The 256,419-nt window shown below is 32.0% G+C and overlaps 6 protein-coding genes and 1 long non-coding RNA gene across 8 annotated transcripts; 2 read left to right on the top strand and 5 right to left on the bottom strand.

Annotated features, from left to right (window-relative positions):
- Positions 1 to 17,348: 17,348 nt before the first annotated feature.
- Positions 17,349 to 27,006, bottom strand: LOC133201593 (polyunsaturated fatty acid lipoxygenase ALOX15B-like). Its single transcript, XM_061337389.1, has 16 exons — positions 26,842 to 27,006; positions 26,321 to 26,365; positions 25,765 to 25,896; positions 25,292 to 25,342; positions 25,051 to 25,145; positions 24,752 to 24,881; positions 23,733 to 23,825; positions 20,758 to 20,875; positions 20,206 to 20,323; positions 19,970 to 20,062; positions 19,553 to 19,619; positions 19,311 to 19,401; positions 19,052 to 19,152; positions 18,016 to 18,180; positions 17,710 to 17,870; positions 17,349 to 17,494 (listed from the first exon to the last, which is right to left on the bottom strand). Exons 1-16 carry the CDS (start codon positions 27,004 to 27,006, stop codon positions 17,356 to 17,358), a joined length of 1,764 nt encoding a protein of 587 aa, XP_061193373.1. The 3' UTR covers positions 17,349 to 17,355.
- An 8,356-nt stretch (positions 27,007 to 35,362) lies between these two features.
- On the bottom strand, positions 35,363 to 148,357 carry LOC133201721 (polycomb protein SCMH1-like). 2 transcript variants are annotated; one of them, XM_061337512.1, is made up of 11 exons: positions 148,349 to 148,357; positions 42,928 to 42,993; positions 41,637 to 41,707; positions 41,152 to 41,386; positions 40,405 to 40,737; positions 39,850 to 40,071; positions 39,310 to 39,510; positions 38,853 to 39,038; positions 38,163 to 38,306; positions 36,521 to 36,657; positions 35,363 to 35,868 (listed from the first exon to the last, which is right to left on the bottom strand). In XM_061337512.1, the coding sequence occupies exons 2-11, from the start codon at positions 42,977 to 42,979 to the stop codon at positions 35,737 to 35,739; spliced, it is 1,713 nt and encodes a 570-aa protein (XP_061193496.1). In that variant the 5' UTR covers positions 42,980 to 42,993; positions 148,349 to 148,357; the 3' UTR covers positions 35,363 to 35,736. The 2 variants fall into 2 exon arrangements, with proteins under 2 accessions (XP_061193496.1, XP_061193495.1); XM_061337511.1 differs by lacking the exon at positions 148,349 to 148,357 and adding an exon at positions 45,966 to 46,151 and having other exon boundaries at positions 42,928 to 42,999.
- On the bottom strand, positions 122,465 to 146,083 carry LOC133201692 (uncharacterized). Its single transcript, XR_009723122.1, has 3 exons — positions 145,871 to 146,083; positions 126,605 to 126,751; positions 122,465 to 123,302 (listed from the first exon to the last, which is right to left on the bottom strand). It is a non-coding gene; the product is annotated as an uncharacterized LOC133201692 (long non-coding RNA).
- On the bottom strand, positions 130,095 to 132,744 carry LOC133201710 (silk gland factor 3-like). Its single transcript, XM_061337502.1, has one exon. It carries the CDS (start codon positions 132,597 to 132,599, stop codon positions 131,349 to 131,351), a length of 1,251 nt encoding a protein of 416 aa, XP_061193486.1. The 5' UTR covers positions 132,600 to 132,744; the 3' UTR covers positions 130,095 to 131,348.
- A 59,387-nt stretch (positions 148,358 to 207,744) lies between the features above and the next one.
- LOC133201594 (proprotein convertase subtilisin/kexin type 5-like) lies at positions 207,745 to 213,945 on the bottom strand. The gene is made up of 3 exons (XM_061337390.1): positions 213,901 to 213,945; positions 208,115 to 211,327; positions 207,745 to 207,942 (listed from the first exon to the last, which is right to left on the bottom strand). Exons 1-3 carry the CDS (start codon positions 213,943 to 213,945, stop codon positions 207,751 to 207,753), a joined length of 3,450 nt encoding a protein of 1,149 aa, XP_061193374.1. The 3' UTR covers positions 207,745 to 207,750.
- Positions 213,946 to 214,163: 218 nt separating this feature from the next.
- Positions 214,164 to 218,507, top strand: LOC133201595 (uncharacterized). The gene is made up of 8 exons (XM_061337391.1): positions 214,164 to 214,885; positions 215,001 to 215,036; positions 215,957 to 216,075; positions 216,560 to 216,832; positions 216,924 to 217,031; positions 217,780 to 217,815; positions 217,923 to 217,988; positions 218,328 to 218,507. The coding sequence occupies exons 1-8, from the start codon at positions 214,222 to 214,224 to the stop codon at positions 218,505 to 218,507; spliced, it is 1,482 nt and encodes a 493-aa protein (XP_061193375.1). The 5' UTR covers positions 214,164 to 214,221.
- A 6,029-nt stretch (positions 218,508 to 224,536) lies between these two features.
- On the top strand, positions 224,537 to 232,443 carry LOC133201861 (uncharacterized). Its single transcript, XM_061337661.1, has 5 exons — positions 224,537 to 224,610; positions 226,992 to 227,121; positions 229,701 to 229,815; positions 230,549 to 230,692; positions 231,282 to 232,443. The coding sequence occupies exons 2-5, from the start codon at positions 226,996 to 226,998 to the stop codon at positions 231,578 to 231,580; spliced, it is 684 nt and encodes a 227-aa protein (XP_061193645.1). The 5' UTR covers positions 224,537 to 224,610; positions 226,992 to 226,995; the 3' UTR covers positions 231,581 to 232,443.
- The last annotated feature ends 23,976 nt before the right edge of the window (positions 232,444 to 256,419 follow it).

Here is a 256,419-nt window from a genome sequence, read left to right on the forward strand (position 1 = left end):
AGGTCCGCCCTCCCACTTTCTACAGCTTTTATGCTACTGTCGTAAATAAACCATGTCTGAAATTTTTGCTTTGTAACATGTAGATAGTTGAAAAACAGAGGACGAAACTTTTATATGGGATGGTTTAAGGTCCGCTTGTCACTTTCTATTATTTGTATGCTACGAAAATAAACCCTGTTCAACATTTGTAAGATATCTGAAATACAGAGGGCAGACCTTTTATTATTGCTGTGTTTTAAGGTCCGCCCTGCCATTTTGACTAGTTATGTTAAGGAATCAAACCCTGTCCAAAATTATCGCTTTGTTATAGTAAGATATCTTAAAAAAAAAAAAAGGATGGACCTTTTATTCTACTGCGTCAAAGGTCCGCATTGCCCCTTTCTCTAGTTTATATGCTACAGAAAAGAACCCTGTCCAAAATTTTCGATTTCACATTATTTATATTGCCAGATAAATATTTGGCGGTCGCCATATAATTTTCAGGTGGCCGCCAGATAAGTTATCTGGCGGCCGCCAGAAAAATATTCTTCTACCTGGCACCTACTGGCTTCCGTATGTTTCGAATATTACCTGATAAAATTTTGAATAATGATTATATGAATATTTCCGGTATTGGCTGGAGAAATTTCCAGTAGTACAATGCATTTCGGGCGAGGAAGAGGGGAAGGGGGCTAAATCAGTTTATAAGTGGAAAAACCTATGAATTAAAAATTTTTTCCTCCGCATAACCGTGACTTGCCAATGTCCATAAATGACTAGAATAAATTATCAGCGCTTTTTGAGAGATAAATATTTTTCAATTGATCTGAAATTAGACTGAAACGTTATAAGAAAGAATTAAATCCAAACCATTATGGTCTCCGACGATGTATTACATGAAAAACTCTATACATAACGCAAAATCGAATTTTGTTTAAGAATTAAGAATACAGTTGTGTTGTTGTGAGGAGTAATTTCTTTTAAATATAAAAATGTACGTCACACCTGAAAGAGGGGTGCACAAAATGTATGCTTAATTAAAAGAGAAAGTAGCAGAAATCCCCCCCACCCCATGATTGGTCTCTAACTTTTATGTTTGATCATGAACACCTTTATCCTCTGCGGAAATCTTCATCCTGATAAATTGTATGTATTCATTCATTAAAAAAATATGGACCCTAACCACACTGCAAATTCCGAATTCACTTCTTGTGGTATTCCACTAATATCTGCGTAGCGGAAATAAATAAGTGCAATCAAATTTTAATTTTATCTTAACTTTAGCAAAATTTCATCTGTAATCAAGCAGGAATAAACACACTGGTATTTTTTTTTTCACAAATTAATCCTTCTTTTCCTAAGAATAGGTACTTATATATCATGGAGAATATAATGACTGGCTAACGGTCAAAAACTTTCCTTCATTTGCAAGTCATGTACCATGATAAAAGTTTATGGATTCTGGGATTGCTTTAATAAGGAAACAGTAAAGACGGAGTAAAGATGTTTGCTCTCTGAGCTTGCTCTCCACTGCTAGGAAGAGCGCTTTGTCTAAGAAAGTTGCATTTTCAGCAGATACGTGAAGGAAGGGGGGGGGGTCCTTTCGTTAATGAGAAAACGGAGTTCAGTGCCGAAATGATCACTGGATAAAAATTATATTACAGCAATAGGTATTATTTGCGTTAATAATGCAGTGTTTCTTCAGCAAATCTTGTGTATCTGCTTCCTGTGATAAGTGTAGTGGCGGCTGGAGAGGATGATTTCTTTATTAAGTTCTTCGGGTCATTTGTGCGAAGAAAAGGTGCAATCGAAACTGCTCCTCCAAACTGTTCCAAAAAGGAATATTTTCCGGAACATTATTATCATTTGGGAAAAATCACCAGGACTAAAAGTATTTTAGACGAACGGCTTGATTTAATTTATATGTGGTTTATTATATTGATTAATCTCTCTCTCTCTCTCTCTCTCTCTCTCTCTCTCTCTCTCTCTCTCTGGAAAAGGATGGTGATCATTTATTGTAAATATTTAAGTTTTCTCTGAAATTGTTCAATTACCGATCATAAAATCGTAGAATAAAACTTTTGAAACAGAGAAAAAAAAAATACAAACAAACAAGTAAATCTGAACTGTGTAACTTTTTTTTAAAGGGGATTGGGGGGGGAGGGGGTCATAAAAGCCTCTAGTATTAGATGAATCTGAGTTTTCCGCCGGGGGGGGGGGGGGTTAATATATAAACCTGGATTTTCTTCTGAAATGCTAAAATCATCGATCATAAAAATATCAAGGTAATTAAAAAAACTACATTTGTAATGCCATCTGTAGTCCAAGGAGATTTTTGTATGCAGTTTTTACACCACAAGCATGGAAATGTGAAAACAAAATAAACGGCACTGCTAAGAGCAACTAAATAAGGAGTAGAATTCCTGCTCTAGAGATATATTGTACAAACAATGAACACAACAGGGTAAACCCTTCTTTCTTCATATAATATAAACAAACTATCTTTAATTTTATGGGTTTAAATCAAGATTAAAACCTTTTGCACTACCCGGACCTTTAAACGTAGGCAGACCTTTTTTTTATACGGGCCGGACCTTTTCTTATAAAAGGCGGACCTTATATGTTATCGTATTAGCCCCCCCCCCCCCCGACCTTTAAACGAGGCGGACCAAATATCATGCGACATCGATCGGCAGGGGGTGCTTACTCCTCCATGGCACTGTGAACTCGACTGTTTTTAACGTCCGTGTTTGCCCTGCTCACGATTTGTACGGTTTCAACATAGGCACTCCCCAGCTTAATTGTTAAAAAAATATATCTACTTTACTGTAAACATAACATATTTATAATATAGTAGATATATATTTTTTAACAATTAAGCTGGGGAGTGCCTTTGGGTTTCAATGGACTTTTGGGGCTTATTACTGTTCGTTATCTCCATATTTGATTTAAAATATAAAACATTCAAGTACCTATGAAGACAAGAATCCTGAATAAAAGGCACAAAAGAGAGTATTTTGCATTCTTTTTTGAAAATGTCCCCGATTAGATACAATGAATCAAGTACTGGTGTGTGAATATTTAATGAGTGTGAAATAGGTCCCCGTTTGTGCTGTAAAAAGTGCTTGGCTCAAAATTAAAGATATTGACATATTCTTATTATATTCGCCATCAGAGTTATAGGAGAACTAATATTTTTGGTCAAAAGTCAATGAAATAATAAAAATAAAGAAGTCCCCACTTTGACAGTCTTTAACCCCTGTCCCCGTTTGACACCTTTCACATGTATGTGTGTGTGTGTGTGTGTGTGTGTGAGAGAGAGGGTGCGTGCGTGAAAGGTGTCAAACGGGGACAATTGTTTGTTTACACACCTTCCAACCGGGGACAACCTCCCAACCGGGGACGTCCCCGGTTGTCTTTGATTAAAAATAGCGCCAAATTCGAAATCAGAGATGTCTAATTACCCCAAAAAGCCGAAAAGATCCGTTTTTCAACATGTTGAAAAAATGTCCCCGGTTAGTTAGGATTAAAACATGAGTGTGAGTGTGAACTTTTCACAATTACCGAAGATTGTATTTGGGGGTTACACACGGGTCCCCGTTTGTATAGTGAAAAACAAGTCACGTGACTTTTCTGAAACAAACATTACATTGAGATATCATTCTTGCTTTTTATCTGGCATTTTATTTTAAGAGAGAGAATTTAGATATATTATTTATCCTTACTCATGTATGAAGATCAGTCCATCCAACAAACGTTCAATCAATGGAACACCTGGGTTACAGATGTATGATCGACTTAGCATTTATGCTTGTGACGTACACTAGTACTTTTGTTACTGAATGTTTTTAGATTATCATCGCAATATACTCATTTTGCGGTTTACAATTTGGCAATTCTGTATTCGATTGTCTTCCCTTTTTATCTGGATTTTTTTTTTAAATTTTTCAGAGAAAAATTTAAAGATTTTGGTTGCAATTAACACATATAAGAGCGCAAAATTTGCTTTGAATTTATACATAATATAATTTTGTATTAAATTATATCAATAAGAGTAGTTTTAATTTTTACGAATAAGTCAAACACATGAACCTTTAATTTAAATACTTTAAACACTAAAGATGAATTATAGCAAATTGCTCTTTATGAAGGTTTTGTATATAAAGGAGATGGGCGAACAAGGCGTGCAGTATGCTATGGCATTAGATACTTAAAAATCATATCAAATTTGTGAATTAAATATTAAGAGTTAAGTTCTCATAATTGAAATTTATGAAATTATGACAAACGAAACGTTTTGGTTTAAAAAAAAAAGAAGCTATTCTATAACCAACATTTAAAAAAATAAAGTCGTATTCCTGGGGTTCAAACCCTGGCAATAAAAATCCTGAGTATTAATATCTTTTTAGACTAACGTTAACACGCTTTACAACTCTGGATGAATAATGACATTTAAATCATGTTTGTAATATGAACATTGACTGAATGGACTTGAAGTATCTCTCAGAGAGATACCAACGTTTTTTCATAAAAGTGTTTTTCAGGTTTATCGGATGCTTGCTCCATGTTTTCTTTAACCATAAAATGTATACATTTACGCAAGGCCATTGAGCAGTTTAAAAGGGGACACCTCCCAAAAAATTTGACAAAGAAAAAAAAACTGAACCGTCCAATCTCGAAAAGGGGAAGAGGGAGGGATGATTATGGACATTTCCCTTACATTTTGTTACAAATTTAAAAAAAAGTCTTGGAATTTACTCGATTTTACAGCAACAAAATAGAGGGGGGCAACCGGCATCTAAATGGAGATTATTCTAAAAAAAATACTCAGAAAAAGTGAGGGGACCCTGCCCCCCCCCCCCCCCCCGTTCTATGGGGTTGTTTCCAATTTTTGTTTTATTCTTGAAATATAAAATGAGGTATCAGTTCGAAATTATATTGTTTATATTGCGTTTGAATTCTGCAATCAGTTTGATTTTCGTAGATTTGTCCTTGATTTCGTGGCAAAATAATACTCAATTGAATTAATATGAGTTTTATTGTATAATTTGCAGAGTTAATTTAATACTACATATAAGTATACACTTTACCAGATCTGAACTTTATCATGCATTTTTTTTTTGAAAGGAAGGGGTTGGTGCGGAGGTGGGATGGGGGAGCTACAGTGTTTTTACCAATTTATTTGTGATCTATTATTTGCCTGGCTAAGGATGGTAAACATACCCATATATATGCATGAGACTAGATTGAAATTCCTAAACTTGCCTCATTAGCGACAAATGCATGTTATATGATTTATCATTTAATTAAAGTTTCATAACATTTCGACAGCCTGAGATTTCTGAAGGGGAGAGATACGTAAAGAAATCTCAAAATATCAATGAATACTTTTCTTCACGAAAAAAAAAGATCTACAGGTATGTGGTGTTGAATGAGCAGAGGGAGGGGGCAGTCTTATGCTGTCTATATGTAACGGCGAATTGATCAGTGTGCGCAGAATACGTTTTTTTTTTGCGTTTGGGGTATGATTTAAAAAAAAAAATTCTTCCATCAAATAACAGTAAAATATCACTACCATCTGTTTTAATTTACTGTACATACTTATGCACATCAATAACATTGCACTTGCAGATAAAGTTCAAATACTACAAAAACTATAAATTAAACCTGCGCGATTCATAAGTTAACTTATATAGATTAGTTACAATAAATCGGATTAATTAAAAGTATCTTTTATCTATTATTAAGCATTGTATGTACTCCTACAACCATTTTATCTGCTAATTTCAAATTAAAATGTCAAACTTTTATAATACACAGAATGAATTGCAGTCCCGGTATGTGGAATTCGTTATCGTTGTCGTACAATGTTTACGAAAATGGACTTGATCAGAGTCGAAAGAGGGAAAGGAGGAAGGCGTGAAGAACAGTGAAGAATAATATTCAGATTTATTTATTATTTGATTGCCTTCATGAGAATAAGGCCCTGGAGGTCAATATTTCACAAAATAACTTTTTGTAAATTTTGATAGACCAACTCTCTCTGAATTTAAATATACACCACTTTCATAAATATCTCATTCTTTCACTATTTTATGATCATTTTAGTAGGCGCTTCAAAACGACGTTAGGACGTAATGACGTCGGATGCGTCAAATTCAGTTTCCAATTATTCAAATTATAACTTTCATAACACATATAAACTCTGGATGATATTTTATGTATATGTCTTCTCCCAAGCTCCTAAATTGTCAATATATTCTGAAGTTGCCTTAGTTTTTACATGTGTACAATTCCAGAGGCAGATCCAGTAATTTTGAGGGGGGGGGGGTCTAGACAGGTTCTAGAAACGGATTGTATTAATTCAAAAATATGATACATGTACTGTACAATTATACATTAGGCATTTTTTTTTATATTTGAAAGTATAGCCCAGTTTAAAATTTATATATATAAAGCACATGTTAATTAAAACATAAAAAAAACTACACAGATGTCCCAGACAAAGGGGAAATCCATCCCCAATAAAACCATGTATTTTCTGTATCAACGATAAATACTAATAGGAACAAATATTCACACACGTCATGGTGTAAAAAAAATGTTTCTAGAAAATAGTTTATTACGTAGTTCGTAAAAATTCATATACATGTATTTAAAAAATTTTTTTTTTAATTTCCAAGTGAATCTTTTTGTATACGCTGAGTGTTAAAAAAATCTGCTTCTGCGCCTATCTTAGTTGGATTAGAAACAGGAAAAAGAGGCACATAATCATGTCTTAGGATTATCTTATAAAAGTTAATCTAGTATATGAAAATTGATACTTTTCTTTTCACAAGTAAATTACTTTTTATCGAAAGCGGTTATAAATGATTCTGTCCTTTAAAAAAAAATATCTTTCTTTCTTTTTTTCACCTTTGCTATCTTTAATTGATACAATTTAATTTCAAACGTTTCCTCCTTTTGAGGCTTATAAGACATGTACACAACAAATGACATCTCATTTCTTAAAAGGGCCACTAATGTAATTTCAAAAAGAAAACATTCGGGATATTGGTTTCTGTAATAAATGATTCCTTATAGTATCGAATATTGACTTGGCAATGTGCGATCATATTTCCAGATATGAATTCTCAAATGTCGGACATAGAAATATAGTTGACAGTCACGTACATGTATCTTGTTTTAGCTAATAAAAGCTGAAATTGTTTTTATTATTTTTTTCTTACATGTACAGTCATACATTAACAAAAATTCGTCCTTACATACCTCAGGGTTTTCAATGTTGTTAGAAGTAGTAAAAGAATTTAAAAGAATTTATTATACCTCATTATAACTGTTCTATACAACGCGTTTCCTGATTGGTCCAATACAATCACTTGACAGGGTCATAAAACTTCACATTTCCCTGTCGCCGTTGTGCTAAACTACATCGAAAACATCGTACATTTTTCCCCTTTGCAATACGTATCGTTCGTTAAACTAAAAATTCCGAGAGTTGCAAAATTAATAATATTAGAAAGGGTTCATCTGCCAAACAGTGACGAAATTAGCAATTATCTTCTTTCCAATAAGGGTGTTTTGAAAAAGGGGAAAAAAGATACGGAAGACAAAAGTGAATTAGAATGTGGAGCCTAAATTGAATGTTATTTACAAAGGCTTGGCGTTTTCGAATAATAATAATAAATAAAATAATACCGCAAACGATTCATTTCATTATCATGAGGGAAATACGAACATTTATCCAGCCAGTAATTAAAATCCATTTCCATTTCCATTTCCCCCGGGGAAACCATCGGGGAATGATTTAATCCTCATATTTCGCAGACGATCATGCACTAAAAATATAATGCATGTTAAGACTTCATGGTTTGTAATATTATGAGCTGGCAGCTTAGATATACAGAGAAATAAATCAAGAAACAGTGCACTCTTTTGTGCGCAATTAATATGTACTTTTTTTGTCAATTTGGGGGGGGGGGGGCTATACTTCTCTTATCGCCCATTCCAATTTCCTCTGGCAGATCAACGAGCTACAGATCAGCAACTGCAAAGTTGTATGTAAATTCTCGACTCTTTTTTTTCGCTTAACAGGTGCGCTTATTTTTCAGCTTTTCAGTAATGTAGATTTATTTATTGTCTTTGTTGATCTTGCGATTGATGTTCATTTGGTTGATGATTTTGAAAATTTTTATAACATTTTAAGTGAAACCCCACCCGTGACCACTTGTTATTTGTTACTAATACTTTTTCTATCAAAAGATGTCGTCATTTAACGAAAGTAAACAATTTCTTTCCAGGCTAATCTACATATTGTTTCTTTTGTTTCATACATATATTTTAAGAATAAGTATACTATTGACGATGTATTTATTGTTTTTCTTTAATATTGAGATATGCTCTTGGAGGTAAAGTCGGTTGGGTGGGGGTTCCACAGTAACTGTATTTTATTCCAAAACAAAATTCAAGCTCAATTTTAAGCTTTCATTGGAACAAATTAAACAAAATAGAAACAAAAGTAATTGGTATCAGAGAAAAAACTTTCATTATTATTTCATTTTTTAAAAAAATACCTCGTATTTTGAAATTCACCAGCACTTTCGAGCAGTTGCTTTATGCTTTCCAAGATCAAGAAATTGCACTTTTATTATTCATACTCACGATGTCCTCTATTGTACTGTGATTATTTATACACAAATGTCTCCTATTGTTTTGTGATAATTTTTACTCAAATTTCCTCCACTGGTTTTAGAATAAGTTATAAACACGTCCCTTCTTGAATTATGATCAGGTACACATACATGTTCGTTATGATTCGCAATGATTTATTAAAAAAATTCTATTGTATTGTAATCATTTATACAGGAATGTCCCCTTTTGTATTGTGATTTTTATACCCACAATGTCCCCTATTGTATTGTGATTTTTTTATACACAAACGTCCCCTATTGTATTGTGATTTTTTATACACAAATGTCCCCTATTGTATTGTGATTTTTTATACACAAATGTCCCCTATTGTATTGTGATTTTTTATACACAATATATGTCCCCTATTGTATTGTGATTTTTTATACACAAATGTCCCCTATTGTATTGTGAATTTTTATATACATATATATGTCCCCTATTGTATTGTGATTTTTTACACACAAATGTCCCCTATTGTATTATGATTTTTTATACACGTATATATGTCCCCTATTGTATTGTGGTTTTATACACAAATGCACTCCCCCATTGTATTTTGATAATTCAAACACACAGTTCACCTATTGTATTGTTTTGATTAAGGCATTTTTTTTATTGTTTCCTAAGATTTATACACAAATGTTTTCTGTTGTTTTGTTATAAATTACAAAGATCTCCCTACTGAATTGAGATAATTCATCCACAAATGTCCCTATAGCTTACTTATCTGCGTTATCCATTTGTTCTCTAGTTTACTGCTACACTTACATGTTATACATGTACATAATATTCCCTACTTTTTTGGGATAATTCTTAACAATAATTCCTCTACAGTAACTGTATTGTACAAAAGTAATACAAATGTATACATGTGTATAATCCCTTAATGTATTGTAATAATTAATACACAAAATGTCCCCTGAAATGTATCCTGATAATTCAAATATACATTTCCCCGATTGTATTATGATAAACGTTCCACTCTTGGTTATATTTAGGGAACGAGTTTCCTACTGTGTCGGAGATACAGGGCGGGCCTTAAGACGAGGGCGAGAGCTCGAGCCGCACCCCGCCCTTTGTCTCCGATACAGTAGGAAACGTATTCCAAATGATTTGTGTCATGACCTTTCTTTTGAACTCACTTATTTACATGCGTATTTTGGTCTCAACCAATCAAATGATTTTGCAGAAAATTGGTTTAGTACCCCATTTTCAGCAGTCGCAACTGCAATGCCGATTGAACGGGAAGTGCAGGAATCTTCAATTTAAATAATTATAATTATTAGATGTGTACGTAATGTGTTTTCCGCAAAATCTAATTTAGATTTGATTACGTAGGCTTTCCACTCTCTATTTAGCTCTTACCAACACTTTTTTATCATTTAAACTACAAGTGTGCAAAACATTTATATCCATCTTAAGAATTATTTGGGAATGTTATAGGGGGCATATTTTCATGTCAAAAAAACATGTTCTACATCGAACAATTTCGAAAAAGAGGCAACTTATTGACTAACATGTTGATGAAACAAGAATATCAACAGTCTCGTTTGAAGTCATCATTTCACAAGTTCTATGGTCGATAAAATGACTTTGTCAGTAAACACAATCTATCATTAAGTCGAATACTGACTGACGTTTTGCAAACTTATTGTTATGCCATTATTTACACATTTAATTGTCAACGGATTTTTCCGTTTTCCCGATCATGACAAGGAGCACACGGCGGGTGTCATAAAAACGTAGGTAGATATTAGGCTTTAAACAAAGGGAATAACTCTGATTTCATTGTACATATGAATACCAATGGCGGCTCGATATTGTTGGATAGTATTACCTATCATGAGTTAAAAAGAAATATGTGACTTTCATAAAAATAAGCAAGTGAGCTGCGGGAAAAAGTTGTGAAAACAAGCACATAGTTTGGTTGAAGTAGATAACAAGACTGTGAACATCTGATAAAAAGAAAAAAAAACAAAAAAACAAAAAAAAAACAAGAAGTCTGTGAGCCAATGCTCACTAATAATACCCCCGCTCTGATGTGAATACACAAGTTCGGTTATGGACAAACACAGTGATAATCAGGAAATTGACATCGGATTTGTAAAAAATGAATCCCAACATATGGCATGCGTAAACAAAGATTGTGCTAAAATTTCAAGCATCTGCGATGAGTAGTTGCTGAAAAAACTACGACCAAAATTTGTTATGTATGGTACGGACAGACACACGGATAAACAGGAAGTTGACATCGGATTTGTTCCAAAAATGAATCCCATTATATGGCATGCCTAAACAAAGATTGTGCTAAAATTTCAAGCATCTGCAATGAGTAGTTGCTGAGAAAACTACGACCAAAATTTGTTATGTATGGTACGGACAGACGCACGGATAAACAAGAAGTTGGCATCAGATTCGTACAAAAATGAATCCCACCATATGGCATTCCTAAACAAAGACTGTGTTAAAATTTCAAGCATCTGCAATGAGTAGTTGCTGAGAAAAATGCGACCAAAATTTGTTACGGACAGACAGACACACAGACAGACAGACAAGCAGACAGACAGACACACAAGGGTAAAACAGCATATCCCCCTCTCCTTCGGAGCGGGGGTATAAAAAAACAAAAACAAAAAAAAAAACAAACAAACAAACAGCAAAACTGAAAAAAGAAAACAAACTGACAAAAAATAGAACAGATACCATAAAGTAGCCTAAGTGATTCAGTCAAAATTGATATATACTGAAACGCAAAAGAAACGCAACATCATATTTTAGGGGGAAATATTACATATAGGATATAATTTTGTATCTAGAAAGTAAGGACTTCTTCAATTTTGTAAATATCAGTAATTTAACAATTGAATGATTTTCATACCATTATCAGAAGTTAAGTTTGAGTCTGCTTAACAAATATCAGAAATTGCATGTTTAACAAAATATTTGGCAATAATATGGCGTTTTAAGGTATTGTATCTGTTTATCATAAGTAAATCAGCAATGTTCCGAAAAATAATTTCCCCTATCTTTTCTGTAAGCGATACCAAGGCTTCCTGAAAATGACTTAAGTAGACATTTCCATTGCTCTAGCTGGAAAATCTCAAAATAAAGGTGATGGAGAGTTGCAGATGCAAATATGACCTACATCACGCCTCAACAGTCTCTTACTTATCATTAGCATGAATGACAGTCCTTGGACCGGAAGTCCAAGGGTTACTACTCTGCGCTTGGCTAGAGAAATTTCGACCTCATCATCTGAAAAACAGGCATTTAAAAATGGTAAAGAATATTTCTTTCGCTCAGGTCTCGAGATTGATGAACTTATTGCATCGTAGAAATCAAGCTGCAATTGTTGTGCATGGCAGACTTGCACGCTGTAATTGAATGGCCGGGTGGGGGGTGTTTTAACAGTCATGTGTTACTTTCTGAAGTTGAAAGATAATCATTTAACATTTTCATCAAATCTTTGATGTTTTCAAATAAAGTTTTTCCTAAGTGTATTCATTTTTGAAAATCATTGGATAAAAAATTCAAATATTTGTAGATTACTGCTTTTGCGTTTCTTTTGCGTTTCAGTATATATACAAAAAGACGATTGATCACTATGAGAACAACTAGTTTTAATGCTACAGTAAAGAACCCTGTCCATAATTTTTGCTTTCTAACAGTAAAATATCTGAAATACCTGAATACAGGGGGCGAACCTTTTATTTTACTGCGTTTTAAGGTCCGCCTTGCCTCTTTCTCTTATTTTCATGCTACGAAAATAAACCCTGTACAAAATTTTCGCTTTGTAATAGTAAGATATCCGAAATACAGAGGGCGGACCTTTTATTATACTGCGTTTTCAGGTCCACCTTACCTCTTTCTCTTATTTTTATGCTACGAAAATAAACCCTGTTCACAATTTTTGCTTTGTAATAGTAAGATATCTGAAATACAGAGGGCGAACCTTTTATTGTACTGCGTTTTAAGGTCCGCCCTGCCTCTTTCTCTTATTTTTATGCTACGAAAATAAACCCTGTTCACAATTTTTGCTTTGTAATAGTAAGATATCTGAAATACAGAGGGCGGACCTTTTATTATACTGCGTTTTAAGGTCCGCCTTGCCTCTTTCTCTTATTTTTATGCTACGAAAATAAACCCTGTCGACAATTTTCCTTCTGTAACAGTAAGATACCTTAAATACAGTACAGGGGGAGGACCTTTCTTTACGCTGCGTTTTAAGGTCCGCCCTGCCATTTTCTACAGCTTTTATGCTACTGTCGTAAATAAACCATGTCTGAAATTTTTTGCTTTGTAAAATGTAGATAGCTGAAATACAGAGGACGAAACTTTTATATGGGATGGTTTAAGGTCCGCTTGTCACTTTCTATTATTTGTATGCTACGAAAAAAAAACCCTGTTCAACATTTGTAAGATATCTGAAATACAGAGGGCGGACCTTTTATTATTGCTGTGTTTAAAGGTCCGCCCTGCCATTTTGACTAGTTATGTTAAGGAATCAAACCCTGTTCAAAATTATCGCTTTGTAATAGTAAGATATCTGAAATAAAAAGGGTGGACCTTTTGTTATACTGCGTTAAAGGTCCGCACTGCCCCTTTCTCTAGTTTTTATGCTGCAGAAAAGAACCCTCTCCAAAATTTTCGCTTTCTTATTATTTATATTGCCAGATAAATATTTGGCGGCCGCCAGATAAATAATTGGCGGTGGCCATATAATTTTCAGGTGGCCGCCAGATAAGTTATCTGGCGGCCGCCAGAAAAATATTTTTCTACCTGGCACCTACCGGCTTCCGTATGTTTCGAATATTACCTAATAAAATTTTGAATAATGATTATATGAATATTTTCGGTATTGGCTGGAGAAATTTCCGGTAGGACAATGCATCTCAGGCGAGGAAGAGGGGGAGGGGGCTAAATCAGTTTTATAAGTGGAAAAACCTATGAATTAAACTTTTTTCCTCCGGATAACCGTGTCTCGCCAATGTCCATAAATGACTAAAACAAATTATCAGCGCTTATTGAGAGATGAATATTTTTCACCTGATCTGAAATTAAACTGAAACCTTATAAGAAAGAATTAAATCCAAACCATTATGGTCTCCGACGATGTATTACATGGAAAACTCCTTACATAACGCGAAATCGAATTTCATTTAAAAAAACAGTTGTGCTGTTGCGACAATGCGTGAGGAGTAATTTCTTTTAAATATAAAAATGTACGTCACACCTGAAGGAGGGGTGCACAAAACCTATGCTTAAAAGAGAAAGTAGCAGAAATCCCCCCCCCCCATGATTGGTCTCTAAATTTTATGTTTGATCATGAACACCTTTATCCTCTGCGGAAATCTTCATCCTGATAAATAGTATGTATTTATTCATTAAAAAATATGGACCCTAACCACACTGCAAATTCCGAATTCACTTCTTGTGGTAATGCACTATTATCTGCGCAGCGGAAATAAATACGTGTTATCAAATTTTAATTTTGTCTTAACTTAAAGCAAAATTGTCATCTATAATCAAGCAGGAATAAACACACTGGTATTATTTTTTTTTAAATTAATCCTTCTCTTCCTAAGAATAGGTACTTATTTATCATGGAGAATACAATGACTGGCTAACGGTCAAAAAGTTTCCTTCATTTGCAAGTCATGTACCATGATAAAAGTTTGTGGATTCTGGGATTGCTTTAATAAGGAAACAGTAAAGACGGAGTAAAGATGATTGCTCTGTGAGCTTGCTTTCCAATGTAAGGAAGAACGCTTTGTCTAAGAAAATTGTATTTTCAGCAGAAACGTGAAGGAAGGGAGTTGGGGGGGGGGGGGTGTCCTTTCGTTAATGAGAAAACGGAGTTCAGTGTCGAAATGATCACTGGATAAAAATTACTTTACAGCGATAGGTATTATTTGCGTTAATAATGCAGTATTTCTTTAGCAAATCTTGTGTATCTGCTTCCTGTAATAAGTGTAGTGGCGGCTGGAGAGGATGATTTCTTTATTAAGTTCTTCGGGTCATTTGTGCGAGGAAAGGTGCAATCGAAACTGCTCCAAAAAGGAATAAATTCCGGAACATAATCATCATTTGGGAAAAATCACCAGGACTGAAAGTATTTTAGACGAACGGCTTGATTTAATTTATATGTGGTTTATTATATTGATTAACCTCTCTCTCTCTCTCTCTCTCTCTCTCTCTCTGGACAAGGGTGGGGATCATTTATTGTAAATATTTAGTTTTCTCTGAAATTGTTCAGTTACCGATCATAAAATCGTAGAATAAAACTTTTGAAACAGTGAAAAAAACATACAAACAAACAATTAAATCTGAACTGTGTAACTTTTTTCAAAGGGGATTGGGGAGGGGGCATAAAAGCCTCTAGTATTAGATGAATCTGAGTTTTCCGCCGAGATTTCATAACTATACATCATAAAAAAGCACAATAAAATGTAACGAACAAGAAAAATAAATTTAGAAATAAGCTTTAAAAAAGATTAAAAAAAAAAAATTGAAATACACAAAACAAAATAATATCTCTCGTCATTTTTTTTCGGGGGGGGGGGGGGGTTGGAGGGGGGGGGGTAGTGTTAATATATAAACCTGGATTTTCTTCTGAAATGCTAAAATCATCGATCATAAAAATATCATAGGTAATTAAAAAAAAAATACATTTGTAATGACATCTGTAGTCCAAGGAGATTTTTGTATGCAGTTTTTACACCACAAGCATGGAAATGTTAAAATAAACGGCACTGCTAAATAAGGAGTAGAATTCCTGCTCTAGAGATATATTGTACAAACTACTCAGTATATTTAATTTTATGTGTTTAAATCAAGATTAAAACCTTTTGCACTACCCGGACCTTTAAACGTAGACAGACCTTCTCTTATACGGGCCGGACCTTTTCTTATAAAAGGGGGACCTTATATGTTATCGTATTAGCCCCCCCCCCCCGACCTTTAAACGAGGCGGACCAAATACCATGCGAAACCGGTCGGCAGGGGGTGCTTACTCCTCCATGGCACTGTGAACTCGAGTGTTTTTAACGTCCGTGTTTGCCCTGCTCACGATTTGTACGGTTTCAACATAGGCACTCCCCAGCTTAATTGTTAAAAAAATATATCTACTATACTATAAACATATTTATAGTATATAGATATATATTTTTTAACAATTAAGCTGGGGAGTGCCTATGGGTTTCAATGGACTTTTGAGGCTTATTACTGTTCGTTATCTCCATATTTGATTTAAAATATAAAACATTCAAGTACCTATGAAGACAAGAATCCTAATCAGTGATGAGAACGATGGTAATTAATGAATAAAAGGCACAAAAGGGAGTATTTTGCATTCTTTTTTGAAAATGTCCCCGATTAGATACAATGAATCAAGTACTGGTGTGTGAATATTAATAAGTGTGAAATAGGTCCCCGTTTGTGCTGTAAAAAGTGCGTGGCTTAAAATTAAAGATATTGACATATTCTCATTATATTCGCCATCAGAGTTATAGGAGGACTAATATTTTTGGTCAAAAGCCAATGAAATAATAAAAATAAAGAAGTCCCCACTTTGACAGTCTTTAACCCCTGTCCCCGTTTGACACCTTTCACATGTATGTGTGTGTGTGTGTGTGTGCAAATTATCATGGTTGATACCAAGGAAATTACTGCATATACAAAACAGACCTGTATAAAGGTATAATAATTAATAATTTGTAAATATGTAAACAGCATTTCTAGCAAATCGAAATATTGACATAGAAATCATCAATATAATTCTTTCCAAATTTACATTTGTCATTGCACGAATCTATTACAAGACAGCTTGTTCTGAAACGAAAGATGAATAGAAATATGTATGGGTTTTTTTCTTTTTCTTTTGCTTACGCCATTTTCTAAGTACAAATATTCGTACTAAAATAGCTCATAGTTACGATAGAATAGCAACTAACATAATAAGATAAAGACAAAATAATAGTGATCTGAACTTATGTAACCTATAGACTTCCGAACTTATCTCGTTTGTTCATTTGATTTCTCTTTATTACTACCCACAGAAATATTTATATACATTCCTATTTGAAAAACTATAGGATTGAATGAGGGCTACTTGGACCAAAAAATCTGATTTTTTTTTATTCCGAACTTTATTAAGGATATATGATGCTTATAACTTTGTCACTTAAAATTTTAAAAAGTACGTAGTTAGCTTAAATACAAATTCACTGGGGGTAAGCAGATTATTAGACTGTTATGTTTTACAGGATTGCATTTCTATTACAAAGAGAGCTCAATAATGACGTCCAGACAATTTTCAAATAATTGTCAGTTTGTGTGTGTAAAATAAAAATCTTCATTTAGCAAAACAACATTTTACATATGTCAATGAAATCATTCATAGACATGCATTCCTGCTTTCATTACATTTTTGAGATTTCTATAATGACAATTTTAAAACTATTACAAAATCAATACTTGTATCATTAAAGAAATATAAAGCCTGTGGTCAACTCTGTTCAGACCTTCAATACCATATAAATCCTAGATAACATAACCTGTTTATAGAATATAGTGTCCGATTCCATACCACAAAAGTTAAGTGTGATTATTCCAATTAACATGAATCATAAACGTTTACTTTCATTTCAAGTAGTGAGAAAAAACGTGCATAGAAAAAGGACCTCTTCAAATACTTATTGAGTTCCGTACATTGGCTGGAAGCAGCCAATCGTATGGATACTCATTAATTTGGTGTACAGAATTCTCGATGGAGCTGTTTCTTTGGTTAATATTATCTCTGACTTCAATCAAATTTTGTTGAAATCTGCAAAGTAAGTCACAAAATTTAAGTCAATGAATGACATTCTTGACATTATGCTGAGTTCCCATTTTTTTACATTTCATACGCATTTATCATTAAAGCATCAACGTTTGTTATTAAATATGTGTTTTGTAACTGGGTTGCAAAAGAATTTGATTTGTTCTATAAACTATTGATAGAATGAATTTTAAACTTTTATACTTTAAACTCCTTCATACTTTTGCACAATACGTCTTCCAGCACTGTCCATTGCATTTAGGTACACACTCTCATAGTTTCCAAGGCTGTTAGTCGTAATTGTTGTCAAAACCATCATAATTTTGATTGTCGAGAAAAATTGCTGCCCTGTAGGCATTGCTACGTCAAGTTCATGTACACCCTTTTTAAAAAAAAGTATTTTCTCTCAGAACATTATTCAATCTAAAATTTTATTTATGCAATACTAATAGTCAAGCTAAGTCTTGGATGTTCATGTTTTGTATAAGTCATAATACTATAAATGTAAGGTAAACATGTATATTTACGGTTTCTAACTCGGGTTGGCCATTCAAAATAGCAGGCATGTTTGGAGGGAAAGCGTATTGTTCATACTGTGGAAAGTTTGTTGCAGAATGCTCCACACTGCAGATGTAGATGAAATTCGCCAGGACGGTCACAACATTAGCTATACTGTCAAACTCCGGTACACTCTAAAAATAGGTAGGTCTTAGAGAAAGAATCAAAATTGTTTGTTTAGGATCAATATTCGAGGATACTCTGCATTACCTTTACACACGAATTTATGCCCCAGGAACACGAACCTTTTCAACGTATTCTGTGATATGACTCGCTCTAAGTTATGTCCTATAAATCAGGAAAATTTCGGTTGCCCAGAACATTTATTCCCAAGAATTAAGATGAATCTACATTAAATACATCCATCCATTTGTGAGAAATTAAAATCATCACAGTTTCCCCAAAAATTTCAACATGCAATTGTTCAACAAAATGGCAAATTCAGCACTCTAATACAATTAGTTCATGATCAAAATTGATAATTCTAGTATCATACGCAGTCGGTATTTCCTGTTGAGAGGCGCATACGCTCTAATCTATTTAAAATCACATAAATGTATTTTCGTGGAGTCAAATTTTCGAGGTTCGAGGAAAAAGTATTGGATCGTGTTGATTTGATTTCGGGGTTGAGAATTGCTTATTATAGTTGCTGTTGTTATTTTGTTGTTATATATTTGAAATTTTACATTTTACATTTCGTGGAGGACATGAATTCGTGGGTTTAATCATACCACGAAAACAACGAAAATTAATCCCTACGATAATCAGTGATTTCGCAGTATATGATTTTTGAATATATATTGAAGAAATTATCTCCATTATTGTCAATATATATATATTTTTTTTGTATATTTACGATTTTCTTAAGAACATATCTTTTTTTTCTAAGTAGACTTTCTCTTTTGTCAATTACATATACAGAAATTTAATAATGCACCCGGGAAATATTCTTGTCAATTAAAATATGTACATAAAGCTCAAAATGTCGATGGTTAAAGGACCTACCAGCATTCCACACCCTCCAACACCAGTCAAAGACCTTGGTGCAATAACTTCTGCTCTAAAGGCCTGAATCTCTTGGTCTTGTAAAACTTCCTGATCGTCTTCTGCCAAACATTTGAAATAAGACCAAACGCAGGGTTAAAACTCTTATAAAAAGTCTCTGTTTGAATTTGTTTATTTATTTCATTTTGGTGGATTCGTATACATTGCACGTATTAAGAATAAAAATCAATTTCAAAAATAAAATCGACATGATACGAACTGTAGTAATTTGTAACATATTCATGAACAAATTTCTGTATGACATCAAGTAGCTGCAGGGCGTCATCTCTGAAAAAGTATCCTGGTATATCCTGAAAGACAGACAAATGATTCCAGCTTGTATATGTTACATGTATATGCAAATTATCATTGGATTATTGCTCTCTCTCTCTCTCTCTCTCTCTCTCTCTCTCTCTCTCTCTCTCTCTGATTTTAAATACTTCCATATGTAATGAGGTTTACCATAACACCTCGCATGCGGAAGTTTCTTTCAATAGACCCATCCTCTTCAAATGACCATCTTTCATTACTGAAATTTTACAAAATAAAATGAATAACGTAGATAATTTTTCAAATTCACTTTTTTCTATTCTATCTGTATGCTTATCAGTTTATTCTCGCAGGCTAAAGATGGTGATATGCAAAAAATATTCAAAGGTAATAAACATGTAACATCATTGTCATTTATTTTCTGAATTATTTTGTTTTGCTCAGACAAATCCCTTTGCTCGATCATTTACACTGTTGCATCTCATTAAAAGATACGTGATTTTGAATGTTTCTAATATGAAGTTTACCACAGATATTCATGATACATGAAAATGTGAATAATTTTCTTGACATCATTAGTGGATCACATCTAGTCAAAGTCATTCTTACTGTTTTGCTATCAATTTCATCATGTTCCTTTGTCCGAAGTACATGTCTCTGTCCACATATCCTCCAGGTTCGATCAGTTCTTTCGTAGCGAGTCTACAATATAACAATTTTAGAATATAATCACCGAGATTGAGAGTTATTTAAATAATTTGAATTGAAACTGAGCATATATACTTTTTAGAGAAGAGTAGTTTTTTTTATTCTGTATATTGACCAGACATCATTTTTCATCTTACTCGTTTATGAAGTGCATGTAGCGGAAATGGGGAAGCATTAATTCGTATATGGGATGTCTCTCAGATATATTTCTGTGCATACATGCGCTTATCCCTTCCATCAATAAATGTGTGAAGCCTACAAACACGAAAACAATCAAATGACTTATATTTTTTATATATTCTACTATATATTTCTTAACTCTATATATTCTGTATAACACTATATATATTCTATATGAAGATCCGTACACCTTCAAGTGTGTTTATTTTTACATCTAAACGATAGGCAAATCTTTCTTCATTTTTTATTTGAAATTATAATTTTTTTCTGTTGAATGATTTTATTGTATGGTTTAATTTAATTGGTATCAGATTTTTTTCACAATCATATGCTTCGAAAACAGATACCCTTAAATCAAGCTGTAAGGATGATTCATGTGAAAAGATTTCTTTAGAGATTTCTAGTCTTGAAATTGTAAAACATCAAAGATTTCTAATAATTATTTTTTTTATAATCCTTATTTATGAACCAATTGATTACTTACAGATCGTAAAGCCGAAATACGTTACCTAAATGAGTGACTGACTCATGATATTGAGCATCCAACATATTGAACCACATTCTACCTTTGACCCACTCTCGTAGTTTGTCTGTGGAATCAGAACCTAACTGGGGAGGCATAAATACCTGAAATTGGAAATATTGTCAAAGCACGATTGTTCTTGTTAATCTACAGTACTTTGAATCTTGTTGTATTTGTATGTCTTATTTTATAAAAATGTTCAACCGTCTATATTATGTTTTAAGTAGACAATTTTTAATTTAAAATCCACTTTTTTCTTTTCAATGGAATTTGTTTGTCTAATTTTCCCTCGGATTTAAAAATTAAGTAAAAAAAATGTACATCATGTCTGACAAATGCAGCTCCTACTCTTGTGAATTTGATTCAGATCCTTTTCCTTTATGTCATGTATGATAAGTTTTAAATATTATATTTTACGGAAAAATACATAGACCCATAATTTGTGTTTTTAAAGGTAAGACACTTAAGAAAATTGTAAAGTCTTAATATTTATTGAAATACCGGCAAAAACACAACCACCATGTAATAAGGGCCGTAGTCGTAACTTTAAAAAAATGATTACTACAGTATCACAGTATCTTTTTCTTTTAGTTGACTAAACCTATTTTTCTCAATAAATTACATTAATATTTAGTTTTGTTACCCTTATAAATGAATCATTTAACGTCCCTGTTTCATTAATTAGAGGTACATGTACATGTATTATCATCATTTTTAACCTTACAAAGTAATTACATTATCTAGATTTCCCATTTATTTTTCTTTTGAGTATTTCTATGCAAATTTTTAGACTGTATCAATCTGTGAAAGGAGGTATGAAAAAAGTGAAGATAACGAACAGTGATCGATCTCAAAAAACCTACAAGCAATATAAATCTGTGAAACTGGTCACGGTAGTCTTAGCTTATGGTAGGGTGTTCGCTTCGTGATCGGGATGTCCGTGTTTGATTCCAAACCATTAAACCTAAGACGTAAACATAAATAGTGACTGGCCCTTCGCCAAGCATCCATCAGCACCGGGTCTTTCGGAGGAGACTATGAAAATCGAGGACCCGTGTCAGGGTAGGTAGTGGCACGATAAAGACCCCTCACTGCTCAAAGGCCCTGAGTGCCGAGTAAAGGTCTAAATTTGAAGTTCATCACCGGCATACAGCGACATCTCTATATGAGTGAAAAATTCTCGAACTGGAGGTAAAACAACAAACAATCAATCAAACAAATCTGTGAATAGGGCATAAAACACGGACTCCTGGAAATTCCAGAGGTGGGATCAGTTGTATAGGAGGGAGGAGCAAGCATCCCCTGTCGACCGGCCACACCCTCCGTCGGCCCAATACATTGATCAGGTAGACATATTAAGGAAGCTCTAAACACTAATGAAAAATGCTTTTTAGACTTTGAGAAAAATATATCATATAAAGGTGCACATATTCAGTGTATCTAGTTCATTTTCAACATAGGGTGCCCGCCTTATTTCTGCAGAAAAAATGTTCAAAGACAATAAACTATTTGTGAACAAAAATCACTGTTGTTTACTTGCATCGGGAAAATTAATAGAAATAATGTATTCAATTACTTAATCTTGGTCTAACATAACATTAAGAATACTTTAATTCATAAGAAAGTGTGTCATTAACTGTAGATTCAAATTTATTCTATTTTTCTTCCAAGGGTAGATCACTCTAACTCAATAAAACTACCCTGCAAATGGAACTCTTTAGTGTGCAGTGTTTAGAGCTTCCTTAATCTGTTGTTGAATTTTAAATGTTAGTATAAAAAAACAAAGGCCTAACAATTATTATGAAATATGTCGTTCACAATACGACTCAATGATAGGTTGTATTTGCTATCAAAGTCATCATAGAATATACGAATTGCCAACTCTAAGCGATGTTGTTGAAATCCCTGTAACATCAAGTTATCTTTCACTAGTCTGCCTCGGTTTTTAAATTGATCGTATTCAGAATATGCATTTGTGCACAAAATAAGTTGGAGACATAAGCACCACATGCAGGTGATAGTGGAACATAAATAAGAAAAATTGATCTGACGATGGAAAAGCTGAAGTCCCATTTGTCAGACAGTTTAGTTGTTAGTCAGACAATTATTTGTTGGCCCTTATCGTCTTTAGTCAGTAAAAAATCCAAATATGAAACAAATGAGGAGGACTTTGTGGTGTTATTTCGAGTTCACTGGGATATACCGAGTGGACATATGAATGAAATAACTATAGTTAATTGATACAACTTCGTCAATATATCTGAGTGTCGAGTTGAAGACCACCGCTAGTATATATTTTCTTCTTCTCGTGTACAAGTTTATAAATACATTTTGCTTCAAAGGAATATAACAAATCGGTTAATAAAGGAGGACAATTAGTCTCCAAAGACTACTTAGATATTGTCCATAAGAAACTACAACATCCTTTTGTTATCAACCTCAGTGTACTTATGTGTAAAATTAGATTTTTAACTAAGTTTGTAGATGACTGATTACAACACGCAAAGAAATGGCTTTCACATGTAAAACCATATCAGAAAACGACTGACCTAAGTCGATGAAAAATAGGTAGCAACTGTTCATTCGCCGAGCGCTCGGCACTTTGAAATGAAAGTTGCGGGTCCTTCGGATGAGGCCTTAAAGACCGAGACCCTGTGTCATGGCAGGCGTTGGCACGATAAAGATCCTTCACTGCTCAATGACCCTGAGTGCCGAGAAAAGGTCTAAATTTGAAGCCCTTCACCGGTATTTGGTGACGTCTCTATATGAGTCAAAAAATCCTCGAATGGGACGTTAAACAACATGCAATCAATCAATCATCAGAAAATATCTCCCATTTTAAGAAAAAATATTTCCCTTTGAAAAGAGCAATATATTCATTGAAATAATTATTAAATCGTCAAACTTGTGAAAACACTAAGTAATCCATTCTTACATCTATAGATCATTTGATATTTTTACCTCATTATTATTCGGATTTCCTGGGTCAATACGAATTGCTACAGGCATCAGCAGGTTGTTGTATGTCACGAACAAGGCAATAGGAGACAAAAGCTTAAATTAACAGAAATAACTAAATACAATTTAAAGAAAAAATGATTTTCAACAAAGTTGTTAATCAGCATTTTACAAAGAGAGAAAAAAACTTTTGATCTAAATCTAATCTTAGAATTCAAATGTAAACTTGAAAAAAAGTATGCAATTTCTTAATTGTGAAAAATACAAAACTTGAACAAGATCACAAAACTCAGAAATTAGAAAAAAAATCTTTATAATCGAATTAATTTGTAAATCCTTTGCTTTTATACTAAATTTGACTACCGATTATTCCGTCTACCTGATCAATACATAGTGCTCATGGCGGGTGTGATTGGTCGACAAGGGATGCTTACTCCTCCGAAGCACCTGATCCCACCTCATACACAGAACAAAAACACAGATACCTAGAAACACCAGAGGTGGTATCAGGTTCCTAGGAGGAGTAAGCATCCCCTGCCGAGCGGTCATACCCGCTGTGAGTCATATATGTTGATCAGTTAGGCGTAATACTCTGTAGACTAATTTATCATAAAAACAATTATCTAACAAATTGTATGAAACATGTCAGAGAAAATACGATCCATCGAGAAGTTGTATTTACAAACGAGGTCATTATAACGACCGTAGAATTTGCAAATTATGGATAGAAATAATTTTAAATGCAGTTGCAAATACTAGTATTTTTAGCTAAGGTCAGAGCATACATCCGCAAGCCCTCTTTATAAATTCATGGCTAAATTCACTTAAATTAAATTCTTTCTCTGTGCATTTATAGCTCCTTTTTTTTCTTCTATATGAATACGATACAAAAATGGATAAAATGCCATTTATATATTACCGACAAATGTTTTGACAACGTGACATTTTAATTATACTTACATTAACAATCAAACTACATGCGTTTTTATGATTTTTTTTTAATTTTCATATTACACCCTTACCGATGGCTCGTTGAATGATACATCCGCTAGGTCCACAACAAACAACGTCTTATCCTGTATATGGGACTTGAGTGACTTCCCACCAAGATATTGGTGGTCATTCTCTATTGCTTCTACAAACGGTCCAAATCTTAAAAAGCACAAGATTTTTATATCAAAAAGGGTTTTTTAATCACGAATGGGTAGTTTTTTATATATTTGAATGTGGAAAACAACTCAAGAATTTTAATCACCTGAAAAAATTGGATAAATGAAAGTTAAGCTTTAAAGATCATTCCTTAAAAAATAAAAGCAAATACTGTTGAGGAATTTCTGTTGCAAGTTTGATGAGATTTCGTGTAACACCATTCAATCTCTGCCATGCAAACCAGTGGTCAGTTTGAGCTTTCTGTATCTTAAAGAGAGTTTAAAAAACACACACCATAAAATCCTAAAATTTGGATATTCTTGGAATATTGAGTTGGGTAGAAATCTCGAAGTCTACCGAAAAAGTATTTTTAACTATGAAATGTCTATATTCAGGGTGTGAAATATACGCACAGGAGTTTGATTTGGATTATTTACAAATTCTGTTCTCCACACTTCACAGCCCTGGGAAAAAAAACAGAGAGGTGTTTATTATACACTACAGAAATGTTCTGCAAATAATACAAAGTTTTTATGGGAAAATGTTGATTTATATTCGTAAATGAATATTTGTTCATATATCTGTGAATATTAAGGCCTGAAAATCATTCGCAATTTATCTAAATGATATTTATTTGCTAAAGAAATATACAATATTGATCAAAAATAAAATTATCTTCTGTTATATATAAGTACATGTACATATTAACCTAGAACCTGTTTTAAAAGAGAGAGTATTTAAGTGAAAACAACTAATTCATTCTTTTGTCTAAAATAATGGGGTTTTTTTTTCTTTTTTTTTCGTGCAAGAAACATAGCGTTATCAGTGAAGAGGTAGATAAAAAAAAAAACAATGTATTCAAGAGAAAAATCACATTCCTTCTTACCTTTGGTTCTTTAAGAATGCAGGAAGATCTAAAATGGTTGATCATTTGGCGAATTGTCCATCCACCACAATGACAACATTGAAAAACCCGTTGATAGAGAAAGTAAAACAAATATCGGAGGGCAAATTTCATCTGTTACAGAAATGAGAAATTTTAATTATGTTTGAAATGCCAACAAATTCTATCAGTTCGATCCTGTTTCATGAGTATGAATAGAATACAATTAAGAAAATATCGGAAAATCCGTGTGTAAATAATGGCCTAACAATTAGTATGAAAAACGTCAGTCAGCATTTGACTTAATGATAAATTGTATTTACTGACATGGTCATTGTATCGACCATAGAACTTGCGAAATGACGACTTTAAACGAGACAGCTGATATTCTTGTTTCATCAGCTTGTTTGTCAATAACTTAACTCGTTTTGAAATTGTTCATACGTAGAGCATATGCAGCATAAATTCCCTCGACGGATAATTTATGATTGAATTACATGTAACTACAACAGTAAAGCTAATTTGGAAAAACACAACATGCACTAAATGTATTGCTTACCAATGATGAAAAAGACCACTGTTCTTCTTTTGGAAGTTTACGTAGCTACAAATAAAAAAACAACTTTGAATGAATCTATATGAATCTAGGTTGTGTAAAAAATGGCTGATTAGAGTGAAAAATATGAGAAATATTTTTATTATTATTTTGAATTGATTTTTAAACATAAATCACATGAATTGCTACATGGAGAAGAATAAGAAAAAAAATAAGGATACTAACAAAAAAAATGAAGATTTTAAATTAAAAAAATAATTCCAATTTAAAAGGTGAAAAATACCTGGCTAAGAAAAATACTTTGAAAGAAAATCATTGTGATTAAATAAATAAGGATATTTAAAAAAAAAAAAAGGGGGGGGGGAGAAATAAAAAGTATAAAATAGTTTATGCACATTTCTCTATGAGATATCTTTCATGCAGTATACTATAATATTACTTACACGGAAAATTCAATAATATATATGGTTACGTAAGGTACTTTTGAAGAAAATAAAATGATCACCATAAATTCCAATACTGACCATAGGTGGGATATTGACAACATTAACTTCCCGCTGTTCAATATTAGTTAATCCGAATGTTTTTTGTTCCAGTTGATAATTCTCCCTAGCTATTTCTAGTTTTTGGTGTCTAGATTGGATTTGCTTATCATGTTGTGGCAGCGATGGAGGCTGCACGTTGCCCATTTTCCGAAATAATTTCTTGGTGTGACGAAATTGAATTATGCGGAGCAATATATACCTTAATTGATATCTAAATATAGAAATATTATTTATACCGGAAGGGTGTTAATTAATTCAGTCTGGGAAAAATCCAGGTCAGTCTATATTATATGTATTTCTCGATTTCCATAGAATACCTTAATTGAAAATGAGGCCTCAAGGCTTTAACGCTCATCTTAATATTCTCTCTGGGTAAGAACGTTTAAATTTAAAATTAGCGACCTACATTAAAAGCAGATTTTCAACCTTGGTCAACTATTATGTACTGTTCATAACCTTGTAAATCTTACCATATTTGTAAGGAATTAAAACATCTAATTAAAATTTTTACATATCCTTGTAAAACTTTCAAAGCTAACAAAACTTGAATTTCGATACCATTAATTACAAAATTAACGACGTTGGTACAGTCTTACTGATTTGAGAAAATATGATCGTGTGTGCTTGATCTTCCTTCACATTTAGAAGCCAAACTTTTATTCCTTTGTATAACTTCTACCTATCTTTACCGAATCTAAAATTTAAATTTAAAAAAAAAAGAATCTTATTATAAAAGAAATCGCTCTCTCTCTCTCTCTCTCTCTCTCTCTCTCTCTCTCTCTCTCTCTCTCGTAAGAACTTACTCACTATTTCTCCCATTATGACATGTAATAAGCACAACCAATTTATTTAAACAACGTTGAATTCCCTACACATTTTGCCTAGTGTGCTTTAAAATTACACAAGAGTGCTGTAAAAAGTTTAAAATATGAAACGTTACAGAGAAGTACTTGTAATAGGTAATCGACAGATAATTTCAACTAGGAAAGCTCATTGCGCCTTTGGGACAGGTGAGCTAAGTTTATGCTTCATAGTAATTCTTATCCCGGATGCTTATAGGCATTTGTTCACATAGTATAAATATCTTTTTGGAAGATCCCAAAAATCGTACGATAGTTGTGAAGCAACAATTAAATAGATATATATGTATAGATGAAATACTTAGCGACATGAAACAAGCATTATACTATTTACAATGAATTTAAAAAAAAAAAAAAAAAAGGAAGAAAAAACAGAGTTTATTTCAACGTCTCCTTGACCGTGTCATGATAATATCCTTCAACAAACAATCTCTAAGGGGTATATTTTTAAAAAATCCTAGACTACTAGATAATGCAGATTAACGCGTGTCTTTTAAATGACGATATATACATTAATTCTTTTATTATATATGTATTTCTTTTTAATTAGACATTTTTAAAATGTGATAAATGTAAATATGAAAGTACTCTTTTGAAAAGAACTTATTAGTTTTATATAATCGGTTTATTCTTTGTTTTAAAGCTAAACAATCCTCTTTTCATTTTTCATATATATATATATATATATATATATATATATATATATATATATATATATATATATATATATATATATATATATATATATATATATATAGTTTGTATTAGACCTTATTATTCAGCCTTGTCCTGTATTGTCCTGATGTTGGCGATTACTACAAAACTATTGAAATTTGTCAAATACTTGAGTGCATATTTTAGAAAAACAGGGTCAGTAGATAATAGACGGGAGATTTAATCTCGATTTTGTGTATAGTTTATAAAGATCTATTTAAACTTCCTCGTTACAGACATTCTTTTTTCCATTGAATTAAACTCGAGATTTTATATTTGTAAGCCGTAATATCACTGAATATAAAAGAAATTTTAGTTTTATTTAGAAGCAAATTAAAAACAAACAAATAAACAAAAAATATTTTTAAAAATAGCAAAAATACATAATTACGGACTCAGGAGTTAAAAAAATGAATTATACAATTTATCCAAATTTATACATAGAGATTAAGTAAATGTATATTTACAAAGTTAACTTTGGAGTACATGGTGTAATATTGATTTGATTTCATTTTGACTATTTTTCAGGTATTTTCTGGTAAAGGGTTTATAAAACATCAAAGTTGTTCAGATATTGCAGATTTTTTTTTTTTAGGTTAATGTTTTTTAGTTGAATAATGAATATTTCGAAATTTATGGCAAAAAACAGCTATGGAAAAGAAAATCGGGAATATCATTAAAAAAATACTTCTTATGATAGAGAGAAGGGAAGTCACATTTAAATGGAAAAGCCATCTTAGAAAGTGTGTCTAGCAACTATAATATTGGTTACTGAGAGTCTAGTAACTTTAATATTGGTCATAGAAAGTCTAGTAACTGTAATATTGATCATAAAATAATGGCCTAATCACTTGGATTTTTGAACTTCCAACACAAGTAGAAGACGAATTATTTTATGATAAACAAGAAAAGCATTCAGCATTCCCATTTTTTGGAATTTTTTTTTTAATTTTAGTATTTAAGTGCAAATTTTTCTTTTTATACATCTTGCAGAGAAATTGGCTTGATTTTATATATCTTGCAGAGAAATCTACTTGATTTTAGATACAAAATACGCATATACAGTAAAAGACCAGGTAACTGTTGTATACAATATTACCATTATAGTTATGGTTTACCTCAATTGGTAAAGAGAAGTTTTGGTGGGATTTATAAACCTAGAACTGTTAGTTATTGGTATAAATTAAGACAAAATTAATAAACACATGCATCGATAAACGTATGCAATGCTAAGTACTGGTGTATTTAACAGATTTATACCCCCAAAGACTAATTATGAGGTCTGCCGATTTACCTTGGCCATTGAAATTGCGCAGAGTGTTGTCACGCCATTCATCGTTATGAAAAACCAGTGACAATTTTCTGCGACCTCTGTTTCTCTTCCTTGTTGTAATTTCCTTTATGTATTACATTGCTTTTCTATGACCTTTTTTTTTTGGGGGGGGGGGGGTCCGTTTACTATTCATCCATTTATTCTGTTCCCTGACATTACATCGCTGATATATATGATTTTTAAAATAGATTCCTTTTGTTATTTCAATCCTTACTGTTTTCTTTGGCTTAAGCATTTAGAACATTTTAATTAATGAATATTAAATCCACACTCATCCGTAATTACCCCCAACACATTACAATGCTACAGAAATATTGGTTTATTGATATTATACGAGGGTTGTCCAAAAAGTTCGTGGACAATGACGTTTTTGTCAAACTGAATGGTCCTAGATATATTTGTATACCAAAATATTTGTTATGATTATTAAAGTCAGAATGATCTGGTTTCGTTTTTTTTTAAACTTAATATTTCTATAAAATCCGGTCTTTTAAGGTTGCAGAGAGTGCTCACGGTTCAGGGTTAAAATGTTATAAACTTTGAAATAAAGTTCTCGTATTAAAATGATTATTTTCTTTTTAAAAAAACGAGTCAAAATTTAAAACAATGAATTCAAAATCATGATGTGAAATATTCCATTCAGGATAAACTATATATTTTGATCAGCTAGACCAAAAGCAAGTTTATCACTCAGTAAGTTATTTAAATAAAAAGAAAATCAGCGAAACATATTATCAATTCCAGTGAAGTGTGCCGTTTCGCATTACGTCACGATCTTTTTCGACAGATGCGCCCAGCGTAAGCAATTCACGACGCCGCGGTCTGATTGGTCAAGTCATTTTATCAACATTGACACGGAAATAGTCTGTTGCACGAGCAACCAATCGAGGATAAGAAGAAACTACCGTCATAAAGTTTGCGGTTAGGAGGCGTATACTATATACCTTGAGCGCAGCTGTCATCATAGGTTGTGACGTAATGCAAAACGGCACACTTAACTGGAATTAAAAATAAGTCCCAAAATCGTTTGTTACAAAATTGCGAATGTAGAATGCATTTATTTTCTCACATTATAAACTATCTTGTAGTTTTAATGGAAGTAAATAGAATAATTAGGCCATAAATATAATATACTGGTTGACAGATTAATATTTGCAATTTCTAAGAGGTTTTTCCTTTCAATTGTAACTTTTCTATCACCAAGAATAAAAACATTTTTATTGATAAGAATACTTCTTTTTATAAATGCAATTTACATGCTTAATTTGAATTATCTCAAAATTGTATTATGTTTCCAAATGTATATATTTCACCTTCAGGCTCAATAAATTTTTTGGGGATAAATTTCAGTAATCTCTGAATTTTTTTTAGGTATACACTGTACATCCCTAACAACAAAAACACTATAGTAAACTATAGTGTAAACTATATATTTTAGTTGTAAGTTTGCCATTAAAATCTGAGTATTTCAGTACTATACAGTGTAAATGTGGTATTGAAGAGCACAGCAAGAGTTTTCTTCTCATATAGAAGTTTTTAAAATAAATTCTACTTCATGAAAATACGAAAAACAGACTTGCTTGTGTTCCGAATTGTTGCAAGACTTGGTATCCAAAGATTGTACATAGATATTGTTGATGGGAACTTCAGTGTCTTTGTACTGTGAACATTGGAGAACTTTGTGTAAAATCAGAATGATATTTTACGAAGTTATTCTGTAGATGATTTAACAAGATATGAAAATTGCCATCTCCATATTTATTGAAGAAGCTGTTGTCTGTTATGTCAAAAAGCCTAGTCTATAATTTATCATGAGGAATGATTGTATAAATATCAGATATACCATTCCTTTAACAATATTATTTGAAAAAACCCAAGAACTAAGCGTAAAATTCTTGGCCGGTGAATAACGTTGTAACAAAAAAAACATAAAAAACACTTAAATATCTAGGACTAAGGTTAAAGTGCATCTTAACCTTAAAAAGGACTTTTGGACAATTCGAATTTAAAGCAAAATGCATGGTTTTCATTTTGCGACGTAAACATAAGTAGTCACTGTTCCTTCGCCAAGCGCCCGACATTAGAAGTGAAAGTCACGGGTTTTTCGACTGAGACCTTAAAAACCCAGGTCCCGTGTCACGGTAGACGTTGACACGATAAAGAACCCTCACTGCTCAATGGTCTGAGTGCCGAGTAAATTTGAAGCCCTTCACTGGTACATGGTGACGTCTCTATATGAATGAAAAATTCTCGAATGGGACGTAAAACGATACTAGTATACAATCAATCATTTTCGGATGAGAAACATCGGAAGTACGTACTTCGAACAATAGAAGTTACCACCAGAATGTTTATTCATCCCGAACCTAGTTGTTTTAAAAATTTAAATTGTCACTACGCATAGATTTCTTCGGCAATATATATACCTATGTTGGAACTGTTTGGAGTAAGAATCGATGTCATTTTGGTTTTAGGTTAAACTACATATTAATACATTGGTCAAAATTACATGTATCAATACTATACCAATATTTTCCTTTGGTCTTGTTCTCTTACGTTAACTAGGAAAAGGGCATTTCTGAATAACAATATACTGTACTCTTACTTTTTCAACTAAATGTACCCTTCAACAGTTCCAAGCAGCCTTCTGTGGGCTTGAAATGTCAGTAATCTATAAAAAGGGGCAGACATCTAACCGGTGCTTTACTTGTCTAACTTATACAAAAACAATCGCCGTTTAGAACCGTTGAAAGGTTAATGAAGAAACAGGAGTAAAAGATATACAATGCTTTAGGCGGGGGAATGCATACAATGCTAGAAATAACGACCTAAGCTTGTGACAAAATTTGTCGCTGTAAATTTAAAGATTTTGCAATGGGTGGATCCGTAGCTCACCGGGTATGTCTGTCCAAATTTTCTTTCACAGAGTGCTACAATTCTACAGCTAATTGGGACACTGATTGGTCAAGATATCTTAATCATGGAATCAGAGTCTTCATTTAATATACGGAAATATACATGGTAAAATATGCTTATATATTGTAATATTCAATATTACTTGAACTAGAAATCACTTGCAAGTTTTCACAGATCTGGCTCCTGGACCATAGAACTTAGACGAGCTCAATTTTGTTCTCAGTCTCACTTTCACTAAAGGAATGAATAAGGGAAAAGTGAGAATGAGATCAAAAGGGAGATTATCTCAGTCTTATGGCCCTCCAGAGCCTGTATGTACAGCGTGTCTTAAAACATCAATAAAACTACAGTATATCAGCACCACATTGACTTTATTTGGATTTTCTAAGTCCCTAATACATGTAACAGATCTTCAAGATGTAGAAATACAATTGCAAGTTCATGATAAAATCACATTTTTTTTAATTTTTATTTAAATTGTCTTTCCAAAAATTAAGTACATCTAATTCCCTGTGTGAAATTATGTGAAATATCTAATTATCTATTCAAACATTAAAAATTTTAAAATGTAGTTTTGTTTACCTGTTGTTAATTCTGTATATGTCTATATATAAACATGTAAAATGTCAATAAACTAAAAATTGTTAAATATATCCTGAATTCCTTTAGGAAATTATTCACGTATTCAATTCTTAACCAGATAATAGTATTTTACAATAAAATTAATGCTTATTCATTTCAAAATGTTATAAGTGCAAGTTCTTAATTGAGAAAAGTAAATATTCTTATGCTTGAAAATTAAATGGAGTAGTTAGTACAGTGGTAATGATTTCTCCCAGTTTGAGATATAAAACCCTCATTAGTGCAAAAAAAAGCTTTAAAAATCAAATAATATACTTATGACATGTACTGTATGTTTGACCTCAAAATTGAATTACATGTTAATGAAATTCTAAAACAATGGAAATTTAATCAAGAAGGAGTAATACATCGCAAGATTTTAAAAAAGGAAGAATTACACATTTGCAAAATTCAATGCAATTTCGTATTTTTTTATCCTGTTAAAATAAAGCATGTATACATTTATGAGTGAGTCAAATTATTTATTCCATAAGCTGTAGGCCAGAGCTACAACCAAGCTAAGATTTCAATTTACTTTTTGTTTCAATCTCACATTAATTGCTTTTCAAATACTTTATAAGCAAATACAGTTTTTCATGCATATACATTACTTAAATTAAAAAAAAAAATAATTATTAGAGTGTATTAACATTAATCATAAAAATTTCCATTTACTGTTCAACTAGGTGTGTTATAACTTCTTAATTGCAAAACAAAAAAAACTTCATTATCAAAGATATCCCAAGTTACCCGTACATAATAAATTATATTATCATAAACACAGGACTTGCGAATATCCTTATGCTAAACACATGTATGTGCATACAATGACATCAGCATAATTTCTTAGTTTTCTTAATTAAACATAAGTCATTAACCCTGAATGAAAAAGAAAAAAAGAAAAAAAATTCTAGTACATTTTATGTACAAAGTTGGTATACAGTTTATATACATGCAGGTATCCAATCAGCCAACATCAAAGGAACCTCAGATGAAAATTAATGAATACCAGAGGATGCCTGCAGTAGATAACTTCATGTTATTTACAAAGCAATAAATAGGAGGGGCAAGAACTTATGTAAAACACATACATTTTATTCAGTTGTCCACTGAATGCCTAAAAGTCAGCTGCATTTGAAACCAAAACACTAAAGCCTCCATTCCACTTGGTAGAACTAGAACATTAAGCCATTGAATATCAATAATTTAAGTAAAAGACAGTAAGATTCGTTTAAAAATCACTAACATAAATAACCAATATTTACAAAAAGCAAATACTTTACATCATCCTTTCAAAAATTCATCTTAACATAGTGTCCACAATTTGAACAAAAATCAGATTGCACTACAACTGTATGTTCCAAGAAAAACTTTGTGTCACTACACATTTTTAACACTGACTCTATTAAATAAAATCACTGCATGATAGTACACTATTTTTTTTTTTAAGAAAGGACAAAAATTGATCATAAATTGTGTGTTTCAAAGAACATCAAGTGCTAGGCACCATCAGGAATTAACAACATGGTTTTAACAAGCGTCAAAAAGTAGGTATCAAACAAACCTTAACAAATTCAATTAACAAGTTTTGTTCGCCATCACAATCAAGTAGTATTTTAACAATAACAATATACGGATCCTCAGTGAGGATTCTGAATGAATTTGATGATGATAATGAAGCGCACGATTGGGGGGGGGGGGGGGGGGGGGGAACATTGCACCAAAATTTAGTAAAATAAATTTTCAATGCAATAATGTATTAAAAAATGATTGTACTATAAGTCATATGCATAGAAATTTGAGAACAGTATTTTATTCATGCTTGTAAAAGCATTACACAGCAGACAACAAAATTACCAAAAAAAAAAAAATCATCATATTAGCAAATAATAAAACAAATATTCATATAATAGAAAAATATGTGTTTTGCACTGCAGCTTCTTGTAGATTCATTTTTTTTTTTCCATAAGTGAATGAGATTTTAATATGCTTAGAATATATCTGTTTGGTCAAATTTTCTTGTTAACAGTGATAATGTTACACAACTTAACACAAATCAAATAATGGATACATGAATGATGTGCATAAATACATAAAATGAAAAGCTTATATATACAGATACTATTATAATAACTAATTGATAGTTTGAACAACAAATTGTTCTTTGTCAGTTTTTATCACAAAATTACATACACTATTTACATGCCTCATTTCATAATACACCAAAAAATGACGACCACAAGAAAAAGTACATGTATTACACAAATTACACATTATGACATCACACATTTATTAAAACACGTTTTACACAAATTACATATCATGATGTCACACATTTTTCAGAACATCTTCTGGTGGCCTGGAATCCTGGACTAGTGGGAATATTTCTTTCCGTTGATCTTTTCCCTGGTGCACACGTGGAATTCTTGACTAGTGAGAACTCTTTTTTCCCTTCAGCTTTTCAATGATGTTGCTGAGTTTCAATACTGGTCCCAGTTTCAATCCCAGATATTTCATCATCATGTCACTGTTTAACAGCATGAAAGCGCCTCCATCAATTTCCTGAAAATTCCAGGAAAGCTACATGTACTTGTTATTATCAGTACGGAGAGACATGTGTCAAGATGTAGATTGCATACAGATACATGGAACAGAGAGCATTTCAATTTCAAAGTTTCCAGATACAATGTAGTATATATACAAATTGCTGAAATATTATTAGCATAGCTATTTTTATTATTAATAGACAGATAGCAATTGGTCACCTGAGTCACTCAGGTGACCTAAAAGGCTCAGTGCTTATTACAATCAGGGCAACACTTTAATGGCTTGATGTTCAGGAGTAAAGAAGAAGACTTTCAAAGATTGCATTAATTTTGTTCGTTTTAGCCCATCCCTCAAGTCCGAGGGGGCAAGGATCATGAAATTCACAATTTGTTTCCCTTCACCCATTGATGCTATGCCAAAATTGGCTGAAATTAATTCAGTGGTTTCAAAGAAGAGGCTGAAAATGTTCAATGTTAATGCACAATGATGGGAAAAGCAGATGGCAATAGGTCACCTGAGTAACTAAGGTGATCTAAAAATTGAGCTTAAAGCTATATTTGAAGCAACATACTAAATTACCAAATTTGCAATGTTCTATCATAACTATTTCACAACAAAAAGTGATGAAAAAGAATGTCTCATTAACAATTCTTTACAGAATACTAACATGTTTCCTGAACACTTCTGAGTGTGAGGCCAGAGTTGAGTCCACTTCTGAGATATACTGGACAACATCATCTATTGTCCAGTCATTGGGGTCAGCGGACAGCTTACGAGGGGGCCGGCTGTCCGTAGTAGAACTTGCTGGAATAGAAAATAATGTTAATTGATTATGTCTGTCATTTACTGAAGGAATTTCAAGCCCATTCAGAAGACTTGAACTTAAATTAAATCCGAAAACTTTCTCAAGTTTTTTGTCCCTTGTAACCCCTGTGTCCCTTGCATAAAAAGATAAGAAATGATACAAAGATCTTCAGTGATATTTACTTTCATTTGTGTAAGTGTTTCAATGAATGTGCATCTCCATAACAAATGGCCACATAAACTTCCAATGGATTTTGAATACATACGAGGGGTTATCAAAAAGTTTGTGGACTAGCGTCATAAAATTAAAACCGCTTTAGGTACATCAATGAATTTTTAAACATTTAGTTAGCATCATCTTTTTCTATCTATAGAATAAACCATAAATCATAATTTTTATTTTTTAATAAATTGTTAGTGTTTTTGTAAGCAAAGGTATGTCCAGGCGGCGCAACCTCTAATATGACGTTTTTTTCTACTTGAGTGTAACTGAGAAAAACTCTTTAGATATGAGTATTTGTCATCAAAAAATCTTGTTAATTCAGGCATGTAGTACGAAACATTTGTTCAGTAAAATTTGCAATTTTAACCCCATTCTGTAATTTCTATGAAATTTTATCGTAAATTTTATATGGAGTGTCCAAACAATTATGGGCTTGAAAATAACGTCAAAAAGGGGGAGGGGTTTCTTTTTCAAACACTCTATAGAGTTTTGCTCCTGGAAAAACTGGTATTGACATAAGGAATGTTTAAACTGGCTACAGAAAAATAAAATGCACCCAGAGTACTTGTTTTTTAATGCCCAAAAAGATTCAGAGAGATGAAATATGCACAGTTAGTGTCGATTTGTAGTCAGGGTGTCAAAAGTCAGTCACGTCGAAAAGTGACGTTGATCTTGTGTGGTAGAAATTGAACTCCAACAAGCTAAGTATTCTGGCATAATCAAGTGAGGATCTTTCCTCATATAAAGATCCATTTACAATATTATATGCATTGAAAACAGCTGCTCATGACATTGTAAATTCATATAAATAATACGGGTTTAAGTCCTTACTTAACTCCAGGTAATCTCATCAAGATAAGTGTATGAGGTAGAGAGAGCGGACATTAAGAAACAATGACGTTAAGCGGACGTCATGACACTAAACGGCGACAGCGCCGGGTGATCACATAAAGTCTTTTTAATTTTAGAATAATTTGGCAAATTATCAACGTATCAAGCTAAAATTTTCAACATTTCTTAAACTTTTGTTGTTTTATGTTCCGCATAAATTTTGTAAGCAAAGACTACATATTATTAATTTTATCGCGTCAGTCCACGAACTTTTTGATAACCCCTCGTATAGTTCTGACACATCCAAACAAACAAAACTTTTGATTAATCAGATCTGATGATCATACACACACTTGTATAAATACATAAGAACCCTCAGCACATACTTCAGCCAAGAATTGATTTATCTTCTCCTAACTTCTCAGAAACACTAACAGTCACACATACAAACCTTCAGCAGAGTCATAAGCTGAGAACCTCCTGATTTTCTGCTGAGCCTTCAGGGACTGATTTTCTACTGAGTCTGTAGACCATCTCCTCTTTAGAGCTCTGTTGATGGACGTTCTGTTTTCGTATTCTTCAGACTCCAGAGGTTCTGCAATGATTGATCAAATAAAGAAAATTTATAAGGAAAGCTTTGCTCTTCTACTGTTTTACTTCTCTTAGTTGTTCCAGGAAAACAAATTCTTATTTAAGTCATGTACATGTTCATCTGTACTTTATTTCAATACTTCACATCAATAATTAAAATTATTCAATTCAAAACTTTAAATCTTGGAAGAATTTGATGCCACTTATGAATGTCCGACAATATTTTATGCATATTGTGCAAAAGGATTCGATTTCAAATATGTCCACAGCTTGAAGTCTATAGAGATGTTCACAGCCAGTATTTGAAGGTATATGACAGTTTAGCAATGTTAAGCAGCATTGCAGGTCACAAGTCTGACCTCACAATTGCTGCTGTAAGCTTATCAAAATGTTCTATATATGCAGAGGTGCTAAAAATTGGTCATGAATTTTGGTAAATATATAATACTATTTATACTATTTATGACATATTTTTAAATTTCTGAATTTAACACTGAATCAACAAACGAACTGTAATGTTGCTCCTATCTAAATCAATGAATCCACTTACTCTTAAAATCACTACCTGTCTTCTTCTCCTTGTTACACTGAGCACAGAATCCATGTAATGGCTGACTGGCGAAGAGATTCTCACAACATCCGAGCTCCTCCAGGGACTTTTCCAGAAATCGCCAGACATCCGACACCTTGTCTATAGGAGGAAGTCTCTTTGTGTGTGTCTTATTGCCTTGGTTTGCTATAATACAAAGAAAATAGAACATTGGTTATACATGTACATGTGCATATGACAATTCCTGGCTATCATTAAGAACACTGAACAATTGTAAAATATATGAAATCAAAGCAATGATCAAGAAAAAAAATTTCATGAACATGATAAACTTAAAAATTTCCAATTGTGTTAATTTAACTAAAACTTTGTCTAAGCTGTGCACAGGATAACAGATATATTTCAAATTCTCAAAATTTGTTTTCACATACATTCAACTTTCCTAGTTTTAACTCACCTGTAATGACTATTTTGCCATTGCCGTCCTGGATAAAGTTGTACACCTGTTTTTCATGATTTGCACAATCCACACATGCCTGAATTACCTCCCTTAGAACCTTCTGATAGGGACCTGGTCCATACTGATTCGGAAGCTGCTCTATCTTCCTTGGATTTAGTAAGATACCACAGCTACAGTTGTGATTCACATAAATTGTTACTGAAATAAAATGCCAGATAAATTTGAAAATATCATCACTTTACAGTTTTGATCAAAATTACACACCATGTGAGAAGACTGACACAGAAAGATCATCAAATTATTTCTGAGGAAATGCATATATATTCTGTTAATCACTTTTATTTGTGATAACTTTATTTTTGCATAAATACCTAAAGCCATCAGCTCATTCTTATGTATATTTCTAACTCTAAGCTTTAAATACAGCAGTAACAAAAATTCAGCATATTTTTTCTCATTATCAATACCAAAAATAAGGTGTCACAAAAATTTCATGATCAACAGAGGGTAATTCACTGCCTATAGACAATATTACACCTTTATCTGTTGCTGTGGTGGAGGAGCTCGTATCTGGCTCAGTGACAGTGACCACAGGGAACTCTGCCTGGAGGGGGGACACAGATCTGTCGTGGGGGAGGTTCGGACTGGTGGGACCAGAAGAGGAGGTGGAGGATTTGGACGTGCTGCTCTGATTCCCTGGGGAGTGGGCGGACTGTGACACAGAGGGTTCACGGGATTTACTCTTCACCTGGGGTGTACCTGTTCAATATTTACATGTAAAATTCAGTGTTGTGTATTATTGCACAATGGACTTTACATGTCCTAACACATAATACAGTGTAAGTGATTTCTGAATTAAGTATCTGCAATACCATCCTTCAAAAGTAGCATTCAGAATTCTGCATTTCTAATTTTTTGCATTTACTTTGCAATACTATAGATACAGATTTTATTAAGATTTACATCTTAATAATTTTGAAGAGTACAAATTTTAAATGTACTGTGTGAGTTTTGTTTTCATTTTGTTTTTTAATATTATTCCTGAACAACATCTAAATCTATGGTTTTATTTCATGTTTATTATTGACCTACCTTTCTGCCCTGGAGGTTGAAGGGGATGACCACTTGTAGAACACCATCCCACAGGAAACAGATCCCGGGAATCACGCTTGGTCCAGTAATCAAAAGCACCCCTCCAGCCATCAAACGTGACATGGACCTCCTCTCCTTTGACAGCCCCGATTGTGGCGGGGCAGATTAACTGTGGATTCTTCCTGTCTACTGCCTCTAGCTTCATACCTACCTTGAAATCATTTGTTTTGGGTGTGGAGGGCTCTTTTTTGAAACAGTTTTCTGGAGCTCTTTCTGCCCCTAGTAATGTCTTCTGAAGAAATGAGGGCCACAGTGTTGGGTTCTTACAGAAACCTTAATAATATAAAAATGAAACATTTTACGATGAGTTTCATTGTAATCCTTTGAGGGAAAGATTGGTGACATCTAAAATGCAAAAAGACTATATTTTTTCTTTTTTGTTCTTATTTTTTTTTCATTCACAACTCCCTCAGATTTATATGCACATGTATCTTATATAAATCTAAAGTTGCTAGCAACTGAAAAATTAAACAAATGAATAACGTATTCTGCACAAGTTTCATTGCAATTGTATCTATACATTACATTTAATAACATACATGTTGTATATCATGCTTCTGGTTCAAAACAAGTTCTCAAACATATTTTTTTTGTTGAGTATAATAAAATTACTCATACACCCAATGGAAACTAAGACTTCAATACAGGTGCATTTATTCTTCAAATTCCCTTCTATAAAGAACAAACCTAGGGGTGGCTGTAAAAGTTTCCCTGTCTTTTCACAATATCCCACGGGATGAAGGTCTGAGGAATCTACGAGCCTCCAAAAATCATTAGTATTGTCACTTCCGTCCAGCCTCAGTCGTATCCGAGGGCCAATCATACCCACCACGGTAGCCACACATATCGAGGTCAGATTACGCGGGTCCACTGCCTCAATCTTCTGGTTCAGTTTGAACTCATTGACTGGTGGATCTACAGACTATAAAACATATAATGAAGTGAGTTTTAAGTTAATGTTTTTCATTTACACGCCAAATAGTTTTTTTTTTTAATAGACCTTATTTGAACAATGGGCAGTCTATTTTAACATATGCATTGAAAGTTGCAAAGAAACCTGTACCTAATCAGTGTTCTTATGAAAGCACTGAAGGTAAAGCAAACTGTATAGTTATTAAAACTTCTTACAAATTCAACTCTAACCCAGAGGATTTATTGTCTCTCAAACTTACCTGTTTGAAACAAGACTGTGGAGCAGGTACACAATCATTTTCTTTCAGATATTCATTCCAGTCAAAACTACCTGTAAGATTATCAAGAAGGATTAAAATTACCCAAAATGGGGGTCAAATTCTACTCCTACTGGATCCTCCAACCCTGTAACATCCCCACCCCCACCCCTAAACCCTCCTCTAAACCCCTTTTAATTTCCAAATTCTCTTTCAAATATTAATTCCAGCCAAAACTACTTACAAAATCATCAACAAGCATTAAAATTACTTTAAGTGGTATTAAATTTCACTCTTAATACAGAAAGAAGTCATTTACAAATGTACCTTGTTAATGAGTAACATTACCTTTTTAAATTAATAATAAAACATTAAATAGCTCATACATATATTTTTTTCTGATTTTCCAACTCTAATCAATACTTCAACAACACAAGCAAAAATACTGCAATAATTCGACAAAGATGCAAGCTTTCTTCATTTTATCATGTTTATTGAGTACCGGTACTATATATTGATATTTATAAATTATGTATGGTATTCAGTTCTGCCCAATTCACTGAAGTTAGGGAAAACCCAGTGAAAATCAATTTCATCAAATTTATTTCTATACCTTAATTGCCATGACAATGCTTTTTTTTTTTACATTCAGTTTATTTACACTGTGTTGTAGAGCATACATAGCTTTTCACAGAAGCATTAATTGAAAGACATAGATGTGGGACTTTCTTGTTTAATTTTGTGAATTATGCATAAAGATGAACCCATACAACTCTAAAACCATGATTTATTTTTCTAAAATTGCAGACTGACGTATCATCTATGTAATTTTCTTCTAGTTTTTCATGTTCTGCTCATTCATAGTAAGGTAAAAAGAACCGAAAGTTTTATCTAAAACATTAATCACACTCTCATCTCCATATTTCATCTCATCACAACTCAGAATTTACTAGAAAAATGCCCTTAAAATCATATATTTTGTTTATCCTTCAAAGGCATAATGACCATTGAAATCATAAAAAAAAAATCTCTCTTCATTGTATTTCCTTTTAACAGAAAAATGAAATGAGATTTTTTTTCAAAGTATCTAAAAAAAACCTTCTATTCTTCCTTTTTCAAAAGAATGAACAAAAGAAATATCAAATTTAACAGGATTTGAAAGAAAAGACAAATTTAACAGGATTTGAAAGAAAAGACAAAGTTTCCTTAACACAATTTTGCTGTTAAAAGACCTAATCCACAGTGCATTTCCTATATATAAGGAAGAATATGGTAACAATTATGGAGATTATACCTTGAGAATCATATTGGTAGGACGTGCCTTTTCCTGTTGGTGTGACGGCCATCGTAAGAAAATCTGCTGGGTCTGTCAGGAAGTAAAATAAGAGAGATCTTAAAATATTTAATTACACCCAAAAAGTAACCTTAAAAACTTTCATCTAATAAAAATCATTCAAAACTAAGAACCAACTCATTCATGCCATCTTTAATCTTAGGATAATTAAATTATGATCTTTAATTTGAAAAAGATGAAAATAAAATATAAATGTTCATTTCATATACATGTAGATATTTATTATAAATTTTTCCTTCATTATATTATTCAGGATTAAAGACATAAGTTTATATATAATACATGATTATTTTGTACTTGTAGTTCTTCAACAGTTCTATATAATGATCAGCAGTCTCTTTAAATATTATAAAATGCACGTCATTTTCTGTGATAAAATCCTTACATTTAATGGGAAATACTTGTTTCGACTAAAATTTCACATCCTGCATGATACTAATTCTCGAGAGCAAAGAAAAAAAAAACATTTTTTTTTCCAACATAATATTTGTTCATTCTTATCAAATTGGGATAGCATTTTATTTAATCCATTGCCTAATTTTACCTTTAAAAGCTTAATATCCTTGTCAGGAATACACCATTATCTTTTTACGTGTCATTATAATGTCAATATTTGCTCATGCAAAAATGCCCATCCTGATCCAGTAATCAATACTTATATAGACAGCAAAGAGAAAAACAAAAAAAAAAAAAACAAATCTTTAATAGCAGTTTCATTTTCAGGGTCCATATGTTAATCATACAATCTAAACTCCCAAAAATAAACCTGTCCATACTTTACCTGAATTTTATTTCTCCTGTCAGATGTTTAAATGTATCTATGGGAAGCTATACTGACTGTAAATCAATACTTATCTATTTATAGTTCTTTGTTCATATCTATAGTTAAATGCACTTCTGTGATAGTTAAAAATGTACCTTATGTATATTTAAAAATGAATATGAAAAAATGCATAGAACAAGAGCATTTCAACTGTTGCTAAAAAATAAATTATACTATATTGCATACTTGTTAAATCAATGTATATAAATTCATTCTAGAAACATTTGCATTTTTTCAGTAAGTATCAATTTTTTTTATTGCCAAATCAAAGAATAGACACTTGCAAGATAGGGATATGTGAAAATATCAGAATATCATGATTTTTTATTGTGCGCTTTGTATCATACGTGATATCATATGGAGACTTAAATTCCAATATTTAATATGTTGCTTTAAATTCCAGAAATAAAACTTCAAAATTATTTAAGACAAATCATAGGCTTCATAAAATTAACTGCAAGATTCTCATCTCTGCATGGTTAAGTCATTTCTGAACATTCCAGAATATTTTTCTTTTCTACCATAAAAATTCCAGAGTTGTTTTCATATCAAATTGAGTTTTTATCTTTTTTGCTAGATACACCAAATCCTTAAAGAAATTCCAAACTGAAGTTAAAGGTTTAGTCTAGGTTTGATTATATTTGATACTGAAAGCTTTTTAATGTAGTGATGGGGTATTTCAAGTAAATATTAAAAATTATTGGTATACAGTGTTATATAACTGTGTGCAGTCATATCTGTAACTTCATCTTTCTTTGTCAGCTATTAATTAAAGCAGATTTCTATTTCATAGCAGTGAAAAAACAACAATAAATATTCAGCCTTCTTTCCCTACATTTTTTTTTTCATTAGAGAGCATGATCAAGAATCTATTAATTCTTAACATATACTTTAGTTTATGAAACTTGTTTGTTTACCAAGAGAATCAAGCCAAAGAATTGGATGCGACTGCATAGTAATACTGATAATTCAATACTTCTGTATTTTTTTTCATAATACAAAGAAAACCTATTCTTAATCTCATACATAATATATCTTAAACAATTTTATACAGTGTAATATTGACATCTCAGTAAGCAGGGCTCTCCAATGTCTATCATTTGGGGCCACTGAAAGGCCCTGTTCCCACTTCTCAAAAGTGACTGTTTTTTTCCCAAAATGAATGTGTTAATTTTCCTGATAGTCATTATCCCCCAAAATTAAAGAACAAACATTTGGATATATATATAGATAGTAACTAAACTTGAGCTACTCAAGTTCCTGTATTGTAAAACAGAATTTAGCTGATAATAAACACATGGAACCAAAAATATGATGAGTTTTTATGCGTATAAATAATTTTCACAAAATTTCCCCAAAAGTTGATAATTTTCCAATTTTCATGACCTTGGCCCCAGTCCCAAAAAGGTGTGTGAGAGCCCTTGTAATTTTGTCTTCAACTTTAAAATGTTAAAATCATATCTATTCAAAATTGTTTCAAAAACCTTTAAAATGTATAACTGTTCAGAATATCCTTATTATCTGAAGAAAATATGTATTCCAATAAAGGTAACATATTGTATTCAGTAGTGTACACATGATGGGCATATGGTGTAGTAAGAGACATATTTATTTATTTATTTTTCATAAATGTTCATGTTTTCAGTTATTCTTACCCAATAAAAGCCTCAAACATCTAAAAATATAATGGTTTGACTTTCCTGCTTTCCATCCTATTTAGATTTTCCAAATGCTTTATCTATTATGATATGTGATGTAATATTTAAAAAAAATATTTTAGTTATGGCTGAGCAGGTCACTGAAAAGTATATAGTTTCAAATATATCTAAAATGTGACTCATACAGGATAGGGTCAAACATCCTCATAAATATGAATAATAAATCTGTAAGATTAAATAAAACTAACAAACATATTTTATAAAATTCTGAAGATATTATGCACATAGAGATTATGAAAGAAGAAAAAATATATAACTCATTCATGATTCTACATTTAACTTACTGTTAAATCACGCTATATAAGAGTCGGTTGAATAACTATCTGTTTACATAGTATCCACTACTCTTCACTACGCTCTCTAGTAAACAACATCGGTACAATGCCAAGGCCACTCGCCCAACATCATGACCAAAACTTTAAAGTTTTCATACTTACTTTTCAAACAATTCCGTCCACTCCAAATGTAGAAAAATGTAAATACTTGAAGCAAAAATAAACTTGTGTCGAAATTTCTGTGATTCAGTACATGACAAACATTAAGTTAGTCATATGCATTGTAATTTTCTGTTTTTCTTTTTATCGACCGGACGTTATTCGTCAGCGCCATTTTTCGTAAGTAAGGAGTAAATGTAGAAACCAAGCGCAATAAAAATAAACGTTCCGGAAAACTATAGCGAATGCTTTTTGACATAAAAAAATAACATTGAAAGATTGATGGAAGAATTATAATGGATATATGATTACAAAACATTGCTTCTATTAGAAATTAGAATGGATATTAAGAAGGCAGACATGCGTAATGTGCGGCAATTTATCATTTTAAGAAATGGTGGAAAGGGACTTCGATTGGGTAGGTTTTGTCTAATATACTGTATTCACATGAACTTTTCATTTATTACTCAGTAAATGCTTTGCTGCACATTAACTAATTAATACTTTACACATTAGTATTTATACGTAAAATCTTCGCTGTCTCAGTTATCGGGTTATACATGCGCGGATCCATGAAAATTTCCCGGGGGATGGGGGGGGGGGGGGTTCCACACTCAAGTAAAAATCTGACTCAGATTTTCATTTTTTTTATTTACCAGCAAAAAATAAAAAATAAAAATAAATAAATAAATACCTAAACAACTTGCCCAACCCCCATCCTCCCCGCAAATAACCTGTATTTCGTAGTGCGGTTTGGGGTTGAGAAGCCGCTTTCATGTATACACATGTCTCTCCTTACCAACAAATAAGGAATCTAAGTTTCCTGGAGAAGAATATTTGCATGAAAACGAACGAAGGAAAGACAACTTGATGTGCTTTCATTTAAGGGGTAAAAAATAATTTATTGCTCAACAAAAATTGGGAATGAAAAGTAAAACCTTATAAAAATAAATAAGCTATAGTTAGTCCCATATGAGCGCTTCTACCACATTTGTTAAAACGATATTATTGAATAAATTTTGACTTATTTCTAAACATGGCCTAATGGCCTCAGGCAAACAGGTTCAATTGTTTCCTATATAAATATACATTTGTCCGAAATATCTTACGCGTTTTCCAGGCGTTTTTCACGATTTTGATATTTGACGTGCCAGGAAACGTAAAATATCAAAATCGTGAAAACGCCTGGAAAACTTCAGATATTTCGGACTAAATATACATATTTACATTTGCAAATGTTTTCTTTTATATAACACTATTAAAAGCAACGCGTATCTATATCAGTATAAACACAGGTTCCTCGCGTCATAAACGTTCGACGGATCAAATTTACCATAACCATAAAGCCCTTCGGGCTTTATGGCATTTGATCTCGTGACCAACCCGTATTTATATCCCGATAGATGTTTAAAAATGATACCTTATTTCTTAAATGTATACTTTTAAAAAGTCTTACATTTCCAATATTGTACGCACTGAGCGGTAAAAAAAAAACTGATCTTGGTAACTATAGGTGATTTTAGAGGTGACGGCGAAATGTTACTTGGACAGCTATAACGTTATTTAAAAAAAAAACACAAAAAAACACAACTTTATTTTATCATTTATTTATTTATTTATTTATTTTGTGCGCCACATTGTAGGCGGGATCAGCTACATGTATATTTTGATTGCAATCGTTTGTGTTCAGCACTTTAAGGATTTAATTACTGAGTTAAACATGTTAAATATGCATTGTGGATAAACGAAATTAACATCCATCACAAACATGGAAACCAGCACAAGCTATATCATTTCAAAAAGTAAAAGGTAAATTAAACAAATATTTATTGACTGTGTTCTCGGATAGAATGCATTTGCCGACCCCTTGAAGCAAATTGTTTGCCTGAGGCCTTGGGGGCCCAGGGACCACACCAAAAACATTGATTTAATTAATCTTATGTATATTTTTGGACACAAAGGGGGGGGGGGTTGCCCCCACCCCCTCTAAATCCGCCAGTGCTAATAATGATGGATCCCTTCCCGAAGCGGCGGCCTTTTTTCGCAATGTCAAATCCCCGTAGACTTGCTTTCCGCTGCAATATCAAAATACTCATCCATTCTTAGAAACGATTGATCTTCCATAGGAACCAAGTTTGAAAGCTCAATTATTTATGTATTTTTAGATAATACTATAATTCACAGGTACCATGGGACATGCTAGTAGTGGACTGTCCCCATCCCTTCCATGATATCTGCTCTCTAAACCCTCCATGTACCTTCTTGTTCCTCCAAATCTACTTCATCCATGTTCTCCTAAAATATTTAATTACTCCCATTCATTGATGCTTCAGGGAATGATTGTTTGCATACAGTGGGAGCACTCGGCACACTTTGGCCGCTCTGTATTGAACGTTAACTATTGATCACTGTTCGTTATTTTCACCTTCTCATAGATATGCATGGATATAATAGTGAACTCTATGATCTGGACAATTTTAAAAAAAATTTACAAATTTACAATGTGGTATTTGAATCTTTACTTCTTGTATGTGCTTGCAAAATTTTAACCCCCTATAGTCTCCTAACTCTTCCCTACATGGGAACCATAATATGTATATTATTTAGTCGGCAGTACTTACTTCGGCGTGGGAACCACAGTTGAAAAAAAATTAAAATCTTCAATACATTGGAAACCAATCTTGCTGATTAAAATGTCTGTTTGTGATCCTGTTATTCATGAGAAAAAAAAATTGAAAGACTTTTTTTTCTTAAGTTTTCGGTATGAATCTTTGACCCTATATCAATATGGCCACACCTTAATCTCTTGTATTACATGTACATGTAATTTGAACAAAATTGATACATTGAATCTTGGGGCTTGACTTAATTTCTTACAATTATATACATGCACATGTACTAATATAATTAATTGAGTTCCTGCGCATGCTGTTCCTGAGACCTAGGAAAATTTTAAAGATCTTTTCCCCATATGTTCATTTATAAAAAATTTGAAAATGTATTGAGAACCCCAACACTGCACAAGGGATCATGATTTGAAGGATGTTGAATCCACAATATGAGGATGCGTAATACATGTATCAATAAGATTGGTTGTGGATTTTCTGTTGAGAATTCCCATGTAAAACTGCGCCTCCTTATTGCGGCACACCCTTGATTGGTATGTACACCTAAACTATTTGTTTATACCGTACCTATTATTTAAAAGATTTATAATTCAACTAAACAGGAGTTTATTTAAGAAAAAAAACTCAAAGGAAATTCATTTAACATTCTTAAAATGTAAAAATGACTGTAACATTAATACTGTTAAAAATGTAATTATTTCTATTCATATCAATTACACATAACCATCCCCTGTTCCTTAGGTTGCTTAATGACAGATTTGATTGAAGAAGTTAACAGGCGACAAGCAGACGAACGGACGACGGAAAAAGTTACTTCGAACTTTAGCGCAACTTATCTACAAATAAATAGCTACGGGTATCACTCAAAAAGACTATACAGTGTATGTATTCTAATTCAAAATGAATATATGAATACATTCTTAAAAAAATCATAACGTCAAAAAATAATTTATGTATAGAAAATATATAAATATTGAAAATTGAATTCATTTTGATCAAATACTACTATTAAGATCCTTTTTAAAAAAGTATTTAGTTGGAGTTATTGCTCTTTCGTTGTTGATATCATCTGAGAATTTTCTGTCTGTATCGCTCAATTATGCTGGAGATAAATTAAATGGGAAATACATTATATATATTCAAGCATGACATATTCCATTTAATGTACAATTAAAGGAAGAATGTCACAGGATGTCAAAGATTTTGAAACTTCCAAGTGACTATAATATTGAGTGCAAACAAGGTTGCTTTAATTCCATGTACATCAATGATAGATCAAGAAGTCGAATTTAATTAAGGATGTAATATTCCTTACCCGAATAAAAACACTATGCTAGTGTCCATCTAAGCCTAAGAAATTCAACCTCTTGAATATGGTCCAAAATAGAGCATTGAAAATATCATTGGAAAAGCAATCCCCCTCCCCTCCAGAAAAAAAATTCGGCAACTATAATTATCACTGATAGAAATCTTAAATATGTTCAATATAAGAAATGAAATACAAGTGCATTTTAATTGAACCGTATGAAGCATGGAAAATAAAATTGATACATCACTAGCTTCAATCAGCGTTTATTCTTTCTTTTCAAAATAATTTTTAACCTTGTGTTCTCACCCACACACAAAGATCCGCCGATTTCGAGTACATTCAGAATATTTTGTTTTGTTTGTTTGTTTGTTGGTTGGTTGGTTTGTAGGTCGGTTTGTTTGGGTTTTTTTCAGTAAAATTTAAAATTGTTTAAGGGTAGTTGGATCAATTTCAGAACTAAAGCGTTACTGTTTTTGCTTTATTTATGAAAGTTTTAAGTTTGAGAAAAAAGCAAATATATTTTCCCTTTTCAATTCATGCCGGTTTATTCATTTCATTACACCCCCCCCCCCCCAAAAAAAAAGAAGGAGGAGATAAGATCGACGCAATATATCCAAGTGAACTCGACATAAAAGACACCACAAATCTACCACATCTGTTTCATAATTGGATGTTTTACTGACTGTAGACGATGATGGCCAACTAACAATTAAATAGTATGATAAATGAGACGACTTCAGCTATTCCATCGTCAACTTTCCCTATTTATGCAGTTATATTCCGCTATCACCTGCATAGGGTGTTTATGTTTACAAGCTATTGATACTCAAGAGCGTGCTCTAAGTACAATCGATTTTTAAACTGAGGTAGGCTACTGACTGATAAGTTAATGTTACGGGGATTTCAACGACCTCATTTAAAGGCAGCATTTCGTAAATTGTATGGTAGTTATAATGACCTAGTTAGCATGCAAATATAACCTATCATTGGGTTGTATCTTGACTGACATATTTCATATCAATTGATAGGCTTTTGTTCTTTTACTAAATTTGACTCGGAATATTTCGTCTACCTGATCAATACAAAGGGCTCACGGCGGGTGTGACCGGTCGACAAGGGATGCTTATTCCTCCTAAGCTTCTGATCCCACCTCTGGAATTTCCGGGGACCCTTTTTTTCACAGATTTGTATTGTTTGTAGGTCGACCACTGTTCGTTATCGTCGCCTTTATCATCCAAACCTTTTGATGGAAATGATCGTGAGGAAATATTGTGTATATGAAGATTCAATCTTGCAATTTAAGTTTCCATTACTCTTAACTTGTTTTATGCGCTTTTAACAAAATTAATGATATATTTTTCCATATATGTATTATGCTAATAATTTTAAAGATAATATATGCCCACAGAGATACCTGTCTTTGTAGATGCAAGCAGCTGATATATATAATTGAAAATTGAATGCAGATGATCGACACGCTTGTCCAAATTGATGTAGATAAATGTTTCTCTTGGATCATTTTGGTTATACTTTCACGTACATCGTCTCGAATTGACGACAAAGGAATGCCAGACAGCTAAGAAAAGGTTGCAGGGCCATTTTAAGACTATATCATTTTTGGACTGATATTAAACATTTATTCTATTGCCAGAAGATCTGAAGCAAAGATAGAATGCCAATTACAAAGATTGTTAATAAATTCTTTTGTTCTGCGAGAGAGAGTGAGAGAGAGACCCCAGTGTCGACCTTGTCCAATGTTCAAAAAGTAGGATCATGGTCATCTGTAACTTTCATAATTATAGAGTCATGAAAATGTAAGACAGCACGTCATCTATATTCATTTCACTTTGACGTTATAAGCCTCCTATCCTACCGCCATTTATCAAGCGGCTTCTCCGGTTCGATAAATGCTACAACCAAAGCACTAAAGTGCAGGATCCAATAAACCCCAGGCCTAGTCCGAGCAATTTATTTAAGTCCCCTGTTACTCGTAAAGGGCCGAATGATAATCCCCCTGTGCTTGTCTGTCCACTTCCGTTTCCTATAATCCCAGCCTCTTTTCCGCGAAAACTTGCGTCGCGGTATCAAAGTAACCATAAATCAAAATGGTTTCCGAACAAAGCAATAAATTTTGATCAATGGCTGAAATTTCCTCCCATTTGATTTACTTGATTGTTTGAGTGAAAGTACTTTGTCCGCATCATTTAGTGCATCGATTTATTATTCTTAAGATTAATTTCAATACTGCCTTTCTCATTATACTATTGTCCTTTTAGTGTCGTGTTGTAGATTTTCATTTGTGTTATTTCAGAATAATAAAATTTCCCTTTTCTTTCCTCCCAAATTCAGAGACAAAGCTTACCCTCGAAATACTGCAGGAGTTATAATTTTGTGTCCAAAAGTATTGCAAAGTAGACAGAGAAACCTACAGTCTCTCTCTCTCTCTGTTGAAGAATCACCGTCTGAATTGTGAATGCACAAGCCAAGGACTTAGAAAACACTGTTGTTAGTTAATTTTTATGTCTTGTTGTTTTCCTCTTGGGTTTATTTTAAAATTTACAGTCTAAAGATGAAAGTGATTACTTAGAAATTAATCGTTTTCAGCTTCAAATTGAAAAATAAAGGAAACTAGTACAATTGTCGGAAAGGGTCATATGAAATCATGCCTTTCGATGTTGACCTATGATCATGATAGAGAATAAATGCCTCGAGATTGGCTCTGCTTTATATTTTCTTGGTGCACAAGAAATACTTGCAACCAACTTTCAGAAATGTTCTTTTACTCGCGTTAATTTCTCGCCGCAAATCATTTGTTTTATTGTGTATTAACATGATATATGTAGAATGTTTCTTTAATCGCAAAAACTACATGTTATAGTCAGGGATTGATTTCAAACTGACTACTAAAAGTCGCGAATAATACATGTAGTTGATTTGCAGTACATTTTGAAATTGTACAATCATTATGTATGCCTGTATAGGTTCTGGACTTTATCAAGCAAACTTTCTTTGCAAGAAATTTAGTTGTCTTTTTTTTCTAAACGTGAACCCAAAGGAATAGTAATTGCTACAACAAACAGTGCAGTACAATGTTGATTGCCTTTATGGGACCTACATACTTGAGTGTTCAATAATAATAATGTTCTTGAAATATTTAGAGAGAAAAATATATGGTGGTAGCCTCACTTTACACACTTATACCTTTATTCACGAAGGGTCAGAAAAATTTAGAACAGATTCTGAGATTCAAAGGATTGAGGAATTCACCTATTTTTTAACTTATCTCTAATTAACAAGCTGGTGGTGTGTATGCACAGTATCAATAGGTAAAAAGAATGACTTAAAATTCAAATCGTTAGAAATTTTTTTCATGTGCTAACTGAATTCTTTTTGTTGCAATTTTCCCTAAATTCTCTGTGTCTTGTGAGGCTACCAGAACTTTATCAATATTAGGAACAAGAAAACATTGATGTAACCATCAATTGTCGCCCGGGAAATAAATAAAGTAAACAATGGACATGAGTCTTGATCATCGAACCGCTTCGATATGTGTGAAAAAGGCATGCGTCTAAATGATGGAGACGATAGTCGAGAATATTTTGAAAACTTATAGTCGGATGAAAATCGAACAAAAACGATACCCTTTTAAACTTTATCAATTCCTCAAGTAAATGTTGGCTGCATAAAATATAATTTGAAACCAGACACATGCATCACATATTTTCAAAAATGTCTTTCACTTTAAGAATATAAAACACGAACTGTGTAAAGTATATTTTTACGTTTTTATGCGATAAGTAAAATTCGATGTTTTAAAAAAAGGGACATGTCGTTTTTTTCGATAGTAAATGATAAGCAACTTTATATATTAAATATGAAAAACGTATATATTTTTACAGATTCACTTTATGGAAGTAAATATATTGTGTATCTCGTAATTTATAAAGGGAAAGAACATTCTGATTAACAATCTTTTTAATGTTTAGAAAACCTTTAATTCTGAATAACTTCTCCCACCTCAATCCCCATATACTAACACTTAAACTTATATGTATAGAGCAGCCCGGTCCTCCGGGCTGCAATAAGGTACATGTACATGCATGCCGTAACTAAATGTTGAACTGCATATGGTAGTGCCTCTATAAATTGTAGGTGACTTGGAATTTTTTCAATTTTTTTTTTTTTTTTCAATTTTTTTTTTTTTTTTTTTTTTTTTTTTTTTGGTCATTTCTTAAACATCTCTACGATAACAAAGTCATGTAATACATGTACATTTCAAATGGTGCAATACGTGAAAGATTCGTTATTACAAAAAAGAACCATCATATTTTATTCAACTAACTTACACTTGTAATAGATAAATAGTTATTACACCGAATGTGTCATTGTATTTCTCCAAAATCGTGACACGTTTACTGTTAATAATAAATCATATTTCTTTGTGTCACTGTGATATTCACACAAAGCATTTTAACGGCCTTTTTATTTATAATTACAGGTTACAGGAATGCAGAGAATTATGATCCGCCCTCAAGAACTCTTAAAGGTCAAAAATTTGTACCCTTACTCTCAAGTTGCAGTAACAGAAATTTTGGGCACCGCCTGCAATATTTCAATAACGTGATATGTATCTGAAAATTCTTTTGTTTTCTTTTAGGCATGAAAGAGTGAATACAAAATTTGATCCCAAAAAGGCAGCTTCCGGAAGATGACTTTCTGCCTCCAAGGTAGGATATATCTGACTCAAATGAAATAATGGAGAGCCTTATAATAAAATTCTACGCCAAATTTAAAATAAAAGTCGCACTTTTATTGCTAAATTTATGTTGTTCAAGAGTTACAGAGTGATGAAAATGGCGCGTCATAAACGCACTTTAAGGTGTCTAAGTGCGTTTTTCTCCCGTCTGTGAGTATTGTACAATTACTTGTCAGATAGAGTGCAATTTAATGATGACAAAGTTTGTTTTAAGGAAATTTCATTTATCGCTACATTGTCTAATTAGTCATCAACATAACAAATTACATTTGATATTGTGTTTGTTGTTAAGAAAATAACTTGACACTTTCTTAGATTGTAATTTCGATGAATTAGAGTTGAAGTTTGATATCTCGATCACAAATATGTCGAATACCAAAAACACAATAAATTGATTCGTCTGTTAAGAAAGCATTATGACTTTGATTCTGACTTTTTTATACCTTTTTTTGAAAGGAGAAGGAAAGGTACTCACGCCAAACTTCGAAGTTCTAACGTTTGTCTGTCTGTAGAAACATAATTGCAAAACATTTTAATCTAGAGGAATTGGCTCTCTGTTTATGTTCTAACAATACATATTTTGTTTGTGTAAACAATCATTTTGACTTTTAGAAGACTTCCATATCATATCCAGCCATGTAACAGTATATAAACTTAATCATTTGCATATTTCCTGAAGTTGGATTTTGTATCTATAACAGGACTTTAGTCTTAATTGAAGCGATAGGCTCTTGTCTAAATAACCATAAATTACGGATGTATAACTATAACTCTTAAATTTATATTAGTTAAAAAAGTCTCAAAATGAAGCTTGAAATTGAAATCTTTTCGTGCAACAATTTTCATTTCATGCATCTCAATTTGATTCAAGGTTCTATCAAGTCTTAGAAACGGTCTGTAAAAATTTGACATTTGTACTCCATAAAAGTATTAGAATTAAAAGGTTTTAGAGAAATCGAATTCCCTTTTATCTAGCCTTATATACCAATGTTTATTAGCATGATATGAAATTAGAAGAGATCTGTGATGTCCTGCAATGATAGAACAAGCTTTTTACACTAAATATTATATAATATAGTTATTTAATACAGAAATGTGAAAATGTAATAAGTATTTATGTGCAGCATGTGGATTGAAAGTACATAATTATACAGATATGATTCCGAGTCTTTTTTTTCCTTTGTCCTCTTCCACCACCCCACTCCCTTTTTTCTTAACATTTTTTAATTTTATTGTTCATTTTCCCTCTTTTTCAATTTTGTACTCTGTAATCTCCTTAAAAATTAGTTTAAAATACATGACTTTGTAAAACTACAAATATATTCCATTTTTACATTTGTACCTTGATCTCTAATGGAGAGAACTAATATAGGTCACTTTTGTCTGCTGTTCAATCTATGTTCATTGTATATACTTCTATGTATATCATGAATAAAATAATTCTTAAAATATAGGGTTTTTTTTTCATTCTAAAGTTTATTTGTTGACCTATTTTCAATTAGAAAATGCATAGCTGTTTTCCTGAAAATTATTTGAGATTTGGTAACTTTCCCTTCATACAATATGATTACCTATAATGATGAACTTTGAAGAAATACTATGAGTAAATACACATTACTTTGTGAACTCGGAGACATTTTTGTGGTCATTCTCAATTTAACTGATGATTTTCAGAACCTGAGGATTGGACTACATGTAGGAGAAATAGTTCTAAGAGGAAAGTTAAAGTTTTTTCCCCCAAATGATTAAGATCGTTTAATTCATTGCCCAGTTGAACATTTATCAATTTATTTTGGTGAAACCCTTGTCAAAATCATTTTATAAATAGAAAACACAGGTCAAATAAATTGAATGCCAAAGTAATTTTAATGAGAAATAAATGTGACGTCAAATGCCTGTGGCGGGTACGTGAAGCAATGCTGTTTGATATAAGTTATACTTTTTGTTCCTTCGCCCGGCATTAAAGTTATGGGTCTTTTGGATGAAACCTTAAAAACCAAGTTCCCGTGTTACGGTAGGCTTTAGCACGATAAAGAACCCTCACTTCTCAATGGCCCTGAGTGTCGAACATAGGTCTAAATATGAAGCCTTTAACTGGCATACGGTTACGTCTCTCTATGAGTGAAAAATTCTGGAATGGGACGCTAAACAATATACAATAAACCAATCACTGGGACTAAAGATACAAAATTATCAAATTAGATCTTTCAACAGCCAACCCTTTCAGTAAAATAAAGTAGTGTTAATAAAATCACACAGATAAGTACGCCATCAATTGAATAATGATTAATAATTCATTTTATTTTTAGCTGATTTTACAGATCCATACACGGGTGAGCAATGATAACTCTTGTATAAAATTTGAGTACAAGTGAAGACTAAAGCATACATTTTTTTGTGTTAATTGCCGGCTTATCTCCGACCATCGCCTTAATGCGTCTGTTAGACATCCAATCTGACGAGAAAGGTAATACATTATAACTAAACTTGAGAGTAAAATAGGAAAACATTTCTAAAGATTTTACTGATATATCCTTTTCATGCGATTAATAATTGATTGATTTTTCTATGAAAACTGCATAGTCGACCTTGAGAAATTCTTTGATGTTTGATTATTTGTGGAAATGAACAATCGAGGGATTATATGCTGTGAAAAATAGTTATTGTTTAACCTTTTGAATTTTATCTTCTATAGTCCTTACCCATTTGAGTCAACTGTGAATTTATTAGAAAGGCTGCATTTCATTTAAGGTAAATGAGTCCGATGATTGGGACATTTGCAGGAGAAATTTCTTGGTATCAAGAACCCCGCCAAGTAACGAAGTTCCCACTTTGGTCATTTTGCCATAATCGATATAATTGAAGAAATGAATAGCATAGCATGTCTGGAAATGATTTTACCGAGAAATTGGCCGTTCAAAACATTAGCACGTTTTTCCCGCGTGGATTAGCCATATTAGGCGCTAAGCATTTTGCCCCCGTGGGCTTCTTAATGATCAAATACGCCAAATCTATCTTAACGAAATACTCTCGCGCCAGGAACTTGAAAATGGCTTTTGACATTCTATAAACCAATTGAGAAATATCTCGCAAGTCAGATATAATTGAAAAGTATTGCCATAAATCGACTCATTTTCAAACGGACGCAAAGATTCCGGATAGTCATTTTATTTTGATGTAAGGAGAAAGCAATGTGTCTTGACACAACAATTTTTGAAGATAAATGGCGATTGCCCGGTTATGTTAGACTAGATTACATTCAATCCATAAGGATCAACAAAAAGTTTTGAAGTGAAATGTCTACTCGTAAATTGAAAAAAAATAACGGGTTACTCGTTAAGTATTTTACAAGAGACATAATTAACATGTTAAATGTGTCTCTGATTTTACTAATAAAGTTTTAGTTTGTTTATACATGTACCATTAGTTTGTTTATACCAAGACAATTTAACAAGATGTACATGCATTTGTGAAAATATTTTTAAAAAGTGGAACCATTTTCTGGTTTCAGATTCACTTGCATTCCAGTGCACAACGAGGAAGAATATTACATTAATTTTCAATTTGATGTTACTTTTTCTTAATAGATGTATATTCTTATTTCATCCAAGTGAACCATATAAAAGACCAAATTTGTATCCCTTGGTAAAATTAATTTTTTTAAAGATCAACACAAAACACTTTCTGATCATTACATGGGGAGGATGAAATCATCTATGCAGATGTGCATATCACTTATGTCAACAATCTCTCGATTTGTCTTGACAGAGGAGAAATAGGAAAAGACATTTCTGACAAACAGCTGGTGCTAGGGGACTCTTCACAGTCCCATCTGTCTTGTAACATCTTCAAACCTCAAGGAAAATATCGACGGAAAAACAGAAAAAAAAACTCTGTGAAACAAAAAGATGCTCCATCAAAGTATCTTATGGCAAATCAAAATTTCCTGCCCCTATCTTTTATTACTATCCCCATGCATCTTGGTTTATCTTGGAAAAGTTGGTAAAGACGATGGAAACGAGCAATAAGGAACACGATATCAGTGTTCGTTTTAGAACTGACAGTGCAGTAATTTTCGTTGCCCCTATTATATTTTCCAATTAAAATCGGATTATGTCAGAGCTTAGGAATATTTTTCAATGCATTTTTATTGACAGTCAGTCCTGATCTAATTTAAGATATTTCTGGTGTCTGTACGACGGAGGACAAACTAGTTGACGTTTGTAGATGACCCTATTGACGAAATAGACGAGGAAAAAGAAGAAAATATACGTTAGAAATAAGATATTTAAACTGGCGATAGTAAATATTTTAGATGTCTAGTATTACTGAGTATTTTTTGTTCGATCATTTTCCATTAAGTAGTTTAGCGTATTTTTTTAAAGCATCAAACTGACAGTAATGGTTGTAAAAGCCAGTATGTAAAAAACGATAAGTTCTTTATTGTTGTTACATTCAACACATTATTGTAAGAACACATACATTAAAAATGTAGTAATAGCGGTTTTCAATTTTAGATTTTCTTGGTATTGGGTTACATATTTGTAGGGCTAACGACACTTTTTTAAATTTTTAATTCATTGTCTGGATTTATTACATTTTATGTTCATGTGCACTCTGAATGTGAACAGACAGAATGTAATATGTTAGTTTATCCAAAATTGCAAGCAAAGGCAACTTATCTTAATGTACAAAGTATACTTTAGTGCTTTCTAGAAGTTAATAAAAATCGTATAGTATCCGGTTACATGAATAAACTTTAAAAAAAAATACCCAGAGAAATAGTCTAAGAGTATGTTTCTCGTTGTAAATGGATGTTTTATTTTGAATAATTTATTTTCAGAGATAAATTTACCAAATATTCGAAATCGAACTTTATAAATGACCCTAAGTAAAGTTTCGGTGTTTCGTGTGAGCAACACTCTTACTGAAACAAGCAAAAAGGCAAGTAATTTCCCCAACATTTCAATGATTCTTTTCCTTTTTATTACAAGACATTACATATTTCGTGTTTAAATTCAATCGAACACGTTTGGACAGACACATTGAAACGACTGGAAAATATCCATGTATACAGACATCCCTGCACAGTGAATTTTTTTTCATGCATAATTCAGCTCATTTGCATTCTTTTCCATGATTTCCCAACTAATACAAAACCTTTACAACAAAGTATAACAGTGTTTTATTGAAAGTAAGGATTATACTTCCTTGTTTCTAGAAAATCTCTTTTAATTTTCAAAAATCAATGTTTTGTCTTAGAAAACTACATTATTTTTAACAATATAATATCTTTCATGATCGGAAGACGTTGTTTCAGCTTTTGGTGACGGGGTGTATTTTCACTCCTAAACAAGATAGCGACTGCCGTAATAAGGTTTTGTTGGTCTTGCGATTCTTCGCTGGTGGAATGATGCCGTTGGGAAATCGCCAGTTATTGACAATCTGAACACAATGCTTTTTTTTCCTGCTCCCGAGTGATACTAAGCATACTAATTTCGTATTCCCTGATCGCTTTCTCAACAGGAATCCCCCGCACTTAATACAGTGTCCAGCGCCATCACACAACAATGCCACAAAGATTTTCCTCAAAAAGCATGATATCTCCCTTCTATTTTCTCAGGAAATTTTTTTCTTCGTTACTTTTATTGCAACCAATGCCATGCCAATCTCAACTTGGAATCGAACTGTTGTTTCATTCACATTTTGCAGCCAAATTTTAAAACTTTCTGTACACTGTATATCCAATATCCAACAGTACAAGGGTGGCAGTTATGGGTGCATTTGGGTTTAATCTTATCCAGCATCCTGTCAAGTACAAAAAAGAACAATAAAATATAAATACAATATAGACACAGTAAATGTTGAAACATGACAATCACATTTCTTAGAGAATTTTGGCCCAAATCATTTCTTTAGACAAACTGTCTTATAAACTGCTGTGCAGCAAAAGAAATAGTACGTGAATGTTAATTAGACAATATGTGTTGAGCAAACCAACATCTCTATTTTTATTTCTCCAAACCCACCCTATTAAGCAAAATGAAAATAAAGGTAAATTCTTTTTCATCCACGTTTTAATCACACACGTAATCAGAAGAGTTTTATTCAGATTTTACATAGATTACTCAGTAACTTTATGATTAGAACGTTGAGTTTCTCCTTACATGTTCACAATTTCTACATGACATAAGCGAAAAGTATGGCTACAATGCATATTGGTGTCCATAAAAATATACTTGACAATATGTAATAATTACGAATTTTATGCAAAGGAATTTCATGAATTATGAGTCAGAAACCACTGCAAGAGCTTTGTACTTTTGTATTACGAACATCTCGAACTAAACCGTCGCAGATGATTGTGTTATAAAGTTGGAAGTCTGCGATTCCTGGTATCCCCAGGACAATCTTGGTGCCTTATTTCTCACGAGGATGAATATTTGTGGAGCATTGCATCATTTATATATATTTATTAAGGTCAAAATTATAATACTGAAGGTGCAAGGAACGTAGAATTAATGCCTGGTTCTAGAATAAATTAGGAACACGTGGCTTGAATAGAAAGTGAGATACTTTCATCTTTAAAAAAAAAGTTTATCTAGTGCAACTACTATTTCTGATAAGAAAGAACATTGTTTCGCTATAACCGTTTCCTATTTAAGAGGATTAAAATATGATAATTAAACAAAAATCAGAAATAGATGATTCTGTTCTTTTTTGAGGCCATAAGTTTAAATTCTTACTATGAAGTTATTTAAAATACATGTATATAATAAATCGTCTAGGATAAGAATAAACATTAAACAGTATGTTTTTATCAATTTTAAATTGCTCATTGCGTGGAGAAGCATACACGATACATGCATCATCCTTGTATAAATTATCTAATGAGTGTTGCCAAGGCATGATGTACACAATTTTCTAGCGACTTTCAAATCGATTGCAACAATTATATATTGTATAAAAAAGGTTGAAACAAAAATATGGCCAAAAATCAATTAAGAAAGTGTCTTAATCGACAAGGATCTGACGAAAAGTGATTTTACATGCGTATTTGATAGCCTCAGATCTGCGAAGTTCCATATAAAGAACGATTCTCTAGCTGCTCACCCTGCCATTTCACTTGATGAATGGAATAATAAAATAGGGATATTGTGTTTCCTCGTGCTGTAATGAAACAGACAAACAGCTCCATGCTAATTCCGTGCTTAAACTGACAATCATAATTAAATTTCCCAGCAATTCGCCCTGTTTTATGAGATATATTGAACTATATTAAGTAGCGCGTTCCAGAGCGAGACACCTTCATTGTAGACGCTAACGAAATTTTCTGTCTAATAATCCGGCTTTCATTTTTGTTCTCCAGAAGTCAAAGGGTCACTTTCAGAGAAAGTTGTGATTAGGCAACCTAAATAACTTAAAATATCTTTATAAAATATGATTGAAATACAATTATTTTTAAAAAGTAAATACAGATTTTTATAATTATTTTTTATCTATTTATATCAATTACAATTCAAATTTATGAACTCATACCTGGACGTTATTTTGAAATCATATTCTCTGTATATTTAGGTTATTTTGAAATGCTCATAACTTATTAGCGCGTCAACGAGTTATTTCTCATAAACTGTAAAATATTAAACTTTTACTTAAGGATAAGGCAGCAAAATGACATATTTTTGCATAATATGTACCTGATTTGAATCTGATGATCCTTTGACAATGAAAACTGTCGTTCTGTTCAAAGTTAGTCGGTTTTAACTTTCCTGCAAAAATAAACAATCACTGTATCATAAAATACATATTATATTGGAAACGTATTTAAAAAAAAACTTTTACGTTGGATTAAAACTATTATAGTGCCAATTCTTGGAATGTAAATAAACTATTTGAAGTTTGAAGAGCTTTAGCAAAATCCTAACCTTCCAGGTGTTCAGAGTCAGAAAATGAAGTAAGACAGGCGTGCCTTTACCAGAAATTAAAAAAAAAGTAAGAAAATTTATTTTTCCCTTGGTTATGAATATTGGTATTTTCAAATTCACTACATATAAACTGACTCCTTGGATACAAGCATATTTTTAAAAAAAAAAATCACGCGTATAATAAAAGTACTAGCATTTGCTTTCTTCAAAACTTATTCTTTTTTAATTTTCACTGGGGGAGACATTAAATTAAACAATGCAAAACAAAATTAATTTTCAAAAAATCATGCAGAATGATGTTTTTATCTAAGCAAAATAAACGTCAAAATGTATCTCTAAAAGTAATGTTTTAAGCCTTTGTAGTTTCATCAGAGTGCGATTGTACCGTTAAATATTGAAGTTTTATTGAAAAGGAAGCTCTTTAATCTGTTTTCTCTTTATCGAAGGTGTGGGAACAATGAATGTTAATTGATATCTAAATGAAAATACAATATTGACGAATAATACGTAAAGCCGTTTAACTATAAATATTCATTAAGTTGAATGTTCTATAGATCAAATGTCAAAGAATATAACCTAAATAATGATATTAGTCGTAAAGAAATGTCCATTAACAAAAGTGATTAATTCATATATGAAGCCATAATAATTAATTACTATCAGAACAAAATATGCTTGTTTTGTTGATAACAATAAACATAAGAGAATGGAAATTTTTTTATAAAAGAACACATCAGAAGAAAGTTTAAAGCAAACAGATAATTTTGGTTACAGGATTTTTGGTGCTTTTTTAACTGACAAATTGATTATGGAACAATCAACAACTTCGTGTCACCAAAGACTTGGAAGTATTTTATGTCTTTGATGAATTTTGAACAAGATTCTTTTATTATCCTGGCCATTGATATTTAAACCTTCATCTTTTATTTTTTGCAATTTTGGGGAAGTTTTCCCACCATAATTTTTGACAAGAAGGCGAATGTTTTAGTTTTGATGGTTTAATGTGTTAAGATATCAATATGATATCAGATAATAATACAAAACATAAAAGTTTAATAATATGACCAAAAAGTTACACCATATGATACAGCAAAACGCATTGATGATTTGCCCCTGGAAATACATATGTCGCAAGGTAGAGGAATTAAAGCGGAAAAGCGTTGAAGAAAGTTCACATTAAATTCAGATAAAATCATGATATCCAATACGTTACCAAAACAAGATTAAATTTCTCACGTGAAATACGATATCTTCAAATACAGTTAAAACACATTCAAAAGAATATAAACATTAGTAATTTGATATTTAATTAAGAGCGCTAAATATATTATAAGGTGCATAAATGTCATTTTCAAACATTATGGTGTGGCTTGTTTTCGTGTGTACATGTATTTTTCTTTTAATTCTAAATAGTACTTTTCGTGTTTAATTTTTCTGTAAATGCACATTATTTTTATGGCAAAAACAATCAAGTAAATATCTTAATTTTTTTTAATGGCAGAAAGAACTAACATTTTTTAATAAATTCTGATATGATGCACATGCATGTATATTTATGTAAGTATGAAGATATATATGTTTATAGATCTCAAGTATTGTAACCTATAAATATTTTGATGAATCGTAAGAAGTTTCTGCATGTTTTAAAAACAATATACTAGTAAATTGAAAAGTTAAAGTGCATGAGACGTCAATTACAATTTACTTTCTATCAGTTACATTTTCAAGTGCATTTTGTAAAATCAATCTATTTCGAGGGTTCAAGTTTTCATTTATTTTTTTTTTTTTTTGTCTCTTGACCATCAAATTCACAGTCTCAACAATTACATATATATAAATTTGGGCGTTGTCTAACAAGACATTCGAAAACGAAATAATGTCCCAAATTAAGCTGTACATTTTTAACAATCCAAGAATATATATTGGTCCTAAATTCCATAGTAGATTTAACAAAGGATATATATACAATATTTAAAAAAAAAATACTTTATTGGCACAAAAAGTTTTTTTCCCTTATTTCTAGCTCAGCTAATTAATCTAATTTAATCTACTGAGTTTTCAAAATTAACTGTGCAAAAAGAAAGAAATAAGGGGAAAAAAAATAACATATACCATTTTCTAAACCTTTAATTTCATTTTGATATTAGAAGCAGAAAAAAAACGACTTGCAGCCAATAAATGTGCACATTCGAATACGTGTACATAGAATATTTCACTAAAATGCTTTTTTGAAAGCAAGCAAAATAAGATTTTATTTCATTTAGTTAAATAAGTATTCTGTGCTTTTATGCATTTTACAGCAGTTTTTCTGCGAACAGGTTATCAATCTGTATTGTACATGTATTTTTTCCCGGAATTCTTGCCAAACCCAGAATCAGTTATCATAAGGAAGGTATTGATTTCACAAAGCCAATAGTAAAGAACCTCCCATACCGCTACTGCAAGTCCGTCAGCGAAAAAAATGATAGGTTTAGGTTAGAAAATCTTTATGCTCAATAGAAAGAGCTACATTTTTGGTTAGTTGTGGTTTTCCTAAATCCCCAACATCACGCCTTATTTTGAGGTATCGTTTCTTGTGTAAATTTCAGAGCCAAAACAAAGGCTCCCAACAGCTAAAACTAATTTGATTGGTTAACTTTATAAAAAAAATACAATATTTTTTATATGGTATGAAATGCACGAGCCTTTAAAATAATTCTTTTAAATATGAATCGAGAATTAAGATTATTACAAAAAAATAATAATAATATGCCTTATTTGTGAACTTAATTTATAACCTTAAATTTGTCAATATATTAACAAGTTTTTTGTTCAATTTTGTTTGCACCAAAGGTGAATTATTAAAATCATTTGTTTATGAAATATTTATCAATATAAAGTTATTCCATCTTTCCAGGGATATAAAAGTTCACAAAATGTTTAATAAAAAGATATCATGATCGTGAACAAAAATATGACGAGATTATATATAATTCATAAGCAAGTCGACAATAGATAGTGCCGATAAAGAAAAATCTTTTAAACACAACAATTTTTATTACTTTATTTCAAAGTGTCACTTTATAAGATATGAAATATGCATGGGCTTTCCGTTGGTTAAGATTTTGACATTTGTGTGATTATGGTTTTGATTTTTCCAGGTGAATATACCGATATTCGTCATTCCCTTGTGAGAAAAAAATGCTCTAAGCAGGGAATTCTGCATCCAATGCTTTTAGGTACATTAGTCAGAGATACTGAATGGAGACTGCATTTACTATGATTTTTCCCCTCAATGTGATTGAAATTATGTAAATCTGCCCATCGAAAAATAAAACTAAGCCTCAAGATGATTTTATTAAACTATTGTTTCGGTTGGTGAGTGTTTCACTATAATTCAATCATGCTTAGGAAGTGGAGATTTCTTTTAGATAGTCATTATTGTACACATCTAATTTCTACCAGATGTAAATCATTGTATCTATATATAGAAAAAGGAGAACTTAATTACAATTTGGTTCAACCCCTTTTAAGTCCAAGGGAATCACGTATAACTTGTGTCCCATCCTATTGATTATGTTTCAATAGAATAAGTTTAAATACAGAATAGTATATTGAATCAAACTTTCGATAAAAACACGTTTCCCCCCTTTTTTTAAAAAAAACCTTTGAAATTAGTTTTCATGGAAACCATTTATATATTAAATAAATAACAAAATACAAAAATAAATGAATAATGAATTTTTTAACATTTGAATGCAATTTAACATTTTAATATGAAAATATGGGTTACCTTTCTTGAACCATTAAGGTGAGCATGCGTTAGATATCTACAAAAAAATTATATACGTGTTTCAGATTGATAATGATTAATTAAGTACACAAGAATATTGAAGTTAATCAAAAAGATTATTTTGCAAATAATGACAGATTTTTATCAGCGTTGTAGTTTGCATGTTAGCCTTTTTTCTTTAAAAAAAAAAAGTTACAATTAATCATTTTTAAAAATAATAACTAAAACAATATACATATTTTAAAGATAAACTGTGTACAAGTAGATATTTTAATTATACTCTAAAAAATACATAAGACATACATGTAGCATTTTTGCCATAAGAGGATGTTATATCTAAAATACTTCAAGAAGGGAATTCATGGTATTTTTTCTTGGAAAAAAGACAGACAAATATCTTTACAGATCTTTTTGTCTAAACAATCCTTATTTCCTGAAGGGTAATTGTACGGAGAGAACTTTGGTTAATTATTCTTCAAGAACAGCTTTATGTGTACCGATAGCAAAAACGTCATAGAAGCCAACTCATTTGCATATTGGTAGCAAGCTTGATGGATAGAACGTGATACGGAATTTGCCATCTGACCCCTATTACTAAAACGTGTGAAAACTGTTTCCTTAATAAGCTAATGTTTACTGAACAACTCTTGAAGTTTAATACAACAATTCAAGTACATTCTACAAAAATCCCTATTCTCGTTAAATTGCTTTTTTTTAATATATAAAATTTGATATTTTTTACTATTTGAATGTTATTAATTTCTTGTCAGGCGTTGCAGAAGAATGAATTTCCCTGAATACTTTGTATTGTTATTGTGCAATATTATTATCATTTTATGTATTTAATGTTCTAGCGTTATAAACTACTTCATGTAAGTCGCTAAAACTACAAAATATTACTTCTTAGCACTTGTAACAAAACTATAAACGTCAAAACGGTTTCAGCATATGTTTCAAATCTACATTAAAGGTAAAAATTAAAATTAAACATGTGAACATTCTGGGATTTTATATTCTATTTTTCTGGTAAAAATTAAAGAGAAGTATAATCAATCACAATACAATCGATATTATCGAAGAATAAAATCCATCATAATGAAACAAAGTAAATAAGGGTCCACCCAAACTGGGAATCTTATTGTCATTAATGCAATACAATCAATCTATAATATTTATATGAACTCGTTTGTTTTGAGAAAAAAAAAATCAAGAACTTAATATGTGTTTTAGTTTGCGTAATTTCATTCTTTAACTGATAATAATTCTGAATTGAAAATAATATATTTTGTTGTATTAAGTTTTAAATATTATATGTCTGAGAAAAAAATAGCTAATAGATAAACTTCAAACTTTGTGTTCTTGATAAAGATATAAGATATACAAATTCAATGTTTTGAAAAACCGAATTTAATTACACACAATATTAAAGTAATTTAGTTTTAGTAATGCTTATTTTGTATTGAATTATCCAAAATATGCTTTATAGTTTTACTGCAGATGACAATTTAGCAGAACCTTAATTAATTTGTTCCAAAAATTAACAAATATTAAATGTTAAAATTCTTCAAGTAAAGATTCCGTAATATTGAATTCCTATTCTTCCACATGCAATGGGTACAACACAGACAAATAGGACAATAGTAGACTAGATTTAAGCATACGAAGGTTGTAAATAATATTTTTATATCTCGCTTTATCTGTACAAGGACAATTTTTTATTCATATGATAATGAGAAAGCAGTCAAAGCTCAATACATAAGTGTAAGACCCTGAGTTAGGTGATACACACGAAAATCCTTCATTATTTATCCTTACGAGGGTCAACAGGTTTTCAAAATGAATTTAACTTTTAAAATTTCATGTACGGATTTTTTTATACGGGTAAGTCTATTTAGATATTATGGTGGCATGTTTTATGAGTTTTTGAATCTTGGTCGACCACTTGTTCAAAAGCTAGGGTTTTCTGGGACTTGAATGACATGAGTCTCGCTTCAACCTGTCCATTTGAATTTATTGAATTCTTTGCAAATCTGTAGCGTCAAATTGAATTACATTTGTGAGAATGGAGCGAAAATAAAAAGGCCGAACATAAAAAGCAGCACAACTGATAATGCGTCTCGAACGAATGCCTTCCACCATTGAGATAAATCACTGCTCCAATAAACGGATTTATCCAATAACATTTGAAATTGACAATAACAACAATGCGATAATCCTTTCAATCGTGTCAACTAAACTCAAGGAAAACTCCTCTATTCTTCAGAATTCAAAAACAAGACGTCCAATATTTTTCAGCAATATTCTTGCACGTGCAAAAATACATTCCGGGCTGTGAATTAGCTCTCTCTCGATTATCCAAATCGGGGATCAATTTCGTGTGAATTTGAAGAATGGAAAAAAAATGAAATATAAGATGATAGCTGAATCAAACAGCTGACTTGTTTCAATGTTTCAAAAATTTTAGGAGCGTTATTAATATTAATTTAGCTCTAAAGTATTCATATTTAAAATTTTTGCACCAAAGACAAAAGAGAAGAAATTATTTCATTTTTGGATGGAAAAAATACTGTTATTCACTTTGTGTGTTTTTCTGCTGTCAGATATATGGTAAAAGAAAATTCTGCGTCATGCAAGTTTGAAAAATTTTCTATTTATTTTCTTTTTTGTTTGTATTTGAAGTAACTTTTATGCATTAACATGAGCGTGACTAAACAACCCTCTACTGCCTCGCACACTTACGGCTGAGTTTACATTTATTTGGGAAACGATCTGCATGAAATTTACATAAATTGTTTCTTTCAGATGATAAGGTCAACGATCGAACTATGTGAATGAAGTCCAGACACGTTTGGTATAAGAAAATAATGACTACAATTTCAAAGAAAAACAAAACGTCTTAATATTATCTGTGGCCTGCTCTTACGAACGTCCTGCAATTTAATACAGATTTTGGTTATGTTGATGCAAAAAGAAATTCACAAATGACATGAGTATTTCAGTACAGATAAAGAAATTCAATAAAAATAATAATTATAATCAGATTTAGTTTAGGAACATTGACTGTATAAAAATACGTTTCCCATTATGAATACTACCATCTTAATTATGTTTTAAAAAATAGAAAATTTGTTTTTGTTATTTTTCTGATATTAATTGTACATGTACGTCAAGTCCAAAATATTTTGACGTATTTGAAGATTAATCAATTAAAGTATACGTGTTTTGCATATCAACTTTGTTTACTTTTCTTTAAGAAATAAGAAAAAAAATTGCTGAAAATAGGTTTATAAGATTACTCAATGTATCTTTTCTGGAGAGCTATTTTGTATCAATGATGTAATTTTCAAATTATACATATGTATTTTTCTCCGATGTCTTACAATATACGTTTAATCCGATGTCTTACAATATACGTTTAATCCGATGTCTTACAATATACGTTTAAAGGAATTGCAATTTACTGGAGAATCAACAAAGGCCTTAATTTTTAAAGAAATTATTGTGTTCTTGGACTTAATTCAGAACATTTTACATTAATTTTGCAAATACCAAATATCTTTAGGATTTCCATTCTACATGAAATAAGTATACATAAATATAATTCTTATATTTGCAGATATTGTCCAATTTTTGAAAATAATAAATTTAGATTCATTCAAAATAAAAGCCAAAAAAGATTCTTTGAAATTATGGAAATGCCAATATTTTAGGACTTTTTTTCATTGAATCCAATAATTTTTTCTGGTAATTTACAGCAGGAAGAGGGGTAAAAATTCTTTCTGGTTCCAAGAGAACACGTACCAGCTGTTGTCTGGGAGGTATTCTATTCTTTACAATGGCCGTGGTAGAACAATTGAGGTTCCCATTGTTCCCGGGCTGCAGAGAACCGAGTGATGGATGGTTAGAGTGTAGAATGGCTTTTTGATTACAGCAATATTGGTAAAATCGACATTATGTTCCCGTCAATAAATGTGAATAGAGGACGATATTTGTGTTCCCCATTTTATTTTTTTTTTTTACTTGCGTTGATTTCTGTGGAATTTGGTATTGGCAAAGTGGTGGCGATATTATACATTATATGGTGCAATTGATGAAATCCATTATTGAAAATTTTATTTGTATTTTTTCTAATTTGAATTCTAAGTGTATTTTTCACATTTGGCGGGTTGCATTTTAAAAATGAGATATTTTTAAATTTTATTTCATTTTTTTAATGTGCAAACAGGAAATAATGAGAGAAAACCGAAAAACTTGTACAAAATAAACTTTAAAACAAATAAATTTAAGTTTATGTAGACTTTTAAGAAATAAGGAATTGTTGGCTCAATGTTTCATTAACCAAAAGCCTCTCTTTCTTTTTTTTCACAAAATTTTGTTTCAAATCCATGTACTGTATTAAAAAATAAAAGAATATCATTGTTGCCAATGCAATCAATTACAAAAAGGAAAAAACCCAATAAATTAGACGGAGGAACAAATAGTTTTTGAAGAACCACGTCCTGGAAAAATAAACTTTGCAAGGAAAAATCCAAAATTTCCTATAGAAATATTTGCCAATGGGAATGATGTCGCCGGGAAGATGTATCTTGCTTGTGTTCATCCGTGCATTTCGCCCAAGTCATTATATAAAGGTCAATGCATTCACCCCCGATCATTACATTTACGACAAAATACATCTAGTGCAACCTCGGAAATCTAAATTACATTTTTGTACAGGCAACGAGGCGTTAAACTTCTAATTTATAGATACTAGACGCTCATATCGTGAAATTGTGCGGAAATATTAGGACCGATATCTTTCTGATAAGAGGCCTGAGATTTTTCCCATCTAAAAAGGACCTCAAGATATCAGCTGTAATTGAACTCATTTAGATAGCCTTGTGGACCATCGATAACGCCCGTAGAGTCCCGATGTGAGAAATTCCATAGGAAAGAAAGACAGATTTAGGATGGTATTTGGGATAACAAAGCATGCTAGAAATTTGCATTTAAAGTTTTCAACTGTCGTTATTTGAAATAAAACAATATATATTTGTCATGACCACTCCATATGATCAAATCAACACTCCATACTTTGTAGCACAGAAAAATATCCTATTTCACCATATTAAAACTTTCTACAGCAGCGATTTGGTCGCCACATAAAGTAACAATATGAAGTTTAAAATTATAAATTATCCCACACTCACAATGTGAACAGCCTTCACGTAACATACCTTAATCACGTGATCTTTACAGAGGAAGCAGCGGTTCTTTCAAAAGTAGAGCAAAATCCCAAAATCCCAAAAATTATATGAACTATGAAATGCAGAAATATAGAAATCACAAGGAAAAATAACCAAAAATGGATCTAAAAACAACGTCGTTCCTCTAGGATTGATTTTCAAATACTGGCATAAAATAAGACGAATTCATGAATTTATTTTGACTGAAATAACTGATCTGATTACAGAAATGGGCTGTTAAAATTCACCAGGCCTCGATTAACAAGTCTCTCTGATCTGCTAGTCCATTCCAATTTTCAGCTTTGGACAATACAAATTACAATACTCATGAATAATATGAATGTTATATTAGAATGTGTTGTTGCAGATATTGGTGAAAAGGGAACCTAATCGTTGGGCTTAAAAACTGACCGGAATGCTTATGAGGCTATTCCAACACGGAAGAAAATTAAATCGGAATTTTCATGAGCATTCTTTGAAGGAATTGCTGATTTGGTCTGAATACTAACAAGAAACTCTTGCACGATTAATTCAGCATCAACTGTGTCCCTAACTTCATTAGGGACATGAATTTGATCGATGCAGCAAATCTGACATATCTGTGGAGTCTATGGTCGAACACCAAAAAATGAACTGATGGTTAGAAACATCTTTTTGGCCTTGTCTGTTCAAAAGAAAACTGATAATAGTACAACAGAACATTGAAATATTTGTCTATGTAGGTATCTTGAATACCAATTTCGTCAAATTTTAAACAAGCGTTTGTCTTTACATGAGAAAATCTTCCAATGTGCCAATATGATTTCAAAGAGAGCAACAAATTTAAGTCAATTCATGAGGGTTTTTCTTTTTAGATTTTCTTAGCGATAGGAAACAAAAATCGAAAACCTCCTCAAGGAAAATTTTTGAACTTCACATAGCCAGCATATAATATCTTCCGTTTTACATAAAGAAATTTTTTCACTGCATTAATATAACACATAGAGGCGGAAATACAAGGATTAGAAATTGATGAATCTGAATCAAATCTCAATACCCTAAATTCTAGATGTCATTAAAAGGGAATATAACAACAGTTGTTCGGCAATCAGCTATGTGGTAAGCTGGTTTGTAATAAAAATCACAAGTTAAACGCTTCAGTCTTCCTGATTCTATTTGAAGTTAAGTGTAGGACCATGTAATCTACACATTATGGTGTCGTATCAGATTTTGGATATAAATAACAACAAATAAATGAATTTCATTAGGAAATGGACTGGAAAATTGTTGAAATACATCAAGATCAAAAGAAAATTACATAGATTAATTGAGTGCAATTTACAGCGCATTTGAACGCATTCACTTTGTTGATTTCACATGCCATACATGTATTTCTAGCTCTTATTGTTTCATTGAATGTTTTGTGACAAATGGTATCGATTAAGGAATCGGGACAGATTCTGCTCCTTAACTTATTTTACCATTTAAAATATTGCCAGAAATTATATCAGATAATATGTAAGATTAGAATAAAAATTGCAAGTGTTTTGAGGCTTTAAAAACTTATATCAGAGCAACCAGTTTTGACCTACATGTATATATGTGTGTGTACTTGATAAAGTGTATTTTTTTTTCAGCCTGTTATGATGAAATAACTTAACGTTTTCCAGTTAAATGAAAATAAAAGCTAATGGAAAATGCGCACAGCACCTTTACTTTGGCACTTGGAAGAATAACTGCTTGACATGTGATACACAACATAATGTTAGTTAAAGAATCTTCAAATGCAAATGCTTAAAAAGAAACAACACGTTCGTTTTGAATTCGCCATTAAAATTCAAAAGTTTCTCTGAAAAAAGTAAAGAAATGTAGATAAATAGAAATAGATTGTGTATCACCAGACTAAAATGCAGAAGTTAAGACAATTCAATTCCAAGAAGGACAAATTATCTCTTTCACAATATTTGGCATCGTGAAAGATAGAAATAACGTTATTAAAGATAAAATACTAATGAGAATCGAAATTTTCCGAGACATTATCTACTCTTGTGACTGACGATAACCTAGTACTTCTGGTGCAATAGGTCATAATGTCTGGCCGGGATACTGAAGATTCGGACTGACCAATTATTGATTGACTCATTTGCATCCTTAACGAAATCTGCGGGGATTTGATCAAATGAACGTGCCACGTGCAATTAGCAGGACAAACGACAGAGCTAACTGGTCATTACTAACACTCTGAGAGACAAAACAAATTGAGTGAAACAATTTATAGAAAAGGCAGTGCACTGTATTCGGACCGAGGTACACTTAGTCAGTTAAAGTGGTAATCATTTTATTTCTTGTAATTAAGATTTCGGTCAAGTAACTCCTAATTTAATTTTTCAATAATTGGTAGAGGAGTACCATGTTTCAAGATAAACCTAACTATAAAGATAGCTTTCATATTCTCTGAAGCATTAAATTCCTATTTTTGAGTCTTCACAACGTTTTGGATTTGTCCTATATATTGAAAACACATTGGAAATGTAAAATTTCTTTGCCAGCTTCTTAAAATAAAACAGCTCAAACCGGAGGTGATCTACTATGTATGAAAAATTTTATGATGCATTGATTTTCCATTAAGTACATGTAACATATTAATAACATATATATGCTAATATCTTGCATTATCTTACCATTCAACTACAGGACATTCTTGGATCATTAAGCATTCTTTAATCAACTACATATATTTGTCACTTCTTAAGTGTTATGTGAAAACATTATTGACTTTAACAGACCAAGGAATAGAAATATTATAGTAGATGAGTTTGCATTAATAGCATTATACCTTGGAGATATGTTCCCACTAGCAAGGCTTGAAATAAAAAGGTCAATGGAATATATAGTTATCAAAAGAAAATATTTTTAATAGTTATTAAAAATTTGAATCTAATAATTTGAGCAAAAATTTCCAGTACCTGGAATTTCAACAAAACATTAAAGTTTTCGAAGTCTTGAGTAGAAAAATGAATGACACTTTAGCTGAAACTTTTAAAAACAAAAAATAAAATGTTTGTTTTTATATTCTCCCTCTAAATGCAATAAAAAGTCGCGAAATTTTTACTGTTTTGCTTGGAAATTGTACAATCACGAAATCTGCTTTTATGTAGAATTTATGTGGCTATTTTGGGTCACATCATATAATCATTGTTCGTACTGAAATTTGCATTTTAATAAGTTTGCATGTTTAAGAATATATTTTTATGTACATACATGTATAATCAATGTTTATTTTTAAGATTTTAAAATTTCGAGTAAAGCAATGTGCATAAGATTTTTAAGGACATTATTTGTAAACTCAAATTAAGTTTAAAGTTGATGAACATTTCACAGATATTTTCTAGACTATCGATATGTTTAATAATTGAAGAGTTTACCTAGATTTTCATGACTTTTGAAAAAAAATATGTTACAATTGAAGGCTTCATTATATTATTTTTTTTGTTCGAACTTAAAATAACTAGCCATTCCAAGTAAAATTCTCCCATAATTTCACACATATCTATATATCTTTGAATGTAAAAAAGTTGAAAAGACTTATTTGTAAAGAGTTGATACTGTAGTCAAAATCGCAAATATTTCATACTTATCATTCAACCATCATAAAAAAAAATCACAAGTCAAATTCAATGGCGATAAGAATTAGATAAATTACATAGTAACCATTTTAGCTTTACATCAAAGTCTTGATCATAAATATATATAAAAAAAACATTTAAAATATTGATAGAAATCCGTATAGTAAAATTTGTGGGTTGAAATCCGTATTAATCAGATGCTTTCTCAGAGATATTTGAATGAAATTGAAATCAGATGATTGGTGATTACTCGGCAACATATTTCTCTATTATTTTATTCTTTTTTCTGGGTTGGAAAACAAAAACACAAGATTAAGAAATCGATATGTGAAGGGAGCTCAGTCATATTTACGGTTCCAAAATGTGAAATAAATCTTTGATCGGCACTGATAATGTCTCGAAAGCCACAATATTCCTCGTCATCCGTGGACACTAGAGGATTTGAAATGGCCGATTTGACGCTTGATAATTCAATTTTGTTATCTGGAAAATAACAACTAAATTTGGCTGTTTTGCCAGTAGCAAAATAATTTGGGGATAATTTCACGAAAAATCACATTTGCGGTGTTACGTAAGGGAAGTATGGTTTTCGTTATTTTTTTTTTAAAATCAAATCTTAATTTTTCCCGCGTCTTCATATAGTGATGGGTCAAGATGTCTGTAAAATGAAGAGAAAGATATCATTAAAGTCTTCCGTTGGTTTTCAGACCCCCTTATATTTCGTTTAATTTTTGTTTAATTGTTTTTAATTCTGTCCTATTATTTCTTTAAAAAAATCTTAATTACAGGAAATTATATACTTATTTTCTTGTCACACTGTATACTGTTAAATAAGGAACTTTATTTTACAGCAGATATGACGATGCAGCAAAATAGATAAATGATTTTTGTTATCATTTCAAATGGACTTGTACATGTTTTACTGTTTAATTATATATAGATCACCTGTACAAACACGCGTGCCAGAAAACTTATGTAAAACAGCATGAATTATTTTGCAAATGTTATCTATTTAAGTTTGTGGTTGTCTATATTCTTGGCTTCAAAAATATGATATTTACTTTTTTGTATTCATCTTTTACGACCAATTTTAAGATAAACTTGCATAATTATAACCACTTCGATGGCCATTAACTATATCTTACACAAAAGTTGAAATTTCTTATGTAAAACTATCTAACTGGGCAATCTTACAACAGTTTGGTATCGTATTACCCCCAAACGTAAACAAAAAGGTATTTTGTAGCCACCAGGTCATTTTTATGGCTTTGTATGATTTACTGGTTTTTAAAATGTGATAATTTTGCAAATTTATGAAGTAGGGTTGTGCTTTTTTCATAGTAGTTATCTTTTCCATCATTTTTTCTGCAAGCAATCAACGCTGGAGACGGTGATTTCGCAGGAAATATGGATTTTTTTTCCAACTACTGTAAATTATAATTCTGAAAGGTGTTAGATTTCAAAAGGAACACCAAATCCATGTCTGAAAAGCCATTCTTGCATTGTCTCAACGGAAGTATGTTTTTTCAGGGGGGGACAACAAAAAGCAGAGCATTTACGAGGCATTAATGCAACTTTCACATTCTTCATTTCTGGTTAATTGAGCCCATTATTTATCCGAATTCATATCACTTCATCCTGACAGTGATGTCACTATAATTCATCATCTATGAATATGATATAAACATCTTTGCTCAATCATAATTTTTTATTGTGGCAATATATTAAATTAATAATTCTGTAGAACTATTGGAGAAAAAAATACCGTGCTTGTCATTTTTGTTAGGAAATGGATGTGCAAAACAATTTGTATGAAATATATCAGATGAAAATAAGATTGATAAAGTGATTAAAATCATTGAAAGCTATTGGTGTGGTTCACCAGTATATTGATTTAAATCTGCAATATATATCTTTTTGAAATGCGCTTCATCTTCCGTTAAAGCCCACTTTCTTCTTTATCGCGCGGAAGGATATTAGGAAAAAACTTGTTGAAATTCACACAAAGAAGGTAACATGCGGAAATGATTAATGCGAATAAAATATGATTAATACCGAAAGAAGTATTTTTCTTTCTGCATGGACCTAACGCCATAATGATTTTCCAGTGACGATTTTACACCTCCCTAACTTTTAACGAGCAGGTGCGAGTTGAGCCTCTCTTCGGTGAGAAAAAAAGTTCCCAGGGCCTGGGCTATAATCTGCTGGGGAATTTCATAAAAAGCAAGGAATTAGAGAACCTCTGTTCGGGTACGCTTAGGTATGCAAAGTTTGAACGTATTTTAGAGTTGAATTCTGTACTCAATATTCCACATAGAACTTAACAAACTTAAAGAATCACTGGGAGCTGAAATGAGATCCTAAAAGAAAGAATCTTTTTCAATGCTCCAATTTTACACATTATTTTTTTATTATATTAATATGAAATTAACGTGTGTAAACTAAACAGCTGATAAAACAAGGCAGACACGAGGTTTCTGCATTTTTGACTAGAAAGTGAAAATATCTGGACAATTATGATCAGCCTAATGTATGAACAAGTATATGACTGATTCTTCCTTAAAACAACGACAAAAACAAACCATGTCTGTAGAACTTTTTTACGTTCTAACTGGCAAACGAAGTAGACGAAAGTGACTTACAGCAAAGTAAGGTTTTTAAACATTGTATAACATCGAGAAAACGTACCTTTTCTGTGAAGATATGTCAGGTCTGGATATTTTCCGTTTATACGACGTGTCCCACTCTGAAATAACAAACCCAGAATATAAGCAAATGTTAGTGAAGGTTTTGCTTTAAATACATTATATAAAGGATTTATGCATTATTCTTGTAAATCCTTTCCTACAAATTACCATATTATGCAAACTATCATTATTAATATGCATTTATCGGTTTATTTCGTATGTTTTATTCATAAATCTCACTTGGATAGAGTTGTTTTTGAATGAGGATCAATTTCAGATTTTGTATAGCGTATTGTTGTAAAAAGGGCTTTTAATTTGCCTTGAAAACTGAAAAAAATTCAATTATAAATGTAACGATATGTGGAATTACTAAAATTGTCATATTTTAAAAAAATATTTTGGTCAATGGGTTGTACTTTGGACTTATGCCCCCAAATGTCAAAATGTGAAAAATAAAGTTCCTTATAAAAGTAAAGGACTGCTATAAGTATTCTATTTCATATTTCTTTATCAGTAACTACGTGATGGATAGTATCTTATAGTAAATTGGAACATCCTAAGAAATAATAAGGGACTGACTTCATCATAAAAGTGACCAAGACATATGTAATTGTATTGTTCAGATCGAAAGTGTTCAAATATTTTCATGTTCCAAACATTTTACGATCCAGATAAATGTAGAACAGATATAATATACTTTAATTAATATCGATCTCAAAATTAGCATATCTGAATGCTGTATATAAAATTACTGTATAAAATGCATTTTCTAAAGTAATTAAGGTTTTTAACAGTAAGATACCCAAGGTGTCTCTATATCTAACTTCCTATTGAAATGCTTCTTTTCTGCAAAGACAGATTAAAAGCCATCCGACGTAAAATTTCTCAATAATGAACACATCAAAGTAAATTCAACGTCTTTCACCTTAATCCAAGGGAGTTAGTATGCTTTCCTATTAGCGGTTATAATGCATCTTATCGAGCTTGCTAAATTAAGCTATTCTCAAATTTCCCAAAAGTCTTTCAAATGTTCTTTTAATTTAGAATTTCAATAGTGTCCATTCCCCGAGTATTACCTTTTATTGTTAGTTGTCCGTGTTTCCAAAATAATGTTTTTCGATAAGATAAACATTGTCCGAAAATGAACCTTTGCTATCAAAATTAACACTCGTGGAAAAGAGAAGAACTCCTAATTAAACTGGAGAGAATTAAAGAAACTAATTTCGTTTCGGCATTTTAGTACTTACAAAAACACCTGTATTAGAAAGGCTTTGTAGGGATTTGCTCGGTGATCACAATGTGTTTTGTGAATGTGTCATTCTCGTGATTGAAAAAAAAAAAGGCTGTACCATAATTAAGAATAATAAGACCAAAACGATAAAATGAAACTACAAAAGGAAACAAGATGAATGCTACCATAACAAATAAATCAAATAGCTCATGGAATGGTTAAATTCAGGATTTAAATATTTCATGTTGCTTCGAGCACTGGTTAGGAATAGAGTTTGATAGGCAGTAAATAAAATTTACATCCATAGTCACATTCAGGTCTGCCTATTTGTCTCATATGCACATCAATATAAAACTCATACATCAATTCTTACGTCAAAGACTGAGACCATTTGTTTCAAATAAATCAATGGAAAAGTGTGAAATATTAATTTCTCTAGCTTTGGAGTGATATTTTAAACAAAATTATCAATATAATTCGAATTATCGACAAAAACGACACATTTTATTCTACTGAGGCATATAATTTATCAGACGATTAGCCTTAGCCGGCTCCAGAGTGCGCCAAACACTTTATTGATGTTACAGAAGTTTACAGGCACCGTATCAGTTTTCCGGGTTTCCTTTTGTTACAGATATGATCCAGAGTTGTTCAGCGATCGACGGCGAAGGGTCGTAAAAGCGTCGAGCAATTTCAGAAAAACCAACCCAAATCGTTTAGGGTGGAATTTGAACCTGCATTCTCTAAAATGAACTGTCAGGTCCAAAGAGGTTGTTAAGATCCGGTGCCAAGAAAATTATAGGTCTGTTACGTGCACTGTCCTCTCTTTCCAGTGCGAGATTGCACGAGATCGCGCGAGATCTGGAGATGCTCGATAAAATTTGACACTTTGCTCATCTGCCGTCCCTAGATGAAACTTGTTCTAGGACAGTGCATTTGTTAAAGCTATTATTTATTATTTATATATCAAAAACATTAAATACCCATTAATATAGTTCTCGAGTTTCAATAACTTAAGAATTAAAATGATGCACATTACTTCACAGAGATTGTAGCTTAATATTGATTAATATACTTCTGCAAAAATTCAATGAGAAAGAAAGAATACTTTGTGCCTTGCATACAGAATTTTTTTAAGAGGGCAAAAACTAATTTCCAAGAAAAGTACAGTAAAAAATATCAAGTGTATTTAATGTAAACATTGAATCTTTTTTACATTTTCAAAACAATTGGTTAAAAGAACAGGAACAAAAATTTTGCTTCAAAGCCCAATAGACCACATTGTTCAGCAGAGTAAGAAAATGACTCATACTTGTAAATGAATTTGGCAGATAGATATATGTTACAAAGATAAGCCAATGGAATTCCTAGAGAAAGAAATTTCGTCTTTTACAACGAAATTTATTTTAATTATTATCAAAGTCTGGTCATGAATGAAATGACATTTACTTACGTATGACTGGGGTGGGGGTTCAAGTCTGATGATGATTTGGCATTGTATATAGATAGCGGAAAGATGGGAAAACACATTTTAAACATCTTTCGATCAGAACTATGTTCTTCAACCCATACTTACGGTCAACGAAGAAAAATCAAAGTACTCATAGTACTATAAGCTGGGCTATTTAAATAATAAGGGCTTCAGTGACATCTTATATGAAAACAATAAAAAAAAAATCTTATGAAAACTATATTTAAAAAAAAAAAATATTGTAAATGATATATCAAATTTATTTTGGGACGTTATACCAAGGTCCGAATGAATCAGGGTCAGAGTTAACCCGACACCACCGAAGTTTCGTGTCCCTGTCTTTCTTCGTTTGTGTAGAGAACCAGGCTACAACAACACTGATTATCCCCCCAAAAAAAACTCCAAAAACAAAAAAACAAAAGCAAACAAAAAAAAAAAAAAAGAAAAGAAACAAAAAAAAAAAAAACAAAAACAAAAACAAAACAAAACAAAACAAAACAAAAACAAAAACAAAAAAAACTTACGCATATGAATTAAGCCGTTTTTCAAAATCATTACTATTGATTTTTACTTGTGTAGAGAAATCTTTGTTCGTTGTTATAATTAGCGTTTATATTGTCTCAAAAAGTGGATGAGAAAAAGTACTATATCTTTAAACGTAAATTCAATTTGGCGACTGTTCAGTCAGCTTCCGGTACGATTTGAACAACTATTACTTAATGAGCAATGAGCCCAGTTAAAAATGGATTTCTATTTCATAGGAAAAAAGTCATTAAAAGGAAAAAAGCCAAGAAACGCTTTCGGTACAAGAAAACTGATTATGTTAAGCAAATGGTTATAGGATATTAAGTTCACCAAATAACTAATTTGTCACGTAACAGGGATGATGTATCATTGCCTGATGATACAGGGGTTAAGCAGATGACAAATCGCTAACAAACACCGTTACTCGTCAGATCATGTAATAAAGAATAGTCTTCAATAATTTATGTCCAGACTCTTGTGATAAAGTGCTTACATGCACCCAGGCAGCGATTAGTCTTAAATTGTTATTAAAAAGTGCATAGTGAATTAAATGTTAAAAATAATAAGTCTGCGATAAATTATGCCCAGCCTCCTAAGATAAAATGCTTACATGCACAGAGGCAGCACTTTAACTGTTTATAAGAAGTTTTTTGTAAACTTAGTTATATGTCATAATTTGTATATGCATCAGGAAATTTCATTAATCATTTATGTGCAATTTTCACATCCGGTGATTATATATCTATAAGAATTTTACGATTACTATACCCTGGATACATTTACAGAAGATAAACTTGGCATAAGAATTGAACTTAATCGTCAAAATTATTGCAAGATGCACTCCAATTTCCCTATATGATTTAGAACTACGCCGTTGTAGTTCAAATTTTGCAAATGAGTAAACCATATTGTTAAAATACTAATTGAAGTTGACTTTATTCGAAAGATACTGATCAAAAGATTTTAGCATAAGATAATGGAAGAGTTACTTTATAATAAAGATTTGCAATTTCAACTGCATTAACAAAGTAACTTTATGAGCGCCAGTTGCCTGCCTTTATATTTTCATAGGTGATGTGTTGCAATTTCAGTGAATACAACGTTTAAACTCTATATGCAATAACTAAGGTGGAAGTCAAACAGATCGGTTTAATTGATTCGTTAGCGCCAGGACTAACTTAAATATTTACATAAAGCTTTCCGTATCGGTCCATCAGCTACATTGCAAGATAGAAGCAGGGGATTCTCTGATTAACTGTAGAAATTGTCTGTCCCCAGGGTTTAGACTTCCACTATCTGATATTAACTATGTTTAATTGTGTTGTTTTGCAGGCATATATTTTGTAGCAGGGAAGCAAGAGCATAGCGTGAAACATTGTTACAGTCGGGCGCTACATGGAAGAGGTCGGAATGGCAACGTTTTCCCACACACGGCGTGGATTAATCACTAGCAACACTCTCGTCCACTTTAATCCATGGTCGGGAATAAATCTAAAGAAAGCCAGTCCAGATTTAGACTATTGGAAACTAGACTACTGTTTAGCTTCTTGTTGGCTGTATACGAGAAGGCAAAAAAAGAAATAAAATGGAAAGCTCAAGAAAGCCAGTTCGCAAGACATTTGAAAAGCAAAGAGAAGTTGTGTGAACCCTATTGCATACAAGAGTATAATTGAGTTTAAAGTTTTTATTGGATGAGATCTTAAAGAATTATTTATTTTACATGCTAGAATGGTAACTAGTGACAGCTGTTGAAAAATTCGATAATCAATTTGGATTGCTTATTTGTATGAAGTATTTGATATACTATTATGTTTGACAGTAAGATTAACACCCTTCTTTCAACAAAATAATGATTATGTACCATATTTGTCATATTTTTTATATAGTACATGTATTTACAAGTCTCCAAATTGTACAAATAACTTATAACCCTTGTTGTTTAAGAAAGTAAAAAAAGAAAAAATACGTACCGGGTACAGGTATTGGAAATGTTTTAAAGAAAGTTTTACCTAACATGTTTTAAACAACGGAAAATAGTTTATTTAATCTATAGCTTCCTTGAGCAATGATATTGAAATGGACTCGTTCACCTCTTCAATTTACTTGTAAAACAATGAATAATATCACATAATTGAAGCAATTTTTTAACTTAGAAAATCAGGATGAGAATGACGGTGATTCTAATAAATTCACATAAATCACGAAGAGTTCCTTTTTCTGCCAACGCAAAGCAGTTTTCAACTATAATTAAGCTCCTAAATACTTCCCAAATGTAAGAAATGTCTATTAAAAGCATACTTTCTGGTTATAAAGGTACAATATTGCACTGCAATCAGAGTCTCCCTAGAGCCATTGTCTCAAAGCCAGTAGTTTAAAAACCATGAACAAACCGTCAATATTCGATCATTCCACGATCTTAGTACTATAATGAGCAATATTAAAATGAAAATTCGCTTCTTACTGCCAAAAATAGCAAAGAAGTTAATACTAGCTATCCAAAATGTAAGAGTCTGAAAAGGTAATATAAATGTAGGCCATTATTATACAATGATAACTATGTTTACTTATTATACACTTAAGCACATTAAGTACTATGAGACAATAGAACATTCAATGAATCATTGTCAATTAAAAATACATGCATCAAGGGAAATGTGGAGCGATCATTCTTTATGGTACTACATTTATGAAGAGATACTTAGATATGGAAGCCTGTTCGGTTTGACACTTCTAGATGACTCGAAAATCGACATACAAATAAACTCTGTTTACATAATACAATTCTATTAATTACAGGCGGATTAATGCAATTGCATTAAAACTAAAACAGGAGATCCTCAGCCATAATAAAACAAGACGGATTTGTTCTTTACGTGTGTAGTGCGCGGATGGATATGGAATGTATGAGTATAAGGGGACGCCAGAGGTAAGATTGGTTAATTGACATTGTTGACGAGTTCCACATTTCACCTGTTGTACCCTTGAGTGTTAGTATCGTCTCCAAAAACTGAAGTATATCGATGGATTTTTGTGATAAAAGGGCATTTATACTTTGTGGTTAATTTTACTTCGTCGCTGTAAAATATTTTGAATTTCTACATGTGCTTGACATAAATAGTATACATTTGATTTCAAATGTGCACAGCCTTTACTGAAATTGGTATTATAATTGTTAAATGAAAGTATAGTAATTGACATTTGGGGAGGGGGGAAGGGTAACATTAAGCAAAAATTTGCTTTGTTCAACTCATACCATTCAGGCCATTGGAAGGAACATTTATTTATCTTTCAACAAAACATTTATGACATGTAGATATGTAGACAAAATTAATGTTTAAGTTGAAGACCTGTTGACTTGAAGAAACTTAAATATGAGAATTTTTTAATTAAAATAGGGGATGGGATGAAAAATTAGCTAAATATGTAATAAACACAGATTAAGATATCAAAACCATTACACCTATGGCTTCAAATGGAATAAAAACCCGACGGACCGCAACGCTAATGAAAGTCTAGGGGTTATAATCAAAGGCTCTGGATCGAAGCAAATACTTTGCGGTCAAACAAGGTGACGGATTTACTGCAGTGTTGCTTCGGCGCAAAACTGTCCCACAAACTCAGTCAAGGCCCTGAGGAAAGGAGAATGGTTTGGCCAGACCTCACCTTGTAAGTTATGGGGTCATATGAGGTTTGAAAGAATTTTCAGCAAAACACATAGGCGTGGTTTTTGTAGGAATTAATCCCATCTGCGATCGGTTTAACTGCAATGTAAACTGCTCACAGACCATGCGTGTAATCTTATGTAGAAAAATCTGCATCTGGAGGAATGCTTTTATCAATAGGTTTTAACTAATGACTGAATGATTCGTTATTAAGATAGCATTGATAATACGTTTATTTTTAGACTAATTCAACATCAGCTGTTTAGAAACTTCATGCTATATGATTTTTATTGTTTAATCTATGAGTTGGTTTACATCTATGATAGCTTGTGTCACATAAAACCATCGGATGTGCATAAAACATATGTTGTTTTTCAGACCAGTTACGAGAATAAATGTCTTTTAAAGCATTGGAAAAACATTTTGATATGAAAAGAACATCGCGCGAGATATCACCTCGATGACGCGACTAAATTCAAATGCTGCAAAAAATAGTCAACTGACGAGATAAACCCAGTCATCCGTGACCGATGAGATATGAGATAAATATCAAACAGCTATCGATACACATCTATATTTCTACCGTATGGGTAACCAGCGTGAGTTTAAACAATGGCAAAATGGACATATCGCCATTAAATAGTCCATAAATTTAACTTTTAAAGGTGCCATATTGTGTTGGATTATGCAAATAGTTCCACGTTTGTGGCATGTACATCAGTTCTGTGTTTTTATAATGCAACAGCAAGGTAACACTACCTTTGCCAGTTATAGTCTTTGGTCATGCGACATTGCCACAATTGTCGCTCTTCCAAGAGCAGCAAACAGTTTGCTTTTAGTTGATATAATCTTTTCTTGCTGTGGAATATAGCGAAAAATTAAAAGTAGATTTAATTTTTTTTCTTCCTTGGAAAAAAAAAACAACAAAACAAAATTAAAAAAAAAAGAAGGGAGAGACAGCGCAATTTATTATTTTAAAATTTAAAAATAATTTTACCTATTTTGCTGTATAATAATAAATTCAAAGACTATTTCGTTAAGTAATGTAATTTGATATTATTGATTTTTACCTAAGATCATTCGTGTTTTTAAAGCATATACAGTGAAACAAGTTTAAATTTACTATGGATAAAGTGAATACCTCCCTTTAACAAAAAATTGGTTAATTTATTCCATTATGTATCATAATTCACATGAAACATTTATAGGTAGAGCATGAAATCATTATATATATACAGTAAAACGCGCTCATAACAAACACGCTTATAACGAATTGATGCTTATAGCGAAGTGATTGTCATTCCCCATGACTTCAAAATATATTGTAAACTTATTAGATATAACTAATTACGCTTATAACGAACAAAATCGTCTGTCCCTTTCACTTCGCTATAAGCGTTTTTTACTGTATAACGAAGCAAAATATACCCACCAAGGTTCACAATAACCATACTTTAGTCTAAAGAGATCATTAATTCACGATCATTTATTCATAAACATTTAATTAAGATAAACTGAAACGTACTCTCTTTAGAAAGAAAAGTTAACAAACTTTCTTCAACAATTTTGAAATAGATATAGCCTTCAAGAGGACAATATTGCCATACCCCTGCTTTCATAACACGCCTTGTTCGATACAGTGTTTAACAAAAACCAAACAGTGTTTCTGATTTTTAAATTCGTTGGCCATTTATTACAGATAAAACTAATACGTTATTGTAACAAAGTCCAATTAAGATGGGAAATTTGCATTAGACAATCCGTAAAATCAAATAAATTTGCGGTAGCAATAAGCTATGCCCACAGTATCTAAAATGCTAAATTAAATTCAACTGGGCAGGATATCCTCAAATTAAGATATAATATATGGGTAATTCGTACACCTAATAGTGGTGATGAATGGGTAATTCGTACACCTAATCTTCACTCTAGGGCATTCTATGAGGTACAGCTGTCCTTGGATAACCTTTAATTTTCTTATTGATGTTTTGTCTCGCCAGAACACAAAGGTTACTAAAATTTCAAGAAGGTATTGTGACTAATATTTTCGGTGTATTAGAAAGAAATGCACCTGGAATATTGTATATGTTGATATTTCACTTCCGATCGGCACGGGAAGCATTAAGGTTGGCATATAAAATAAATCTTTTGCAATTATTATCAACATCTACCAATACAACCTTAAAGAGTGTCTTCGAGACAAACATATGTGTTATTTCTAACTTGAGAAATTGTTATATTTATTTAATTGCAGAATTAAATCATTATAACAACTTAGACAGTTCGTTGTCCTTTATAATCAACACTCAATTATCTGAAATGTTAAGTGCTAACACTTTATAAACGTATTAACCTCATTCGTTGCTGTCCATCACAATATCATTGTATACATAGATTTATATAATCACATGATCTGTTCTCTTGTAATATATATATATATATATATATATATATATATATATATATATATATATATATATATATATATATATATATATATATATATATATATACCTCATAAAGACTTAATAATTATGTAAACTGTGTCATGTGTAATGCATTTCGAATGCACTGTAAGGTAATATCTGAGTTGTACTTAAAATAATCTGTCATATTTAGGTTTCCGTATCTAAATTATTGCTATTTGTTTTAATATTTATTGTGAATTATAATTTATATTTAAGTTAAATGAATTCAATACAATTGATTGATTTGGTAAACATCTCTTCTGCCAACAAATCTTACATGGGCCACAGAGGAAAAGAAGACAACTTTCGTGTCATATTCCCTACAAAACCTCATACATCACCAACTGGACTGTAGTGTGTAATTTATCGCGACTTTCGAGACTTTAATCACCTGCGCGAGACTTCACATTTGTACCTGTGGCGCATCAAACACGGAAGCCACGTCCATCCACGGAGGGTCAACTGCTGCTGGGTTGCGGTCAGTGGTGGTCAGACAAATTGACAAAACCGTCAGGAATGATGGACGTTTACGACGAATGTGTTTTCCCGCCTTTCCTATCCGAAATTGCTCGTCTGATATGGATTCAAGCGTGCATGTATTTTCTGTTTGATGTATAATTATGTAGCCTAGTATTCCATTTGGAAAATACATGTATATATGTACGGAACAATCAATTTGCTAGTTACCTCTCTGCATTGTTTCTGTTTCATAAACAAATGTTGATGTAAATAATGGAATCTATTCGAAAATGACATTAAGACATTATTTTCATTATTTAGACAAATATTGATTTTATAGATGTATTGAAAAGAAAGGTAACCACAATATGTATTTCAGTGGAACACAGTAAAAAATATCAGAGATGAAGATGAGTACGGTCCTCATGATAGAATATATTTACTTTAGAACACATGAACAATGTACTGCGAGAGTGGCAAAGGTATGATATCACAATGAATTTATCCTTATGTCCATATCTTTTATATTATGTTATCAAAAGTTGATCTGCTGTAATCCAAAAAAGTTCAACAAAATAAACTTTTTGAGGTTTGTGTATCAAATCCACTGCATTACATGTTATAATTTCTTATGTTGTAGAAATGTACTGGATAAAATCATCCAAGTTTAAAACTGTCTCAATTAAAATTGATAATGTAGGAATTCTGAAGAAAGGTCAGAAAAAGCAAAGGACAAGATAAGTAACCTCTTATTTGCTATGTAAAAATCATAACACGGTTAAAATTATGATAGCTTGAAATTAAGAACCTTAAATATTGGTTTTTAAAGCAACTATTGGCGTACACAGGGGCCACGAAAGCACGTTTTATTACATTTTCTTAATTCTGCATGATGGCATTTCGTCTATATACTAGTATATCCATCTGGTAGATAGGCAATTCTGTGCTCTATTTTTTTTTCCAAACAAAATGTGCCTTGAAATACATGAAAATTTGAATAAAATAGAAAAAATTCAGATATTCCTTTGACCTTATCCTTTGCAATCTATACTTATTTTGAAACAAGTATGACAATAGGTCTAAAGCATCTTCAAAAAGACATATCAAAATATCAAAGCATGAATCAAAAAGGGTGTTTTTTTAACCAATGAAAGCTCATTTTAGCAAACTCTTGGAAATCTTGAAAATACTATATGCCTGTTGTAATGATAGAAATCAATATAGGCTAATAGTAAAATATTGCCCTTAATTTCTTGGAAAATATTTCATAATTTTAAATTTTCATTCAGTATTAAAATCAATGTTGCACTATTATTTGCTCGATTTTCCTTACTGTTGACTAAATATAGGGATCAGGATTTTTGTGTAATCAAGACTTAAACAAACTTTTCTAACAATTTCACTCGTGTTGGGTTCTTGTTCAGAAAAAAATATTACACAATGTATATATACTCGTATAGCACCAGGAATGTAACCCAGGATGGATATAAAAAATAATGTTTCAGTTATCAATTATTTGCAATGCATACATGTACGCTTCTTGCATTATACATACTAAACATAATTTTACAAAATAAATTACCTACATAACAAAACATAATTGTGGTAATCTGGGCATCAAACAATCAATAGTGTTCACGGGATTTTCATTGCAAAAGAAATATTATCTGATTTTCTGTCACAAATTGTATCGAAATAATAACAACTTATGACAATCATACTGACAATTATAATCATGAAACTGGCAAGTATGGGTCAATAGATATATTTGTACTGTGGTCAAGCGTCATATATATCCAGGCCACAACAGGTATAGGTAAAAAACAGTCAATGATGAAATGACCAAGTCATTTTCATATTGTATACCAGTATCTTCAAGTAATTTAGGTTAAAGATGAAAAGTAAGCAAAGGATGAACAACAAAGACAAACAAAGATTCATTTATATACAGTGAGTATATTTCGAGACTGAATATCTATATGGCAGTATTCCTAAGTCAGAAGTTAAAATGACTGATAAAATGTCATAAACTTCACAAAATTTACCAGATTTTGTCCCAGAAAACCAGGGCATTTTTATTAGAAAATAATATGTTTCCATTGACTACTAGTACATGTATATATATTCTCAGAAGCCAAAATCATTTGCTTTGTTTGTTTGGTTGGTTTTTTTCTCCTAAGTTTCTTTCTACTAAAAATTCAAACTCTTACTTATTTTATAAATAGGATAAAATTCAAAGCTAAGAATTGGTCTTATCTATTCTACCTGAATGACAAGGCAAATATACTATTTGCCGACTAGTCCAGGAAGGGTATTGGGGAGCCGGAAGTTTACTAGATCTAATACACAAGAGTTAACAAAATATGCTTTAAATATCGTAAAACATAACACATGCACGCGTGTTTGTATTTATATATGTGGAACATATTATATGTAACAATATTTATACTAGACATTGATACATGTAACCAGGATGAATAGCAGAGATAAAAAACTTTAAAAGAAAAGAAGTCTGGAAACTTGCCCTATGATATGTACACAAAATAAAGCCTGTAAAAATACGGGAAAACAATGCAATTAAATCAGTTGAAATTTGCGTAACATAAATAATAGTATAACTCAAGTAATTTATATTTCAACTGAAATTTTCAACTGAAATTTGACGATTTTTAAGTAGACAGACGGACTAGAACTGAATTCCCGTGGAAATCGAACACCTCTCACATTAGACATCACGTGACTCAAATATGAATTCCCATTGGACCATTTTTCACGAATCAACATAACAGTAACTTCCAGATTTGCTTTATACCACGGAACAAATTAATAGTCTACATGTACATGTTTCTGAATCAGAATAGCTTTTGCCACAAATACTGGGTATATTTGATGGTCAGCAAACATATTTCCTATATTCTGGCATGCTACAAGTCCGTCTCTCTCTCTCTTACAAATATATTTTAAAATAATCCAGGAAATGAAATTAAAAAGAAACACACAGTCGCAAAAATAATAATAAATACAAAATTAAAAATAAATAAATAAAACAAAACTAGAAATAGCAACTTTTAAGAAGACAACTAAATTGCACTTTTCTAAATCCACATTACATAAATGGAATATTCAGTTCAATATTCCCGAATTCTCAATTCACAACTAAAGTACAATGTACGTCAAAGACAGATTTACTTCTCGTTCAACTCTAAAAGTATGACCTTCCAGAAAAGAATCATTAACCGAAAAATATTTACCCATATCGACTTTATGGATCAATTCGTACAAAAAGACCCATAATGAAGTTAAAAAGAAATGCGATTTTTTTTTTTACTTTCCGACACCCTAGGTATATTGCTATACGTATTTTTACTCCATACGCATGACATGTGAGTGTTTTTATATCATTTATCGCGAAAGGGCTCCTGGGGAGACCCACTTTTCACAATTTAATTTTTCATCGAACTATAATGTGGTGACAGTTTTATATCCATTTTTCTTGAAAATGTTTTTCAAAATACATACCTGTAGTTTTAAACGCGTTTTTTTTATTTTTGGGTAAATTTTGATAAAAAGATAATCTTTAAAGTTTAAGTTTAATAACTTGCATAACTGAAAAAAATGCAGCAAAGCATTTCTGGTGGTTCTTGATATGAATAAAACTGCCATATTAAATTAATCTGTTCTACAGAGATGATCACTTGTACGTTCATCATAAGCAATGAAAGCATCATATTTTGGTTATATTTTGTGTTTAGGGCATCTTTTTGCAAAGCCCTTGTTTTAAACTTTTAGTTGGTAACGTTTACATAAACCCTGAATGATAAAAAAGTTTAATTTTTGTTCTAAAATGTTAACATTTTATGCTTATGCCTCAGTTCTATACAAAAAGATTTTCCAAGACACATGTCCCACCATTTAAAACATATATATAATGTACAAGTCTTTAATATTATTGCTCATGATAGATGACTCGTAAACGCCTGCTTGCAACATAAACCTGGTTGTCTGCTCAAAATGGACGCCGTCCGTCAGTTATATGCCAAAAATGTGAGACAGATGGAAAAACAGTGGTTATCATCGGCAAAACTTTTATGGCGGAGTAAGAAGTTCAGGGTTAAAAGTAAGAGAGGTCTGCTTTCATGTTTTGATGTCTATATCGTCATGTTGACCTGGTCCAAAAAGGTCATTACCGTAACGTACTCTTACTGTCATATATGTGCCACAGTTTTTAGACCTCTAGATATATGGTAGGTTCCTATATACGTTTGCAACTAGATTACATGCAGTTATTAAAAATCATAAAATTATAAGAAACTTTAATGTATCATATCATTGCAGATATTCAAGTAATTCAAAAGCATATTCAATGAAGAATTTTGTTGTATCATTCAGTATTCTCACAGTGATATCCTCACAGAATGATTGACATTACATATTTTATATATATTTCATGAACCAAAATACTTTCAAAGCAAGAGATAGTCAGAGTACCTTGCTGCATTATATATACCAGAAGACAACATCGTCCATATAAATGTACATGCTTCTATTGAAGCATATTCTTTAACAATATCAGCAAAAACGACCCTCATCGTTACAGCTGTATGTGGGACATTAACATAACATAGCACATATTAAATATCATATCGTATTTTTCACAACTTATGTAACTAAGCAGCTCTTGTGTCGGACCCCACAAAAAGAGGGCGTTCACGGGAAAAAGATAAGAGGAACCTGAAACGATGTGTATGGTTTGTCAGAGTCTCTGAGAAACGTGTGACAGACAAAAAACGTGAAAATGATACCATTGTGGGTAGTTGATCACTCGAAAGCATTGTGATCATTATGTGTGAAAACGTTAGAGGGGTGAAGGATGCGTAGCTATTTTGCATTGCAGAGTCTATTTAAAAATCATGCTCCATCACTGTGACTTTTATCTATCTAGATTATTTCATTTTCGATGTCATCAATATTTCAATTCTTTTCATTTAAGAATCATATAGCATTAGTTTTATCTTTTCAGTTTTACATGTAATATTCAATGTTTAATGTAACTTGAAATATGTGCAAGAAAAAAAAAATGCTCCGATGTGAGTCGGTTCTGAAATACCTTATGAATTTAGAGATTGAAATATTGTAATAATCGCTTTGACCTACGAATATTGACAAATGTACACACTTTCAGCGAATGTTTTGATCCGTTTCACAAACAGGTACGTTTTTCTATGTACCTCGGGCAGGAAGGTTTCACTGGCAAGATGGCCGCGATAAACTCAGCGTGATAAACCCTTTGTTATACCTTAATAACTTTTTTTCACAGAAAGTACATTACTTTACATTGTTTACAATCAGATAAACTATATTTTCTATCCTATGACCTCACTATTAAAAAATTCCTTTAGTTCATTTTTTTTTTGTTTAAATAACGAAACACAGCAGAAATTAGTGATACCTGCATCATGGTTAATCATACGTTTGCAGGTACATGCATTTATTTTTATGTCACCACTTAAAATATGTTATACAGGTTAGAAGGCAGATTTGGAATATATTTGTAAATTTAACAACACCCCCTCCTCCTTTTAATTCTACTGTCATAGACAAACTGTCTGGGCCACATTACAAGAGTTACAAAAAGATTTAAAGGAGACTTGAAAGAAGCAATTCCTCGGAAAGATTTATATTTTCTGAATGCTAACTCTGGGGTAAGATGAAGACCTAAATTATTAAAGGTGTCCCCAAGCTAAATACACCGACATCATCTGCCAGAGTACCGAATATCATCCAACACAAAGTATCCACGGGTTCCCCCTTATAATCTGTGTCAACATGCTTCTTTTCGTAAATTCTATTGAAAATCTATCTCCAGCAATAATAGAGGGGTTGAAATTAGACCCCGTTTATAGCGTTCTGGCCACAGAAGGTCGGGACAGGTTTGGATATTATTTTTTGTTGCAAGTTCCTGCTAGGCCCTTAATGGAGTGTTTTCGTCTATGGCGGCTTTTCATTGTTGTTAAACACCTGTTGATGCGTTTTACCCCGAAAAACATCTCGAGATAGACCTGTTTTTTTTTCTTTCCTTAATGTTTTATTAGATTTTTACAACCGCACAAAATTGTGATCTTCGCAAAAACAAAATCATTGTAAAAGACATCCACCCATCACATAACAGAAAGCTGAGATCACTAAGTAGTTATTAAGTTAATCATCCAAACACTTCTTTGACAACTGATATAGTTAACTGTGTTATAATTATCTGTAGTTAAGGATTCCGGGATAACTTTAAGCTCAGTCGCTGTCATTTCCATCCCTAGACTGATAACATGGTACGCCCGATTTCCTTTTCACTTGCCAACTTTCAAAGTACAATTAAGGAGTTTTTACGATTTCTATGTGTAGCTTTAACGTAAAGTTAAACGTAATGGAATTTGTGTGTAAAAATTGAAATAGTAAAAACCGAGATATTCGAGGACTCTTCCCAGTATTATATACAACAGGTGCGCTGAGGACGTATTATGTTAAACAAGAAATGTGTAATTTTGCTGAGTATTATATTTTCAATAGTCTATGGGTTTTTGTCACTCCTCGTAAATATTTCTGTATCACCTGCCAAACGCTGAATCTAACTGGACCAAGTATTATATTCTATACATAATGGTATTATTTTTTAGGCAAATACGAGTATCACACAGAAACATATGTTAACTTTTATGGCGCTAACGATAATTGTGTTTTCTCTGTTCAGCATCCACATGTATATTCAAATCATTGACGGACGGTAAAAACAAAATTATCGTTCTACTTTCAATGCATCGAATCACTAAGATAACCTTGAAGCTGCTCAGAATTCACAGATTTTCCTTGACCTTTATAATACGTGTAAACGTAACGTGGTATAATATCTATACGAATCTTGTATTAAACCTTGATTTGATAATAAACTAGATATAGTCAATCTTATTGTGATATAGAATGGAATCTATTGATTTTTTTCTTTAAATTATAAAAAAAGGATCTTTTACCTTAAACACATTGTGCTGCATTGTTGAAATAAACATTAAAATACAATGAAGTATAGATTTATATTAGAAGATATAGAGACATGCAGAGTGCAACATGTTTTTATCTGTCTATCTCGATAACGTTTCTCTCAGCCTTATATTTCTAAAGTAGCACAATTGATCTGCGAGTCCCCAAGATTAAATTAAAAATATTTCCTTCGCTCAATTAGGGCCGCCACATCGTGTTGACTTTGTTCCTTTAGAAAAACGGGCGTCCAAAAGAACCTCCTTTGAGTGGAGAGTTCTGAAAAGCGGTAATCCTATGATATGGATATTATGGGCCACTCTCAGAAATCGATGGCGAACAAAGACGACTCTTCAAAAGACGGATGATGTTTGAGTCTGTCAAAACAGTGCCTGAATAAAACTTCCGTTCAAAGACTAGAAATCATATTGTTCCGGAAAAGTTGGCCAAGAGGTGATTCCAAGGCGATTTATACTTTTTTTCCTTTTTCAACGTCAACTCTGTTTCTTCTTTGTAGCAAAGTTTTTTTTCTTTCCCTCTAAGCTCTGTAATCTTTAAGAAAATCCGATTTTTAGAAAGGAAAAAAAAGGCAAAGAAAGATGGTCCCTGTTTATATCGGATGATTTCGAACGTCTAATCCCTTTTATCATTAAGATCAAGTTGCTATCACTTAATGTATTTTCGTCCTGCTTTTATAAGCAATTCATATACCCCACCTGCACAATAGCAATATTTGTAATGATATGTAATTTAAGACAATTTCCCTAACACTGTCTATGTCTTTGGTACAACAGACTGATTTATCATCCAAGAATGTAATTCTAGGCAATGGAAAGAAATCCATACGTTTTTCACATTTGAAAAATGCAGTCAGTGAGTCGACGTCAACTATCTCAATTTTCAAGGCAAGATTCGATATGGACCTCTATCGTCAAGTGGGATATTTTCTCTTTATCTCAAACTATTATACGGTAATTGTGTGAAACATTTTGCCATCTTGCCACAGATATACTGTGAAATAATGACTTTTTTCATTAAACAAATGTACTATAAGAGATCTTTAGATCGCCATCACAACTAACTATTGTAGTCGTCGTCGGAGAACTACTGTGGAATCATTTTGTACAACGATTTTGCCATTTAGAAAATCTTTGAAGGAGAAAAACTTCTCTATTTTAGGTTTTAATTAGTTTGTTTCCTCCAAATTCTTCACAGAATGTCATTTGCGACCAACCGTCTCCTAAATTGGAGGCCATTGATAAGAAATAAATTCATCTCTGCTTTAACGGGCATCCCATCAAATGGAAATATTTAATACGGGAAATAAATCGCTTGTCAGCAGGGTGGCTTTGTTGGGAGGTGTTTTTGCCATGTCTTTTCTTCAGGCTAACTTCCTGAGAAACGCTCTATCGTATTACATTTCAACACTTGGTCCTAATGGCTTTGACATAACATTTTAAAGGCAAGAGAGAGGTTACCAAAAGGCAAGTTTGAAGAGAGCTAGAGTATTGTTTTCAGTAGAAGTATTGGGGAAGTTTGGATCATCTTGAAACTTTTTAATGTCTCCTCCGCATGACTGTATTAGAGCTTGTCACGAAATCTGAATATTGTAGAAGATTCTTTATTACAGAAATATTTTCACTTTATTTTTATGTTATTTTCCATTGTTTTGCGTCCTCTATGGATAAAAAAAATGTAACTTTGCAGATATTAGTATCTCTTTATTGTCTGTGTTATGAAAATCCCTATATCTTAATAAAATACCTTAATAAAATGGTCTTTAAAATTCAGTTTCCTTTGTGAGTAAAGACATGAAAAACACGCAAAACATAAATTATATTTTAAGTGTTATGAAACTGTTACATTTCAATTCTAATGTAATTTATATATACTGGGTTATAATTGGGAAAGTATAAAAGTTTGTAATTTGAAGTACTTTAATTTCCTACATTTAGATAGCTTATCATAACTTTTCTATTTTATGAATGACTGATTTTGGACTAAATGAAGTTAATAGGAAAAAGATTGACCGAATTAAAACTAATCACTGCCAAAATAAGATCTTAACATAAATTAACGCAAATGGATTGTTGTAGAACATTCAATACCTTCCACGATTAAAGTTCCTTCTGAAATAAAAGCGAAAGTCACCACACCCCATATTTCAAATTATCAAAAAATGACAAGATAGAACATTTAAGATTGTCAGTTCACCGCCATATTTATATCCTGTGACCCTTTATATTTCCCCGGCATAGAAAGCGCTCATATAGATGAAAAATAAGATGAAAAGTTAAATGGTCCATTGCATTTTATATGCATGCTTTAAAAGACAATCTTTTAAAAATCTTTGCGACTAAAATCATCTGAAGTGTGAAATTTAAAACCTGGAAGCAAAAATTGACATTCGTTTGTAAAATCAGATAAAGATTACGCAGACAGTGTGTGCGATACGTAGTTTGTATTTCCCTTTATGAGTTTTCTACAAAATGTTTTGAAACTTAACGCTATTGACGCATTATTTGTCTTAAATTTTTGATATCTGCCTTTCATTGTTAACTTTTCGATATAAATTTAAAATTTCAAAACATATTCATTTTAACCCCGTTTTTACACAACGACTAGGTACAACGTTTTCGTATGTTTCTTCCCTTCATTTATTATACTATATTAATGATGTTAACGCATGCGCGCAATGATACGGATTACGTATTCCCTCTTAGAGAATTCTTACAAAATGGTAATCTTGTTTTAAACTTTTTACTATTTAATTTTTTGAAGAAAGACAGAGGCCAAAATATGGTGATATTTACATACATACAGGTAGGAAGCGTGATTGATGGTTGTCACACTTACGTTTCGAAGTTTCCGTCTGCATAACCGAGACAAATTTTGTTATGGTCCTGTCACCTTCCGCGTCGTGTTTCTGCATCTGAATTCACTGAAAGTCCAGCGCTTAACACTTTAAAAATCACGGATCCCTTGACCACATCCATCGACGGATTAAATAGTATCGTGAGCTGACTTAATGAAGGACATCAGATTTACATATTTTTCTCTCTTGACCTGGTTTCACGCCTTGGACAAACTACACTTTTTTCGTCAAATTCTTTCGAAAACAGGTACTTTGACTGCTTTCCTACTTTCTGGTTACCATCCCGTTCGTGAATCCATCCTCTGCCACAACTAGTGTTAATCTGATGTGCTATTTCCTATTAACATTCAGTGTTATGCAAAATTTTTGTGAGTGCAATTCAGATTTCACATTTGCAATTGTAATGAAGCAAGGGCTTTCTATCATTCCCGACATGAAACTGTATTAATATTTTACACAGAATACACTAATCAATGATGATTTTCCTGAGACGTTTAAGAATAAGCGGAAGGATACTTTCCTAACATTCTCCTTGTATATACTTTGATTTCTAATGGTGATCATATGCAAAAAAGAGTAGAAAGAAAACTTCTCATTTGCAAACCAGATTTGATCAAATAAGTCGTGCTACACAATTTATAGGGTTAGAACGCACGATGTATAACTTAGATATGGTCTTATAATGATGGGACAAGCAGACAGAAAAACTTTAGACCCATAACTACTTCGATGTTTTAATGCTTAACAGGTCCATAAAATTTTAAAACAGTTTTGCATATACAATTGTACTTCTGGAAAAAAAATGATAAACAAGAAACGTTTTTGTGCATTGCAGAAAGATATATTTATCTAAATTACATAAAATGATGTTTTGAAATGCATTTTAGTGTATCGTCTATAAAAAAAATGGAAGAAAGAAATGTTTATGTTTGTTTTATAACCAGTGTTTATATAATGTGTTTATATAATATGTTGAATATAATTATGTAAACAAAATCATACTATAGTTGTACACATGTTAGATAAAGCAAAAAGAGTTTGCATGCGAACATCTATCGAACGTTTCAATTTACAGTTGATATAGTTGCAAACAGTACAAGCTGTCAAATCTACCTAATCGAATATTAATTGAAAAGAGCACAGAATAACTGCAACATCTATTGAAAACATGTTTCATTCATCGGAAGTTAAAAGGGGGGGATTCATCATGTATTTTATTTTTTTCAAAAAATCATAATTCATTTTTAGGCATTTTTTGTATTTATCTAGTTTATCTCTACATTGCAGAAATTTGAAATTTTAATGTAGATTTTAGAATCTGAAATTGTTAAGTATATCTTCAAATTATATTTTAACATTATACAAGGAAAGTTCTTCTTTATAATATTTATCTGGAATTCTATGATTTACCCTTTCACCACATTTGTCATAGTTTCCAAGAGAGATTAGGGTATATTCTATTTTAAAATCAGATAATAAGGAAGTTTACAAGATGTGTGCTGCATAACATTACTGAATTATGTAATATTCGATAATTTAAAACCTTTCACTATGCAGCATTGTTCTTCAAATTATATCAGTTCCCTTGATTTTCTGTAAAACTTCATAACATAATTACTTCGTGTCACATAGAATTAAGGATGTGTTAAGCGATTTGAGGACTTGTTTGCAATTTCACACGGCCTATAGGGGCAATTCAGTATCGAGTCCTTGTCAACTAATTTATCTCTTACATCGATGCCAACGAAAGGGGAAAATTGAGAAAATACTTAAAGCCTCCCATCTGCCACAATCTAAGTCCGACTTGTCATTCATTAAATATTTCTTAGATGGCACTTAACACGAATAAGTGAAATTAGAACTTAATGTTGATCTTGGGGCGGTTTGTAAAACGCAGCTTCCATGTTTAGTTGCGCGTTCTGTGGTTGGTAATTCTGATTTATGCAACAGAAGAAGTTGCTCTGGGCTTTGTGTGACAATAGCTTCTCTGATGTAATAACTAGCTATTAAGTCATTTTACTCTTATCCAGAGAGCTAAACGACGGCCAGACTTTACCTAATCTGTAGACTTTGCATCATTTGTGTCACAATTGTTTGTAAATAATAAAATTGTGGTGGATGATTCATTATTCTGGTGCCTTTGAGAAGGTTTCTCTGCAAGGTATTTTGCAATTCACAAGTTCTTCTTCTTTTTATAACTTAACCAAAATCATACTTGTCATGGCCTTTACAATATTGACTGATTCTTAGTCAAAAATGGTAAGCAGAAAAAGAACAGAGAAAAATGATAAAGTAGAAAATACTATAGCATGGCTGTTTGAGTTATTCCCTAGAAAACAGTTGAAAGATGGTCAATATGAAACATATTTTGCATTTGAATTCAGACCCTGTAGGTGAAAGTGTGGATTTTTCAGTCTTTCAGATTTGATCAGACATGATTATTACAATTATAGATGAAACAAATATATTTATACCCGTGTTTAGAGCAATCAGGGGGTATCTGTTTAGAAATATAAAATACCTAAAGGTCTTCAGTATTTGAAAGAGCATAACTTCATACATTCTATCAGATGTGGATGGAATTTCTAAGCAATACTTTAAATTAAAACAGCCAAGTATCTTGTAGATCATATTTGTCTCCAGGTTAGATAGTCACATTTTATTTTCACAATTAAAATACAATTCAAACAATTGTTTAAATGCTCTTAATTATACCTGCATAAAGTCACATCAAGCAATTAATTTAGGGACTATCTGATTCAAAACCCTCACTAGAAAATTAAACATGTCAAGTTTTCAGACATTGACTTTTTATTGTAGTCCTTGTCAAACAGTGCAATGTTTTGTTAGAGAATGAGCTCACTTTTAAAAATCCTTTTTTCCTGCTTTGCGTGAGTTGTAGACGTCTTGATATATATATAATGTATGTTATGGATTTCGCACCATCACATTCATTGAAATTATGCTTATTTATTCTAACCCCGTGAGAATATTTTCCACACTTGAATTAACAAGCAGTTATATATGCAGCAGACGACCCCATTGCTCTCCATGAATGATACTAAAACAAATTTACATACTATACGTATAAAAGCCATTCGATATCGTAAACATTACACGCGCGCCTTCTATCACAAAAAAAAGCTCAGACAACAGAAGCAATATATAAAGTAAAAATCGCAACAAGAGCATCGTGTTAAGCTGTCTTTTTATGATGGAAATAAGTCATTGTAAGAGTTTCATATTTATGAATGAAAATCCCTGATATGGTTTTACCAATTGTAGAGTAATTAACATAGCAAAGCAAGACCAAGGCGAAGAGGATAAGAAATGTTAACAAGGATAACAAAAGTCTGGGCATGTCATTGTGATATAAGACGCTAAAAACGTTTTAACAAAAACCCCAAAAATAAGAGAATGCTGCATTACACGAGATGGGTCCGTTTTTAAATTTATAGACAGTTTCAATCAACCTTATGCAGGTGTTTTATCTGAAATTGCTTTTACGACAAGATTCCATCATTATTTATATCATATACTTAAACAATAGAATGAAATATATGCCGTGCCGGTAACCGTATTATTGTGTTACCGGATATCTAATGTTATTTAGGTGTCACCATTAAACACATCATTAAGATGGCTGCTGTGGTCGTTTGATTGAAATGTTCCGGGTGTATTAATTACTTGCAAACAGGATTGTAAGTTAATATTGAATGAGTTTTTGTCTTGGTTGGTAAGTTGGCAACGATCTCCAAAATCGTCATAAACTTGCCAACAAGTAAGTTTAGGGTGGATATTGCAATATTGTAACCATTACACCATTTTAACACATTCCTATATTTAAAAAAATGTGTATGTTCATTCTTCACATTTTTTTTTTTTTTTTGCATAGTATCATTCATCAGAAAGTGGAAATCTAAATTATGTCATGTCCATAATTTGTACGCATTAGAATCGCATGAATGATGACCAGACATTTTTTTCATTTGTAGATCAAATTGAATGTTAATTTTCTATAATGTTATAATGATTTAAACAAATAAATGCGAGTGTAATGGTAAATTTATTTCATTTGACATGTTTGTTAGAACGAGCGGTACCGACATGCCTTGTAACACTATGTTGTCTCACGTAATCCATCACTACGTATGGGTTGTCTTATGAAGCTAGGCGTAGAGAAAGGTGTACACTTTTACTCACTTCCAGAATTCATCTCCACCACTTTTTAAAAATTAAAAAAACTTTTAAACTGCTTTAAAGCTTAGATGTTTAATTGTTGTATCAAAATTCTTTATTCAAATGATCTGTCTTTTGAATCTATAGTTTTCTTAACATTTTGTTTATACATGTATCTTGAGTTGATATTCTGATATGATGGTTAGGATGATTATTTTTTCAGGTAAATTTTGCTCTGTATTTAACAAAAGATTTATATGAAATGTAGTCGGTTTTGATGTCTATGTCTGGTATTTTTTCAGAAGAATTTGGGGGGGGGGGGTTGATGTATATAGATATTTCTACTCATGAAGCTTTAACTTATGCATCTTAAAGCTTCCATTTTACAGTGATGTGCAAGAAAATAAAAGATTTACAAGGATTATTGCATTTTAAGATTTTGATGAACGCATTTTTCTATAAAGGAAATATTTGGTTTTTATTTAGTGCCAGAATTTTTAGTGATTTTGGATTGTTAAAGTTACCACAAAATACCCAACATCGATGAGGCTTTTAGAGCTATTAAATTTGATTTACTTTTGCTATATTTGTATGTTCTGTTTTCAGCCCTAAAAAATAACGTTTTGATAAATTTGACACAAAGGCAATAAAAAAATAAAAATTATAGAAAGTGCTACGAAGACAGGACAATATTTCATACTACAAAATAAGGCACAGATCGTGAACTTAAGTGGGTCACTTAATCATGTTTATAATTTCTGCCAACCACGTGTTGATTAAAACTAAACTATTTTGTTAATATGACATATCGTCTTTGTACAGAAATTGTTATAATTGTGTATTTCAAATTGCGTCCATACACCAACATTTGTCACTGGTTTTTCTTTTTGTTGCATTAAGGAAGGAGATTTTTTTTAAAAAGTTCATTGTTTTAGGGATAAATGCATTTTTCAAGGAGAGAGCGTTGAACTTAAGTGCATTAAACATTTTTTTGTTATACTCTTTAGCCATTGCCCTAATTAAATGCAGTTGGTCTTTTCAAACACATACATTCATTTGAAGCATAAAATTGTACAAAAACAAAATAATAATAAAATAATTTTTTTTTTTTTTTAAGAATTACATGTGGTTTGATCTATCATTCTCAACAGTGAAGCTCAGCAGCTTCTCCCTTTAATTATGTGAAACTGTTAACAAAACATGTGTATGTCATACATCTAAACTTTGTACAACATTTTATTAGATGATTTTTACCAAGTCATCACTATTTCAATAAATCTTTGTTAAGTTAATCAAAGCCCATTCTGTGCTTCCAACAATAGGTGAAGTTCCTTGCTGTAGAGTCTAGAAAACATAAGTCACAGTGTGGTTTTTGTAAAACTCCTCAAAACTGAACAAAAGTATAAACTTTTTGACATTTACGCAACATAAATTCATAATTTTTAAGAGCTGAGACCCATGCTTGACTGAGTTTGGGTTGTAAACATATTTTGATGTTCTTGCAAAAAATGTTAATATCGACAAAAATATATAGATGGTACTTGAGGAATAAAAACATCCAAGAGAAAAAATACAATTGAAGCGCTATCTTTTATTTTTCGAAGAAAATAATCTTTCTAGAATAGAACATTTAACACCAGTGCAAGGCGACACATTAAAGTACAATTGACTTCAGCACATGCAACCACGGGAAAGAGAAATTAAAAAAGGGAGGCCAGGCGTAAATTGGCAGTAAATCTTTGCTATTTATAAATATTCTACACATTCTGTCAAGAGCTGGTAAACACACCCACTCCAAGTTTCACATGTCCGCACACTTGTAGTCTAGTCTGCATTAAAAATGACGAATGATAGCAACTTTGAATATATTTCAAAACTTGAGATGCAATTACCAGGAAATTGTGGTATGTTGAACATCTTTGCCTAAAATAAATGAAAACTTCAGATTCTTTTTAAATGATCCATCAAGGTTTATGTAATATTGTGACAAAATAAATGGGAGATGCGTTAATTTAATTGTTCATATTTCTTGACAAGGCAAGTGTCTCTGTCAAAAAAAAATTGGGGGGGACAGGATTTTTTCTCTCTTTGGGCATAAATCATACCAGCTTCTACGTTAATTTTTCAAGTAGGGTATCGGATGCATTTCACTTTGAAATTGTTCCTGCCAAGTTTTTATTATTATTATTAATTTTATTATTTTAGAACGAACTTTGTAATTAGAAAGAAACACAGAGGTAACAAGGTGATTTGTTTTTAAAAAAATTTCTAATTACAACACTTACAGACATTTGTAACAAGTATCATAGTCAGTTACAGATATATTACAGTGTACCATATCAATGTTTTGTTTTGTTTTTGTTATTTTTTTTCAAATTTCAAAATTTGAACTAGACTTAATAGTTACATATTTAAAAACTTGACATATGGTTATTGAAAGGCAATTTTTTCCAGAATGAACTTGTATGACACTGCACTTCATGGATCGGCCTTTTCCCTTTGAATGCAACAAAAACAGGGTGCATGTACTTTGACTGTACTTCGTAACCTTTTAGTCATTAATATAAGAATTCTAAATTAAAATTTAACATTTTGAAGGTCATACATAATTAACCATAAAAGGTTAAGAAAATTAAAATGCAGTAAATCACAAATATGCTTAATTCAACTTACTAAGTTATATACAGTCAATGTTTACCATATATGACGATTTGACAAACTAAAGTCTTTATTCACAAATTTGATTATGGAAGAATAAAAAATGGTCGCCTCTTTCCAGAGGATCTTTTAACGTTGTCCTTTATTACCAAGAGTTATATTCACGGCTATAAAGATTATGTAGATACGATTATGTTCTTTTTTCATTAAAGTTTTGTTATGAATAGATATTCTTTTAATGGCTTGGTTCATTAGTTGTTTAATGGTGCATTGCTTCGAAACTTCTCACATAACGCGTTAACTCCAAACAAACATGGCGAGCCACCTCAGTAGATGTTTATAGATGAAAATAATAGATAAACTTTACAGGAACGAATTTATGGCCGGGTGTAACTTCAAACAATAACTTCCATAACAAAATTTATCAGATCCTAGCAACTAACAGACAATATTCGATTTTTCAAAACTTTTTTTCCATGTGTATTTTTATTGCAGAAGTCAAAAAAAAACAAAAAACATATTAATGCGGATTAATTTTTAACACTTCATAAAGAAAACATTTCATTGGACACATATGCTTGAGTTAAATACAATTATAATTTATTGATAGTTCTATCTCTCATATTACAAAGGTAACAACAATACGTGCAAGGATGACGACGCATTTCTCAGACTGTAATACGACCAGTTGTGGTGTCCATTGAAAGCAAACAGTGGCATACATGTGGTTGACAATATCATCCTGTTGTCTCATATTTCCCTTTGCAAGCAGGCAGTATTGATGTGCAATAAATATCAAATTATTAAATATTATTGACATTACCACTTATATAGTTATTTGAAGGTATATTTTGATAAACATTATCAGAAATGTAAATAGATGTTATATTTCAAACGCTTACAGGAAATTTGCTTTTGAATGCAAACACCGATTTCCTCTGTTGATCTTTAGAAGCAAGATATTTGGAAACAAATGGTTCCTCCATTGCTTTGATTTATGAAACCCTTTAAAGGTCTTTCTGCCAAAGATTCCACGTTTGCTATTTAGGAGACAAGTTCAGAATTCCTTCTTTCGAAGAGTCGTGACAAAAATGTCCCACGTGACTTACCAGTGCCATTTTGTGCTGGGTATGAGAAGACTTCCTGCATTCTGATTGGACCATGTTTTAATCTTCTTGTCAATTTGAAGCAACGGTGAAATATTGCTTGTTTGAAAAATTTGTCATTCTTTAAGAATATATATCTACTATTTTCAATTCTAATGCAATATTTTTTGTTCTGCCAATTTTGCGTCAAATGTTGTTGAACTTAACATTGTATCAAAAGAAATTCCAACATCCTTTTTGATTGACGTATTACAAATGCAGAGTATATAAGCACATGATAACAAATATATGTAAACTATATGCATTTACACAACATTAAATACTCATAATCAGAATTTCGCTCTATTATAACATTCTTTATTTGTATCAAAACACATTTTATTTAAATATGACAAATTTAAAATTTATACCATAAATAACAACTATACTTTCACTGACGTATGTAAATTTTATGTTAATATCTAATAAGGTTACGTACTTTTTAATTACTGTATGCTATACAAATTCTAAGAAATTCCCATTTCACCTCAAATTTTATTTGTAATCCATTGAATATGATATTTTTCTTAGAAAATCGCTATTGAATTAAAAAAGTTTAATGGGTTTTTTTTAATAAAATAATTAGCGGGGCTATGTAATATATAAAAACAGTTATTTAACATTTAATTATTCTTCTTAGCATAAAGAATGCCTTATTGTATGTTTTGGTTTCTCTGACATATACATTGCTTTCGTTTTCATTCTTTCTTTCTCGATCTCTTTCAAATTATCCAGGATTAAAATCATTGTTAGTAAATTGTATCAAAAATGATTGCCTATATTGTTGCAAAAGCATTTATATGCATTGGTATTATTAAACAGAATTCAATTATCCATTCAAAGACGCTATCCACATATATCTTAGATTAATGAATTTTTCAAATTTAATTAAACATTTAGATCATCGGTTGTGCTTATGATCAAAATTTTTTATTATTATTTTTTTATATATTTGTTTTATTATATATTTCATTTTTATGTGTATTTTTCAATATCTTTATATATCTTTATATGACCAATAAAATTTTGCAAATATAGAAATGATACGTTCTGACCTTCAAATCAACATCACTAACATATACTTAGTGGAATACCAACAAAATCTAGTAATTCAGAATACACATTTGGCATTAAAAAACACATATTTAAGCCAAAGAAAGAATTGGTGCGAAAAAAATGTAAAAAACCTTTGCAGAGTTTACGGAAGCCAACACTTTAAAGGTAGTCACCCGAAGAGACAGAAAGAACGGACAGTACAAATTGTGTAAAATTGACCCTGCATTCATGACGTACTTTCTTTCGGTAAAATTGTAGCAACATGTTCATCCTTCGCAATCAAAGTCAATCGCAAGTATTCCATAACGAACATTTATTTGTCTAAAAAAAAAAAGGGACACACAAACATTTAAAACAAGAGTTCTGTATTTTAAGTTTGGAACTGTGTCAAGAATGCATGTATTCTAATGAGTTACGGTAACTTGAAAATAAGAAAAGTATTTGTTCACTTAATGTAGAATGAAAAGTTTTATATATATAAGTTAATTTTGGTGGAGGAATGTTCTCCCACGCGGTCGTAGGTGTAAACTTTGTCACTGTGCAAATTAGATGCACACATATTAATTTTATTTGTAATCAGCACCTGTTAAATTCATGCCTCAGACGGTGACAACTTTAACAAACCTATGTATATCTTGTCGTAGATTGTGACTTGAATAATTATCAATTGAAATTCAGAAAAAATAATTGTTTCATGTATATTCATTAAAAGATAATTTTTAAACATAGTATTCAGCTCAAATGGTCAACCATTAAGTTTTTCCTGCAGATTTCATATTTCAAGAGTAGTAAAAGTTATTACGTAATCTAAGAAGAACTGCAATGAATTTTCACCTGGAACATCACCTGCTCAAATCTGGATCATTTGCAATGTACAAGTGCAATTTCAGAATAAAGTAGAATATTCATTAATGTCCTCAAAAATTAAATTAATGCTGAAACGCTTATGTAACATTTGAGTTTTAAAAAATGGTTTCATTTTATTGAAGACAGACTTAAATATTTTAAAATTTCAAACGAACAAATTTTCAAAAGGTGGATTTTCAGTCGAGGAGGAGGGGGGGGGGGGATAAAAGTCATTCAAAGTTTTTTTTTTTTTTTTTGGGGGGGGGGGGGGCTATGTTTACTACATACAAATAAAAAGTTAGCTGAACAAAATTATCCACATTATTAAACCAATATTATATAGAGTTTAATGTTTTCCTGTTATATATTCATTTTTGGACAGAGCGTTCCCCCTAAAATTCGTCACTAGAATAAAGGAAATTCCATTTGTGCAGAATTTAGGGGCAAACAACGTATTTGTTTAACACAAATGCCCTCGAACGTTGCCAAAAATTGAAAGGAACTCTATTTTCTGGACAGTATATTCATGGGATTAATTATGAAATTTATATATGTATTTGCTATTTAACGTTAGAAGTCCCACCCATCACCTTAAAATTGTGAGCTACTTACATTATTTGGTTTTGCAACTATTACATGTATTAGCAAGATGGCTATTTCGTATTTACAATTAATAATGACAATAAGAACTTACATTTCAGATGAATTGTCAGCATGAAAAATACTTATCTTTTGGTGCTTGGTGATTTTTTACCCATATGTGTGGTCCTGTATCATCGCTGTATTTTGCCCGGATTTTAACGACTGTCCAGTGCTTTTGCTTTCAATCCTATTCCAAGCCCAAACACACAAAGAATTTGTTTTATTTTAAATGTCACCTCGAATGGGTAAACATGAATTCTAGATGAAGTAATCCCGAAATAGAGCAGGTAGTTGGTACTGACAGACAGACAGACTATGCAGGGTCTTTGATATGGGCACCTTTGAAAGGGCAGTAATAGTTGCAATATACATGCCAATTCTAAATAGTTTACCTCCTACAATTCAAAAGTTTATGCCAAGTAAGGATAAAATTCTCGCGGACAGAAAAGACAGAAAAAAGCGAGCAATCTTCGGGGGCTAAAAATGAGAAATTTTAGAACTGCGTTAGAACAGATACCACTTACTGTCTAGCTCTGATGAGTAAACCCCAGTAAGCTTAGATCAAATTGAAATGTAATGGTTTATGTATATAAAAAGGTGTTTCGTTTATTTTGCAAAAGTTTAAATCTGTTATTCACTGAAATCCTTCTCTACCAAAAATGCTTTTGATTCACAAGCAATGAACCAGTTTTAAGAAATTATTTAAGGTGCAATTAAGATTCAATCATTTTCAGATATTCGTTAATCTGTTAGAAATATCATTGGGTAAGTCATTTAGAGAAGATACAAGCTGAAAACATATTAATCAGACTTTAGTATGAATTTGAGCTTTCATGTGCAAAATTACAACACGTGAATTGCCTCCATATTTAAACCCGGAAATTCAGTCGGCATGGATTTCATGGTTAATCCCCGTACCAAAATTTATTTTCTATACCAAAACATATGAATTCATATATGCATACAAACTTCATTTTCTGTTCATGTAATAAGAAAAGATAACATCTAGCGGTTGGTATACGATATTTCTCAAAACTTACTGAAAAATCAGACAAAAATGGTTTCATTTATTCAAAATACATATAACGTATATTAAATTCATTTGGCCTCTTGTACTTAATGTTTTCTTGAGATCGTTATATTAGTATGAAACAAACTGCCGTGTAAGTAAGGCTACACACATATACTAAACGTAATAGCGGGGAAAGCAGAAAAGTACTTTCTAAGATGTCCGGATAGATGATGTAGCGTTTTATACCAGCAAAGCTTTATATTATAGTAAAGGTATAATGTACGCCCATGCAGTCTAGAGAATTTTAATTTCCGTAATGGAATTCATTTTATCTGTAATTATCTCAAGTTATAAAAGTGTCAGTTTTTGATTTTTTAAGGAAGATATTTTTAAGATAAAGGAAGTTTTTTTTTCTTTAACTATCTATCAAAGGTGCTTTTTTCATTTGTTTGGAAAAGTAGGACGGATGCAACAGTGAAATGTTAAATTTAAACTGCAAAATGGTTTCCAAAATTACACACACTGATGACTTCTGCATTAGTATGCATAATATCAAACACTGATAAGTCGACATATCCTTTAATGTTTTAAACAAATAGTTAGAACATCCTTGAGGTCAGCTACAAATGAAACATATTCTCGTATTTACAAATTCAAGTACCAAACTGTACCGTATTGATCTGGAACCTCTCACCATTTTTTTTTTTATTCAGACCTTTAAAGTTGATTTTAAAAAAAATGAAAGATTTTGTTTTCCTCCATAATTTGCTAAAAAGAACGAATCGGTTAAGATATTTACATGAGTAGTGGACGGAAAAACCTTTGAACAATTTTACGTTACTTTAAATACTTTGATTGACCGGAAAGGGTTTAAGGGTATGTAACTTTATTGAACATGCATTGACATGATCATCGACAGGAATTCAAGGTTAGACCATCCTTGTATTTCAAAAGACTGCAACATTTCAAGTCATGTGCATTTTCAATCACTCAATAGATGCTCAAAGCCATACTGGGATCGCAGTATAATTAACAAGAAATGCACCAGGGTGCAACTTAATAAAATTACCAAGGAATGGATATGATCTAAGCCTTAACAATCGAGATAGTTAATATTTATCATGATTTCCGCCATTAAAGGGACATAAAAATTGAGCCATCACGATCTATGACTCGATGAATCTCAAGAGATGTTCCCTCTGATGTATAATGACGTTTTCATTTTTAACATGTTGAAAATGAATATTATTTTTCTGTATAGATAAGCTTAACAATGTACCATATTAACTATTTTCCACAATAAATTGTCAAGAACATATTATTTTATCAATATTTGTAAATGATTCTGCGTAGTTTGTAAGACTAGCATGTAACGCATATACGTTTGAGTAAACCTCTTAAAAAATAATACAAGTGGCCCACTTTTTCTCACCTTAAAGTACAATACAAAAACTTTAAAAATGAAAGATCAGCATTAAGACAAACTCTCTCTACTTTTTAATAATTCAAATGATTATTATCTATAAACTTTATCTGATTGCGATGCTTCTTACGATATTACTGTAGCGAATTATGTTAGATCAGATAAAATTCTTTGAAGTTACATGTCTTATTTTCCATTTCAATCAAATTGCAAGAAACATCTCTAAACACTTAAGATAGGTATTTATTAATTCATGCATTAATTAAATTCGATTGGGTATCACTTATTCATATTAATTGTTTTTGAATATACATTTCTTCAATTAATCTTTACCCTTTGAGAGACAACGAGACAGAAAGATAATTCACAAAAAGCCATTAGAAACCCGTTAATAATTAAGTATACATTATGCTCTACTTAAACATTGTTAGCTTTACACTGCAGATCAGAGTCATAAAACAGATCTTTAGAATCCTATCAATTTATCATGAAACAATTCCGATTGCAAGAAAACGTTTCAATAAGGATTTATTTTGATGCGGCACTCTGCACCTAAGTAATAAATCTAATACATATACTGTATACAGGGTTATTTTCGCCTAGTGTTATTTCCGCCCTTTCACACTTGCAAACAATTTTGCCCCATTTTCAATTCGCCTAGTCATAATTCTATTTAAGAAATTATACTGTTTTTTTTTAATTCGCTCTGTTTTAAATTTGCCCACCTGTGAGTAAGGCGGAAGGGGCAAATATTTCCCTGTATACAGTATGTTAAAACTAAGGAGCAGTTTAAATATTAGTACATTTAACAAGCCCCTCTTTCAGTTCTTTTTTTTTCAGTTCATCTCCGGAGGATTAATGGAATACTTGTCATAGAGATTAATATAAAGAATATCACAGACTAAAACCCGTATCGTATGTCATACCAGCCCTCGGGCCTTCGGTTCTCGTGCTATGAGGTCACTGGGGTATATGATATATGATATGGAAATAACTATGTAATATTATTTAATTTTTGACTGGGTTCGAGGGCAAAATGAGCTTTGTCAGACCTAAGAACCAAATTGTTTGCCTGAGACCGATGTGGAGAAAAAAACAACACCATAAAACACTGTTCTTTTATTTTTGTTTGTTTGTTTTTATTTTTTGGTTTGTTTTTCTTGTTTTGATTTGGTTCGAGGGATACCAGAAACATAATCCACACCGGTCTTCCCTCTCTGCCTTCTCTATTTTTTTTTTATTTGGAGGAGATCAGTACTTTCCACGTTGCATATAACCTGCACATGCCTAACATTCTAATAGATGTTTAAGTTTGTCTACTTAACTTTGTAATTCATCCAAACATAGACAAATTCAGACGGCACCCTTTTTCAAACAAAATTGAAAAATACAGGCAAAATAAAATAATTGTACTGAGAGGACCATTCTCTTGCTTGTTCCAAGGACGAGGGGAGAGAAGGCAAGGGTACTAATGGGAGAGAGCTAGAACGCAAAGGCGAGAAAACGAGGGAGTAGTAACAAAGTAGTGAAGGCTACAAAGTAGAGGAGTTATAGCTACAACGCGAAAGGCACCAGAGAGAGTGAGAAAATGGAAGATTGACATCAACTTCGCTTCGTTGTCGAGGTTTCCTAATGTCCCCAGGACTTTCCAGGACTTGATCTCTTTGCTTTCTCGTCTTGTCTACGTTTCGTCCTCCTCGATACTGATCTTCAATTCCTACTCCCTCTAGTTGTCTCCCTCACGATTCGCTTCTTTGCCCTGAGGAAAAAGCGAGTGACCCTATCAACCCGCCATACATGCTAGTATTTCATTTCCGGAATTTTTTTTTAAAATATTGAACTTTTCATTTCCGACATTTTGTAGTTTTCATTTCCAACATTTTAAAGTTTTCATCCCCGACATTTATCATATAGTACATTTAAAATAAATCTTTGATATCCGAGTAATAAGTTTTGCTTAGCTTTTAAAGAAATAAATGAAGATTTAATACCATGGAGCACATGTAAGTGCTGTGAACTTTCGCTCATCTCTTTTACTTTTAACTCGACTTGATGCTGCATAATTGTAATGTTCTTATTCGGAAAATGTTCTTTAAAATAAAAGTAATATTCACATGTATATAGTGTTAAAATTCTATTTCTATCTATATAAGTTAATATTAAATTGTCGGAAAGGTACCCTCCAAATATTCCAGAAATGTAAAAATAAATAAATAAATAAATAAATAAATGTCGAAAATGAAAACAAAAAATGTCGGAAATGCAATGCAAAATTCGGAAATGAAATGCAGTGCATAAGGTACGTATTTATTTGCATAGATTCATTTAAAATAATACAATAATAATATAATCGGAATGAAATGTGCAATATAATTCTTGATTTAATATGAAAGGAAAAAAAATCCCGGAATATTTTTACAATTTGAATCAATAGGCCTAGCTATATCACCGTTGATTGAAGGTTGTATTTTTATGTCCCCGTAATCGAAGAAAAGGGGCATATAGTTTTTGCTCTGTCCGTCCGTCTGTTTAGCTGTCTATCTGTCCGTTTATCTATATGTCTGTTTGTCTGAAAGAACTTCAACCTTGCCAATAACTTTTTTGTTTGAGATATGGCTTTCAGATTTCACTGTTCGTTATCTTCACCCTTTTTCTTGTGTATTCCTTGTGACAAGACCTTTCCTTGGGTACCAATATTTTTGATCTCTTAACCTTGAAGTTTGACCCACTTTTGCAAAATTTTACAAACTCTAACCTTGGTCATAGCTTTTGGACGGTTGGAGCTAGGGCTCTCATACTTTACATGTGTATTCCTTGTGACAAGACCTTCTCGTGGGTACCAATGCAAATGGATACATCGCACAAAAATTACAATTCGATAAAATATGGGGTTCTCAAAATTACAAACACATACACTCAGTCAAAATGTAAAGTTGTCAACAACAATTATTTCACAGTATACTGTCCTTTACTGTATCCTCAAATTGAAAATATTGGCCAATTAAAGAAGTTCTTGATTGAAACTGTGAATCTGAGACTGTGGAAGAATGAAACATCATGATTACAATCTTAATATCAATTGACTCTGCAGTCAACTTTGTGAAACGATAATTGTGCAAATTTTGTCTTTTTTTAACCGTGCCATGCTACATGTACATGTTCAGGAGCGTGGCTAGGGGGTGTTTGATGTGGAAGCAAATAATGACAGGGAGTTTGGGGTCTTCTTGAGGCCCCAAATAGTTCCGTGCTCCAGGGGGGGGGGTCTTATAAATGACAGCTAACTTTGAGTGTCTCCGGAAAAGGAAATTTTAAAATGAATTTCAACATGTAAAATGCTGATTTCATCCAGAAATTTTATAATTTCTAGATCTACTACGGGGGGGGGGGGGGGGGACCCCCCAGAAGCTGGAGAATATTTAGCTTTTTTGACAGGTAAATTTTAGTGTCCAGAAAAGATTTACTATAGCAGTAAACTTGTTGAAAAATTAGAAAAAGAATCTCTCGTTTTATGATTGTGGGGAAAGGGTTTTCATCCAATGAGTTGTGTGCCTTCTATCCTAATCCCTTTGGCTTATGGGATGTACGTCCCACGGAATAAAGAACTGAACTGAACTGAAACCCTTTAGAAATTAGATATTCTTAAAATACATACATATAAATTTTGTTTTTTTAAAATAATTTAACCTTTACTATTTACTGTTACAGTTTAGCATATTTACTTGATTATCCATGTAACTCAAATACATAAAGTGGGGGGAAATGATTCTCATCCATAGAATGAGTTTACAGTCAATTTACAAAGTACATTGTAAATTTAGATGTAGATCACAGCCGCATAAAAAATTAATAAATGTGTTTGTTAAATACTGATGTCCCCGTATAACAACTTATTGTCAAGGTTAAAGTTTCTCAAGTGCAAGTCAAACTCCAAAGTCAAGGTCAAGAGGTAAAAATTCTTGGTACTTAGAGAAAAGTCTGGTCACAGGGAGTATACATGTGAAATGAAAGCATCCATTCAGAAATCATGGTCAAGACATTAATTTTTCAAAAACAGGTCAAACTTCAAGTTCAAGGTCAAGAGGTCAAAAATGTTGATACCCAAGGGAAAGTCTTGTCACAAGAAATACATATGCGAATTACGAAAGCCCTAGGAACAACCGTTCAAAAGTTACGACCAAGGTTATATTTTTTTTTCAAAAGAAGGTCAAACTCCAAGTCAAAGTCAGGAGGTCAAAAGTCAAGGGAAGGTCTTGTCACGAGGAATACACATGTAAAATATGAAAGCCCTAGCACTAACTGTTCAAAAGTCATGGCCAGTATTAATGTTTGGTACAATTTTGCAAAAGTGGATCAAACGCCAAGGTCAAGGTCAAGAGGTCAAATATTTTGGTACCCAATGAAAGGTTTTGCCATAAGAAATACAGATGTAAAATATGAAAGCCCTAGCTCCATTCAATCTAACATTATGCTTTTGCAGAAAAACAGACAGACAGCTAGACTGACGGAGAGAGCAAAAAATATATGCTCTCGAATCTTTGATTACGGAGGCATAAAAAAGATAGGAAAACATATTTATCGCCTATATATACAAAGAAAAATGCTTTTATTTCTTCTGTTTAGCTTTCTTTTTTTCATGTTTTATTAATTCTTTTTTTTTTTTGAATGTTGAAGCAATTGCGTTTAATGGTAGCAACTCAGAGCAACAACCACTCTACATGTGGCCAAATTCTCCTCAAAAGATACAAAAAAAAAAAATGAGTTATATATTTTAAACTAACAAATGTGCATCATTTATCTCAGATATTTTTTTCTTTGAAATTTACACTACAGTATATCAGAGATTGACACACACGTTATCCATGGAATGATGAAGTTATTTCTTGGGCAGTGTAACATAGCTAAACGTCGGCTCTATTAAGTAGGTTGGCGACGGAAATTTATTTGACACAAGTCAGGGATGGTCTGAAGTAATTCTAACGTGTATCTGTAATAATTAAAAGCTGAAGAATAGAAGAATAATTAGCTGGTTTGCACCTCAGACATTTAATACGGAGCACACCTTGGAAAAACCTTCATGCTATCTGTTAAAAATGGGTCAAAAATGTGTCACAATGTACTGCTAGACGTATTAATTAATAATTTTTTTTTAATTTGTAAATATATATAAGTTTTATTTCAGGATTAAAATAAAACTCAGCTTGAGGATACTCCCTGATTGAACGCTCATACTAGCGAATAAGCATTCCTTAATTGAAAGACTAAGCGGCCCGAATGCTGAAATACATCACAGATAATGGTAAGCAGTAAGTGAAAGCTCACAAAAAGAAAAAAAAGTCCGTTCATTGATTGTTTTAAATATCAAGTTAGATAAGAGATCCTCACACTTCAAACAAGATAGGCGCCCCTTGACAATAAAACTAGAGTCCCATGGGTCACATCGCTCACCTGACCACACTGGCTAGGAAAAAGCAGAAATCAGTTCAGTATTGAAAAGATTAAATCTATAATCATCGTTAATACACTCCCCTGGGGAAAAGGGCGGGGGGCGTGATTTGTTCACACTTTAATCTACACTAACTGAGGATACTTCCATATTTCTTTCACTAATAATGGCTTTAGAAGATTTTTCAAGATTTAGGAACCCACCCTACCTCCGGGGAACATGATTTGAACAAAGAACATGATTTGAACAAACTAGAATCTACACTTCCTGAGGATGCTTCTAAATTAATATGACTAATCATGGATTTGCTGTTTTTTGGGGAGAAAATTTTTAAAGATATTTTCTATATATTTCAATGTAAAAGTTTGATCACCTATTGTGGCTCTACCCTTCCCCGGGAGTCATGATTTGAACAAATTTGAAACAACCCTACCTGAGTATGCTTCCATATTAATATAATTAATCATGGCTTTGCTGTTCTAGAGAAGAAAATTTTTTCCTATGTTTTCTTATGTAAAATTTTGATCACCCATTGTGGCCCCTCCCTACACCTGGGGAGTCACGATTTGAACAAATTTGAATCTACAATACTTTAGGATGCTTCCATATAAATATGATTAGTCATAGCTTTGCTTTTCTTGAAAAGAAGATTTTGAAAGATTTTTCCTATATGATCCTATGTAAAACTTTGTTTTCTATTGTGACCCCACCCTTACCCTGGGCGTTATGATTTACACTACCTAAAGATGCTTCCATATAAACATGACCAATCATAGCTTTGCTGTTCTTGAGAAGAAGATTTTAAAAGAATTTTCCTATTTTTCCTATGTAAAACTTTGATCGCCCATTGTGGCCCCAACCTACCCCCAGGGGTCATGATTTGAACAAAATTGAATCTACATTATGTCAGAAAACTTTTACATAAGTTTCATCATTTCTGGCCAGTGGTACTTGAGAAGAAAATTTTTAAATGACGCCACCCATTTTTTACTTTCTCTTAATTAGCTCCCCTTGTAAGAGGACGTGGCCCTTCATTTGAACAAACTTGAATCCCCTTTACCCAAGGATACTTCATACTACGTTTTGTTGAAACTGACCCAGTAGTTCTGCAGAAGAAGTTGGAATTGTAAAAATTTTACGACAACGACGACAGACCAGATCAGAAAAATTCACTTTAGCCTTCGGCTCAGGTGAGCTAAAAAATCCATGACAACGCTTATATCGAACAAATGCGATCTTGACAACGCTTAAACAAGAGAGAATCCGTGACTGCATCTGGAGAAAGCGGCCATTGACTAAATGCTCAAACAAGAATGGTATAAGCATCCTTATACTGGAGATTCACATCGGGGGCTGAATTTCACGCCACAAGGAAAATGTTTTAGCATCCATCCAAGAGAATGACATTGAACAGAAAAAGTAGAGCAGTATCATTTGATGTACATTTTCATGTTTAAATACATGTACATCTGAAGATGCCAAAATAGTTTTATTTTGACTGTTGTGTCTTAATGAATTCATAGTTTGTTGTATAGTTAAGAAATTAATATTGCTTAAGGCATGCTCGCCATTATGTTCACACGTGGCTAGACACGTGATTCAATCTAATTTGTACTAAGTAATTTGTCGCTATACACATGTCACAACAATAAAATTCCAATTTTGGCTGTATTCTATTGTTAATGGTTTTGGTTTTAATTGATATAAAATTCAATTTAAGCGTTTCTTTTGATTATATGCGGAACTTATTACATAATATTTTTTTGCAAAAAGATCCAAAGGGAAAAAATTGAAATGCACTGCTATGGTAGACAAACCGCGACATTCTATTGAAAAAACTTGAGATGCTTGCAAAATGGTGGAAATAATACTATTTCCTCGTTATTTTTTCATGTTGCAATTTATTTGCCATTAAATTTAAATAATTGATAATAAGAAATTATCTTTTTACTTTGAGATGTTCACGTAAAAGACATGTGGGGGTGTTTGAATCCAACGTAATCGAACTTGCTATTATTTCACGGATTCATTAATTCCGTCTTTACTTCCGCTTTTCAGAGATTTTGCAGAAATTCTTTAGTGAATCCTTATATGCATTCCTGTCCTTCGAAATCAGATTGAAATATGAAAATTTGTTTTTAATATTTGCCATTAAGATAAAAAAAAAAACTTATACAATGGTAGAGAATAAAGTTAAAGAAAAAAAATTAAAAACATTGAAAATGAATATAAACTTAGAACTTAAAGAATGTTTAGTGAGAAAATAAGAAAATATATGGCGATAGAATAAACGTAACAGCTCAGGAAGTACAGTTTTTTCTCGCTCGATCAAATCAAGCTCGGAATGATGAGATGGGAGGACTTGGACGTTGATTTAATCTCCCCGTATAGTGGACAGATGCCAATGAAATACCAGCATCTTCATCGGGAGAGTGGAGAGGGGATTAATTGAATTAAAGACTCAATTGTTGATATTGAACGGTCAGGCTCGGAGCGGAATAAAAGAAGCAACGTTAAAGTGGCTATTTTCTGTTGGAATACAATGGACGATTCGTGTAAAAAGAAATCGACATTTCTTGCAGATACTTTCCTTTTGGGAAATAAAAGTCACGTCGCGCACAATAGCTGTAGATTCCAAGTAATGATTTAATTTGTAAGTATTGGGCCGGACAATACAGAAACGAAGCAGGCCCGGCAGAACAAGGTTACAAAGTCTCGCTAACGTGACTAGACGAGACATGGTAAACTCGTGGGTGTTATAATCTAGGATCGCGGAAAATCGACATTGATTTACGAGTGAACCAAGTACGCTAGGGCACATCTGTTATATTAGAAATACTATGTTTATTCACTGAAATATGTTGTTTTGACTTAGTATATAGGTCCCTGCTTTGACTCAAAAAAATGTTCTTATGTTTTCAATTCATCTTCAAAATAAATCTAGTTGTTAGAGTACTTTACCCCTTTACTTCCATACTAACTGTCAACTAAGCGTACAGAGCTGGCGTACAAGACTCAATACATTGTATAATTTAAGGGACTGATGAAACCACTGATTTTGTAAGATGCTTCATGTTATCCTTTTTAAAAAAAATAATTATTGCCGAATCCAGTGTGGATATTGTTTAACACTTTCAACAACTTACATTGTAGATAATCTTTCTGCAAAGATATAGGATACTATTAGTTGGTTCCTTCTCAATAAATGCATTATAACATTCAGTTCATTCTAGAAGTTAAAAAAATCAAATATTTTGCAAAAGGAAAAAAAAAATAGTCGAGACCTTTAAATTATATTGTGCTGATGGTATCAGAACACTCTGTTCAATACAAACAAATTATGTCATATCATTTTATTTTAATGTACGATGCATGTTTCAACGTGAAACACACAAGGCTTTTTTTTAATTTCTCTATCATCCTTTAGTAGATAACGTGTACAGAAAACACACTAGGGTTTTCGTCACATTAAGATTACATTTTTTTCCCCCGATAATGAAGGTGCCGTCGTTAATTTATCGTGTGACATAATCGTTTAATTCGCTAAAAAAACCCACTTAATAAAAATAAAAGTATTTATTTGATATCAACAGCGAAAAATCATGCTCAAACAAGGAAATAAAACCCATTGAAATAAATGGTAAAGGGGAATTCCCTTCATGATCATTTTACAGATCATCCAAATCAGCCAGGCTTCTCTTTTAGATATTGCAAAGATAAGTCACATGCAGAGATGCAAAACACCTCTAGTATTCATGAACTGCTTGTTGCTTGTTTACTGTTTTTTTTCCCTTTACTATCATGTTTTAGATGCAAATACAAAATTTTCAAAGTCACTTGACGTAAATGTTACGTTTAAAGTTAATAGTATTTTATACATATAATAAAACATGAATTGAGAATGATATACAACGTTTATTTGATTTTGTGTTATACACAATACCTCTCTATTCTTGATTAACCGACGTACGATCAAGATGATATGATTTTATGGACCAGTAAAAAATTGAATTTATAAATAAACACATTTCTTATGATTGCGACCCAGATAATTGCCCTTTAAGATCCTTAAAGATGTAGTAACTTTGAAGTGATTTATACAATGTTTATTTTGCCTCCTCGTTACAAACTAGAATTGATGTATACTTGAATTTGCATATCAAAATATCTTACGGTAAATTTAAAGGCTTGTATCAAAGAAGACTCCTTTGGTTATTTTAATCTCACACTACCGAGTAATTTAATGATTATTTAGCATTTTGAATCCCATGAAACTAACAAGGCTTGTTACGACTTAGCGCTTTTGAAAATTTATCGATGTCATAGAGTGTATCAAATGTATTGGATATACAGTTATCATAAAGCAACATAAGACCAACTGACTTCTACGATTACATGTTTAATTACAGATCTAGTTTATCATATGAAATATATGCTGCAAAGCAGATTCAGGTACATTCAGGTACATGGGTATAGGTATTAAGTCATTTCTAGAGATATACGTGTATACGAGTATATACATTCCGAATTGAATATATTCTAAAGAAATTAAGATGAACAATAATTAATCACATGAAAGCATTAACAAAACTATACAGAAACTTGCCCATGCTTTTCTTAATTACAATATCTACAATTCCCTGGAAAAAAATCAAGGTCGATTCTAGAAAGGTCTTTGAAATGATTGGTCTTTCTGATTATCATTAAATTTGGCATACAGAGATAAAAACATTTTGTTTGTTTGTTTGGTTTGTTTTGTTTTTTTTTTATACATATTTTCTTTTCATAAAAACATGTGCAAGAACATTACTAACCGACATCAACCTCTTTGGAAACTAGTGGTATGACAGACCACCAGTTTACAGTGGGCAAAACTCGTGTTAAATTTATAAGCTTTTGAAAGTTTAGTTTAAATTAAGTGGACAGTGAAAAATGTTATCTATGAAAAAGAAGTTACTCATTTAAATATTAAAGCCCTTTTATATTACACATTTGATGAATGGCAATAAGACTACAAACATGTTTCGGGAAGCTTGCTGTGGATCAGCACAGGTGCCAGGCCCAAGGGTAATGAAACAGACTTAGACTTATGTCAAAATTTCAATCACATGTAAAATATTTAATACTTGTTAACTGAACCTCTCAATTTGCAGACAACAGCAGTTTGATGATGCTAGGTTGACTAGCAGTTTTATTTTTATTATTTGCCCTCTCACTCACTTAAAACTTAAGATGTTTCATGGAGCCAGGGGAGTTTGTGGGAATAGAGGACTGTACTTTTAACTATCGAAAGTGTCGGGCAAAATTGAGTTTAGATCATCAGGCTAACGTAAATGGTAAAGCTCTGATCTATTTCAATGACCTTTGATTCTCCTTTACTTGATGACCCTGATGCACATTAAGAATCACAGAGTGCAAATGGTATAACTATATTTTTTTTTAACTTTCAACTACATATGTACTCAATATATTGAAACGTCTCCAACAAAAAAGCCATTGTTGTTCAAAAGTCAATTAATTAATTTTGCATTGTTCTCAAGAAGTTGTATCATATTTCATTTTTGTTTTGTTTTGTTTATATATAAGAGGTGATAGCATTAGGTGAGTTATTCGTTGACGCATTAATTCCCTACCATAAAAGTGCACCACAAATTGGTTTGTTTGAAGAAAAGTTTGAGAGTTCAATTTTTTGGGTAAATAGCGTCACCCAAAATGACGGATTTTCTTCTTCCGCTTAAGTGTTCTCATCGTCACTTTAGTAAGACTTCTTGTCTACACAATGACAGCTCGTTATCTGTTTGAACTACGAAGACAATACATCACCTTACCAAAACAAAAACCTCCAGCAAGCTTCAACCTCAAACAGAAGGCAATGGCTCTCTGACTTGGATAGGGCGCACATTCCACGACAAATCGCTGTCTTCTGATCGGGTTTGAATAGGCAGAGAAAGTAAATATTGGCTGTTGAGCTAACGTTCTAAACGAAAGCATACTGAAATCCTGACCTGTGATGTTTTCTTGCACATACAACTAACGACAGGATTACTTGAGAATTGATTGATTAACAAACAATAGCATGGGAGACTTGTTTGATTTGACGACAAAACGTTTGTTTAGTATCGGGGGTAAATGTTATTAGGGGCGTCTCCCCGATCAAAATATCATCGCTGTACATCATCAGCTATATTTTATACTGCTGACCCGACATGCATCTCTTGCTGACAAAAACAATTGGTATTATCATTGGAGGTATCGAACGTACTTAAGGTTAATTACTTCCAAATAACACAAAATTTTTATGTCTTGTTATAGTTCTTAATCGTTGTTGAAAACATTGCTTTTGCACGTTATTATTGTTGTAATATGAAAGTATCACATGCACAGATGATTCCTTTTTTTTTTTAAATTGATAAATGTTTACTCTGCATTTGTAACACTATGGTAAAATACCGATACAAAAAGAAAAAAAATGGGATGTATATTAGAAGATTTTATTTTAGAATATATCGTCACATATTTACATGCATGGATAAATAAACACATTTCCCCTCTTTGCAAATATACATGTTGATTTGTTGGAATGAAGGCATCATATGACGTCATATGAAATAAGATTTGTAATGTAACATGCTTTGGTGGGCATTGCATTTTCTTCCAATGGTCCAGTTTCCTATTGCTGAAAGAATTGTACAATTAATCCTGACGAAAAAGAACGAGTATTCATTTTTTGTCCGGCTACAATCCCTGCCTTGTATCTAAGGGTGAAGCAATTTACAGAAAGAGGGTCCTATGTTCATAATGTCTTTATTGTGTTTTCTATGTAAATACTTGGTTAGTATCGTGGTTTAATTCATAGCTCTTCGCAACGTTTGATGCGCACCCCAACCAAAACAAGGAACAATAAAAAACCAACTACGAATTGGTTCTAAAAGGGGGATAGGAAAAGCGATGTCCTTAAATTTATGATCAATGATTAGATTTAGATGCCCAGGAGATGAGTTTTGTTCTTATCAGTCAAACTTTTAATTCATATATAATTATGACCGTTTCATATACATGCATGTATACGTTCTTATATGTTATTCCCAATCCAGACTTTGTTGTTGCTGTAATATTGAACGATAATTCTTCTAGGGTGTCTGGTTTTTGAAAATGGAGTCCTTCTTGCTTCAAGTAATAGACATGCATTTTACACGAAATAATACTTTTCAGTTTATGATAGGCACGCTGGGTTCTTCACTTTATCTGATTTCGCTATCAAAACCAGTGTCGATTTCTTTCCCCCTTCCTTCTTTTTTCCATCTTTTTGTGTGCTATAAAGGAAAAAAAACCACAAAGTTAAATGAACGTCGTATCCACAGACCATGGACCATAAAATGATACGACTCGTGAAATATTGTTTCACAGGAAGTCAGCCGTGAATTCTATCCTTAAACGTCAAACGTCTCGCTCTAAAAACAAAACTGCAACTTCAGTACAAATCCCTTTCCTTTTGAATTCAATATATTGTCTCATTGTACCATAATCAAATAAGAAAAAAAAAATGTTTAAATTTTCGCTCAAAGCAGCCTAAGTTTACCAGAAACATTGATTGCTGTGACTCGCTCGAAATTCGGTCCTTATTCTGATCGGTCCGTTCCGATCCGAAGGAGATTGTTTTATTTCTCTCGGGACACGTCGGGTCAATTTCTGATCGAGTCGCTTGGCAGATCAAGGAATCTGTATGTCGCTACTTCTTGCTAGTTGATCTGGACAAGTTAGATTAACGTGATACAGTTACACTCATTAATTGGATATTAAACCCTCTTCTCTGAAATTTATGTGCTAAAATGTGTTCAGGAGTTTTGAAGCTAAATAAAGTGTTCTCTGCAGAACCGTTATTTATAATGACCTCCATTTTCAGGTCCTAAATACCGAGAAGTGAATTGGATTTAGGGAAAAATGGGTATTTTAATTTGATTTTGCATCCGATAAGGTGTGAAAATAGATTCTTATCAAGCATCATTGTGTATTGAATGGATTCGGCAAAGAGAAATGTTGACTTTGTTTCACTTGGAAGAAAATGATAGTCCGATAACATTTGTGATTGTGGCTTAATGGCGATAATTAACGTGTATTAAAGGTTTAAGCTTTAATGAAAAATACAATTTAATCAACTGAATCTGTTTTTCATGTGCATTTCCTTAATCTCGCCGAAAATAAACACTATTGTGTAACAACTAGCATTAAATTAAGAGACCCATCAAGTAATTTTTTTTTCATGTAAATAAACCATTATTAACAAATATCATTTTAAGACATACATACATTATTTAAAAACAAACAAACAAACAAAAAACTAGCTCCAGATGTTTCATTTCAAAGTCAAATAAATTTTATGGACTTACTATTTAACAAAATTCAGCCCATAAAAGCTGCTTACATAACCACTGATCCGCTGCCATATCAACAAGGTAAAATACGGTAATTCAATTGCATTTATAATCAGAAAACAATTATGAATTCACATCAATTTACTTAAAGGGCAAAACACGCGGAAAGCGCCATTGGGTCATTCAAGAAGTGTAAACAAACACACGTGCTTGTCGGCGAAATCATGAAACATCACACGCTGAGAAGTTTCGCGCTATGAGCTATTTTGCATATATTTATTTCAAAAATTGCATTTCATTTGCATGTTGTTAAGCTACGGATTATTGTATTTAATTGTAACATATTTCACCAAACATTTATGAAGAATATTTCTTTAGATATTTAAGGGAACTCTTGCCTTTTATGACAAACGGATTTTAAGTTAAACGGTATTTACTATCTTCTTGTTCAATGTTCATAATTATTTTTTCTTCATCTTTAGGAAGATTTTCTTTTGATGAGCAATGCTTCTGAAAACTGGATAGAAGCATAAATTAATCAATAAAAAAATATTAAAATTCATTACTAATTAATTTCATATTAATTGAAAGCCATTTTTTTTTTCAATTTTCTAAAAACCTTTACAAGCATTGTGTGTATCTGCGCTTCAAATACAGTCTTTCATAATTATATTTACATCACAAATAGTTTCCCTACATTTTTTGTAACAATCAAATTACGAATTCATATGATTTTCACCGTCAAATTAAAATGGATTTTTAAGAAAAAAATTCTTGTGTTATCACACTATAAATGTCTGTTGAATTACTACTATATTGAAAAGCATGCATGATTTTTTTCTTCTTTTTTTCAAAATCTCTCGCGTGTCTATCTTTGATAAGTTTTACTTTTTTTTCCCCTTGTATCCATATATCGGAAAAATCTATATGTTAACAAAATTCGTTTCAGTTTGTGTTCATTTCAAATTTATTTTTGCTATGGAAACATACCAAACTAAATTTTGATTTTTACGTAAAACAAGGTTAATTTTAGGACAGAATTACAAATAACAATTTGTACAACCTTTCACCGATTATTGCTCTCGTTTTGCAGCAGTAAAGATGATTTTTTTTTTTAAATGAACATATAAGTATTTTAGGATATGATAAATTAGGTATCATATCTTAAGATCACTGTTAAGCCTGGGAAAATTATCTGCATTTGGTAATTTTACCCCGATCACACCGGTACCGTTCTCGACAAATTTACAGAAGATGTTATGATCACTTGAAAAAACATATCATAGCTTCCGCGATACCAATGGAGAACTTCGATCAAAGCAGTTTTAGAGCTCTTAAGTTTTATTAGATTTTCAAATACGGTAAACAATAATAAAATTCCAAATAAATCTCCTGTCTGAAGAGCAACCATCCCTTTCTTTCTTAATACTCCGTAAAAACACTCGGGCAAAATTTTATTGTTTTTGTTGTAAAATTTCTGAGACACTTTTCGGCAGTCGTTTGCAATGGAGGCCGAGATCGAGAGGAAAAATCAAAGGCCCCTAGTCAAATATTTTTACGATTTCTCGCATTGTAAAATTCTGTGATGTTCCAGTTTTGTCTTGGGACGATAGAAACTTTCTAAATCACCTTATATATATAACAGCTAATAAGAGTGTTGTTTTTCTTTCTTTGATGTTCAGATAAAATATTTCCATTAGAACTTTAGCAAGATAGAGATGCGATTAGACTAAGTGCATCCGATTGTAATGGAAGAAGTGATATAAATATTTGATACCATTTTTTGCATTGAATGCATAAAATGTTTTCTCCATTTGATGCATATTGGCCTCAACATTTCTAAACTTTTAATTTTTCTTTTCATGGATTGGATGATAAAAAAGAATTCCCATACGCGTTTCGTATCTTTAAGTCTATAGGTTTTCATCAACACCTGCATCTGTCACGTGATTTTAATTCTGGACTGTGGTCCAGTTTTCACCGGTAGTTAAAAAAAATCTTTATTTGAACCCGATATAAGGTGAGGGAGGAACAGGGATCATGTTTACAAAAGCATCTTGTCAATTTTCACAGATTTCCAACAGCGATAAATGATTAGCTTCCGAACCCGAGGATGGAAGGCTGGTCCAGTCACGGCTATCTATACCACTGACAATCACGAGCCCGAGGCGATAGACGGACGACCATAAACATCGTATAACTTGTGACCCAAATTAACGACACATTCATTGGTTTCAACTGACCTGATATGGCCTGAAATAGCCTTGTGGTTATTGATAGTTTGCTTGTAGGTGACCAACACAATCAGTATCCCATTAATTCACATTTCAAAGTAGGCAATTTTGTCTTCATCTTTATTGGCAAAACTCTTAGCTGCTGCTGAAGTCTTTCTGAAGGATAAAAAGGAAGAAACTTTACTTAATGTTTAGAGCAGAAAATTTAGGCTTTCATGCATGGTACTAGAGTAACTTGAAATGTCCAAAATGTTACTCCAGCTACGTATATTTTTAGGCATTACTTCGATGTAAAAATTCATCTCTTGTACATTTAATTCATTTTTCTTTTTTAACCTCAACTTTGGGGAAGAAACCTATAAAGCTTTTTTTTCGAATTTATTGAAGGAAAAAATACTAGATTAATTGGGATAAAATACTAGTTAAATGCAATAACAACCACAAACAAGATGTTTTGCCTGGAGTATGTTTTCCTGGTCGATTAGTATAAGACCCGGGGTATAACACACCTTTCTACGTGTTACGTAATACATGACATGAGGTGAGAATCCGTATAATACACTGAACGACAAACCACTGAACTTTGTGTACGTGTAACTCATGTTAATTGGTTCCCTGTAATTACAAATTAAGGACATAATGTAAATTGTTACAAATATGTACCATATTGATGTATTTGACTTGAGTTTTCCTAAGTGCAATATATGCAGGTTTATTTGTAGTGGGTGATTTGTGCACGTTGAAGGTGAAATACATGCATATGATTATTTTAATACTATATCATAAATAGAGTATAATTTAGTCACAGTATTTAATATGACTTCGGTCTATCGTAAGTAGCTAGCGACTTCAGGTAAACACAATTATTTTATTGATCTGTAATGAATTGTAGTCAATTTAATTCTAATTCAATTTCACTATATAGTAAGATCATTATATTCATGTGCAGCTTTTTTCTGAAAATGTACATGGCTGATAAATTTTCTAAATAAATATTTCTTTTATAAATTTAAATTGCAATTAGAGCACAAGACATACTTTTTGTAAACCTCTTCAATAATAAAAACATCGATGCAGTTTATAATTGATACCAAATACATCATTTAATTTCTAATAAATTATATATGATTCACTTGTGGACATAATATTACACAGCGCCAGCCAATCCGAGAACAGAGATCAATCCATTGTAAGAAGAAGCCGGGTTAGTAGTGGGGTATTGATCTTTCGTATATATGTATCACTGACTACGCTATAGTATATTTGTGTACTTTTTTAACTAATATTCTGCAGCTTTCTTCTAGAAATATATCTGTAGTGGAATTGTATTTTGGAGTAAATTGATAGATATTTGGATTATATGAGAAATTAACGTAAATTTGAATTCGATGTATGCATATAATATCATTTAAAAAAAAAATGGCAACAGAAATAAGTAATAAATCACACAAATAAATCAAATTTAAAAATACTCTGTTAATTAAATTTTCTAATTAAAGTGTTCAAGCTCCTTTTAGAAAATGTAATTGCAACTTTACATAAGTAATAGAAGTACACTATACATATAGGATAAACATGTCTTTTTGTTCCTAAATATATTAATAATCCGCTAGAATGTCTGAACTTTAAAACCATAAAATTTTGTCAACTTAAAAAAATATTTTTAAAAAAACGGTAATGTATTGCAATTTTGTAACCAATTAAATGGAACAGGGCTAATTGCACATTAGGTAGATCGTTGTTGATATATCAACCTGGTAAAAAAAGTATAATTTCAAATTTTGTAATAGAAAAATACCCAATTTATTCGATTTTCTTCATTAATGCACGTCAGTAATTGATTGGAAACGAAAGTTAATAATATGCCATTAAAAATTATCTATACGATTAAGATTTTAAACATATATTTAATGAAGTATGTATAAAACGGATTTAGTTGATAAATTTATCAAAGTAAGTGCTATGTCATTTTACATACATAAACTTGGTATTGGGAAGGGGGAAATTTAACAAATTATACGTAATTTAAAAAGGAAGAAATTTAAAAGATTACAGGGGTTTGTAAAATAATCTTGGCGAGAAGATGACACTTCAGTATTTTATGAAAATAAAAATGAATTTTCAGACAAAGTTTTGTTAAATAACTTTATAGATGCATTACGTAATGTGTGCTTTCAGTAGTTATAATCTATCCGTTACGTCATATCATGACTCACAGTAAGCAAGAAGACAAAAAGAAATATCTTTTGGACATTAAAGTTATCTATCTGAGATTTTTCTGGATACATCCAAAATATGTAGTGAAAATACAGTTGAATTAGCGAGTGACTGATTCTACAGTGACTTGCTTGAATGCTAGACGTATCACCAAATTCATCTTTTGTAAATATCTATGAAGCAGAGAGTGTGAAGGTGTGATAGTTCATCGTTAACTTCACGACTTTCCGGCTTGTTAACTTTGAGACATATAATACGTTTTAGTGGGAGAGGGGAATATTTTTTTCCTGTGGTTTACTCATGCTGATATATCAATCGGAGTCTCCAGAAAGTTTGATATACCTAATTACGAAAACCGTCATCCTGTGGAGGGTAACCGGATTAATTCCGGCGGAGATTAGCAGTGTGGAAAATACATTATCGGAACTTAGAATAAAATAGATAATTTAGAAAAGAATGAAGAGGAATCATGGTTCTTGAACGATTTTAAATTAAACCATGTGCATCGAAAAATGTCGACGCCATTAAAGACTAGATTTACACTTCACAAAAATATGTGACGTTTTGTCAAAACGAGGTCTGAATTTAACCACATTAATCTTGGATTTGCCCGACAATGTATTTTCAGTTTGTTCTTAAAAAAAAACACATGGTGATATTTTCTCTTCCGACCACATCCTTTCTATGCTTGTTATACAATTAAGGAAAAGTATTATTTTGCATTTGTAAAAATATTTATTATACTGGCAAAAAAGTCCACTGCATGGTACACAACTCTCATTGCAAACAAATCATCACAAATTTCCAGTTTTGTTCTTTTGCACTCATAAGGATCATTTATTAGAGAGAAAAAAAATATACACGACACATCGGAAAACGAGAAGGGCTAATCTTCATTGAAAATGATTATTAATTTTTATCAATTTCTCGCTCTAATTGACGGACCATTCTACGGGTAAAAATAAAGATTGATTTTGTTTCTATTGAGGCGATTATCGTCTGCTGGTAGAGGACTATTCGTGCTTTTTTTCCCAGTGATGGTTTAATCAGTTCTCATATCGCTCTCATTAAGGCCTATCTGTATCACCAATGCACGCATAATTTGCCACAAATTTACAAATATCAACATTAAATTAGCTGGGTTGATAATGCACTTTGAAAAGTGATTATGAAATGTTTCAGAAATTACAGACCCCGAGTACAATAGTTTACTCATCACTAACGTAAACAATAACAGTGAAAGTTCATAACAAATAAATATTTATAAGAGCCATTTTTTAAAAAAGAGAAAATCAACTAATATACGTTAACAGAATGTATGTATAATTTTAAATTATAAAAATGTCCATCAAGAAAAAAAATCAACACAATTATTAAATCAAAACGTTAAAAACTTCAATTCGAGACATTTTCTGATTAAATATTGGAAAAGCTTATCTTTTTAATCCTATTTAAGATGTACACCCGCCATTATTAACGAGCGAGACTCAAGACTAACACTCTAGTCAATTTCAATATTTACTCAACGAATTATATCTTTAGTAAACCGTGACTTCTCTTCCCAAAACCATTTTTCTCCAAAGCAATGTTGTGTAAATGTTTAATGATGTTAAATAAAGACTCCCATAAGGAAACTACACCATAGACCGATATCGTCCCCTATAATTTTCCGAAATATTTATGCAATTATGTTTGATGGGTTCCAAATAAACGAGAAAAAATTATTGATGTTTTTTTAAATATATATCTTTTTAAAATTAAATTAAATTTAAGCACCAAAAAATAAACTACCTTTCCTTAACGATCAAAATGTAATAAGAGTTACTTACATTATATTTTTTAATCTTATGTTTGGAAAAACAAAACTGGAAATATAAAACAATTTTTTTTTATAATTACCCTATGATCTGCATTATATTACATGGACATCGATCCATATGAGAAACAGAGGGTGAATGTTTATAAATTGGCACTTTTAACAAATTATCCAGTTTATGTATAAACCACAAGTCCAGACAAAGTCACACAACGCTCTTTTTTCTTCGAAACATAACAATGATATTATATAGAAATACTCAAGACACTCATATCAAACGCGGAAATACACACACATACAAAGTTAGAATCAAATTCTACTTCTGTTTCGCATATAAATATGAATACACAAACGGTCTGCAACACACAAATATGGCATAAATATTTCTCCAATATTAGGTCATTTCGCACTTTTGACCAGGCTAAGTATCGGGCTATCACTGAATTAACGACCCAATAAAGATCTGTCGGTCCACACATTTAAAACGCGATCTGTTTGTCATGTCCTTTCGGGAACGGAGAACATTCGCTGCTATTTTGGCCATCATGGACAAAGGGAGTTCGAGAGATCACCACTCCTTTGTCCGTCTGTCCAGATCAAGTCCTTTTTTGCTTTCCAACGGTGGTGGGGGTAAAGTGAGATCTCCGGACGCTTTCAGGAATGGTGGCGGCGAGTTAGTTTTCATACAACTTCAGAAGAAATCGGAATTTAGAATTCTAGTCAGTGCGTCGGTGAATGGTTTTGTGTGTTAAAATGCGGGTGTCCACCTGATTGCGGATTATGAGCATTCAATAACTGTCCCACGGAATGGTAATTCGGTGACATTAAAGACTGTGCTGTAGAAACAGCCATGTTAAGTCCGCCATGTTCAGAACCGTTCATGGCACCATTAGGTCGTGATTGTAACGGACTATCCGCTCTAGAATTTCCATCCTCACTGTCCGGCATGATGAGTTCCCCATTTGCCCCTAACTGGCCCGGGGGAGTCATTCGTTTCTCCTTTTGTCTCCTATTACAAAACCAAACTCGGACTACTTCCTTCTCGAGTTGTAATTGGTCTGCCAGCTGAGATATTTCCTGTGCAGCAGGCTTAGGTTGTTTCATAAAGTGATTTTCTAATGCACCTTTCACAGTCACTTCTATGCTTGTCCTCTTCTTCCGTTTTCTGCCTTGTGCTGCAATTTTGTCTATACTAGTAGTTGAGCCTGTGGTAGAATCTGCTTCCTCCAACCACTTTTGAAGCAAAGGCTTTAACTTGCACATGTTCTTAAAACTTAACTGAAGAGCTTCAAAGCGACAAATTGTTGTTTGACTAAATACATTACCATATAATGTACCAAGTGCAAGTCCAACGTCAGCCTGAGTAAATCCCAATTTTATTCTCCTTTGCTTGAACTGTTTAGCGAATGCCTCGAGGTCATCCGATGAAGGTGCATCATCATCTGATGGGGTATGTTGGTCCAAATCATGTTCTGGGTCTCTCATTACGTGGGGAAGTTGGTGAGGGGATAGCATGCCGTTCAGGGGGACACCATACCCGTGGTGCTGAAGTTGGCCCCCGCCATTTAAGTGTCCACCGGGAATGGGGGCATTCCAACCATGAGGGGCATGAATTTGCTGCGGACCCCGATGATGGAGGGTGACTTGATGGCCCATTTCGTTACCTTGACCCGGTTTGATGTCCCTGGTATCCCGGACAAAATTGTCTCTCAAATCGCGCATATCGTGTAACTGAGGCATCCCTGTGTTCCAGGATTCACCGCTGGTCGGGATACCCCAATGACTGTTAAAATGTCCATTTTGTACCTGGGGAGGCATATATTTAAGTTCCTGAATATCAGTCCTATGGATATATTGGGGCTGTTGGCCCACCGAGCACTGCATTCCATGTACAGGGTCTCCGAGGGGCGAATTTAACGAGGGAGGGGTGCCGGGCATGTAAAGTCCAGCGCTAGTTGCCATGGTCATCATGAATTCAGGTCTTGTAGAAGCTCCACATTAAATTGTTGTAAGAAGTCGTTCTACATAAGTTAATACTGATCTGAATTGCAAAACGCTGCGGCCTGGTGCTTTACGTTATGTTAATGCGAATCAACAACTATCTGGGCCCTATACACGGCTAGTGATATTAACTATGGTGTGACGGATGTCGCCCTCTGACGCGATTTGATTGGCTGAAAAATCTTTGATTGACAAAAAGGCACAGCTTATATTACTTCGCGAATTTTTGATTGGACGAGCTATTGTACAGTGGGTCGGACTGATGATAGTGAGGACAGTGTTTATGGCCATGTGCGACTCGATAATTAAATTGTCCCTAAACAAACATTTTCTATTGTTTGAATTTGAAATAAATAAAATTAGAATAAACGAAATTAGAGCTTCTTCAGAATCCGCGTGATGTTTGGCAAATATGGCAAGATCGTGAAAGTTTGTGAGAGATGGGTTTGTGTAAATTATGTGCAATAATTGTCGAAACGTAAACATGTGTCTCGATACGAGGATTAATAATAAAAATGAGACGGCAGGTATATCATATATTTTGATTCAATCGCTTGGATGAACATCAAAGCAGTCGCACCGGTAGTAAGGAAAGTTTAACTCAGGTAAATGAGAGAGAGAGAGAGAGAGAGAGAGAATGTATTAAGAATACATCCCCTAGATAAATATATAATGGATGTAACACACAGAAGCATTTTCCCTCCCATTCTATGAGTTTGATTTTACAAACACATCTCGTTCGTTGGTAATAATCGAACAGAAAATTTATAAATGCCGAGAGTCTGTCAAGCCAGATTTCACATTTTTCGTTCAGTGAAGCGAAATCTCTCAACAATATACATAGTTTATTTCTTATCAAACCACACATTTTCCCCCATTTTATTCCTATCGGCATGTATACGGTCCGTACGTGCCAGGATAGTTGGTACTTATCTAGATAAATTTTTCTATATTTTAAAAGTTTTTTGCCTTTGTACTCTCAAACTTGTTAGATTGTAATGGATGATGTTTTATTTTCTTGATGATTTAAAAAAAAAAGTGAACTTTGTGCATAATATTTTTTGTCAGGAAGAAATGCATTTATATTTGCACTTACGATAAAGAATTGTTAGCCAAGAACAAAAGAAATAAAATTAGTATTTTTTTTTTTTTTTAAAGTAATTTTTTTTTCTTCTTCAGAATAATCGGGTTTTTTTTTTTCTTATCAAATTATACTTAAAAGCTCGTAATTCCTTTATAACGAAAAGTTACATTTCCATCCCCCCAAAAGTATATAAAAATTTGATACATTTAATAGAACTATAATTTAGCTGGCTATATAATTTCCAATCTTGGTCTGCAATCCGCCTATGTCATTCAGCAATTTAAGTCGATGTGATATATAATTTGATTCGCACTGCGAGAGATCCAATTTTTTTTTTATCCTAGTTAAAAAACAAACAAACAAATAACTAACATTAATAGATACCTATAGAATTTAGCGAATCACTCAATACTGCATGCGTATCATCTGAAGACACAGATCTTATTATAGACCATTATTTTCACCAAGAAGCTGTGATTTTAGGCGAAGGGAGGAAGAAAAACCCTGCGATCTTGTTTTATGAGTTGGAGACTGCGGGTAGGTAGAATTACCAGAGGTGTTTAATATCCCCATGATTAAAAAACATCTCCTCTTACATTTTATATGAAAATCGCAGCAAATCGCTGGGCTAGAGTAAGGTTTTTGAAGCAGAATGGTTTGTCCCAGAACGTCGTTCAAAAGCCGTCATTTACGATTTAAAAGACCTAGAAACATTTGATATGTATCCTCACCGTTGATGAACAAATCTTTTTGTGCAGTGTGCAACATGAGGTCGAATTCTGATCCATTTTTTAAACAATATTTTATTGCTGACACCATCTTGAATTCGCCAGCCACACACTTAATTCATAATCTCTGCCATTATGAAATCTGCACATTGATGCAATATAGCCATTCCTCGTGTGTTTTTTCTAATATCATTTGTGGTATCATTGTCTACCTACCTTTGGTAGGCAAGGATAGATTTTGGGCCAATCAAAGACTATATAAAGCCTAATAATATACCACTTTATAAACATAGAAAATAAATTTATGATTCTATTTCATTTTTCTATCTGAGACATATTACAGAAGTGAAACATTGTGAATTTTATGTCAATAACAAAAAACCCAAACTATAATGCAAATTTTAACCTCTCTTAATTATGCAAATGTCGTTCACAGCCTCACAGCAGACACATGAAGAAAGCTAGTAAAAAAAGAAACATGTATTTCTTTTCCTAATATCGCCCTCAAACTGGAATATCAAATAAGGGGAAAAAATCAATTGATTCGATTCATTAACGCTTTGAGCATCCATCCGTATAACTACCGCGAAAGGGACATGGCGCTAACTAGTGCCTTTGTGTGACGTGTCGAGTCTGTCCAATGCTGAGATAGGAAATGCAGGGATTTGGTGAGCTTTATCGTTGGTAAATTAGGTTGTTACAGCGGACTCGCCTTTGACATAAGTCTTCATTTACATCACCCGATCAGAAGAAAATCGTATTGACACTTGTGTCTGCTCGTCTGCTGCTCATCAGAACTCGCGCGCGGGAGCCTTTTCCTTTTTCGGAGAGTTTGATGACAAATTTGGAAAGATGCCACTAACAAAAATTCTCTTTATATATATAGTTATTTTGAAATTGAAAGTTATACATCAATAGATATGCGAAATGTTTTTTTTTTGTATACATTTTAATTCCAAGAGCTGTGGTTGTTTTAAAGAAGAAGAAATTATATAAATTAGTATCACTGAACTTGTGTATTGCAGAGAAATTGTATTTTGAAACATGGAAAATCCAAACATTCATTATTTAAATTGTCTTTGCCAATTTTTCAGGTACACAGAGAGAAACGTAGATGTGCCCTCCAATCTTTTACTCGTCCATTTAGTTATATAATAACGCTATATTACTTACGGAAGCTTTAACAAACATTTATTGGACCCATGGCACGTGACAGCAGAAGTCGCCATGCCAATTTCTGCAAGACCGATTCTTAGTGCAGTAGAGGATGCCAAAGAATATTCCATGGAATAAACACATAACAGATAATGGTTCCCCCGCTGTGAATTGTCGTCTGTGTCAAAACGTGGTTTCCAACCCAGCGCTGTTGTGGGAGGGGACATCGGGACATAGTAACTCGTTCTTGGTTCTAGATCGCTATCAGATTCATAATCATTGTTCACATTTTACGGTCTTAATAAGACCTAATAATTTTTTCTTCTATTTTCTGAATTATTGTATAAATGTATATTTCATACAACCCTTTCCTTTGTAATTATTTTCGTTCAACTTCTCAGTAACAGGGAAAAAAAAAAACTTAATTTGAATTAATTCCTTAAAATGTGCGATTTTAATAACCAGAAAATCTCTTCGATTCGACCCTTTAGTCATAATTTTTTCCCGTAAAGGCAAACATTTAGTGGTTGATTTTTCACATAATCAAGCGTGACGTTTATGAAATCGTTAGAAGTTTTTCCAATTACAAAAGGTCATGCCTAAAGATACAGAACAGCTTTGAAGCAGCCTGCATTATCGAAATTCAACTCAGCTTCCGAGCAAAAAACACTGATTTATTGTGAAATAAATTCGCTCTGGAGGGGGGCACAAACCAGAGAAAAAGGTGTAGCGATTGGAAATTTTATTCTTGATGTGTTATTCCTCGTGTCATTGAGTTCCCTTTGTTTTTAAAGCTACTTAATTTGGTGTGAAATAAGATGATTAAGAATCTTGCAAATATGGACCACAACAGCACTGTGTTACACCTTTAAATTTTTCAATTAAGTAGATCGTTTGATACGCAGAAAGATGAAAGACATGCTTCGGGTTCCTTGATAGAAATGCAATTTGCTATGCACGTGTGCTTAATACATTCAACTGATTTATTTATGCATCTTTTAAAATTATAAAATATCTTTACGATATAATCTACAGATATACAATTTAAAATTTGAAGAATAAACCATCCTTAAAAAAACCCACAGCATTTACTATGATAAAAAAAAAAATCTTTAAAAGCGCATTTTTCTCTTAATTGGATTATGAAATTAATGTACATTTCATGTATTTGCATATCATACATCAAAAATCCACATCTTGTGATAGAAAAAAAGGCACAAGGTGTGAAATTAATTAATGCATCTAATGCGCTCTAATTCAACAAGTTGTTAAGCACTTAAAAACGCTTTAGCAGATATTTAAAATCAATTACATGCATCATGAATATTCATAATTGTTAATGATATACACCACGATATAACGGTTTATCAAGCTATAAAAATTAACGGCATGGTCTGATACTATTGATTTTCTTTATCAACATATAGTGTCTATATAGCTATTCTGTGATATTTCGTCAGGAACATATTAACATTGTACATACATGTATTATAATGCTTACCGCTGAAAATTGTTGTCTGAGAAAATGGAGGAATAAAAACTGTGAAGATGTTTGTCATGTTTGTAAAGCAAAGCAAAAAAAAAAAAAAAAAAAAATTATCATTTGCTTTCATTATAAGCATGTTTTATTAAATGCATTTTGAAACAAGTATACACTGATAGTATATATATATATATAAATATATATATATATAGAGAGAGAGAGCGAGAGAGAGAGAGAGAGAGAGAGAGAGAGAGAGAGAGAGAGAGATTTTAAGTTTCTTTTAATAAGTTTTTACCATTGATAAAATTCACATCTTAGATACACGTTTTATGATGGGGATAGATTCATCGAGTACTGCAGAGAATGTACGTCTTTTAGTTTAAAACATATTTTATTTTAAAATGACGAGCAGAAATTCAGGCAAGTATAGTATAGATAAATCAAAAAGGAGTCGGAAACAATTTAGTTTTAAAAACATTATACTAATCCATTTCCTTCTTCATTATGGATAAAATGTCAGACATGTAGAAACAAAACACGGTTGTAAGCTGCTTAAAATACATGTAATTAGAAAAAAATATAGAATTTGAAATTTTACATGCAAGTTAAATTTGAAAGTATGTCGATTCATACAAATGAATGAAGGTCTTTTCTTTATTGTTCAAAATTGTATCCAACATTCTGGAAGATTAACCTGTTAATATTAATAAATATATACTGTAAAAGTACTAAAAATACATGTATTGATAAACTGCTATTAATCTCATTCTGTAAATATTGCATGTAGTATAGTATAAATATACAATCGTGATAAGATTACATTGTAACTGTGACTTAGTTTAAACCTTTCATTTCTAAGACTATGTAGGGAGTGGGCATAATAAGATTTGGGAACTTGTGTCCAATTCGTTTGTACATAAACTGCAATAAAATATGTTCAAAGCACGAAAAATAGATCAAAAGAGGCATGAAGGAAATAAAACAAATATCATAAATAATTCTTCATTGATGAGTCTTTGTTTAGTCTATTATTTCAATTTGCATAAAGACTTCAAAATTTGATTTTGCAGTGCAATGTTTAACCTCTTTCGAAATATTTTACAATGAACATCAAAGTTTAGACTTATTTCTCTCGTCCCGTAAGCAGTTCCTAGTGTCACGACACTATTACATAACTGTCGAATTCTCTACCACTGGAATTATGAATTTATCATGAGGCGAACAAAGCATGTACACAACAGGGCTTTTGTGACACGTGCGGTGCAAGCGCGCGAATTGTACCCCGATGACTGAGTTTGACATGCAATCCAAGTATATCATACACAAGAAGATAAGAACTGTATATTGATAATTAACTAATTGCGGGCAAGTGTCGAGACACACCGTGTCCAGATTGTAGGTTATCAAAAAATGAAGAAAAAGAGAGAGAGAACGATTAATTATAAATTGTGCTGGGATATTTTCTCATCCCCACATTCCCATTAAAGATATTTTTAGCCAAAAGAACAAAAGGATCACCAAATTGTCATTTGCTTTTGTTAATGTTTAGAGAACATCAAAATTGTAACAGAATGCTATTTTTTAACACATTGTATCTGTGCACACAACTTTCTTTGTTCAAGCAAATAAATAATTAAATATCCTTATATGAAATAACGTTTTCGATAACAGTTCAAACTTCAAAAGTGTTTTGAAATTTCACTCGTGAAACGCAACGAACAATTTTGATCGAGTGGATATCAATTTGTTAAAACAAGAAAACATGTGTTTAAACATAAAAAATATACATATTACATTTTTATTTTGATGAAATATTTGAAATAAAAAAAAAATAGCCGATGTTTATCTCTGAAATTTGACAAGCGTTAATGACATTTATCTGACCAAATCTGATTTAAAATGATAATATATTCATTAAGAACAAATACAGTGAGCTGAAATACCAGCTAAAGGAGATAAAATGTGTTAAGTTTTGATGTAACTTACTGAGCGATTTAAATACGACCAACTTTATTTCGATAGTTTTCACTATTGAATAATTCATTATTTACGCAAATCTCTTTATGATTCTTTCGTGTTTTTATGGTGTAGAAATGAACAAGATTTAGTGAAAAAAGTTTAAGTAAGAAATAAATATGTTGAATTTTGAAAAATTACAATTAAAACTTCCCCCCCCCCCCCCCATTTTACAAACACAGCTTTGGATATCAAAGTTTTACTGACCTTTTAAGTTTAAGACTAAAACAGACCTGAAATAATATATAATCAGGGCTTTCCAACCTTTAAAGTTGGAAAATACTGATTTTAAATTTCTTTATGTCTGAATTCTGATTTTTAAAACCTGGAAATTCTTCTCTGGCATCCTCCTATTTTTCGCAATATTCAACTAAAATTGGTCAATGAAATAATTAAATTCATTATACATTCTAAAATTCTTCAGTTGAAAATGAAATGCATTCTTAATCACAAAGAGGTTATTAATTGTCAACACGACGCACAATGTATAGGAATGTGGATTGAAACATAATTTGCAATTTAAGATCAATAACGTAAGTATACTTAAATTCTAGATCTCTCTTTGACTTGAGCATAAAAAAGAAGATTGCACTTATCTTTTCGTAAAAATACTCTTGGTGTTAGGCGCAGAGTAAGCAATTACACTGTATAGGATCTATAGAGAATTAGGCCGATATCACTTATTATATTCTATATAGAATTAGGCCGATATCCACTTATTATACAAAGAAAACTAAAAATTACCAAATTCTGGTGTAAATTGCTTAAACAAAAAATTTCATTTTAAATTCTTCTTATTACGAACATCTGCAGTCTGATGCAGAGAATGGGTCGGGAACTAGAATAAACTGGGCGCGTGATGTAAAGCTTGAACTATTTAGACTGAGTTTGGGAGAATTTTGGATGAAACAGTAAGTAATAAACTATGCTCTTTTTAAGCATGTGTATAAAAATAGAATCTAATATTTATATAATATAATAATATAATAGAATATAAAAATGTATATCTCCAAGAGTGCAACACATTTATGGATAATTCGATAAAATGGTTTTTATATAAACACATTGTTGAATCTAGTTTCTGTAAAATGCAACCATTTTTAACAAAACTTTTCAGAATAATAAAAAAAACAACATATTTTCCGCATTAGACTTTCGTCACATAATATCGAAACAGGGAGGTACCAAGGCAAGAGCAGAGAGGATAGATTTTGCGATGTTTGTGATACTCATCAAACTGAAGACGAATTTCATTTCATTCTTCAATGCCTTATAGTGTACAATACTATAATATATTGAATAAAACAGTACAATACATAATTCAAAGTTATAATACAATATATAGCAATGATGTTTTAATGTACAGACATCGGAAAATATAAACCTTACACAGATAGAAATAAGGTCATTCTGATAGATCTTCGTTACGTAATATTAAAGCTTTATGGACTTATTTTCCTAAACCAACCAAGGTGGATATGCGGTTTGAACCCAACAATTAGATCAATTTAAATGTACTTGGCGATTTGTAATAATATCAATTAATATATTTTTTTTCTCTAGATATCTAGATATCTACCCTGGTTGGCTTAGAGAAATTTATCCTTCATGCTCTTATATTACGTAACGATGATCTGTCAGGTTGACCTAATGTCGACAATTTTAAGATGTTTATGTATTATACAACAGCATTGCTACGTACTGTACAACAATTATATTATTTTAAATTATGTATTGAACTACTTTATATTATATTATATTATTGTATACACGTGGGACTGAGGAACAATTGATCAGGGATCTCCCTCCCCCTCCCCCATTTTAGACTCCTTGAGAGTCTTAATCGCTGTAAAATATGTTTTAATTAAATTTTATTAATATAAACTGATGGGCTGTATTGCCCAAAGTTATATTCTTATAAACTATACCAATTGTCAACACGACACACAATATGTAGGAAAGTGGATTGAAACATAATTTGCAAACGTGAGTACTTGAATTCTGTCTTTAACTTTAGCATAAAAAGGAACGGGCTGAAAAAAGCTCCTTTGCGTACACCTGTTATTTTCAGTTTATCTTATCATTTGATAAAATTCATGTCAAAATTTCAAAAAAAAAAAAAAAAATTAACGAAGAAGTCTTTTAAGAGAAACTTTCACTCATGGAGAAGAGAATACTAGTATGTGCTTGAATTTATTGTTTGTTGCGATTCTTAGTTTTATTGGCTATAAGATATCGCACGATTTTTAGGCTTTGTACAAGATACATGTATTTTATTTTTAAAGATTTTTTCCTGATTAAATAACATTTAATATATGAAACTCCCATCCAACTCCCACTCTATTCCCACTATCTCCATATTTGAAACAGTTCAAACAAACAATAACTCTTGTCCACTCGATGGATTTAATAGATGCAATGTGAACTGTATTTCTCATAATTTTATTTTGGCGTAAAGTGCACCTTAGTCTATTAAAATGATAGTACATGTAAATGTAATTGAAACCTCTAAGAATGAAACCAAGTATTTAACGGAAATTATGGCAAAAAATAAAGTTTCTGTAGGTACATAAATCTAGCTCAAGCGATCAATTATGTATTTGACAAGTTTACCATAATCTAGACAAATCATAACAACTGATAACAGATCTTGTTTGTGAACTTTGAATATCTAAACTTAAATATTATTATTTTTTTTTATTATTTAAACGAATTAAACTTCAAAGGATTGGACAACAGTCACTGCCTTCATTAGTTATATCCATTATTTGAATATTTCTTGAAAAAACGCGAATGTTGTGACACAAACGTGCGTTTTTAAACTTATAGTTGGTCCTTTAACCTTGATTTTTGAATTACAAATATATTTTCAAACACACTTTAAAAACATACTTTCAATCAAAAACTGAAACGAAGAGCCACTTTTATGGAAAAACTGAGATGCAAAAAATGTTATATAAAAATGAACGTTCTATCACGTAAATTTTAAGTTTACTAGGTTGAAGTAAATGCAAACTTTACTACAATATGATAACTTTATCATGTATATTTTGCATTTAGCTCCACGTTGCACCATGTAAATTCAAAATTTACAACTTGTTAGTTCTAATGAGAGAGAGAGAGAGAGAGAGAGAGAGAGAGAGAGAGAGAGAGTGAGAGTTCTCCCTAGATATGAAATATCTTACCGTGCAATGCAGAGAGACAGAACGTAACAACTTTTAAAATAAAAAATAAAAAAACAATGTTGCACAGAAAAATCTACTGTGTATGATGCATTGATATTCCCTCTTTAAAAAAAAAGACCTTCAAATGCATATAACTTCTAATAACGTGTATTCATGAATATCTTAGCTTTCTTTTCGATGAAAATTTTCTCTTTTATTTACAAATTAAAATATATTCTAACAGTTTTCATTCCCATGGGTAAATCTGTATAAATTATTTGACGATGAAAAATTTGTAATACGAATTTGAAGTTACAAAAAGGCTAACAAATCTAGAAACAAGCTTATTGCCACAAAGTTACCTGCCCTTTATCTCCATTATTCAGGTTGCATAATATTGTTCTCGAAATTCTACATTTATAAAATACCACATAATTCATACCCATGGAGAAAATAAAGATGGAAAAGCAAATCAAGTACATGTATAATTAATTATCCAGATGAATGTGAAATTTTCTTTATTGGTCATCTTCACTCTCTTTCACTGTGGTTTAGGTTATAAGCTATAGACCCACATCGTAGAAACGAGTTTGACCATTATTTTAATTTATCGTGTATCTATGGCAACAAGTGACTTTGAAATTTAAAATTGTAGAAAAAAAATACGGACTATCGATGTGATCTTGTCTCATATTAGACCAAAATAATGTCTCAAATACATGAAAGAATAAAGATTTATATTTGCATTTGTAACTTACATAGTTGATTAGTCTCATCGAAATTATCTGTACATAAATTATCTTTCGTGTCATACCTGATGAGCAAAAAGTATTTTAAGTGTAAATATTTGAACTGATCATAAATACAAACTGTTTTTGTATATATATATATTCCCAAAACAAACCAAATAAACTACTAATTTCTTTTTGTCAATTAAAAACAAAACAAGTTCAAAAATCATCTCATTATGCACAGAACCTTTACAGTGCATTATTCATACATTGATAAATACTAGTGCGTATATTCATATTTAAAAAAAAAACATTCTAGATGTCATATTCCAAATTCATTTTTATAAAGTGTTTTGTCAAAATAGTAAAAAAGAATAAAAATTCTAGACAAACCATTTAGTGATTTAATTGCATTAGCATAAATCTGACCGAAACGCATCGATATAAATTATATGTGATCGGAAAAATTAATTTCCTTTGTTTTGATCTCTGTGGTAGGGAAATATTTCATTCTTCGGCAATGTTATTTTTATGGTGTTTTATTAGAATAATATTTGCTTCATTACTGCAGTTTAAATATTGTTTTGCACCCACTGTCAACGAGACTTACATGTATATATTTATCTGCCAGAATTGCATATTTTTATCTTTCAGAAACATCATGAAATATCGTAAAATGACTCCGATATTAAATATAGGGGAGGGTTCATTAATTTAAGATTCGCTTTTTTGCAGAACTACATCCCATTTAAAACAATATCCTCTATTGAATTTGTAAAAACCATCTTCAACCATATATTCAGAGATAAATGAATGGAATTTTTTTTCGAAATTTGACTCAAATTTATTTTGTGTGTGATGAATTTTTATTTGTTTATTTCGGGTGCATTATTTGCTTAGAACATTCCAAAATTCCATTATTTCCAAGAAGAAAGCTGGGTGAATTTTACATTAAAAAGTGATAAAAGCGTATTAAATTATTTAAATGATTAATTCTTTTTTAATTCATCTTTTATGGCAGAAACTTCAAAAATAAATACAATGTGAAATATTTCTGCGTACTGTTAAGCATTTAGTAATTATAAATTCAGCGAATCACAGCCTTAAAATTGAATTTAGCATATTTATTTAGAGAGGTTAAAATTAAAACACCTTAAAAAGATGAATGATTACCTTTTTAGATTTAACATTTATCATTTTTAAATATAACACTTCATTTTAGTCCAAAAATTCTTCGTCGCATTAAAAAGCAAAACGGGAAAATGTATCAGCTATATAATTACATGCGTTGTTGCATAAATTCACTCTAAATACTAGTATTTGATTCATTAAAGTTTGTAGAGTATTTAATGCAAGGAAAAAACCCACTTGATTTAACCAAGATAAATAAAAATAAAAATTAAGCATATACATGCAATCTTTTCCTAATTTAAACAGAATCAAAAACATCTTACAAAAGTTTTTTTTATTAATCTTTTTTTTAAACTATTGCCTCAAACATTTGGCTAAACTTAATTCTTAACTTTCAGATCTCCATCTAAGAAGTTTTCATTGCTGAAAACTCAGAGGATGTATATATTTTTTGGTTTGGGTGAGGGCTACACCTGAATTAATTGTCTTTATCTCATTCATCATATCAACAATCTTTTTGTCTTTTAAGTTGTAATACAAATGTGTATATGAATTTCAAATGCACAGCCTTGGTTTTTTTTAATGATTTGAGGCAGAAATATATTTAATAGCTCTTTTTCCGACATAAATATCAAGATTATCAATCAATGAATGTGGAAAGATAGAATATAAGATTGCATGTATTGTGCTGTAGATAAGTTAGACGACCTAAGTTGAGAGTGTGTTTGTGGTACATATCTTCCAGAAATATGTTCTTCCCTTCGAGCGTTGATTGATTATAGATATAAATCATAATATTTCATACCCCCGAGATAATAAATTTTAATTCAACTACGACACCTGAACTCTGCGACTTGAATAAAGATCTTTCAAGTTGTGAGAATTTTGACATCGACATATTTTATTTTGACGCATAATAAAGCAGCCAGCGACAAGAAAACCGGTTTTGGATTCCTTCATGTAAAATTTAAAACCTATAACTGTCAACAACAAAACCCCCGACTTCGACGCATCTGCAAGAACGAAGCAACCCTTTCTTATTTATTTCCGTATTCTTGTGGTTTGCTGTTCTGATTTTATAAAGAGTGTTGAAGTCGTGCCTACCTCTTTATTGTATCCGGAAATATTCTTAGTTACACAATACAAAATTTGAAACTAAATGTTGATGTACCGTTTTCATGTACATGATGAAAAATACCCTCTAAAATAGATGCCGAAATGTAAGGCAATCATTGTAAAATCCTGCCGATCGTAAGCCGAAACAAGCACATGCAGAGTCTGAGAAGTTTTTGTGTATGCAGACTTATTGAATATATATGTTGCACGGGCTTGTTCATTTCAGCACAGCTGCACAGTTAACGAGATAGTGCATGCAATTCATCGTCAGAATGGAAGCATAAAATTATATTTAAAGTAAAATTGTACCGCAGAGTATGCACAAAGGATTCTAAGAAATTAAATGTTAACCGGTCATACCTTAGAAGTATACATCATTATTATTACGTGCTTGTTCTAGAGTGAGAAATAAATATTTTATAATTCTAAAGTTCAATTCGTTCTTCCTCGAAAAAAAAATAGAGATAGGTAGAACCGTGCACGTTTTGGTACAACGATCTCTATGCGCAACCAGATCGGTCAAACCGTGCCTTGTCACACGGTACTGCGGCCGGAACATTCCGAATGGGATACGTGTGATGAAATCTGTCAAAATGGTTGTTCAAGTGACCGATAAACTTTGAAAAATCTCACCTGACGTTTTGTCACAGCCAGACACGCGCAGCGGACCTCATTGTTTTAAAATCCCTACATCCAACGAATCCCAGGACACACAACTAGAGAGACATTTCAACCAAACACATGGCTTAACGGATAATCTGTTGAAAAATCCACTCCGTTTCAGCTTCTAAATCCTACTTGTTTCAGTATAGATTTGGTCGTTATATTTTAGCGAATGAAAACACAAGTCGAGAGATGAAACAGCAAGATACATTTATTTTCATGCTAAGTATATTTAAATTAATCGCGTATATGCAACCACTTTACTGGAAATTATAAAGTAAAATGCAGTACCAATAAATTTGAAACGACACTTTAACACGCTTAATCGCATTCCATCTGAATACAAACAAACCTTTATGGAAATTGTTATATTCAAATCAATGAAATTTTATTTGCAAATCCTTTTTTGAGACAAGTATTGAATAGAAATTGCATTTTATTCAATGTTTCGATTAAGCTGTCGATAATAGAAATCGTATGTTAAGTTATTCACTTCGGGTTCTCATTATTGAAATCCTATAGCTTTCCCTAGGTAAGATTTATTTAACGTAAGATTTAATCAACTCTATGTTAAATCACATCTTAAAATAGACTTAATTCTACACAAGGTGACGTCATTGATTACTGTACACATGTTTTAGATACGTATGCACGATGATCTAATTCTTAGAGTTATTCAATTATATTTTTTCCCACAAAAATGCAGAAGGTTACGGAGGTCCAGTGTTTTAAATTGCATTTTCCGCTGTGTGATTACAATGAATTCTCATATCTATCACAGTCTGGTTGGACTGTTTTCATAAAATGAGGAATGTAATTCTGTGAATATGCTGAGAAGCTAAGGCAGAAAGTAAAACGTGAAGATAACGAACAGTGATCAATCTCATAAATCCATGCAGTAAACAGACGAAATAAAAAGTGAATAAAAACTATTTAGGAAAAAATCCAGTATTAACTCACTTGATAAAATCATTGTAAGTTTTCACCTTAAATCTATTTTGTCAGATCAGAAACAAGAGCCCGTGGATATTTTATAACGCAATTCTATCACCGATTTGCTTTGCTTTCACATAAAAAAAAAATAAATCACAAAACGATTGTTTATTGTCTTGATTTAGATACAGAAATTACGATGCGATTCATAGAATACAAATTCCAAACGCCATCATTAGTTTATCGTACTAAGTTAGGAAATCCAAACGGTATGCAGAAATGCATGTATTGGTTTTGAGTATATTATGCTTTGATATCCATTATTTTTCAATAAAATTTACTATAATTTGTTGACGGTGCGACCGTTAGGACGAGCGCAGCTACTTATTCAGATCTAATTTAGATCGGGCTCGATCGTCATTTGGTGCGTGTAGACTCTGACGTCACATGACGTCTTATTTTAAGTTGCATTACCAAACCTAAACCTGAACATTGTTGACTTTAATGAAGAACGTTTTATTTACTATTTATCTGCCATATATCCATTAAATCAAGGCGGGTATATTTTATTTTTTTTTAACTTTTGTTGGTTTTCTCGCGAGAACGTAGCTTAAACAAGCGATGCATTGTGGGTCCAGAAGTTACTGCGGAAAAAAAGTCGTTTGGATCAATGTGTAAGTCCGAATTTTCTCTTCGCCCTGGCGTTGTCGTTAGAGCTCGCATTGCGAGCGGCGCTTCGCGCCGCTCGCTGCGCTCGCTAATAGTTTTTAGATTGCTTTGAGCATGATTTATTTTAACAATTTTTACTACCTAAGAACGAGCGCAGCAAAGCGAACTTTATAGATTAATATGTTAGAACAGAGGATATTCGAACTGAAATCTGCACAATCATCACGAAATCATCTTATAGACGCTACCACAATTCTATGCAATAATGGTGAATGGCAGTACCGCAGTTATCGTGAAGATTTAGAACTTGCAGAAAGCTTAACGGAAACAAAAAATAGATGCATCTACTCTTAAAAAATAACCAATGCCTTTCAGTATAAAAATTGCAATATTGAGACTCTGTTATAAAAGTGCAAATACTCGTAATATATGACGAAACGTGACGTCACAGTCACTGAATGAGTCCGACCTTTAGCCAGTAATAAATACAACTTCGCTCACCCCAACGGCCGCACCCTGAATCATATTAACAGATATTGATAATTTCATTACCTATATCCAAAATTGATTTCTTCTGTTTTTTCATGAACTTTGATACAGCAATGCTATTTTCACTTAATTTCCTGACTTTTTAACCATGGTCCAGAATGTATTGTCTGTCTCCGTATGTATTCTTAAGGGGGCCGACTGGGGTTTTCATTGCGCAATACTTCGCGCAGCATAGTAAAACAAGCGTATTTACTCTTTTAAAGGAACTATTTTTACATAATTTATAAAAATTAACAAATTTAGGAAATCTAAGGTTAAAAAATCTAATTACGTTTTTAAATAACTGATTTTTTGAACGTTTTTTCAAATAATGGGTATACAGACGTCGTAATAGTGTGTTTTTGACGTTATGAATAACCGGAGTTCTTTCAGCGGGGTCATTAATTATGCCATAAAATAAAAAGTATAAAATATATGCTCTTGAAATTTTAAACATAGGAAATTGAGAATCTAGCAATCATTTTTATTATTTTTTGTGTAAATCTGTGGTATCTGTCATGTTTTGTTGTACTCCATAAAAACAGGAAAATATGAATTTTGACATTTTGAGATGCTCCCTCTGGAAACCAGACGGTAGAATTTTGTGTTTCACGCTTTCCGTCTCGATCACTCCTAGAGTTAAATCCCTTATATCATTTTTCACTGCTGGAGGTAATAACGTGCTATCGAAACCGGAAAAGAAATATTCCTTTAAAAGCAAGTCTGTCTTTTGAAAAGATAGGTAAGCTAGCTATCATGTTGTAAATTTTTTATTTACTGGGTAGCAGAATTTACACGATAACTATTTTGCATTGCCTCTACCCAGTAAATCCAAAATTTACAACTTTACCTTGGCCATAACTTTTGTGTGGTTGGTGCTAGGGCTTTAATATTTCATGCAAAAAGAAAATTTACGATAAGATTTCATAGAACTTACAGAATGAGGTAAATATTGCAAATTGTACGGAACAATTGTGTCATACCACATGAGTGAATTAAGTGATTATTGGATGGCAAATGATCATATCGAAAGAGTATTTTTTTTTCTCCGTTAGACTCAGTAGAAAATCCGTCGTATTTTGAGGTTGCGTCGCCTGGTCAAACCATTGCCGACAAAACATTAAACAATTTATTAAATAATAAAACTTATGATTTATAGTTTATTCTATACATAGAAAAGATGATGCTAACTACATGTGTGAAAATGCATTGATGTACCACAAGCGGTTTTAATTTTATGGAGCTAGTCCACGAACTTTCTGATAAACCCTCGTATATACTACAAGATATTTATAACAGTAAATTTCTTATGAAAACTATCTTGCTGTGTATCTGATGCAATAAATAACAACTAAATTCTAAACTAATTAGATCCGTGTTTTAAAGCCATTTGTATCTCCAATATGATATTTTTCAAGGGCCTTATATAGTTCTGTATTACCCCTCTATGTGCTACATATATCACCTTACTACAATATATCACACACTATACAATATGCCATGCACATCATGTTCTAAAATATATCAGGTATAGACTATATCACACACTACAACATATCACATACTACATGTAGAATATTTTATATATTACAATATGTCACACAGTACATGTATAATATGCCACTGTGCTAAAATATGCCACATACTTGAATATGTCACTGTACAAGAATATGTCAAGAATTACAATTTGCCACTCACTAGAAAATAGAACAGAGGTAGAGTATGTAGAATACTTCAATATGTCACCGTGCTAGAGTATGTCGCGTACTTCAATATGTCACCGTGCTAGAGTATGTCGCGTACTCCAATATGTCACCGTGCTAGAGTATGTCGCGTACTTCAATATGTCACCGTGCTAGAGTATGTCGCGTACTTCAATATGTCACCGTGCTAGAGTATGTCGCGTACTTCAATATGTCACCGTGCTAGAGTATGTCGTGTACTTCAATATGCCACTGTGCTAGAGTATGTTATACGTCAATATGTGTCACACTATAAATACGTCACAAGTTTCTGTGTTCTTAACTGAATGTCTTTAAATTAGGAGAGTATACACGAAAATCTTCAATAACAGAACTCTATGTGTGTTAATGATAAACATTCATGTTAGAAAAGATACGAATGTTTTTGCAAATTAATCGGCCTAAAAAGCCGACATTAAGGTGCACCAGTCTATCTAAATATAGTATAAACGTTGTCGTTATCAAAGCCTAGGTACTACAAATATTTTTTTAATAATTGTTTTAAATACAAGTTAAACATCTGAAGCGGTCATGTTGCAAATAATTAAAAAAAAATATATGAAACTTGAGCGTTAAATTTCCATATAGTTAACTGCAGAACTTATAAGCTCTTGGACAAAAAATGCGGACAGGCAGGTATGTCCCAGAGAGCTACAGTTCTGCAGCTACCGTATAGTAAGTTAGTGTGATTTGTCTGTATTATTAGTATAAATACACTGAAAGAAGCGAAAAGTCCTTTAAACCTTTCAAATACTGGTAGAAGACAAGCAATAAATACGGATCGAAAACGGGATTGAATTTACATCTTAACTAGAACATGTACTTGTTAAGAAAATAGAAAAATAAGGAAAAGAGAAAATAGAAAACAAACCAACAAACGACAACTAAAGTTAAACTAAATGCACCAACAATATACTCGCTAGACAATCTTGCCCTAGTATAAAAGAACACGTGCACCTTGTTTTGGGATTGTTTTTGACAGATCGTTTTTTAAAAAGAAATTAGTCCTGAAAAATGTACGATGCAAGGCAATCCAGAATATAAATTTTGATTTAAAGAAAAATGTCTAGAAATATAATACCTCCACTCACAGCACAGGAATTAGCTCATCAGTACATGTATGCACGTGTATATATCTTTTTTTGGAGTTCTTCAAAGGTCCTGTATGTGTCCTTGTTGTAATTTTTAACAGTCTATCTTCCTGCAGCTAAAGAGGATATGACTAAGATATTCATAACCCACACCCACCAATGGGGAAAAGAAATGTATAAACAGATGCTCGATTTTGAGAAATCCTCCTACATAGAACTGACTGGACCAAGGCGTGTGTTCGTGTAAGGTAATTACTCTGTAAGAGAAAATGATTTTACTTATCATGATAAGTCACTTTAATGTTTCGTTTCCTTGTTTTTGATCTGTTTTGATTTGTTAGATTTTTCTGCTATATTTCTAGGTTAAAATGTGGTAAAGTGCATGTTATCTTTTTTAATTTAAAACAAGGTTAAGGGAGGGGTCTCTTGTAAGTGTCTTCAGAATCAAATTTGAATTTCGTACGTTTATAAATTAGTCATTGTCTATTTTGGATCTTTTTGAATATTAAAAAAAAACCTCATTGATGAAATTTTTTTCTTCATGTAAGAGTTTGACTTGGAAGATAATTCAATTAACAACCAAAAATCTCATCATTCTCTTGCGTACCATTGAGAAAAAATTATCCATTAAACCAAAAGACTAATAACCACAGAACTCCGGAGTAATAACACAAAACATAGCATTTTCCTTTTGTTGATGAATAACAAAATAAAATATAAATACATACAAAACAAAATGGAAGTAACATTTTGACAAGTTAGAGGTTACGCCTGTAAAAAAAAAAATCCGAAAAATTGAAATATTTACTATTATGATAACAACCCAAGATTCTCTTTTATTAAGAGTTAGACCACTCCTAAGTTCAAAGTCTGATAAATAGATTTAACGTAGTATCGTTAAGGTTATGTGTGGCAATCACTTTTTTGAAATTGCAGTGAATAATTAACCATGGATGGGTTTTTTCCCAGACGCAAGATTTTCAGATAATTTCAGATAATTTGAGTTTACTCAAACTTTTGTATAATAAGATTGCCCTCACCACCCCCACCACCACCACATACACACACACACAAAGAAAAGAGAAGGGGAAAACATACGCCGACACTGTATACTCTAGACACCCTTGCTCAAGCTCCTACAACGAAACATTAAAACATTAAAATGAAATTAGTTATTTCACAAGAACAAGTCATGTCAATTCAGGATATCACATAAATAGCGTTTGTCATTGTTCAGCAATAAGAAACCTGCAGATGTATATCATTCCTTCAGTAAATGCACTGTATATATCCTTTTTGGACGTCCCCTCGGTCCCATCCTGTAGTGTATTACAGTTTATCTTCTAAGATTCTTAGAAAGAGGATGTGACTAATGCGTTGTTAAGTCGTAAACAAACCACCGAGGTTGGTACATCAGCACCTGTTTACATCCTTTTTCATTAAACTTTCTCCTAGGTCCCCGAGTGTCTTTGTTGTTATAGAGAGGATTTGACTGATATGGTCATAATTCACAATCACCATTGAGGAAAAGAAAATGTACTAAACATGTGCCAGAATTTGAGAAGTCATCTGACAAAGAATGGACTGGAACAAAATATAGTCTCACGTAAGATGCTTACTACTTAACAAAAAATAGATTTGTTTCTAAGGAATAACAAGGTAGTTTATAAAATCTATATTTTGCCTCTTTATGGGTGTCTGAAAATTGTGCAAAATAAAATCATGAATAAACAGCTATTATCTATTATTTTATGCATTATTCCATTTTCTATATGATTATTGATTTAAACTGATTAGAGATAAAATGTGAAGATAACGAACATTAATCATTTTCAAAAGCCCATTTAAACAATGCAAATAATAAGAGAGTCTCAGATGTGGGATCAGGTGCCATGGAGGAGCAAGCATACCCTGTCGACCGTTACACTTGGCGTGTGCTCCTTGTCTTGATCGGGTATACGGAAAATCTGTAGACAAATCAGTGAAAATATGGCCTTACAATTTGTATGAAAGACGTCAGTCAACATATTAAGACTTAACGACAGGTTGTAATTGCAAACAAAGTCATTGCATCGACCATAGAATTTGCAAACTGTTGACTTTAAACAAGAATATTGATATTCTTATATCACCAACTTATTTGTCAATAGCCTGTCTCGTTTTAGAAATTGTTCGTACGTACATTTCCTACGTAGAACATGCTCTTGCATATCGAATCAGCTGAGAGACATAAACTCCTTATGTAGGTATATTGATACAGAAGTTAGGGAAGTTGACAATAGAAAAGTTAAATTCATTACGTTCATCATAAAGTTTTGTTGTCAGTTTGCCATTAATGTCTTTCTTTAGTAAAACTTGAAATTCCTAATTCCCAGCTTTAGAAAACATACTAAGTAAAATACAAGCTGTCCCAATACATATATTAAAAGTATAATTTTTTGATGGCTCATGCAATATTTGTTCAATTCTTGAAAGTATTACGTTTCATAAATTGCAGGTTTCAGAACCTAAAAAATTAACTTAAAATTATTTTCTGGCCCAGTACGAAAATATGCACCCCCTTATTGCACTACTCCTGCGCAGAAAACATAACTTAATCACAATAATCTAAATTAAGTCCCGAGAAGTGGAATATCGGTAGGATTTTTGACTCTGTCTTCGAAAAAGGTAATCAAAACTTTGCATGGTCCAATTCGATGTTGTTTACAAGTTTTACGCTGTAAATAAAAGTCACGTGATAACAACAATGCAGATATATATTGCACTCTTTGCTTGCCTTACAGTGCAGCTGATTTGTCAAAACTTCGCCCTACTCATATTTCTGAAAAATTTTTCGATTATGCTACAAATATCATAAAATAAATAAATAAATAAATACATTATTTTGACTCATAATATCTCTTTAAGGTTTTGCAAACAATTTAGGAAATGTAAATGTTATTTATTTCATCTTAATTTAAAGGAATATTTTTAATCCTTACTGATGTTTGTGTGTAATGCACGGCATCCTACTAGGTTAGGCTAGCGGACTAACCCTATAACAAAATCAGTAGAGTACTAGACTTGTATGCCAGAAGTCCTGGGTTTTATATATCGCTATATTGTCGTGTACTTATCTTAATTTTCAAATAAAAAAGGTTAATGGCAATATTTACATGGATATCTTTTTTTAAAGAAAAAGTCAATTTTTAAAAAAAAAAAATCAACCTCTATATTCTTCAAGAAAACTCTTTTCATATAATTTATAAATCGCTGTTTACTATATTTTACCAGTGATATCTAATTCTCAATAATATAAAAATAATCTAGGTAAAGGAGGAGTAATATTACTAATACATGAACACATGCCATTGTAACATAAGGAGTATTGTTAATGGAAAGCTATTTTTTTTGTACAGAACAGAAATAAATTAACATTTAGACATGATACAGATAAAGCTGTACCATGTTTTCTGGACAGGACGTGTGAAAATTTTATCATGACAACAGCTTTTTGTACAAGAAATCTGTTTGCGGTAACAAAGCGTTTTAAATGCGGTATTTTTCTGAATAACTTTAAATATTAATTTCATTGCTCTTTATTTTCTTTCATCGGGTTGTAAAAGGTCTAATTCTGTCTATGTACCATAAATCACAAATGGTTACTATTGAAATTTTACGATAATTTTGTAAGCGTTCGAAATGATAACACAAACTTTGTTTGAAAGGAGGAGTGGTGTAAATTAGGGATTATTGTAATTTTACAGATAATGACACCGAATTTTCCATGTCTTTTGCAGATTTATTTATGATGAATTTGAAAAGACTGATTCACATTTTAATTTACTTATTTAGTATGAGGACACAATTAAAATTATTTTTCTAGGTTTCAAGTTTATAATTATGTGTTCTTCATTAGGAGATTGCATGTTATGTGGTTACGACATTTAAATTTTACCAAATGCGGTTAGGATTGAAATTTTCTAACATTTATTTAAAAATTAAAAAGTTATTTAAAGCTGAGAACCAACCTCTTGTTTTATTACATTTATCTTGAAAAACGGTTGAAAAAAAAACTTTCTCCACATACTTTGACTCAAAATAATCAAAGTTTTATTGAAATCTTAATGTTAATTTCGAACAAAATATCCTTAGAATATACAACCAGGGCACAGTGTTATGTTAAGATATCGGGGGAAAGTAAATGCTAAGGTATTTTTTTTTTCAACAAAAAGTTTAGTTTATGATTCTTGTTTTCATTTTCAAAGGAATTGAAAATAAATAAGATATGCCATTTAACTTCTAAAACCCTTTTTTATTATACCTAGTCAACAATCGATTACTTCTAGGAGGGTACAAAGACAAATAGATTTTATTCTTTATTACCAAAATACGTTCAAAGCACTCAAACTTGTCTTAAAGCGTATAAATATCATCGAATTCAAAGCCAGAATATGGCTCCTAAAGTCTTCTAGGCATGCATTTTTTTTCTTGACAAACTTTAAATGTTACCATGTCCTTTTCGAGCAGTGTCGGGACACACGGTACCTGAATCCTTACGTAAATTGTAAAGAGCGCCTGTCATTTCACCACTGATGATGTTTGTTGTTTTAGTTTACTAAGACCAAAGAACCTGAATTTCAAAAAGATATTCCCTATTTTATTTAACAAGACAGGAATTGCATACATGGTATTTTATCTTTTTCTTGAGCCGGACAACAATACCTAAACTGGAAGATTAAACAAAAAAAGAAAAAAATTAACTTTCTTCAGTAACAGAGTTGCATAAGTTACTTTTGACCAAATAAGTCAAAAATCAAGCAGGATAAGCTACATGGCTATGGCAATACATATATTAGATTTTTTCCACAAGTTGTAGTAGAGCGAGAAAGATTTGATCAAAACCTGTATTTTTCCCCTGTATTTCAATTTATTATGGTAGATCAATGTTATAATTACTATTTTTGATTTGTATCTGCTAAATGTTGAAGAATTTCAATGAAACTTAAGGTTTCATACGTTAGTACTTTTCGTTATACTAGCAAATTTGATCTACAAACTTTCAAATTATAAGTTTTTCCACAATAATAGAAAACAGACAGTTTTAAGATAAAATCATTTCTGTGGAATAGTCTGAATTGTTCTAAAGGATAATATAATTCACGACAGAAACAATAACTCTTTTGGATACATACAAATTTTAAAGAAATATGACTAATTCCACATGCATACCATCTAGAAAGACGGAATGTTTGGAATTTAAGTATCAAACGGTGTTTAATTTTGTACCAAAAGAGTGCAAAAATTAAATATGTGGAACGTCGGAAAAATTCATCCTGTTTCAAGGTCACTGTAAGACAAACAAATTAAATCTTAAAGATTAAATATTTTGTGGGAGCAGACTTTTTTCTATAGAATAATTATTTTCCTATATAACATGTCTGATGATTTGTACTTTTGCTTAAATACTCTGTTTTCTTCTATAATGATTTTCGTTCTTATAGGGTAGGGAGTTGGAATTTTATCGAAGGTAATCTTGTTTGTTTTGGCAGTCGCCAGTTAGAATCCCTGTAAAGAATCCCTATTATTTTGGAAAACAATGTTCTTAGGATGAATAAAAATGACTATGCATCTTTCATATTCCATAACCCATATTACTCAGAAATCTTGCGATTTCCACAGAAATATAAAATACACAAACTTACAAACACTCAAATTAACCGACATCAGAATTTTCGAAAAGTGTCGTCTCCCATTTTTACAAACCTTTAAGATGATTAGAAGAAAAATAAGCGTTCATGTATTTCAGCTACAGTGACTTTCTTTTTTTCCAGACATAACAACAATTTTTCTAAAAATTTCTGAAGTCTGAAAGTATATTGTGGAAGAGTCCAAGAACATGTGACTTAATTTTCTCAGTAAGCCAGTATATTTCCCTGGATTTATTTAATGATTAGCTTAATACTACATAAATATATAGTATTAATGGAAATTGAAAATTGATTATGACAACAATAGTATAAGTATAAAACATTTTATTAATTAAATTCATCAATTTATTAATTAAATCCGTTTTAAATCGTTGAGTCTTTACTTTGATGCTATCTTTGGACCACACAGAATCTCTGAGATCAAACAAATGTCCTTTTTTGTTAAACTTTAAACAGTATTAATTGATAGTAATTCTATAAAAATAACATTTGATATATTTATTTATTAACTATTTTCAGAATACAGTTTATCATATGAAGAAATAATAGGATAAATAATTATACAGGTAAGTATTCTAGTAAATAGTTAACTTTTTTCTCTCTATAGAAACTTTGGTCAAAGTACACGTACCTACAAAGTCACATGTAAACTTAAACTTCAATTTTGATACATGTAGATTAAATGCTTCCTGTTTATTAAAATTAATTTTACAGAAAATGAGTTGAACAAAGTTGTATACAATTTTTTTTAAAAATTTTAATATGTAGTATAATTCTCGAAAAACTTTTCTGGTGTTGGGAAAATTAAACATCGTGTGAGAGTCGACAATTGTTAATGAAAAAAAAAAATACAAAAATTTGCGTCACAGATCAAACAAGCAATAATTTCTAGCTTAAAATGATGCATTATCAAGTAAAATTACTTGTTTATCGAAATGGAATCATGTATCTTAAACTGAATGTAAGGAATATTATGAAGTTGTCAAGAAATTGATGTCCAAATATCTTAAACCTCTTTATTGACGCAATGTAGCGTTTAAAAAGATGGTTTAAGAAAGATATTAATTGAAAAAATAGCCACTCTAGTTTGAAATTACTTAGAATTTTTTTCTGGAACCTCAAACATTCTCTTTAGTTACATGACCATTTGCAAGAAACTGAAGGAAAAGTACAACAGTTTCTCATTTAAATACATATTTGATATCTGACATGCAATGGGAAATGTTTGTACTTGTTTAGATTAATAGATATAATCATGAGAAAATTTCAATCTAAAAGTGATTCCCAAAACCAATTCTTATTTGTTTAAAGAAATACAAAGATATTTGAAAATTGTAACCTAAATAACCCCTGACATTGCATCTTTCCAGCATGCCTTTTTCATTAGAAAGCTAAAAAATTATGAAAGATTACCATAATCTGTTGTTTGTTTTTTAATGGATGCCTGTATTTTGGTCATTATGAATAGGTAGCCATTAAACACCGTGTGCTCCATCTTAATTTATTACCGAAGACGGAGTAAGGCGATGGTGTGATGGTCATGACTTGATGGAGTAATGTTGGGCAGGTCTTGGTTTACTGTGTATTGCAAATGCACCATCAGTAGGAAGCCAACGTTTTTCTTTAAAACTGTTTTAATTTTGTAATTTAAGATAATTACAATAAATTTTCAAAAATATAATTTTAGTGTTTTATTTTAGTTTTTCTGTGTTTTCAATAAAGATAACATTAATTCTTCTCTTAATATGAGAGGATCTCTGTACCCACCTCCACAACGTCGATGACATTGATTTAGAGGACAAACATGACGTGGATGCTGACGACTAAAATGCTAATGATTATAATGATAGCGTTTGTTTTACATCAAAGTCTGATTGCAATAGCGATGACAATCATCAAATTTACTGATCCATTAAATGAATTTAACTTTTTCTCTTCTCATTCTCAAAAACGATTTAAATGAGGAAAACACGAACAAATCTATTACTTTTTACATGTATTTGAATAATAATTACAACTATGAATACGACCCATATACTTTAAGATATTAATGTATGAAATATTATCATATTGAATGAGGATAAAAACCAAAGTGAGATTAATTCTTCCACGTGTGCTCCCCAAATAGGAAGGGATTAAAACAGGAAATTAAAAATTTGACAGCATGCGAAGCAATGAATATCAGAGTAAATATGCAATTATGCACAACAATCTGTTGTTTGTTAATATTAGATATTTGCAATTCAATTACAAACCGATGTATGGTAATATTTGACAGTGCAATTATTTTCAATGATACTAATAGCTCCCCTCAAAAAAATAAATATTGATTGTGAACTTCCTCAAAGTGGTCATGTACTGCAATGTATGTCTGCACTTATACATTTTTCTGTTTGTATATCGTAAAGCATGGTGTGTACTTACAAGATTGATTTTATAGAAAAAAGACGTTAATGGTTATCTAACAACCAAGCTTTATGATAAACGTGATGACTTTAACTCTTCCCATACTTATGCAGCAATATACCCTTATCACCTGCATATGGGGTGTATCTCTTTCAGTTTATTCGATACGCGCGAGCATGCTCTACGTATGAACAATTTCTAAAACGAGGTAAGTTATTGTCAAACAAGTTGATGAAACAAGAATATCAACAGTCTCGTTTAAAGTCACCGGTTCTTAAGTTCTTTGGTCGATACAATAACCTTGTCAGCAAATACAATCGATCATTAAGTCAGATGCTGATTGACGTTTTTCATACTAATTGCTAGGCCATTATTTGCACATGAATTTTCGGCGGTTTTTCCCGTTATTTACCGATCATGACAAGGAGCACACGGCGGGTGTGACCGGTCGGCAAGGAATGCTCACTCCTCGATGGCACATGACCCCACCTCTGATGTTTTTGGAGGTCCGTGTTTGCTCTGCTCCCGACTTGTATTGTTTTAATGGACTTTGAGCTTGAATACTGTTCGTTATCTCCATATTTCATAAAGAAAAAGGTGTTTGACAAATGCACGATTCTTATTGCCCATTGTAACCCACTATTAGGGACATCAGTTGATTTACCCACTTTTTACTCTTCTTTTAAAAAGACAAAAACCATTCATTTATGTATATTTGGCTTATTTATGCAGTCTGTTTTGCATCATATAACAGCTAGATTTTTCAATTTTTGAACTTAATATCTTAAGTAACAATATCAAAAAAGCATAAAATACAGCATATTTTGAAGAGGGTGTTCAAAGAAGCACGAGCAAAAAATCAAGAAATTGCATGCTTTTATGACATGTTCCCTCTGTGGCGTTCAATAAGTTTTCAAACAATTGTAGATCAGTTACAAAGTTTATAAATTCATCCATACATTTTTCACCTGACATCTTGTTCTTTATGACAAACGATCAGCAGAGGATGCTTACTCCTCCTAGGCACCTGATCCTACCTCTGGTGTTTCCAGGGGTCCGTGTTTTTGCAATGTTTACGATTGGTTTTATTTACCGGATTTTTATGAGATTGATCACCGCTCGTTATCTTCACATTTTACACTGTAAAAGATTATTTTTTTCGCAAAAAATATTCCTTCTCAATATTGCACTGTTATATTATTGTACATAAGGATGCTTTCATTTGTTTTCTAAAGCATTTTCATGGTAAATTTTGTTATTGATTTTTGGAACCATGGACCGTAAAACCATTCATGAAAACAAATCAAAAACTTTATCAAAGTTGATAGAAATAAAACAGCCAACTTGGATATAGTAAAATGAAATATTTAATATAAACATATGGAAAAGTGATCAGTCTTATAAATCCTTTAAAAAATGAATCGAGAATAGGGTAAAAGAATGGTCCCATTGAAACACCAGAATTATGATCATGTGCTTATAAGGAGAAATAATAATCCCCTGTCGACGGCCTTTATCCCTCTGTATTGATCAGGTAAGGGGAGTAATCCTTAGCTAAAAATAGTATAAAACATTAACCTAGCAATAGGTTTGAGACATGTGGTTCAAAATAATGACCCAAAGGTAGGCTGTACCTGCAAACAAGGTCATAATAACGACCACAGAATTTCTGAATGGCTGACTTTAAAGAGATCGTTAAAAGCTGTGTAACATCAATTTTTTTTGGCAGTATCCTGCCGAGGTTTAAAATTGATCGTACTCAGAACTCTAACCAGCTGGGAGACATAAACACAGTTTGCAGATGATTGTGGAATGATAATTCATAGGGAAAGTTAACGATGAAAATGCTGAAGTGATCCCTTCTGTCTTAAATTTTTATTGTTAGTTGACCATTAATTAACATCTATAGTTAGTATACCATCCAAATATGAATCAGATTCTGTGTTATCTATAAATTCGAGTTTACGTGGATATACCGAATCGACATATAAATGAAAAATAAAATGTCATCGATATATCTAAACGAAGGCAAAGACAAATTGTTCTTATTATAAAAGTTCTTAAATGAATTTTGCTTAATAAGAAGAGTGAAGGGTTTGCTAACAAAGGAGTAAAATCAGTGCCTATCGAAATTCCAATAATTATAGTTTGTTGAAAGCCCTAGTCTCCAAAGACTGCATAAATATTGTCAATGATGAATCCAGACATCTTTTTAATATTAAATTCGGAGTACTTGAGTATAGAATAAAAATTATTTTTTTCAAAGTTATTGTGTAGATGACAAATCACAGGATATGAAAACTTGGAGTTCCATTTTATTGAAGAAGCAGTAGTTTACGGATGTCAAGAGACCTGATCTTTATTTTATCGTGAGGAATGGTTGTTTAAAGTGTAGATAAACATACGTTTGAGGTTATTGATTTTGGGAAAAAAAACGTGATTTCAATTTTTTTAAAGGTTCTTTGGGATTTTTTAGAATTCACATTTGATCTACACCACTTTTTGAATATGTTATAGCACAGTACATCTGATGTTTCTCCTTCACAAAGCTCATATTTTTTGTAAGGAGTGAAGATAGAAGCTCGATAGAACAATTCTTGGACGTTGTTTTGTATTTTTGTAAGATAGTAAAAGTACTTTATTTTGAATTCACCTTCTTTGACTGAAATGTTGAAAGTACAGGCCCCCCCCCCCCCCCACACACACACACTCTTTTCCAAACATTACCTTTTATTGTTGAAAATGTTCATTGAAAGGCTCGCCCCCCTTTTTATATAAAGATTGTTGCCATTTTCTAGCAGATATCAGCTTTGAAAATCATGGAAATAACTGTCCTTTTCAGATCCGGAAGTAAGAGTTATATTTAAAAAGATGTTTTAATCGTTGTCTTGCATTAGGGAAGGGGTCTAAAGCATTAAATATATTTACTTAGTATGGATTCTATTAATATAACTTATTTTCAGATTAAGTATTTAATAGCATATTTTTTATGATTTAAAATTTTCAACAAAGAAACCATGATAAAGATATTGCAAAAATCACAGACCAAATGGTTTACCTAATTTTAAAACTCTATTATACAAAATTTCAATGAAAACATAAAAAAAAAAAAAAAGTTCCTTGATAAATTATATTTTGTTTAATTTTTGTTAAATGTTTCAACAAGAGCCCTCAAATTGAACGAACTTGGAGGTATACTGATATTTTTCAATTACAAATTTGAGTGAGGGTTTCGATATAAATGGGTAATTGCGTACACCCCTGTGCATGTTACAACAAGAATGTAGAACCCTATAAACAACAAACTAAAAACGTCGTACATGTCATCTATTCTTTAAAATGAAATCCATCAATTCTTTAATATATCTCAGCAAAGGATCACTTGGATCTCAAATTAACAAGGGTGGGAGACATAACACGGTGGGATTGATAATCATCTCTCAGATTCTAAATCCCATCCTGTGCAGTTGATGGGTACAATTTATTTACTTAGGTTCAAAGTTGGCACCCTATAAAACAAAGCAGAAATAATGTGTCGTCGGAGCCTCTTTGTTCCAAAGACTGATCGACCGAGACAAGTGTCATTTTAACGGTATTTACGACATTGTGAATCCTTGAGTTACCTAAGAAATTAAAATAAAATTTGCTCCTAAAACTGGAAGTCATTTAAGGGGTTCATAAAGTATATATGTGCTATTTAACACCTCTGATAGTTTGTCGACAAGGGTGTAAAAAAGAGTAAGGTGATAAACAAAAATATTTACCCAATGTTCCTTGAAGTTCTAGATGTCGTAAAATGTCTGCCGCCATATTTGTATAGATAGATATCTCGTTTTTTTTAGTAGAAGTTAATGTAATAATTTGATACATAGCGTCGACGAACGTTGAAGACTCATACTGCCCATCTTTGATATTTTGTGGTGATAAAGAAATTCATTTAAAAATAAAAATAACCGAAAAAAGTCTTGAAAATTAACAAAACTTTTTCAAATGAATAGACCAGGAACAGAAGCATATAGATATAAATGTATATATTTCACATTTTTAATTTTTTAAACGTAATTCAAAGAACAACCTCGCACTGAAGTCTCATCAAACAGATCATGAATGAAAGAGTCTCTATGTCTCTCACTGGATCAAGAATTCTTCAAATAGGGAATAGGTCATTTCATAAATGACTAGTTATGAGATAATGAAAAAGAAGATAAGCTAAGACCCCTTTTTGTCCCCCGGTTTGGGTTGTTTCTTACAACAATTAAGTAGTTTATAATCAAAAACCTGTTGCCATCCCTTTTTCAAAATGAGTAGTGATTCTATAGGTGATAGGATACTAAGAGGTCACAGAAAGGTCGCAAAATGTGCGGATATATGATTTATATTTAAGTTTTCCTTAATTCTAAAGACCATTTTGTATCGAAAACACAGAGCACAAGCTTGCCCGTATATCACATTCAGATATTTCATGCACAAGTATCAGATGCATCTTATGTTTAAAAATCACGGACAGGTAATCATGAGATCTATGTTTCCCGAAGCAAAAAAGTATATCAAACTTTTCAAGAGAATTCGAAAAAATTAAGGAAATTCGGAAAAATTTTCTATTTGTCACCGTCTTGTGGCCTCCGTGTACGATTCGAATGAAAAATAAAACAAGCAACCATCATTTAAAGTCCTTATTTGCAAACTTTCACAATTTTAACAACTGATTTTAAATAAGTTTTTAGATCAAATAAGGGGCATATTCGGCCTTTACCATACCTTGTCCTTTAGCCACTTCAAACGCATTTTATTAGACTCACAAACAACAGAACAATATATTAATTTGAATCTTTTTTGAAATTTTTTTCTACAAGCAAAAAAAAACTGTATTCGAATTTGGAATAATTTAAAGAATAAATGTACATTTGTGGTGACAGCGACTAGAATATCAATATATGAAAACCTTTCTTGTGTGTACTCAATGAAATGGCAATAATCTTATTATCATCTTCTATGGAATAAAGATGCTACCTAATTTTATTTTATTATCTGTTTGTAAATCTTAGAATTGGCCCTATAGAGACTGAGCGTGTGAATAAGTTATTCTGTTGTGTAAGAAAGTATCTGATTCTGTCTTATAGAAACAAAATATATCCTCCAGATACCTGTATTATCAAAATTCACTTCACTGCAAATGTCCATTAGAAAAGGATATATTGTTAATAGACACGTCTATCTGTTATACCAACGCTCCCAGATGTCAATAGAAATCCAGTATACAAGATCACCTAACAATCTTTTTAAAAAATGTTTTAAATTTGCCTGTGTACATAAATCTTTAAATACAATGTATGAAGCGACTCAAAATGTTTAAGCTATCATTGACTAAGTTTATTTGAAATGTTTTCCTTATAAAATACAGATTTAGCATAAATAATTTCAAACTGCAGATTCACCAAAGGAAGAGTTGTTACTCGTGAGTGAATAGCAAAATTCTGATAAATGTTGACACGAGCAACTGGACCTTCGATTTTGCAGTTCCAAAGCAAACTATTAATAGCATATTGTTTATCCTTTCGTCCAGAAGGAATTAGCAGAGATGTCGACTTCTTGATTGTTTTATATTTGACGAAAACATGTCAACGAAAAGTCGTCATTGTCCCTAATACGCTTGAAATACGAAACTAACAAGAAAGTTTTGACGATAACAACAAAAGACATCTGCGAAGCCCCCTAAAGTAATTACATTGTATCCTCTATCAGCTCCATCTAGGGGAAATGTCATAACATTGATTACAGCGGCCTTTCTCTCTTAAAACTCAATTTCCTAGGACCACAAGATTCCCAACGAGAATAATTTAGTGTACCATTCTGGTGCGAGTTGTAATCCACTATTACCGTGATTACCATATTTTGAAGAAGCAATACAATGCTTTACTTAGAAAAATAATTGTTCTTATGTGTTATGCTGACTGGTATGGAAGGCATTTCTATTTCGTTTAAGAATCATGTGTTCACAATAATTAAGCATACTTTGTTGTTGCAAATATAGGTTAATAAGGAGAAAGGACATGTTACAGCAAAGTACAAATTTTCCCTTAAACAGAGAACAAAAAAAAAGTTCAATATTGTGAAATTGATTTTATTTAGAACCCAACACGATGTCTGAAATAAAAAAAAAAAAGTGTGGTTACAGTACTGATTGTCAACATACAAAGTCATATATTTCACAGTTACATGTTAGTGATAAGAGAAATTTGTAAGAATATCTGTTTTTCTAATAAATTCAGAATACGTTTTCATTTAAAAAAAAAAATAGACAGCGAACAAACATATCAATAATTTTCATACAAGATGTGTATGAGATTTATTTGGTGAATGAAACATATATGTATTAGACAGATTGAGTACCCTGTAGTGCTCTGTGATTTCTGAATCCTATTCGGATTTATAATTTATTAACAAATCAAGAAATTTGTAAAATTTTTAGAATCCTTGTTTATAGTATCGATTGAATTCGATCCTTGATTGTGACCTTCAATTAACATTAAGATATATTGTTGACGTTTTATCAATTAACAATATCTATTTTCATTCATAAGTTGATTTGATATATCCCAGTAAACTTGAAATAAAAGACAATACGGAGTCTGACACATCTGCATCATATTTTGATATTTAATTAGAGAAAGAAATTGATGGCAAAATAACAAATAAACTTTATGATAAAGGTGATGACTTCAACTTCCCTTATTTATGTAGCAATATACCTTTATCATCTGCATATTGGGTTTATATATCATAGATTATTCTGTACGCAGGAGCATGTTCCTCGCACGAACAATTTCTAAAACGGGGCAGGCTATTGACAAACAAGTTGAAGATACAAAGATATCTACATTCTTACTTAAAAGCAATATTTTGCAAATTGTATGTTCAATAAAATATCCTTGTTTGCAAAAACAATATGTCGTTAGGTCGAATATCGACTAGCTTCCTTAAAAACTAAATTTTAGGACATGTTTTATCATCCTACATTGGCTACCATTACAAATTTCTCCTTTTACCTGATCATTACAAAGAGCAAGCGACGGGTGTGACCGGTCTACAGGAGACGCTTATTGCTCCATGGCACCTGATCCAACCTCTTATGTTTTCAGGTCCAAGTTTGCTCTTCTCACAATTTGTATTGTTTCGATGAACTTTTTACAGCATGATTATTATTCCTGATCTTTATATATCACTTGAAAGAACCATACACTATTTCATTTTTTATAAGATGTTTTAAAGATTCCTTCCTGCTTTTTAAAATGGCACAAAACAATATAAATTTATTCCTTACAGAAAAAAACCCAATGGAACATATGTGGGCCTCAGAATGAGATAATATTTGAATTCTCGAAGACCTATTCGAAATACACGGAAAAACCGTAAGAGATAGAAATATTTCAACATTATAATTTCAGAGAAAAACTAAATTAAATGACAAACAAAAAAACATTTAAACCATTTTAGTACGTTGTGTTTTGATATAAACATACATTGTATATATTTTTCTTACTCGGTCAGAGCAGGCATTGAATCATTTTTTTTTTTAAAAATTATTATTATTGAATTATTATAAAATCCATTAGTTAAGAACATGCAAGATTATATATGGTTTTGTCTGAATAGATTTTTGATATTAAACACAAGGTTTTCCTTTCCTGATTAAACTCTAGAAATTGTAATTTTTTCCACTAAATCCACGGTTGTTAAAATGACCTTGTTAGCAAATACAACCTATGGTTGGGTCGTATTCCGTCTGACATGTTTCAAACCATTTGTTAGGTCCTAGCTATTATACTAATTTCACTACGGAATACTGCGTCTATCTGGTCAATACAGAGGGCTCGTGGCAGATGTGACCGGTCGACAGGGGATGCTTACTCCACCTAAGCATCTGATCCCACCTCTGATGTTTCATAGGTCCATGTTTTTGCCCTGTTCACGATTCGTTTTAGATTCGATTCATGATTACTGTATTTATGAAATTGATAATTGTTCGCTATCTTCACTCACCTTTTACGTTTGAAATGTAAATTTTTCTTTGTATCACAATCTCGCCTCTAGATTCAGATACCAACGTTTGTGAAATTTAGGTTTATTCTAAAACTTAGCACAATGCAAAATATTATGATCTGATAGATATATACCGGAAAACCAGTATTGTTGCCCTGTTTTAATTTAGAAACAGTTGTGTGTAAACTATAGGAATGACAAAATATACTATATACTGCGCGCCGTATTGCGATTGAGCAAATTACTGCCATCCATCAAGTGCACAAACGTAAAATACGTGGAAGTGATGTATTCATTACATATCAGTTTTGCCAAAATGCAATTTTTGGGTGGTATTCCAACCTCCTCTATCTCTCAAATTTACTTTTTAAAGAATTACATTTGGTAATATATCTTGTGTCTGTCTAGAACGAAAAGACATGCAATACGTCCAATATAACACAGACTCCTCATCAAGTTTAAATAAATCTACTGTTTCAAATGGCTGAACATCAGAAACAAAATAAAAAACGGCAATACGAAAAAAAATTATTGTCCTCCCTCGAGATTTTGTCAACTAGAAATTTTATTTCACAATGCTATATAAATTTCATATTTCACATTGTCGATTCGGTGTTATCATCCCAGGACACAATGCCTTCGGACAATGATGTTTCTTTTTATAATTAAATGTTTAAAAATTTCAACAATGGTATATTTCATTTTAAGCGCATCAAGCATCTTTTGTTAATATCTGGTTCATGCATGTTAAAACAATTTTTGTTTATGTTCTGTAAAGAAAAATAAATAAATAAAAAAAAAATTAAAAAAAAAAAGATCTTGCTAAACAGATATTATTATGTGTATGTGAAGATGCCAATCATTTTTTGTAAAATATTTAAGGAAAAACTTAATTGGTAAACATGAAAAAAGTTAAAACTAGTGTTACGCAATAGCAGTCTATGAAATCTCCCTTTAATGATGTGACGATTAGGATTAATTCCTAGAAAACCAGTTTAGCCCTACAAAAACAACAGCCAAAAAAAAGTCAAAAATGTTCAGCATATATTTTAAATGAAGTATCACGGGAGATTCAATTATCTTTTCAATTTTCGTCGTTAGACCGAGATGCTATTATGAAATAACATGGAAATGTAATAAAAATCAGAGAATAGATGAAATCAGATGGGGAATAAGACCACCCAGACTCACGTGACAGTTCACACCAACGAACATCGGATTTCTTGTTACCCAAGTCCTAATTGATTCCAATCAGATCAAAGACCTTTATGTTGTTTATCAGGCGAAACGATCCTCTTGATCTGTTATTGTGGTGTTAATTAAGTGTTAATTAAGTCAATTATGTCAGAGATTCTAATAAAATGGACATGGACATATTTTGATATATCATAGGTATATGGCATACAATTAAACATGTGCAGTTAAATATGCTGAGATGTAATCAAAATGCGTTTGCTAGAACAGAAGTATACAATTGAATAGGATAAAACTAAAAAAAATTCTCAGTGTAAATTAACAAATATCAGGAAATAGACGTTTAGTTTTTACATCTTGTAAGCAAGTTAACAAACGAGGGTGCATTTGCAAGGACAAGAGAATATATCATACTTATTTTTGAAAAAAGTAAGGATTTTTGTCAGTTTTTAAAGAATGATGATAAAATAACCCACACGTGAACATGAAGTAGATCTTCATTTATCACTCCTGTTGCGGTATATTTCGTGCTTTAACAATTGCTCGAGTGAAACTGTAATCAATTGCATTAAACCGCCCTTACTCTGATATGGGATCTAACCAAATATTGTGTCACTTTTTGTGGTTTTTTTAGAGATATAAGAAAACAAGTTGTTTGGTATTTCAATCCATTAGTGTTTCCCATTGTCAACGCTATGTGGAACAAACATTTATGTAACAGATTGATTTATTCATAAACTAAAAGGAAAGAGAGAAAACTTTAATTATTGATTTTCAGGTGAAAATTTGCTTAATTAACTATTGGATAAATGTGTGATTTGTTTTATCTATTATACAAGTATTAATTTTGTGTTTTTGTGAGTTTCAAAGATACAGTAATGTCTAAACATTTGAGTTTTACCTTCCTGCTGCATATTTGTGCATGTCATTGAATACAAGTCTCAAAATACTTTGCAAGGATTTATAAAATGTCGTGTCTATTCCCTATGTGCAATTATGTTTTGATGTCAAAACCCAATCGATCTAGTATTTTTGAAATAAATTTTTCCGTCCAATCACGAGAAATGAGCTTTATTTTTTTTCTATTTGTTTAAAACACAAAATAAATCATTATCAAATCGTCTAATATATATAATTTAATACGAATGCATTTTTCCTCAAAACTTTCAATAAAATAATCAGATCTGCCCAAGTATAAATCTTACGCATTTCAGATGAACAATTTAAACTAAACCAGACATATTTTGCCAAAAAGGGAGACATTTCTGAATTATGTGGTATTTTGTCAACTTGTTCTATTTTAGGAGCATAGTATGTTATCTTTAAAAATAAGTTTCGTTTTTGCTGTTGGGGCGATATTTCATCTATGTTGTCTGACGCAAAGATGTAAGTAATATACGTAATTAATAATAAGCATTGCAAAATGTAAAACATTAATCAAATATAATTCATATGACATAGGTAATAAATTGCTTATTATGGTTTTTATACATTTTAGGAAAAGTTAAATTGAAATTAAAAAGCAAGAACTATTACATGCTATATAATAATTAAGAATTTTGAAATTTAATAGAACACAGTAATAGTACGTTAAAATCTTTTTGTATAGCAAATGAAAGCAATTTTAAAAGATACAATTTGTTCTGCATGAGCTAAAGACTCAGTCCGAGTACACGTTATGAAATGCTGTTACCCGAATGCAGTATTTTGAATAACAATAATGAAGACAGCGGTGTATCGTGTCGCTATATCATTAAATAAATAAAATTAAATAGGTAAGTAAGACTTGACATCTATCTGAGACATATGGTAAATCGTGAAATATATTTAAACAATAAAATGTTTTCTTTGGTTGTTAGTACAGGAATTAATGTCGCAGCTGTTGCAGAAAAAATACATAACCCGTGTAAGCGGGTTATGTAATTTTTTTTCTGCAATAGCTGCGACGTTATATACACCATTTGACGACCTACGTATATTTCTCCGTTAATGCAAATTTCCATTTGTTCAAATTTATATGCCTATTACATATCCCTTAATTTCCCACAAACACTGATACTATTTTTGTTTGTCTGCCTATCGGATTTTGTTGTCTCTAACGTTGCATTGGCACTGTAAGCCAAATCTCCTAAGTGTATCGTAATCATGTATTAATGCAACGTTAAAAAATCAACCAAAGATCCATCAAAAATAGTATTTTGACTCTAAATTGCTAAATTCGCAAGTTTTAGATACTTCAGTCAAGTGAATAATAGCACTTTGCGTACATTTTGCGCCACAGTAAATTTTAAATGATGGAGAACCCTGGAGTATATATCTATTCAAATGAAAAAGTCGAAGATAACAAACACTAATCGATCCAAAAAAATCTTCAAACAATACAAATCTCTGAGCAGGTTATAAAACACGTTCCCTTTGAAATTCCAGAGGTGGGATCAGATACTAAAGAGAAGAAAGCATCCCCTGTCAGCTCGTTACACCCGCCATGACCCCGATGCAATAATCAGATAAACGGAATATTCTCTAGTCAAATTTAGTATAAAAGGAAAAGCGTAAAATTGGTATGAAATATTGACTATGAAAACTTTAAAGAATTACTTCCGTTGAAAGGAAACTTTGAGAATGTTATGGATTACCGGACGACGAATTAAAGCCAGGTTCAGTTGAAGCTCTTCACCGGCATCTGGTGACTTTTCGTATGTGTGAATGAAATAATCTTGAAAGGGGCTTAAAATTACAATCAATTTAGCGATCAATATAAAAGGCAGTTGTAAAAAAGCTATATTATTAAAAACTTTGTCAGCTGGAATTATTATTGTTCATATAAATGTTCTAATTCTTTTATTGCTTCCACTCTACTGAAGACAAAAAGCTGATAGATAGTATTTATTTTATAAAATTATTCTTATATTATTCTTATGAAGATTTCATTCAAATAAATTACGTAAGAGAAAAACTCTTGTCTTGACATTTAATGCGGCATTTTGATATGACAAATTTTGTTATATCAACTGCATTGTCAAATATTTATTTATTTCAATCATATACCATTTCGTTATATCCCTGTGAGCTCAAAATATGAGACACTCAGATTCTACCTCATCTGTTTTATATTTGGATGTTTTACTGAACATAAATATTGACGTAAACTAACAACTTACTATATGACAATGAGATGTCTTTAACTTTTCAATCTTCAGCTTCCCATTTTTTTAGTAATATTCAATTACTAGTGTCACCTGCATATGGCGTCTCTTCAAGCTGAATCGGTACGCAAGAGCATGTTCTGTGTACGATCATTTATTTTTTAAACCGAGACAGGTTACTGACAAATGAATTAATGTCACGGGGCCTAGTTAAAGTCAGCATTTTACAATGTTTAGAACAGTTATAGTGAGCTTTATTGCAAATAAAGCCTAGATTTGAGTCATATTGCAACCAATGTGTTACATACCAATTGTTAAGCAACTGTTTTCATACTAATTATAACTTTGGATGGCTCCTTTTACCTGATCAGTACAAAGGGCTCACGGTGGATGTGACAGGATGAATGGAGGTGCTTATTCCTCATAGGCACCTGATCCCGTCTTTAGTGTTCCCAAGGGTCTTTATTTTGCCATGTTCTCCATTATATAATAATTATAGGATTTATGAGATCCATCACGGTTCGTCATCTTCACATTTTCAATATTTCATACATGATCTTGAGAGGTGCTTAAGATAAAAAACCAGAATTTTAACCATATTTGTACTTTTAACCAGATTACTATAAGTAAACACCAAAATGTATTCATTAATCGGATAGGAAATAACCGATAGTGTCATGAAATGAATTGTCATTTAAGGCATTTAGTGTCGAATGATATCTTTTCGATGAAGTTGTCTTGCCTTGCTAGAGAACAGAACCTATTTTAAACCATGCAACTACTGACAGAGTTCTAATGTTTCAATTGTATAGAATGTGTAATATGAAAAATTCACTTGCGACTTTTTTCTTTTATTTGAGCTCTCCAATATTTTACTGGAATGGAGAGTAGCAAGCAATTCATGTGGAAAAAAACACTCACATTTGTTTCTATGATAAGGTTCTCCCTCCAATATCTTTTTGGTATTAAGCTTGTTAAAATCCAGCAGTGTTCTAAAATTAATTACTGTTTAATAAGAAAATTGTGACTTATCTATGAATCGAACCAGGTACCTTTTCATCAGGACCTCTCCGTAATGACCTACTAAAGACGATGTCAAAATGATAGTTTAAAAAAATCTCAATGCTTTTTTTTGGCTTAGTATTAGAATTTATTTAATATTACAAATTAATTAAATGTACATTAAACACAAATGAAACACGTCTTTTCATACAATGGCAAACATTAATAACAATCATTTAAACAGTGGAATTTAAGTTGGTCAATACCTTCGTACCTCTCCATTCCTAAAAAGCAATGGGTCTCGGTCCATTACTTTTAAAGGATTCAGAGGTTCTTATGTTACTTAAATTAATTTAATTAAAGAAAAACTGAGTCACTACGAAACGTAGTGTATTTTCCAAAAAAAAAAAAATAATTTGAGCAACAAACATTTTTTTACCGATCACAGTCTCCAAACTTCCATGGTATCCTGATTATAATCTTTGAACAACAAAGTAATTTTGCAAATATTACTAAAACTCATCCATTTCTACAGTAAAAGCTGTAAAAAAGCCCAATAAAAAAGAGGAGATAAAGTTCACTATCAGTAAACTGATAAAAGTACAGAAGGAGGTTGAGCAAATAAAAGCGCCACACAATACAGATTTTATCGAACTTGAAAAACGTTTCTCAAAAACATATTAAAATCTTATTTATTGCAGAGTCATTCTTTAGAGTCAAATTGAGGCATAATTCAAACCGACATACTGCTGACGTAGTACCATTTTAAATGATTTAACTTTACTTAAACTCCACTAACACTCTCAGGAATTAAAAACACTCTTATCAGATGGTGCATATTTCATCTCTTTAATGTTTTAATCGTTTGTTGGCCTGATATTTCACAGCAATGTCATTGATGGCGACACACTCATATTTGTGCACCATTAAGTCACTACACACTCTAGGTTAAAACAGTTCATCCCCATGCCCATTTGGAAGTTCCACAACAACAGTAATGGAGCCAAGCTAAAAGACTTGGATCATTTTTCGTCTTGCCATATATCAATGTTAATACGTTCAGGGGACTGTGCTGAGGGTTTGTTCACAAAAGTATCATGTTTCCAACAACGGTTCATTCATTTCTTCACTCCTTAAGGTGGAAGTCTATAAAACATAGCACCCGTTTTCTTCTCTTTACTTGATGTTCAGTTCTGTATCGAAAAATTTACACCTGGGTTGGGAACAGACATAATGGTCCTACGTATACAGAACCTAATTCGATATCTAACACTTACAAGATATTTGGAAAGATAATGGAAAGATTTCTATAATGGTCATATACACATGGTCTATATGATAATAGATAGCTAGACTACAAATTTGTCGACATCACTAAACAAGGGTTACACTGAAATCTTATTTAAAATGTAACAATACCACGAAAGAACGTCAGTTATTTATAGGAAAAAACCTTGATTTGATACCTATCGAAATATGTCTGAAATACTGCCGACTCGGCGTTAAATAATAATCAATCAATCAATCTTGATTTGATAGACTATACAAGGAAATTTAAGATATATTTGTGATATAATACAGATAATGAGTAATTAGTAATATAAAAGTTAAAAGAAGTTGCACAAATATTCGTTAGTAGCATTGTACAGCTATTCGATACTCAAAAGTATGCTCCGAGTACGATCAATTTTTAAACCGAGACAGGCTACTGACAGATAAGGTGATGTTACAAGGATTTCTACATCCTCATTTAAAGTCGGCATTTCGTAAATTCTATGAACTTGGAATATGACCTTGTTAGCAAATATAACCTATCATTGGGTGCGTTTTGGCTGACTTGTTTAATACCAATTGTTAGGCTTTTGTTTTTATACTGAATTTGACTACAGAATGTTTCGTCTACATGATCAATACATAGGGCTCAGGGCGGGTGTAACCGGTCAAAAGGGGATGCTTACTCCTCTTAGGCACCTGATGCCACCTACTGAATTTCCAGGGGTCCATGTTTTATGCCCTCTTCACAGAATTGTTTCTTAGATCGATCACTGTTCGTTATTTTTACCTTTTTCATCTAACTATTAAGTTTACATGTGTGTAATACATTTTTCATTATGAAACCTAAAAATCACAATATGCTAGGTATTTCTTGTCTATATCAGATGTTGAAAGCGACGCTAGTATCAATATTACATGAACATGAATACGTAGAAAACCTTATCTTAATCAAATGAACATCTTTGCTATAGGTTTTGTAGCCTTTGGTATTTTAATCATTCAATGTAAGTAATTAGCATTTATATTATTTTCAATACTAATGTTAATGTGATTAAAAATGATTTAATACATAAAATTTAAGAAAGAGAAGAAAAATATGATAATTATATTAGCAATAAAAGAATCTTTTTTAAAAGAGATTTTTACTGTCACGGTAGCTCAGTCGGTAGAGTGATCGCTCTGTGATCGGAAGGTCGTGGGCTCAAACCCCGGCGGCGACTGACCTAAGTTAATAAAAAATAGGTAGCAACTGATCGTACGCCAAGCACACGGCATTTTGAAGTGAAAGTTTCGGGTCTTTCGAATGAGACCTTAAAAAACCTTAAAAACGAGGCCCCGTGTCACGGAAGGCGTTGGCACGATAAATTTCCCTCCTTTCTCAATGGCCCTGAGTGCCGAGTAAAGGTCTATATTTGGAGCTCCTCACCGGTATATGGTGACGTCTCTATATGAGTGAAAAATTCTCGAACGGGACGTAAAACAACAATCAATCAATCAACGAAAAGAGATTTGGCATCTTTTAATTCTTTGACAGTATAGAGACAAGTAATATGATTTCTTTTCACTGAGTTTAAAACTTTAAAAAATGAAATGTGAAGATACATGTAACGATCAGTAATCATTCGAAAACGTTCATTTTAACAATACAAATTATGAGCAGATTCAACACGGACCTCTGAAAATAGAAGTGGGATCAGGTGTCATGGAGGGGTAAGCATCCCCTGTCGATCGGACAAACCCGCCGTGTGCTCTTTGTCAAGATAGGGCAAACAGAAAAAACCATGAAGGATTCAATACGAAAATAATGGCCTAACAATTTGTATGAAAGACGTCAGTCAACATTCGACTTAACATCAGATTGTAATTGCAGACCAGGCCATTGTATAGACCATAGAATCCGCGATATGTGCACTGTAAACAAGACTGTTGATATTCTTGTATCACCATCTTATTTGTCAATAGCTTGCCTCGTTTTAGAAATTGTTTGTATTTTTTTTTCGTCGGTATCGAGATGAACTGGGAGAATAAACTCCATATGCAGGTGATAATGGTTTATTGCTACATAAATAAGGGAAGTTGACAATAGAAAAGTTTATGTCATCACGTTTATCATAAAGTTTAGTTGTCAGTTTGCCATCAATGTCTTCCTCTAGTAAAACATCTAAATACGAAGCAGATGTGTCAGACTCTTTGGTGTCTTTTATATCGAGTTCAGTTGGTTATATCGAATCAAGGTAGGAAAGAAACTGAATATTGTTATTTAATAAAACGTCGATATATCTAAATGTAGTATTGAAGACCACAGCAAGAGACTTTTTCTTTTTATGTTTAAGCATGATAATGCATTTGAGACGTTTGCACTTTCTGACTAAAGTGAAACAGAGATCTTAAAGACGAAAAAAGAGTCTTTTTGCACTGAAATATACATACTTCGATAATTGACTAAATTCATTACGTGCCTTATTGAAAAAAATGCCTTTCGAGGGTTTAAGATTTTAGGCAATTTATCGATCAATTTCTCTTTAAATGATATATCAAAATTTTTATTTGTGGTTATAAAAAGGACATTAAAATGTGTACATAAATTTCTGTTTCATATATTTTTAAAAAAATTCGTCCTTTGTCTTAATTTTTTTTTCATTACAGTGTTATCTTCATCAGTTAGTCATACCTTCAAAAAACCTGCAGCGAGTATAGATACTGTACAGTATAGAGAAAATGTTTTAACTCTAATTTTTTTCCAACAATTACTGGTAAACCTTTTTCTCTTTAATTATATTACAAATGAATTCAAACTTGAAACATGAATTTGTAAAAAAAAAAAAAAAAAAGTATGAAAGGATATGCTTTAATCGCTATTCATAAAGGTGGTTTTGCTATCTCATATCAAACTTAAAAAAAAAAAAAAACTTCTTTTTTTTAATGGTTTTGATTGTTGCACAAAGTTTTTTTTCTTTTGGCCTTGATTATTAAAACACAAACACATGTTAATTCTTGATTTTGGTTAATAGTGCATCATGCCCGTGGAATAGCTAATTATTTCCTTCGGTTGCGTCTTTTCTTTAGATTGTTCGAACTTATTTATATCATATCAATGGCTTTGCAAAGTTATCGTAAATAAAGATAGAAGTATGGCAGTATTTTGTTTTCATTTATCAAAATGTTTGTGAATACCTAGTGTATGTATCTTTACTAGTCGACGCCATTATAATGTCTTTTTAGTTTTAATCTATTTCTAAACCCACCTTTTAGCAAATAGTTTTACACAAATTATGAAGAAATAAATATAAAATTAACTGCTTTTTTGTCAACAGATGAAATCTTTTAGATATTGTCTTCGCATTTTTCTTTTATATATATATATATATATATATATATATATATATATATATATATATATATATATATATATATATATATATATATATATATATATATATATATATATATATATATATATATATATATATATATATATATATATATATATATTTGAAAGAAATACATATATGAATTTTCCCTACTGTTCTTCCAACAATTTACTTACTTTTAATTCAAAGATAAGGATATATAGATTTCTCATTGAATAATATAAAAAAGGGGGGGGGGGAACTGAATTGAGGTGTAAAATGTATGTATTCTGTTTGTTTTTCTCCATGACATGGAGAGGGAAAATACCATGTTGTATATTTTTCCTATTTTCTTTCAAAATGTTTTTTGGTCCATTTTTGAACATTTTTTTCACTTCTGTACAGGAACTTTGAGAGAGAATACATTTTATTCAATATTATGCTTCAATTCTCTAGAACTACCTCATTAATTCAATTTTACTCTTGGGCTTAAGAGAAACAATGATAATTTAGTAACATTCGGATTGACCTTTGAAAAAATTCAATACAAGAAAAATCTTATCTTGACAAAAACATTTAACTTAATAATCAGATAAGGTGACCTAAATTCTGATAATGATATATTAAACCCGTCAATATACAATGAGTAATAAGATTATCTAATTCTCAACTTTCACACTTTTTGTGACTAATTATTCAAAAGTAATTAATGCATATAAGAAAAATGTTAAAATACAAGACAGCCCCCATAAATAAGTCTATATTTCACAAATCATGGGTCATAAGCCAATTTGGCTTATTTCTAGTGCATTTTTGCCACTCTGATGAAAATACATGACATTTATAATTGCATTCTGATAGACATAAAAAAAATATAATACTAGATTCAATTGATACATATTAAATTCGAGATTTTAACCGCAGGTTGATGCCTTCGTACGATAGAAGTACAAGTGTAATCGCTTTATTCTAATACATATATGTCTGATTGATATTAAATCGTTGACCAAATGTATATTTCAGTTTATATTTCCTGATCAGGTACGGATACAAGAATACGGAGTTCATACACTAGGACTACTATTAATCATATACAACAGAGAATCTCAGTGTCGCTTTACAATGTGTATAATAAATTAATCCGAATGATCATAGTTCCGGTAAAAAGAAGACGGGGAATTGTATACAAATTTGAATTTCCTGACCATTTTTAAGAATTCCTAAAAATGTTCTATTGTGCATAATTTGCAGAACATAAGGGCTATTTTGTTGAAATGAAACTAAAATGAAAAGAAATGGGAAACTTCATTACGTAGTAAACTTCAAAAGTAGTTTATATATTTATGAAAATCGTTTGTTACCTGTTAAACTCGAGACAAAGGGAGGCAATCCTGAATAAAAAAAAATACATATCAAAATGTAAATTAAATTCAATATTAAAGAAATATAAATACAAAACAAAATAGCATTATCAATGACTATAAATATGAAAACCTTACCTTGAACCTATAAAATCAATAACATTCTATTACTTGAGTTTATTAATAATATTGTTTATTTTCATTACTATTCATGAAAATCATGGGAAAAAGTATTAATTTTGCAAATGTAATCATTTAAATCATTGTATTAGCCAATGATCAATGGATAATGAACTATACAACCTAAATCTATAATGTATTTTACATAATTTGCACCTTTCAGAACTCCCTCACATACAGAGTGGTGAATACTAAGAATTCTGTTTATGTATAAATCACACAAAAATAACATGATTGACTTTGACTTATGTGAAACCACAATTCAATATGCATGCATTAGAAAACAAAGCTTTTATCCTGAAAATAAAATCCAATACATACAGAAAAAGACAACTTATCAATGGCAAAACCAAAATATGTTACATAAAATGTAAGTTGTCGAATTTTACCAGGTTATGATAAAATTGCAATCTTTTCCTTCCTACTTAACAACAGTTTTCTAATCAAGTTACGAAACCAACTAAGCAACTTCAGAGAACTCCTGGAATTTCAGACCTACCTGGCACACCAAGTGTTTTGGTGTCAACGTCCACTTTGGCAATACTCTTACTACTTTTTCAAATAATTCTGATGAGTTCGTGGAAAAATTGACTTTGATATTTATTTTATATAATGATGTCAAGATGTTAATATACCAGAAATCTTTTAACCTTTTATTTTTCTCATTTGAAATTGATTATTATATATTTGTAGCAAAGTATAATATGTGTTTTCTTTTATGAGAGAGTAACAGAAGGGGACGATAAAGAACTTATCTGTTAAATCGAAGCAAATAATAAAAATACACATCCAAAACGATCCTCAGATGGACGGACTTACCATTAGCCTTTCAATACAATAAACTATACAGAATATGCAGTAAAAATGTTTTGGTTAATCAGCCTTTATATATATATATATATATATATATATATATATATATATATATATATATATATATATATATATATATATATATATATATATATATATATATATATATATATATATATATATATATATATATATATAAAGGCTGATTAACCAAAACATTTTTACTAAACTGCCCCCGAAAAAAAGAAAAAAATCTAAAAGATTTCTTTAATCTATATTTTAAGCGATAAAGTATACTTTATGTGACAAATTCACTTAAAAGACGCAGTCAGTTTAGAAATTGTTAACTAGATTGACAGGAAAACTCAAACATTATGACGTCACTGTGTTTTAGTGTCAAATAAGATATAAGAGATAACAGACACTTAGAAAGAAAGAAACCAAAAGGAATTATACGAAAGAAAAACATATCAAATAATAATTTACTGAAGTGGACACAGATACTAGTGGCGTGATAGACAAGATTTGTCATCTGAATTTCCTCTGTCAACTTCGTTGATTGATCCAGTAAAATATGATTTATCTGAAAATATTATTAGAAAATGTTTCAAAAGTCCAAAATTGTCCTTGTTTCATTCATGGTTAGTAATATAAGTTTAAATAGATATGAAAACCATTCCATAATGTACATTTACACATTATAATCTGCGTATTTTTTTTATTTAATATCAGCACAGCTTTTATGAAAATTATTTCATGCAATGAAAAATCTTTATATCTTTCATTGAATAATGCTAGAAAAAAATTAACTCCTCTTTGCTTTAGTGTGCCTGTTCTTTAAATAAGAATATTTTTTTTAACTAATTAATGTTTTTATGCAGTGTATATATTAACAATCCAACCGTGTTTTCATCCTCCAGACAAGTCTTAGCTTTGAATTCAAAATCTCGATTGCCTTTAGAATGTTATTTTGTCAGTGTAAATATACTTTTGCTTGTAATTAAATTAGGAAAAAATTATGACATTAAAAATAGTCTGTTCTTGGAATTTTATCGTTGAAAACTCTCTGATTTGAGAGAAGTAAAAGCTTGAAATGGGTGTGAACAAAGAAACCTCAAGTTTACCAAATAATACATCATCTAAAGAACATTTAACACCATTCTTTGGTTCAAACACTATTAATCTTGTACCTAGCAATTAATTTCTCAGATCACGATGGAAAGTTGGACAGACATTTAGGTGGGAGTCGTGCTATAGGTCCAATTTAGTCACGTGACATAATGATACGAAGCGCGGTTTTCCTTTGAGTGACAGTTTTGTACGCACCAGGAAACACCCTAAGTCTAAGGAGGTCTTGGACAGTTTACTTTATTAACTTGGTCATTGACACCTGATGTAAATATATTTCATTTTCAAAGTTGAAAATTGGAATTGAAGCTGGTATAACTGTAAAGCGAAAGCCATTTTGTGATTTACAGAAAGGTCTAGATTTGAACACTTTAAAACAACCACTGTAGCGAAAAGATTCTCTGTGTTGTTCCATATATATTAAATAGATATGGATTTAATTTAGATATCATATCCCATTTTAAGCATAAAAAACAGTATCATTATTTTTATTATTTTTTTCAATCAAGTCCAACACCTTAGAACAGTATTTCATCTACATGTAGCATGTGGTATGTATATGGATGAATAAATGTGTATAAATCATGTTTGTATATGTCCAAATCACAGTGCTATGATCATAATATATAATAAATTATTAATTAGAGATTAGTAAAAAAGTTAATTGATAAAACAAATGTAATAAAGACTTTGATAGTCCAAGTATTAATTTTTCATTTGATTCATTCTGTTAAAATACTGAAAAAAGAATTCTAACAAAACATCATAATAAACATCGAAATTATAAAACAAATATTCTGAAATTAGAACTAGTATGTCATATATAAAATTTTGACAATATTTGTTTTGAGCATCTAGATAGGAATAATATCTTCTAACAAGAAGTATGTATTTCTACAAAATAAGGTATTCAATGGAACCCAACTAAGTGTATAGCGACCGGAACAGTTAATAGAAATATGTGTTTTGCATAATATTCCAATGAGGGTTCAATGTTTGAATGGGTAAACTATCTGTTGTTTTGAGGGTGAGAAAAAAAGATTGAATACCTACCTGTACCACAAGTTCGTAGTTTTGTTAGACTTAGGTTATGATTCATGATTACAAGGGTATGTCTAGTTATCTAACTCTTGACATGTTTTGCTACTTGTTATGTGAAGGAGATAGATGTGTGAGTCCTTATAATTGTAAACAAGTGGTTAACGATATTTTGGTTATTGACTTTACAATATTTTGACAATCATTAATTATTTAATTTAAAACATAAGATTTTTTTTAAAAAATTGTTTTGTGCTTGTAAATTTATTAAAAAAATAATTTTGAAATAGAATAAATCCATTCTTTTGAAAAGACTTTTATTGTTTACACATGTATAAATGTTGCTAAGTATGTACATATTTGAATAATAATCATTGACATATTAAGACGACCTTTTATCAGAAATTGGAAATCAATTGTGAGGGAGGTATCCATTATCATATTCAGCTTTGACAGAATATGAAAATGTAAGTTCAACCCCTTACGAAATAGCAGATAGACAAATAATCAATGATCCCTGAACTTACACGAAGTTTTGTTTTTGATTTTTGAAAAGGATTCATATAACAATCAAAATATCCTCCACAGGTTGGCTGCAAATTTCTATAATTAATAATGTCTTTGTATGTTCATTTCATTTATTAGCGAAGTTACATAATCTGATTAATTTAACTGTAACTGCATAGAAGAGAGAAAATAAATTGATATTACATATTGCAGATGAGGGTATCTACCAACGACGTTTGCTGGAATTCAGAATTTCGTACAAATATATTTGATGGAAAACATAATTATAAAGTAACTTGATTTTATACTTTCACTTTAAAGTCATTCATTATTCTCTTAGATTTCGTTAATCAACACTTTTTTGTGCATCTTAACATATCCTTCCACGATTTATGTTAAATGCTTTGAATTACTGCGAAATTAGGACAAATTACATAAACTAATGGTCCTGCCAAATTAGGACAAATTACATAAACTAATGGTCCGAATTCTGATACTTCTCAGTAGAAAGTGCTATATGTACTTTAAAAATTAAACTTGTGGTTTTTCTAAACATACACACCTTTGAACATAACCGTACATATATTGCAAACTGTAGGCATGTTAATCATTTTCACGCTCTTCGTGCATATAAATGATATTTAATCTCACACCAATCTACGTTCAGAAGGAAATAAATCCGCTGACGGTGTGAGGGAGCCTGGTCTAGGGTGTCACTCTGACAAATGTATATGTCAACAGGAGCTGTCCATCAACGTTTACACCAAATTCCAAGGAATGCAAAGTCTTAAATCGTTAATTTCAATAGCATTACAGCTAACAGTGGCCTTTGAAAAAAATATTGCAAATTCATCTTGAAAAGATTCTTGTATTTCTTTTTACATTTATGTATAATGCAACCTCTTAAAATGACTGTAGTACTCAGAAAAAGAGATCAACAAAAGCATACATACAGCTGGTCTCTTAGACTGATGCTCTTGCATAATGTAACTCAGGACCAACTGTGCACGAAGTCTAGAAGTATCTCCAGAATGCTGATGGTGGTGCACTTCTCAAAATGATTGATTTCTACTTGTGACCTTAACAATAGATAACTCTTTTCATCAATTTTCCCATTTTCTTGCCAAATGAGACCGACAGCTATAAAACTGAATACTTATCCATCAAACTGTTCTCACAAATTTTGCATGAAATACTCATCGATTGTCTTTTTATTATTTCAAAAATATATATAATAATAATCATTCCTTCAAACCACAATGGAGCTGAATTCTATCGATTTAAGTGTTGAAGGCAGCCTGACAGAAGTGACCCGTTGTGGTTTAGAAGTGTTCTTGAAAAGAAACTTTGTGTCACGATTGTTCCTTAATTTGAATATTTGTACGTCAACGACGTCAAACGTCTTTTTCCCTTGCAGGTGTTACATCTTCAAACTTTTTAGCACCATGTCAACCGGTGTATCTCAAGTTCTGGGGCTTTTAGAGAACTCGAACTCTACGACTTGAAATTATAAAGAGATTCTGTTATGTTTTCCAAAATTTCCAGAAGTGTATATATATGATACTGTGCATTAAAGTAGAATCCTTGGACGTCTGAGCAAATCATTTTATTTTCAATTTCAAATTATGTCAACACATCAATACATATTTTGTCGATACTTTGTCTGTTTTCAGATTTTTTGTTTAACAAAAATGATTATTTTATTTCGTATGCTTCTTTTTGCCAATTTCCCTTGGACCAAAAAATTCGCACGAGACATATTAATTCAATTCCAGTTTCTTTTCAAAAAACTAAGGAAATGCATGTAGCATTTCTTTTGGAGAAAAGAGGAAAATAATAGAGAAATTTACAAATTGCTATTGTCAATGAAAGATTAAAATACTTTATTTGCATTCCTCAATGGTTTTACAATGAACATTTAAAACGCAAAACAAGTTCTTTTCAAGGACTGAAGCACATTGTTTGAGTTAAACATGCTGCAAAGGTAGTGGTGTGATTTATATATTTGATTTATTGATTGTTGTTAAATGTATACCGTTTTATTTTTCTATCGATAACCAACACCTGTATCTGGACCATTAATTCTTAGAATCCACATTCCTGTTGTCATATAAAGTTTTTTTCTTGTGGTTGGTATCAGGCCGTAACTGTTACATTAAGCACTATACATCACATGTATCCCAGAGTTCAAATACGGTCAGCCATTTATTTAGTACTAAAGACGAACAGCTGACAGCAGTAGTTTTGAAAATTTTCAAATGATGCCTGTATAAATACTTACTTCTGAAATCTAAAGACCGGGAAAAAATACTTAAAATTTCCCGAGTACTCTCTTTACAAAATATGCAAAATGTAACGATACATAGATAGAGTAAGTAATATTTATATTTATTGTTTCTATTGCAAATGATAGTATTGTTGAATAGAAGAAAAATTTACCATAAATAAATTTCATACTGCCCTAAATATGCAAAGTTGAAACATCTCCCACGCCTGATTTTAAAATCAATACATGCTTTATTAATATTAATTAGGAATAGAAATTAGATTACCTTTAGCTAAGTATTACAAATTTGCAGACAAAACAAAAACTGGCGTCGACAAGGAAGTGGTGAAGCATAATTACAAATTAATAATTTGTCAATCTTATAAGATTCTACTCTGGCAAATTCTGATTCACTTACCTACAAATTATCAAATATTAAATATATCTGAAGAATAAACCAGTTAGAATATAACAGGCGCAGGAAGAAAACCTTAAAGGTTACATTGATATGAAACTTTGAAATGTAAAAAATTATAAATTATAATGACTGAGAAAAGAAAAACCACAAATGCTTGGATGTGGTATGAAGCCTAGGCAGAAAAATGTCATACTTAAAAGTTTCGTAGTAAGTATCAAAAGTTTTTGTAGTGATCTGAATATGTTGATTTGGGAAAAAATAAATGGCAATATTTTTTACAATACATACTTGATCATATGGTCACTTTTCGTTTTTAACAAACATCAGAAACAGTAAATATCTGACTTATGAAAAAAGTGAAAATAACAAACAGTGATCGGTCTCACGAAAAAAAATCTACAAACAATACAAATCTATAAACAGGGTATAAAACACCGACCCCCGGAAATTCAAGAGGTTGGATCGGGTGCCTAGGAGGAGTAAGCATCCCCTGTCGACCTGTCACACCCGCCGTGTGTTGATCAGGTAGACGGAATATTCCGTAGTCAAATTTATTATAAAAGCAATGCAATGATAAACTAATTATTCTTGTCAAACTTCTTTTTTTACGTTACATGCAAAATTTATAACCTTTTCCGCCATTTGAAGAAGCCTAGAGCTTGTTGGTCACAAAGTAATTCAATGTGAGAATATAAGTCAGTAAATGGATTAAAACAGTGCTGCATTAGTACGTTTCGGTGTATAAATATGTCCAGTCTTTACAGTGATCTGATTGTGCTGATATGAAAAAAATAAATGGTATTTATTTTTTTTTTCAAATATTAACCTCATTTTTGTATGGTGATCTTTTCATAAAAAAAAAACAAATTTATTTTTTTAATATCCTGTTTCAAATTTGGATTTTTTTTCGTATTTTGAACAACCCTGGAGATTTTTGGTCACACAGTTACACAAAGAAAATAAGATCAGCAAAATGGATTAACGTTTTGCTGATTCGTACGTTTTATTCGCTTTTTCCTAGAAAAAAAAATAATTAAAATTTTCCTGAATATACTAAGCTTAGTTGACTCTGTAATTTTTTAATTGTGTTTAAATTATCAGAAAGTGAAAAGTTCAAGAATAAGGTCTAACTTTCGCAGAAGTTGGAATAAATATTTTCCCCTAATCATTTCTTTATGAAACAAAGGATTCTTCAAGACCTCCTCGAATTATTTATGCAGAAGGGTTGTCAATCCTTATGAATTACGTGCCAATAGCATTTACATGGTCCTACATCATTGTTATCGATATTAACTGATAAATCAATATCAGAGAGATTACTTTGCAAAAATGTCATCAATACATTTGGGTCAAAACAACATTGAGGAGAGTTATGAATCCAATGCTGACGGTTTAAAGGGCGTTGCTTTTGCTATGTCTCAAAAATGCACCTCGTAACGTATTTCTCTCTCTCTCTCTCTCTCGATCAATCGATCGATCGATTGATCATTCGATCGACCTGATTTCAGTTTATGTACTCGAAAGAAATTCTTGTTAACTTATTTTGTGATAGGATTTTAATTTTTCCAAAGCATGCTTTTTTTTTTTATTCTTTTGTAAATTGTTTATGCTTATTAACATCCGCTTAAATGTAAAAGCGTGAAAAAGATACACGATTATCTAAACCTAATTAAAGTAAAATTATATGCTTTTCTGAATCTCATTTAAGTAATACTATGTTGAATGTACAATTGATTAGTAATTATTTCTATTACAAATACATAAAAAGGGAATGATATCTTTTTTTATTTATGAACGAATTACAAGCCATGTTAAATACATTGTATGTTTATATTACTAAAAGGGATGTCACAGTAAATGTAGAAAAGACTACAATGGTTATATTTAGAAATGAATGAGAATATAGCATAATGAAAAAGTGAAATTTGAATGGAGAACCTATCGATATTGTTGATAAATTTATCAAAATTTTGGAAATGCTCATAGATTACAAGGAAAAGTTAATATCACACAGAAGCAACTGTCTATATAAGGTCCATTTGTTGAAAAGCTACGTTCTCTCTGAAATCTGAAACAAATGAAATATATTTGAATACAAAAATAACATTGTCTTTATTTGATACGTACGTTGCAAGTGTATTGAATTATGGATGTGACAATAGGGGTCTTCTTAATCCAAAAGATATAAAAAAAAATGTGCATCTTCAACTAAATGTGAAAAAATACAAATTCTGCAATGATTTATTGATTAGATAAAGCTGTTTAAAGATCAAAAATGTATTTTGTAAGAATGTTATTACAAGTAGCTTGAGTAATGTTAAAAAATATAGAATTAGTTGGATAACAAATATAACGAAATAGATGAGAAGATAACGAACAGTGACTGATAAAAAATACTAGTAATAATACTAAATTAAAATAAATAAATAAATGAAAAAAAGATTTTAAAAAACCTACAGCCTAAAAATCTTTGAACAGGGCATAGAACATGGACCCCTGGAAATTCCAGAGGTGGGATCAGGTGCCTAGGAGGAGAAAGCATTCCCTATCGACCGGTCACACCCACCGTGAGCCCTAGGTATTGATCAGGTATACGGATTAATCCGTAGTCTTAATATAAAACCAAAAGCCTAATTAATTGGTATGAAATATGTCAGTCAAAATACGACCCAATGATAGACTGTATTTGCCAACAAGGTCGTTATAACAAACATATAATTTACGAAATACTGACTTTTAACGGGATTGTTGAAATCCCTGTAACATCACCTTACTTGTCAATATCCTGCCTCGGTTTAAAAAATTGATCGTACTCCGAGAATGCTCTTGAGTATCGAATAAGGTGGGAGGCATAAAAAGCATGTGAAGACATATAAAGGGATAGTGGAATATTACTACATAAATAAGGAAATTCGAGGATGGACAAGCTAAAGTAATCGGATTTGTCATACAGTTTAGTTGTTGGTTAGCCATTTTCGTTTATAGTCTGAAAATCATCCAAATATGAAATAGACGTGGAAGACTCTGTGGTGTCTTTTATTTCGAGTATACTGGGATATATCGAGTCGACATATAAATGGAAGTAAGTATTATTACTTAATTAAACGTCGTCGATATACCTGAATGAAAAAGGTGCAGACAACGAACAGTGATCATTTTCAAAAAAAAAAAAATCTACACACAGTACAAATCTGTGAACAGGACATAAAACTCCGACTCCTGGAAATTCTAGAGGTGGGATCAGGTGCCTAGGAGGAGTAAGCATCCCATGTTTAAATGTCACACCTCCAGTGAGCCCTATATATTGATCAGGTTAAGTTGAAGGCCACAACAAATGTTTCCTTCTTCTCATGTAGACGTATTTCAAAAAAAAAAATTCTGCTTCATAGAAATATAAAAACAGGTCGGCTAATAAAGAAGCTGAATTAGTTCCGATCGAAAACCCAACAGATTGTTGGCCTGGGTTCCTAAGACGACATTAGATGTTGTCCTGAGAAAATCTCGCAACCCCAGAGTACTTACGTGTAGAATCAGAATGAACTTTTTTTTACAAATTAATTTTAAAAATGACCAATGGCGAGATATGAAAATTTCCGAGTTCCATTTTTATTGAGGAAGCAGTTGTCTACGATTGTCTATGGTATCAAAAAGCTTAGTTTTTTTATTATTATTATTATTATTTATTGAGGGGAATGGTTGTATAAGTATAGAAAAGTCGTACGTTTTAATGTGAATGACTTCTGGAAATAAATGTTATTGTAATTTTTTAAAAGTTCTATGATGCTTTTGAGAATCTACATTTGTTTCAAATCTGTTTGAAATTGGTCTAAGTGATTTTTGGTATAACAGAAAAGTAATCAGTTTAAAATGTATTTTCCTGTTATAAATCAGAGAGAGAGAGAGAAAAAAAAAAAGAAATCATGAATAGTTTTATAATAGGAAAATCAGTTTTGAACAAAAAATTTTTTATTGCGATACAAAATTTTTAACTTCTCACTTCAATATTTCTTAACAGAAGCTATTCCAATCAAATATTAGAAGCGACTATGTAGAAAAGGTATGTCATCATATAATTTAGCTATCGATTGTGGTACAGCATAATACAGTATTGTACAGCAGTAAGTACCAAATCTGTGAAATGATCAAATTCAGATATTGATGATGAAATGCATTTTTTGGTAAAATGTCCTGAATTTTGTTATCTTCGATTTCAATATAGGCCCTATTAAGAAATATTACTTAAAGAAATTCAATTTTCATTTTTTTTTTCGGTTGTCGAGTGTAATGAATTTAAGGTATTGTGTAATCAAGTTATTTATCTTCAACATGTGTTTGAAGTAAACGAAAATTTTACAAGATCATTTTTTTTTTTGTCTAATGTATCGGATTATGACATTTTTTGAATAACTTAATTTGTAACAATGCCACAATACATTACCATATTACATTATATACAGAAGTGAATATGTGAATATTATAAGATGTATGTCTTAAGCAATAGATATATAATATTACAAGACGTTTCAAATAAAATACTTTCTAAATGTACATGAAATTCATAATCAATATACTAGTAATGAATCAATATTTTGTAAATTTGTGAAAATTTAGAAAAACGAAACAAAAAGAAATGCTACTTTATAGACCTGCAATAAAATCCATGAAATTTAACCTTCATTGGAAGAGATATTCGGAATCATAGCCATTTTTCATTTGCTTTGTTTGCAAAGCTTCACTTTTCAGCATGTAGTGTTGTTTTAAAACATACTTATTTTAGCTGACATATTCTCAAACTCATTTTCCTTTGATTTATGTATACTGCTTTGACTAATATACACTCTGAATATTGTTTGTGCTGTGCATAGTATAATTATATTATTGTCAATAATTTAGAATTTATATAATGTAAAAGGTAAAGACAATGATTTCAACAGTAATTAATCTCATAAATCCAGTTAAAAATACAAATCGTGAACAGAGGTGGGATCAGGTGCCTAGGAGGAGGTAATCATCCCCTGTTGACCGGTCACACCCGCCGTGAGCCCTCTATATTGATCAGGTAAACAGAGACTCCGAGTAATCTGTAATCAAAATTAGTGTAAAACAATTATGGCCTAACATTGCTATGAAACATGTCAGTCAAAATACGAACAAGCGATAGGTTTTATTTGCAAACAATATCATTATAAGAAGATATAATTTGCGAAATGCTGACTTTTAGCGGGATTATAGGAAGCCCTGTAACATCAACTTATATTTGTGATGAAAGGTTTCAATTTTGTGCTATGAGCATAAATTAGCAAGAATGGAAAAAGGCTACTTCCAGAGATCTCAAGCATGGGCATTTAATTTGGACAAACTCTAACATACGGAAATGAATAAAAAAAAGAATTTTTGTTAAGCTATTGCTATGAAACTGCAAGTACATGTACCTAAATCTAAATTACAGTTTAAACTTTTGCCATACCTGATTAATGTTAATGAACTATGATTGTGTAGTAATTCTGAGTAAGAATGTTTGAAAATTTAATATTTATCTTAAACGTGGTATACTAATATTGATTATTCTAGTAATTATGGAGAAAATAAGCATTTTGCAGCAATATATTATATTCAATCTTGCACTGAAAAATGTTAAAAATACATGTACTTCTTTTATGGAACCAGCCATACCATATTTTTTTCTTGCGTATCAATACCAAATAATTTTTTCGCGAATATGAGGTGTCGCAAAATTTTGGTGATTTTCAGTGATCTAGAAAATGATGGCACTAGATACAAGGTAAGCTATACATTCACATTTGTTGTTGTAGTAACAAATATTGATTGATATGCATGGACAAGATTCCAGGGCTTTCAATTATGGTTTTGCGATTTTTACCCGACAATAAGTGCCTTTTGATGACGTTAACATGTATTTTGTGTTAATAGGCTTGGGTAAAACAAAGTGACGGCTTATATACGTATATGGTTGAAATTGAATATTCTCCTTTTTAATGTTATTTCAATACATTATAAGTGCTGTATTGATACAAGATTAAGTCTAAATAAATTCTGAAATTTTTGTCTTTTTTTTCTTTTGATTTTCACACTGCCTTTAAAAGTAAAAGTAAAATTGCATTTGCATCACGACTTTTGAAATACTCAATATTTTTCGGTTTAGAGATCTTGACCACGGAAAACCTAATTCTTTAGTGCGTCTCTTAATTATTTTCCAACATTTCTGAAAATAATGCACGTGATAAATCATATTAAGTCATAACCATGTGAATTTTTGTTAAAATATGACGAGAATAATAATGCATACTGATATGATATTGAAGGTCAAAGTGGACAGAATAACATTTAATTTATAACATGTCCTTAAAGAAAGAACTAAAGAACGCAAAATGTTTTTGTTCGTCCGAAGCCTCGTTTTGAGTGATCGTAACTGGTCCCGCGCAATGAAGACGCTGTCAACGAGATTTATACGTTTGGTTACATAGGGAGTAAAATCTCATAAATATATAGTCTTAAATGCTAGTTTTCAACTTTTTATGGCCATGTGTGTGCGTAATGACACGCAACTTAATTAATATTCGTAACATTTTATTTCAGCAAGTGAAAAATTGTCCCCTCAGTTGACATCCTCTCGACTGGCTGATATACGTGTGATTGATTTATTGTTCATCTCTAATTCCACAAGTACCGTGAAGGAAATAAAAAAAGACTCCCCAAAATCAAACAACAAACATTATCTAATAACATTTCATTGACACCTGCAATTATATCTTTATTCGACGGCACAATGGCTGCAATAGGTTGTGAAAGGGTAGCGGGAACACACACAATATTTTTGAATTTCAAATTGCCCTGTCAGATAATGCACTAATTGGATTAGTATTATGTCTAATGAACCTTGCAAAGTAGCAGCATTCACTGTCAACACCACACATAAATTAATATTTTCGATGCAATAATTTAATTAGGATTTTCAAATGAAAATTTTTCAATTAAAACTGCGGCTATAGAATCATCAATATGCACGTGTCAGTTGTGAAACGAAACTGCACCGCGACGAGTTTTATATAATTGTGATGTTTATCGATAACAATAGGATCATCAATAATATTTCTTCACACTCATTAATCAATAGTAGAAATGATTGATGCTGCTTCAAATTTGTTTGTTTTTCACAGCATTCTTAAATATATTTATTGTTACTGTGCACTTGTTTCTATCCCAATCTTATGTATTTTTATTATCACTGTGTTGTCTGTATTTTGGTTTCTGTTACCCTTTTCATATTCTTTCCCATTTCACAAATGGCTCAGCTTTAAAAATCCTTAAAAAATAACAATGCTTACTGTTTTCCTGAAAAACATCTTTGAAAAATACATTTATCAAATTGCTACAGATAAAATATTTAATGACCACAATCCTTCAGGCTATTAATCTTGTTTAAAGTAGTCAGCAAAGATTGTTCCACAGTGATAAAAACTATATATATTTTTTATCGTGACACACTTTGAGTTACACTTTGTAGAGATTCAAGAAGAAACTTCTCATTAATACTTATAGTACCAAAATGTATGTATCATTTCTTAAAATAGCAGTGCATATATATAAATCAATAATTCCTTGAACACTCTGCTTTCCTTTTCTGGAAAGATTTTTTATGCAAACGCTCCAAATAAAGGGACAAGACGTCCAATGATCTAAATTATCATTCAAGTCCCCTTGCGGTTTTTAAAATTCATAAATTTTGAGACCTTACTGTTACCAAGAAATGTATTTATGAAAAAGAAAAGAAAAATCATTAAACCTTCTTCATTTCGATAATGAGTATATTAAATCTAAACTTCTGATCTTTCCCAGATACATTTGTGTAGGTCTTACTCTAATGAAAAACAAAGAAATGTGATGAAACAATCACACAAATTGCTATCTGAGAGAAAAGCAGTGTGACAGCAATGGCCGTAAGACCGTCTTTCTGGCTTAAATTTGATTCGGAGCCGGGATTCAAACAATTGTAAAGCCTTCATACTTTACGGGTTCTGTGCTTTTAATTAATTAATTTGACATACAGTATAAAATTCTTGTAAGAAATTTTAAAGAGGTGTAATTCACTTTCTTATCTATAAATATTATTGCCCAATAATAGAACGTATAATGTGGAGTTTGATGTCAGGGTTGGGGACTTGGATTTATCAAGCAGTTACAATGTTTACTAATTAAACATATAATTAAAATAGATGTATATTAAAGGGCATTTTTTTTCAAAGAAAAAAGAAAAATACTCTCACACACGCTCATACAGAAACCTCTCACACATGCTCATACAGAAACCTGTATATGTACAAACATTTACCATCGAAAGAAATTCTTGCCTATGTTAATATAAGATGTTTCAAAATTGTACAAACCATCACTGCAGGTTCAGTGCATCAAATGATTTCCATCTAGACTTAAACTTATTTATGTCACCATTCTTTTCTTATGTAAAATTTTCACATCTAATATAATTCCAAATAAAACAAAAGCAACTTAATTCACGTTTCACACACAACCATTATTATGGTCTAAGAAAAGCCTGCTGGACCATAACTTGAACTGACATTTCATTTTTAAAGAATCTATATTTTTGTCAATAATTTAAACCCAATGAACGCAGGACAAAGTATGCTGACAGACAGAAACAAACAGACAGACGAACAGTGTAACATAGGATGCGATTAAGAATATTTTGCCTTGCTTACCTAGATAGTCAGCGGAGAAACATGGAATTTTACAGTGGATCTACTTTATTTTGAGCATTTGCAGGTTATTATGAGTAATAAGGGCGTTGCAAATGATGAACTACTGTAGATCACCTAATTTTCTCGACATCGTATTTTCATTAGATGGTCATTTGGTATTTATAAGCGAGGCATAATTTTCGGGACATCATATTTTCATGAGATGGTCATTTGGTATTTATAAGCCAGGCATAATATTCGCGAAATTTGGATATTGTCTTATATAACTTCTAGTGATACAAAGATACGCCAGGATTAAATTTTCACGAGCAGGCAGTCAAGCGGAAATAAAGTTCTCGCGAATAAAAAGTGATTCACAGTATATTAGTAGTTTGTAAAACTATCATTTTTACTTATTGAAATAACGCATATCTATAATTAGATATCTACAATTATAACCTGACATATTACCAAACATAAAATCATATATTATTTTAAGATTATCTTTTAAAGAAATATGTTATTCTTATGTACATGTATGTATGAAAAAATTCATGTAGCCTTTTTTTTTCATTAGGAGGTCACACTTACACATTTTCTTTATTTGAGGATCTGGTTAAAGACACAATTTTGTTTTTATCTTTATAAGCAGTCTAGGTATGCAGTAGGGCATACAGTCTGTGTAAAACAGTTTAATATGTAAATTTAGAATAATGGAAAAATATATTCATAAAATAATATTTCTCCTATACATTTTTGATAAATTATTTGCGTTTTAAAACAGATGTTCTTTATTGCAAAAGTAAACACTGCGAAATCCAAAATAGTTGACGCACAAAAGGTTACATATTTTACAAACATTGCATTCTTTGTTTTGAAAAAAAGAAGTGCATTCTAATCTCTGTCAGCGTGAATAGAATATTTAATTATCTAAAGCTCATAAAATTAGTGAAGATTAAAGGAATATTAAAATGATTCGATCACTAACGTCTGCATCAATTGTCAGCTATCATGCACAGATGACAAATCTCGCGAGACATTGGCGATATGTATGCCATTGAGTTCCCGCCGATAGTGTCAAAGGTTTTGTCCTGACATGCGCTGACATGCGCAATGATCACACTTATATTTGCAATATGGTCTTATATCCTTTAAGCAATTTTCAGACAGATTGCGTAGAAGATGGAAAACAATCAAATCTGTACATTAACTCTGTGAATATTTTTTTCGATATTTGTTTCCAAAAGTATTGCTGTAATATTATACTGATCCCTTTCATAATTTTGAAAAAAAGTTTACATTTGAACTCATTCACTCGACAACAAAGAAATGAACATTGTGTACTTGAACGTACTTACAAGTGGTTTGCAATTCACCTAGTACGAAATTCGGGGAGAGTAGTCGTAGACATCCCCGAGTTCACTGACATCGTCATTTCTCCATGGTTGCCGGTTCTGACAACTTCAAACAAAAACACACGCCGATTCTAATGAGCTTGAAAACATTGACTAATGATGTTTCCTAATTTATTGTGCCGTTGCCATTGAACCTGGTGTGGAACGGGGACCCTAAGAAGCTGCAAGGTTGTGACCCTGTCCGTTTCTCTGTCCCCTCGGCTTTTCAACACGTCTGGAAAATGTTCTTATTTGACACTTTATAAATCATATTTTTGTTTATTTTACAAGCAGTGTTGTGTAGAAATAAATGTTTGTGGTGTAAAACAAACTTGATGATCTTAATAATACAAGGAAAATGTCTCATCCACTTACATTTTTTTTTCTAAGATAACGTATTTTAACTGGTATGAAATAAAGTGTTGTATGAAATTTCTCATAGATCATAGTGATACTGGTTTAATTGAGTCCTAAATCATAATTCTTCTTTTAACCATGAACTATTCTTTCAATGATTAAAAATTAGATTGTTTAGAACAGTTCGATTTGTATAAATGCTCAATATTCACTTCCAAAATGACAGATGACACAAACAAAAAATGGATGCCTGGATTGATATATATTTTCGGACATAATTTGATTGTAAACATTAAATGTAAACATCAAATTTTAAAATATTAAGATATTGTAAACTTTAAAATTCTACCTTTTTGCTTTCATTCTTAGAAATCTATACAACTTTTTATCATTTTATCGGATATCATTGTGAAAACTGTGAATGAAAAATCAAAATCTATGCAGTTAAACTTACCCATTTTACTTACATAAACATGTATTTGTTATTTTCATGATTTTTTGGGGAAAAAATTTTGTACAGTATCATCTGTCCTTTAAAAAAGAGTTTATATGTTCATACGTCCTCTATAACAAATACAAGAAATCTCTTTAACCACTGTGCGCGCACATAAACCAGTTTCCACCAATTCTAATATTCAGCCTATACAAGGAACTGATCACAGTACTTGTACTTGCACATTAATTCAAAAATATCATAGACTATTGCTCTTGTGAAAACCTAAATTATTATCTCAATACAAGCATTTTAAACGCTTAAAATTACCTCTTAAAATCTCACTATATTTTGTCAGAAAAAGATCATATCCTAAATTACTTTGTATTGCTTTAAATCCCTATCTTCGCCGGATCATGGCTTGAAAAAAAAAAGTACACTCCGAAGAGAACATGTTCAATTTACTAGTATCTCAACTTGATCGAAAAGGGTGATTTAAATGTGTTTTCATCAGAATTCCATCAACAACTACTAGTCTATCATACCCTTTTGCTTCCGAGGCCAGGTTTTGCGGCTGCTATATACACTGTAATAAGATGCTCAAATTTTAATTTGAATGATTTTATCTTAATTATGGCAACAATTTTTCTCATATATTCATATGTATAAAAAAAACTTTTTACTCCTACATGTTGTCGTAAATTCGTTTATTATAAATGCGGGCTTGTCATTTTACAAATAGAGCCATTTCAAGTCGGAAGATCAATCCCTGATGGCCTGCTGAAAAGACTCAGAAAATAAATAGATGATATATTAAGAGATCTTCAGTGAATTCGGTGACTGCTTCCAAATATCTGTTGACATAAGATAAGACAATGTTTCTCATAAAGAAGGAACAATTCCAAAACTAAACCACAAAATGGGCACTCAAATCGACATGTCACCATAAAGTTGGTCAAACTACCCAAAATATGAAATTTACAGTGAACAACAGCCAATCATCCCACTTAAAACAGTGGCATAAATCGCGTAAAATTGACAAGCAAAATTGATTGCCAGGAAGGATGGATTTCCAAGTGTCCATTGTGATAGTGAAATGTTGCCAATTCCTGCACATGTTTGCTGCTTTATATGGCTGAAACATACGTTTAAAGCGTTAATTTGACGTTGGACCTGTCATTTCCCATTTACGGATTATGTTTGATATGACATGCCGGATAATTTTGGAAATGTTTATGATGTAATTTCGCAAAATCATAAAGGCTACAACCTAAAATCATCTGAGCCTCGATACAGTAAAAATAACAGTTCAAACTGAGAATTTATAACTGTTGGTAAAATATCACGCGATTCTCCGAACCTTTTCAACATCTGACAGCTTTTTATCAAACCATCATATTGTATTAATCTACAATTTCACCACGCTGCTTATATGAGCAATGGAAATATATCTACAACCCTAGACACCATCAAATTAAAGCTCATTCTCACGACAAACAAAAGCAAAATCTAGTCTTATATTTGCAATATTTTTTGGCCTGTGAAAGCAGTAAATGCTTAATTATTATTTCATTGTCGACAATTCCAGATTCGACAATACTGTACAACTTAGATATGGATCTCTACAAGAAAAATAAGGTACATATTAACTAGTTAATCATGAAAGATAAAGATTGATTGTGAAAAAAATTTCATTGTGGTACACAATAGTTCATAATTTATATTTTAAAATAGATAAGTTAATAAGACAAAATATAATTCAAGAAAAAAATATTTAAATATTATATATATAGTTTTTTTTTTTTTTTTTTTACATGTAATACTAATGCTCCAAGATATTCAAAGCAAGGAATTTGAGAATTGGTCATCTCCGAACTTAGGAAAACTACGAATACATTAATTTTGCTGTTGTACAACCAGCTATAATGTAAAAAGTATAGCAATTTCAACGGGGGGGGGGGGGGGGGGGTAAAAATTGTACCACTGCAGGACAGAGATTCGAATTCATCACTTGTTAAGTGATCATTGCTGTCTGGTCTTTTCATATTTCATGTATTTTTTTTTTAATCTACGGAAAAATCTTGCTTTTCGATGATCAACTCATACTCTGATAAATTACAATGTCTATCACGTGAGGAATTGTAAGTTCTGTATTTATTAAGAAAACTGAGAGCTCAGTTTGAGATAACATCAAAGTTTAAAATAAGGGAGTAAAATTTATAGATTTATTGTTGTACCTTTAAGTTATTTTTCTTTATAACTATTTATTTTAAAAAATCTAACATTTCACATACCTATTTAGCACGTCCATAAATATTGATGTTGGACTGGTCCATGAAATGTTGGACGTTTTTACGTCACGCGTAGGCGGGATCTTATGTACGTTCATTTGTTTTCGACAGTTACGGAATTGAACGAGTTATATCCGCAGTGCCGGCAATCGAAATTTACATCAAAATTTTCTCGTATTCATTGCAAACATAGAAGCCAACACAAGTAATATGTAATATTGTAATGTAATAAAAAGGTATAGCAAACATTAGTTATGATTTTAAGAATTGTTTCCTATAAATCTATACTAAAAAGTCTAACATTTGAAATGTTTTACTGAGCGGGCAAAAACGAGGTTGGACCGCTGAGTGATATATTGGACCTCTATGACGTGTTTTACGTCACACTGTAGGCGGGATAAGCTATATCTCTTCAATTATCGCAAACATGAAATTCAGCGCAAGATATGTCAAAATAAAAAGTAAAAGGTATATTAAAACAAATCATTTATTGACTGTGTTCTAGGGAAAATGCGTTTTGTAAACCCCTCGAATCAAACGATTTGGTCCTTCGGTCTTACAAAACGCATTTTGCCCGAGAACATTGTCAATAAATGTATTATATTCTCATATTTTTATATAGGGTTTCAGCATTTCTATGATGGATAAGATACAAACGGAGATTATATTCTGCTTAATCCCCCAGAAAGAAAAAAATCAAATGTCAAAATTAATCGATTTAAATACAATACTGTGGCAAACAAGTCAGTGCAGAAATGACTCTTTCTATGCACTGAAATATAAAATGATCACCTTTAATTTCGTAAGAAACTATTATTACCCTTATCCGAAATGATTTATCGTTTTCCCATGTTATCTTCAGATATAAACTCAATTAGGAAGCTTGTGTTTTTTTATATTCTGCGCATCTTTGCATATTAATTATTCATACACTTCCGGTAAAGACCGGAAGAATATTATTCATCGGGTCTAAGGCTTTCTAAGGCGACTATTAACAAGGAATATGTTACAATATCGTAGTTATAAATTCGTTTTATGATTGATGTAGTAAGAAGTTAATGAGCTGAATTAGAAGTGAAGCGTTATTGTGACCGTCATCAAGAGGCACGCGATCATCGTCTCACAAGCGTTTTATATTCTCGCCAAATTTCCATTATCAGAGTCATCAAATGTTTTAATATGTGATGCATCGTACAAGTTTACGATTATTGACCAACATTATTTCTGAAATACATATTCTTGGGAAGCTGGAATGTTTTTCTTTCGTATGGGAAAATATTAGGGTTTATGCACTGTCAAATATTACACATTTGTCCTTGCCTTCATTACTTGGTCAATACTATTAATTATGTTGCTCTTACGTAATATTTAACTCGACTGAAAAATCTGATGTAAATAATGTAAATAAATATTTTATTGATTGTCTTCGAAATGATCAATTTTGCAAACATTATAAAGAAGATATGATAACGAATGAAATACATGGAGATAGCAAACAGTATTCGAGCTCAAATGCCCATTAAACAATACAAATTTTGGAGCAAAGCAAACACGGACCTCTAAAACATCAGTTGTGGGATCAGGTGCCATGGAGGAGTGAGCATCCCCTGCTGACCGGTCACACCCGCCATGTGCTCCTTGTCATGATCTGGAAATTACGGAAAAATAATTAGTATGAAAAACGTCAGTCAGCATTTGACTTAATGATAAATTGTATTTGCTGGCAAGGTCATAGTATCGACCTTACGAAATGACGACTTTAAACGAGACTGCTGATATTCTTGTTTCATCAACTTGTTTGTCATATAACTTACCTCGTTTTAGAACTTGTTCATACGGAGAGCATGCCCTTGCGTATCGAATCAACTGAGAGATATAAACTTCGTATGCAAGTTATGAAGGTATATTGCTGTATAAATAAGGGAAGTTGACGATTGAAAAATTAAAGTCATCACCTTTATCATAAAGCTTGGTTGTTAGATTACCATTAACGTCTTTTTCAAGTAAAATATCCAAATACGAAACAGATGTTTCAGACTCTAAGGTATCTTTTATTTCAAGCTCACCGGGATATATCGTATCGACATAAGAATGGAAATAACCATTGTTAATCGACAATACGTCGTCGATATACTAGTATCAAACTGTCGAGTTGAAGGCCACAGCAAGTATTTTCTTTTTTCCACGTATAAGATTTTGAACAAATTCTGCTTCATATTAATACAAAAATAGGTCCGCTAATAACGGGGCAAATTTGTACCCATTGGAATCCCATTAGATTGTTTGAAGACCTGGTCTTAAAAACCACATAAGATATTGTCAATCACAAACTCAAGCATCTTTTTAATATCAACTTCAGAGTACTTGTGTGTACAATCAGAATGTTTTTTAACAAAATAATTCTGCAAATGGCCAATAACAAGTTAAGTAAATTTAAGAGTTCCATTTTTATTGAAAAAGCAGCTGTCAATGATATCAAAAAGCCTTTAAGCAGCTGTCAATAATATCAAAAAGACTTTAATTTATTGTGAGGAATGGTTGTATATAAAGTTGAAAAGTGGTAAGATTTTATGTTGTTGATTTTGATAAAATTTTATGATATCAAATTTTCCAAAAGTTCCTTGGAATTTTTAAGTATCCATATCCGATTTACCTACAGAAGGTAAACCATTCCAGACATTACAAATTCAATATTGATTTCATTGAAAATTTGTCATAACAGGATTTATAGATAGAAAGGGCAACAGCAAAGATTTAGTATAAACGAGTCATTACACTTTATGCGAATTGAAACAGTTGAAAAAATAGTTTTCTGGGCACATAGAATCTATTTTTCAAGATGATCATTGATTTATTGTCATCAGAGACTGAATAATTTCAGTTTTAAAATTTTATTAAATAAGTGACAATTAATTTGCATATCTTACTTGAAAGAACATCTTCTACATGTTATTGTTTAAGTAAATAATTGTCAAATAAATTGCAAATTTGAGTACATGCAAATCCTTCCCATAATATAGTTATCTTTTCCTATGTGAGAAAATTAAAAAAATAAAAAGATCCAATTCTTGTCAAATTACCTATGTTGTGTCATATTGTAAATTTTGAATATACCGGGTGGCGGTAAATATAAAATTTACGATTTAACAGCTTTTAGGTTTCTTTGTTTATGGTGTAAATTAAATAAAATAAGATTCTAGATTTCTCTGTCGGCGGAGAACGTAATCAATTTGCTCTGCCCAATAAATAATATCAATAAATGCACATATCTAAGCCACAGATTTTGAAAACTGCTATTAACCAGTCAAAAAGAACCGAATGTAAATGAAAGTTTGCAATCAAGAAAGATTCAGAAAGAAGCAAATGATGCTGTGGACGGCACTGGCTATCGTCTGCAATCGATGTTTCGTGTTAATGACCAAAGGAGATGGAATTAGCTTGGGCTCTGATAATGGTCATCCGAAGACAGTGTGTCATTCTGTCTAAGTGTGTTTGTTCCGATAACAAAATGGTAATCAAGATGTCACTTTTTCTTTGCATTACTTTGGTAAGTGGCCGTAATGAGTTTTGGGTGATTAATGGAAAATATTTCCTCGCTAACTTATAACTTATTTGTGATTATTTTTTCGTAAAAAAGAAATAAATATGTCAATGACATATCATATCCGGATAATTGGTTTGAACAATAACTAACAACTTCTTTCTTGGTACTTTTTTGTACTTTTAGGTATTGTGATGTTTGGTTAAAAGAAAAGATTTTCTTTCGCGTGCTTGTAATTATGTAATTAACATGGTAAATTACAAATTTATAAGAAAAATTGCCATTCTTTTGGTGATTTGTTTGTAAGATACTTTTGCTTCGATTATTAAAGTTAATTATAAGATCTAAACTTTTACAAAGGAAATCTATACCAGATAAAATGATACAAAATGAATTCACTGCAGTGTAAGACTAAGAAACAGGGATGGGGTAATCGTAATTGAGTAATCGTAATCGATTGTAATGATTACTCTTTTTCAAGTAATCGACAGTAATTTGTAATCAAAGAGATTTTCAATTACTTGTAATCGTAATTTAATCGATTACAGCTAAAATTGTCAATGTAATTATAATTACTTTTTCGATTACTTTCGATTATTTTATACATAAATGGATGTTACTTTGGAGAATTATTTCCAGTCAGACACACATATAAATATCAAATATAACCCACCTAGTGTATAATGTTTGGATTTCCTTACTTTTATTATCATAAGTTTAATAATGTTCTCAATAAAATTTGCATTATAGACCTACTGGTCTAGTATTAAATAATTCAGAAGTGTACTTCAATCAATTATTAATAAAATATACAGATTTTTCGTGTGCTATTAGTTGTATTGTAAAAATAAGTTTTTGAAATGTTTGAGATGTTTAAATTTCAACCACGAACAAAAATCGAATTATTAAATAATTCTTCAATTACTTAGCCAAAACTTCAAAGTCATATTTAAGATTAATTTGCAAATTACGAAAATACCCCTGGCAATAAATATACAAGTTCCATTGTGATGATGAAAATAAGCACTGTTCTGTCTCCCAAATCCCTCACCATATCTTTTTCTTACTGTTTGACACTTTTATTATTACAGTTGGTTTCTATGAGATTTTTTTAAACACCCTATAAAGAATGTTTTCTGTAATATAATTTTCTTTTATAAATTTATAATGAAATCAATGTATATTTAAAACATTCTGTCAATATGGAGAAAAATTCAGAATTCAGGAAATTACTATAGTAGGTAACCAAAACATGAAAATATAGTAATCAACTAGTTGATACGAATGCTTGGTTATGTGATTTACGTGGGAAAACTCAAATATTGTAATCATAAAGCAAAATAAATAAATGAATAAATCTACGAATGTACTTTGGCGTAAAGAAATTATTAATATCTTTAAAAAGCTTCCTGCATTTTGTAGTTTATTAAATCAAAAGTCTGGAATATCTGATCTACACGACACATCTATAATAGTGTTTTGTATATTTAAAATTTTTTAAATCATTACAACTAGTAGAGAGTACAAGACAGGTATTTTGTTCGGTGAATTACAATCATAATAGTCAATTTAGTTTTTGTTAGAGATGCAAATAACTTCACTGACACTTACATAAAACCGATGGCCTTCAATATTTTTTTTTAAAAAAGCATAACTGAGTGAGACACATATTTTTAAAATATTGCAAGCAGAAAAATATGCAACTTTAATTTTTTTTTTCTCTCATAATTTCACTAATTATTTTTTTTATTTACTTCTACTTGAAAACCAATAATTGCTGTTCAACTGCCTATATAATATAGTTATTAGTTTAAAGCATACTTCCATGCAGGATTAGGAATTCAAAATACTTTAAAAATGTATTGGAATGAAATATGATAAATCTGAGTAAGTAAACTTTATGAGAAAGATATGTTTTCTATATAACCCGTGATTCTCCGAAAGATATATTCGATTTTTAATTGTTAAAACAAGTGTTCTGAGAAGTGTTTTACGGATACAATTGACAGGATAAGATAGCCTAACCCCTCTCCCTGTTTTGGGGTCTCAGAGAACGGTGCTATGGTTCAAAATCAAAAACATTTCCTATTTTAAAATGCATATTGATGTTAAGGATAAATAACACAAACTTTTTTCAGAAATCAGCAATAAGTCTAAAAGATTTATGTTTATACAGATAATATGAATAATGTTAACCAGAGTAAATGAAGAAATTTTGTAGGACTTTGCATTAATGTCATAAAATGTGTGCAAAAAATTGTATAGATTTATATAGAACATGACATTGAGTCTCAAATTTGAACACTAAAGAATACTTACGATTACTTAATATTTTAGCGATTTATTATTTGTGTAATTTCCAATCAAAATCAGTCAAAAAAAATATATATACCAACTCATGCATCGATTTTTTTGTTTGTGTTATTTATCCTTGTGATAGCATACAAAGAGGTCAGAGAAATAGAAATTTGTCAATTTTCTCATTTTTATTAAAATTTTCATCAATTGTAAGACATATTTTGTCTCAGAAATCGAAGAGCGCAGGTTTGCCTGCCTACTAAATACAGAAACAATGCACAAGTATCAGGTATATCTTGTGTATGAAAATATCAGATAAGCTAGCTTGCGTTGTGTGTTTCGAATTCCCGAAGTGAAAATTAGTATCTTAAAGATGACAAAATTGCATCAGAGGTAAGGAAATTTATTAAAATATTATAATTTGTGTCCCTCTTATAACCTCCATCTACGCTTCGGGGTCAAATCAAAATGTTGATTTTCAAACAGGCATCATGCATCTATAGATCCTTAACATACAAACCATCACACTTTTAACTAAGTTTTGATTTTTGTATCATTAAGGGTCAAATTCGGCGGTTACCATACCTTGCTTTTTATCAAAAGCTTAAACAACACAACTCAATTCACATGAACAATTTTTATTTCACAATTACATACCATCAAATTTATAGTACGGTAAAGAGTATTAATTTGTGGATCACATAACATCATGTCTAATATAAACTTTCTTCTGAACCTTAAAATCTAAATGCTGTTAAATAATTAAAACATTTAAAAACGTGTGCCTAAATGAAACTAAAACACGTAAAACTACTATTTAAATTTAATTATCCTTCATTAAAAGAAAAATTTGCTCTCTTGGCAAATCTGTTCAAAGAATGATAACTCTACCACTGAAACGCAATTCATTCTCCTTTGTTCAACTTTATGCGAAGGAGAAAATCATGTACAATCATGAGAATCATGGATAACAAACACATGTATGGATAATAAAATAATTCTATATAAAACAGCATAAGTGTTTTTATGGGGAAAAAAGAAAGCTTACATGTCAGTATGGACGGATGAAGAAAGCAGTTGATCAATTAACATATCAAAATAAATAAATATGCAAATTCTATTTACGACTACGATTACAAAAATGATTACAATGGAATGTATAGTATTTATAGTTAATATAATCCATTTTGTTTGTTACAAAGTTAATGTTATTAAACGGACGAGGTTTTTTTCACAAAAACATTACAAACTAAGGCATTTTTTATAATGAAAAGCGACTTAAAAATTTGCTATTACTTTGACTTTCTCGGATCAAAACAACCAAGGTATAAAACCTTTCTTAAATGACTGATACTTTTATCATGTAGCAAAATAAATAAATAAATAATATGTGGCTCCACTCTACCCCCCCAAGAGGTCATTAAATAAATAATGTGGCCCCACCCTACCCCCGAGGGTCATGATTTGAACAAACTTAAATCTATTAGATAATGAAGCTTTCATTTAAGTTTTATCTTTTCTGGCTTATGCAGTGGTTCTTGAGAAGAATTTTTTTTTTTTAAAAAATACTACTAATATTAATTTTTCAATAATTCTTAATTATCTCCCATTGAAATAGGGTTTGACTATTCATAATTAATTACTTAAGAAGAAAATTAACTGGTTAAATAATTAATCTATACAGAGTATATGCCTAATTCAAGCTATAACGCATAAAACTACAATTAAAATTTAATAATAATCCATAATTACAATAAAATTTCGCTCTAATCAAATTTTTTCAAAGAATGATAACTCTACCACTGGAATGTAATTCATCCTCTGACAGATAATTTTCTAAAGAATTGGGTACTTTTTTAAAACAATATCTTCACGCAATTCACTTTTAAAATATTTTTTTCTTAATGTTTGATCTACATATTGCAGCTAGTGTTGTTTAGATTTTAGATTCTGTAATGCATTAAAAACAGGTGGTAGAGAGAAGACAAGATACTTTGTGTGGTGATGTTAAAATGTTTATTTTTTTTTAATCTGGAGAAACAAGTTCACAGCACTAGTAGACGGTGCAAAGGTCAACAATTATAGTTCAACCACTGAACTGAACATATCTACAACCAAAATTGAACATAATTGAACAAACATGCATCAAAATTACATATTTTTGTTACAGTTTCTATTTCTGACAATTATAACACCACGGAGGACACTGTCTTATTTTCTGTCAATTTATCAAAATTTCAAAAGACGACAATGAAATAATCAACTTATCCCCGAAAACTTCTAAGAAAGAGAGATATTTAGAATGAAGCTCTAAACTATACATCGATTTTATCTTTTAAAGATATGCTTTCAATATTGTTCGACCTACGTGTACAAAGAAAGTGATTTTCCGAAAAGTTATATCCATATTCAGCTATTTCTGTTTTAAAATAAATAAATTAAAACAACGTTGTGAAAAGTAATAAACTCAATCAATAAATTAAAAAGTTAAACATTAGCTTAAACAACATATGCAACTAAAAATTTAACATGAAAAATAATTCTTAATTCACAATTATCTAATATTAGCACTAGTTTCGTCAACGATACTTTTCTGGTGGACATAACATCAGTCTAACATACCTCCTTCCTGAACTTTGAAAACTAATAGCTATAAAGTTATAAAACATGTAAATATGTATGAAAAAAGTTCATTAGTAAATTTTCTATCAAAATATAATCACCCTAATTTACAGGAACATAGTCCTATACAGACCTGTTCAAAGAGAGACAACTCTATCACAGAGACGTGAGATATAGCAGGTTTAACCAAGTCCCTAAATTTAACTGCCATGAAGGAGAAACTTTAGACATATTGTGATTCAACATATTAAAAAAGTGGTGTACTAGTAATTCAAATGTGGAATTTAAAATCTCATAACTTTTCAAACATCAATCGAATCAAAACATATGACTTTTCTACGCTTTATACGCCAATCATTCCTCACGATAAATTGAAGAGCAGGCTTTTTGACATCATAGACAGTTGCTTCCTCAATAAGAATGGAAGAGAGAAGAAAAAACATCCTGTGGCCTTCAACTCAGCATTTAGATATATCGACGACGTTTCACCAATTTACATTATATGGAGTAACTTTCATTCATGTGTCAACTCGATATATATCCCAGTGAACTCGAAATAAAAGGCACTACAGAGTCCAAAACATCTGTTTCATGTTTGGATGTTTTACTGACTGTAGACCATAATGGCCAACTAATGACTAAACTGTATGAGAAACGGGATGACTTCAGCTTTTCCATCATCAACTTCCCTTATTTATGAAGTAATATTCCAACTTTACTTGAATATTGCGTTTTTGTCTCCCAACTGATTCCATACGCAAGAGCATGCTCTGAGTACGACCAATTTTTAAACCGAGGTACGCTACTGAAAATAAGATTTGAAATATAGATTTCAACAATCCAGTTTAAAGCCATCTGTTCGCAAATTCTGCCGCCGTTATAATGACCTTGTTTGTAAATAAAACCCATAGCTGACATGTTTCATGCCATCTCTTAGGTCCTTGCTTTTATCCTAAATTTGACTACGGGGTTCTCCATGTACCTGACCAATACATAAGGCTCACGGTGGGTGTGACCAGTCAACAGGGGATGGTAACTCCTCCTGATCCCACCTCTCTTGTTTCAAAGGAGTCCTTGTTTTTGCCTTGTTCACAATTCGTTTGGTCTACTGTGTTTATGAGATTGATCACTGTTCGTTATCTTCACCTCTTACATATATCTGAATGGTACAATTTACAGCCTCTCCGTTGTTGTTGAGAAAAAAGAGAAAGCAAATTATAACTTTTCAAAAATTACTGTTCAGAAAGCATGAGTTTTAATTTCCTGCATCACTTTCATATTAAGGTAAGAGATGGGGCCAGAAGAGTATTGAAACCGCATCTTTTCTTTGAATTATTTTCAAATCGCTGTAAAAAAACTTAAGCTAAATTATTTGATAATTATCTTAAAGGAAAATTATTTAATCTACCTTTCATATATATTATACATTACGCCTCCGAAAAGAAATAGGTTTGAATCCATCATTTAGTTCCACCACATCTTCAAGATCATTATCTGTATCAGTTCGATTGGTGTTGTTCACTTCTAGAATTTCGGCCGTTTCGTGCTTTCCCTTCTTAAAATTTATGATGTATTTCGTATTCTTCTCCTTGTTTTTGTTTCGAGTCACCAACTGCAAACAACATATAAAGGTATTATTCATTACAGTTGCATTGCAAATTCACAACAACGATTATCAAAGAAAATAAGATTACATAATCTTTTAAATACTAGTCTGTACTTTTCAAGGGAATTATTCATCAACCAGCTCAAAAAAATCAATCATGTAGGGAAAATATCTTTACCTGAAAGTGGGTCTTTATTTTCTGTACCCTTGTTTCTTTTAATTTCTTAGGTTTGCAGCCAGTAAAACAAGTTACATAATAAAATACAGCAAACAAAACCATTGTGAGAATAAGGAGCACTATAGTAATTAATATATATTTCAATAAGGAGTCACATGTGAAATCTCCAGAGAGACCTGTACCACCTGGGCAAGCATCGTAACAGATATGTTCATATGAAAAATGTTTCGCTTTGTGACAATCAGATTCTTCTATACATGTTGTGCCATTCAGCACATAGTTGTTAGGACAAACTGCGTAGCATTTAACACGTGGTTTGGAAGATCCGAAATCTTTGTAAGTTATCGGATGACTCGGCGGACATTCATCTGCACACATTGCGTTAACAATCACCTTTTCTGGAGGACATTCTTTGACACAATGGCTTCCATCCAAGTAAAACGTAAATGAACATCTATTTGTGCATCTTTTGCCAACATCAGTGTGTTCGAGATACGCATGGTTTGGACATTTATATAGGGATCGACATACACTATCAACTATAAGCTTATTATCTGGACATTTCTCTACACAGGTCCCTTTGTTTTCCATAAGGAGCAAATGATGAGGACATTTATCATGACAAAATGTTCCTTGCTTGGCCACTTGAAGAAATGAATTTGGATTCCTACAAGATTTCACACACGTTTTTTTCTCAATGTATTGTTTATCATGTGGGCACTTTTTATCACAAACATTGTTATCCACAATTACAAAATTATTTTCACAAGTGCTTAAGCACTTTTGGGTCACAATATCTGTGTATGGATGTGATTGTGGACACTCTAGTCTACACGTGCCAAGATGGTGCCGAAAACTGGATGGACATTGATCGAAGCAATTCCGTTCAAACTTAAATGTTTGATAGGGACAGGAATACACACAGGAATGTTTCCCCTTGATCGTTGTATAATTCAGTGATCTATCATTTGGACAAGACTGGACACATTTATTGTCCAGTTCAAGTGTATCCGGAGAACAGTGAGAAACACAAGTGAAATTTAAATCAAATGTGTTAACAGGGCATTTATGTAAACAATAATATTTATCTATTTTCTGATTGCTGGAAACTATGGTAACATTTTTAAATTTGTACTTCCTTTTTTCGTCTCTACATTCCTGGACACAGTATCCATTATCCTGAAATTTGGCCTCCGCAGGACAGTTTTTGTAACATGTTTTGTTAAGCATTAACAAAGAGGTGCATGAATTCATACATTTAAAATATGAACCATCGTGAAATATGAAATCACTTGAATCTGGGCATCTGTCAAAGCATGTATTGTTAAATTCGAAATTCTTATCCTTTGGACACACGGAAACACAGAGGGATTGATTGTATACATACGTGTTAGCAGGACAGTCATCATAGCAGGTGTAGTAATTCCCAGTTAAAAAACCATAGCTACTTCTTTTTGGACATGATGTGATGCATGTTTTGTTAAAAAGATAATTTGCTTCCTTTGGGCATTCCTTAACACAGTTATCAAGGTAGTAGAGTCTATTTGATGGACATTCTGTTAGACAGAAATAATGATATATGTTCTTTTTATCTCTCCAGTTCACAGATATAGTGCTAAAATTATCAAATTTATACTTCAGTTCATCTGAACAATTCGCAACGCAAGTTTTGTTATTTTGATAACGAGCTTCGGGTGGACAAGTAGACACACAATTCGAATTGTTATAAACGAATGTTTCCGAAGGACAAGCTGCAATGCATTTGTAATGACCTCCTTCAAGTTTTTTAAAGCTGAATGTAGCTGGACATGTATTGAGGCAAGTGCTATTAAAAACATGATTTTTGTCATGAGGACATTCCTTAACACAATTGTTCCCAGAAACGATATATTCTTTTGGACAGTTTTTAACACAAGAATACTCAGTCGTCTGGAAATAAAATCCATAACTTGTACGTATCTCTATTGCATATTTTAGCTCGTCTTGGCACTGTGCAACACATGTTCCATTACTTTTGTATTTTGCCTTATTTGGACATTTATCCATACATATAGTGTGATTGAAAATCAGAGGAGAGTTTTCAGGGCAATTTTCAAAACATTCATATTGAGATAAATAAATGTTTAACTTTCGATATTTGGCTTCTAATGGGCATTGCTTGTAACAAGTTTTATTATGCATAAAATTTTCTTCTGCTGGACAGGAGCTACGACAATTCGTTTCGTTGGAAATGAACTTGTCATTAGGACACGATGCCACACATAGATAGTAATTGTTGTAATCAACATTATATCTATGCGACAAGGGACAAAGCGAAAGACAAGAGCCATTATAGGCGAAATGTGAATTTTGCGGACACGTATTCAAACACTTCTTATCGAATTCCAAGTTGTATTTGACAATAGAATTTGTTTCCAAATTGCAGGAATTAACACACATGAAATCTGCCTTGCCAAAGTTTCTTATAGAACTTATAGAAATTCCTTCTTTGTTTGGGTACATCAAAGGATGAGACAGAGGACAGTTTTCTACACAAGTATTGTTTAATAAATGTTTTCCTTTTGGACAAGCATTGACGCAAAATTCTCCATCCACAACATCATTTTTTAAACAAGAGTCAGAGCATTGAGAGATTGAATTATATTCTGTGGTCAATGTTAATACGAATGGACTGGATGAAGGACAAGTCTCAATACAGGTTCTATTGTATAAAAACGGTTCTTTACTTAGACAATTTAGGTGACACGTTTTATTAACTGCATCTTCAAAAGTATATTGAGGACACTGTTGCAGGCAATGTTTGGACCTTGGTGTTTGAAATAAAAACGGATGAGACTGTGGACAGGAACTGAAACATGTTTTGTTTCCTGTTAGACAAGGTCCTTCACAATCTGTGGAAACCATAAAAGAGTGCGTGCTGGGACATTTCAGAATGCAGTTGTTTTGAAATTGAACTGCATACTCTGGACATGTCTTTAAACAGTTCATTCTGTAACACATAGGAAAGTTATCCGTACAAGACGCGCGTTGGCATTCAAAATCATGCTCTATGTTACAAAATGTTCCAAGCTCTGTTTGAATTTCATTTGAGTTGATAGGACATTCGTCGTAGCATATTTGTCTAAACATGGATGTTTTCCATGGACAGGATTTCATACATTCAGTTTTGTTTTCCACTCTTACCTCTGATGGTAAGCAAAATGCAGTCAATATCTGAAATTAATTGTATCAGTAATTGATTTGGTGTACTAATCTGAAAAGGATTGAATTTGTAAGTTTTTGTTTGCAAATACAAATGTAGTCTAATTGCTTGAGTAAACTAGGAAGAAAAAACATTGGAGAACATAGTCGAAGATATTTTATTCATGTGTATCAACCCCAACTCCTATTAATTATTTGCAAAGTTTACATTTATACATTGTACCTGTTAACTTTATTACGATTTCTTGGCATTTAGGAAGTACAAACACAGGAAAATAATTCTATATCAATATTTAATGGATGTCAATTTTACTAATATATGATAATATAAACCCACTGAACTGGTCAATAAACTCTTATCTCGTTACTAGTCCACTACCGGTGAAACCGGAGGGGACTATAGGTTTCTTCTGAGTCTGTCCGTCCGTCTGTCTGTCCGCCTAGCTGTCTGTCTGTCTGTCCCATTTGGTTTTCCGCACCATTTTCCTAAACGTTTGCAGATATTGAGCTGATTTTTGGTATGTGAGTACGTGTATCTTGATTAGTTATAGATCACGTTTGCATTTCGTTCCGCTTCATTGATTTTTGACGAAATTATGGCATTTACAATTTTTAACGGGAACCAGATTACACTTACCGGTAGGAAACTAGTATTGCTAAATAAATGCAATACTCTCAGAATGCTTTCTAATAATCATTGCAAGATGGGTAATTTTTCTTAGATTCATAAATTTATTAGTATTTAGAGTCATATGTTTATACTCACAGATGAGATTTCAAGATATTATTAGCTCAGCGATACCCTGTGCGCCTGAATCTTGCTTTTTCACAAGATCACATGGATCTTAATTTTTGTGTTTCACCTTTATTTGCACAGGGAACAATGAAAAAAATCACAATTTTTGTTTCTTTTTATCCATAGAAACTTCATATTACTTTGCGAGAATTTTCAAAAGTTATATTATAGAAAGATGCAGAACGACGGATGGACCCATAGCAATGGATCACCCGAGTGACTAAAACCCCTGTCACACCGGGACTGCGTCCTCACGGCGATCGCACGGCATCGATAAAAAATGCAAAACGCCGAGGCGAGCGCAGTAGAGTCTCCTACAGCGCCGTGACAATTAACGCGTCGAGATCTCCACTGAACGCTGTAGGGTCGCGTGGGGTCTCCTAGAATGCCAGGGGACGGCGCGTACTTTGGGCATGCACAAAGTACGCGCCGTGTGATCGCGGTCTGATAAGAACGGAGTAGATACGTAGTATGATCGCCGTAGCAGCGCGGTGAGATCTCCAACAACGCATTGGGAGCTCCGTACGCACGCTGTAAAGACGCACGTGATCGCAGCATGAACACAGTGATAGTAGACTGCGCTTTTACGGAGACCTCGCGGAGTCCTTGGAGATGTCACTGCGTTTCTATCGCGCTTTTACGGCGCTTCTAATGAGATTAATTGTCTTGTGATTTTTTTAACTGCGATTACACCGCGACAACAAGGAGTTGCCACTGCGATCATTGCGCTACCTTGGCGTTTCTACCGCGTCCGTTGGCGATCACAATGCGCTTTCATGGCGTTGTTAGAGCGTTGTCAGTCAGCTCACAAAACAAGAGCAATGGCCTCATATTTGATCAGCATTAATTCTAACGTATTTGTTCCACTCCTGACCATGAAAAATTACACCAGAACTTGTTCTGTTGCTTTAGTGGAATTGCGGTGGAATTACTTAAATTTTATAACACCTTCTCAATGTGTTTATTTTTCTATACATTCATAATAAAATAAAAGAACAGACAAAAACACATCTGAATTTATGTAATTGAAAAATGAAGGGTTTTAATAATAAACTATCAGTAATTTAGTACTAAATTATTCAAATAGATGGTTTTAATAAAAGAATATTTCTTGGCATAAGTAGAAGTCTTTTCATCATGTAACTTGAATCTTTTAAAAAAAATGTGTTACATTCCTTCTGAATATATACCCATGGTGAAGAGCGCCTTGTGAACGTATTGTGAACGCAGTCAGCGCAGTGAGAACGCCGTGACCTCGAGCTGACAACTCCTAACACGCCGTGAAAGCTCCGCGGGTCAAGCGCAGTCAATCGCGAAGAGATATCCGTGGAAACGCAGTAGCACTCCGCGAGAACGCCGTAGAAACGCGTGGGTCGCCGTAGGGACGCCGTGACATCTTCACATTGTAAAAATTTTACAGAAATTTGTGCAATTTCCCTGCGATTCCACTGCGATTTTAAAATTTTAACAACGCCGTAATAACTCCGTGGGGACTTATTGATTAGGGGTTTAAATAGTATTTACATTTAAAGTCATAACAATTACAGAATTGAGAAAGGCGCACAACGACGGATGGACCCATAGCAACGGATCATCCGAGTGACTTAGATGACAGGTAAAAACTTGATTAGGGGTTTAAATAGTATTTACATTTAAAATCATAACTTCTCTGTAGTCTGCAAAAAATGATTTTGGGGCAATAAATATATTGATTAAAATTTGATTATTAATGCAAGTGAACATGCAAAATATACCAGTAAACTTCAAGGTTATATTAAATATGTCTTACCTTCACCAAGTAGGAAAGCGCCAAGAAGAATAGAAAAACATCCATTTTTCTTTACATACAGGTATTTCTAAAAATATATTAACGGTTTCTACCTTGTTACGTAAATAGCATTCTAGGAATTTCCTCTTTCTTTTTGTGATCTATTTTCAATTTTCATTCATTTTCAGAAACTGACAGCGCATATATGCGTTGCTACTGTTAATATATATAAGGACGTGTTTCAAATGAAATCAAATCAATAATTGCAGACGATATATCTTTTATTTCAAAAAGGTATTGTGATATATACTTCGTATCAATATAGAGTGAAAACATTTCAAGATGTCAGATGAATCTGTTACGGAGAACGACAGTCTCTTAATGAGTGAATACAAAGGAGAAAATTGTGAAGAAATAATAAGCTTTAACGAAACGTGTAAATCCAATCCTATCAGCATTCAAAATCATCTCGATAGCGAGACCTGTGTAAAAATTCCTTTGGAATGTACACCAGACTCTCAAGAAGAGATAGATGTTTTTCCTAGTGTCAGTAGTGAAATTCAAAATACTTTCCGAGGGCTTCCCCCGGGAAAAAAGTATCATATTTTCACTTCATGTTCTTCCGAAGATATAGAAGAAGTAAATAAGATATGCGAGGACTTGGAGAAAAGATTCTTTCTCAGGTGCATGCAGTTTGAAAGGGATTTCGTGGCTGGAAAACGTTTGGATGACAATATTCATACAGAAATGACAAAAAGTATCAGAGTATTAATAGCTCTGAGCCCTGCTTATATTAAAAGTCACTGGTGTATGACAGAAGCCTATGAGGCTGTTCAATTAGCTTACTCTAGCGGAGAAAAACTTAAGATTATACCTGTTCTATTGCGCCCAATTGATGGCATGAAGGATACGCCATCCTTAAAATTTCTGAAGAGGTACAGGTATATAGATGCACAAAAGGAAGAAGACGTACCAGCAAAGATAATGGATGCATACTACCATTCAGGTTTATATTCAAGTAATCTAGAGATTTTGATAAAATATTTTTTTGTAAAAACATTTTTTGTATAGTATGCATTTAACGCATGTTTTTATGATACGTTTTGAATTAATTGTTTCAGAGGCCGTAGATGGAATTTTAATTCAAGGTGAACAAGGTATGTTTTAAACACATGTACTTCAAGTACATCACATCTGATATCTTTGAACTTGAACGGGGTGGTAAACATTTCCCTAAATATTAACGGATTTAAATGAGCCTCATTAATTCTTGCTGTAGACAATTGAATTCTGCAGGAAAATATTTTAAATTAACATTATCATATTTGCATGTAATTCTAAACATAAAAATATATATTGTATGTAAAATTGTAACTAATTTCCATTCTAAGAAGATTACCGGACGAGATCGTTTCACTTGTAAAAAAAAGTACAGAAGAATTTAAAACAATGCCAAAAGTAATCATTTCGGAAAGTTAAGTGGAAGGGGGAAGCCTCAATTGCTATATAAAGAAGAGAGAGAGAGAGTTTAAAGAGCAGCAGTAAAGAAGAATCAGTGTTTTTTTTTTTCAATAGCCAAAAATGTGTATCAAACCAAGCATCCAACTTTTGTGTTTGCCCCTAAAGTTTTTTTTAAACTTGCGGAACCTTTTTTTAAATTGCTTTAAAGCATCTATGGAAAAAAGTTAACAATAATTGTTTTTTGTTATATCTTTTATAATAAATTTTAAGGTTCCAATAACACAAAATGCAGTGTGTTAAAAACAACATTTTTTATTCAAGTAATTAATTGATATTGAAATTATATTTAACACGTATGATTTTGATATTAAATTGTATTTTACTTTGCATAAACTTTGATGTTTCTTCAGGGTTCCAGTAATTAAGATCAGTTTTAAGATACATGTATTTTGTTTATTGCGAATTCACGATACATTATTTTTTACGAATTCGTTATGCAGACAAATTATGCTGCTGATATAGTGGTGAAAATTCAAAGGTCACGAGGACGTGTCTATAACTGAGTTTAATTTATATTCGAGATTTAATACGACTCTTTTTTTCTTGCAATAAACAGAATTAACCGCAGAAGAAATCCAGAATCAAAACGGGGCATACATTGAAAAAGGCTATGTATTTGAAACTGAAAGCTTTACTTATAATGAGCGAGAGTATCTGAAAAATATTCATGAAAAGGTAAGAGAGTAACACTTTATAACCATTTTCTATCAAGTACATCTCTGAATTTACACCACGCAGTTTTAATATACATGTATTGTACATGTAATTGATGCAATCCTCCTGTGCATTCAAAAAACAACTCTGTTTCGGCACTATATATGTATATATAATATATCATATATATATATATATATATATATATATATATATATATATATATATATATATATATATATATATATATATATATATATATATAGGATTAATTTTGTTACATTTTCTTTTATAATAAATTATTTCAGATTTCCTTGATAAAATTTGTCAGATTTGAGGTTATGCCCTATTCAGTGCTTTTAAAGACAATATTTGTATTTAACAGAATTCACCATCCTGAAATCCGTAATTTAATATAAAAGTTCAATCCTAGGAAGTTAAATCCTTAAATTAATAATCGAAAGTTCAAGCATTCCTATATTTCATTGAGTTGTACTGTTTTCAGTGTGAAGAACAATTCGAAGCGGCTGTATCGTTGGTGTCAGGCCATCAGCTTCTGAAGTTCTACAAGATTTTTGTTCTTACTAAATTTACACACGCTGCAGCAGTTCTCCTGGCTGCTATAGTTGTGTCGTCTACACTGATGGTGCAAAACATGGCTGTACTAGTCAGTAGAGATATCAGGATCATGTCCAATTCTGTATCCGCCCTTGCAGTCTTTCTTGGGTTCGTGCTATACATCATTTTTGTCTTAGGAATATTCATCTTACGAAAAAAGGTAATCATCTTCATCATGCGTATTCTTTTCCAAGTTGATTGATTGAAAGTATAATGATTGTAATTTGATGGATACTTTTTTCCAACTGCAGATTAAAAACATCATACGAAAGAAGTTGTGGCAATTAGTAAACAAAAAGTATTTCCGGGAGACAAAATGCTTGATTGTGTATGACGATTCCATTGTTCTTCAGCCATGTGTATCCTCTGTACTCAGGCCATTATTTATTTAATTTACTTTCCGTCTCTGTAAAAAATTACGGAATTGTGCCGAGGTCAATTTTGCAATCAATATTTTAATTCTTAAATCATTTGGAGTCACGATGATATATGGAGATAACGAACATTTATCGAGCTCAAAAGTCCATTGAAACAATGCAAATAGGGGGTTGAGCAAACACGGAACTCTAGAAACGTCAAAGGTGGGATCAGGTGCCATGGAGGAGTAAGCATCCTTATCGACCAGTCACACCCGCCGTATGCTCCTTGTCATGTTTGGACAAACGGAAAAATCTGTAGACAGTAAAGTGTGTAAATAATTGAATAATAACAATAATAACGTCAGTCAGCATTCGAGATAATAATAAATTGTATTTGCTGACAAGGTCATTGTACCGACCATAGAACGTCCGAAATGATGACTTTAAATGAGACTGTCGATATTCCCGTGTCATTACAATTATCAACAGTTGAAAAAGTTGTTTCATCAACTTGTTTGTCAATAGCTTGCCTCGTTTTAGAAATTGTTCGTACGTAGAGCATGCTCAAGCCATGTGCATATGATAAGGTATATAATGCTACATTTATTCAATCTCTTATTTTTTGATAATTTAATTTTTTGTATTAAAAGCTATTCTTAAAAGAAAGGAAGGAAACGTTTTTAGCAAAAACATGTAGTTTACGAAGTATTTAGAAAAGCTGTAAAAAATCGCCTTAACGAAACATCAGTTGATGCTAATTCGCTACAATACAGCGTCTTGCCAGGTACATAATTACCCAGCTCTTTGAAAAAATCCCACTCTAAATTAACATGTTTTAATTAATGTACATAAAAATGGCTACTGAAGATATCCTTCATTCTTTTCTTTTAGGAATATGTTACTATTCTTCTTGACAAAAAGCATTTTCATTTGCAATTGGATGAAGAGGAAATTCAGGTATTATGAAAAAGCCTCTTTATACACCATTTACACAGTATACATTTCACTTAAAAACTATGTAGTTAGTTTTGTAGCTCTGCATGTTATACGTCTGAATAGGCAAAATAAAGTTTCTTTTCTTGTATATAGTTCATATTACTCGGGAATCCCCCTCCCTCATGAAATTAAGATCGTTTTACTGTTATTAATTAAATGGATATGGTATTCAGCAATTTGAAACGAAAATGCTTGAATGCATAGTCTGTATAATAAATATTTCAGGTATTGATTTTAAAAGCTACATGTACATATGGTCGTTAACCACTTTAACTTCAAAACATGTCGCATTTTCTTTAGATTATGGCTGCGGAGAAAATCGACGAAAAATTGAAACAACTGCAGTGTTTAGGACTTTTGGCGGAATGGTTCCAGCTAAGTGTATACAATTATAACCGCCATAATACCTGGCTTAAAAAGCAGTGTCTCTGTCAGTTGTTGGAGGGAAATCTCATTCAACGGAAAGTCATAACCGTGTGATGAAACAACTTCCTATTTAACCATCTTGAATATTAATACGTTGACCTGACTAGCTGATTTGACTTGTTTCCTCTTTCAGAATGCATTATTGCCTACTTCTGTATTTACTTTGCATTAAAACATTTTTTCTATCGTAAAAGTACTGATGTGTTAAAAAACGAGAATTCAACAAGTCTACTAGCACGTCAAATTTTAAAATAGTAGTGCTATCAATTCCAATATTGACGTCAGTTCGTTGTAATATGTGTTATAGCAAGTAATGTTTTTTAATGTTTTTAATTATATTTTGTAATTATAGACTTATTATTACATTCAGGCGCGGATCCAGGACCCCCCCCCCCCCAAATTTCCAACTCAGAAATTTCTTGACGAGCAAAACAAAAAAAAACAAAACAACACAAAACAAAACAAAACAAAAAACAAAAAATCAACAACAAAAAAAAGTAATGTCCATTCAAAATCGTGAAAAACATATTTCGTGGCGATATTGGTGGGGTGCACGTTTCGGGGGGGGGGGGTGTTAAGTATTTTTTTTCCATTTAATTTCTTCAGTATATACATTTAATAACCCTGCAAAATCCAAGGGGATGGGGGTCGACCCCCCCCCCCCCCCCACCTAGATCCGCGCATGACATACTGAAAGAAAAAAAGAGATGTACATTCCTGCCTGGAGCATGCCAAGAAAAGGTACGCATTCTAGTTTTAGAGCGAACTCAATAAAAGCGGAATTAGCGTTAATCTGTGATTTTTCCCCAGGGAGATGTGTGCGAGGCAATTAATGTCAGCAGTTTTGAGGGAAGGATCTTAAGTTTTACTGGTTTGAAATTAAAGCTAGAATACTTACTATTTAGAAGCCCTTGCACCTTTTTTCCTGTTGTTTTTTTTTTAAGGGGGGGGGGGGGGCATTTTCCATGCAAATCATATGCGGTTAAAAAACTAAAAAAAAAAAAAAAGAAGAAAAAGAAAGTGAAATAAATTGTAGTGAACTAATTAATTGTTCAGTAAGAATTAGACGCCTTTCAAATTTTTCAGTGTTTATATATCAAAATATTTTTTTCCTAGTATAAATTAACATCGGGCACGATGAACTTGGTTGTTGTGGAAGTCTCGCGCCTTATTAAGGTATCGTAGCGGTAATTGACCAATGAAAATGAACTTAGTCAATTGTAGTTCCATACATATAAAATTATTATTTTTTCCTTTTGAATTTTTTTTTAACTTCCTTCCAGTCTATTTTTACAATTTTGGTACCTGTGTCTAGTGCATTTTACATATTTTGTAAATAAATAAAGGTTTTTGACAGGAACTATTTTTTTCAGGGCATAGGAGGCTACTTCCTGGGGTAGAAGTTTATTTTTCTTTGACTAAGAAAACGGAAAACTTAGGATCCACCCCCTCAAATCTGCTGCCGTTAATTGTCTCGCCAGCGTTAGGGGAATATGGGTGATTTGCATCAATTACACTTTTATTGACTCCATCGCTGTGGAAAAATGGACGGGATTTCTTGGCATGGTCAGAAAAATTGTGTAGATACATGTATAAGATCATTGGCCTTGTCATGATTTGCTCTTTTAAGGAGCATTTTTTTCCCTAAATTTTTTAATAATTTGTGCATAAATAATTTTAGAGAGTGTTACTTTTGTCTATTGATTATGGTGTTCTGCAGGTTTCATGCATTTCACTCGACCCAGTAAATCAACATTAAGTCATTTTCTGTCTAAATATATTATTTCAAATGAATTTGATGCATTGGAAATGAAATTCAAACAAACAGAAGCACGGAAAAGGGGGGGGGGTGTCTTTTACGGTCAGAAAAATTGTGTAGATACATGTATAAGATCATTGGCCTTGTCATGATTTGCTCTTTTAAGGAGCATTTTTTTTCCTAAATTTTTTAATAATTTGTGCATAAATAATTTTAGAGAGTGTTACTTTTGTCTATTGATTATGGTGTTCTGCAGGTTTCATGCATTTCACTCGACCCAGTAAATCAACATTAAGTCATTTTCTGTCTAAATATATTATTTCAAATGAATTTGATGCATTGGAAATGAAATTCAAACAAACAGAAGCACGGAAAAGGGGGGGATGTCTTTTACCGTCAGAAAAATTGTGTAGATACATGTATAAGATCATTGGCCTTGTCATGATTTGCTCTTTTAAGGAGCATTTTTTTTCCTAAATTTTTTAATAATTTGTGCATAAATAATTTTAGAGAGTGTTACTTTTGTCTATTGATTATGGTGTTCTGCAGGTTTCATGCATTTCACTCGACCCAGTAAATCAACATTAAGTCATTTTCTGTCTAAATATATTATTTCAAATGAATTTGATGCATTGGAAATGAAATTCAAACAAACAGAAGCACGGAAAAGGGGAGGGGGATGTCTTTTACCGTTCAGAAAAATTGTGTAGATACATGTATAAGATCATTGGCCTTGTCATGATTTGCTCTTTTAAGGAGCATTTTTTTCCCTAAATTTTTTAATAATTTGTGCATAAATAATTTTAGAGAGTGTTACTTTTGTCTATTGATTATGGTGTTCTGCAGGTTTCATGCATTTCACTCGACCCAGTAAATCAACATTAAGTCATTTTCTGTCTAAATATATTATTTCAAATGAATTTGATGCATTGGAAATGAAATTCAAACAAACAGAAGCACGGAAAAGGGGGGGGGGGGTGTGTCTTTTACGGTCAGAAAAATTGTGTAGATACATGTATAAGATCATTGGCCTTGTCATGATTTGCTCTTTTAAGGAGCATTTTTTTTCCTAAATTTTTTAATAATTTGTGCATAAATAATTTTAGAGAGTGTTACTTTTGTCTATTGATTATGGTGTTCTGCAGGTTTCATGCATTTCACTCGACCCAGTAAATCAACATTAAGTCATTTTCTGTCTAAATATATTATTTCAAATGAATTTGATGCATTGGAAATGAAATTCAAACAAACAGAAGCACGGAAAAGGGGGGGATGTCTTTTACCGTCAGAAAAATTGTGTAGATACATGTATAAGATCATTGGCCTTGTCATGATTTGCTCTTTTAAGGAGCATTTTTTTTCCTAAATTTTTTAATAATTTGTGCATAAATAATTTTAGAGAGTGTTACTTTTGTCTATTGATTATGGTGTTCTGCAGGTTTCATGCATTTCACTCGACCCAGTAAATCAACATTAAGTCATTTTCTGTCTAAATATATTATTTCAAATGAATTTGATGCATTGGAAATGAAATTCAAACAAACAGAAGCACGGAAAAGGGGAGGGGGATGTCTTTTACCGTTCAGAAAAATTGTGTAGATACATGTATAAGATCATTGGCCTTGTCATGATTTGCTCTTTTAAGGAGCATTTTTTTTCCTAAATTTTTTAATAATTTGTGCATAAATAATTTTAGAGAGTGTTACTTTTGTCTATTGATTATGGTGTTCTGCAGGTTTCATGCATTTCACTCGACCCAGTAAATCAACATTAAGTCATTTTCTGTCTAAATATATTATTTCAAATGAATTTGATGCATTGGAAATGAAATTCAAACAAACAGAAGCACGGAAAAGGGGGGGATGTCTTTTACCGTCAGAAAAATTGTGTAGATACATGTATAAGATCATTGGCCTTGTCATGATTTGCTCTTTTAAGGAGCATTTTTTTTCCTAAATTTTTTAATAATTTGTGCATAAATAATTTTAGAGAGTGTTACTTTTGTCTATTGATTATGGTGTTCTGCAGGTTTCATGCATTTCACTCGACCCAGTAAATCAACATTAAGTCATTTTCTGTCTAAATATATTATTTCAAATGAATTTGATGCATTGGAAATGAAATTCAAACAAACAGAAGCACGGAAAAGGGGGGGGATGTCTTTTACCGTTCAGAAAAATTGTGTAGATACATGTATAAGATCATTGGCCTTGTCATGATTTGCTCTTTTAAGGAGCATTTTTTTTCCTAAATTTTTTTAATAATTTGTGCATAAATAATTTTAGAGAGTGTTACTTTTGTCTATTGATTATGGTGTTCTGCAGGTTTCATGCATTTCACTCGACCCAGTAAATCAACATTAAGTCATTTTCTGTCTAAATATATTATTTCAAATGAATTTGATGCATTGGAAATGAAATTCAAACAAACAGAAGCACGGAAAAGGGGGGGGGATGTCTTTTACCGTTCAGAAAAATTGTGAAGATACATGTATAAGATCATTGGCCTTGTCATGATTTGCTCTTTTAAGGAGCATTTTTTTTCCCTAAATTTTTTAATAATTTGTGCATAAATAATTTTAGAGAGTGTTACTTTTGTCTATTGATTATGGTGTTCTGCAGGTTTCATGCATTTCACTCGACCCAGTAAATCAACATTAAGTCATTTTCTGTCTAAATATATTATTTCAAATGAATTTGATGCATTGGAAATGAAATTCAAACAAACAGAAGCACGGAAAAGGGGGGGGGGGATGTCTTTTACCGTCAGAAAAATTGTGTAGATACATGTATAAGATCATTGGCCTTGTCATGATTTGCTCTTTTAAGGAGCATTTTTTTCCCTAAATTTTTTAATAATTTGTGCATAAATAATTTTAGAGAGTGTTACTTTTGTCTATTGATTATGGTGTTCTGCAGGTTTCATGCATTTCACTCGACCCAGTAAATCAACATTAAGTCATTTTCTGTCTAAATATATTATTTCAAATGAATTTGATGCATTGGAAATGAAATTCAAACAAACAAAAGCACGGAAAAGGGGGGGGGGATGTCTTTTACGGTCAGAAAAATTGTGTAGATACATGTATAAGATCATTGGCCTTGTCATGATTTGCTCTTTTAAGGAGCATTTTTTTTCCTAAATTTTTAATAATTTGTGCATAAATAATTTTAGAGAGTGTTACTTTTGTCTATTGATTATGGTGTTCTGCAGGTTTCATGCATTTCACTCGACCCAGTAAATCAACATTAAGTCATTTTCTGTCTAAATATATTATTTCAAATGAATTTGATGCATTGGAAATGAAATTCAAACAAACAGAAGCACGGAAAAGGGGGGGGGGGATGTCTTTTACCGGATCTGATTCGAATAGATAGTTTGTGTTATCAATTACCGGGGGAGGGGGATATACATTTGCAGGCCCGTAGGAAGCAATTTCAGCTGGGGGAGGGGGGCATAATTGATAGAAATGCTTCACAAGCTCAAAAAAAAGATCATCAGACTTGCATGAATTTGAGGGGACATATACATGTAACCATAAATTAGCTTTGCTTTCTAATATAAAGTACATACTTATAATGGCAATTATTGAGGGACACAACTTTAAGTTAACCTTGTTTTCTGTAGTAGATACTGGCTTAGTTATTGGGTACCCCCCCCCCTCCCTGGGTTCCTACGGGCCTAGCTGCCTTGTACAAATTAATTATATTACCAGAATTTTACTTTAGATTTTCCTTGTTAGGTTTATATCCTTACAACAATTAACAGTATATCGATAGTTATTCATTTCATAAAAAATGCTTAAGAATGCTTTAAAAACTGAATTAAGGGAGATCTATAATAGACGTTCTAAAAAATATATACTTGTTATGCCAAAGGAATATGTTTTGAGCTTCAGTTAAGCGCCTTAAGCTGCGATGAAAAGCTGTAGACTTGGATAAAGATCTCCGTATTAATTTGACATAATGATATATTAATTAAAATTTTAAAATCTTTACCCTATACGTGAATATAGGGTAAAGAAAATCATGTAAAATGATGTAAACTTCATAATTCAGTAGTTGATGAATCGGATTCTCAAATCAGCTAAATATCTTATGTAAAATATATATTAACTCAGATGTACACATATTTTAATTTATTATAATTCTGACTGATGCAGTCTTAATTGATCACATTCTCATCATGTCAAGCATCTTACCAGACAAAAAAATAACTGTATTTAAAAACAAAAACCGCCAAATCGTAAGTCTGTTCTTGATACTTAAGCCTAACCCCGCGGGTCGTTCATGCATCAATGATCTCTAAGTCTGCGATTGCGAGTCTGGGGTTCTTTGTTTACATATAAAGGGAGTTTTCCCGCAGTGTGTTCACATATTTGGCGGACAAAGGCATTTGGTAAGATTGTACGATTACGTTGTTACATCTGAGGTAAGATGTATTATTTTGATGATATATGCATTCATCGTCGGGAAGGTTTTCTCTCCGACTCCGTTACAGCTACCATCAACGTTAAATCAGAGACGTATACCATAGTAACCCTACATTGTATATACATCTCTTGTTGAATGTGTGTAAGTGTAACGGAGAGAAAACCGTGGGTTCCGGCGATGTGATATATGATGTAGATATATACAAAGGGAAGATGAAGTGTCTCAGTACTACTGCACCAATTAAAAAAAATGTGTTGTTTACGTCATAGTTTATAGTTTATTTTTAGTATAATTGCATATATATATTTCATGTATTTCGCAATACACTTTCCTCTCCCGTAAACCCCCTCCTTTTCGTGTTGAGAATTAAGTTTTGGAATGACTTTCCAGCGGAACGGTTCAGTGATCTACATGTGTCTACACGTGTAGTTTAACATTTACTGTATTAAATTAGTTACAAAATGAATTACTTTACCATGCTTGCAGTACACTGAGTAAGGGGAATCTGGTCGAAATCACAAAATTTATGTTTATACACATTGTAACACAAGGGATGTTTTCGGTATTAAAAAAAATAATCCTTCGGCCTTCTGATTTTCTGGTAAAACAGGTTGAATTTTGAGTTTCAATCAAAAAGAAGGCCTATTTTATTTAAACATTAGAATAAGTGTAATGTATGATGTACCCTGATTTATTTATAAATAAAATTAACACTATGTATACATTTTCTTGGGAGCACATAAAATCTATCCCCGCTATTGGGAATAAAAATGTGATCCCTTGTAACACTTAAACCTATATAGTGTTTAATTTTTGTATTGTAATAAGATCTTAAGGACAAATTAGTTAATATAATAATATTATATTTTAATTCTGAGAAGTTGTCAACTTCATCAATTTTAAAATAATTTAACTATTTTTATGTATTGAATATGATCATTCTCTGAACTATATAAACTCAAGAGTACCTTGAAGTAGCCTAGCTAGTAATATTTCATTATTTTATTGTACAGTGTTGTAATTGATAACTTAATCATTGAAATATTACCAGCCTGGCACACAAGCAATAGATCTAGAAAGTTTATTTCAATATCTAAGACACTCATTTTTTTAGCTCACCTCAACAAAGTTGGGGGAGCTTATGCAATTCCGTCAGTGTCCCAGAATAAAGTTTTTGGAGCAATTTTCTTTTCAAATACTTTGATGCTCTATATCAATCAGAGATGCATGGAGGATGCTCTAGTGTGTTTCACTGTATCGGTCAAGGTTTCAGATGCTGCAATTTCAGCTGAAGAATGACCAGGTTAATGTTTTTGGAGCAGGTTAAAGTTTTTGGTGCAGGTTAAAGTTTTTGGAGCAGGTCTCATTTCCAAGTAACTATAAGCCCTGTATTGACCAAATTTGCATGGATGATACATCTAAGGATGCACACTACTGGACTTACTTCAGATGCTGGATCTGACCTATATATTACGGATGAGAGACCAGGTTAATGTTTTTGGAGCAGATCTGACATTTCCAAGTAACTATAAGCCCTATATTAACCAAACTTGCATGGATGATACTCCTAAGAATGCACACCATTGGACTTGCTTCAGATGCTGGATCTGACCTATATTTTCCAGATGAGTGACCAGGTTAAAGTTTTTGGAGCACATCTCATTTCCAAGTAACTATAAGACCTATATTGACCAAACGTGCATGGATGATATGTCTAAGGATGCACACCACTGGACTTGCTTCAGATGCTGGACCTGACCTACATTTTTGCGGATGAGTAACCAGGTTAAAGTTTTTGGAGCAGATCTCATTTCCAAGTAACTATAAGGCTTATCTGAACCAAACTTGCATGGATGATACATCAAGGGACGAACACTCTCAAACTTGCTTCAGATGCTGGATTTGACTTGCATTTTCTGGATGAGTGACTAGTTTTAAGATTTAGATAAGTCCATTCCCAAGCAGCAAGCCATATCAGACCAAAATTGCATAAATGTTGCATCTAGGGATGCACACTACTAGATTATTAGTTTAGTGGGACTTTGCCTTACTTAAAGACAACATTCGTAGAAGTGAGCTTTGTAATCTCTGATTACCTATGTTTTTCCTTTGTAACACCTTAGCCCTCTTCTTCAAGAGAAATCGGGAATTTAAGTTTGACTATCAATTCCAAAACAATTTTTCTAAAAGATATAACATTTGTGTTTTTTCAAGTGTGACTGAAATAATCATGATAATAAAACAACTTTGTCACACAAACAAACACATATATTAATCTTGAACACATCACTTAAAGTGATCAATATGTGTAAACACTAACAACACATTTACTTATTTAATATGCAGGAGAATGGCTTCCAAAGTTTCTATAATTTCCTTGGTGCTTATTGGCATCACCATGACATTTTGGATGGTTGCCATGTTAACTCCAGGATGGCTTGTTGTGTACATAACCAACGAATTGTATCCACAGGGAGTAAGTTGGGATATATATTTTCAATGCAGTCAGTGATAAACATATAGAATAGACTTTTTAGGTCAGCTGAGTCACTCAGGTGACCTATTGCTATCTGTTTTCGTCCGTCGTCGTCCGTCGTCAGACGTAAACTTTTGAACATTTTCAGCTTCTTTTCTTGAACCACTGAACCAATTTCAACCAATTTTGGCATATAGCATCAATGAGTGAAAGGGTACAAAAGTTGTGAATTTCATGGTCCCTGCCCCCCTGGGGCCTGAGGGGTGGGGCTAAAACCATCAAAATTAGTGCTATCTTTAAAAATCTTCTTTTTTACTCCTGGACATCAAGCAGTCAAACTGTTGGCATGATTGTAATAAGCATTGAGCCCTCTACCAAAATTGTGAAATTCATGGCCCCAGGGTCAGGGGTTCTGGTGCTAGGGCAGGGCTAGATAGATCATATAGTGAAAGTGCATTATTTCTTTGAAAATCTTCTTCTCTACTCCTGGGTATTATTTAAACAAATTAAATACATAGTTATGATAAGCAAGGGTGACTGTTCCAAAATTGTGAAATTCATAGCCCCAGGGTCAGGGTTTCTGGGCTAGGGTGGGGCTATATAGATCATATAGTGAAAGTGCATTATTTCTTTGAAAATTTTCTTCTCTACTCCTGGGTATTATTTAAACAAATGAAATACATAGTTATGATAAGCAAGGATGCCTCTTCCAAAATTGTGAAATTCATGGCCCAGGGATCAGGGGTTCTGGTGTTAGGGTGGGGCTATATAGATCCTATAGTGAAGGTGAATTATTTCTTTGAAAATCTTCTTCTCTGCCCCTGGGTATCATTTAAACAAATGAAATACATAGTTATGATAAGCAAGAGTGACTCTACCAAAATTGTGAAATTCATAGCCCAGGTTCAGGGGTTCTGGTGCTAGGGCGGGGCTATATAGATCATATATGAAAGTGCATTATTTCTTTGGAAATATTCTTTTCTGCTCCTGGGTATTATTTAAACAAATTAAATACATAGTTATGATAAGCAAGAGTGACTCTACCAGAATTGTGAAATTGTTGCCCGAGGGTCAGGGGTTCTGGTGCTAGGGTGGAGCTATATAGATCATATAGTGAAAGTGCATTATTTCTTTGAAAATCTTCTTCTCTACTCCTGGGTATTATTTAAACAAATGAAATACATAGTTATGATAAGCAAGGATGCCTCTTCCAAAATTGTGAAATTCATGGCCCAGTAATCAGGGGTTCTGGTGTTAGGATGGGGCTATATAGATCCTATAGTGAAGGTGAATTATTTCTTTGAAAATCTTCTTCTCTGCCCCAGGGTATTATTTAAACAAATTAAATACATAGTTATGATAAGCAAGAGTGACTCTACCAAAATTGTGAAATTCATAGCCCCAGGGTCAAGGGTTCGGGGGGGGGGGGGGGGGCTCTGTTGATTATATAGTGAAAAAGCAAAATTTCTTTGAAAATATTCTTTTCTGTTCCTGGTTAAAAAGCAAAGAAGCGAAGTGTATAGTTATGATGAGCAAGAGTGCTTCTTCCAGAGTAGTGAATTGCATGACCCCCGGGTCAGATGTGCTGGTGTAAGGGTGGGGCTCTTGATAATATAGTGAAAATGCATTAATTCTATTAAATAGTCCTGTCTACTCTTAGTGTTAAGCAGATAAACAAAGTGATTACTTATGATGAGCAAACTTCTGGTCCCAGGGTGAGAGGATCTGGTGTTTCTTGCTGGGGAGGGGGGTGGGGGGGGGGCTCTATTGATAATATAGTGAATCTGTAATAAAAATGCATTATTTCTTTTAAAATCTTCTCTGCACCTGGGCATATCAGAGGCAAAAAGAGTAAAAGTTTTAATAAGGAAGAGTATTTTTATCAGATTTTTGAACACCTGGACCATTTGGTCAAGTGTTCTGGTCCTGACCAGGGCTCTATTAATTTGTATTCTACTGAGAGGAGTTATTCCCCTTTGCCATTTACTTTTGATAATTAATCACTGTAAGTAATGTACTTGAAAGGTTAATGGAATAAGAGAATTATGCAAGAATGTTTATTGTATAATACATAAGGACTTTCATAGTTTTAATGATCAGATATACTTGTAAGTAATAGATAAATAAAAATGAGACAAAAATAACTTGTCTTTTTAAATGTTCATCAAAGACCAAGAGAAGCCAATGTAAAGAGATTTTAACAAGGAATTAAAATAGTACAGAAGCACTGATAGTTTGCTATTTAATATACTGTATGGTGATAGTGATAAATGGGGAACAGATTAGAATCTAATTTATGAACTGTTAATGAATACTAGACTAATTATTTTGTTGATCCTGATCACCCTATTTTTCTTGCTTTTAGGCAACAAAGCTTCACCTTTCAGTTCATTTTATACTCTATGGATCCTCTAAATTGTTGTATTATACTCAGGTGACCGTTAAGGCCCTTGGGCCTCTTGTTATTTGTAAATACTGGAAAGGCTACAAAAAGAAAAAAAAAATTTTTGCTTACTGGGTACATCCCTTACATGCTCTACAATTTTAGCTGACATGCTTTCTCTATGCATGTATTTCAGATGAAGGCTGCCTTCAGTATATTTTATTATCAGATGTGTTACCCCTCTGACCAGTGTAAGACTGATTCTCTGTCCTCTTCCAAGGAAGATAACTCTGCCTCATCACCGGGCATGCGTAAGTTCATTATTGTTCATATCATTATCAGTTATGTTAAAAAATTATATTTATATTTACATCCACTAAATATTATCTCCTTTATTTCTTAAGAAAACCATTGCCGTTTATCAGTCAGGTAACACTGCTTAGCATATCACCTCTATATACAGATTTCTTGAGCAGTGGCTGTTCCATCAATGAAACATACAATGATGTGCATGTCAATAAAACACTATTTCATCTACAAAATCTTACTTTAAATGATTATTTGTACAGATATAAATATAAACAATAAAATGTCTTTCTTTGTTTTTAGTGCGGGAATTAACATTGCAGCTATTGCAGAAAAATTAAATAATGCATTTTTTTCTGCAACAGCTGCAACATTGATCCCCTTACTAACAAGCAAAGAAAGTGTTTTATTGTTTAAATGATATGATTTTATTTTCACTGGACTTCTTCAAAGTATATTATCAACACTTTTTCTTGAGTCCACAAGTGCATGGTTTGATCAAACTTCAATCTACATAATATAATAATGATTGCATTTTCCTTTACAAATGCATAGACTTGTTGTCCTAAAATCAAAAATTTAAAATCTGATGTTGCAATCTCACTGTGAAATTAAGTTAATGAAAATAGGAATGACATTTTTTAAAGAAAAAGGGAAACTCTTCATTATGATAGTAGATAAATTAGATTTAATAATTCTAAGTTAGATATGTTATTCATGATCTTTTACATATTACAGCTCACTTTGTGGAGATTCAGCTGGAGGCTTGCTTTGCAATCATTGTATGCTGTGCTGGCTTTGTTCTGCTCCTGGTGAACCAAAGAGCTGTCCTTCCCAAAACCTCCCGAGTTGTAGTTGGAGGCATTCTTGTGTTTCTTGGAGGTACGCTTAACTTGCAGTAAAAAAATATGTGTTGTGTACATGTATAAATAAATAAATGTTAGTGTAAGGGTCACTGAAATAAGATGAAAAAAACTAGAGAGAGAAAAAATACCCTCTGCCCTGGAAGCTTGTGTTATAAATCTCTGAATTTCAGGTTTGGTCAAGGTAAATATATTGATACTTGGAAGTCAGCATATTTCTTTCAAATGAAATTTTTAAATTAGTAAATATCTCCTATATACCACGAATTCACACTCAAAAATATTTTTTAAATGAGATCCAGTCTAACAAGTATTTCAGTGCTTGACAACTACCAGTAAAATATGTTTCAAGTCAGATTTCATTATTTAATGCCTACCCATTTATCAATTTTACTAACTAAAAAAGATCACTTTTTTGGTGTTTTATTTGTAATAATGTTTTCCCAGTAGGAACAATCAAACTAATTGAAAACTTAAGCTATAATTTTAAGATTCGTATCTTGTATATACAATATAAATATATAGGTAAAAGAGAATACAAATTTTAGGTGATAGGGTCATAGAAGTGATGTTTGAATTCATCTTGTCACCATACTTTGCATTTTCAGTGGTCTCTGAATCCATCCTTGTTGGTCGGATGATCAATGCAAACTTGAAGACAAATGACCAGTTCTCACAGATTCTAGAAAATGTACCAGTCAATTTACCTTTCATTGTGGATTACCGCGTTGGAGTACAGTATTCTATCATCCTGGCCGGCCTCGGTGTCATCACTGGCATCATCTCCTGCGTGGCTCTGACCTGTGTCTATTGTAGAAGTCGAGGTGCATCCTCAGAAGAACATCAAGTGTTGGAGGTGTACCCACCGGTCACTCAAAATTACCAACATCTTCAAGAGAGTTACTGAAATCAAAAGTACTGACAGTTTTATTTGAGATTTGATTTGAATCTCTGAGAACCTAATTGATTTTGAAGACTATAACTGCCAAAATATTTACACGTAGTATTGTTCAATCATGAACCACTTTTTGCTATTTTTATTGTTTTTGATGTGTTCATTATTGCTCCACACAGATTTGTGGGTCATTTGTATTAATCACTATTTGTCAATCACTTTTCCATTCATCCAAAAGGGTTTATTTTTTGCATGATAGCTCTTTAAAGATTGTTCTATGGTGTTGAAGTTTGGTATTTTTTTTTAGCAAGCAATAAGGCATTTTTTGATATCAAAGTCATCAAATTTGGAATAAGTAAAGTTTCTTAACAAGTGTAAGAAAGAATGGAAAAGTAGAAAAAATCAACTTTCTAGACATGATTACTAGTATGATACTTATACTATATCCCTCAAGTTTAATTATCTTACTTACTGCAAAAGAGCAAGAATCTAATCTTTGACTTTCACATAAAAAAAAAGCTCTTTCAGCAAGTGATATTTGTTTTGAGGTAAATCTTACACTTGAGTGATGTTTGCTCTTACTTAAGCCTGGCATCTTATAAAATGCTTGCTTTTGACAAGTGGTTAAGTAATAACATCACTGGAAACTGTTATTTTGACTTTTTTATATAAATTGTATAATTACAGTTGTTAAATGTTTTCTCACTATGCTTAAGTTGTCATTTCTTATCCTTCCACCCTATTATTAGATATATACATGTATCCCTTAGCGGTGCCCTTGCTGACTTACAGTTTTATAGTCTGTGTACATGGTGCTTTTATATTATGACATTATTTTCATGCTTCAAGTATTAGAATAAAATATATGTTACACATATCTTTTTGAAATTGTAATAAAAGAGGGGAGGGGAATGGAAATGAAAGCACATAGTATTATGTTTGAATGAGCAAAGTTCACATGATTATCTGAAACTATTCTACTTTTTAGCTCTACTGGTCAGAGACCAGGCACCAAGGTTCATAAAACAGACTTAGATTTAAGTCAAATTTTCAATCCCCTATAAAATGTTCGTTAATTTCTGAATTAATGTCTAAATTTGCAGATAACAACACTTTTGTAAAGCAATATTAAACAAGATGTGTTTGTGAAACACCGATGCCCCCGTATGGCAACTTATAGCAAAGGTTAAACTTTCTCAAATGCAAATCAAATATATTGGTACCCAAAGTAAGGCCTTGTCTCGAGGAATAAACCTGTGAAGTATGAAAGCCCTAGCAGCAACCATAAAGAGATATGGAAAAGGTTAACGTTTTTTCAAAAGTATATCAAACATCAAGGTCAAATGGTCATAATTAATGGTGCCAAAGGAAAGACCTTCTCCCAAGAAATACACAGGTGAAATATGAAAGCCGAAGCACCAACCGTTTAAAAGTTATGTCCAAGGTTCAAGTTTTCCAAAAGTAGGTCAAACTCCAAGGTCAAAGGGTTAAAGTTGTTGGTATCTAAAGAAAGGTCTTGTCACAAGGATTACATATGTGAAATATGAAAGCTCTAGCACCAATTGTTCATAATTTAAGGCCAAGGTTAAAGTTTTCCAAAAAGTAGGTCAAACTCCAAGGTCAAGGTCAAGGGATCAAAGTTGTTAGTATCCAAAGGAAGGTCTTTTCACAAGAATTACACATGTGAAATATGAAAGCTCTAGCACCAAACGTTTAAAAGTCATGGCCAAGGTTAAGGTTTTCCCAAAGTAGGTCAAAATCCAAGGTCAAAGGGTCAAAGTTGTTGGTATCCAAAGGAAGGTCTTGTCACAAGGATTACACATGTGAAATATGAAAGCTCTAGCACCAACCGTTTAAAAGTTATGGCCAAGGTTAAAGTTTTCCACAACTTTGACCCTGACCTTGGAGTTTGACCTACTTTGGAAAACCTTTAACCTTGGCCATAACTATGTATTCAAAGTTGCTGCTAGGATTTTCATATTTCACAGGTATATTCCTCGAGACAATACCTTACTTTGGGTACCAACATATTTGATTTGCATTTGAGTTTAACCTTTGCTATAAGTTGCCATACGGGGGCATCAGTGTTTCACAAACACATCTTGTTGGATATGTTTGTAAAAGTACATGTATTCTTTAAAAAAAAGTTTTCATCATTGTACGCTTTAAATAAAAAAAAAAGTCAAAAAACTGTACCTTAATTAGAAATTTCATTTGATGTTAATTCGCTACAATACAGCGCCATGCCAGGTATAATTAATACCTCTTTAAGAAAAAAAACCTCTCTCTTTATATATATATAATTGTATAAGCTTATGTATGTAAAACAAAATCACATTAGCTAGCCGTGATTTGTTTTCCATTTTTAGGAATATGTGAATATTCTTCTTGACAAAAAGAATTCCATTTGGATCCGGACGAAATTAAGGTATTTTGAAAAGCCCCTTTAGGGTCAGAATTCCTTGTGGATTCTTCCATTTCAGACTGTTTCATCTGATTCGTTAAGAATTACTTATAAATAGCTCTGTTTGCTGTTTTTTTTTTAACCAAGCACTATAAAGAACGAGGGCGCTTTTTATTGGCATTCAATTTCATTGTTCTGTCACATGAGGTTTTAGCATTCTTTTGATGTATCGGGTTCCTGTGAAATAGGAAAGGGAAATCTTTTCCCGATATTTTGCCTTGATTTGCTATAAAAAATAACTTGAAAAGAGGCTAGATGGTTCATTTGGTACAAAATATCACATTTTTAAAAACGTTTTCTTAAAATTTGCTATATCTGGGTCATCTCTCCACGATTTTCAAACGTTATATGCATAATCTAATTCAAAGAAACAAACAACCATTTATTAAAAAAAATGGAGAGAAGACCCAGGGACCATAAAAAATGAACTTTTCCCAAAGAAAAAATTCCACTGTGTAAATGCGATGCTTCATTGTCGTTTTAAGGACCCTCTATACACTAGAGGAAAATATTTTTTGGACATTGAGAAAATTATGGTGTGTAAAGGTGTAAGTATTGAGCTTATCTATCACATTTTCAACATAGGGTGCCTTGCATTTACCCCCAGGAAAAATGTTCAAAGACAATGAAGTACTGATGAACATAAATCACTGTTGTTTACTTTAGTGGGCAAAATACCTGCAAATGAAGTGTTCTATCTATTCATCTTGGCCTATTAAAGTGTTATGAATGCTTGATTTGATCACAAATTGAGTTATAAACTGTACATTTCAATTTATATTATACTTGATCAAAGGGCAGGTCACTCTATCTGCATAAAAATACCACAAATTCAGAACTCTCTAGTGTGCAGTGTATAGAGGGCTCTTAAAATCCAGTATGTGTAGTGATGATAGCTCAGTGGTATGCGTTACCCGTCCAGTGCAATGAAGTTCAGCATTTTTATGGTTCGATTCTCGCAAGGAACGTTAATATTTTTTTTAATGCCAACAATCAATCCTTTTGTCAGTTCAATTTTTTTGCACTGATTTATTTTAAAATGGATAAATTCTGGTTCCGTTGCATCTCGAGCGAAAGCAATTCTTCCAATCTACTGATACTTAATATACACAATCTTGTACTTTTAATTGCATTTAACTATATACCCTTATTATCTTGTAGGTGTTTATTATTTATGAAAAGCATTACTATGTTATAGTTTGATTATTAATATAAGTATTAAATATTACAATTTGACATGTTGCAGTGTATTTTAAACTAAATGTAACATTTTCCTATGTCAGCAGACCAAATCGTGGACATTTAATCTATAAATGTTTCGTACACATGATTCCCGTAGATCACATGCCTCTTTGCGATGGAAATTCTTTTTTTTTTTTTTTTTTTTTTTTTTTTTTTTTGGACAAAAATCTCTGAATAATTTTAATTACATAGTAAATGAACCTCTGTGAAGTATGATATTTTTCTTACTGAAATATTGTTTTAGTGTAACTGATAAAGTTAGAATTGCTGAAAAATATTATTCCTTTTAAGAATTTGGCTGCGGCGAAAATTGAAGAAAAATTGGAACAGTTGCAGTGCTTAGGACTTTTGGCGGAATGGTTCCAGCTAGGTGTATACGATTTTAACCAATAAAGTGTCTAAAAGCAAGCTTACATCAGTTACATAGACTTCAAAGATACAAGTTGAGTGGGATAATACCCTAGCAAAAAATACTATAGTTAACTATAGTTTACTATAGTTAACTATAGTGATAACTTTGACACTATGAAAACTTTGATTTACTATTGTGATAACTTTGACACTTCAATTTACTATAGTGATAACTTTGACACTTTGATTTACTAAAGTGATAACTATGAAAACTTTGATTTACTATAGTGATCACTATGAAAACTTTGATTTACTATGGTGAAAACTTTGATTTACTATAGTGATCACTTTGAAAACTTTGATTTACTATTGTGAAAACTTTGATTTACTTTAGTGATCACTATGAAAACTTTGATTTGCTATGGTGAAAACTTTGATTTACTATAGTGATCACTTTGACACTTTGATTTACTATAGTGATAACTTTGACACTTTGATTTACTAAAGTGATAACTATGAAAACTTTGATTTACTATAGTGATCACTATGAAAACTTTGATTTACTATGGTGAAAACTTTGATTTATTATAGTGATCACTTTGAAAACTTTGATTTACTATAGTGATAACTTTGACACTTTGATTTACTGAAGTGATAACTATGAAAACTTTGATTTACTATAGTGATCACTATGAAAACTTTGATTTACTATGGTGAAAACTTTGATTTACTATAGTGATCACTATGAAAACTTTGATTTGCTATGGTGAAAACTTTGATTTACTATAGTGATCACTTTGAAAACTTTGATTTACTGTTGTGATCACTTTGACACTTTGATTTACTATAGTTAACTATAATTAACTATAGTAAACTATAGTTAACTATAGTAAACTATAGTTAACTATAGTATTTTTTTTGTTAGGGTAAGGCTGTTATGAAGAAAGATACCTGGCAGAAAGAAGATCATACAAAAATGAGCCAAATGTTGAATCTACAAATTAATCCAAATTCTGCATAGCAACCATTTTTGTTTTTATTTTATTTTTTCTTAAGAAATAATACCTCTCTAGAAATTTTACATTTTGTTGAGTATAGAATGTACTTTTAAATGATTGTAAATATTTGTTATGGATTGTCCGCGTTTTCTTGCTTAACTATGTTTAGAAAAAGCCCAAAATCTGCATTTTTCTGAATTTCAAAAAATTGACACTTTTCAATGAAAGACCACTCTTTCATGACCTACTACTGAATCATTTCATTATTTGTGGTAGTTACTCCAACAAATAGTCCATCAGAGTAGGCAACAATTAATCCTGTAAAAATATGTTAGAAAATAGAAATTTAAGATGAAGTTGGTATAATTTCAGTAGGCCGCTCCATATTTTTGGCCTTAAAATGGTGGTTTTGGCTACCATGGCAACCGGTACTCAAATCTAAAATTGACCCCAAGTATGCTCTATATATGGTGTTCCTACATTACATGCAAAATATCAGCCAAATCTGTGAGGTACCATTTCCATTTTTTTTCTAAATTCTTTGATTGTTACAGAGAATGACGTAATAATCACCAAGTCTAGTTGTACCATGTGCATTCAGAATTTAAAATTTTCAATGGTCACTGTTGCCTGAAAACAGGAAAATATGAAAGTTTTTAATACCAATTTTCTCTAATTGGTCCACCAATATGTTTTAAACATCAAAGGAAATTTCCAAGAATCAAGCCAAATTGATTTCTGCAACGAAATAGAAACGGTTAGACAAACTTTTTAACTGTTGCCATAAGAACAAAAAATGGGATTACATGTAATTTCATTTCTCTCTCTCTCTCTCTCTCTCTCTCTCTCTCTCTCTCTCGGTATTCCATACGGTATAATATTGATGAGTAAGTGTCTCTTCAGGTTTCTTCATTATAAAATTTCCAAAATGGCTGCCCTTGAAAGAATTTTTTTTTAATTTATTAAAGAATTGAATTTTTTCAAAATTTTAAAATAATAGAAAATTTTAATCTGCTTTCACTTCCAATTTTACTCCGCTGAGATCATTTCGGGGTGATATGTATTACTGTTTGCAATTATAGCCATTTTTTGTTTTTTATTGTTTTGTCACTTCAGGGTAGATAAATTAATATATCAACTAATGACAACGAAACTTGTTATTCAAGGCGGTCTAGAACACCCACTCCTTTCACTAGATACGACTAAGTGAATATTCCTCTTGCCTCATATTTAAACTACAGCGAGACTATTCTCCCAAAAATCCCCCCCCCCCCCCCAACTCGTACTACCGGCCTATTTGAAAAGGCGTTATAGCAAAATGGAAAGGCGTTTTTAATTATATGAATAATTGAATCCATCTTTATTCATGCAATATTTAAGATTTTCTATACTCCTGCATATCTCGCAGACAACTGTTTGCATGAGTAAAAAAGAGCTCAACACTCTACTTGTGAAAATCCAGGATTTAGGTAGATGCGGCTTAGGGCTTTGCTGATCATATATTAAAAATTCATTTAAAATTTAAAAATCTTCTTCTTTCCTCTTGGAGAAAAGCAGACAAACTATTTGTAAGGGTAAAATGAGCAATTAGCCTTCAAACAGAATTGTGAAATGCATGACCTTTGCTAAAGGTGTTTGGCATCAGTGAAGGACTAAGCTGGATAAACATTGAAAATATATTGTAATATAATACGCTTAACACCGTCTCTTGTGAGAAAAGCAAAATAACACCTTTTGGAAAGGCGTTATAACGCCTTCTAAAAGGCGTAATAACGCCTTTTCGAAAGGCGTAATTACGTCTTTTTTCGCGTTATTGCGTTTGCTCTAGATACGCGTTGTAAGGAGTTTATTTTTACGTCGCGTTTTCGAATCCCACTGCGGGACGTGGAGACCGGTTCTTCGGATGAGACCGTATAAACCAAGGTCCTGTATCGCAGTAGATGCTGGTACGAAAAAGATCCCTTACTGCTCAATGGCCCTGAGTGCCGAGTAAAGGCGTAAGTTTGCAACTCTCCATCGGCAAGTGGTGGTGTCTCCATATGACTGAAAATTCTCGAGAGGGACGTTAAGGAAAAAAAAAAAAAAAAAAAAAAAAAAAAAAAAAAAAAGCAAGTATAGTTTACCAGGTCCAGAGTAAATGGGTGCAGAAAGCCCGGTGCAGTGTTACCGAGTGCTTTTTATCAGATCCAGTGTTACCAGGTGAGGAGACCAGGTACAGCTAGTGTAACCTGTTTTTATTCTATTAGACGCTTTTAATCAAAAATAGAATTAAAATTTGTAAGTTTATTAAAGAAAAGTGAAGTGTATACGAAGAAGCGGTCCTTGTAACCCCCCCCCCCCAACCCCCCGAGTGCTACAGACGCGCAATGTCAGAGAAACTGAAAGATACCTTTGGCAGAATGAAGTCTTCACCATAGACACTATAAATTCCACCCAGGATTCCAGATTGGGGGTAGATATTGGAAGTATATAGGCCATTTGAAACCAGAAAGTTCAGCAAACTAAATCGAGTTGTATAGGGCTATGTTGATGGACAAAAGACAGAAACCCACCTAAACTTTGCCAGACTTAGGAGAAAGTATTCGCCGCTTGACTCACTTAGCCTAACCGACTGCTCCCTGTGAAGTAACAGAAATGATTGCCAAAGAATAGTTTGTTGATGCTGTGACAGACTTTAACATAAGACTCCATATTTTAATAAAGTCACTTAGTGATGCGATGCGACTAGCAGTGTTGTAAGTCACATGCAGAACGTAGTAGCGGCCGATGGAATGTCCTTAAAAGTAAAAGGACGAGGTAGCTTATCGATTCAGGTGGGAGATAAATGGACATATCTCATACTAAAATGTATGCATCTGGAATTAAACACGAACTGCATTTACAGGGGCACATAGGATGAATTCATGTCAGTCTGAAAGAAACTATGGCAATTCCTCCAAGTAGTGAGATTATTTGTTATATACAAGCATTGTCACCCCCAGTAGTAAAAGTAGAAGTATCTTTACTGGTATAGCCAAACAATAAGATAGATACGGGTAATCTATCTAATATTAACAAGAGAAATTTCGAATTTGACATAAGTGGGCAGGCGTTGAATAAGATGATTATTTTAAACAGACACATAAAACGAATGCATAGGAAACAAGAGATATCAGAATAACAAGAGATGAGGCAAATTTAAGATTCTTTTGTGGAAACATCTATAGACGAGGATTGGCAAGCATCTTATTTGCAAGATAATTTTTTTTTCAGTTTTCTTTTTAAAAAATAATTTATAACCTTTAAGAGCTAATAGCAAAATTTTCCTGCTGAAACCATATTCCAAATGAGAGGTCTTAGAGTTTCATTAAATAAACCTTTGTTGTAACGATCTTCCTTAACGGCTGATAAATATCCGTTTAATTATATGTTAAGCGTATTGCTAATAATTCATATGTATCTATGATTTTCGTTTTATATGGTAAATATATGTTTTGTAGTTTTATCTGTTTATACAATTGTACCACATTGAATTCATTAGGATTTAAATTATTATGTCTTAAGGACAGATGATACAAGCAATGCCTGGATTGGTATATATTTCTGGACCTAAATTGGTTGTGAATGATGCAAATAATTTTCTAAAATATCAAGAAATTGTAAACCGTCTACGATGTTCAAAAATCAATCTTTCTGCAATCATTCTTATTAATCTATACAATTTTTTGTCACTTGAAATCCCATTATTGTGAAACTTTGATTGAAAAATTAAAAATGTGCAAATAAACATTCATTTTACGTATATAAACGTGACTTATAAGTTGATATTTTCAAGATTTTCGATAAAAGGTTGTTTGTATCATCTGTCCTTAACGTCTGTTGTTCAGTATATGTTGACATAAACAACCAATTTAACTGTATTCTTAAGTGATCATTGATTTGTTTCCTTATCATTCCCTATCATCAGCCACGTAGACTGCTCCTTTTCTGAAAATAGCTCGGACAACATGACACACATTCATATCGATTTTTACACTAACCAAACACAATGCAATGCACCATACAAAACCAGGACGTATGCAGACGGCCGTATTGAAGTACGTGGAAATCGGTTAAAGGTAAGTAACACCTAAACATAAAATTAGTGAAAGTTCATCAAAATTGTGTATATTTCTAAGCAAGTAGCTATACAATACATGCAACAACACACTTCTTACAAACTGAATCAGAGTTTTTTCCCCCTTCATAGTTTGATTATTTTTCAATCAAGACAAAGACTACACTACAGCCACTTTGACACCTTAAAACATTGTAAGGATTCATTATTTGACCTTGAGTGATGTTGCCTCTTCGCATAAGCTCTTTGTGATCATATACTATACGTTCCAGATTTTGGACCTTAGGAGAATTGATTGATTGATTGATTGTATATTGTTTAACGTCCCATTCGAAAATTTATATAGAGACGTCACCGTATTCCTGTAAAGGGCTTCAAATCTAGACCTATATGTACTCGGCACGCAGGGCCATTGAACAGTATACACTTATATATACATTGAACAGTATACACTTATTTCATGACTACAAGGGGAACAGTCAAACTGTTGGCCGAGGGCAACAGTTTCCCAGGTCTTCCCCATTATCGAGGGACAACAGTTTGACTGTTTCCCGAGTTGTCATGAAATAAGTGTTTTATTACCTAACCTACTATATAATTTCTTAAAATAATGATATAGACATAATAACCAATGGATTTTTAAAATACATCGACAGAAGTGTTTTATTTCTTGAAACCAAACTAAACAAGATGAATATTAATCAAATTCTCACACCGATCGGTTTTAAAATCAGAAAAATTAATGGGGGCGGTATTATCATGCATTAATAAATTAATGCTTACATTTAATTTTTAGTAAACAAAATAATGATAACGAGAAGGTTTGACTATAACACGCCGAGTGAGACGTTTAAGGCAAAGATCTGTAATGAGTGAAAGGGGCCTACATTTTTCCCAAATTACCCTCAGAAAAGGTGTTTTTGGCCTCTTCTTTGAAATGATATAAAATTGAATATGTATTTATATGGGTATCAGGATTACTTTTCAAATGATAATTTCAAATTGAATGCCATGAAAATGCTTCAATTTATACATAATTCAATATAATGTAGCTGTAAAGTACGGGAAATTAATTATGACGTCACAATGGATCAGTTCAGCCATGCAACAGTTCATTCTGTGACCGGGTAAACAGTTTGACTGTTGCATGACATGCAAAAACATTAAAACGAATCAGGAAACAGTTCAAAATGCCTAATTATAATTTATATAGTAGGTTAGGTAATAATAAGGGTTCTTTATCGTGCCAACGCCTTTCGTCGTTACACGCTACGTCGGTCATCCGAAAGATTTACCTTAGAAGTAGTAACAAGACTTAATTAGGAGTAACAAGTTAGACTTTAAAAATCTGGATGTACTAGTACTTTACAAAGCCAGAATTATAGCTCAGCTTAAGTTACATAATGAGTCAAAATCACATGTTTCTTTAATGATACATGTATCAAAAAGCAAATTATTATGAAAAATTCGAGTAAGTGAAGTTTTGACAAAATCAGCAGCACTGTAAAGCAAAAAAGACTGAAAAAATATGTGACGGAAAAACAAAGGCTTTATATACCGTATTGTTGTTATCGTCCATGTCAAGGTCTAACAACTTTTATTTTTAGCATAAAACTTGTAAACAACATTAAATTGATGCATGCAAAGGTAAGGAATATGTTCTGATAATCTTTTTTCGAAGATTGTATAAAATTCCTCGATCTACCGACATGTATTTATTAGGTCTGAGGGTAAATCACACAGTACTTAAATTTTCTCTTATCTAGAGACGGGGACTGGGTAAGGTACTATTTGCACCGTGTTTCTCTCTTAGGTTCCCATTGATCGATCAGAACTGGGTGTCTCAATCTTCTTCAGATTTACTACACCTAGAACTTAACATCATTTCCGTAGGATACTTGCCACTGGTGTTTATAACTTTTATACTTTTATTTTGCTATTACCCGTAACTTCTTTTTTGCTGATTCGACGTCCAACTTCTTAAGGTAGCTTCTGAATGACTGACTTTCCCAAAGCTTTCCCCTATATACCCTTTTATCTGGATAGTCCATTCCAAGGGTTGCCAGGTCATTCCACTATTGGAAGTCTTCAATACGTTTTACTCCAATGCGCCTTAACCATTACACCTATGTATTCCTATGTAAAATTTTGACACAGTGTTTTGGCCCCGCCCTAACACCTGGGGAGATGATTTGAACAAACTTGAATCTACACTACCTGAGGATACTTCTGAATTAAAAGATTTTTAAAGATATTTCCTATATATTCCTATGGTTAATTTTGACCACCTGTTGTGGCCCTGCCCTAACCCCAGGGGTCATGATTGGAACTAACTTGAATCTACACTACCTGAGGATACTTCTATTATAATATGACTATATATAATCATGACTTTGTGTTCTCGAGAAGAAGATTTTTAAAGACATTTCTTATATATTCCTGTGTAAAACCTGGAAACCCTCTCCTGGCCCCGCCCTTTTCCCGGGGGTTATGATATGAACAAACTTGAATTTAGAGTTTGTTATGAAGCTTTCTCACAAGTTTCATCTTTTTTTGCCCAGTGATTCTTGAAAAGAAGATTTTTTAAAGATGCCACAAAGTTTTCACGAATTATTTATTATCTCTCCTTGAAAGAGGGTGTGATCCTTCCTCTGAAGAAACTTTTATCCCCTTCGCCCAAGGATGTTTTGTGGCAAGTTTGGTTTAAATTAGCGCAGTGGTTCTTGAGAAGAAGTCGAAAATGCGAAAAGTTTACGGATGACAGACGGACGCCGGACACTCTTTGATCAGAAAAGCTCACTTGAGCCTTCGGCTTAGGTGAGCTTTAAAAAAGTTAACTTCTTTTTTAAACGTTCACTTGTAAATGTCATTAATTCAATTAATTTGATTGCCAAGGGCTTTTATGTTTTGAAGACCTGAGTTGATAATTACCTCATTTTTTAAATACATGTTTGTCATCAGCACAGGATCACAAGATGCCGCCTAGACGACAAAAGCATAAAAACATACAGAAATTCAATAGAAATCCCTTTTTGGTATTACTGCCAAAGCAACCATTGCCAACTAATAATGTTCTTCCTTAAAATATTTTATGAGGATCTTTTTCTTTTATTTGGTTTAATTAGATGTAAAACTAATGATTGCTTTTATTTTGTGAATATATGACTGATCAAATTGAATGAAAAAAATGTTGCATTTCAATACCTTGTTTCCATTGTAAGGTATGTAATAGTTGATTTCCCAAATTTTTTTATCATGCATATAAGACATCAAGTCCTTGACATTGTATGTTGTTTAAGGTCCCATTCGAGAATTTTTTACTTATATAGAGATATCACTGTATGCCGGTGAATATCTTCAAATTTGGAACTATACTCCGCACTCAGGGCCATTGAGTAGTTAGGGTTCTTCATAGTGCCAACGCCTACCGTGACACGGGACCTCGGTTTTTAAGGCTATCCGATCCTCAACCAGGAAATATAACTCTTTAATTTGTTATTTTATTAGAAAAGTCTTAAAATGAAGCTTGAAATTGAAATCTTTTTGTTCAACAATTTTCATTTTATGCATCCCAATATGATTCAAGGTTCTTTGAAGTCTTAGAAATACTCTTGTTAAAAGTTGACATTTGTACCCCATAAAAAAATGAATTCATTTTTAGAGAAATGGAATTTCTTTTAGTCTAGCATTAGATATCAATGCTTATTAGCATAATATGAAATAAGATGTGATATGTGATGTCTAGCAATGACAGCACAAGCTTTTTACATTATGTGTTATATAGTAATTGAAGTAAAGAGAAGAACTAAAATACTGTACAAGATAAAAATGATGCAATTTTCTCGAAATGCCTGGATGCCTATATTTTTCTATCCTAAATTATTTTTGTTGATCTATTTTCAATTAAAAAATGCATAGCTGGTGTTTTTATTCGCATTTCCTGAAAATATATTTGAGATCTGATAATTTTCCCTATATAATATGATTAACAATAATTTTGAACTTTGAAGAAATACCATGGGCAAATTCACGTTACTATGTGAAATCAGAGACATTTTTGTGAGCATTTTCCATTAGTTAAAAGCTGATTTTCAGAACCTGAGGATCGGACTACCTTAAAGTCTCAACCAAAAGACCGGTGACTTTCACTTCTAATGCCGTGTGCTTGTGACACATAGCACTTAATTTTTGCCTGATATGAGTTATGATATCAAATATTTTTATCATAAAAGGTTTGATGAAATTCTGTGACTATACGTACTATGGCTCCTATGTAAGAGTTAATTTAAAAATAATTACAGAGACTGACCCTTAATTGTCTTTTACAATTTGTTTATCTTAACTATTTTGCCTTAACCTAACAAGTGAAAAAATGTACATGCAAGTTATTTCAGGGCATACTATATATATAAATATTCAGTTTGAATATGCTTGAAAAGTAATTGTATGTTCAAGGTTAGCTTTTAGGTAACACTGTACATGTATTACTAGTCTGCTTACACCTACTACATGTAAGACGCGCGGGTGGCAAAATATTTTGGTGCAAAAGCGTTTTCGTCTAACAGTCCTAGCGCCATGAACATTCTTAATCATAATGTAGAATTAAAAAAAATGAAAATGTTTTAGAATAAATGCAATATTTGTTCTTCAGGGTGCTTAAAGAAATACAGTGACGCAAAAAAGGGAAAAGAGGGAAATAGGTTTTGTGCATGGACTATGCAAATTTTGTTCAATTTGTGAAAGTACTAGGTTTCATAAAATTACAGGTTTTAGAACATAAAAAAATTGCTTATTGAGAAATAAAATAATTATGGACTGACCTATATTGCTTCAACCCTTCTTCTTTATTGTACACATGCACATAAAATAATAACAAACAACCATGGTCTCAAGTAATAAGAAGTGGAGTGTCGGTAGACAGACTATTTCGATAAAAAAAGTGATAAGAAGATGTCTTTAATTTTGCATGCTCCAATTCATTACGAATTTACACTTATTTCATGCTAAATAGAAAAAAAGAAATACGTGTATATTGAAATGTAGATTGGCGACAGAGAGAACAGAGCAATGTGAAGATAGCAATGCTTTCAGAAATTCAGGTATCGATAGATTTTAAAACAGGTTTCATGCAACACAAATCCGTAGTGGTTCAGGGAACTTAGTATATTTACCAGAAGGGTGTCATTTTGTCCTTCGATATTTAAAGGTCCTCAGAACTTTATTTAACGACCCTTTATTCTGGATGAAAATATGTTATATCTTTACACATTTAAATGGATATCAAAGTTAAACGCATCTTTTATAGCAAATAACTCATGACCATTTTCAATACTAATCATATAGTCAAAATTATGCAAAATTACATTTAATGACATATAACTTTCAATAAAATTTAAATTTGCATCATTCAAATCATAATTTTACATAATTCTTTACAAAGGTAAGAATAAGAAAATTCTAAGATACACTAAAATTCGCAGTTGAAAGCTAAAATTGATTAACTGTTTATATTGCAGGCAATTTATTGAAATGGAATCAAAATCAATTTTTCAAAACAGTGAATACCTAAAGTGTTATCTCTGTTCCGAGTTTTACACAGATCCAAAGACACTGCCGTGTCTACATACATTTTGTAAGACCTGTATTATAAAGTACACGGAACAGCATTTCGCAAACAAGCCATCCAAATGCCCTGTGTGCCTGGAAACTTTTATAAAGAACCCAGCCGAGGTAGAATGTAATGCCTACCTGCAAAACATGATCCATCTGCTTAAAACACAAACGGATTGCACAGATAAGCCGTGTACCTTTTGTAAACTTTTAGATGATGATAGACCGGCCATCTCTCAATGTCTTACTTGTTTAGATTTTCTGTGTGAAGAGTGTGCAACATCAAGACACACTTTTACCACCATCACTAAAAATCATAAAGTTGTGCCTTTGACGGAACTATGGACAGGAAAACACAATGATAAAATAATATCTTTACAATGTTCGGAAAACTGCCATTTGCATAAAAACGGGGATCTACGATTTTTTTGTATCCAATGTAATAAGGCAGCATGCCGTGATTGTATAATACTGGAACACAGGAGTCACGACATCAGACTTATTTCAGATGTACGAAAAGAAAAGGAAGATATAATAAAACATTTACACAATGAATTGAAGATGAAACTATGCACATTGGAAAAAAACAAAGACCTAATAAAATCAAAACGGACTCAAATTAGTTCAATGAAAACCCAATTGCAAAACGACATCAAGAAAAAATGTAGAGAGACTCAGAGCAAAATAGACAAAGGCTGGAATAAAATGTTGATGGAACTTGAGAATATAATGTCACCGAGAACGCAGTCGCTTAGAGATGGATTTGAAAAAATATCTAGGGATTGTAAGAATATTGAGGAATCTTTACAGTTTTCTGAAATGATTCAAAAAGGAAAGGATTGTGAAGTTGTACATTTACTAGATGACATTTACGAAAGATCTGAAAATCTGGCAAAATCTGATAGTTCATGTACGTGTCTGATAAGAGACATACCAAATATAACTATTCAAATAACAGAGCCGCAATTAGAGCTTCTAATAAACAAATCAACAATAACGTCTGCTAAAAGCGGTATTTGTGAAAAGTGTATTCCAGAGGATTCCGAGGAAAATACAAACCTGTCTGATTTCATATCTCATTAGAATTATACAAATATCGAGACTTTGTGTGGCGAAAAGAAGAAAATCAGAATAGAACAAAGTCATATTGCTCAGATGGCTTGATTTAACAGAGAAGAATAAATTTAAACCAGTGCATAGTGGGATAACATGGGTAGATGAAAATCAGTTAGTTGCTGTGAATAAACCTTAGATGTAAATTTCAAAATGATTTTCGGAAATCTATGTCTGGATAGCAGCTACTAGCTGTTTCTGTTTAAGGTATTCAATATATAATTGAGGGATATTGAACAATTTTGAATCATTTCAAACTAGTTAAATATGTATTGCTAAATAACGATGAAAGTGAAATGAACCAATTCACAAGACTGATAACATAATGGAAGCCGGTGTAACGACGAAAAGTGACCCCTGTAGAATATTGACCGGGGGATCAAATTTCTCCTTAGAAAAATGACCCCCGGGTCAATTTTCTACGGCAAGTAGGGTCATTTTTCGACCGTAGAAAACCCTTCCAGGCCTGTAATTCTACGGCTCCACACACGTTGAAAAAAAACCCCATAGAAATCTGACCCCCTACCTTTTAACTATATTTTATTATTAAACCTTTAGAAATGAGATGTGATATGCGTTAATCCGAAGTTGGGGAGGATCGGTGAAGGCCTGGAGTCTCCTGATATTTTTTATTTCAATATGTATTGAAGGGGCAAAGTATCTTTCCCTACTTAAAGCCACTTCTCAATATTAGAATCATATACAATGTACGCGGTATGTGTTTTTTCAATATATATATATATATATATATATATATATATATATATATATATATATATATATATATATATATATAGTCTGTTTTGTTTTGTTTTTTTTCTTTTTTTTTTTCTCTCACAGGTCTTGTTCCGAAAATGAGATGATATGTTTCTGACAACGATATACCTTTTGGAATGGATATTATTGGAAACCATTTAAAGGACAAGTTTGTGGTCCCATACTAGCTTAAAATTTGTGCCCGCTTTCAACTCGCCTCCATCCCAGCTTTTACATGTATCAGTTTTCTGGATACACCAAAGCATTGAAACAAAAAACGTATTATTATTTTTAGACAAGGAAAAAGGACAAGTGCACTTAAGCAATGCTTAATGGGGCCTTTTTCAGTGCCGTTTTACTTTAGAATATATTACCAAATTGTTCTCTTTTGGTAATAGTTAAACACATGTGGATATTTCTAATTAAAAATTATGTTAAAACATCACTTAAATCAGCATGGATTTGAAACAAATGAAGATTCTTAATGCCTATTAAGATACCCCAAATCCGGAAAAGTCGTATCGAACCTATTTTGAGTTTCGTTTATTTAAATCAAGGGGAGGAGTCATTTAAATTGACACTTGAACAATGGGATGGTGGATCATTGACGGGCGCGTTTGCCGAATGGTACTTCTTGCGCTATTTTACCTGTAAAAAAGTCGAATGAAGTGTATAGATGCCTGTAGCCATAGTGATCAAACTAAGAAATTTGCACGCTTGCACTTGAAAAAATACAATAAGTATTAACACTAGTTATTTTTAATTTTGAAATGAAAAAAAAAAAAATGTATTTAGGTGGCTTTCAATACCGGAACTGTTGTCTTGCATGAATGTTAAAAATGTTTGACACTTTTATGTATGATGACATTTTAGCAACACTAAACTCTCCTAACCCTCCCGTGCTCCTAAAACCAAATACATACAACATCTCTAAGCGGTACGACTTCGATGCAATGATACAAAAAGTGGCTATGTTTTACAGTGAGCACATTTGAGGAATGTTTACCTGGGTTGAACACACGTGATTAACGGTATTTTAAATAATTTTTATTCCACAGGTGGGTTCAACACAGGCCATAAAGGTAAATAGCTCTCGCTTGCTATTGGAAAAACGTTGAACTTTACATACATTTTTCATATTTTAATTACCAGCCTAATCTTGTACAAGTTTCTTACTTTCACACAAGTTTCATAAATGTACAATGCGTCTTTTTTCTTTGGTGCAAGTTTAGACAATTTAGGCTGACAGTAAACAAAAGCTTTGAAATGAATGACCGTCCTCGATTTACTATAGAAAATCATGAATGTCGACTGACCCCTATCACATTGCATGGCTTTGCTCTTTGTATAAGCGTGAACTTCACCGATAAAATTTGTTGATTCTTATGGTTTAGATATCAATTAATGATTTGAGATGAAAAATTATGCTTAATTTCATTCTTCATTTTTTCACATTTTACCGGGGCCCATAAGTGCACTCGTTCTTTAGAGAAAGCACGACATATGAAGCGTCCAATATGGAGATGCTATCATTAACTGTAATTATTATTGCTTCCTTTTTAATATCATTTAGTATCTTTTTCCCTCTTTTAGGTTCATTTATCCTTATTTGTTACATGAATATTATTACCTCCGCTCCAAAGGAAACGGGGGTATATACATTTTACTTAATCTCTGTGTTGTGTGTGGAGGTTAGTGTTTGTGTCTGTCTGTCTGTCCGAAACATTTTTTTAATTTGTGTACTTACATTATGCATTTGAAAAAACGAATGTATCTAAATAACATTAACTATGAAACACTATATACACATGTATATTGTTTGTATCAGAATCGCTATGAAAAACACTATGAAGGTCTCTAACAAAAAACTATAGTTTACCAAAGTTAACTATAGTTTAATGCAGTATCAAAGTTTTTACTATAGTAAATCAAAGTATTTTTTATGGATATATGATTGCTATATTTTATGGTCTTAAATTTATATGTGCACATTCTTTTTTAATATTTTTCGGGAACTTTGAGGGGTGATCAAAAAGTTCGTGAACTATCTCTTTATTTACAAAACCACAGTTCAGATCAAAATGAAATTTGGCACACATTTAGTCATAAACATGTTATATAAATAGCAGGCTCCGGGGCCATAAAACTTAGACGAGCTCACTTTTGATCTCAGTCTTACTTTTACCAAAGGAATTAATAGTATAAAAGGGAGACTGAGATCAAAAGTGAGCTCATCTAAGTTTTATGGCCCCGAATGTTTGCTCCACGTTTGTGACGTCACAATACGGAAATGACGTCAATATGTAGATAACGTGGCAAAAAATGGTTGACTCATTTGTATTTGAGCAACGAACGGCTTTAAAGTTTAATGTTTATCTTGGCGATTCCTTTGCAGTAGCATATTATAATTTGTACAAGATTTATGAAGATAAAAGACTTTCCAGAAGTTCAATCATTAATTTGATTGATAGTTTTTGAAAAGGAAGGGAGGTGATTAAAAAAAGAACAGATCAAGAAGCATATCTGTTTGAATGTTAAATTATTTCTTGCTACTGAGAACGATATTCTGTTATTTAAAATTAATACAAAATGATTTAAATTTCAATGTGTGAATATAAATTAAGAGATAAGGAATGCTTCAATAGATTTTATGGATTGTTTTAAATTTAATATATAAATATTATAGAAGCGTATTACTGCCACGTAATATTTTTGAAGTTGTAATTGACTCTGAATTCGCTCTTGAGAACATCTTGACCTAAGATTTTAATAAGAGGAATATAAAATAAATTATTAAATAAATTAAAATAAGAAAATGTTGTTTATTGAAACATATATTGCAAATATATAATAAAGATAAAATTTGCAGATTTTATCATTAACTTACCTTTTTCTTGGAATGAAGTTGTTAATTCCATTAGAATTTCGTAAGTGTAGGGAGACATTTTCAACCACGTCAAATTAAAGGACAAATTTACTGCGTTAATGCTTTGTTCATTACTGTTTAGGAAGGAAAAAATTACGTACAGAAGTATTTTTCATGCACATAATATCTCAAATAAAGGAGAAGTTGGATTTTATTTCTTCTCATATTTTGAACGAAACGTCTGTCAGCCTCAGTACATTGGGTATATTTTTATAAAAAAAGGTTTATGCAAACTCTCTTATCTCTCTTGTCTACTGGTAGAAAATGTATGCATTTATCAATTAAATGATCATAAATTCCCCAGAAAAGCACGTTTGCTGAGATATTAACAGATCTGTGGAAGAATGCTTTCTGTGTCTGTCATAGCAAGTGGGCGTGCTATATTAAGAATGGAGCTTGGAGATGCTTCTTCCCATACATTTGACTTAAGGTCAAGAATAATCAGATTTTGTCCAGAGTTCTATAAAAATGTGTTTACTTTTCGATAAGAAGCGCTGCCGTGAGAACCCGAGAAGTCATGAATGTTTTTCTGTCAAGTGTTACATTACAAAATGTATGTTATGTTCATAAAAATATGTTGTCTTTATTCTAGATTTTAAACAAATATCACTCACATATTGCCAACTAGTAGATGCATTTTGGATTTTTTTTTTTAGATTATGATCTTGCACACTTTTCATCACTTCTTAAACACATCATATCTGAAATTTCTTCCATAACGTACCGATTGACAGACATTGCTTGAATACTATAATCGTAACGATGACAGAAAAAAAAAGAATCTGTCTTCATTTTACGTGAATCAAACCGCGATATTCAGATTTATGTTTCATAAATTAAATCATAATGCATTTTTATTTAAGAATATTAATGTTTCATAAAACAGAATTTGTATTTTTAAACAATAGATGTTGCAATTGTTTTCCCGTATTTTTGAAAACGAGTGTCAGTGTAACATGCATCAGTACACGTTAAGACATAGGTCTTATCTATATGAAATAATTTATTCTTAAAATTTTATACACTATTTCTATGAATAATAATATCTTGTATACTATAATCAATTTCCAAGAATAAAGGTAAACTTTATCGGCAATCTTGACATTTTACAATGCAACAAACTAAAAACAAGAGGTCCATGGGCAATATGGCTCACCTGACTCACCTGAGCACATTGGCTAGGAAGACGCAGAAATCAGTACAGTATTGTACAGGGGAGGGGGCAAATTTAAATTAACACTACCTGTGTTTTTCCATATCAATATAACTAATCATGGCTTTAATTTTTTCGCTATGTATTCCTATGTAAAACTCTGATAGCTCATTATGGTCTCACCCTACCCATCCTAAATTTGAACAAATTTAAATCTATATTACCAAAGGATGTTTCTATAATAATATGACTTATCATGGTTTTGCTGTTCTTGAGCAGAAGATTTTTTCAAGATGATTCCGATATATTCTTATGCAAAAATCTGACCCTCTGTTGTGCCTCCCCAACCCCTGGGGATCATAATTTGAACAAATTTGATTCTAAAATACCTGACGTTGCTTGTGTATAAATATGACTAATAATGGCTTAAATGTTCGTGAGAAGATTTTGAAGATATTTCCTATGTAACGTGTATGATCAGGTTCTTACAAGGGATATATAGGGTTTTCCTTTTACTCTGAGTTAATGATTGGCGTGATTATTAAGACAGCTCTGTCAAAGGATAAATCACTCAGTACTTTAATTTTCTCTTATCTAGAGACGGGGACTTGGTAAGGTACTACTTGCACAGTGTTTCTCCCCTAGGTTCCCATTGATAGATAAGAACTGGGTGTCTCAATCGTCTTCAGCTTAACTACACCCAAAACTTGACATCAATTCCCTAGGATGCTTGCCACTGGTGTTCATAACTTTTATACTTTTATTTTGCTCTTACCCATAACCTCTTTATTGCTGAAACAACGTCCGGCTTCTTCAGGTGGCTTCTGAATGCCTGACTTTCCCAAAGCCTTGCATTATTTACCCTTTGGTTTGGATAGTCCATTCTAAGGGTTGTCAGGTCATTCCACTATTTGAAGTCTTGAATGCATTTTACTCAAATACCCCATAATCATTACACCTGTATATTCCTAAGTAAAACTTTGACACACTGTTTTGGCCCCGCCCTACCCCCGGGGACATGATTTAAACAAATTTGAATCTACATTACCTGAGGATACTTTTGTATTAATATAACTAATAATGGCCTAGCTGTTCATGAGAAGATTTTTATAGATATTTCCCATATATCAATATAGTAAACGTTGCCCTACCCCAAGGGATCATGATTGGAACAAAATTGAATGTACACTGCTTGGTTTACCTCTATGATAATATTACTAATCATGGCTTTGTGTTCTAGAGAAGAAGATTTTTAAAGACATTTACTATATATTCCTATGTAAAACTTGGTCCCCCTCTTGTGACCCCGCCCTATCCCCGGGGGATAAGGTATGAACAAACTTGAATCTAGATTATTAAATGAAGCTTTCATATACGTTTCATCTTTTCTTGCTCAGTGGTTTTTTGTGAAGAAGTTTTTAAAAGATGCCACCAAATTTTCACGAATTCTTAATTATCTCCCCTTAAAAGAAGGCTTGGCACTTCCTGAGAAGAAACTTACTTTCCTTTTACCCAAGGATGCTTTGTGACAAGTTGGTTGAACTTGGTCCAGTGGTTCGTGAGAAGAAGTCGAAAATGCGAAAAGTTTACAGACGTCAGACGAACGCCGAAGGCTCAAGTGAACTATCAAAAGTATACTTCTTTTTTAAATGTTTAATTACACATGTCACTATTTTAATCATATTATCAATTTGATTGCCAAGGGCTTTTCAAGGTTTGAATACCTGAGTTGATAATTACCTTATTTTTAATCCGTGCTTGTTAGCCGTACAGGATCACAAGATGCCGCCAAGACGACAAAACCATAAAACACACAGAAAGTTAATAGAAAGTCCTCTTCTTTTTTACTGCCAAAGCAACCAACACCAAGGCAATTTATTGAAATGGGATCAAAATCAATTTTCCAAAACAGCGAATATCTAAAATGATTTCTCTGTTCCGAATTTTACACAGATCAAAAGACACTGCCGTGTCTACATTTTGTAAGACCTGTATTTTAAAGTACACGGAACAGCATTCTGCGAACAAACCATTCAAATGCCCTGTGTGCCTGGAAACTTTTATACGGAACCCAACCGAGGTAAAATGTAATACCTACGCAGCACTGTTAATGCGTACTACGAAGAAATCAACGGAATATAAATGTGCCTTGATACATACTTTTTAAACTGAATTTATTTTTGTAAAGCTACTATATCACGACTTTAATATTAATTGAAATAACATTGTGTACCCCACTCTGTATTGATTTTGGTTTGGTCACTTTTTTACAGTCATGTGATAAATTTATGAAATGTGTACTTTATGTAGGCCAGGAACAAAATTCAATATCGCAAGGGCACCCCATAGTTGAAATTAAAATTTAAGTAACAATTTTTTTCTATATATTTTGTAGTTTATGGAAAGTGCTGCTACTTTAAATAGAATTCGCATTTTGTTAGTTTAAATTTCAAGTAAATTAGCACTTTTCAAGTTAATGATTGCTTCCGTTATTTATATTTAAAAATTGTAAAGATCTATTATGTGTTTGTCCTTGCAAAAAGGCGATTTAATGAAGCACCTCGGCGTGAAACATGAAAACCTTGTACAAAAAGCACGGAAGAATTAAGTCAATACATTCTCTCGATAGTTGTTAAATAAAGGTACGAAACAAAGGTTTCAGATTTGTATTAATGGTCTACCCAACATTTGTAAATAATTTTCTGTTTAATAATAAAATGCATTTTTACTGTGAAAAAAAACTACTTAATCTGCCTCTCGCTGCACATAAAATGCATCAGATTTTACAATGATGACGTCATGTCGACAAGTGCTTTGCGATCAATGACTTGTTTATATCTTGCTGTGTGAGATTTAACTAACGACAAAAATGACTGCAGTGGGAAGTTTTGATGTAGTTCATTACTCTTATGCAGTTTAAAATCGTAAATTATTCCATCCTCTGTTATTGTGAGGAAATGCTATTTTTATGTGATGTCACAATTAACATTTCCCGTATAATTTAGGCCCGCCCCCTTTGTTCAGTCTCAACGGAGCTGCGTACCTGCAAAACATGATCCATCTGCTTAAAACACAAACGGATTGTACAGAGATGTATACCTTTTGTAAACTTTTAAAAGTTGATAGACCGCCCATCTCTCAATGTCTTACTTGTTTAGATTTTCTATGTGAAGAGTGAGTGACATCAAGACATACCTTTACCACCATCACTAAAAACCATAAATCATTGACGGAACTATGGACAGGGCAGCAGAATGATAAAATAAAATGTTTTACAGTGTTCGAAAAACCGCCACTTGCATAAATATGAGGATCTGCGATTCTTTTGTATCCAATGAAATAAAGCAACATGCCGTGATTGTACAATACTGGAACACAGGAGTCACGACATCAGACTTATTTCAGACGTACAAAAAAAGGGACGATATAATAAAACATTTTCACAATGAATCGACAATGAAGCTATGCACATTGGGAAAAAACAGAGACCTGATAAAATCAAAACGGACTAAACTTAGTTCAACATAAACCCAAATTTAAAACAACGTCACACAAAAGTGTAGAGAAGCAGTGAGCAAAACAGACAAAGGAAAAAATAAAATACTGATGGATCTTCAAAATGTAATGGCACCAAGAACACAGTGTCTCAGAAGATGATTTGAAAAAAATATATATGTGGATAGTAAAATATTGATGAATCTTTACAGTTTTTTTTTACATGATACACAAGGGAAATGACTGTGAATTTGTATATCTATTGGATGACATTTACGAAACATTCAAAGAACTTGCAAAAGTTATACTTCAGAGAATTTGTTGCTGGGAGGCATACCAAATTTAACCACTCAAATAATAGCATTGCGTGGATAGATGAAAGTCAGTTAAATTTTTTTGCTATAGACGAAGCTAATGAAAAAAACAAAATGGTCTCCATTTCATCTGGTGAAATACTGAAATCTGTGTTGGGATACCAGCCTCTAGCTGTCTCTGTTTAGAGAGATAGAATAACTTGTTTGCCAATAAACAATAAGTTGATATCTTATAGTCGTGATTTTGTTGTGCAAAAGACACTCTCTGGCATATCAGCGCTGATTGCAACTCTTCCAAGTTTGAATGAATTAATGTGGACATCAAAATCAGTT

Source organism: Saccostrea echinata, unplaced genomic scaffold (genome assembly GCF_033153115.1).
Source record: "Saccostrea echinata isolate AGI-Se365-2 ecotype Australia unplaced genomic scaffold, CSIRO_AGI_Sech_v1 ptg000045l, whole genome shotgun sequence".
NCBI lineage: Eukaryota > Metazoa > Mollusca > Bivalvia > Ostreida > Ostreidae > Saccostrea > Saccostrea echinata.

What these genes read in the sequence shown, in the direction of transcription:
- LOC133201721 (XM_061337512.1), bottom strand. Translation starts at nt 42,979, where the DNA reads ATGGCCGTCACACCAACAGGAAAAGGCACGTCCTACCAATATGATTCT. An exon ending in ACTTTTACAGCCACCCCTAG is followed by an intron (nt 40,738 to 41,151) that starts GTTTGTTCTTTA and finishes TATATTATTAAG; the next exon opens with GTTTCTGTAAGAACCCAACA. An exon ending in TCAACCTCCAGGGCAGAAAG is followed by an intron (nt 40,072 to 40,404) that starts GTAGGTCAATAA and finishes AATATTGAACAG; the next exon opens with GTACACCCCAGGTGAAGAGT.
- LOC133201593 (XM_061337389.1), bottom strand. Translation starts at nt 27,006, where the DNA reads ATGGGCAACGTGCAGCCTCCATCGCTGCCACAACATGATAAGCAAATC. An exon ending in GCATTCTTAAAGAACCAAAG is followed by an intron (nt 25,343 to 25,764) that starts GTAAGAAGGAAT and finishes TTTTTTTCCCAG; the next exon opens with GGCTGTGAAGTGTGGAGAAC. An exon ending in GAAATCCGAATAATAATGAG is followed by an intron (nt 20,876 to 23,732) that starts GTAAAAATATCA and finishes TTCCAATTTCAG; the next exon opens with GTATTTATGCCTCCCCAGTT.
- LOC133201594 (XM_061337390.1), bottom strand. Translation starts at nt 213,945, where the DNA reads ATGGATGTTTTTCTATTCTTCTTGGCGCTTTCCTACTTGGTGAAG. An exon ending in CGCTTTCCTACTTGGTGAAG is followed by an intron (nt 211,328 to 213,900) that starts GTAAGACATATT and finishes AATTAATTTCAG; the next exon opens with ATATTGACTGCATTTTGCTT. An exon ending in AAATAAAGACCCACTTTCAG is followed by an intron (nt 207,943 to 208,114) that starts GTAAAGATATTT and finishes TGTTGTTTGCAG; the next exon opens with TTGGTGACTCGAAACAAAAA.
- LOC133201861 (XM_061337661.1), top strand. Translation starts at nt 226,996, where the DNA reads ATGGCTTCCAAAGTTTCTATAATTTCCTTGGTGCTTATTGGCATCACC. An exon ending in ACGAATTGTATCCACAGGGA is followed by an intron (nt 227,122 to 229,700) that starts GTAAGTTGGGAT and finishes CATGTATTTCAG; the next exon opens with ATGAAGGCTGCCTTCAGTAT. An exon ending in TGCCTCATCACCGGGCATGC is followed by an intron (nt 229,816 to 230,548) that starts GTAAGTTCATTA and finishes TACATATTACAG; the next exon opens with CTCACTTTGTGGAGATTCAG.
- LOC133201710 (XM_061337502.1), bottom strand. Translation starts at nt 132,599, where the DNA reads ATGATGACCATGGCAACTAGCGCTGGACTTTACATGCCCGGCACCCCT.
- LOC133201595 (XM_061337391.1), top strand. Translation starts at nt 214,222, where the DNA reads ATGTCAGATGAATCTGTTACGGAGAACGACAGTCTCTTAATGAGTGAA. An exon ending in TTTAATTCAAGGTGAACAAG is followed by an intron (nt 215,037 to 215,956) that starts GTATGTTTTAAA and finishes TGCAATAAACAG; the next exon opens with AATTAACCGCAGAAGAAATC. An exon ending in CCATTGTTCTTCAGCCATGT is followed by an intron (nt 217,032 to 217,779) that starts GTATCCTCTGTA and finishes ACGAAACATCAG; the next exon opens with TTGATGCTAATTCGCTACAA.